This window comes from Maylandia zebra, linkage group LG15, assembly GCF_041146795.1.
Source record: "Maylandia zebra isolate NMK-2024a linkage group LG15, Mzebra_GT3a, whole genome shotgun sequence".
NCBI classification, from domain to species: domain Eukaryota; kingdom Metazoa; phylum Chordata; class Actinopteri; order Cichliformes; family Cichlidae; genus Maylandia; species Maylandia zebra.
In genome coordinates, this window is record NC_135181.1 from 14,420,838 (window position 1) to 14,647,900 (window position 227,063).

Sequence of the window (227,063 nt, forward strand, 5' to 3'; positions counted from 1 at the left end):
TCCAGATTCCTCCCATGGTCCAAAACACCTGGGATAGGCTCCCTCCACCCCAGCCCCCGAGCAGTATCTCCCTCACTAGCAATCTCAATGCAGAGCAATTGAGTTGAAATTCTGCAATGAGTCACAATGCAAAATCTCCACACTCTGTGATCGAACTCCAAGATGACAACACATGGAAACAATCAGAGACTTCTAAGAACATTTGGGAGTGGAGAGGATGGAGCGGGCTGCCTGCAGTCATGATCTCTACCCCAATGAGGTCAGCTTGGACTGTTCATGCCAGACTGACCAGCGCAACCAGATTGGCTAACTTGCAACCAATACTGGTTGAATGCCATCCCACAGCAGGTGTATGACCAAGCTGGCGACCGGCACAAGGATGAGGTTCCAGGTTGTTGTGGTGGTGTATGGTTCCTCAACATGCTGCTGAAGCCCCTGCTTGTTAAATGAATAAATTATTAAACTGCTAATGTGGTTTGTTACTTTAGATTTCAATCCTCCAATTCAATAAAGGACACCAAACAAGAGTCAAGAGCAGAATAGGTCGTGTGGAAGAAAAGATTTGCCGAGTGTTTCATGGGGGCAACCCCCATACTCAACTCTGCTGCTCAGCCCACAAATGCATTTTCCTTACAAATTTAGGAGGAAATAAAAAAAACTGTCCAGCAGTTTAAGATTTGGTGCCAAGAAGCACCGTTACAACAAAAGAAACAATCGACTAAACACAAATTTCCTTACTTTTCGTGATGCGCTTCTTTGAATAACTAGTCCCATGACAAATAGTCGCAAACAACCCTCACGAGAAACTGTCCGTAGCATTGCAAGTATTCAACATTAAAAATGCCACAGTTTTAACGTTGCCCACTGGCTGAGAATAACTGGCTGTTACTATACCCACAACCACAGCCTCTTGGCTATCTTACACATAAATCATCATTGTACGCACACATACATATAAATAGAACATTCTAAGAAAAAGCAAAGTATTTGCACATCGAGCAGTGTGTACAACTCAAACACGGCTTGTTAGATTTGGAATAAACTGTGACTGGCTTTCACTGCTTTGACACAAGGCGTGTGACACAAACTGTGATGAGTACACATGTGGACACATTTGGTATATATTTAACACATGTCCTAGAAGATTAATTAAAGGGAAACTGATGTAACGTTCCTCTGTTTTCACCGGCTGCCAAACAATTCTGCAAACTGTAAATGTTTTCATTGATTCTGAGTTTTAATAATTAAGTTGCTGGTTACATCATAGGTCCTCTCAGCTGTGTAGTCTGTGGTGCTGTTTGCGTGACAAGTCCTTTTCTCTGTTTTCCTCCACTCCCCATGTTGTTTGGGCTGGGATGTTTTCTCATTTTGCACCCCCCCCCCCCCCCCCCTTTCCATTCTTGCTATTTCTATGGGACGTCCTGGGTTGTGGCCCAATCATTTTAGTTTTTATTAAGATGTGGTGATAGTCTGGCAGGTTGATTGCCCGCATGGAGATGCATGAGGAAAGGGTGCGGCAAAGGCCTGTAATTAGGCATCATTTAAAGAAACCCGTGCTAGATAAAGCAATTACCACATCACTGTAGGGAGGCCATAGTACATTGGGATGTACTGCAGAGGAAGCTCTAGCTATCAAAGTATTTCATCCAACAATAATATCGCAGCAATTCCTTTCAAGCTGGGCAGTTTATATATAAGGATAATCAGCGTGGAAGAATAGAACAGGGGTGATATTGAATGCCCTTTGACGCATCTCCACTTGCTGCTGTCTCTGCTATGCATGCAATTAGCTTGACATTTAAAAGGCAAAAAGAAGAATGTGGCTTAGCACCGACTTTACGAGAACAAGCCTGGCTCCTGACATGTCACCCGTCGCTCCGTTTGAATGCATTTCTCATCGTTTTCTGCACCAGAAGAAATGTCAAACTTTAATAGAGTTTTAACATATATTTAATGCTTGCACTGGCCTATTATCAGATGCTGCTGGTGTTATCTTTGTAATTGAGGAAACTAGAAAGCAAAGCAAAGATTTATCTATGTATGTGAGCAAACAGAAGAAGTCCCACGGCACTGCAAAGCAACCCCCACCCCTCTGCTGGCTTTCTGCAGCTGGCCTGTTACACATACTCCCTCGAATAGACCGCGTACTGTGTGTGCAAACAGTACACATGGCTTGAAAAAACTTTGTGGAAATAATGAAGTCAAACTTACTATAGAGTACACCTGCTTTCTTCTGGTCACTGATAAACTTGCACATTTAAAAATAATCTTTATTTGCATTCAAGATAAAGCTAAAAATCAAACTGATCTGCAATGTGCTTACATTGAAAGTGAAATTTCTATGAGCCTTCTGGGTTTAAAAATGCTGACCCCTCTTGAACAGCCGTGCCTCTTTAAAACTGCCTTGAGAGGTTAAGTTGCTGTTCATCTTTCCAAGTGCCGTTTCCCTCTATCGCATTTTGCACATGTGGTTAGGTCCATCGGCATAAATTCAGTATATTCGCTCGTCTGTCCGCACTCTCTTGGGACTGATGCCTGCTTTGCTTCCCATGGTAACATGATAAGCACACATGGTACCAAATCCTGCCCACACCTGTTAAACATTCAAACTGAGCGATGCAGCTATCATCATCTGCAGTTGTCTGTAAAGATTTTGAAGTACTGTACTTTAATTACTATGAAGAGGCCAGAACTGATTGACATCAAAGTATTTTTTCTTATCAAGCTCTTATCTGAAAAGCCATTTTGGCCCCATGCTATAGTTTCTGTCTGACCTCACTTTGGTCCTCCGGGTTATAAATTCACCCTACACTACCGAGATGCTATGAAGCCCATAACTGCTCTTTACTTAAATAACATTAAGTGCCACCACAACATAAACATGATGAGAGTTTATGATTGTCCTTGATTGCTAGCATCCAACATGCTGATTACCCGCCTGAACAGGCTTCCCTCCAAGTGGGCTTATCAGGGCGTACAACTGTTTCTCAGCTCTAGCCACAGGAAACGAGCAGTGGGGTGCAGACAGGGGACTGTGGTGAAAAAGTAGCTCGAGATGGAGAGAATGAGCATCCACGCTATCTCCCTTAAATAATGTTAGAAATTATATGGTGAGACCAAGGACTTCGGTGGAGGTAATGGTGCAGAAGGACGGTGATGTTTGTCAGGATATTTCACTACAGTAAAGTGTCAGAAAATTGTAGGCAGGATTAAGGATGGCAGTTTTTTTAACTACTACAGTTTTTTAAACCTCCTAGTGATTGCTTTGGTTGCTAGCAGGTTGCCCGGGCTTTGTTGTATCACTAAATATACCTCGTAATTTATTGAAGTCAGAGTCTCTAGTTGGAAATAAAAACTTTTCAAAATCTGAACAGTCAAAGAAAATACAATAAAAGCATAAAGACACTAACTCAATTCTAACAGCTGGTTCAAATGCTTTTTTTAAACAAGTGAAATGATCTCATCGCCTAGGAAAGCAGTTATTTTAAAATGAACCGTAAGGAGTACAGAATATTTCTCTTTTTAGGTCTTTGAAATAAGAGGAGACCAGATCCTCTCTCCTCTCATCTTTAACTTGAATAGACACTCACTGAGTGTCTGAAGTGGACCTCTTCTTTGACACAGTACCCCCTGCTACTGTTGTCCCATTAAAAGGCTGTGGTTGCATATAGACCTAATGACATATGTAGAGCAGGACTGCAACACTGAAACACTTTTTGCTTTTGGAATACGAGTTCTTTTAAAATAACTCACTGCACAGGATTTTAATACATTATGAATCTAAGGAAATTTCAGTTTAATGTAAATTTCTGAGTAGTGACAGATTTGTAACAGATGCCAGCACATTTGTGATTTTTGCTGATTTATCACAATTAACTGTTATATTATCACAAACAGATTGCATCTCATTTCCAGCATGGCCCCATTCAATTACATACCGATAGCAGTCATACTCTTGGCGCACCAAAATCACTTTAAAGACAGCAACAGTCATGTGAGCTTGTAGATCTGGTCCTAGTCTTCAAAGCAACCATTTGATAATGTTCCTTAACTCTGAACACTGTCTTCTCTAGATCTGCATTCTTATTACACTATTCCTAATATAAGCTAGAAATTGTAATCACCCAGTGTCCTTGTCACTAATAGATTGCAGCTTTCATTTACCTGCTTCAGCTACATTTACAGACAAACTGTTCTTTTTATTCAATGTAATATTTTTACCTTCCAGTTTTTTGGTATTCTGGGTTTTACAGGCAGAACTGACCTGCAGTGCTGCTCTTACCATGAAACAGATTAAAAACAGAAACAGTACAACAAATGTTTCCCAGTGGATGCACTAGCTTCAGAAAAGACTTTAAAGTATCACAGCTGCCTCACAGAGCGTAAAGGTCAGCGCTGACTTCAGAAATTCTCCTCGATTTCTTCATAAATCCAGATGGGTTACTACAGATGCTGCACATGCAAATCTCTTTGGATATCAGGCACATTTCCGTGCAAAGCTGCATGTGAAGTTGCATACACGCTACATTCAAACATCAAAGATTGATTGCTTTGACTTATGAGGTGAAAAGATCTGGGTTTTGTCTGTCACACTAATGGTCTCTGTTCCTAATCAGTCACACGCATATGGAGGAATCTTCTGTATGCCGGAATGCGGTGTTGCTCCCCTGACTGTCAAACAAAGTATGTAACTTTGCATGAAGTCGGTGTAAGGAGAGTAATCATCATGATTACATAAAGGTCTTATCTTAACTGATGGTAAGTTCTTTTACAGGGGGTGCAGAATTATTAGGCAAGTTGTATTATTGAGAAATAATTTTATTATTGACATTACACATTATACATTTCTGACATTCAAAAACAAAACAAAAACAAATCAGCGACCAATATAGCCACCTTTCTTTGCAAGGACACTCAAAAGCCTGCCATCCATGGATTCTGTCAGTGTTTTGATCTGTTCACCATCAACATTGCGTGCAGCAGCAACCACAGCCTCCCAGACACTGTTCAGAGAGGTGTACTGTTTTCCCTCCTTGTAAATCTCACATTTGATGATGGACCACAGGTTCTCAATGGGGTTCAGATCAGGTGAACAAGGTGGCCATGTCATTAGTTTTTCTTCTTTTATACCCTTTCTTGCCAGCCACGCTGTGGAGTACTTGGACGCGTGTAATGGAGCATTGTCCTGCATGAAAATCATGTTTTCTTGAAGGATGCAGACTTCTTCCTGTACCACTGCTTGAAGAAGGTGTCTTCCAGAAACTGGCAGTAGGACTGGGAGTTGAGCTTGACTCCATCCTCAACCCGAAAAGGCCCCACAAGCTCATCTTTGATGATACCAGCCCAAACCAGTACTCCACCTCCACCTTGCTGGCGTCTGAGTCGGACTGGAGCTCTCTGCCCTTTACCAATCCAGCCACGGGCCCATCCATCTGGCCCATCAAGACTCACTCTCATTTCATCAGTCCATAAAACCTTAGAAAAACCAGTCTTGAGATATTTCTTGGCCCAGTCTTGACGTTTCAGCTTGTGTGTCTTGTTCAGTGGTGGTCGTCTTTCAGCCTTTCTTACCTTGGCCATGTCTCTGAGTATTGCACACCTTGTGCTTTTGGGCACTCCAGTGATGTTGCAGCTCTGAAATATGGCCAAACTGGTGGCAAGTGGCATCTTGGCAGCTGCACGCTTGACTTTTCTCAGTTCATGGGCAGTTATTTTGCGCCTTGGTTTTTCCACATGCTTCTTGCGACCCTGTTGACTATTTTGAATGAAACGCTTGATTGTTCGATGATCACGCTTCAGAAGCTTTGTAATTTTGAGACTGCTGCATCCCTCTGCAAGATATCTCACTATTTTTGACTTTTCTGAGCCTGTCAAGTCCTTCTTTTGACCCATTTTGCCAAAGGAAAGGACGTTGCCTAATAATTACGCACACCTGATATAGGGTGTTGATGTCATTAGACCACACCCCTTCTCATTACAGAGATGCACATCACCCAATATGCTTAATTGGTAGTAGGCTTTCGAGCCTATACAGCTTGGAGTAAGACAACATGCATGAAGAGGATGATGTGGACAAAATACTCATTTGCCTAATAATTCTGCACTCCCTGTACAATAACAATGGATGGAGAGGTGATCTTTGCATGGGAAAGCCCAATAAAAGCATCAGTTCAGAATAATTCAGGTTTATTTATGTAGTGTCAGTTCACAATGACTATGAATAATAAATATAGGCTTAGAACAACACATATTGCATTGTGTTATTATTTGACAGAAATTACCCCAAAAAGCAGAAGCAGTGTGTGAAAAACTAAGGCATCTCATGACTCAACTTGTAGCTTGTTGAACAACCTTTAGCAGCAATAGCCCGGAGTAATCATTTCCTCTATGACTTTATCAGTCTCTCTCATCACTGTGGAGGAATTGTGGCCGACTCTTATTTACAACACTGTCCCTGTTCATTGAAGCGTCCAGGCATTAGTTTATGTACAGCTCCCTTAAGGTCCCACCACGGCATTTCAATCAGGGTGAGGTCCAAGTTCATGACTGGCTCATTGCAACGCCTTGATTCGTTCCTTTTTCGATCATTCTGTTGCAGGTTTGCAGCTGTGCTTCATATCACTGTCCCGCAGTGTGACCCAGTTTCAGCCAGGCTTTAGCTGCCAGACAGATGGCCTCACATTTGACTCTAGGATACTTTATTATACGGAGTTCAAGGTCGACTCAGTGACCACAGTAAATTTTGTTAAAAAAATAACGACACTGTGTAATGTGCTGTGATATGATACGATAAGGATTAATCCTTTTTTTCCTATTATGTCCCGAAATGTAAAAACCCTCTGGTTTTACAATTGAAAGGAGGTGCACTTTCTTTTGACCATGACTATAAGCATCAAGTGGCAGCATGCCAGACAGTAGAAGATAAAGATTTTCTATCAATGGGAAGATTTTTTTTTCTTGCTTTAAAAACCGTTCACTGCAAAAGTGATGTAAAACTACATTTTGCCTCGAGGTGTAGAGTTCATTCAAAAAGCTACTATTAGGAATGTAACTATATGCATTATATATGATATACTGCGCTTTTATACCCTATTATACTCCCACAGTTGACTTAGTACAACTCAGTACATCAAAAGACTCATTTCTCTTGTCTCTACCTCTAGCTAGCTCGAAGCAAGCCTCATTTTCTTGGTGTCTTTCTGGATGTCGTGTTTATTGGCAGGTCTTCGTGCAGGGTCTGTCTGGTGAAGCTCAACGCTGGTTTTCATAAAGTGTGCCCAACCTATTCCCACCTCCTTCTTCCGAATTTGATTTCTGCTGTTTCCACAAGTTAATGTTGCTGATGTTGTCTGGCAAATGGATGTCTTCAGTATTCAAGATTGTGTATAGGGTAAGGACCTCTATCCTGTAAAACATTTCTTTGCAACAGAAACGTCAAAAAGAAAACATTTCAAGCATAGCATAATCCAAAAAAATACATTAACAGGAATGGATATGTACAGGGAGTTTTTATGTTTTGAAATTAAAATGGTTTTATGATTCAAAAGGGAGCAATTAAAAAAGTTGTTTTGTCTCAACCTACTCTGTTTACTGCACATCAAGCAATCAAGAAATCTAATTTCATGGTGTTTTCTAACTTTGAAGTAAACATTTATTCATCGAAACAAAAGAAAAAAGTTCAAATGCGAGAATGAACCTCCAAATCTAACTTTGACTTTTACATATGGGCTTTCCAAGAATGTCCTAAAACAGAAACCTACGGCAAATTGGAGTAGTGATTAATCATCCAAGTCCTTCCCGCTTTGATCCCGTACACTGAGTCGTGCTGCCATTATAGGAAAAAAAGAAAAGACTCCCGTCTCTGACACATGGATCAAACGAACAGAGTATCAGCTGGTTTGAAAGCAGAACAAGGAGCTCTGTGAAGTCATTTATGTTGCATAACAGTTCATGAGGATCCGAGACAAAAGGAGCCAATTTAGCCCTGATGTCTTGTTTATTTTCCACAAATCTGCATTTTACGGCGGGGTTGTGGCTGAGGAAAGATAAATGGCTTAATGGCTTTCCTGGAATGCGAAGTTCACAGGAAGGCTAGATTAAAACTGATTTTTGCAGATACAAGAATGCTTTCCTTTGCTTTCAACTTTAATGTTCAAAGTTTATCCGTTTTTGTGAGCCTTAACAAGCCAACACATTCCTTTGGAGAAATAACAACAGCATTTGTTTGATGAAATCGCCAACGTATTCCATATAAACCTGAGCGACTTGCAAAGTGCAAAAAACGTGATCTTGAACGCCTCACAGATTTGCTGATACAGATAAAATCTTATTGTGCTTTAACTACAAGTGCTTTTCATGCGGTTTTCACAACATGAACAGAGAGAAACAAACAGTCTAACTTTTATTCGGCTTCAGTTTCACAAGTATACGCAAACGGTGCATCAATCATGGAGCGCTTAAAGTCTAACAGAGGAGGTTATATGGATGGAAGAAGCATCAGTTTCACCATTTTAGAGTTTCTCCTTCAAAGGGTAGCAACCATTCATGGGTCATAATAAATCTGTATGTTCACAGTGATGTAAATAAATTCACTACGAGCAAACAATTTAATTCAAAGACACTCGCTTGGGGCCCAGCTTTAAAGAAACAAATACATATAATGAAAAAGTCATTAAAAATGAATTCTTCCACATATTTAACGTGTTTATTGTTTACTTGCAGCTCACACTTGAGCATCCCTGTGGCTTGCACCAAGTGTAAAATAATAGTAATAGTAAGATAAACAACTGCACATCACAACAGAATTATTAGCTAAATTTTAAAATTTCATGTGTAAGTATTTCCCGTCCTTCCATCCATCCATTTATCTTCTGCTTACACGATGATGAGTCGAGAAGCCAGCAGCCTAAGCAGAGAAGCCCAGACTTGCCTCTCCCCAGCCTCCTCCTCCAGCTTATCCAGGGGAACACCAAGGCGTTCCCAGACTACGAGAGATACAATCTCCACAGCGTGTCTTGGATATCCTCACCTCACCCATCCTAGTGAGATGCCCGCGAACCACCGGAACTTCCTCCTTTTGATGTGGAAGAGTAGTGGCTCTACTTTGAGCCCTTCTCTAACAACTGAAGTCCTCACCCTATCGCTAAGGGAGAGGCCAGCCACCCTTTAAAGAAAGCTCATTTCTGTATTGTCACTCTTACGGTGTGTTCACACCGAACGCGATGGACGCGAATAAAACGCCCCAAACGCCCCTAATTTGACGCGTGTACATTCGCGTCTCAACGCGTGTCCAAGAAAAATCCATCGCGCGTCAAAATATCATATTTTGACGCGCGTGAACCGGAAATGTGGGAGGAATGTGGGAGGGAGTTGTGCCAGACTGGTATCTTTGCAAGATGGCAGCTATCGAGCTAGCGCTTGAAGAGAGAGTCTCCCTTCTCTATGTACTGTGGAGAGCAGAGCAGCGGCGTAAAAGACGTCCTTGCCGTACCTGGGTCCATCAGGTCCTCCAGAGGCATGAGCAGTTTGGTGAGTTTCACCACTTGCTCCAGGAGCTGCGCCTGGATGACGGCCGATTCCAGCGCTATCACCGTCGGCCAGTTTGAGGACCTGCTTTCCCTCGTCGGTCCCAGCATCGCCCGCTTAAACACCAACTACAGACGCTCAATCCCACCTGCAGAGCGCCTGTCCGTCTGCCTGAGGTTAGTAAAACTATTTAATACGGTAGTCCTTTATTGATATCTGTGCTAATATGCTAATCCATCCAGTTATACACTGCTAACATGGATGTGCTATGCTAACAGTGAATGCTCTCGGTGTTTACTGAAAGCAAACTGTGGTACAGAGACGACTGTTTATAATATTTCTAGTGATACTCAGAAGCTCTCATCAAGTCCCGATTTAATTCGATTTATGCTGTTATCAGTGTTTGAATGATAGCATGGCTGTGGTGTCACATCAATGTATGCGCTCGGTGTTTGCTGATATCAAACTGTAGCATTAGGACCACTGAGTTAACCTTTGTAGTGATACTCACTCCTTTTTATTTAGACCTGGTTTAATTCTGGGATAGTTGAATATTTGTATATAATCCCTGCAGCTGTCAGACTCTATAGCAGGGGTCACAGCCTTTATTAAAACGGAGTTAGATAAAACTGAACAGTTTGGTTCATCTCTAGTTACATGGTTCTATCTTGATAAGCTGTCTTATCACAGATTAATTTCTCAAAAATATTAATGATTTAAGCAAGGAAAGGGCTACATGTCAACATACAACTCTTTATTTCTATTAATGTCTTACTTCATTCCTACCTGATTGACATGTTTAGGAATTATGAGTGATTGGCACACTGTAGTTGTGAAAGTTGCTACCAATCAAATTATGATATGTTAAAGTTAAAACAAAACAACTGTTTTAGATATGATCTAATATACATTTTGTAATTATCCTTATAATTACAAAATGTTTTATGTAAGATTTAAGTTTTGTGATTTAAATGACATCACAAAAGTATTTTGGAATTTGAATAATGTATTTTGTAACTGCAGTACACATAATACTGATTTTGAACAATTTTGTCCAGGTTCCTTGTCACCGCGGACTCCTTCAGCACCAAGCGTTCAGTTACAGAGTCGGTGTGTCAGATCACCCCCCAGGCAGCGATGGCCATCTGGGACTGTCTAGTGGACAACTTCATGGCTGCGCCTTCACCTGGAGACTGGCGGTCCATCACAGAGGGATTCCAGGAGCGCTGGAACTTTCCTCTGTGCTGTGCAGCTCTGGATGGGAAGCACATCCAGACAAAGGCACCCCATATATCATATAGGAGACACACACATTGATATACACTAAATATTCATTTCATTTCTTTTTTGTGGTGCCCAAATTGATGCACCTGCTTGATTTTGTTTAAACAATTATTGCACACTTTCTGTAAATCCAGTAAACTTCTTTTCACTTCTCAAATATCACTGTGTGTGTCTCCTGTATGATATTTAACTGACATTTTTTATTGTAACAACCAACGATTTATACAGGAAAATGATGGCTATTAACAAGGTTGCCCAAACTTCTGCATCCCACTGTATCAGTATATTTTGTCATTAGTATAATATGAAATAAATTCTACATGTGTCAAGTTGTGTGCCAACATTTGCTGTGTAGTAGAACTGAGACATTAGTCATTATAAAAATTTATTTGAAATAATATTAAAAGTCTCAAACAGAAAAACATTAAACATAAATATATAAAATATAAGTATTTACAGAGAGACAGGAATAAAAAGGACCAGCTGCTCTCCAGAGCAGGAACAAGGCTGAGGAGGAAATGCTCCATTGGAGACTGGTGTGGCCTCTTCAGGGACTCCAGGATGGCCAGCTCCAGCGCCGATGGACCGTCCTGGGACCCGTCCCTCATCTGCCTCGGAGCCGTCCTCCTCTGTGGGCCTGTAAAACAGCACAAAACACAAAGAAATGAGAAGGCTGCTACTAGATTTTAATTTCAACATTGAAAAAAGAACAAAAACAATAACAGGATATAATCAGATTGGTTGTAGATATTTAGTAAAGGTGATCACAAGGGAATCCCACCGACTAAAAAGGTATCAGTGCTTGCTGTACATATCTGTGGGTGCAGCAGCAGGAGCTCAGGGACTGGGGATGCTCTGCTGCAGAATCAGTTGGTTCTATCAATACAGTATTAAATGTTAACAGGTTGGATATAATAATCGTAGAGTAGACAGTGGTCCCTCATTTATTGCAGGGGTTCTCAGAATAACTAGCCCCTGGTCACAGTTCTCACAATTGATTCTCAAAGTGCAAACCTTTGTAGATTGCAAAACGTAAAAGTATTATTATGCCGCGGTTTGTCTTCATCTGCCCGCCACTTTCGTGCGCCTTTTTCCCTCACGGTGCAGGTGTCTATTTCCGAATGAGGCTCATAGTTATGGGTGTTTTTGTGCTGTTTTTTCTATTGGACGCGATGGTTATCAAAACCAAACGTGATAAATTTGGCAAGCGCAGGAGATTTGTCAATCAGGCTGCAGAATGCAATGCTGTACTGTGCAATAAAAAATCAGCGAAAAAGCAAAGCAGTGACGGATGAACAGCGGGACCACTGTGTACTGTTTATTAATAAACAATAAAATATATTCCTAAATGACAACATGCATAAAAGCAGAACGGTATTTGTACGTCAGTGGGAAAATAGCGGTGGCTTGCTAGCTTTTGTGCGGCTTCCCCGGGTCAGTGAAAACTTTCAAAAGAGAAATGAATGAACTTACCAGGTTGCCCGATCTCTTCACATATCTTCCTCCAAGCTCGGTCCTTTTTATTCCTGTCTCGGTACTGAAAGCAGCTGGTGTTGTACAGCTCGAGTTGTTTGCTACCGCATTGATTAGCCTTCCCCTCCATTGAAGTATGAAAGGCTTTGGCTGGATCTGCCCCTTTGACCTAGGTAACAGCCACGTCACCAGGCTCCTGATTGGTTGTCGCGGCGCGATTTGACGCTGGAGTTCAGATTTTTCCAACTCGAGCGGTAGACGCGAAACGCGCGTATGCACAAAATGCAACACAAAAACTCACGCGCGTGGTTTTATTCGCGCGTCAAACGCGCCTGACGCGCTACACTGACGCGCGTTTCACGCGTTTTGGCGTTTTCGCGACGCAAATCTGCTTCTGAATTTTCGCGGGACCCGCAATCGCGCGTCATCGCGCCTTTCCATTGACTTTACATGTAAACCTGACGCTCTATTCGCGTCCATCGCGTTCGGTGTGAACACACCGTTATGGTTACAAAGCTCGTGACCATAGGTAAGGGTAGGAACGTAGGTCGCCCAGTAAATCCACAGGTTTGCTTTTATGCTCAGCTCTCTCCTCACCACAATAAACCAGCACAGCATTTACATCACTGCAGATGCGCCTAAGTATTTCCTGAGTGCTGTTAAACGGGGAAAACTTGTCTGTCTTTTTTTTATTTTATTTATTTTATGATTTTTTTAAGGCTATATAAAGTCTGATGACAGCCACTGTGAAATGAAATTGTACAAATAAAACTAATTTGTGCTGAAAGTTCAGTTCTCCATGCATTGTAATTTTAAAGCAAACTTCTTATCACAGTATGGATACTTAAGCCCTGCGTGGAGTCATGAGGCTTACTCTCCTACACATGCAAAGTTACACACTTTGTTCGATGGTCAGGGGAACAGCACCACATTCCTGCATCTAGAGGATTCCTCTGGATAAAGAGCAACATATTGTGCAGCTTTGCACACAAATGAGCAAAAACTTATCCACCCATATCTTGTTTTTTAAAAGTCATTAAAGATCTTTGCGGTCATTTCACTCTGGAAACAGCACACTTCAAAGAAATCATTAAAAGCCCCAAATTACCATAGCATTCATACAGATGATGTCTGGATATGAACATCTTCGGTAGGCTAAGCTTTACAAATGTTGTGATGTAATTTTTCAAAAGAAAGCAAATATTGTATTTTCTCAAGCTTATTTAGTTAGATATCCAGAGCAGACAAGCATGATATCATCTTTACCCATAAGGCCTCAACCTTTGTCTAATCACTAGATCAAACACTGGCACTAAATTAAAGACTCCTGGGGATAGTCGCTGTGAAATGTGAGATTGAGAGAATGTACTGTTATCGAAAAGTAAACAGTTCTCACGCTCTCTGAAAATGCCGACGGACTAGAGCCAAGTGAGAAAAAGCTAATCCTCAGAGTTCAAAGCAATCAAGTTAATATATTTTATGTCTTAAAATGTTTTCAGATTGGAGCTTCATTTCTCCAGGGTCCAGAGTTACACTGGGAAAAATCTGTACATAAAATGGACACAGCCGAGTAGCTTATTTTTTTTCAATAACTAAAATCCAGAAAAAGAATTTAAGTCACAACAGCAGTCGCCTCAAGTCGCTTTATATTGTAAGGTAAGACCCTACAATATGAAGAGAAAACCCCAACAATTAAATGACCACCTCAGAGCAACCACTTCTCAACGGTGGGAAGGAAAAACTCCCTTTAAACAGGAAGAAACCTCCAACAGGACCAGGCTCGGGGAGGGGCCATTTGATGCAACTGGTTGGGGGGTGATGGGAGAAATAAGAAAAAGAAATAAGATAAAAGAAAAAGAAATTACGACAAGAGGAAGCTGGTGTGAGAGAGTACTCGTCACTGCCATGAATGAATGGCTACAGGTGGTATGAGGGGCCGTACAAGCCAAAATTCTTTCTTTCACTTTCACACACATACATTCTTTCTTCACATACATATACTTTAATTTTTATTCTCATATTTACACATATTTAACATGCATAATGCAATATTATGCTCTCTTATACATGTGTTGTCATTCATGCAAATAACATATGTATGTAAGAAGAGAGTGCATGCATGTCTGAAGAAAATATATGTATGCAAGAGAATAATGTATGTGTATGAAAAAGTATAGTGGAAACATAAGGAGTAGTGGAAATGGAAGGTAGAGTGTCTGCACGGCTGTGATTGGCTGAGAAGCACGAGCCGGTTACTTTCAGGTGTCTAACAGCATGGACGGGGGAGAAGAAACTTGAGTACTTCAGCAAGCTTTGCAATATCAGTCTTTTCGATATCAGACCCAGAAACACTTTGGCAACTGAAACCACCGATCAAGGAAAAGGTAAGAACAAAACAGGATGCTACTTATCTGCACATTTGCCAAATACAAAATATTAAATATGCTTTGCTGATTTAGCAACACACTTTGGTACAACATTTTAGCACTAGCTAATTCGTTCAGATAAGCATCCACATTAAAAACAGTAAAGGCCATGATGTTTATTTAAATATTAGTGGCACTATTTGTACTTGTGACCCAAATGTAAGTTGATGCGTACTTTGATATTATTTATACTAAATTATCTTTATTAATGTGGGAGGTGGTAGCTACATTAGCTTGAAGAAGAAGACTGAAGAAGGATGAGTGACGAAACGTTTTCCCCACTGAAAACGCTACATCCAGATGAACAAAATCAACTTTTAGGGTATGTAAATATAAAAATTAAAATAAAACTTTGTGAAAGTGTAAGTATATGTATGTGGAGAAGAATGCATGTGTGTGAAAGTGAAAGAAGGATTTTTGGCTTGTTTGGCACCTCATATCTTTCTCTGGTTTCATAAGCAGTCAGTAAAAAAAAAAAATCAGTCATCCATTTAAGGACTGTGATGTATTCAGTTCTTAACTATTTCTCTCATTGTCAACGAATCTTGACGATCAAAACAAACAAAAAAATCGGTAGCTTCTCTTTGAATTTGTTCAATACGTTCGAATATATTGTTTAAGTTATAATGTCATTTTCATTACTACTACTAATTTAACCACAATGCTAGTAAAGAAAACACAATGGCTTTGACCAGCTTCATTGCTTGGTTCTTCTGGGTTAGGTCTGGGCATGTCAAATAAGTTTTCCAAGTGTATTCCATTTTTTGGTTCAAGAGTGACTTCCTGCTTAAGGATGAACTTCCTGTGTTACAAAATGCATACACGTGAATGTCAGAATGCATGTATGCAAAAGGATGAATATTGGGATTGTATGTATATGTGAGTAAAGGAGTACAAATATCTATGCGTTGAAAAATAAAGAGTATATATATGCACGAGTAGAAATGGCTGCACCTGTAAGGGTAATAAATGTATGTCAGCATAAAAATATGTAGCATTAATAAAAAATAGAATATGTGTGAAAGGAAAATTAATGTATGAGTGAATATACATGTATACACATTTTCACTGCAATGTTGACCCTGTGCTAACTTGCATATGACAAATAAAGCTGAAACCGATATGAAATAAGAAGAAGAGTGTACAAAGATGACAATACATGTACACATGTGTGACAATATCTGTATATGAAAGAACAATATATTTACACAAGAGTGACATAACAAACTTTAGCTTGTATGGCCACTCATAAAATGGACCACAAAACCCCATATATTTTTTCAAATTTACCAAATAGCTCACTATGCCTCTCCCCACTTAAACAGCTTTGTTAGAAAGCCAGAGTTAAATTCTACATCGAACACCAATGGAATATTTAGTCAGTGCAAGCAGAGCAGTCTCAGCAGTGCAGCAGTGTTTCTGATATCTATCAAAGTGATTTCCCAAAGGGTCAGGGTTAAAAAAAAAAAAAAAAAAAAACACTCACTGCTCTCAGTTCTAAAAGAAGTAGAAATGTGTTGCTGGCAGTGATTTTCTGCTAGTTCATAAAGCCCCTGGCACAGTTGGAGGGCCTCTGGCCTCAGGTAATTTGGTGAAGAGTCTCAGATTGTCACCACACTCTCAGTGGGAGCCACTTAAAGGATCAGCGCCTGCGGCTCAATCTGAACCACTGTAAGCTCGGATGGTTTGTAGTGGGAAAGCAAGCACAGGGCATTTATGCTGTATGTAAGACTGACTAAACAGCTGATGGTAAAGCACTGAAAAACCCTGCTACCCTGACAAAGAAGCATTATAATTTTTAAGATTGTTTTGTTTTCTCCCAGCTCCCAGTTCTTGTTAAAAGAACTGGAAGGTTCATGAAGGACACTGAGTCAGACACACTCATAAACTCTCATAAACAACATATTATTCTAACCATAACGCATTGTATTGACGAACAGTTAAATGACTATTTTAAATCTTTGGTGGGAATAAGAAAAATCCTCCAAACAGCGTAAAGATGAAAGACTATATTTTCATAGTTAAATACTTGTAGAACACTTTAATAAACACACCAATGCTCCTCTGTATATCAGAGACAGATTTTTACTCTCTACTGCGTTAGTTTACCTGGAGGTTTAATTATCTTGGGATGGTTTGGTTCTCAAATATGAACATGTACACACTGGTCACATTGTTAGGGACAACTGTTCAACTGCTTGTGAACCCAAATTTCTAATCGACCCGCTGAAGTTCAAACTAAGCATCAGAATGAGAAAAAACACGATTAAAGTGACTTTGAACGAGATATAGTTGTTTCAAAAATTGCCGATCTACCATCTCCAGTGAGCAGTTGGAGATCAAGGGAGGATGGGCATTCTCCCTTGATCATATCTGAATGCACAACATGTTCAACCTCGAAGCACACTGGCTACAGCTGCAGAAGGCACCACTCTTGTAAGGTAAGAACAGGAAGCTGATGGGATAATTTGCATAAACGCAATAATATTGGAAAACAGAAGATTGGAAAAGCACCAACTGAGCATTATTTAAACACCACAGCTATCTGAGTATTGTTTTCCGTCCACATCCAACCCTTTATCACCCCAGTGTACCCATCTTCTGATGTCTGCTTCAAGCAGGATAACACAAAATGTCACCAATCATTTTAAACTGGTTTCTTGAAGATGATGGTGAGTTTATTGAACTCAAATGGCCTCCACAGCCACCAGCTCCAACTCAGTACTAGCAAAGTATTTAACAAAGTGGTTGGTGAGTGCATGTGAGATACTTGTCAGATGCTTGATACATCCGCTTGAAGACGCTTGAACTCCTTGGTTGAGTATTTAATAAGCAGTTAATGTCATTGTATGTTGATATTAATAAGTGCTTGTCTTCAATGCTGAGATATTTATATCATAACACCTGTTTTTTGCGTTGAAAATTGGTACGTGTCTTTTGATATACCAACCTCAACATCTCGGGAGAAGTCACTTACAACAGAACAAGCTGCTGTTAACCAAAACGTTGATACACATTTATATGTGTTTACAACTACATTAGAGAGCACAATAAAGTGCTCACTAAATGTTTACACACTGCTAAATGGCGAGGGGTGGAAAACAAAGTGTTCCTGGCTCTAATCTAATCTCATCTAATCTAATTTAGAGAAAATGTGGGACAGCTAAGTCACAAAATTTAGTATTATTAATAACATGATGTTACACAAGTTCAGTCATTGTAGATGTTTTCTTGTATTAAATTAAAGGAATTGTACAATTTGATTTTCCACGTGATTACCACTTGTTATGTAGTTTATTTTAGTGACACTTTGAGGGTGTTACCAAAGCGTAGATGATTACAAATAAATTACAACAAATCCACCACAACCTTTTCTTTCTACACATTTTGTGACAATATTTCTGTATATTTTGTATTTGTATCATTGTATCTGAAAATGCAGGTGCATCAGTAAAAACACAACAAAGAAAAATAAAAAATAAGCAGCATATTAGCAGTAAATAATTAGTATCCCCTTCTATAAAAGCACGTCTTATTTGCACATTAGATTTGCATTTTCTGCTGCTGTATTTCAAGACATAAAATGATGAGTGCAAATGTTAAGTACACAGTTAAGTTAAGTAAACAAACATGCAGTAAGTTTGACAGCGCAAAATGAGTGGGAAGGAGCAGTCATTGAGTCTTTTCATGTCCGCTCATTGGCTGGGTGTCGTTACGTTTGTGTTTTGTTTTGCCCCCTCCGGCATCCACAGAGGAAACCCATCCCTCGTGAGCAAAGTGCACGACGGAGGGGGTGCTCACCACCGAGGCCCTGGTCTTCTGCCTTGTCATTGGTCACGGCAAAACCTACATCAGTTTAAAACCAGACACCACTTTCTTCACACAGCACAACCCCCTAAAAAGAGAGCTGAGGAGGGAGAGGCTGCACGAGAGATAAGCAGAGTTGGTCTCAAGATGCCTGCATATGCCACCAACATGAGGACAAAGTTCCCCATCATAGCCTTGATTTTGGAGATTATCACCATCATCCTATTTGCGGTATTTGTCGTCTATGATGATGGGGAACATGGACACCATGACTCACACGACACCCACAATAAAACTGCCCATAAATTGGAGCCTATGGACCTCTACCCCAGTAAGTCTACCTGGAGCCGCATGCTTGCTTGCTTGCTTGGTCAACATTTTATTTCTAAATAGATTTTTATGAATGCTACATCTGTTATATCACAGTGTTGAGACTGCATCTAAAAAAAAATTTAGACTAAAAGCAGAAAATATTAGTGACACTGAAATTTTACAGAAAACAAGATGACAAACATTTTGCTTGTTTCTCATAAAAATAGCAAAGTAAACGAAATTTCCACATTTATTTTTACTTTCTTTTTCTTGAATAAAATAAATTCTATTTTAGGGGTCTAGTTAATCAATCAGTCGCTTGCAAACATAAATTGGAGGTTGTTTGCAGCGCAGGTCAACTAAATGCAATAAAAGGAGTCATGGGGTTGAATTCTCATCTGTCACAAGGTCTAATCAAACACATGCAGCTGAGAAGACAAGTGAATCCTGTTGGGAAAGGTGGAGGTCACATGTGATTTCATTACTGTGTCCAAAAAAGGCTCATAAAGGACAGTCAGGTTGAAGCTGGAGGTTTTGTGCTGCATTCAAATTGATATTTTTCAAGTTATCCTGCAGTAGCTTTAGCATTTTTTGTGAGCTCTGAGCGGTTTCTACAGTTTAGCGGCTTCTTTGCAGCTTGTGCACTTATCTGCATTCAGATAGCTGCTGTTTTACTGCGTGAGTGCCTGCTCACGATTGGGTGGGGCGGTTGTGACACCCAAGAGATTAGCTCAGCATTGAAGCTGACCATATCTTCTGCTTCACATGGGATGTTTAAGTCACATACGTTGACTATCAAGAAATAAATTCTGAAGTAAAGATCACATTTAAGGCTAGACTCTGCTGTGAACTCTGCTGTGTCTTTTCTGCACAAAACTTATGTTATCTTTGTAACACTCCATTAATTCCCAGTTAGTCATAAAGGAATAAAAAATATGCAGTGATTTATCTTCAAAAGTTCAGAAGGGATACTTGTTTTTGGAATAACAGGCCCAGAGCTAAAACTTTTGCAAAATTTAAATTATGCTTGATAATCTAAAACCATTAGCATTTAAACTGGGACTGCACAATGTTAGAAAGCATGAGGCTTGGGATTGCATGCTGAAAGAGATCCATTATCTCACACATCCCAGACTTCTGCAATTACAAGCTCAAAGGACAACAAATAAGCAGTTAAAACATGCAATTTGCAGAAGTAAAATTGTGGTCTAGTATGAAAAAATACCTCAAAAATGTTGTAATAGTGACTTTTTGTCTTTCATTTCTTCTTAAAGAGTGATTAATATGCTAAATTAAACATTAAAGTAAAGGAAGAGTTTGACTTAATACTTTGTAAAATGAAATAATTATTCATCTTTTTTTTGCATGGCTTGAAAAAAAAGGCTGCACAGTTGCACCTGAGGTGTCTCTCGCTTGTCTTGGTTCAGCCAGTTCTTCAGAGGATTCGCGTTACCTAACATCTAGGCGTGGTGCCAGTCACTGTGGCTGCTTTCCAGTTTTATCTCATCCCCGTCCCCCATCTACTGTTCTACAAAGAGAGCAATTCTGACTCACCCAGCTGAGAAACAGAGAGGGGTAAAAGTGCAAGTTCAGGGGCAAAAAGATTTTCTTCAAAACAGCTTCATGGAGATAAGCTTAGTCAGATGTCTACACATCAGCTTGCAGGTGCAGATGTCTTCAAAATGCTGATTGTTACTGCTAATTAAGACTGAAATGGAAAGATGTGACTCTCTTGTGGTGTTTGGTTTTGATGTTGAACTGTCAGAACTTGGAGCGTTTTTATTATAATAGAGCACACAGTAATCAGATGTTGAGCTATCAGGGCTTTTAAGCACATATACAGATTCCTGACTAAAGCAGATGTGAGTGGGTTTGTATGTTTCCCAAATACCCAAGGATGTGTTAGAAATTTGCTGACATTCTATATGCAGAAACAGTTTATGGAAATAGATGTGGATGAATTTAATCTCCCCCATTATCGCCATTTGAAAGCTGCTGCTTACAAAATAATGTACTCTGATGTAAATGGCGCATGGGAGCCTGACGCTTTAAACAGCTTTAACGCACCTACGTCTGAGTTTGGGCTTTTTAGTCTAGGGGATAAAATCAAAATGTTGAGATTGAGTTCACATTCAACCTCTATTTTTACTTTTCAAAATGCTAAATCATGATAAATAATACTTCAAACTTTTAACATAAATGTCTATCTACAAAATATGAAGCAGATGATACTTTTATAGTATAATACAAGGCCACAGCTAGGAAAGGCTGATCTTGCCTTAGCACAAAGACTGGAAACAACTAATCTGACTCTTTTACAAGTCAACAAAAATCTCCAAAGTTTAATGTTTAACACATTTTATGTAAGTGTAAAAACAACATGTTGTCAGACTGTTTCTTGGCAGCGTATAGTAACATCCTCCAGTCTTTGCCATTTGTCTGATAAACTACTGACAACTTTGTGGTAATAACACTTCAGCCATTAAACAGATGAGATGTAAAATAAAGAATTTTAGAGGCTTAAACTGGCAGATCTTTTTTGCTTTTCTTTAGAGAGTTCAAAGTTGGTCTTCTCCATTTTCAGTCTTTGTGCTAAGCTAAGCGAAAAGGCTGCTTTATATATTACACATGAACACAGCAGAACCACAGACTGTATATAAAAGATGGGCACACTCACATTGTTTCTGCTCTCATTATGTTGAAGCTGTAATTTTAGCATTTTGGCTAAATGCTAATAGAGACAACAACTAGAGAAAACTGTCTGTAAGCTCTTTTTCTAGAGACAGACTAGACTATAGTTGGATGCAAAAATAGAGTCCTAAACTATCAGCTAAACTTCATAACCTTGGTTAGCAAGTTGCATTCATAATGTATACAGAAGCATAGTGCAGACATAGTAGACAGGTAGCTGCTAACTGGTGTTGAGAGACGAATGTGCAATACCACATAACAGGCTTTTCAAAGCTACCAACACCAAAAACATGGTCAAGAGGTCTAGTCCAGTGATGCTAATTAGCCTAGTGAAGCTTAGCAGACAGCCATTCACTGTCCAGCTGTTTATATCAGCACATCAGGCAGTTAGAATAGCCACACCCCTAAATAAACTCACCCACTCTCTTCTATCCATACACCAAAACCTTATTTGTACCATGCTGTAAGCATGTTTACTTTCACTGTGAAGTTCAACATTTTAAAACTAGCTTTCAGATTCTGCCACCAGTGGCCAGCAGAGGAACTGCAGGTGGTTTTTGCACTTGTTTTAAGTCATTTAAGTACTCATAACTAACTAAGAACAAACAAACTGAGAAACAGCTGTAAAAGTATTCTTTAAGGCTGCAACACAGTGTGTCCTGTCTAGACAATAACAGACACAATGTGTGCTCATTATGAACTAAGGAAATTAGTCTATTGTTTCCCAGCCTACACATACATACAGCTTGATATATTTTCCACATGTAAAGCTCATCATAGCACGCTTAAAACCTTAAGGGAAAAAGAAGTCTCCCTTCCTGCCATGATGATGACTCAAATCCCCCTAAAATGTATTTGGCCTTAATCCAGGCTCATCTATCTATCTATCTATCTATATATATATATATATATATATATATATATATATATATATATATATATATATATATATATATATATATATATATATATATATATATATATATATGTGTGTGTGTGTGTGTGTGTGTGTGTGTGTGTGTGTGTGTGTGTGTGTGTGTGTGTAATCAAACAGGGGATATAAGATGAGCAAACTCCAAACCTTGCTGCCTTTTTCAGTCTAACGGCTGACAAAAAGAGATAAGAGTGCACAAAGCATCCCCTCCCTTTGAGACATCTTAAGTTTAGACTTATTAACATCATATGCACTTAATAGAAAAGCACAAGCCCATAACCCCAACAGGGACAGTGGGGGTATTTTCTCAGCATGCCATTCATAGTGTGATTGAATTGCTTTTCCACCTGACAGGTCACAGCTGACAATGAGGCCACTGTGGACAGAAATGAATCCTGAGAAGTCCAGCTACTTCTCAATAAGTCATTTAAACCACAAAGTTAAAAAAAAAACAAAAACATACCACTGTGAGCAGCAGGGTCGCAGCAAATACTTTACTTTGAACTGAATAAGTGTTTCATTCAATTCAATTATAAGACCACATTCAACTGAGGTTAAAGTGGGACTAGCTAACACAGCATTAACTGACCTCCCTTCTCATGTCCCCAGTGTTTCAGGACGTCCACGTGATGATCTTCATCGGCTTCGGGTTCCTGATGACATTTCTCAAGAGATACGGGTTCAGCAGCGTGGGCATCAACTTGCTCCTGGCTGCCTTCGGCCTGCAGTGGGGCCTCCTCATGCAGGGCATCTGGCACCTGGAAGGGGGCAAGATTAAAGTCAGCATTTTGAAGTATGGCTTTCTTCGCTGCACATATCGCTTTTCAAAAACAACTGCTATAAGAAAAATGCACATGGCTGGCTGTAGGTTTGGGGTTGCTGTCATGATGCAAGTCCCTAAGACTTGCACAGCCTTCTACATCATTACCAAGTACATGCTAAATAAAGCCAATTCCTGCACATGACAAGCTCTAATAGATCACAGATGATGTCTGTTGATGTTTTTTCTAATAACTTTTGTTCTCACTCCTGCAGAATAATCAATGCAGATTTCAGCACAGCTACGGTCCTGATTTCATTTGGCGCCGTTCTGGGTAAAACCAGCCCTGTGCAGCTCCTCATCATGACCATACTGGAGATCACCATCTTTTCCGTCAATGAGCATCTGGTGGTTGCTATCATGAAAGTGAGTTCATAGTAGCAAGTGCATGTGTGTCCATGAACTGAGCAAAAAAACATAAATCCCCACATAACAACCATGAATATTCACTGTTTTATCAAACACTACTGTGGGTCTATCATGCCTTTCTCTTCAACAGGCTAGTGATGTTGGAGCATCTATGATCATCCATGCTTACGGAGCCTACTTTGGCTTGGCAGTGGCTCGAGTACTTTACAGACCAGGTTTAAGAAATGGACATGAGAACGATGGATCTGTTTATCACTCTGATATGTTTGCTATGATCGGTAAGAGAGCACAGAAAATAATTCTGTGATCATATATTAAAATGTGTTTACAGAGATAGTTTTCCCTTCTTTCCCGTGACTTTCCCTCCCTGGTGCATCACTGGCCTCCAATGGAAGTCAGACTTATGCCATCTAGTGGACACAGACAGCTGTGCAGCATGGACCTTGACATTTCCGTTTTTAACATCCTCTTCTACAGGAACCATCTTCTTGTGGATGTTCTGGCCCAGCTTTAACTCAGCCATCGCTGAACCACCGTTGAGCTACACTCAGCTCACTGCAGTGATCAACACCTACCTCTCCCTGGCCGCCTGCGTGCTCTCTGCCTATGCCATCTCCAGCCTGGTGGAGCACAAAGGAAAACTGGACATGGTCCGGCAACTTTACTCTAATAGTTATGACAGTGACAGTTCACAGAGTTAAAAGCAGAAATTCAGTCATACACTTGTCTTTATGTCTTTCTACTGCACAGGTGCACATTCAGAACGCCACCTTGGCTGGTGGTGTTGCAGTGGGAACATGTGCTGACATGAGCATCGGGCCATTTGGAGCCATGCTGATTGGGCTCGTAGCTGGCATTATCTCCACCCTGGGATTCAAATACCTAAATGTGAGTCAAAGGAAAGACAACTGGTACAACCTGGTACAGGCTGAATCTGAATTAGCAATGTGTACTTTTGTTGGTGACTAAAAATCCCCTGTCATTCCTTCTCTGCAGCCTATACTGGCATCCAACCTGGGTATCCAGGATACCTGCGGTGTCCACAATCTGCATGGCTTGCCTGGCATCCTGGGTGGGCTGGCTGGAATTGTGGCTGCAGCTTTGGGGAAAAAAGACGGGTAATAGTCACCTGACGCACTAAAAATCTCACCACAGTATTATAATAACCCATATATACGCACACATAAAAGCAATATGGCTTTGACACGATTTACTTCATTTAAAAGTCACTTCTTCTCATCCTGTCTCCTTAGTGCTAGCGCTACCATGCAAGCTGCTGCCTTGGGTTCATCCCTCGGGTTCGCTTTGGTTGGGGGTACTATTACAGGTGGGAAGAGGAGATTAATAAAACTATAAATGTTACACCCAACGGCCAAATTGCTCAATGGAAAGACATTGAGGTTTAGAAAAGGGTGATCAAACATTCATTTTCTTCTTTAAGGTCTAATAATGAAGTTGCCTTTCTGGGGACAACCTCCAGACCAGAACTGCTTCGATGACTCTATTTACTGGGAGGTAAGAAATCCCATTCCTCATAAATATTATCTTCAGGTCTCTGACTGTCTGGTGCGAGTGGCAGAAGGCAGATTTGTTTATTCAAGTTATTAACTCAGATAGACTTGGTTCATATATCAGTATAAGTAGAGAAAAAGTGAGCACATCCAGGCACAAAAACTACACATACCTGACAAACACCGTGTTTTAATAATTAAAGTATTAAATTAGAGCCAAATAATAACCAGTCAATCAGTATATCATTAGATACAGATTTTAATTCACAGAAACACATTGTGCATATCATGCATGTCCATAAATGCATTGTGCATTTGTTTGAACTGTATTTTGCTTGCCTGGTGACCATTTATGCCACAGACAAATAATTTGCATTGCTCGTTTTCCAGGTTCCTAATGAGGAGGAAGAGAACGAGGAGAGCCTGGCTCACGGAGATCAATCAAAGCACAAAGCAGATGTTTAAACAATTGCCCACGATTTTGCCTTAGCTATAAATGAAGACGTTTTTTAAAAAGTCACAGTTCAGCTCCACCACAAGACCAAATATCAGTTTGTTGATGCAGGATTTGCTTAAACGTGGTGCTTATTCCATTTCTGAACAGCGAACCACGCACAGAGTTATTTTCATCATAGTAAAGTTTGAATTTGTATCGGAAAGAGCACTTAAACATTTCCGCATAAAAGCTAAAAAAAATATATATATATACATATATACATATATATATATATATATATATATATATATATATATATATATATATATATATATATATATATATATATATATATATATATATGCATGATAAAAAATTTAAATTTGGTTAAAACTTCAGGGATTTTTTTTTTTTTTACACTTTGATTTATATTCACGAACCGCTCCACAGCTTCACTGCTGACACACTTGTATAAGCTCTTTTTTTTTTTTTCATTTTATATGATAAAAAAACATAAAAGCATGTTTACTATATGATTACAGTGTGTATTTTTCTTATACATTATATTTTTCTGTAGAAGCTCAAGCAGAAAAACTGCGCTTTGACCTCACTGGAGCCCAGTCCTCATGTGAGAGGTTAAGTCAGGCATTGTAAAAACCAGCAGTGTGGCTCTGAAGTGTGCAGGGACAGCCGTATGATATTACTGCAACTAATAAACCTTCCTAGCATTTTCTATCTTTCTGAGCGCAGCTGTAGAAAAGTTGATTGGCTGTCACTGGGTGAGCTGGGGTTTGTTTTTCACTCTGTTTTCTGTTCAGAGCAAATGTATTCCTACATGTACATACAGTTTAGATCTTAGACATGGACATGGTCAGTTTTATCAAAGCTTTAAACATAGCAACTGGTACTGAATATTTTTCAGATATTATTCAAACAGTATAAAAGGAAGCTACCTACTGATATCCAGTGCCACGATGGCAACAAACAAACTGTCATACCATAGATAGTATCATAATATCCACCATTTTTCTTTCCTCTATTGCTGTGAAATTTGTGCACTGTGCACTCCCTCAATCTAGATTTTGAACAGCATGACGGCAAAGCACTGCAGGACAGGTTAAAACACGGGACTGAGCGCTAGATAAAACTGACTTAATGATTTTCTTGTTTTTTCTCAAATGATCTATGATGCTCACACTAAAATGCATCATGATTTTGTATTTTTATACAGCTAACATGAGCTCTTATTTGTATGGTATACTATTACTGTCATAATAAACATGTTTTTGTACAGTTTTTGTGGTTATTTTAAAGCATGTTTCAATTATTTCAAGTTCTCAGTTTAACTAAAGAAATGTTATGGGAGGATTTTTTTGTTTTGTTTTGTTTTTTGTCTTGGATTTTTGCCCTCCTCTGTATAAGCAATGAGAGACAGAGCATAATTTTAATTCTACACAATATGACCGAGTTAAATGATTACCAGAATGACATCAGTGCATAATCTGACTCTTCGATGGGTGCATGGCTCAATTATAACTGCAATTTCTCCGTTTCTTATTGATTTCTTTGATGGATCGCCATGAAATTTTGTTCAGACATCCATCACTCATCACTGGACCTGCAATACACACAATATACATGAGCTCTGCAGAGCCCACTACATGAGCTGAATTATTCGTATTAGAGACAACTAAACAAACAAATATCTGAAAATAAATGCATGGAAATTTTTATTAGGGGTCACCAAAGAAGATCATCTTCTTCAATCTCACCTTATCCATAGTACCTTCCTCTGTCACACAAAACCCTCTACGTGTGTTTTTGTTAGCGCCACCACCTCCAAACCAACTATCATAGCAGGTCTCACTTTTTATGAAACTTCCCCTTCACTCCTGCCACTATCCTTCTTTTGCAAATCACTACTAATACTCATCTCCACCTACTCCACAATGTCTGCGTGCTCTTCTTGCTTGGGATGGTTGACCCCAGGTATTTAAATTCATCCACCTTCGCTCTTACTCCTCCTTTCTTCTTCACCTTCCCATTCACGCATGCATTCTATCTCACTTCTTCTGACTTTCATTGCTCTTCTCTACAGAGCATAAGTCCACCTCTCCAGGCTTTCTTCCAACTACTTTGTACTCTCACTATAGATCACAGTGTCGTCTCCTGCCTGACCTCATCTGTCACCCTGTCTATCACCACTGCAAACAAAAAGGGATTCAGAGCCGATTTTTGATGCAATCACACCTCCACCTTGAACCCATATGTTACTCCTACTGCACATCTCACCACTGCGTTGCTGTCCTCATGCAGTGTGGGATGAACACAGCGTTTGTGTGGGACAAAGAGAGACACGTTCACAATGCTGGGATGTTGTGAAATATATAATATAGAATGCAACTTTTTTAACATTCTTACTAAGGAAATATAATAATAATAATAATAATAATAATAATAATAATAATATGATAAAAGAAGGTCAAGTTTATTCTCATTTATCACTTGTGATAGTTGCTGTATTCGAATATAGCTGCTTTTCTCACTGGTAACAGTCTTGGTAGTTTGGCATACCTGTTTTAAACAAATTATGACTCAGACATATTATGTCAATTCACATTATATTTTCTCCTGTGCAAAATTGAAATACATGTCTAGCAGGAGAAAAAATGACCAAAGATTTTCAATGATATTCATCAAAATCTGCAAAGCTGTAGCTTGCAACCTTCTTTAGTGCACATAGCATTTTCTTGATTTTATTTTATTCATCTAATTAGAATAAAAAGCCTTCTTTTCACATACACTGCGTAAAAAGGCGAATTTTAGATGTATCTCCCACAGGACCTGTTAAAATGTGGAACACTCTCTCAAGATATGGGAGAGGAGGACAAGGAATAAAAATATACTTGTCTGCCATTCCTGTTTTCTAATGAAGCATCACAGTTCCTCTCTTGTTAACCTATCATAAGCTTTCTCTAGACCACTTATTGATTAAATTATATTCAAAACTCCTTCTCTTTATTTAAATATAATAGTATAGTAGTATGTTTTCATCGAGCAAACACAAGCAGTACGAATACTCTGCAATGAATAATATCTCTGTCGCCACTGGGGGGCGCTGTGATAGCTTTCGGTTCTTCTCGCGCCTTTGTTTTGAAAGTAGCTTGTACCGGTGCATCATGGGATACAAAATGTTTCCTAAGGTAGCTAACTAGTGCTAATTTACCGGAGATAACTGGTTATAAACTCACAGTTTACGCCTTCTTAAATTTTTTGTAGATAGAAAATATTAATATAATTTTAACTGCACCCAACTGTCGCTATGGTGAGTACAAAAGCTCAGGTTTAATAGCTTATAGCGGGGGTTTTTTTTAGCTGTAGCTCTGTAAACGTAGCACTGTGCAACGTTTTTGTATATCCATATCTCCGTATTTTTCCATTTATTTGGGGTTTTGTTATTCGTAGCTTTGCCAGCTTATCCAGGAGCTTTAAAGGGTGACCTGTTTCTTGTCACACACAAAACCCGCACATATACACACACGCAACACAAGCAATAATGATTTCTCTGCGTTTGCAGTCGGCAGAAGCGGACTGTAGAGTGTCCACCTCCTCCAGCTCCAGGAAGGATGAAAGGAAAAGATCCAGAAGCACAGGCAAGTTTCCCCCCAGTGCTTACCGGTTGCGCTTTCATTTTATTTATTTTTATTAGAGTTAACAGCCGAAGACACATGTGACGTTACGGCTGGACATAGATAAATAAATGAATAGATACTTAATTGATCTCAAGGGAAATTATAGCAGCCGACAGTGTAAAACAGTGTCTCATGTTGGTGACTGGGGATCAAAGAGTGGACTGATTGTTGCTGAGAAGAAGGAAAACTGACTGTTAAATTAGTGTTTACCTATTATGTTTACTAGTAGAATAGTAGATGCAACATATCTCTCCAAATCTATTAAAAATTTGACTGAAAGTCTTCATTTTTTGTGAAGATATAGCAGCAAAAATACATAAAAAAGACTGAGTTCACATTAGCAGAAAAACAATAAAACAGGACACATTTCCTTTATGTTTCACTGCACCTAGAGCTATATAAATGCTTAAAAATAGTAAAAACCAGAGTACAAACTATGTTTGTGTATGTCATATTCAAAATTACACCTTAGTAACCAATTATACTACCTTCCAGACACTGTCAGTCAAGGGAAATGATGAATGGCTGCATTTGTAATTTTGTAAATATGGCTTACGTTAGTTTATTGTGTAATTACATTTTTGTTTTGCCCCTTTTTTTTCAGGAAGAGAAAAAAGGAGGCGGAAACGCAGCCGTAGCAGATCTTCCTCATCATCCTCTTCCAGCTCATCATCATCGTCTTCGTCTGCATCGTCATCTTCATCGTCATCTTCGGGTTCTTCACGGTCATCCAGCCGAAGTCGCAGCAGCTCTAGCAGTAGTGGTAAGTGTGCACTAAATGTCTGAAATGTATCTAAAGAGTCTTTTTTTTCCTGAAGTTTCTCATCACAGTGCTGATATCTGTTTGGATTCAGCTTAGTGTGTTATTTCTGTTCCTGTTAGACTCTCGCAGTAAATCCAGAAAACAGTCCAAGAAAAGGAGAAAGGAGAAACATAAAAAAGTAATTTACTGTTCATTTGTTAGCTTATATTGCCAAAGAATTTTTAAGCCCCAAGAAAACTGAATTATGCTTTTTTCTTTTCTCTCCAGAAAGGGAAGAAAGAGAAACGGTCTAAACGTAAGAAAGAAAAGAAGTCAAAAGGAGAGGAGGACAGCTCAGGACCTGTGCAGATCTCCAAGGTAGGAAAACATTCAGCAAAAACCTTTACATGTTTCTGTTAGACGAGTGTGTTATATTGGTGCATTATATCATGTAAATATATTCATGCATTTGCAAACATTTCTTTCACAGGAAGAATAGAGTGATTCATTTTTAAGATTACGGACTAGCACTTTAATCATTAGGTGTTCTCACAATGGCCAAAGATGAATTATAGAATAAGTCTATTCATCTTTATTCTTAGAATAAAACATGCAACAATTTCTACTCATCCTCCTCATCTTTGAGGTGGGAATAACAAAGCACACAAGCACCTGTCCAAATGAAGCTCGCCTCACCATAAAGTCCCCTCCAAAATCCTATAGACCATAAAGGACTTCTAATATCAAAGCCATCCATAATAGGTGGTAATATTCTTCATTTTACAACTTTGTTTTTAAAGAGTTCTGACTCCAGCCTGGCTAATATGACAGGCATTTTAAAGTCAGAACACCCAAACGTTTTATTCTTTAATTGTTTTGATCCATATGTCTTCATACTGTTAATGCGGGTGTGCATCTTCGCGTTTTCCGACATTTTTATTCCATCCTTAACTTGGCTTTTATTTTGAAAATTGACCTCATTCTTTATTCTTTTCCTGTACCTGACTTCCTGCCATCCTCATACGCCATGTGCAGCTTCCATGCATAATAAACCCAGTGCTGTGTTAAGCATCACAGAACAAAGAGCTGTTTCTGGGGCATGCTGTGGTGCATTTCTTCAAATTGCAAGTGTTGTCTTGAGTACAGTCTGTGTTTGCATTGATATTGGAATGTGATAGTGCCTGTCTGGCATTTTCCTGGGATTAGTTAGAAGTTGAACTGATAAGATTCTTTAAAATTAAATGTGTTTTTCTTTCAGTATTTGAAGGACAGGAAAAAGGGCAAATACAGCATGATTTCAGGGAAGAAGATAAAGATGAAAGTAAAGAAATCAAAGAAAGACAAACAGGTAAGCAATCAGATGTGCCTTTTTGTAGTTTATAGATTGTTTGTTTGTTTTTTTCACTTGTCTTATGTGTGCTTTGTTTTCTTACAGCGAGACAAAAATCGAGCAGAGCTTCTGGAGTTCTTGAACTCTACCCTGTAATCCCGCTGTGAACACCGGTCCTGTTTGTCAGGCCCAGACACCTCAGCAGATCTCAGGAAAAAAATAAAAGCAGAGTTTTCTGAGAAGGAAAAGATGACTGTAAATTGAGTTGCCACAGAGAGGCAGCAGCAACGTTGCCGGAGTGCAGGAGGAGATATTTCTGTGGGCAAAACAAGAAGCAGTCACACCGCAGGCTCATGATGTACGTGGTGTTATTATTAAGCAGTTGGGTAAGTTCATCTGTGGTCCACCAGATGGAAATAAAGTTGCTCACCTGCCTCTGACTTCTCAGATTTGCTCGCAGTTTGTCATCTCTTTCAAAAAAAGAACTCCCTAATTAGGTCGCAACATACCATTTCACAAAATACAGAATTCATTCAGTAATTGGTTCAGAAAAGATATGGGCTTAGATCTATATGTGTCTTCCATGTGTGAAGCTGGCTCCAACATTACCCACAGTGTATCTCAGCCACCGGCAGCCTGGTCGGAGTCTCACGTAGCAACAAAAAGAGGACTGATCAAGTCACACCCTCTGATTTTCTTTTTTAATAAACCTGATTTAAAGATTTGAAAACAGACTTTGCTGTTCTTCTTTCAGCTCTTAGTTACTTTCCCCATTCATAGCAGTCTTTCTACATTTAGAAAGGTTTCGTACGTTCATTTTCTGCTTGTAGCTGATGAGAATTGCGGTTGCAAAAGTGCAAGTCTGATTGTGTGTTGAAATAAGTTTTTAACATGTATATTATGTTAAAAATGCGAATCGACTCTGTATTGTTGAATTATTATAGTAAGTCTTATTCATAACCATTTATTCTCTCATGAACAATGTTTCAAAATCAGTTATTTTTATTGTATTGACATATAAAAACACAGACACTGTCAGTTCCTCTTGTATGGAGATAATGTCAAGATGTTTATGGATGATGGATGAAACCTTTTATGTATTGCTGAATAATGGTGGGTGACAAATGGAGCAGAAACAGCAATTAAAGTGCGTCAAAGCTTTTACTTTGATCTGACAGCCTTTGATGATTAATTCCTCTTCCCCCAACCCCTCCCCTCCAACATCCTCTTGCAAATAAAGAGCACAGGAAGAGAGCTTTCAGTTCACCGACCTTGGATGATGAATTATGTTCCTGGGTCCTTCTGTGCAGTTCAGGAGGGAACGTGTGACTCACCTTCTCATTGGATTAAGTCATTTGTTTTAAGACTGTTTTCCTTCTATACAAAAACTGTATGAACAAAATTTATAGCCCAGCCCTGCCTGTGTAGTCTGACCTAGCACCAAGTTTCTCCTCCCAATAAACAGCAGTTTAAATTAGATTAATTTCCCTATTAGGCTACATTAAAAAGCCCTCAGTGCTTAGATGCCAAATCTCTGCAAAATGAAAGAGGCATCACTTCAAGTAGTGATAATCTCATGAAAATTCTTTCAAGTACGGAAAAATATTTAAAATATGATAAACTAGAAAAAAGACACTTCAGATAAGAGAGTAAAGCAGGGTCAAATGCTGATTGGTACTGTACTGTAAAACCAGGCGGACAGATGGACTCATCCTCTCTCCTGGTGCAAAAGTGGACACTGCTACAAAGCATTAGTCCTACTGAAACGTCATTATCATCATCATCACCATCTCTGTCCCGTGAACTCCCGCATCAAACAATCTTACTGCTGCCGGTTCCTTTGTATCTAAAGTCAGGCATGCTCCACACTCTCTGCATCTTCTCGTCCTTGTCCATCCCTCTCTCCACGTCCTCTGACACGGTTTTGAGGTCGCTTAGACCCGCCCCTTCAGCTGCAGCAGTGGTCAGGCCCACTGTGCTTCCAAACGGGTTGATCTTGATCCGCGATCTAAAGTTCATGAGGGAAACGCTCATGGCACGTTTGTTGTTCCACTGGCGAGCAAGTCGCTCCGCCTCCTGCTCCTCCTTCAGGTGATCCAGAGCCTCCATGAGGACAGAGCGAAACAGACCAGAAACTTCATGCACTTCGGGCTCATTGGCCTGCATGGCCTCCCTGAACCTGTGCAAAGAAATGAAACAGTGATTGTGTGGTTGTCAGTGCGATGGTTTTGTAATTGGCTTTTTTCTTTTGGTTGTTTTGTGCACCCTTTCTACAAAAAGACGCCATTAAAAATGTTTTTCATTTAAAAAATATGAACATTATTAGCAATTAGCTTCTAACTAACTCATACAACAAGTTTGAATCATTTAGAGTCACATTTCCCACCTCTATATACTTGTTAGGTTCAGATGCTTGTAAACAAAAACATCAAATCAGCTAATCGCACGGAAGCAGCTCAGTGCATTTAGGAATGGAGACTTCATAGAGACGACCTGCTGAAGCTCAAACTGAACATCAAAAGGGGCAAAAGAAAGGAGATTTGCTACAAGACAGACTGGTCTAAGTATTTCAGAAACTGCTAATCTGCTGGGATTTTCCCGCACAACTATCTAACAAGCAGATTTATTAGATGAAATCTGAGCATTGTGAGATAACAAATGGTGGAACCTAGGTTCTTTGTCTTGTGTCCTTAATGAGTCCAGTGGAGTGACAGCAGATGCCTTTTAATACAAACGTGCTCACATTATAACACCTGCTTGCTCTTCTAGCTGTGAATCACTTGAGATCCTCAAAGCAGGACTGTCTATATATATGCTTTGCTTTTTTTTTGTTTTCTTTTTTAAGTAAAGTGCACGTGTGAAAGCGACTATGGTCAAATGATCTGATAAAAGGATGCTGGTCAGAACTAACGCTGGAACTGCAGTCAGTTAATGAGCATCATCATTTTCTAGCAAATTCTGTGTTTCTTTTGTCGGTACGTTCGATAAATGAAATCTTTCACACGTCCCATGACATGTAATGCTCAGAGCCATCTTAACCTGCCTGTAACAGATGAGGATCCACGTGATGGCAAATGTTCCTCCTCTGCCAACAAGTGCCTGAGGCCCTAACAAACCTTTAAATAGAAAACCTGGGAACCAGTTGCTCAGTAAGTACTTCAAACTGACTCATAATTGGCCTTTTGATCAACTCATGCTAGCTCAGATTTAGCATCTCTGATGTTGCTTTTATGATTCCAAAAATAGAATTTTAGAAATACAGTAAAATATTCCTATTAAGGATACAATTTAGTTTGGCAAGAAATTTTAAAAGAAACGGAAATCCATCCTTAGGGCTTCATATGTCATGATCCTGGGCTGACTTCTCAACCCTAGTAATCTCACTCAATTATAATAAATACTAGTTAAATGTATTATCTAAGGTAAGATGTTCAAAAACGTGTTATTAATGTGTTTGGCTGGCACAAAACTTTTCTTTTCGGTTGTAAAACAGATTAAAAATTAACCAACTTTACCAATAGAGTCAATCAGTTTCATTTTATGTATGAAATTGAGTAAGTTTAATATAAATTTAAAGATGACACTTTTAACAATTCCACAGAAATCAGACTCACCAGACAGAATATCTAACCTAAAACTGCTTGTTTAAAAAAAAAAAAAAACAACACTTATTTTGGGGCGGGGGGATCTCCCAGTTGCCCTGTGGCAGCTGGAACAGGCCCCAGTCTCCCTTCTAACTTGAACTGGACAAAAATGGATGAATAAATGCAATTTTACTTTGTTAAATACACTTTATAGTAAGACAGCTGAGTACTTTGCCAACATGAGGCAAACTGAGATTGTAAAAACATGGTAATCTTGGTCCCTGCTGTGTTGGTGACTTCCACTTACCATTTAGCACCTCACCTCTTACTCACATTAACGCTGTTAAACTCTAACAAGGCACCTGGAGCCTCTGCAGCTTTCTACGAACAGACGCTAAGATGAGTTCAGGAAGTCTCTGTCGGAGATTAAATGGCTTTGAATGCACCAGAGCATTAAAGTCACGCGTCAAATAATAATGGATACTTTATTGATCCCCATGGGGAAATTACTTGTTTTTCTCTGCATTTGACCCATTCACTCAGTGAAGCAGTGGGCAGCCCACTAAGCAGGCGCCCGGGGAGCAGTGTGTAGGGACGGTACCTTGCTCAGGGGTACCTCAGGGTAGCCGTTAAGTGGATTCGAACCGCCGACCTTCCGATCATGGGGCGACCACTTTACCTACTGAGCTATCCCTGCCCATGACGGAGAAGCTGGCCATCTTATCAGTTTGCCTCACAAAACCTTCCCCTGGTCTGTGCCAAAGAAGACGCTTAAGTGTGTCTCGTAAAAGTGTTAACACAAACAGAATTAGGGAGGGGTTATAGTTGGTTACAGACACAGACCAGTAGCCATTCCTGTTATAAGTTTTTGAAGACCACCAGAGTGCCTCGTGCCTAGTTGATGCAATGTAGTCTCAAACTGTCACAAAAGATTTTGTTGTCTTAAAAGGAATCAACACAGTCAGCGACAATACTCAGGTCAGTGTGGATTTTAAATGATACTCAGTTGGTACTAAAGGGTCTAAACTGTGCCAAAAAATAAGCCTCATGCATTACACCACCAGGAGTTTAAACACTGATACAAGGAAAGATGAAACTATGCTTTCTGACCCTACTATCTGAATAATGTACCAGAAATCAGGACAGGAGTGGCACTCAATGTGGTCTTCTGCTGCTGTAGCCCACCTGCTTCAAGGTTTAGCGTGATGAATAACAAGGTGTATTCAGCATGGTTGCATAACCATCAGCTTGAAGTCCAATCATTCTCCTCTGAACTGCCGTTCACTGGATATTTTGTCTATCCAGTTTAAATATCTCCACTCTGATGCTCAATTTGAACTTCAGCAGGTTGTCTTGAACATGTCTACCTTTCTAAATGCATGAAGTGTCCAGTGGGTGTGTCTATAAATACCTGAGCGGGAAAAATTAAAAAAAAGGCCAGATCCAACTTAGCCTCTAGTACTTAGGAAGCATGCTAACACAGCAGTCCCCAACCCCCCGGGCCATGTGAGTCGTTTGGTACCGGCAGAGAGTTGAGGCTCGGGTGTGAAATTTATGTTTTTTAGGGTTTTATCGGTTTTTATCGTTGCTGTTCCCCCACTGTCTGTTATGAATAAATCTTCTTTTTTTGGTACCGGTTCTGGTTTTATTTTGTTATTTATCCGCAGCACCTTACAGGCCAGTCCGTGAAAATATTGTCGGACATAAACTGGTCCGTGGTGCAAAAAAGGTTGAAGACCGCTGTGCTAACACACAAAACCAAAATAGCAGTAAACTTTGTACCACATTGGCTTGTTAGCATTGCCATGTTGGTTATGGGTATTGTTACAAAAAATAAATACAATTATATATTTAAATACATTCTTACAACATTGGTGATCTTATCTTTCAACTCGAAGCACAAATCTTTTTCTAATAAATAAAGCTAAGGTTAGCATGCTTGCTAGCTAAATAGCTTTATTTATTCATTGCACTGTGTGAATGTATGTGATTGTGCTGTCATTATTATCCAGTGTTAAATAATGTGTCAATAAATTTAATCTCTGAGTTCTTTTTTTCTTCTTCTTCTTCTTAGAGAATAGAAGCTAACTTGTAGCTATCCTCATTCATTTCATAAGTAGTCATGAGATAGTAGCTCTGAAGTCAAACTGTCTTCACATTTAACAAAATTAAAGTAGATTTTTGGCGACAAGGAAACAATATGGTATGCTGCTAAACTGCTATAGTGATTTTCATCTCACGCCTACTCACTATCACCTTACTTGAGTATGACCAGCCCACAACAGGATGGGGGCACCTTGGCACAGAGGTCCTCCAGGCCAAGCCTCTCGCCTGTACTGATGTTGTAGGTGGACCGGGGCGTGCTGGCTAGCCAGCTGTAGTCGACCCCAGTCTTTGTGCGTCGGTACTCGTTCTCCCTCTCTCGCTGCTGCTTCTCAGACTCCTTCAGCTGCCAGCTGAACTCGAGCATCAGGGTGTCGGTGACCACGTCGGCCGGGTCCCGGCGGGGAGTCCGGTAATACGGCTCGTTCCAGCTGAACCAGGAGGCCATGGCCATCCTTCACTGTTCACTGATGAGGGGAAATGACAACCAGACTTCAAGTTTATTTCTGAAAGGCTGTGTCTGTGAGAACAGAGCATTCATTCAAACAGGCAACAAAGTCAAAATCAGCCTAATCCCAGATTAGCTGAACTGAGCCCACATCAGCTGACGACTCAGCTGACGCTCTTTTATGCATCCAATTGGCAATACAGGTTGCGCTATTTAATCTGCATTAACCTGCCAGTTCCTGGACATCTGCAAGCCACTTTGCAACCCACCTCTGTTGCCTGCTCTGCTCTGTGAACATTTTCGCTTCTGCTGTCCCAGAGCCACACTGCCAAACTTGAATTATAGCAGATGGAAATAACATTCTTATTCTCAATCGAGTGATAAATAAATAAATAAATAATGTGTTTAGAAAGAGACACGCTTGAAATGTTTAATTAGAATCTGTGGATGTTTGAAAATGGTACCAATAAAACATAACAGACAGCACAGAGTTGACCTGCAACGAGTTTTAATGAACATTCATTTTGTAAAACAAAGCATCCTCTGAAGTGTGTTCGATATCTGCATATTTTTCAAAAAGACAACATCCACCATGCTGCGTCGGCTCTTTGTTCTGCAGGTGTCATATCCGCTCCAAAGGATCTCTATTCAAGCCCATCAATAGTGGGCCTTTTGTTAGCTTGTATTAAAAAGCACAGCTGTGCAGGCCACTGATTCATGTGTCGTGAGTCATTATTCAGGATTTTAAAGCATTGATTTTACATGATGGGACTTTGGCACCTTTTTTTTCTAAATGAAAAACACTGTTTCCGATTCACAGCTTTAAAGCTTACAAATCTAAGTCCCATTTTTAGTGGTTTTTCTAGTATAGCTGTTGTTTTCAGCATGACCAGCCCCTTTAATGCTTGACCACAGTGTTTTTATGGTAGGTTAATCTATTTACATGCTGGAGGTATCTTCTGGGCCACATCAGTTGTACATGCGCCTCCAGGTGCTGTGGCTACAATAAAACATGCGCTGAGAAAAGGTTTCACAACAGAGCGATGGAGTGAGATTACAGCCATACCTCGACCCCAAGTGTCCAGCACTTTAACCCCTAAAAATGGAGCAAGTAAAATAGTCACTGCATCAGTATGTTTTACATCAGGAAGGATAAAGGCTGCATTTTTCAATCTATCAAGTAATCTGAACACAAAACAATCTGATAGCATCTTCTTTTTAATCAGAAGTCCAAAATATTAAACTTGCTAGGAAGTAAAGTCAGAAAAAATAAAAATAAAAATAGGTGAGTCTTTTAAAGAGAAATGACATAAACTAAAACCACAAAATAACCAAGCATTGAAAGACCTGTAATCTCAGGTTGTTTTTGTAATATTTGTTAATAAATGACCTAAAAGATCACTGGATTTCCAGCCATTGTCAATTAATTTCTCTGTCAATAGCAACCATTTAAACTGACCACTCCTTTCAGCCCTGAATTGGAGACTGGTCTGCTGCTCTCTTTCAGGACTCCAAATCTGAGTGATTTCTTATTTATAAGTGGCGTGAATACCAGAAAAAAAATACATGCTTTCTTGAAGTCAGTTTTTTCAGCCTTTATTTTGAACCAGCTTGTTGCTTCAAAGAATGCCTTACCTCTTCCTTGTTTCTGAAGTTTTCTTTGGTCTCCACAAGATATAAAATCACCGTAGAGCCGGACAGTAAAAGTCCTCAGAAAGCAGAAGAGCTGGGTGGATGTCGAAGAGACTGGCTGAATGAAACGCAGAGAGAAGAGAGAGGAGAAATGGTTTTTCTCTCGCCTCCTCTTCCATCCTCTCTCAGCATTATCGCCACCTCTCGCTCTCCCCTCCTCCTCCCAGGAGCCTCTCTGGCCTGCCTTTACTTGTTGCAGGAGGTTGGGGGCACCATCTCCAATGGGAGCCGTTGGATCATGGCCCCTGATGAAGTGCTTATGTAGCTCTTTACGATCCGCCGTTGCCATAGAGACACTTGTAAGCCTATTTGTCCACAATAAGCTCCATCAGCTGAAAAGGGAGCCTGAGAGCGATGAAGAGGCAGATAAACAGGACAGAGTGGGTTGAGCAGCGAGAAGGAAAGAGGAAGACAAATCAAAGAATGTTGTTCGGAGGACAGTGTTAGTGGCGTGGGAGCTCGGCGGTGCACGGACAACACATGCGGGAGGTCATCCTGTGTAAATGAACAAATTAACTTCCCACAGATAATGGGAGTCACTGGGTTACAGTGGATGGTCCTGAATTTTTGGAGGGGAGGAAATGTGCTAATTACAGGAGGAAATGTTTGTCAGTGTGTGTGATGCACAGGATAGAGTCCAGACTTAATGTGCAGTTGTTGTGTAGGAGGAAATCAAGGTTTGTTGGCTTATTCTGTGTGTAGGTGTGAGTAGCAGCAGCAGCAGCAGCAGCAACAGCAACAGCAGCTAACCTCTGACAGTTTCCTTCTGTGCATTCTCACTCCAACCTTAAAATCCTCATCACCCTTCCATTACAGCACAACACCATCCTCCTCTTTAGCGATACACCGCTAAATAAAATGCTGGATGAACCGCGACCTCTGTTTAGTCACTGCAGAAGAATCCATTACTGAGAATGCTCACTAAGTAAAACAAGAGAAACATTTATATTCACTGCTGCATCTTCTAATGATAACATGGTGACACCAATATAAAAAGAAATAAAATAAAAGCTCTAAATGTGTCACAATATTTATGGTTCATAAAAATATTGCAGCAAACAATTCAAGCAGGTCTGAAAAGTACTCTTTTTTCACAGTGACATGACAGTAAGTTGGCGTAAACAATACTCACTGTGAATACATGCATTACTACATCTATTATTTCTTGCTATTACAACAGAAACAGGGGATTGAATTTAGAAAGTGTTGTGTCCTAAGTGCCTGGCTAAATGTAAAAAAAAAATTGTAATCATGTTGAGGAACTATTGAGGAAGTCAAAAATCAAAAAATCCAAAGATTATGTAGTTAACATTTCCCATTTACTTACCTGTCATTGTATACACTTTATCTATCTCATATCCAGGATCATCAGTTAGCCCAGCATGGATGTCTTTGAACTATGGGAGGACACGAGAGCATCTGGAGGAAACATGCAGGCACAAGGATAACGTACAGGCTGCACACAGAAAGGGCCCTCGAGTTGGTAGTGCTAACCACTATACAGCTGCTGTAGTGATGCCAGCCATGAAAACTCAAAATGTATTCATAAGAATCCTGTGGGCAACACTTGGCAATGGTGGGGAGGAAGAACTCCCTTTGAACAGGCTTCAGGCAGAACACAGATTATAGAGAGACTGTTAACAATAAATCACAGCTTAAGCTAATATCGTATCAAGGGATAGCATTTCCCATCATGCCATGAGGCTTAAAGATAAAGATGAGATGGTTTAGCAAGCTGCACCCAAAGACCATATGGGTGCATTACACAGTCCCAGGGGCCTGCTAATGAGCAAGATCCAAATAAAATCCTAGAATTTTACACACAGTCAGTCAGTATAATTATATGGCAAACAATATGGCATAGAAAACGGTATTATTTGTAAGATAAAGGCATTATAAATACTCCAAAAGGAATCAAAAGCACAACCCAGTTACTCCAGTTAGCAGAAGTGAAGCAAAGCAGAGAGCTAGTAGCTACAGCCACTTGTATCGGCATCCACCAGTCATCCAATAATAAGACTTAGTACAATTTCACCAGGAGATTTCAGAAACTGTTTTTGTTTTTTGTAGAAAACTGAGCATTTTAACATGAGCTGAGCTCAGAAAGAAGGCTCAAAACTCACGAAACTGTTCTTTCTTATATGCATGCCACAATGTGCCCCAAAAGTATGTAACAATCTATATAATGACACAGTGTTAAATTAAGAAAGTAAATCTGTCATGTGAATAAGTATGCAGTCACTGCGTTAAGAGTATGAATATAAAACACAAAGAGCTTTTTCAGTCGCCCAGGCAGCTGAAGACATTTATCCTCCGTGCAGATAGAGTGAAAGTGTGTAGGGGGAGGGTGCATTGTCTGGATTGGAACTCAGCCACAGTCTCCTCAGCCCTGCCTGATCGGGTGTGGTGCATCTCTAACCAGGTCAGCTCCACTCACCTGTTTCCTGGAAGAGAGATAAAGACAGTGCGAACAAGGAGAACAAGAGTTCACATAATTCAAGTCTGTCTGCAGTCAGCACACACATCATATGAAAGAAGTATGACATGCTGCAGCACTTCCTTGTGTTTCTGTAGCGTTTTTACGAAGGCGCTGTAAAATGAAGAGGAAGTATTTTTCTGTAAATAAGTTACAAAGTGATTTTTTTAAACAGGACAGATTATTACACCAAGCAAAACTATGGTTAAAGTGCATAGACTCTACACTTTTAGAAAGTATACGGCTCCTTTACTGGAATGATGAACAATAATTGTCGGTAACACTTTATAATACAGCCTGTCACTTAATTCTCCTGTAATTAAATTGAATATCAGGGTATTATATTTGAAATTACAATGCAATTATATTTATCTGCAAATACTTAAAGGTAGGTGCACTAGAAATAGGGGTAATAGATCAGATTATTACAGGAAACAAAAACTATTAATCCATCCATCCATTCGCTTCCACTTATCCTTTTCAGGGTCGCAGGGGGCGCTGGAGCCTATCCCAGCTGTCATAGGGCGAAAGGCGGGGTACACCCTGGACAGGTCGCCAGTCTGTCGCAGGGTTAACACATAGACACAGACAGCCATTCGCACTCACATTCACAACTATGAGCAATTAAGAGTTTCCAATTACCTAAAAGTGTTTTTAATGTAGCTCTTAAGTCAAGTGGGCACTCTGACCATTTTCTTTTTGTACATGGTCTAATCTGTTTAATAATAGTAAACTACAACCTAAAGATCCTGTGTCACCTACAGCTCATGATTAAGTGATATTGATCAGTCAAAGTCTCTATACTGCCTAATTTCCCTTGAGTTTTTATTAAAACATGAATCTAAGGTGGGTTTTCAATCAAAAGCTGCACATGCACTGAGTTTTCGGGCACTTCTTTACAAATAGAAGATGTAATATAACACAGGATGAAGGCACTGAATACTTCCAAACATCCAACACAATTGTGTCATGGTTTCAGTCTGTCTGGCTGGATTGAGGCCTCCACTATCCAAAGGTAGTCTCTCTGCCACAGTTTGAAGGTGACAGATGGGCAGGTAAGCTCTCGCTGTAATCCAACCAGATGACAGTTTTAATCCTCTAAAGTGATTCCCTCCATCCGCCCCATGTTAAACTCAGAGTGAGCGGCGGCAGGGCTCGGACAGTGCATCACCGGCACGGAGTTCATTTGGACGGTTTGGCAGATTTGATGTGTGATCTGACGCATCTCACTTCTGGGTAGCAAACTGGTTAGACTCACACTGTCTGCATTTGCACCTAGTCGCAAACAATTACCAGGCGGGTGAAAATTGCTTCAGTGGGACAGCGTGGTGTTTTTCTGGGAAAATAGGCTCTTGAATGGGTTTCCGTGACTGCCCGAGCATGTTTTGCACTAAATGATCAGAAAGATTCCATCAAAACCAGTCAGGATGTGCATTTAAAAAGAAACCATTCCACATTTTGCACAATTCATTCATCATGCTTATTTTAGCATGAAGACTGGTACTGTGCTGGTAGCTATGAGGTCCTAATGAGAGCTTTGCAGGCTTATTTTAATGTGTTGTTTTATCTAAACTGTGAAGCACTTTGTAACTGAGTGTTTTTTTAAAGTGCTACACAAATTATATTGTTGTTGTTTTAAATATATGCCCTAAATATGTGGGCTACTCTTGTTTACTGTGCTGCTACTGGTCACAATAATATAAGGAAGCTCTTTGGTAAAGTGAAACAGTGAAAAAACAGTGAAAAACATCAAATGCAGAGGGTTGTTTGTTAGTCTTTATTTTAGCTGTCATAGGGCCAGAAGTAGGTTATACCCTTGACAGGTTGCCAGTCCATTTCAGGGCCAAGAAACACAACCATTCACACTCATAGTCTATTTGGAATCAACAGCTAACTTAACCGACATGCTTTTGAACTGTGGGAGGAAGTCCAGTTTGAACCCGCACAGACATGGGGAAAATATGTAAACTTCACTCAGATTCAAATCCGGGGCCTAACGATGCTAACCCCTTCATCCATCCTAAAAAACAGACAAACCAAAAAGCCTTTTCTTGGTGTTTCCCGTTTTTACACAGATCATTTTTCAGGCCTAAACTGTTCCTTGTAAATTTCCTGTTCATGCTCTGTTATGTTATTATTTCAACAGGTGGCAATTCACTGCAAACAGCTCGGCATCAAGCATCAAAAATCTTTTTGCCATTCTAGTAAATTTGCTTTGATTACTAAGAGTGAACAAGGTGGTTTCATTCTACAGCTGACCGTGATAAATAAACCTCTTAAGCTCCGTGAGGTGAACAGGACACGGCAAATGTAGACAGTGAGTCAGAGTGACTCAAGCAGGGGATTGATTGCAGGAAGCCTGGAAAACAATACTGAGAAGGACATCATGCTCCAGTGAGGCAGCTGGTCGCACTCTGGTCATTTTCATGTATATACTGGGATTTGCATAAATCCACTCAAGTTCTCACTCAGTTTTATCCATGTTAAAATCTGCATTTAAATACTTTGTAATGCTTTGAACTTCCTTTGTGCTAAAGTGGCCTGCATCTAAAGTGATTTTATACTGAAGCATTTTAGCAGTCTACTTATAATCACAATGAAACCAGATGATTAAGTTCCTCTTAGAGCCTCATGCTTTTGCAATACCCAAACCCACCACAAGGGGGAAGAAGCTGACCACGTTAGCTGCCGAGAGGCTTCATATACACCCCGCATAAGCTCGTTTATTTCTTTATCTTTGCAAGAACGTCGGGTTTGCTTGTAAAATAGTCACCACAGGTTTTGGGTGGAGAAAAACGGGAGCAGATGGAGCAAGCTGTTTTGTTTTGAGAACTCCTGCTTGACATTCTTGAGATGAAAAGCCTGAAAAGTTGGATCAAACAAACAACAGGCAGCCTCACCTGCTGAACAAACATTATTCCACATGCATGAAAGCATTCCTGAACTATCAACACAAATGAAAGGGGCGAGGAGGACTTGTTATCTGTTAACGGAGGGACGTGTGCAGAAATGTCACACTAACCTTCAGAGCTCGTTGCGCATTAAAGTGAAGTGTCATGGTCAGACACGGTGCTGAACGTGAGCTTTGTTTCATTGTCAGCCTCTTTTCCACACGCGTCGGGCTTTGTGCGCTCCACACTGAAGTAAACTGAGTAAGAGTCACATGATGAGCCGAGCACAAAACACTGGCACTGACGTCAGAGGTCCGTTCCTCTGACACTGACTTTTTGTCCTTTTTTTTTTCAGATATTTTCTCTGTTCCGTGATAAATATCCAGCTTGTGATTTCCCAAAACGGTTTGATCTCGCCACAGTCTTGTATTATCTCCCAAGTGACAATCTAAACTCTGGTCTCATAATCTGACCTTGAGCCCTGACTTTTATTTACTGGTGTGAAAATGCCCCCAAACTCTAACTTCAGCAAAGGTTTAGTGGATAACCTTTAGTTGTTGCTTAAGTCTACAGAGGGTCTTAAGCTTTCTGAAGCGCGAGTCTTCACAATCTATTGTGTTAAAGACTAGAGCATAGAAAGATAACTGCAATACATGCTTACAATACACATATAATCTAGAAATATGCCAGGCCTGAGGCCTTAACTCATTTAGCTTCTAACTGCATTTTAGTCTACTTGGTAACAGATGACCGGAGTCAATAACCAGCCCTCAGACACCTTGAAGGCTTGAAGTTATTACCTTGTTTGGAAGGTGTTATAGAAATGAGAAGTTCTATGTCTGTTTATAGCCATCTAAGGTGTACCATTTACTGTAACTAACGTCTTTAACCTATTTTTGCCTTGGAGGGGCGGATACCTCACTGCTTTTAAAGTGTTCACAACATGTATTTTTGTCAGAAGACATATGCTGATGTTTTCTCCTGTGTGTTAATAAACTCATCGTTTGATTGCACTTTTCTGGGGCCTCCGTGGTTTGTTTCACTGCTCGGCATTGATTGATTTCGCGACACTCACTTAAAGTAAACAAGGCATCTCATTAAAGAAGACATCATCAGGATGGCAGCATCTGTTGTTCCCTTTTTTGATATTTTGAGGCATATTTTTGTTGCAAATTTTAAAAGCAGGTTCTTCACTGTGAAAAGATTTTTAAATGAATGGAGGACTTGGTAAGGGTTTCTGTAAACCAAAGGCAAGAAAAGTAATGAAGAACTGCGATGCAGAAAAATCCACTTATCAGAGGGCCTTGGTCCTGCTATCATGGCATTTCATTGTTTCTTTTATTCAATCCACCTTCTTCATTGTATGACGCAAACTTTTGATTATTTTGTAACCCTACAGCCCTGGAAGAAAGGACATGTTATCAGACTTCTGCCTGGAAGTGAAATTGGCCTGACAGCAATGTCCCAAACTGCCCTCTGCTGTGACAATGGGGAAGGAAATGCAGGGCAGATCACATGAGAGCGGAGACTTAGGGAAAAAAAAACTCCAAAATGCTGACATCCCCATTTTCATTGGCCTTTGTCCAGCGGCCCATTTTACTAGAAAAGCCTCTGTGGGGTGTGTGGATTGTGGAGTGTGTACTAAGGTCAGTGAATCTGTGCTGCGACGTGAATGCTCTCATAGATCATCGCAGTCAGAGGAGGTGGAAAAGAAGCCATAAAGAAACTTTAAAATCAAGCAAAAATAATAATAATTAAACCGTTTACAGGTACAAGATACATCACACAAGTATTTAATGAAATATTTTTTTATTCATATTCCAGTGCAAAATTACACGTTTAGGGGATTACTTGAACTGATGGTATAACACCAGTCCTTTGCATTTATGGTAACCTTCATGAAACATTTCTTAACTTTAACTGTACAGCTCTTTAACACCATTGTGCAAAAGTCTTCTGCCTAAAAAACGGTTTTAAAAAAGGCATCTAACTTAAGGGATGAACCACTGTGGTGTCTATACATGATTGATTGCTTAGCAAAAGAACGAATATTAAATATTATCGTTATGCACTTTGTTACTAAGCATCTCTGTGTCGCATCATTTGTTACCATTTCTTAGAATCTATGAAAAGTGTCAAGTTTTACAGGCATAAAACTATATTTTTGTACAACAAGGTGATTCTCAGTGAGCTTTTGGACAGATATTTGGGATCTCCACATTATGTGCAGTGTCTCAAAATAAATAAATTAAAAAAATAAGAAACCTGGACAAGGAAAAAAATGGGAATCAGTCATGGATCGGCCTCCTCAGAGCAGAGTCAGATCATCTTGACAAAAATGGAACAAAAGGCAGCCGACATCCAAAGAAGAGAATTATTCCTGAAGACTGCTGAAAAAAAGACAAGACTGATTGTGTTGAAGGAGGTAATATCAAATTTTGACTTTCATTTCAAGCTCTTTCTGTTTTGTACCTTAATTACTTGAATTTTGGGTGCATGTTTGCGTGTTTCAATAAATCGTTCCCATTTTCTTAGCAAAATATAAATAATTGAGGGATGGCTCATGATTTTGCACAGTACTGTATATAAAAGATGGAAATACCTACAATGAAATCACCTGTAGGTTTGTGAAACTTGGCTTTGAAACCTTAATTTTAGTACTACGGCCACCGCCATGCTGTTTTGTTTTGTCTTTTGTTTTGTTCATGTGTCTGTGACATTACTGTCACAGACACATGAACCTGCTAACTAGTGCCAAGTAAGAAAAAATAAAATTTCACTTACTTAAACTTGAGGACTGATGTTTTAGGTGGTCTGTTAGGACAAGTAACCACACAGGAAGCAACGCTTGTCAGGTAACTTTATTAAAAATACTACAAAGGTACAAACACAGCTTCTTGCCAGACCCACTGATACCTGTAAGTGCTAAACTACTTAAACCTGTATTGACTGACAAGACAGTACAAAGTTTAACATGGTAAAACATACACTAGACACCTATACATCACACATCACTTTTCCATCCAAATTCAATCAAAATAATCATGTTTCTTTCCTCATTTTTCTTTTCCTCATCATCTCTTTAGAGAAACATCTGGCTCCATTATCCTTTTTTTGCGCACCAGGGACTTGTAGACTGTCAAACTGCTGTTTGAATCTGTGACGTTAAAAAAAAACAAGCTGTGCGTGAAAAGCACTAAAGTGGGCTGAAAAACAAAGTGTCAAAACATTTGGTGACAGCTGAGGGGAACCGCAGAGGTGTGGGTGTGCTGAAAGCGACACCTTTAACCATCTACATCTAGCTCTCAAAACAGCTCTGTCAACAACATGTCCGAAAAAACACGAGCAAGACTAGTGATGAATTACTTTACAAAAACATGTTATGTAAAACAAATCCCAGCGTTCCCTGTTCACCGGTCTGCACTGAGATCGGCCTGCCAGCTTACAGTCGGCTAGTCAGCTTGGCATGGCCACCCTGAGGCGTGATTTGCTGGCTGTCACGGCCATATTGCAATGGCAGATGGGTAGAAATGTAATGAAACGAAAGAATAAAATCCTCCATGAAAACTGGAGTTCACCTTCTGTGCAGAATGATCTCTCTTAAGCCTGGGTGTTGGCAAATTACTGGCTAATTGATTTAGTCTATATTCAAAGTCTAGGGGAAAGCATTTGTTTTCAGAAAAGCAATAGTGCACAATAAATGTATCTACATTTGATTGACAATAACATCCATAAATTAAATTATTATTATATAGCTTTTACCCTTTGTCACTTTCCTCTGTTGTGGTTTATTTACTTTCACAACTGAGCGAACATTGTTGCACAAAATGTGGAAAATGAGAGGGAACATTTCTGTTACTATAACTACTACAATTCACTATAACTCTGATCAACGAATAATACCAGCTAATTCCAGCTTAGCACTGAAAAACACAAAGAACTTGTACCTGGTGCTTTGAATAAATACTGTTTCTAGTCTGAAAGTACTGATGGTTATTTTCTAAGCAGTCAAAGATACACTGCAGGTTTGTTGGAAATAATGTCTTTAGCATCAATGTTCAGTGAACTGACTTTGGTGTCTTTATTGTGCAGTCAAAAAGAAACCAGCTCCCTCAGGCTGGATGGAGAGCGCTGGTGAACTTCAGTTTTTAGGCCTCCTCAGGGATCTGTTGGGATCAGATTCAGACTCTGACTAGACTACTCCCAGATTTCCTGATAGAAAAACTTGTTCTAAACCTTCAGCCCAACCAAAGGTCCTCGGCACCTTTTGGCTAACTCCCCATTGGCTGTCAGGTACCTTTAGAAGTCAGACTGGTGGAGTATGTCACGTCCAATCAGTCACAGCAGACGGCTGCCCCTCCATCTGATAGAGGGTTCTTCCTGTTAAAATGGGAGATTTTCCTTCCCCCTGTCACCAAGTGCTTGCTTAAAGGAGGTCGGCTGATTGGTGGGATTTTTTTTCTAATATTGTAGGCTCTTTATCTCACAATATAAAGCACCTTGAGGTGACTGTTCTGATGTTACTCATAGAGACCACTGGGTCTGACCCCAGCCACACTGAGCTAGACTGTGGTTGGTTCTAATCTTCTTCTGTGTAACCAAATCCAATAAATTTGGTTATTACTGATTAAATGATTGAATAATTTAACAATAATTGGTTATCATTGCTCACAGCTAACCCAGCATACATGAAAATACCAACAAAGAGAACAACCCTTCAATACAAATTCGAGGGTAAAAGGGTGTACTCTGTTGTCATTGGTAGTTCAGCTTTTAATTTATCCTTACCATAAAAGTGTTCAAGTCCAGATCTGCAGTAACTTCTCCAAATGGAGGACACTGCAGTCGTTTTCCCTCCAGAATGCCTTTCATCATAAATAATTTAAAAGACTTAATGTCCTTCAAGAATAAATGAGATGTACAAGACTATAATATGCCGGAGCGCTGGTACATGGAGAGGTTTTTATCCATGTACCAGGTCTCATCTTTGATTGTTTTTCTGTGTTGCTGTCGAATATTGAGCAAAGTCAATTTTAAACTGGGTTTGAAATATAGCAAAATGTGGAATTCACTGAATCTGTGTGTGTGTGTGTGTGTGTGTGTGTGTGTGTGTGTAGGAGGGGAGCATATTAAAGCCTCTTCAGTCAGGGATAGTCCTTCCAGTCGTGAGCTTGCTGGTTCTCACACACGGTGATGATAGCTTGCGCGTGTGTCAGTCGGGGGAGGAGGGAGGTACGCGGTGTCCAACAGCAGATCATACCTGTGTGTTTGTTTCCAAAGATAATGTTTGTGAATCATCACAAATCTGTGAGCTGGAGGCGGAGAACGTCAGGAGAAAAGGAAGCGCGGCTAAGATTGCGTAACAGCAAAAGTCTGTTTGCAGCTTCATCGTGACGTGCGACAAAATGCAGAGGAGTAAATGTTCTAGCCTGATTTAATTATCACCAAACAGTTACATGATTCAAAACAACTTTATTGATCAGTGACAGGCAAGCTGGGGAAACTAGCTGGTCATTGCTTCTGCAGTCATAGCTTGGGGCCTCCCCACTGAATAGGTCAGGTTTCTCTGACGTGACTGATTAACTCACATAAAAAGGAAGTGCCGGAGTGGAGGGGGGGTTACAAAGCAGCTTGCAGAGTCAAGCTGAAGCAATTTAAACAGCACAGCCCATATGAGATTTGCCAACAACACATGTAGAAGAGTGCTGAGCAGTCAGCTGATGTGGGCGGACACTGAGATCAGCTGATCTTGACTAGATTGCTGGCTGAGAATGACTTTCCATGTTCAGTTTATATGCCGTTTATAAATGGAAATAGCCTATTAATAACATTTTATTGTCTTTTATGTCACTGACTTTATGATATATTCAATACAATATAAAGGAGTTGACTTTCAATCAAATTAAATTAGTTTAGGTTAAAAAAAAATCCATGTAACCGTATTAAAGTTTGGATTTTGCTGTTGTTAATAGTGTGTATAGTCTATTAATTCTTTTTACAAAATCAAACTGGGACACGATTACATTTAATCTATCCATTCTTGCTCAGTTTTTGAGATTTTCTGGTCCTTGGGAACTTCACACTTAAAGCCTAGCTGAATAAAGCTGCATAATAGGTGACGGTTCATGAGGCTGACAACAGTTTAGTAAAAAGAGATGGTAATAAAACTAACACAAATATAGAAACAGAGAACCACCTTTATTAAAACACGACTGTAACTTCAATCAGGTCAACTTAGTGCAGTAGTAGGATAACAGGATTTTGCATTAAAATGATGGGATTATGATTTTAACTCAAATAAAAGTAGCTAATATTTAACTGTCCTGTGTCCTCAGATCTTATAGAGATGATAAGCTGTTGCAGTGTCCGCATGCTGAAATGCTGAGCAGCCGTTACATGAGTCTATGAGCATAAGACATTAAAAGAGGAATCTTCCCTTTATGCAGATTGCATGATAGAGGACGGGGAGAGTGAGTGTTTGCTCTCTTCTCTTCCTATCATGCTGTTTATCAGTGAGGAATTATTTAACGCTGGGTTGAACCCGATCAACTCTGCGATCAAAGTCTGAGAGGCTGGCCAGTGAGGCCGTACAGTGCGAGCGTCAGTGAAACATTAACCGAGTGTTTTCCCTACATCTTTCTTCAACAGCCGTGAGAACAATCCAAGATTCAATTTGCTACTTTCTCCACTTTCAGTTTTTCAATTGTTTCACAAGATCTGAAACTGGGTACACAATCCAAAATCGATAGAATAAAAACACAGTAAAAAAAGTATAAATGCATCTGTGCTTTGATGAAACAGCATGTCTTGACCTTTTTTCTGTTGTCCACATCTCCACAACATCAGCATTTCAGCAGCGCTGATAAAACTTTTCAGTCTACGTGTCAGCACGATAAACTGGAGATAACTTCCACGAGAAATCGATTTTTGACCTTTGAATTTGTTGCTTGACCAAAAAGAAGAAAATCAAAGCACTCCTCTTGTTAGATTCTTTCTGCAGACTAATACAGTCACATGATTTTAAAACTATATCACCGCTGTTAACACACAGCTGCAACAGCTGTATTTCATATGTCCTATTTTCAGACATGAGGATACGGTTTCAATTTCGTCATTATAACTTCCTTGTCTCCTCCCTGTAGTTGTGACATTACTTTCAACCTGTGCACTGCACTGCAGGCATGCACTCCTGCTGTGGTGCAGACCTGTTTATGATGTTATACAACTGAGTGCTTTGTCCCTGTTTCTCACCTTTATATTAATGTCAGAGTCCATGCTTAACTTCTGATGTCACTGGGAAAAGACACACATAGAGGGATTCCTTCTTTTAGTAGTTAGCTGTCATTATGGTCTCATTATGTGTTTTATTCTACTTTTGCTTCAACTTTTTTAAAACGGGGAAGATTTGTTTTTAAATGCCACTAAAAATCTGCACTTTGTCTTACTTTGTTATTTGTGAAAGTGTCTTTCGTGAGGTTTAAATGAAGCGCAAGTTCCACTTTAGGTTGACAAGGAAAATGTTACCTCTTTTACACAAATGCCTCTTTTGATGAATGACTTAGCACTTCTCTAAGGAGAGGAAACAAGAAAAGAAGAAATGATTTTAAAAAGCTGAAAGCTATTTTAACTTTGATCAGTAAATATGTGTAGGTAAATATGATTACATCGTAATTTCAGATGTAATCAACAAAAATTCTGTTTAATTCAAGGGGTGTTAAACCCTTCATCACCCTTGTGTATCTCCTCTTTGTAATTTTTGGCTTTGCGTCTGTGGCGTCAAGATCCAGCAGTTCTTCAGCTTATCCCTCACAGTTGTTTGTCAGCAACATATCAGCTGATTTCATTAAACTTGTGTGATCTTTGTGTGTTGAAAACTCCTTTTATGCCCTGTTTATACCCCACACTTGTTCCTGGACCACTCTGAGAGGCTTGTTGCCGACAGAAGTTGTTTTTTTTTTCTTTCTTCTTCATTAGAGTCATTTTCCACTCATTTGAGAGTTGCCCTGAAGGGGCAGAATATGCCTCTCGTGTCTCTTCGGTGCATGTTGACTGAGGACAGATATTTTCTAGAGCACAGATTTGCTGGCTGCAGGCGGTAACCTGACAGCACACAGCCACAGTTAGATTGTGGTGCCTTACTTTGAGGCCACAGGCGTGTAAATGGTTACATTGTAGATGTTATTTGTTGTCTTTTAACAGTATATTCCAATTTATATAATATTTATTCAATTTCTTTTTACCTTTTAATGGGAAATTGGACCATTGTGGTGGTTCCATTTTACTCACAAAGCTCAGTTTGGGGTTTTCTTCGTCTCAGGATCATCATCTGAGTAACATTCCTGCACTGCTAATCTCTCTAAGATGGACAGGCCCTTTGTGGCTACAGGCCTGCCATGTGATTAAAGAGAGAAGCGTGAGAGAGGACATTCTAGTGGTGAAATCCAGGGAGATTTCTAAGTGATTCCCTTGCTTTCACTGCCTGAGCAATAGGTTTGGATCTCATCTCATGTTCATTTTCTACCTGGGAGGTCTCTGACTCACTCTGATGAATCCCCGGAAGCGTGGGCACTGATGAACTGGTTTGTTCGGTATGCACTGCATTGCTTTCCTTTCTTTGCTTTCGTTTTTTTTTTTAACATTGTATAGATAGAAATGTCAAAATCAGCAATTCAAATAAGGGCATAAACTTGTGCTATGCACAAGCACAGCTGGGAAATGGTCTCGGGTTCAGTTTAGTTTACATTATCTGAACCCACTGGTAGATTTGGTCTGCAGTTCATAAGTCATATATCATGTGTCCATTTTCAAACCTAATAAGCATAGATACAATATAATGCACATATTGTATAATTTGCACATAATTCACATTCAAAGAGTGAAGTAAAATTCATCTACAACAATATGAGAGGCAGAAAAATTATTTCAAGTTATTTATGCTAAAGGTGGCTGTACAAGCTGCTGAATCATGGTATGTAGTTTTTTTTCTCACCAGGCTGCACATACTCCTGCAGAGATTTTCTTTATCACAGAACTGTAAATCAATTTCTTTTTAAGTCATCATCTCATATTTACAGCCTAGCAACACACCCAAAACCACCCTGATCTGTCACATTTACTCAAAACAGACTCCCTCAGTAATCAAAGTTCTGCTTTTTTCACCAAAAATCCAGGTTTCAGTTCATAATATCTGAAAGGAACCCATGCCACAAGTGTGCTGTTACTCTGGCAGTCTGTTGTATCAGTCTGCTGAATGACTTGAACCAAAATAATGCATTGCTGCTGTTCGGGTTTCAGTTTAAAAACACCCCAAAGAGGCTCAAAACATCAGCAGGCCCGGAGGGGAATCGTTTCTGACCTGAGCTTGGACAACAGGTGGAGTCTCTGTGGTTTTGGCCTCCTGTCGAAGTCGCTTTCCCATTCTTCTGCTTACAAAGCATCAACTGCAGGACCTGACTAATGACTTGCTGGCTAATAGACATCCAGCCTTGAACAGGTGCTGCTGTAACCTGATGTTATTCAACTCACCTGTCACTGGTTTTACTGATACGGCTGACTGAGCAGGGTCATTTATCAGCTCAGCTGTATGTGCAGCAATATTTTTAAAGTTAAAAATGTTTCCTAACATGAATTTATTTGCCCGATTTATTTGCCCACTGGCTTCTAATCACTACATTGTTTTGTTTTGTAGTGAACCACGGCTAACGGACCTAGAATAGTAAGATTTACTAGTGAAGAAGCCTCGAGGTTAACATTTAAACCTTTAACACTTTAGTCACCAAAATAATTTGGTAGCTGCAGGCCTAAGCTATACTTAAGTTATACTTAAGCCTCAAGCCTTAAATAATAGCTCCTTTCATTTTGATTAAAAAAAAAAAGGACAGGACATTTATGTAGCAATAACCAGTCACTGGATAGAGCCAGGCTGCTTGTTTTCTTCCCTAGTTTCCTGCCGTTATGCTAAGCTAAATTAACCAACTGCTATGTGGGTTAATAACAACCAGCCTTCATTATTGAAATAAGTGCATTTAAAAATGCAGAAATGCTTCTTTTGCATCTTTAGATCCTGAGATTTTGTTTTTCATTTCTGACCCTTATAATTACTGTTTTTGAGAAACTATGACTGTATTGTTTTTTGTTGTAAACTTATTGTCCTTATATGGTGTCACAATTTAAATGGAAATTAGCAGAAAGATGCTTAGTTTTTATTTGAGATAATAACTCAGGCGAGAAATATATTTCTCCGTGGCTGAAACGAGCTTCCATAGAGTCACAACATTAACTGCTTGTGCTGGATTTAAGCTCTATGTTACATTGTTAGCTGCTATTCCAGTGTATATACTGATATTACTACACACATAGTAATAACCTTCCCTAAATTATTCCATAATTTACTCTGACATCTTAGTACTCTGCACCATTACACAAATGAATATCATATAGCACGTGTTGCTATTGTCTGTAAAGAAAAATCAATTGCTTCATCAGCTGATTGCAGTGACTTTGTGTCAGTGACCTCTGTGGGTGGCTGATATATATACTTTGCACTTTGCTTTCTAGTGTTAGGTGATAATATTTTGAGACAAACCTTTCTTTTAGTAAAAGGATTTTTGCATCACAGAACCAAAGTAGTAAACAGAATATTTCTTTAAATCCAGATGTTCTTATATTCTTAAGCAGCCTTAAGAAAAAAACATCACAACACAACAGCTTTAAACTGCTGTTAAATGAGCCTCTGTGTTTTTCACAGATTTCCGTTGCTTATCTCAGTGATACGGATGAGATGGAAACACACACAAGCCACAGAGTAGAGGATTGTTGTATTCAGGGGGCTGCAGGAGAACACCTGACTTAAACCCAAGAGTACATAATGAGAGACAACCACAGCACGAGCCCCTTTCTGTCCATGTGAAAGGATCCAGTGAGAGCCTCATGCTTGTTGCCCTTGGAATGCCCCTGGGTCTCTTACATAAGGCCTCTCGGGCCAGCGGCAGCCACATATTCAGTCAGCAGCCTCTCCAGACTTCCATAGAAACCCAGTTGCAGACGGAGGCCAGGATTCCCTGCTGCGAACCGTGGAGAAGAGTTGTGAAACACTGCAATTATGGACTTGTGTAACTGCACAAGTCACTCAGAGAGATTTACGGCTAACCGTTATCACTGTTTAGGTAGTTGAGGTTTCTGGAGCTGGATAGAGGACATAAGCCACAAATATCCGCTTGGCCTTACAAGCTACATGAACGTGCACGGGTCTTTACACACAGCGGGCTTGTAAATGTCTCTTTCTGTGTTAATTTGACTTTAACTGATGGCTGTGACACAGAAAGATTTAGATTTCAAAGCACAAGTTTAGAAAATACTTAATTGTTGCTTAAAACTCTTTTCTATATCCTCACTGAGATTCTTTTTGAGTGACAGCTTTTTACCTTTTTTTTCCCCTTAACCTCAGCAGCAAACCCACATGCACCACTTGTTTCACCTTGTGCTTCTTTGTGGGTGTTTTGTGCATTTGAAAGTTCTCACAAGTCTTTTTCTGTGGTCATTTCAGTCTTCTTTCGCAGGTTTGCTTCACTTCGTGCTTGTTTTCCGTTTGTGTTTGTTTGATTGACATGTTAAGTTAACTTGGAGCTGATCCAGGGTTACTGGACAATTTCCTGACTGAGGTAGGATTATCTAGGGCAGCAAAGGCACCCCTGGGCACTCCTTTGGTCCTTCTCTGCAGCAGGGAAAAGCTGAAAGGTGCTCTGGCTTTTGCCATTACCACCTTCCACCTTCTGTAATTTACTAACTTTTTAAAAAGTGGTGCTCTATGTAAAAATGTACATTTGAAGAGCTGGAGAAAGTAAGAATGAGACTAACTCGGGTTCTTCAGCTTTAACGAACATGTTTTGCTTTAATTTCACAATAACACACTAGACAGGTACTTTAGGTATATATGTCAATACAGTGGCATGCAGAAGTGTGGATAATTTGCAAAATAGTTTAGGTTACTGTGAACAGCTAAGCAAACAGAGGATGGATTGATCTCCAGAAGGCAGAAAATTATAGATTTTTAACATTTTACGCAAGATTTGACCTCACAAATAATTTTTACTAAAGTCTCAGACCTTAATTTGCTTTTAGGTCTATGGCTTATTCGCGATAACTGGGAAAAGTTGTGAGTTTCATATTTTAAAGCTTTATACACTCTGATATTGCTCCTCTAAGGCGCTCCATAGCAGTCTGGAGATTAAAACAAGTGGTGCCCACTCAGGAGGAGAGAGCAAAGCATTTTCAGATAGTTGATCCTGAAGTCTGCAAAGAATTTAAGGTATACTGGAAATGCAGCTCAGGTGCGAAAGACAAGGAAAACTTTGACCTTTGGGAAGATTTATCAGAGGCTGGAGACGTTGTGCACCGACCTCCTGCGCCGTGAAACGTGCAAATATGACTCATTGGAGAGTCAGCAGACGAAACTCATCAGGCCAAATAAGCAAAGGTATGCTTGGGGGAAAAAAATGGATAAGGACTTTCATTAGAAGAATACTTGTTCAACTGTTAAGCATGGGGATGGCTTTGACCATGCTGTGCTGCAGCCAGTCCTGCAATCACTGGTGAAAAGAAGAGTGGATTGATTTAAATACCGGCAAACACTGGACAAAAAGATCTGAAGATGAAGTGCAGACTTCTGACAGTTTTCCAAGACCCTCACAGTCAACCAACAGAAAAAAGTGACCATGCAGAGGGTAAACCTATTATTTACACACTTTAAAAATAAGTCCATTAACCATTATTTGCCTTTTGGAAATAAGGTAATTGTTTATTAACTAGTCACAGGAAGTCATGTTGACCAGCAGTGGACAAACTTTTGCATGCCACCATACAGTTCAAAAACACATCAGCTGATTCATCATAACTAAAATTAAAAAAACAAAAAAAAAACCAAAAAAAAAAAAAACCACCACACGCACGCACGCACACACACTTGTTTTCGATTTGCACATAGAGCTCAAGTCATAAAAGAGTAAAAGTGACCAAACATTACAAATGGAAAAAAAATACATATCCCAGAACACATTTCTATAATGCAAAATAAATCAAAGAGTGGAAATCCAAAACTCATCAACAGGTCAACTTCACACGGTATCTGTGCTGATGAGGGGAAAAGTCGAAACAAATTCAAAGGCCACTGTATGGACTTCAGTTCAGCAAACAACCAGCTCGGCTCAGCTGTCCACAGCAGAGGACACACAGAGCTATATGATGAGTCATTCCCCCACACACTGTCATGAGTAATATAGTAGGATACCAGCAGACGCTGGTAAGCAGCAACTAGAGCTCTTAGTGGAGCTGTTAAAAAGTCGAACACCAGGTCTCAGTTTGGTCATGCAGACAACACAGAAGGTCCTGGATATATAGATATTTAAAATAAAAAAAAAAAACAAAAAAAACAAAAAAAAAACCTCCCTCAGCATGGATTGTGACAAGGTGCCGAACACATTCATGAGGGTTTTTAAAACCCAACAGGCCAACAGAAAGCTTTCCGGTACAAATTCAGACGGAGGTTTCACTAAATGGCGAACAGTGCTCGTTTCTTTGCAACTCTCTGGCTTGCGAGGCATCGAAATTTAAGAATAAACGTTTATTTAATTAATTAGGTGACTGTGCCACTGCGAGAAGTCCTGTTACACCGAGTCGACTATGCTTAGTGCCATATTGCAACAGTTTTCTTTAATTAAAAGGCAAGGTGAGAGAGGTGTTGGTACGGCTTTTGTATCCAGCTAACGACTGCAATTAAATCCGAGTCAAGGCCAGACGAAAACGTCTGAGAAACAAAATCATTATAAAAAACATCACACCTGGAAAAAAAACTGAATTCAGCATAGATGGTCTGTCAAAAGATTTCAAGAAGAGAGAAAAGAGAAAAAATAAATGTTTATCATCCAAACTAAACATTACAAACAGCATCTACAGAGAATAGATCATTTCTAATAACTTAGGTACATAAATTATTATGCAATACAATACTATTCCATCTGGAGGCCAGAGGGTAAAGAAAATAGGTGTGCTTGAAGCCTACACAAAAAAACAGGAAGGTAGACTCTTTTCCAGCAGGTCCATAGGCTAAATAAATAACCTAGTGATGTGTGTGCTGTGTGTCCATTTGGAGGAGGGAATGTCCCTCTGATCCCTTCGGTCCACTGAGAAGCTTTGGCACAGAAACACCATGAGACGAGATGAGACATCACAACACGGTGCTAATGACGCTCATGCAGGCCTTGATCCAGTACTAGTGGAGATGAGGTCAGTGCAACCCAACATGCATCGCAACCATACCCTCATACTGCCAGAGCCACAGACAACAAGGGAGGGACTGAGTGGCGGAGGAGAGGCTTGGGGGGGTTGAACTAATGCTCAATGTATGAACATGGGAGGGAGTGAAAGGGGTTCAGGCGTGTAGATGGGCAATAATCGAAAATAAAAGGACCTATCGGGGGAAATGATTAAGCCACAAAAAGTACAGCTTCCTGCAAATGATGATGATGTTTTTGCTCAAAGTGGAGGTTTTCTTGCTTCTCCTCTGCTCTTCTCCACACCCTTCATCTCACAGAGATGACTCCACTTCTCTGGCAATCCTGACCTCAGCCTCAGACCCAGGGCACACCTGAACTACGACCCCCGCCGCCTCTGAAGTCTCACTGATCACCTCCAGGTTTGAAGCGACTGCAGCCTTCTTGTCAGAGCCAGTGTTCTGTTTGTCCGCAGCGCCGCAGCATAGCTTGGGAGCGCACTGAGTCCGACAGGAGAGCTCGCACAGGGAGTCTCGAGACTCTGAGCTGAACGTGACAAACTCGGGCTGGATGGTGGTGGCGTGGATGCCCTCGTTGTGGAAGAAGTCCTTGATGCGTTTGGCCACCTCCATGTAAGATGTGGGGTCGTGGCATTTGATGTGCGCCGTGGCGATGATGCGGCTTCCGGCCAGCTGCCAGATGTGCAGCTCGTGGATGGCCAGGACGCCGTCCAGGCTCAGCAGACGCTCGTTGAGCCGGTGCATGTTGATCTGCTTGGGCACGGTCTGCAGCAGGATGAGGGCCGACTCTTTGAGGAGAGGGTAGGTAGTGTACAGCAGGATGCTCACCATGATGATGCACAGCGTGGGATCAAGGTAAAGAACCCAGCAGGGGCCGGCGAACTTCATGGTCGGCACAGTTGGACCCACGTGCAGATCGACAACGGTGTTGTTGTCATGGTAATGGTCAGCGGAGTGGCTGTTGACGCACGGATTCACGCACTTCTCACCTTTGATGCAGGGCTGCCACACAAAGGTGAATATTACAGCGTTGACCACTACGATGACGGAGCCCAGGGCGTCGCCCAGCACATGCAGGAAGACCCCGCGCATGTTGAGCTGCGACGACGAGTCGTGGTCGGGATCCATCTCCTCATAGTGGGTGTTTCCATTCATCTGCACCTCTGTGCTGCCTTTACAGCTGATTTCTAAAGATTAAAAAGGGAAAACAGAGATTAGTTTGGAACAGTTAAATAATCAAATGGACTTTGACACACAGGTTTCACACAAATTATATAGACCAGGGTTTATCCTACATAAAGAAGCATGTGTTTCCCACACACCCTGAAAGAAGATTTTATCTGGGGCTAACAGGTTTGTTAGTATTTAATATACTAAACCATAATAACACAGTTTAGGTTATCAAATTGTAAGAAATTGCAAGGACTAAGGTAACACAGTCCCTTTGTCTAGACTGACTGTACCCCCCACCCCACCCCACGGGCCCATTCTGAGCATGGGGACTATGCACACTGAACGATTGTTAATCATATAGTTAAGATGGTGGGGGGGGGGGGGGGGGGGGGGGGGGGGGGGGGGAATCATGTCACCTGACAACAGAATTCTGTGCATTGTCCTGTTGTTTTTGGTCATGTGATAAGAAAACATGTATTCAGTTTTGAATAAAATTAAACCCCACTTTCCAACACCGTCAAAAACTCCCAGTGAACCCTACTCGGTTTTGTTTTTCTCCTGGTAAAAACTCTGGATGCCATCAAATGGCAGCCAGCTGTTAAATACAATGCCATTATTAAGAGCGAAAGGGGAAAAGTTCATGTGAAACTACATACAATGTTGCAGATTTCACTGCTGAAGACTTCATCTTGTGACTGAATCTGTGCTATATAACTGCCCAAGGCCACACTCAGGAAAACAACATGCCAGATGACCAAAGAAAAAAACCTAAACGCAGCAAAATGCTGCTCAGTAATTCACATTAGGCAAATTCAGTTAGTAATGGCAGGCAACACACTCTAAGCTGGGGCAACGGCACCTGAGCAACGATGGCTCGCTTCCATCCCAGGGACCAAGCTGGTCTATTCATCAGTGGCTAATGGTGTGTCTGGGGCTGTCGACTCCACAGCTACACTGATGTATGGCCCAGTAACAGCAATCAGTGCATGGAGGGGCAGGGGATATAACCCCCATTTATTGAAACTGGCAGGGTCTAACAGTGCGGGGGGAAGAATAAATGAGTTTCTGTATGTTTAACCCTTCAGTTAGACTGACCAGCAGAAAGGGCCACGGAAGCTCTCCAGTGCTGCTGTGAAACTTTTTAACTGACATGCAGACACCAACATGAGGTTATCAGTACAATCAACTTGTCTGGTAAGAAGCGTTTAATGTAACAAAAATGTATGGTGGACAAGCTGATTGTCCAGCTGCTGCCCCACTTTGGCCTTTGACCGGTTTTTCTTCCACTCAATACCTTGTAGAAGCACAATTAAATTAAGAAGAAGCTAAAATAAAAGCTGCCTGTATGCAGATGAGTTTGTTTTGCTTCTGATTCCTTGCTGATAGCTGACAGCCAGGTGAGTGTAAAGGGGGGGCACCTACTTCACTGCATTTATTTTTAAGCTTTAGTTACTAATTATTTAGCAGATAAGGTAACTCACTAAGCCAGGGGTGCCCAATCCCGGTCCTCGAGAGCTACCGTCCTGCAGCTTTTAGATGCATCCTTGTTCCCACACACCCGAATCAAATGAATGGCTTGTTATCAGGCCTTTGCCAAACATGATGGCATGCTGAAGAGGTAATCAAACCATTTGATTCAGCTGTGTTGGAGTAGGGATGCATCTAAAAGCTGCAGGATAGTAGCTCTTGAGGACTGGGATTGGGCAGCCCTGCACTAAGCTCTTCAGGGGGTCAGGAGACTTTACAAGGATCCCACTATAAGTTTTAAATACCGGCCCAAGCTACAGTCAGTGTGGAAATTCAGGTAAAAACTTAAAATCGAGTTCAGTTTGACTCAGCTGTGTCAGTCAGAAACTTCTCGTTATCATTATTTAGAAGCCAGAGTGAAACCTGAGGCTTTACCCAGGAATGTCACCAACACGGAGACCATGTTTCCAAGGATAGAATAACCCAACAAATATGAGACGCCAAACACATATGTCAAGAAAAAACCCCAATACGGATTAGTCACTTGGGCAGTTCTCAGGGCAGGCTGATGCACTGTTACACAATCTGGAGTGCTAACAGTGAAGATAAAGACTGGCACATGTATCCAGATTAATGGTGAGATAGTGAGGGTGGACTGTCCATTTCAAAACTAAAGCACCAACAACTCATTGCTCACCATTTCTTGGTCTCCCATCGCCTGGGCTGTTGTGATTTCCCACCAAGTTGTTGGTCTCCTCTCCCGAAGACCCGTTTCCAGCCTTCGAGTTCTTGCTCGTTTTGCCCCGCTTATTCTTACTCCCATGAGAGTGCCCTCCGTGAGAGTGTCCGTGGCCTCCGCCCGCGTGGCCGTGGAACAAGCAGAGCCCCAGCAGGTTAACCAGAAGCCCCGCGGCACCGACCCCGGCCACCACCACTGGAGACTCGATCTCGTGGGGCTCGGTGAAACGCTCGACCGCCTCCAGGACGATGGTGAAGCACAGCGCCGTGAGAAAGACGGCATTGACCAGAGCCCCCATCACCTCCGCTCGGATCCAGCCGAAGGTGTTCTTGTTGGTCGCCTGGGTTTTTTCCGCGAACCGAACCGCCACTAGAGCCACGACGAGTGCGATGACATCCGACAGCATATGGAAGGAGTCCGACAGCATTGACAGGGACGAGGTCATCCGACTGACCACCACTTCCACGATGAAAAACCCAAAAGTCAATGATAGCATGCACAGCAGCCGGGCACGATTGGGTTCGCAAGCCATTTTTCCTTCCTCACAGTCGATTCAAGTTTAAGTTAGCGTTGAAGAAATCAGCAGGTTTGAGAAAGCCCAAGAAATCCCCACGACATCCGCTGGTTGGCTTTCCCGTTTAACTCCGGGCTACGTTAAGCTAGCTTGGCTCCCTGAGACAATACGATCGCTGGTAATATCATCCGCGTAAAACACTCTTATTCGGCGACGGCAGCAACACTCGGCTATATCTGAGGACAAACACACACCGAATCAATTGGCGATTAAAAAATGATTCAGCAACCGTATAAATACCAGCACCTTCCTCGCTCGTTTTGCCGACGAGCTCCGCTTTGCAGACGGCTGAAACTTTGCACCCGAGCCGGTAAACTTTCCACACGGAACACGGCACATAGCGGGACACGCCTACTACGATTTCCGTTGGTCGACGAGCTACAGAGAGGAACGTAATTGGTCACGTTCTGCAACTCTTGCAAGTAGGCGGCGCAAAGAAGCCAAACAACGGTGGTTGCTACGCACGCTAATGGCAATTGTAATATCGCGATGAGGTCCGTAACTGATTCGTAAATCTTGGCGTTTCAGCTGAAACCAGGTGACTGCGAAGAATCACAGAAACTGAGCCCTTATCAGTAAAAACACTTTTTTATACAATCAGTGGTCTTTACTCAGCTTTTAATCACGGAAAAATCCCTAAATAAATTTACTGATGTTCCAACTACACACTATAATTGCTTCCTTTATTTTATATTTTATTTTCCAAATGTCCGTATACTTACGCTGTAAAATGATTTAATTTTACATTAAGTTAAATACAAGTTGCCCCCCCCCCCTCCAAGAAAAAACCAACCAAACAAGCAAACACAAAAAACCTCAGTAATCAAGCCAGTAAGCTACCAGCTTCAATGGAAATAAAGACAGATGTAACAATAAATTACATCTAATCTGCTACTTACTCAAAGCAAAGGCTTGTTTGCAAATTGCATTTTAATATCTTTTCATGGAAAAGTGATGACCCCTTGTGGGAGCTAGTGTTATATAAAAACAATTCCATTACTATGAAAATGATCAGCCCAGCCTGTAACTTCTCTTTTTCATATACATCTATTGCTACGCTAGTGTGAAAAACCACAGGAGAAACTAGTTTTGGCCCAACTTAGACCCACTACAGTCTGTATACATATGAAATATAGCATATTGCATAACAGCCCTGTGATAGACCCCAGGGCAGATTCTTTTTTTGTGGCCGGGCAAACAGATTTATCCCTGTTAAAGTAACATAGACAGCTGTAATGTCTCTAGGCAACAAACAAGAGAAGCACACATTTCCCCACAAACTGAGTGGAGTAAGAATTCCTCATTTATCAGTCATGTTTGCTTGTTGATATATCAAGTATACACATATTAGAGCAGGGGTGGGGAACTCCAGGCCTCAAGAGCTGGTGTCCTGCAGGTTTCTCACCCTGGGTCATCACACCTGAATCAAATGATTAATTCATTACCAGGCCTCTGGGGAACTTCGAGACATGTTAAGGAAGTAATTTGGCCACTTAAATCAGCTGTGTTGGATTAAGGACATATCTAACACCTACAGGACACCGGCCCTCGAGGCCTAGAGTTCAACACCTGTGATCTAGACCCTCTACACCACTTACTGTACAGGCAGCAGAACATCTTCTCTAACTGAAGGATTCAGCTCCACTGCCACCAGAACACCTCTCAGACCACATCCTCTTTCCTTCTATAATACAGCATATCTGTTTGGCAGATACTAAAATTATTACATCATTTCAACTGCTATATAAAAAAAAAAAAAAAAAAAAAAAAAAAAAAAAAAAAAACCCCAAATGGTATAGAACAAGTATTTATCATCACATCATGCCTACTTTAATGTAGTAATGAATATAATCACTTTGTTTATTGACATCACAGGATCATGTCATTCCACATAGTCTCCCTTCTTCTAGAGATGTCTCTAAAGAAGGTCTACAGCCATAAATACAGCAAAAAACTATACACAGTACATTGATAATCGCATTAGCTGCCCAAGATAACACACTCACTCATCAGGCTACATAAAAATAAGACAGTAACACACACACACACACACACACACACACACACACACACACACACACACACACACACAGCTACACATGAACATTTTCATCCAGTTGTTATGACTCCAGGCCTTCAGAAGCTTTCATGGTCACACCTGTGCGATCAGCGCAGGCCGAGGATTTGCCTGCTCTTGAGCTGGCACATCTTCTCCATTTCACTCAGAGCTTGGCTCCGCTGGGCCGCTGCCTGCAGCCTCTTCAGCAGCACCAGCTCCTGGGACGGCGCGCTCTGCAGAGCATCGGGCCGCTGGTTCTCTTTGCTCTCGCCAGCAAAGTGGACCTTCTTCTTACCCGGAGAGAGGTTCTCCGCATCTAGACCAAAACAGTCACGTAAACTTGTTAACAAATCACAATCTCAACAGCTGTGATTCTGAGGTGTGTCGTGTGAGCTTTTAGAACTGCAACTTTTTAAAAATAATTTCTTTATTGTTGTATAAAAAAAAATAAAATACATTTGATCCAAAGTCATTCACATTGTCGACACATGCGTTAAAACACACGTTAAAAGTAAACTGCTCAGCTCTGGTCTTGGTTCAGTAAGTTCAGAAGTCTTTGCTGGATTCCCATACCTATGTCTTTGTCATAGATCGGTGTCGTGTCCCTGTGGTGCTGTAGGCGGCTGTAATTCTTCAGCAAACTCTCCGCTCTGAAGCGGTTGATTCAAAATAAAGGGAAAAAAATTAAAATCAGCTGGAAAGACTGCCAAAGAATGGTTAGAATGAAAAAAAATGAATTGCTTAAATCATTTCTATCTTAAAAGTTTTTTTTACCGCACGAGCTTCTCATTTGCAAGTCGTTCACGAACACACAGCTCCTGCTCTCTTCCTGTAATTAAAAGACAAAAATGGACAGTTTCAGTTTGGGAATTTATCCCTCACTTTTCAAGAAAGTACACCCTCTTTCAAGTCTAAACACCAGGACATCCCTCAGAGGGTCTTAAAAATCAGGTAATATTTAAAAGGTTTCATTATGTCTGCACATGTAAAATCTTAGAATGAAAAGAGGAGGCATTTTATTTTATCATAGCTGTGTGTGACTAACAATCTCTTATTTCCACATATTTCTGGACACACACACACACACACACACACACACACACACACACACACACACACACACACACACACACACACACACACACACACACACACACACACACACACACACACACACAGGAGCTGTAGGTGTAGAAGTAGGTCATCGTTTGGTTGCGACACCCCAAGCAACATGAACAAACCTGTTCCATCCACACAGGTTTCTTCAACTACACTTCCACCCTCTTAGCAAGATGTACCTAGTACTTTCTATGGTATTACTCAACTTTACTTATTGCTGCCAATGTGAAAACAAGTCCATAAACATGAGATAATACTGATGAGTCCTCTTTGCAGAAGAGGATGTTCCTGTTAGAAGTAGCCTCTTCAAACTGATGTAAATCAAATATTTCTCTACTAAAAATACAATACACAGTTTTTCTAATTTCTCCCAAAATCTAGGCCAGACTACAGCAACACTGACAGACATATGCTTGAGGTATGTGCGGCTCAAAGCAGGGCTTAAAAAGGTCTTACTCTCCAGCTGCTCCTCACGTTCTTTCAGTGCTTGTTCTCGGTCCCGCAGCGCCTGCTCCTTCAGTCTGATCTCCGTGGCCGAGGCGTGCGCCGTCTCTGCCGGTTTGTGGAGAGGAACATCAGAATCAGCTGATCTCCTTTGGAGTCGCGACTGTGCCTTCCTCTGCTCCTCAGCAACCGCCTCGCTCAGCAGGCTGCTCTGGAGAATAGATTCTACAGAAGGTCTCAAATAGTCCTGCCAAGAGAAGGGGCCCATAAATGAAACATAAATAGCCTTTTTTGTTCCTGCCAATGTGGTGCTAGTGTCGCTGCCACTGCCAGTGGTTTCATTTTGAGAACTAGTTCCCATTTCCACAAGTTTGAGGTCCAGTTATTATGTAATGCTGCTAGCAGAGGCTAGGGTAATATCTGTTGGCACTTTAAGGGTGGAAATGCCCCGAACCCATTCCAGATCAGACGCCAGCATCACGTCGGTGCAAAACCTTAGACCGCATAAAAGATGGATGTAGCCACCATGACATCCCAATCCACATGTCAAGTGTCCTTGGACAAGATACTGAACAACAAATTGGCCCAGTTCAGGATCTACCGAAGAGTGAGCAAGCGTGAGAAAGTTAGAAAAAGCACCTAAAGGCACCGTATGAATGTGTGTGAGAATGGGTGAATGTGGGTGGTGGTAAAAAGTGCTTAGAGTGCTCATTTAACTAGAATTTACAAAATTAACTTCACGTTTTATTCAGTGACCTAAAACTAGCACTTGAGTCCATAAAGTCATGGGAAAGTAGTTACTGAGGGCCAGTTTGCCATGGAAGGCACTAAAACTAGAGCAGTTGCCCCCTGCAGGCTGTTAGAAAGAATGCAAGGTTTGAAGTATTTCTGCACAGACTTCCCCTCTTCCAGATGTGGACACATGGTCCATCTTTTATACCATCTAAAATAATCAGATAGCTCAGGCACCATATCATGTAAATTTTAAAAATAAATTCAATTCCAACCTTTAAGTTGAGCATTTTGCCGAGCAGAGTGTTCAGCTCCTCAGAGTACCGGTACGGGATCCTTCTGAATTTGCCCTCTCTGATCTTTTCTGCCAGCTCTTTTTGGTTGTAAGCAGTAAAAGGAGGCCTGGAGAGGAAAAAGAAAAATGCAGGAAAAACTGCAAGATCTGCTGCCTAACAGTTTGCAGTGGGGAAATCAGCTAAAGTGGAACAGCTGGAAAACTTACGATAAGGCACAGAGTTCGTAGAGCAGACATCCCAGAGACCAAATATCGGACTTCTCGTTGTATGACATCCGGTTTATTTGTTCCTGACAGAAAAAAAAAAAAAAGAGATTATATTTGTCCCCATTTTTTTTTAATCATGAAGTAAAACAAAGATTAACAAACAAGAATAAAATCAAAAGTTCAGGCAAGGAAAGTTGTAAGCTCAGATTAAACACTTCAAACTCCAGCAGCATGAAGCCACTCACTGGAGACATGTAGTACGGCGTCCCGACAAACGTCTTTGCAAAGCTGGTGTCATGGTTCAGGATCCTCGCCAGGCCAAAGTCGCCCAGTTTGACATTCTGCTTGATGTCGAGGAAGATGTTGGCTGGTTTCAGGTCCCGATGAAGGACTGTGGCCCTGCCGTCACTCCGCCTGTGACACTCCTTCAGGGCCAACGTGAGCTGGGCCATGACTCGCAGGATGAACTGCTCCTCCAAATAGCGCCTGTCAAGGTAAAAAAAACACATGCATACACCGATGAAGGGAAAGGATTCACCAGCATGCAACCGTCAGTATCATTTAGCATTCAACCCCACCTCTCCTTGATGCAGCGGCTGATGAGACTGGACAGGTCGCCGCCTTCGCAGTACTCCATGACAATGTACAGAGTGGTGTTTGTCCGGTCTATGATGCGGTCGTAGTACCTCACTATATTTGGGTGTTTGAGCTCCCTCAGCAGGTTCACCTCTGACACCAGCATCTGCTTCTCACCCTCTGCCATGGTGCCATAATCCAGCTCCTTCCACACCAGGATCTACGATACAAACCAGCTTTGAATTAACCAGAATTACAGAGATAAAAGTCAAAGAACCGTGGTTATCTGAATCAGAGATCAGAGAATGTCCTTCCATAAAGGCCAGTGTCGTAAGAAGACAAGTGGAAGCTATGGAAAAGTAAAGCTAACTCGGGCAACTTGTCTTTATTCTAGAACACGGGTGGGGGAACGCTAGGCTTCAAGGGCTGGTGTCCTGCAGGTTTTAGATGTGTCCTTGATCCAACACAGCTGATTCAAATGGCTAAATGACCTCATCAACATGTCTCCAAGTTCTCCAGAGGCCTGGTAATGAACTAATCATTTGATTCAGGTGTGTTGATCCAGGGTGATATCTAAAACCTGCAGAACACCAGCCCTTGAGGCTTGAGTTCCCAACTCCTGCCCTAGAAGAATAGAATAGAATTCAACTTTATTGTCATTGCACATGCACAGGGCAACGAAATGCAGTTTGCATCCATCCAGAAGTGCTTTAGTGATATAGATATATTACAATATATATTAGCAATAATATAGATGTGAGTATATTACAGAAATGGGTCTATTATGGTATGTTATAATGTACACGGTATGAAGTATGTTGTGAATATTGTATAACTATAAGTATGTACAGGCTGTAGTGAGTACAAGCTATGTACAGGCTATGAACAGGATATAAATATGAAAAACTATACAGAATATGAAATAAATAACTTTACAGAAATCTGAGATATACAGCTATACAGAAATGGGAACTATGCAAGTTGTAAACAGTTGTAGGATTAAAGATTATCGAATGTACAGAATGATTATTTACACAGAGCTATACAGTAGTGCAGTTAAGATAAGTGAGGGTGTAGATAGTTTCTAGAGAGGCTATATAAAGTGCTAGTGGTTGTGAGTGGTGGTTCAGTCCATGTTATTATTGTGTGTTTGAGGGTACAGTTGTCCATTGTGGGTAGGGATGGGTATCGTTTAGGTTTTATCCGATACCGGTGCCAAATCGGTACTTTTGAAACGGTGCCGGTGCTTAAACGGTGCTCGAACCGGTGCTTAAAGAATGGAGAACACAAACTTTGTCCAAAAACCTCTCATGTTCAGCTGTTTGTTTGTTTTTTGTAAAAAGATAGCAATGTTAGCCTTTTCTGCAGCTATGGGGCATATATGGTATCACTCTTGGCTGGAAGCAGTGCTTAAACAATGGAAAAAAAAAAAAACACAAACTTTGTCCAAAAACCTCTCATGTTCAGCTGTTTCCCACTTTTTCTTTGGTCATTTTAGCCTTTTTGTCCAGGGTGAAGGGAGTATCTGCCATCAAACAAGAGGACAGCCGCATGTAGCTATGATGATGTTTGCTAGTTCACCTTACATGCATTAATGTAATAACGTGGTTAGCCTACTCAACGTAAATTACACTCGAACAACATTAAGCGACTCACGCAGAGAAGAACGGCTGCTGCTGCCATCATCATCCTCATCATTTCTGCTACACTGGCAGGGCTAGGGGCCAGGACTCTCCTCTTCGTGTTTTTGGGGGATGTTGCTCCGGGTCCGATAACTGGCAACCCACCCAACGTGCACAGTGTGAGGTCTTGCAGCAAGCTATCAAATACGGCGCATTTCTCGGCTTTTAAAAAAAACGCTATGCGTCGCCAGGTGTTTCATCGGATTCGAGGTGTTACCTCCTTTGACAATATCACAGTATCAGCTTAAAGCACTTGTTGCTGCTGAGTTTGCATATTTTGCTGTGAAGTACAGCCAGACTTTTGACCGCTTCGCCTTGGGCATTTTTAATCTGTAGCTCTGCTCTAACTGAACGTACGTACCTGGCCCCGCCTACTATCCTGGGAAACGTAAAATGATTGGCTAGAAGTGTATCACAGCTCAGGAAAAAAAAAGCACCGAAATAAAGCACCGAAATGTGCGCTGCTTTTCGGTCTGGTTACTACCGTTTATGTCAGAACCGGTGCCATCATGGCACCGGACACCGGTACCCATCCCTAATTGTGGGTGTGTGTATGTTCAGTCCATGAGTTTAATGTGGGTCAGATGTCAGGAGGCAGAGAAGGATAAACTGCATACAATGTCTTAATGTACAATCAAATGTATTATGTTATGAATTGAGTTATGAAATGCTCCTTAAAATAGGGACGGCATTTAAACACGTCACTGTTGCCAATGGCTATAAAACCAGAAAAACAGGCTTTACTGTCAGACACAAACGTAAATAATAACTGATTACAGCACAGCAGGAAGAGTATTAGGTAAATACAGGAATTTACACAATACAGACCTTAAAAAGGGCCTCTGGGGGGGTGACTATATAGCAAGGCCAATCACAATCAAGGATTTCGGCACCAGTATACTCTTGTGGGATATTGATCTGGGCCCTGTGCTCACTGTCTGAGAAGCCTTGGAGAACTTGTGCTGTCTGTAACATCATTCAGCATGACCAGTGTGGTGCTGGGTGAGTAAGGGTCTGTGGAGGTATATCCATGAAGGGACTGCCATTAGGTATTGGGATGAAATCCTGGGTTCCTCCTGCCATTCAAACTACTGGGTACATTTTGGCAAAATCTACACATTATTTTTTACTTTGAGTTTCAGGGTCTTTAAATTAAGCCCTCCAAAGGTAAATCATTTAATAATTTTCACTTTTGTCAAGGGATCTGGCATCATTTTATTGCTAATGCATTACACAGTCTATATGAGTGTAAATATCCAACATGTTTATCTCCCCATTGAGAGCTGATGTATTTTCAAAGTAACCCTTGACCCAAAGAAAGGAATTTCCTTCATTGGAATAATTAAGTTACCAACAACAACAAACGTTTAAAAAAAAAAAAAGATGAAGTCAGTAAAATAAAATAGTAAAACATAAATATCTAATATCAATATAAAAATTAACATAAAATATTAAGTCATTAATAACTGACCTTTTTAATCTAACGCTGCTCATTTTTAAGGTCCACATTATAAGCTAACAGCTTACATTTTCAAAATTTCTGTAACGCTACAAGCAGGTAGCTACTTGTTAGCGGTTTGAAATAAAGTTTATTGAGGTGGGGGGAGGAAAAAAAACATGACTGCGACAATATTGCCTCGCGGACTCACGGACAGCAGGTGAGTTTAACCCACAGGTATGCGGGAAGTGTGTTTTACTCACCTTTCTGTCAGCTTTTCTCTTTATTTTCTGGCACCTTCCATATGAACCGGAGCCTATAGTGTGCAGCACCTCGTAGTCCTCCACCCGGGACGGCATGCTGATTTGTAACCGATTCTAACGTTCAAAACTTACCGGACTGGCGTCACCGTCAGCTAACGGCAACGTAAATATAAACCGGAAGTAGTGTCCTTCAACACAGGCTCTCAGTTTAATCCTAAACCGCCTTTTATGTCTATGTATATGTTTAAATGGTCATTTCCTTATATTTCTTTCCTCTATCGTGTACTCGTGTGTTAACTACCAAAACAGGAAGTGATTACTCTCTGTTTAAATTGGTGCCGAAATCCTTGATTGTGATTGGCCTTGCTCGCGCAGCTGATTGGCAGCCGATTGGTCAGCGCAGAGACGCAACTTGTGAGGTTGCTAAGCGCCGGAGTACCGCGAGAGTTGAGCGGGTAGACGACGCACAGGAGTTGTGCTCCACGAGGTGGCGCCAGAATCGCATGGTCCGGGTGAGCGCAACCGCGGGTTTGGGAGCCGGCATCTGCGCAGCGTGAAGGTAAACGGGGTCAGGAAATTCATTTATTCAGGAAAATTGAATTTTACGATGGTTGTATTTTTTTTTTATACAAAAGACGGAACTGGGATTTGCCATTGATTTTGAAATGTATTTCTCTCTGAAGTGGAAGGAGATAGTATGCACAGGTTTTTTTTGTGTATATTGAAAAGAAGAATGCGGTTTTAGTAACGTGTGGCCCGACATATGAATGACACCTCAGCAGCACTGCCGGTTTTGAGCTCCCAATAAGATTACATTTCTCTTTCACAACCCAGCTTTATTAGAATTCATATATATAATACAATTGTAATTATAGGGAGAAAGATAAAACCCTTTTATACTGTTTTGCAGAGATATAGGGGGATCTAAAAATTGTCTTTTTTTAAAAAAAGACACATAATAACAAAATGTAGTATTTCTTTAACTTTTTCTGCAGAATATTTATTGAAAATCATTGGAGAATTAATATATTTACTGGCAGTTTTTAGTGTTTATGTAATTCTGTTAGGTTAGTATGACATTGATTCTTTTATTTTCTACATGTAAGGTATGCACAATTTAAAATATGTAAAGACAAAAAAATTTTACTTGCTTGACAAAAGCTTCTGTTTACCTCTTGGGCTTGTCTTTTGTACTGGGGGACTGGGATTTATGGTTTTACAAGGAACAGCAGGAGTAGCTCTCTAGAATATTAATCATGCAAAGAAGGGAACAGCTCGATAAGATATCCATAACAAAGGATCGAGTAACATTTTTTTTAAGGCTATGTGGAATCATTGGAAAACCTAAATGAGGTCTGAAGCAGTCTGAACGATCAAATTAAAAACATGCATCTGTGTAAATGTTTGCCATCTCTGAAGTTGGGGGAGAATCATCTTCGGGGACACAAAAAGGTCACCAACTGTTAGTGCCCGAGACTGCATATGTTAAAAGCTGGTAGTCGTCTTATTGTCACTGGTCATTTGATTTGACCAGCAGGACCTCCTGAAGAGTCGCCATCTGAGAGCGGCAACACGAGCGACCTCTCACTCTGCTCTCACTTGCATATGTCCTACAGACAGTCTGCTCTGACCGACTGGCGCTGACGGAGAAGAGGGAGGGAAAAGAAAAAAAAAAGGTGGTAGTGGCAACTCAAATTGCCATCCACATGTTTTTGTTTGTTTGTTTTTTACACAAACAAATAATAATAATAATAATAATAATAATAATTGTGGTACTGCACAAGGAAGGAATTATATCATATATATATATATATCTATCTATATATATATATATATATATATATATATATATATATATATATATATATATATATATATATATATATATATATATATAAGGAAGGTCCTCATATCACATGTGTGAGGACAGGGAGACAGTGGTCAGGGTAAGAGTGACAGATGGGTTCAAGGTGGGGGTGGGATTACATCAGGGATCGGCTCTGAGCCCCTTCTTCTTGTTTGCTGTGGTGACAGACAGGTTGGCAGATGAGGTCGGGTAGCAGGGTCCGTGGACAATGATGTTTGCAGATGACATTGTGATCTATAGTAAAAGTAGGGAGCAGGTGGAGAAGATCCTGGAGAGGTGGAGGTATGCTTTGGAGAGAAGAGGAATAACGTAGTAGGTAGAAGTAGAAGCAAGACAGAATACATGTCTGTGAATGAGCGGGAGACAGGTGGAAAGGTGAAGCTACAAGAAGTAGAAACAGAAGAAGGTGGATGGTTTAAATATCTGGGCTTAGGTATGCAAAACCCAGGAGAGTCCTATTCTCGGTGTAAAGAGCATTGTCTTTAATTAAAGCAGGAAAAAATAAGAGCGAATCATTAGCAGACAAAGACCAAATTTTGGACGTTTTTTCAAGCTGACGGAATCATAACTGGACAATGTTTTTTACTTCAGCATTAAAGCTGAGTGTCAAAAATCACTCCAAGGTTTCGAGAGAACTGCTTGACATCTTTGGTCACTGAGCTATCCTTTCTGTGGACAAGATTTGAATTTTAGAAACTTATGAGATACTCAGCATTTGATATCACTTATAGGCATTTTTTATTATTTGTTTTTTGGAAAATGTGTTTGTGGCGTGATGTGTTTTTTGTATTTATTTATTTATTTATTTATTTTTAGATATTTTAGTCTAATTCACTTTGTCAAACAGGTTGTATTTATGTGATTTCTTGATTCAACAGGTCTGCCAGTAATCAGGACTGGGTGTAGCGAGTGAAACTGAATTCAGGTTTCCAAAGAAAAAGTAGTTAATCACAGTTAATGATTTAACAAGAGGGGCAAAGACTTTTTCACATAGGGCCAAGTAGGTTTAGATAGCTTTATTTCCCCTTAATCGATGAGGGAAAAAAAGCATGTTTTATTTACTCAGGTTATCTTTATCTAATATTAAAATTTGTTTGATGATTTCAGTGTGACCAACATAAAAAAGGAAGAAGAAAAAAAGGAAAACAAAGTGGGCTAAGGATGGAGCCTTGAGGAATGCAACAATTAAAATTGGCAACAGAGACGCCACAGAAAAGGTTTTGTTCAATGAGTAGGAGCCTACGAACTTTTTTTTTTTTTAGAGCAGATCCCTTAATCCCAATTCATGATTTACTAAGAAATTGATTCAAAAACTGCATAATTTAATTCATTCCTCAGATTTCTTATCGATGTGATCTTGTTATCAGCCTATATTCTCATTTTCATAATTTTGACATCCACTTTAGTGATGGGTCGTTCGCGAACGAAATGGCTCTTAGAGCCGGGTCTTTGACGTGAACGACGCGCTCTCTCTCTCTCGCACTTTTTTCCGCTTCACTCCGCATGCGAGCCTTGTGCTTTAAGCTGGGCAGAGGGGGGAGGGGCGGTAGTTACACTGAGTAGCACAGGAACAGAGCCGGAGGGAGAGAGAGAGAAAGAGAGCCAGGGACAACAACGTCACATTAGAAAGGTATAGTAATCATCCACAACTATTTTCGGTTGCAGATGATAAAGGATTCAGAAAGTTTATTCATGCAGGCCCATATGACAGAGAATATGCATCTTCTTTTTGTTTTCATATTTTAATTGATATTTAATTGTGTTGTGGTTTGCAGTGTTTTGTGTTGTTTCACTTTAAATTTGTAAAAGGAAAAAGCTGAAGATTTAAATAGTTAAAAGTTGAAATGTGAATAGTTGATTTTTGTATTATATGATTTATTTATTACATTTTATGTGGAGTGAATAAATAAAAGTATATTTACGGTGGCCCCTAGAGACAAAGCACATACAAACTTCAAATCACGTACAAACTCTGAAGCACGTACAAACCCTGAAGCACGTACAAACTCCAAAACACGTACAAACTCCAAAACACGTAAAAACACGTACAAACTCCGAAGCAAGTAAAAAGTCAGACGCACATAAAAAGTCAGAAGCATATAGAAACTCAAAACACGTACAAAAGACAACAGAAGTGCTCCAGGATGCTGGGCGCAGTGTTGAGCTTTTGTTACCTAGTGGCTACACAAGCCAGCAAGTACCAACGACCGGATTTGGTGTGTGGTAGTAACAGGTAAATGAACTTTTTTTTTTTTAAATTATTTGAATATATATGAATGCTTGTGTATAAATACACAAACAACACACATATGCTTTCAATTGTGTAATTTAAGTGATCTAGTAGCTCTGCTTTGGAAGTTCAGTTCATGCTAGAAATGTGTTTTGGAGTTTGTACGTGTTTTGTCTCTAGGGGCCACCGCATATATTTATATATAAACATATATAAATAAAACCACTTTTTTTTTACGTTAGTAATTCCTTTTGTGCATAATTTTATATTATTGTTAATAATAAATTAATTAAAGCAACAAAACAACCTGAAGAGCCGGTTCAGAGCCGAAAGAGCCGGCTCTTTTTAGCGAGCCGAAACGAAAGAGCCCGATCTCTAAAAAGAGCCGGAAATCCCATCACTAATCCACTTCACTCAGAACATGGCTTGAATAAGATCTTCCTGTATTTTTATTTCAACTTTATTCATCACAAATAAATAAAAGTAACTGTCATAAATGTATTAAACAGAATTATATAGACTAAGATATGTAAGTGTGTTATAGAAACCAAAATTGTTTCAACACTGTAATAAAGTCAAATATATTTTTAAAAATAGAATAATGACAAAACAAGAATACCAAATATAGCTTAATAAGTAACAGTAAAAAAATAAAATGTGGAACATAATACAGTAAGTGGATATGTTTTTGAACATATTTTAATTTAAAAAGCTAAAGCAATAAAATGTAATTAAATTAAAGGCTCGGAGGTTCAGTATACAGAAACTGTACAATGTGGTGCTAAAACACATTATTAAAAGGGTTTAAACTACATAAAAGGGAGGGAAAACATGAAAGAGACTGTGCAAGAAGCTTTTCTAAATCTAACAAAAGTAAAAAGTCAATTCAAATGAAATAAATGATAAATAATTTCAGAAAGACAAGACGCATGAATTATAGAGGTTTGGTTTTCTCTTGGTCCCTTTAATTTCCCTGCGTTCGATAAAAGCTGATTTCGGAGTTTAGCAGTGATGTGTGATCTTATAGAAATTAGTTGTTATACCATCTGGTCCCGGTGAGCGATCAGATGCCATGCTCTTAATAGCAAAATCAAATTCTTCTATAGTTAGGTCTTTATCACAAATTTCTCTAAAATTATCATCAATTACTGGAATCCAATTACTGATTTTGTCAAAGAAGGAGGTGACATTTTGTTCTGAGTATGAAGACTTATAAAGGTTACTGTAAAAAGTAAATACTTCATTTGAAATGCGTTTAGGGTCTGTACATTCCTCTCCGTTGATTATTAGGTTACATATTGAATTATATTCTTGTCTACGTTTTTCTAGATTGCAAAAATAGGCAGTGTTCTTTTCACCCTCTTTTATCCACTTGGCTTTGGGTCGCAAATAAGCAGCCTTGGCTCTATAAAGGTATATTTCGTCCAATTTAGATTGTAAATTATTAATTTTTCCTTTTTCTTCCTCAGTCCAATTCAATTTGCCATAAAGATTCATAAGTTCTTTTACTACATTTGATTCCTCTTCTTTCCTTTGTCTGTTTAACTTTTTACCAAATGCAATTGAGGTTTTTCTGATTCTAAATTTAAGATATTCCCATTTGAGTATCGGTGTATTGATGGCTTCATCATTCTGGATATCTAAAATTAATTTTTTAATAGAATTACAATACTCCTCATTTCTCAGCATCTGACAATTAAATTTCCAATAATCCTTAAATGTGTTGTTTTGGTCTTTGCTTTGTAGACTTAGAATAATGGCGCAATGGTCACTTAAGGGACTGTTAGAGATGACTGTTTCCTTAACATATTGTAAAATTGAGTTGGATACCAACCAATAATCAATATGTGACCTGCTTTGACCATTAGGTTTGTGCCAGGTGAATTGTTTTACATCTTCGTTTAACAATCTCCATACATCTATTAATTTAGTATCATTAGCGAATTTTTCAAATATTGGGTTTTTATGTTCTCTTGAAAATTTTGAAGGCCATCTATCCAACCATTCATCAGGAGTCACATTGAAATCACCTCCAACTACTACATAATCAGTAGGGAATTTGGTATAAAGTTCCTTTATAAGTGTAGAAATTTGATGCAGAAGGTTCTTATTCTCTTGATCATTGTTGTATCCATAAACATTAACCAAAATAATCAGAGTATTATCAGTATTTAACACACAGGCAACCCAATATCCATCTTTGTCTGCCATGTTGCACAAAAACCTACCAGGACATCTGTTGAAACAAATAGCAACCCCAGCCGACCTGTTTGTACCATGACTAAAAAAAAATTTATCTCCCCATTGTTGTGACCAAAATTTCACATCAGATTTCTCAGAATGAGTTTCCTGGAGGAAAAAACAATTTGCCTGTTGCCCCTTGCAGAACAGAAAAACAGCTTTGCGCTTAATTGAGTCTTTAAGTCCCCTTGTGTTAAAGGGAAAAAAAAAAGAAATATTAGTTTTTAATTGGAACACATGAACAGCTTTAAAGAGGAAGTTTAAGAGATGGAGTAGGAAAATCTTGAGGTAAAAGTCCCATCATCCGAAATGTTCCACTGTATATTCCTTTCGTAGTCAGATGTCAGCCCATACCTGGAGTCTCTACCCTGATGCGTTTGCCTTCTATGAAACCAAAAGGGCCCCTGAAGCCTGCAGCCTTGCCTTCCTTCCGAGCCTGGTCGATTTTTGGCCACAATGCTTGTCTGGATCTCCAGTCCTCTGGGGTCAGGTCTTCAGCAAAGCAGATGCCTTCTTCTTTGCACACGGGAGAAGCCTTTGTTCGCCTCCAGATGTCATCTCTCACAGCACGTCTCACAAACAGAATAATGATTTGTCGATGCTTATTCTCCACCGCTCTTCCCACTCTGTGGACAACATCAACTGCTTCTTCCATCTTCATCTTTGGGTCCGGAGTAATCCTTCCTAGAAGTTCCACCACTTCTTCTCTGATATTTTCATTTGTTTTCTCCTTTTTCCCTTTGATACGGAGACACCATCTTCTTTTGTATCTTTCCTGGCTCAATACACGATCTTTAATATCGTCATTATCTTTTTTTGATTGATTCAATCTCTTATTCCAGGTGTTTTATTTTCTTTTTGCATTCTTGCAGCTCCTCTATATTAAACTGCACCGATTTAGCAATGGAAGCCAGCATGGCGCTATGTTGTTGAATTTGTTTGCTAACTTCGTCCATGCGGTCATCAACACGTTTTCCAAGACTCTCAATAGCTTTCAGTATAGTGTCAGTGGATGTGTTGGAGTCATTATCATTAGCTGTACCTTTTGCTTTTTTCTCCATATGTGGTTTCTCAGGAGTATTATCAGGGGTTGTTAACAGTCTGTCCCTCTTGTTGCTGCTGGAATTAGCTGTTTCCATCGGAGCTGGGTAGTCATGCTCGCTGTTTCTCTGGGTTGTAAAAGGGAGGTTTTTCACTGCCGGAGGTTTCGTGTTGTTGTTTTTCTTCATGTTCGGGCTGAAACGTCGTCAATATAGCTCAAAGGAGTGGATTTTATAACTTCAAGATTAAAACATCGGGACTTTAGTGAGGAGTTCAGACGGATGCGACTGCTCAGTCCGCCATGTTGCCCGGGCTCCCCAACAGGAAGTGATTGCTCTCTGAGCAAAATGCTCAACCTTTAAGTTGTGTCACAGTACGGCTGTGTGCAGGCAAAAGTAGGACCCAAACGCAAACTCACAGAGACAAAAGGTAAACTCAAAAAACACAGCTTTATTGCTGGCGTGGAGTGGGACACGAAAAACAATACAAAATAAACTAAACTTGGAAAACTAAAGCACAAGGAGCCACAGGGAGGAAAAAAAAAAAAAAAAAAAAAAAAAAAAAAAAAAAAAAAAAAATCACACAGCTATGATGGAGACTACGACACTGACAAAGAGAAACACAGGGCTTAAATACACAGAGGGATAACGAGGGAATGAGACACAGAAGGAGGGCACAGCTGGGAGAAATCAGGACTGGACGAGACAGAGACGCAAAACTAGAAACACTCACATGAGGCATGGACCTTCAAAGTAAAACAGGAAGTATCACACAGAGACGCGAACTAGACACAGTGGAGACCGCAACTAAGAAACAGAGACAAACCATAAGGCAGAGGTCTAAGAACCAAAATACACAGAGGGAAATACTCAGCTTTGAACACAAGAGACTAGACTAGAGGGAGTAACAAAAGACCAACCATGAGAACATAATGCACAATGCAGGGTGACAGAAAACAAGAAACTCAAACATGCAAAGACACACCATAAACAGAACAGAGGGGGCACAGAGAGACATGAAGGGCAGGGGAGACTTAACATGGGTTGAAACACAAGGGGGAACTAATAAGCAAATCAACATAGGAGGCCTAATGAGCTAAACATACTATAAACATCAAAATGAACTAAAACTCAAAACACTGGGTCCTAAGACCCAGGATCGTGACAAGTTGAGCATTTTGCCGAGCAGAGTGTTCAGCTCCTCAGAGTACCGGTACGGGATCCTTCTGAATTTGCCCTCTCTGATCTTTTCTGCCAGCTCTTTTTGGTTGTAAGCAGTAAAAGGAGGCCTGGAGAGGAAAAAGAAAAATGCAGGAAAAACTGCAAGATCTGCTGCCTAACAGTTTGCAGTGGGGAAATCAGCTAAAGTGGAACAGCTGGAAAACTTACGATAAGGCACAGAGTTCGTAGAGCAGACATCCCAGAGACCAAATATCGGACTTCTCGTTGTATGACATCCGGTTTATTTGTTCCTGACAGAAAAAAAAAGAGATTATTATATTTGTCCCCATTCTTTTTTTTATCATGAAGTAAAACAAAGATTAACAAACAAGAATAAAATCAAAAGTTCAGGCAAGGAAAGTTGTAAGCTCAGATTAAACGCTTCAAACTCCAGCAGCATGAAGCCACTCACTGGAGACATGTAGTACGGCGTCCCGACAAACGTCTTTGCAAAGCTGGTGTCATGGTTCAGGATCCTCGCCAGTCACTCCGCCTGTGTGTCCAGTGTAGAACTGGATCAGCAGCTCCTGTGGAAGACAGTACTTCCCCAGTTGTCTCAGGAAGTACATCCTCTGCTGGGTCTTTTTGAGGATGGAGTTGATGTTGGTCTCCCACTTCAGGTCCTGGGAGATGGTTGTACCCAGGAACTTGAAGGTCTTCACAGTTGACACAGGGCTGTCTGATATGGTGAGGGGGAGCAGAGTTGAGGGATGTCTCCTGAAGTCCACTGTCATCTCTATAGTCTTAAGAGTGTTCAGCTCCAGATTGTGCTGACTGCACCAGAGTACCAGCCGCTCAACTTCCTGCCGGTATGCAGACTCATCACCATCTTGAATGAGGCCAATGACAGTGGTGTAATTTGCAAACTTTAGGAGTTTGACAGCCGAGTTCTTGGAGGTGCAGTCGTTAGTGTAGAGGGAGAACAGTAGTGGTGAGAGGACACATCCTTGAGGGGCACCAATACTGAGGGACCGGGTTTCAGAGGTGATCTCCCCCAGCCTCACTTGTTGCTTTCTGTCTGTCAGGAAGCTGGTGATCCACTGACAGGTAGCTGGTGACACGCTGAGCTGGGAGAGTTTGGAGGAAAGAAGTTCAGGCACAATGGTGTTAAAAGCCGAACTAAAGTCCACAAACAGGACCCTGGCATAAGTTCCCGGGCGGTCAAGGTGTTGCAGGATGTAATGCAGCCCCATGTTCACTGCATCATCAACTGACCTGTTTGCCCGGTAGGCAAACTGCAGAGGGTCCAGCTGGTGGCCTGTAATGTCTTTCAGATGGGCTAACACCAGTCGTTCGAAGGATTTCATGACCACAGACGTCAAGGCGACAGGTCTGTAGTCATTCAGTCCTGTGATGGTGGGTTTCTTGGGAACAGGGATGATGGTGGAGCGTTTGAAGCAGGAGGGAACTTCACACAGCTCCAGGGATCTGTTGAAGATGCACAGGTTTTGAGGCAGGAGGGTGAGACGCCATCTGGTCCGGGGGCTTTCCTGGGCTTCTGTTTCTGGAATAGTCGGCTCACATCCTGAGTGTGTATTCTTAGTTTCAGAGAGGAGGAAAGGGGGGTGAGAGGTGTGGTGGAGGTCGTTGAGTCTGGATTGGAGAGGGTGGTGGTGGTCGTTGAGTCTGGATTGGGGAGGGTGGGGGTGGTCGTTGAGTCTTGATTGGGGAGGGGCAGGGTGAAGGGGGGAGAGGTGGAAGGTGTGTTGGGGGTCAATGTCTGAAGCAATGTCCCTGGGGAGGGGAGGGTGGGGCGTGGGAGTCTGTCCGTCTCAAACCTGCAATAGAAAGTGTTTAACTCGTTGGCCAGGTCTTTGTTTGCTTCAATAGTGGGTGGGGGGCGTCTGTAGCTGGTGATTTCCTGCAGGCCCCTCCACACTGACGCAGGGTAATAATCTGGTCAGCCAGCTCGCACAGTGCGTTGTTCACGTTGGCCTGTGGAGGGATGTAAACTCCGACCAGCATGAAGGAAGAAAACTCCCGCGGTGAATAAAAAGGTTTACAGTTGATGAAAAAACTTTCCAAGTGTGGGCTGCAGTGTTTCTGTAACACTGTGACATCAGTACACCAACCTTCATTAATGTAGAAGCAGACTCCACCACCCTTTGTTTTCCCTGAGAGCTCTGTTTCGTGGTCCGCCCGGTGAAGTTGGAAGCCCGGCAGATTTAAGACAGCGTCTGGGACTCGCTCACTGAGCCAGGTTTCAGTGAAGCAGAGGGCAGCAGAGCGTGCAAAGTCCTTGTTAGTCCGGTTTAAGAGCAGTAATTCGTCGACTTTGTTTGGAAGAGAGCGGAGATTCGCGAGGTGAATGGAGGGGAGTGCCGTGCGGAATCCTCGCCAACGTAGTTTCACCAGCGCACCGGCGCGACTCCCCCGTCTACGTCTTCTCCAGGAGCCACAGAGAGCTGCTGCGCCTCCAACTAAAATCTCCAAAAAACTTTCCGGGTTTGTGAAAAATGGATAAGAACTATAGTGAGACGACTGCCTGATGTTAAGCAGTTGATCTCTGGAGAAAGTGATGTGGTCTGAGTGACCAAAAGCGCAGAAAATAAACAAAAACTGTCACAGTCTGGCGAGGGCAGACTGTATGAATTGAAAAAGGACCCAAAATGCAGACTCCAAGGAACAGGGAACAAAACTTGAATGTTAACAAAAAGCGAGCCGTTTAATATGGCTGGAAAAAAAGGTACAAACAAAGGGCAAGGCAAACTGAAGCAAAATTAACACAAACCTAAACTGGGAAATCTAAACAAACAATAAGAAAAACCTAGACAAGAAACTTGGAAGCATGGCATAGGAAACATGGCGTGGACAACAGACGACCTGACAATCACATACTGAAAACAGAGGACTTAAATACACAGGAGGTGATTAGGGGAAGTGGAGACACATGAGGAAACAGCTGGCACACATGAACATAATGACGTCACAGTGGGAGAGTAAAACTGAACATGATGAACACAGAACACCAGACCTCTTCACAATAAAACAGGAAACATAATGAGACATAGACATGACAACCCGAACTTGACAACGTAAGACACAGACATGAAACGCATGAAGAGCAGGGGAGATTTAACATGGTTGGAAACACGAGGGGAAAATAATAACTAGAAACACTTAGGCATAATAATACAAACTTGATAACATAAGACACGCAGCATGAAACATGAAGGGTGAGGGGAAGCTTAAATACAGGGGAAGAAAACACAAGGAGTCTAATAACCAAATGAACTTAGATAACCTAATGAACAAAATAAACTCAAACTTAAAACGCTGGGTCAAAAGACCCAGGACCATGACAAAAACAAGAAAAGTGATGCAGCGGCTGATGAGACTGGACAGGTCGCTGCCTTCGCAGTACTCCATGACAATGTACAGAGTGGTGTTTGTCCAGTCTATGATGCGGTCGTAGTACCTCACTATGTTTGGGTGCTTGAGCTCCCTCAGCAGGTTCACCTCTGACACCAGCATCTGCTTCTCACTCTCTGCCATGGTGCCATAATCCAGCTCCTTCCACACCAGGATCTACGATACAAACCGGCTTTCTGGTTTCTGGTTGGGTCGTGAGATGATGGTCTTGGAGACAGTGACGTCATCGGTGCACTTGTTGATGTAGCTGGACACTGATGACGTGTACTCCTCCAAGTCAGTGAAGTCGCCATAAGGTGCAGCCTCCCTAAACATGTTCCAGTCAGTGCTCTCGAAACAGTCCTGAAGAGCAGAGATTGCTCCTGCTGGCCAGGTTTTCACCTGCTTCAGAACCGGTTTTGATCGCCTGACGAGTTGTCTGTATGCTGGAATTAGCATAACAGAGATGTGGTCTGAGTAGCCGAGGTGGGGGCGGGGCTCTGCCCGATATGCGCCGGGGATGTTTGTGTAAACAAGATCCAGCGTGTTTTCCCCTCTCGTTGCAAAGTCCACATACTGATGGAATCTAGGAAGCACTGACTTGAGATTTGCATGGTTGAAATCTCCAGCAACAATAAACAGTCCATCCAGGTGTGTATTTTGCAGTTCACAGATCTTTGTATACAGTTCCCATAGCGCTTCCTTAGCATTAGCGCTAGGTGGAATGTACACTCCGATAATGAAAACAGTGGTGAATTCCCGTGGTAAATAAAAGGGTCTGCATCTAACAGTCACAAACTCCACCAGCGATGAGCAATAACTAGAAACTAGCGCAGAGTTCTTGCACCATTTCGCGTTGATGTAAACACACAAGCCGCCACCGCGAGTCTTACCGCACAGAGCTGCATTTCTGTCGGCGCAAAACGAGGCCAGCCCGTTTAGCTGAATAGCGGCGTCCGGTACTCTGTCGCTGAGCCATGTCTCCGTGAAAACAAAGACACAGCAGTCTCTAACCTCACGCTGTGTAGCCTGCTGGAGTCGGATGTAATCCAGTTTATTATCCAGGGAGCAGACGTTGGATAAGATGATGGACGGTAGAGCCGGCCGGCTAGGGTTTGTTTTTAGCCTAGTCAAACCGGCTTTGAATTAACCAGAATTACAGAGATAAAAGTCAAAGAATCGTGGTTATCTGAATCAGAGATCAGAGAATGTCCTTCCCTAAAGACCTAAAGGATCTGGCATCATTTTATTGCTAATGCATTACCCAGTCTATATGAGTGTAGATATCCAACATGTTTATCTCTTCATTGAGAGCTGATGTATTTTCAAAGTAACCCTTGACCCAAAGAAAGGAATTTCCTTCATTGGAATAGGTGAAGTCAGTAAAATAAAATAGTAAAACATAAATATCTAATATCAATATAAAAATTAACATAAAATATTAAGTCATTAATAACTGACCTTTTTAATCTAACGCTGCTCATTTTTAAGGTCCACATTATAAGCTAACAGCTTACATTTTCAAAATTTCTGTAACGCTACAGGCAGGTAGCTACTTGTTAGCGGTTTGAAATAAAGTTTATTGAGGTGGGGGGAGGAAAAAAAAACATGACTGCGACAATATTGCCTCGCGGACTCACGGACAGCAGGTGAGTTTAACCCACAGGTATGCGGGAAGTGTGTTTTACTCACCTTTCCGTCAGCTTTTTTCTTTATTTTGTGGCATCTTCCAAAAGAACCGGAGCCTATCCGGTTGTTCAGTGATGACGCGACGAATCCTACTTCCGGGTCTAAAGTAGTCTGCGTTTAATATGGCTTTTGTGTTGTTAACATGTTTAATGTTATGTATTTTCTTCTATTTGATCTCAAAAAGCTCCTAAAACAGTCAGTGATCCCTGTTGACCTTTTATTACCACTAATCATTTATTTAAGCTCAGTTTTTAAAACCTTACGATGTAACTACAGCCCAGCCCATGCAGCAGTATATGAATGACTAACCTCGTATTGTGGATGGATTATCTCAGTTGTTCTCCTGGCTGAAGTTTGGTCCTTTTACAGCATCCTGCCATGCGATTACATTTGTTCCTGACCACCGAGAACACTCACGTTAACTTTTATCGAGTGGAAAAAAAGTTAGCTTGTTTATATTATGCTAACATAGCTGTGTGTCGCTAGCGGTCACGTAGCACATCATTATATACCAGCTAGCCCAACTTCAGTAACCCTACAAACGTCACTGCTGTTTAGTTTTCTGTCTTCATTTATGCTGGAAGTGATAGCAGAGCTGTACGTTTTAATTTGTTTCCAAAACCCCGCAGTCAGGACATGCTATTTTGTATTTAGATAGAAGCTAGCGAGCTAACTCCCTGCTAACTTCTAACTCCGTTAAATGTCATAAATTCCGTTTTCATGGATGCCTGGATGTTAAACTCAATTGTTACACCTGGTAGAGCAGAATGCTGATCATTTTATTAAAGATGAAAGACTTTAGACAGTTTTTCAACTCTCAGTAATGCCATAGGGATCGTTTGATATATGGACCTGCAGCGGAGTTTAGACCCAGACACGGCTAGTGACGTCAGACTGAACAACCGGATAGCTTGAAGAACCGCGTAGTCCTCCACCCGGGACGGCATGTTGATTTGTAACCGATTCTACTGGCGTCCGAAATCCTTGATTGTGATTAGGGCTGGGTGATATGACCCAAAATTCATATCTCGATATTTTTTAGCTGGATGGCGATATAAGATATATATCTCGATATATTTTTTTAAAGCCATAAAGTAAGAACAAAAAGAGAGTTCTTAGTCAAAGCTGTGTCCCAGATGTCACACAGGCACTTTTATTAACATAGAGCAGATGTACATAAAATTTACTCAAAAATAAATTATGAGCATTTATTAAATAATAATGCTCCATAAATAAAAGAAAACAATGTTGTTTTTGTGCATAACAAAAAGCTCACAATTGTGCAGTCAAAATGTAAACTAAAAGACGCTGAGCACAATAACAAAGACAGATTTCACAGCTGCTCTGTTCCCAACTTGTACTGCGTGACTGACAGCCTGGAGTTTGAAATCCGCTTCGCAACCACGTCTCTTATTAACAGGTGCCATTTATGGTCCTTATACACAGTAGGGTAATATTACGTTGAAGCACAGTACGTATCACTCCGCGAGGCTCAGCCGTAATGCTCTGACAATCCATCAAGCGGTGCAGCTCCGTAGCTTACTAAAGTCGTACTAAAACATTTTCTGACAGATTGCTGAGCGCCGTGTTCCACATAAAATCGGTTCGTGGCCATCAAGCACAACCAGAATTCATACATAAGGCGCGCTGTCAACTTTTGAGAAAATGAAAGGATTTTTAGTCCGTGTAGCACCTCTGGGCTGCATGGCGTTAGCGTGGTTAGCTCGTTAGCGTGGTTAGCTAGCTAACACGTTGACGCCGTCCAGCCCCACGCACGGGGCGATGCGCAGTAACTCGTTAACGGAGATTTGCCGTGTCCATCTTGTCGCTTCCTGCAGGTGAAGCGATGGGGAAGGAGGGGGAGTTGTGTTCAGTGAAGGAGGGGCGAGGCTGAGTAACGTTGCGTAAAGACAAAAGTGGACGAAAGAGAGGCAAACTTGCGGCTATATAGTTATAATGTAACATAGACTATATCGATATAAAAGATATTGTCACATCTTATATCTCGTATAAAAATATATCGATATTTTTTAAAAACTCGATATATCGCCCAGCTCTAATTGTGATTGGCCTTGCTCGCTAGTGATGGGTCGTTTGCGAACGAAATGGCTCTTAGAGCCGGGTCTTTGACGTGAACGACGCTCTCTCTCTCCCGCAATTTTTTCCGCTTCACTCCGCATGCGAGCCTTGTGCTTTACGCTGGGCAGAGGGGGGAGGGGCGGTAGTTACACTGAGTAGCACAGGAACAGAGCCGGAGGGAGAGAGAGAGAAAGAGAGCCAGGGACAACAACGTCACATTAGAAAGGTATAGTAATCATCCACAACTATTTTCGGTTGTGAAGAAAATATAATCTGATCAAACATTATTCAGCTTTAAATATTGTTCAGCTTTAAAGTTACTGTGCAACTGTGTAATAAAAATGTGTGCTCACGACTTTGGCCTTGAGAGCGATAAGAAGCGATCGCCTCATCCTGCAGGCGAAAGATATCTGCAAGCGAAGAGACTAGAACACCCAAGGCCGATTTCCTTTTATGGAGTTGTTTTTCTGCTAATGCAGCACTTTCCTCACAACCCCCTCCTGTAAGTTTTAGAGAATATATACCCATCCTCACAGCAAATATTTGGAATCTCCTGATGTGAGCTGTTTGAGAGGTTGTCTCTGTCTCAATAAAAGTTCACTGATTCCCCCATCTGCTGCAGGTGTCCGGTTGTCTTCATTCTCCGCCAGCCTGGTTAAGTCAATTCCTCCTTAACATCTAAAAGAACCTATTTAATGAAGGAAGACGGTTCACTTTGTGTTTAATATTATTCTATTGCTGTTGTTGTGTTTTTTATATCCTTCAATTGGCGTCACGAACAGGATCCGCTCCAGGTCAAACTGGAACGGGAGGGAGGACATCGGCCGTGGTCTGAGTGAACGGAGTTTGGACAAAAGCTGTGTACACACAAAAAACAAGGTAAGCAGACCTTTTATTTCTGCTATATTGAACATTATAAAAATACTTAGTGTCCAAACTCCTAGTAATTCATAACCAAAATTGTCTGGCTTACTTAAGGCTTGTTGAGAATCAGACAAGTGAATAAGAGATAAGTGAATAAGAAATAAGTGAATAAGTGAATAAAGATAAGAGTGAACTGAGGTCTGACCACGGTTGCAGCCGACGGGTTTGCTCTCCGGTGTCGGATAAATACCTCAGTGCAGGTCTGGGACCTTGAAAGGGTTTATTAGTAACGCCTTTCTAAACAAATTAAAAGGTTAAAGGCCTTGAGAATATTTTTTAGTAATATTCTCTAAACTACAGAAGGGTTAGGAAGGCCCAGAGGACTTTATTAGAAAAGATCCTCTAAAACTTAAAAAGGAGAAGTACTGGTTGGAGTCCAAAGGAGGGGTCCCTTTGATCAATAGGAGAAAACGGATCTCTTCTTAAAACCCCGATGATTTTAGTGTTTTAAATGTTTTGATGTTCTGTTTGATATTGGACACACATAAATACACGCTGAATGCTTGCTGTGGAACACTGGGCAGGACAGTTTGTTCTCCGTTGTTCACAGATTACACAATTAAAGGAACTAGGTTCCTCTTTTGGTTAAAATAATACACCACACATAGAATTTTTTTACACATTTATTACATACATAAGGAGGGTAATGAGTGACTGCAGGTAATGTATGAAGTGTGAATGAGACGTGTGAACAAGGTGACAACCAACTAGCACCCCTATCAGGAAGCTCTAGGCAAGGTTACCCGCCAGACTCCGGTTTGGTAGAAGCCTGGTAACACCTGAAGGGATATTTCAGTGCTGACTCACCTTTAAAGCAGCGCCCCAGCTGTTAGTGCCTAACAGAGGCAGAAACCCAGCTGGCCCAAATTCTCCTTTAAAATCAATAAATAGAACATAAATTACCGGTGTGTGTAAATAAGTTGTATAAATCTGTTAGATCTGAAACTCCTGCTAAAAAACTTCCTCTCTACAACTCTTTTCTCTTCTCTCCCTCTTTCTCTCAGTTGGGATTCTGTGTGTGTATGTGTGCTGGAGAAATAAAAAAAAAGGAAAAGGGTCTCTCTCTCTGTCTCTGTGAGAGAAAAAAGGTGGGGGCCGAGTGAGCCCGCGGGGCCGAGCGGGTCCGCGGGAGCGAGCGTGTATGCTGTATGAGGAAGAAGGGGGTGAGAGGGAGCGAGTGAAAAGAGTAATCGAGTATTTGGTGATTTTTTATTATTTCAGAGGCACTGGGTAAGAGTTTTGACTTTAGCTATGAGAGTTGTGAAAAGAGCAGGTTTTTCTTTTGTTGTAGACTGTGAGTAATCGGTGTTTTTCTGCCTATTGTGCTGCGTGGAAGACACAGAAGTGTAGAAATGTTTGTGGTTTATCTTTGTTTGACGTTTTATATAGAGTTGGTTGATTCAGGGTGATTTCTCCCGTTTAAGGGAGGAGTTGCATTGTGGTTATGTTAAAGCTTTGCTGTAGGGGTATGTGTGTGATTTTGTGCTGGCTTCGCATGTTTAAATGGATGCATAGAAGTTTGTCAGTGAGAAATTGTTATGGTGGGGTTTTAAAGTTAGTAAAGAGTCAAACAACGCCCGCTGTTTTAAAAAGGCCCAAAACATCATAAAAGACACCTCACATCCTGGCCACTCCCTGTTCGAACTGTTGCCCTAAGGCAGACGGTACAGGGCAATCAGAGCAAGGACTAATAGACTCAAACACAGCTGTTATCCAACTGCAATAACACATCTGAATACTACAAAAATGTCCACCATGCCACTCTTGTGTTAATCTATGCACGGTCTGAAGCACGACGTTGGGAATACTTAGTATTTTAAGTATTCTATCTATTTTATTGATTGAATTTTATTGTTTTTTATATTTGATATTACTAGGGATGATGCAATGATCGGGGACCATTCTTAATGTCGTCGGTCTCATGACAATGACAATAAAGTTTTTGATTTTGATTCTGATTCTGAAATACACCCTCCTCAAGAGTTCAATGATTTAGGCAGTTATGTTTATACAAATACTAAATGTATGTTTAGTGTCTTCATACAGGTGTTTTTTCTTAACCTGGAAGCCTGAGTACGGCAGCAGAAGACAGGCCAAGCTTTGGCTAAAATTCACGGCTGGACACCAGAGTTGTCCTCACCCCTCCCGGTAAAACAAAAAAGAGAGAATGTAGTTTGAGGCGGGTTTTTCTCGCTGAACTGCTCTGGGTGCTGTGTCCCTGAATCTCACCGGTGTTAACCTCTGGCGGAAGACATGGAGAAAAGGAAAAGATGTTCCTGGTAAATCACTGAAACAAATAAAACCACACACAACCAGAGAAAGATATGAGAAGGGTGAGGAACAGACACATGTGCGTGTTAGAGAAATGCCTCGTTTGAGAAACAGTTAAAGTAACCCATATACAGACGCACCCATACATGCAATGAAGAAACAGCTTACATACATGTGCACGTACATGCAAGGTTAAAGTAGCGACACTTAACATACACCTGTTTTTAAATGATATAGTTTATACATTACTGACAATTAAACGCTTTGGGTTGCAGGACAACAACGTAACGTCAAAAGACAAAGACACTGGTCTGAGGATTAAGTGAGGACACGACAAATTTAGTGGTTAAAAGGGTCGACTTGGGACATGTTTTTGTTGATTGTTTAAGACAAATGACTACTGAATGATAGGAAATTCCTTTTTAGGTTTCTAAACAGGATCTTAAGAATTTTAACACGTACCTGTGTTGTCCTGTCAACTTGAGGGGTTATGAGTTGATTATATGGTGAAAAAAAAAAAAAAAAAAAAAAAAACAAAAACAAAAAAGGGGGGAGACGAGATCTCGTTGTTTCTCCCCTCTCGGGATAACACAGCCAACACAGCACAGCCAACACAACATCATTTTCCTGTTCGCCTGTTTTGTTTTGTTTTTGTTTTTTCTGAGAGCCGAAGCTGACCTGGACTCCTACCCTCCCCTCTACCATCGTTGCCCTCTCCGCGACCATCTTTGACCCTTTGACCCCTGAAGGCCACAGCAGCTGGACTCACAACAACAACTTGAGGATGTCAACAGTGCTGCAAAAGAGTGATCTCATGCAGCAGAGACGGAGAGCACTAAACCTAAAGCCCGTTTCACTACACGGGGGAAATTCCCAGGCTGCGTCAGCTGACAGAGCTGTGACGAGACGCGCATTAAGCCCGGAGGAAAAGGGACGGTGAGCAGAAGGATGCTGACCTCTGAGAAGAGCCGAACAGCAGAGCTGCAGAAGGCCGTGGAGCAAAGTAAGGACAACAGAAACAGACCCAAAGAGGAGGGGAGAACCCTAGGCCATGCGTCAGGCCGCTGGTTTACCTAAACTACAGAACAGGAAGGTGATGAACACAAACATATACCAACACACGAACACACACTTCTGCATGCGCCTACTTAGAATGAAGGGAAACACACACATGAACACTTATGCACTTGTTGAGGGAGTAAAAACTGATACATACCCATGCACTAAAATCAAAATGTTGATTTAATTTACTAAGAAGTGACACACAATGCTCCAGCTGCTGCAATGAAGAATGCTTTACTGACAAAGGCTCAATGCTGCACACAACAAAGTCAAATACAGAATTTGCTATAATAATAAGCCCAGAGGGCATTTGTGTGGTCTGGGGAGCAGAGTCCGGAGCGGTTTGGTTATGAAAATGATGCCCGTGCGAGATATCTGGGGCTTAAGGCCTCGACTTAATTGTTTACTCTACACTAAAAAGAAAAGAAAACACTCTGAGCAGTGGTGCAGAGTGAAAACGAGGAATTAACAGTGTGAGTTTTATTTCAGAGCGCCACGTCATTGTGATGGAGATTTAATAAAGGAGGAACACACGGACAAAGAAGAAGAGAAGGGGGGCAGCCCTTGAACGCGATTGCCTGAGGCATTAAAGTTCTGTGCTAAATTCTGGTTTCCAGTGTGAGAAAAGTCACGCAGTGCCAGTAGTAGAGCTAGGTTGAGTGATGATTCTAAATTACTGTAAGTAAATCATCGTACACCGTTCAAGTTTCATGATAACGGGGATCTAGACTTTGTTGAACCCTAGGCAATTTGAACAGGTAAAAGTCGAGTGGCCAAGTAGCAGTTGAATAAAAGTCATTGAATAAGTGTTGAAATAAACTGGCAGAATTAAGAGAATTAAAACATTTCAAGAGCTCAACTTACTTAATGGTTCAATTTTGTTTCACGAACGCAAAACATATAGGTTTATGAATATGAAAAGGTTGAGGTGGTGTTGATTTGACTCTGTGTAGGTTTAGGTTGGTATTTTTATTGATGGGAAGAATATTCAGTGACAAGTCCTAAGACCCGGGCGTCTGCATTTTGTTTTTGTTATTTTTCATTTTATTTTGTTTTATATTTACTGATTTTTGTTTGTGAATCTTTTCTTTAAGCAGATCTGCACATCGGAAATTACAAGCATTACACGTCGGCGAGAAAATTGTTGTAAGTGAGTTTCTCCGCATTGAAATGGGTTCTGGAGGAAACACTTGTGGGGACAATTAGAAACGAGAGTCCCTGTTTAAAAAAGGATTCAGCGAGGTAATCCAAACTCAAGTTCTTGTTTCTTTTTGAGATGACGTCATTTTGCTGAGTGTGGAAACTAGATGCGACGACAGGTTTCACTATCAGCAAAGAACGGATGAATGGATGAAAGACTGGGAATAAAAACAAACGGACTGACTGGTAAGAGATGACAAGACTTGACCATGACTCAAGGTTAACCACCTCCACCTAGATAGGATGAAAGGGTGGATGAATTTATATGGGTTTCTTTTACAGGAGTAGAAGGATGACAAAATATTCGAGGATGAGTGAACCTGTAAATGCCATTTTTGTGTCTTGTGTTGCTTACAGAGGTAACTGCGCAGCGTTACCATTTACATTTTCTTCCCTACAGGGTTACAGTTTTAATGTTTTTCTATTACAGGATTTCTGGGCGGATGTGTGAAGAAACGGTGTTTATGGGTTAGGAGTTGGGGATGCTATTACACTGTATTCTGGTGAGAGTGTTGGGGGAGACACACCCTGTCTTGAAAACTGTGATTCTTTTACAGGAAATGTTTTATAGCACCTATGGAATGAGGATGCCTGACTACGGTCAATGTGCTGCTAATGTTTGCTTTGCTTTGGTGAGAGGGGTGCAGTAGAAAACAGACAAGTGACATGACAACAAGTAATAATAACAGATAACAAATTTGGGGACAGTTTGACCTAGAGCCCACTAACTGGCCATTAGGGGCGCTCTCTCTCTCTCTCTCTCTCTCTCTCTCTCTCTCTCTCTCTCTCTCTCTCTCTTGGAATAACATTGCCCAAAGGGTGAATAAAGCAAATTGTGGCAATAATAGTGATTTAATGATTGGAGAAACCTGAACATGATACTTGTCTGTTGAGCTGAATCGTTTATTACTCTTATGATTTTCCGGTGGGACTATGAAGATTTTTTGGTACAGATTGCAGGTTGTTGCTCTTTAACTCCTAGAACACGCCCTTGGCGAGGTGGGGGGAACTGGACCACCTTTCTCTGCCCCATCATCCTCTATTAGACGACATCCAAGCTAAGTAAACATGTCTTGGCCCTTTCCCCCTGAAATGACAGGCAGGCAAAGATGTTGCGTCTTTGTTTGCTTCCTGGCCCTGGGTCTCATTCCCATTGGCATAATCCTGATCTGTGAAGGGCCCCCGACACTTCTGACACCTTCAAGTTCAAAAGCTTCGCCCCCTTCTGACAGTCCCAATCTGGCAAATGTAGCCCCTAGGGTCTTGCCCACCACTTCCTCTCCAGTTTTACCATATTCACTTTTGAATGTCCTTAGCAGTTACCGTTCTGGGTTTATTTTACGGTTGATTTATTCTTTCACATTTTCACGTTTATATCTCTCATTATTATAGTATACTCTGTACTGTCCACATTTTTATCATTACTTATGCTTTTTGGTTGCTGAGATACAGGAACTGTTAATTTTGTGTCACTACCCTGGTTGCACTAACTCGTTGTACCCTTGTGTGCAGGACAGCTGTTACTGCTTTCGTCGGGAACCGAGACTGCTTGCAGCCGACCCCTGGGCAGGGTGGTGCCTGGACTCTTTTCTCCTCATCTGCAATGACAGATAAAGACAAATGATAAGACCCGAGGAGTTTTTCGAGCCAGGCTTCGACACGTCTCTGTGTTCCTTTGAATGTTACTTATTTTTGTGTGTTGACCCATTTAAGATGGGTCAAAAGGGGGATTTGAAGAAAATATAATCTGATCAAACATTATTCAGCTTTAAATATTGTTCAGCTTTAAAGTTACTGTGCAACTGTGTAATAAAAATGTGTGCTCACGACTTTGGCCTTGAGAGCGATAAGAAGCGATCGCCTCATCCTGCAGGCGAAAGATATCTGCAAGCGAAGAGACTAGAACACCCAAGGCCGATTTCCTTTTATGGAGTTGTTTTTCTGCTAATGCAGCACTTTCCTCACAACCCCCTCCTGTAAGTTTTAGAGAATATATACCCATCCTCACAGCAAATATTTGGAATCTCCTGATGTGAGCTGTTTGAGAGGTTGTCTCTGTCTCAATAAAAGTTCACTGATTCCCCCATCTGCTGCAGGTGTCCGGTTGTCTTCATTCTCCGCCAGCCTGGTTAAGTCAATTCCTCCTTAACATCTAAAAGAACCTATTTAATGAAGGAAGACGGTTCACTTTGTGTTTAATATTATTCTATTGCTGTTGTTGTGTTTTTTATATCCTTCAGTTGCAGATGATAAAGGATTCAGAAAGTTTATTCATGCAGGCCCATATGACAGAGAATATGCATCTTCTTTTTGTTTTCATATTTTAATTGATATTTAATTGTGTTGTGGTTTGCAGTGTTTTGTGTTGTTTCACTTTAAATTTGTAAAAGGAAAAAGCTGAAGATTTAAATAGTTAAAAGTTGAAATGTGAATAGTTGATTTTTGTATTATATGATTTATTTATTACATTTTATGTGGAGTGAATAAATAAAAGTATATTTACGGTGGCCCCTAGAGACAAAGCACATACAAACTTCAAATCACGTACAAACTCTGAAGCACGTACAAACCCTGAAGCACGTACAAACTCCAAAACACGTACAAACTCCAAAACACGTAAAAACACGTACAAACTCCGAAGCAAGTAAAAAGTCAGAAGCACATAAAAAGTCAGAAGCATATAGAAACTCAAAACACGTACAAAAGACAACAGAAGTGCTCCAGGATGCTGGGCGCAGTGTTGAGCTTTTGTTACCTAGTGGCTACACAAGCCAGCAAGTACCAACGACCGGATTTGGTGTGTGGTAGTAACAGGTAAATGAACTTTTTTTTTTTTTAAATTATTTGAATATATATGAATGCTTGTGTATAAATACACAAACAACACACATATGCTTTCAATTGTGTAATTTAAGTGATCTAGTAGCTCTGCTTTGGAAGTTCAGTTCATGCTAGAAATGTGTTTTGGAGTTTGTACGTGTTTTGTCTCTAGGGGCCACCGCATATATTTATATATAAACATATATAAATAAAACCACTTTTTTTTTACGTTAGTAATTCCTTTTGTGCATAATTTTATATTATTGTTAATAATAAATTAATTAAAGCAACAAAACAACCTGAAGAGCCGGTTCAGAGCCGAAAGAGCCGGCTCTTTTTAGCGAGCCGAAACGAAAGAGCCCGATCTCTAAAAAGAGCCGGAAATCCCATCACTAATCCACTTCACTCAGAACATGGCTTGAATAAGATCTTCCTGTATTTTTATTTCAACTTTATTCATCACAAATAAATAAAAGTAACTGTCATAAATGTATTAAACAGAATTATATAGACTAAGATATGTAAGTGTGTTATAGAAACCAAAATTGTTTCAACACTGTAATAAAATCAAATATATTTTTAAAAATAGAATAATGACAAAACAAGAATACCAAATATAGCTTAATAAGTAACAGTAAAAAAATAAAATGTGGAATATAATACAGTAAGTGGATATGTTTTTGAACATATTTTAATTTAAAAAGCTAAAGCAATAAAATATAATTATATTAAAGGCTCGGAGGTTCAGTATACAGAAACTGTACAATGTGGTGCTAAAACACATTATTAAAAGGGTTTAAACTACATAAAAGGGAGGAAAAACATGAAAGAAACTGTGCAAGAAGCTTTTCTAAATCTAACAAAAGTAAAAAGTCAATTCAAATGAAATAAATGATAAATAATTTCAGAAAGACAAGACGCATGAATTATAGAGGTTTGGTTTTCTCTTGGTCCCTTTCATTTCCCTGCGTTCGATAAAAGCTGATTTCGGAGTTTAGCAGTGATGCGTGATCTCAACCCGAGATAAACGCAGTCTCTGGGATCTCCGTCAGTAAACGGTCCTCTCAGCGGGGCAGCCACAGTCACAGCTCAGATTATCCTTTCAGCCCCTTCTCCGCTGCCAGCGCCACACACTGACACCACTCACACCACCGAGAGAGTGAGCGCCCGGGCCGGTCTGTCAGTCTGCCTCTGCAAAGGTCACTCCTACAAAGCGCTGGAGGAGTTTGGATATCAGCCAGAAACAGTTGCGGTGGGAGGAGGGTGCGAGCGGAAAACTGACAGCTAAAAACAACAGAGACAGTCGGGTGCCCGAGGCCGCTCTGACGTCAGCTGGCCCTGTTAAAGGCCAGGAGATGGGAGGGAGTGACAGGGAGGACAGAAGAGATCCATCCCATACTATCCTCCTCCCTTCTGCCAGGGTGTTGGTGGGCTGTAATGGGGGTTACTGAAAGCTTATGGGTCTTCTGTCACCTCTGATTCCCTTTTATTGGGTGCAGCTCCAGTCAAAGCCTTTTCCAAACACATAAACGTGGCACACATTTTATAGCACTATCGCTCATCCAGGTGGGTTATTTTTCTTTGGCGGACAGTGTAAAGGACAAAGGAGGCAAACACATGCTTGCAATGCATGCAGCTGCCAAGAATGAGTGCTGCCGCCACCGTGTCGGCGTTTTGAAACCGGATGTAATGGACCGAAGGGTGGATATTACTGTGAAATCTTGATCCTGGATAATCTTCCCGACTCTTAGAATGACCACAATCTACAAAATTAACTTCATTTTTTATCCAGTAAGGCTTAAAACTTGAGACTGAGCCTATAAAGTCGGGAGGAAGTGTTTGCGGAGATCACAGAGCGAGGGCGCCGAGAGCAGCTTTCCCCATAGGCTTCTATTTAAACAGAAGTATTTTTGCAACTACAGAAATCGCCCCCTGCTGGCTGCTAAAACTATTGCCGCTTTAACCATCAAGGTTTTCATGAGTTTGAGTTCAGGACTGCAGGCTAGCCATTCCAGCCTCTCCACTCCCAAATTCTGAAGGTAGTCTCTGCAGACAAGATTTGGATTTGTTTTTGTGGGGCTATGCAGTAATTTTACTTGCCTAACTAATCTGAGATGAAATTAGTGTGTACTTGTTTACCTAAATATTAAGCTAAAATGGGTGCCATTTATGAATTCAATCAAGGATGTGAACTTACCTGAAGAGGACGGCGACAATTAAATGTACAAAAGAAGGAGAAAAAACAGTCTATAAACAGAGTCGTTTTTTAAATGAGAGCAGTTTTTGTGATTAGTGACTGTCACAGCACCAGTTCAGATAGTTTAGCTTGGATTGTTTTCAGCTTGCAAGTCTGTCTGGAAAATCATGAAGATGGACACAGCAGCATCTAATAAAGGTGCTTTAGAATAATTTGGCAGGATATTTCCAACATTACAGCACTACTACCGTCCAAGCTGCAGACACAAAACATTACAGCTGTTAAATTTAGGTTAAAACAGAAGCTGAACTTGAGCATGACTATGATCTGACTCATGAAGAAATCCTAAATAAGTAGAGATCATCTAGCTGTAATACCAGTGAGTGTTCGTCTGCACCCAGCTGTGTGGGTAACACACTTATTTGGTTAATCCGCTGAAACCAAGATATGTCGACATATTGCACTTTCTTGTCACCTATTGCATTCTAGTAATACATTACTATTAATGTATCAGCATATAAGCATTACATTGACTGGCCATTGTGATAGTTACATCTTGGTGGCTCATTCCTCAAAATTGTGTGTGCATACTGACATGAAAGCATCGTTTTGTGGGGTTCTTCATGATGGACACTTGTGTTTTTCCCCACATCCTGAAGGGGTTCTGTTGGACTAAGATCTGGTGACTATAGAGGCCATCCGAGCGCCGTGACATTCAGGAAACTTGCACGAGCTTTGCAGCATGGTGCATTAACCTACTGACAGTAGCAGCTAGAAGATGTGGACACTATATTTACACCTTTGAAGTGTGGAATAGAAATAATCTGCAATCAAAGCATATTTTGACTGATTGTTACAAAATGAAGAGTATATGTTTTGTGTTCCTTTTTTTTAATAACAGAAAAATCAGCACTACCTCCTATCAAAGAAAAATACATAAAAATACTGCCTGATAGTATTTTGTCATTTAGCTTTTACTTTTCATTTGCAGTCGTTTATTATGTGACTTGGTTCCTGATTTTGTTTATTTATTAGGATCCCCATTATCAGAAACACAAAGCACAGGGTTCAAGTTAAAAACACCACGTACTAGTTCAAAACAACATTAAAGCACCAAAAATGCTAAAAGCAGAACAAAAACAAAAGGTACAAAAACAGTAGTGTGTCAGTCACATCTAAATGAAATCCCACAGGTACTACCTTCTTGAATTGACCTGTTTATAAATTAGTTTTTATCAGTTAATCCACTCAGTGTCAGCCAGTTCTTTCTTTTTGTCACAGTGAAATGTTTCAGATCATCAAACGATATCAAATATTAGGCAAAGATAACCCAGTATTAATGATTTCATTTATTAAAGGGACCATTATGTGAAAAAGTAATTGCTCTGCCTTGTTAAACAAATTAAGCATACAGTGGCTTGCAAAAGTATTCGGCCCCCCTGAACTTTTCCACATTGTGTCACATTACAGCCACAAACATGAATCAATTTTATTGGAATTCCACGTGAATACAAAGTGGTGTACACGTGAGAAATGGAACGAAAATCATACATGATTCCAAACATTTTTTACAAATAAATAACTGAAAAGTGGGGTGTGCGTAATTATTCAGCGCCCTTTGGTCTGAGTGCAGTCAGTTGCCCATAGACATTGCCTGATGAGTGCTAATGACTAAATAGAGTGCACCTGTGTGTAATCTAATGTCAGTACAAATACAGCTGCTCTGTGACGGCCTCAGAGGTTGTCTAAGAGAATATTGGAAGCAACAACACCATGAAGTCCAAAGAACACATCAGACAGGTCAGGGATAAAGTTATTGAGAAATTTAAAGCAGGCTTAGGCTACAAAAAGATTTCCCAAGCATTGAACATCCCACGGAGCACTGTTCAAGCAATCATTCAGAAATGGAAGGAGTATGGCACAAGTATAAACCTACCAAGACAAGGCCGTCCACCTAAACTCACAGGCCGAACAAGGAGAGCGCTGATCAGAAATGCAGCCAAGAGGCCCATGGTGACTCTGGACGAGCTGCAGAGATCTACAGCTCAGATGGGGGAATTTGACCATAGGACAACTATTAGTCGCGCACTGCACAAAGTTGGCCTTTATGGAAGAGTGGCAAGAAGAAAGCAGTTAACAGAAAACCATAAGAAGTCCCGTTTGCAGTTTGCCACAAGCCATGCGGGGGACCCAGCAAACATGTGGAAGAAGGTGCTCTGGTCAGATGAGACCAAAATGGAACTTTTTGGCCAAAATGCAAAACGCTATGTGTGGCGGGAAACTAACACTGCACATCACTCTGAACACACCATCCCCACTCTCAAATATGGTGGTGGCAGCATCATGCTCTGGGGGTGCTTCTCTTCAGCAGGGACAGGGAAGCTGGTCAGAGTTGATGGGAAGATGGATTGAGCCAAATACAGGGCAATCTTGGAAGAAAACCTCTTGGAGTCTGCAAAAGACTTGAGTACGGTGTACATTTTAGGACATCGTCAGGTCTCAAGAAAAAAGTTGTCAGGTATCAGACAAAAAATTGTCAGGTCTCAGTTCTCAAAAAAAAGTTGTCAGGTATCAGACAAAAAATTGTCAGGTCTCAGTTCTCAAAAAAAAAGTTGTCAGGTATCAAACAAAAAATTGTCAGGTCTCAGTTCTCAAGAAAAAAGTTGTCAGGTATCAGACAAAAAATTGTCAGGTCTCAGTTCTCAAGAAAAAAGTTGTCAGGTATCAGACAAAAAATTGTCAGGTCTCAGTTCTCAAGAAAAAAGTTGTCAGGTATCAGACAAAAAATTGTCAGGTCTCAGTTCTCAAAAAAAAAAGCTGTCAGGTATCAGAAAAAAAATTGTCAGGTCTCAGTTCTCAAGAAAAAAGTTGTCAGGTATCAGACAAAAAATTGTCAGGTCTCAGTTCTCAAGAAAAAAGTTGTCAGGTATCAGACAAAAAAATGTCAGGTCTCAGTTCTCAAGAAAAAAGTTGTCAGGTATCAGACAAAAAAATGTCAGGTCTCAGTTCTCAAGAAAAAAGTTGTCAGGTATCAGAACACAAGGTACCATGCAGAGAGAAAATCTTCCTGCAGGTGGCGGTGTTGTCATGTCCCACCCAATGACTGTATAAAAGATGGACGACACGACAGCTCCCCAAAAATGAAGGCAAAACGTCTCTATCGCCCCCTGGTGTCTGGCTGCAGTATATACGTCATAAACCCCGCCTCCTCCACGTTAGCGGATGGGACTGGGGTCAGACTAAAATAAAGTTATTCTCCTCAGATAATTTTTTTCCAAAGATTCTTTCTTTTGTTATCAATAGTTCTCATCACACTGATTGATGTTCAAGGGGTCTCCTCTCCCATAAGTTTGATTCTAATTCCTACCGCGGTGATGTTAAATTGGGGTGAAACGTCATCATAACAGCTTTGACTGGCAGCTGCAGTTACGGAGAAACTTGCGTATCTCTGTTCGGGAATAGCAGATAGAACGTAGGCTCTGAGAGGAGGGCCAGCGTTTACGCTATGAAAACACGACCGAGTGTTTTAACCTGACAGCCTGAGGTGTTCTTCAGTAAACTGGACTACCCGACAGAAGGACCCGAGGCCCTGCTGCACTTTTTCGGTAAGTTAAACGTGTTTGTCAGCTAATCCGTAACTACCGTCCTTAGCTCGGTCCTGAGACCTAGCTAGCTAAGATGAGGACTCGGCTGTCAGGGTTCGTTTAGCTAATCTGTGCAGGTGAATGAATTTACACCGACTAAAGAAATCAAGAGAAACGCTCCGGGCTACTCAGTCACTAATTACTGTTACTGTACTTTTATTACAAGTATTATACTGTAAAATCAACAGGCTGCATCCTGCTTCAGCTCCTGTGCAGAGCTGATTATTAAATATGTGCAAACAACAGCATGTTTTCAGTCTCTTGCCACATCTGTAAAGACAATAACTTAAAAAAAAAAGAAGCTTGTACCTTGTAGCTCTTCATTAATCAGGAACTATGGATTAAAGTACTGTAGTGTACTGTAATACTGAAAAAAATGTAAGAGAACAACTTCAGATCCTGAGTGTGTGAGGACAGAAGAATCAGCTTTATTTCAATTTTGAGGGATAAAATTTATATTTGAGTTGGATGGTTCTGTTCTCTTTGTGATTACAGGAGCTGCCCTCAGATTCAGACCTCAGCACCACCCCGTGACAGCAGACAGATCATCCAACATGTTCACATGTTAACTGCAAAATGAACTGATGAAAACAATACAAAGGTTAAAGTACCACATGTGCTGTAGTGAAAGCTGCAGCTGTTTTATTGATAAAGTTAAAGACAAAAAAACAAAAGGATTAATCACCCATGTAACTGTGTCACTATATATCAGCATTAACAGGACCTCAGTTTTTATCTCAGACCTGCACAGCTTCCGTTTTAAACACTTGATGTACTCAGCTGTATAAAGAGCACGTTTGAGTTTCTCTAGCACAATTAAATAAAACCTGATGAAGGTCAAAGGTCACAGTTTTCTGCAGATAGTGTGTTATTTACCATAAAGTGATTCAGAGTTATTCATACCAGAGTAACCAGAGAGGATCATATCTTTTTAAATATATAACTTTCTACAGGACTGAATATAATATCTTTATGTAAAAGTCCGGAGCCTCTGGGGAGTATCCGAGTATTTATAACATTACACAAACCAAAGGTCTCCATCACAGTGTTCATGAAATGCTGGGTTTATCCATCTTCTGGGGCGGGCCTACGGAGGAGTGCTGAAGATTTCCCTGTGAGGGAGCTGCTGGTGAAGATCATGAGTCCTGCTTGATCAATGCGATGAGCTTCAGTGTTCCTGGTGTTTCTTAAATGATGCCTCTTTCAGTGGGTCAACAGAACTTCTGGCACAGGACAGCTGTGATGAAAGAAAGGGAAGAAGTTTCTCCAAACCTCTGGACCCAGGAAACCCAGCTTGGTCCTGATGGTCTCCCTCACTAGTTTCTCTCCAGGGTGAAGAGATTTAAACAGTTTTAGATCCATTACACTCACAGTCTTAAATGTTAAAATCTCAAAGGACAGCATTATATTTTTGATATTAACAGTAACTCTGGGCTTCTGTGGAGTGTGTAGCCGATCTCATCGCTGTCTAAAAATGGATTTAAAAAAAAAACATAAGAAGTGCTGAATCCTTCAACAACACAGACTATTAGAGTAGCAGCTGTCTGTGTGAAGCACTTGCTGCAGGGTTGCGCCATGAATGTATTCAGCTGCCAACAAAAAGCAGGACTCAGTGCGGGCAACTGCCATGAGTCTGACGATGTTGGGGTGAGACAGTCTCCTAATAAAACAGAAACATCTCCGAATAAAAAACAAAAAAAATCACGTTTCAACACTGTCGCTAGCTAGAATGAATTAGCCATACAAAAATAGTACTGATTTGATTTCGTACAAAACTAGCTTTCCTTCTGATATGTAACTTTCACAACATAACCGCAACTTAATATAATACAACTGTGGCAAAAATATGAACAAAAGTTAAACTTACCTTGTGTCGTTAGGAGCCTGCACCGCGGTAAAACTCCGGTGAGGTCAATGACCTTACGCTCTCCCACTGTCACACGTTGATGACGTATTTGGAAATCAATTCGGGTGGGACATGACAACACCGCCACCTGCAGGAAGATTTTCTCTCTGTATGGTACCTTGTGTTCTGATACCTGACAACTTTTTTCTTGAGAACTGAGACCTGACAATTTTTTGTCTGATACCTGACAACTTTTTTCTTGAGACCTGACAATGTCCTAAAATGTACACCGTACTTGAGACTGGGGCGGAGGCTCACCTTCCAGCAGGACAACGACCCTAAACATAAAGTCAGGGCAACGATGGAATGGTTTAAAACAAAACATATCCATGTGTTAGAATGGCCCAGTCAAAGTCCAGATCTAAATACAATCGAGAATCTGTGGGGAGATCTGAAAACTGCTGTTCACAAACGCTGTCCATCTAATCTGACTGAGCTGGAGCTTTTTTGCAAAGAAGAATGGGCAAGGATTTCAGTCTGTATTTGTGCAAAGCTGGTAGAGACATACCCTAAAAGACTGGCAGCCATAATTGCAGCAAAAGGTGGTTCTACAAAGTATTGACTCAGGGGGCTGAATAATTACGCACACCACAGGAACAGTGGTGAAGCTTCCCAGGAGTATCAGCCCGACCAAAGTTACTCCAAGAGTAAAGACCTGCAGGTCTCACTAGACTCAGTTAAGGTCAGAGGTCACACAGCTCCAGGTAGGTTGGCATAACTTTTAGACCTTAATAAATGAAGCTATTTAAAAATTGCATTTTGTCCATCATTACAGACAAATGAAAATAATAATAAATGAAATGGGTAATTGCTTTTTCACAGTACTGTTTCAGTACAACGGTGTGCATGAATAGCAGAAGACTAAGTGACTTATGTATGTATGTATGTATGTATGTATGTATGTGTATATATTGTACTATTCTTAGTTAGCGTATTGTCTGTCTTGTCTTAATGTTGGTTTAAAATGGAGCACTGTAACAAAAAATAATTTCCCCCAGGGATCAATAAAGTATTCTGATTCTGACTTCTCTACACTTAATCATCCACAGGTAGCCAGGATAATCACTTCTGCATCACACACACCTACACCTGGCTGCTTTATTCTGCAAGTTTATTACTTTTAATTATTATTATTTTAAGATGCTATGACCAAACAACAACAATCACACCAGCAGTGCGAGGTTTTATTTTTCTAATTAATTTCATTTTTCTGACTGCTGATGAGTTCCAGCAGGATCTGTTGACAAGTATTTGCACATGAGATATGAGCACAGAGGGTTCAACCAGCATGACAGGGAGGAAAAGAGAGGGTGAGGACTCTGATGCCCATGGCTGTTGCAATGACATTCAAGCCTTCTCTCCACAGCTGGATGTTTTAGTGCTTGCTGACTCAAGGGACACCGCCATCACCCGAGCATTCACGAGGGAGCAGCCATCAGCGTGACATTGAGGACCTTGGGGAGCAGTGCCCGTGAAATAGCTCATTGCAGGTGTCCGAGGAGGAATGCCGGTGCTTCTGCAGAGGACAGTAAAGTTCCTCTAGAGACTAATGTTTCTGTGTAATGCGGCCGACCTTGGGAAGAGTTCTGCTGAGGAGCAGGAGAGTGATGATGCTCCTCCCTCCATCTGATCACCACAGTGAGCAACAGCCACCGTCGCTCCTCACTCTTAGCCCTTTGGTATGTTGGTGAAGCTCGGTGCATGCGTAATCCCATTTTCCAGCTCACTTCCTGCCTTTTTCCCATTGGCGTGTGGCATCCCGGAGCTGTGACCCGTCAAATTTCACTCCAGCTGCTGCAGAAATGTCACGCTGGCCTTAGTTTCTGTTTAGTCTGCAAAGCCAATAATTTTAGGGCAAATTGGCAAAACAGGAAAGGTGGCATTTGGATTTCTGTCAGTGCATCTGATTTGGGAATATAACAGTGTTTGTTGACCAAGTGGTTTAAAGTACCAAGTGCACTGCCTGGCCACCACTGGGATTTAACTAAGCAAATAGGTAGCAGGTTTCCACTGGATAATCAGTGCAGCTGGCAACAAGTTATTTAACCCTAGCCGATGCGGTCAGAAGTTGCTGAGTCATTCCTGCTATTCAGTGCCATTTCAAGGTGGCATTATTGTGTCAAATAATTCAACTTTCTATTATTTTGTTTGTTAAACTGTTAGAAAAATATACAAGTCCACATTCTCCATACAGAACACAGGTCAAAGGTTCCCCCTTGTACAATTTTATTTTTAGCCACTTTTGCTCATGTGATGAACAACAGGCTCATGAGGACAAGACTTTTAGCAACCACATGTTCAAAATGACAAATGACAGGTTACACTGTAAATGACACATCAGCGAACCACTAAAACATGATGAAAAGAAGTTGATGAAAGCGTGACGATTACCCTGATCTTGCGTTATCTTCCTGGTTTAAATAAAAGATTTGCATTGCAGGCATTTTATTTTTCAGTATGAAATGGGGCTGCATTTATAGATCATTTTTCTTACCTCAGTTTGCATCGACACTTTGGTCAATTCAGAATCACCAGTTAACCTAACATGCAAACGGACTATGGTAGGAAGCTTGAGAAGACCCATACAGGCACAGGGAGCATATGCAAACACTCCATAGAAAGGTGACAGAGCCAAATAACCAATTATAAAAACCTCAAACAAGCAAGGCTTCTGGGGCATGAAGGTCAGACTGAGAGAGCAAACATAAACTTAGACACCCTGTTAGAGTTGGACCAGCCTTATTTAATAGATGATGATAAACACGCACTGATGGGGAAACGCAGTATGCTTCAGAACTGCGTGATGTTACGTCTTGACGTGTCGGGTCTCATGATATTTTTATACCAATGTTAATCTGTGATTGATGCATCTGTGGCCCTCTCACCAACGTAAGATCATCTCCGTCTGCTGCCGAGAGGCCTCGTAGTGTCTGAAATCAGAGCTCTGTAACAGAACCCAGTTACTTTCAACAGCCAGACATCAATGCCACGGTTAAACAAAGGGTACAATACTGAGCAAATACAGGCCTTCGGTTACCCCAGGACCTCTGATAGTTTGTTACCTCACTGAAAACAAGACGGGAACATTTGCTGGCAGAAGAGAGGAACCCTTCCTAGACGACCAGAATTAAAAATCAGCAGGAACTGACGATTTTCACAGCACGATTTAGGAGATTAATTCTGCACATTCATCTCCACTCGGATCTTTTTTTAGACTCCTTTGGGTACATTAGTTTGTCATTTCCAGTGCATGTGTGAATGACAAACTTCCAACTGAAAAGAAAATGGCTCGATCTGCGTTTCTAACATTCAGTTAAAACATGCACCCCACCCCAAGTTTTGAATTTAGATAAATTTTTTGAATTTATCTAATTTTAGCCATTGGTAGCTTTACTTTTTTTTTTTCTCCTTTAAATCGATCTATTGATCTACTAGGATTTTCCTACATAACCATCTTTAAGGTTTATAGAGAATGGTTTGAGCCCAATTGCTTTAAGCTGATAGGAAGAAAACAGAAAACAAATAACCCCTCCTTACAACCAAGGTATGCAGAAGAGCATCTCTGAAGGCACAGTGTTTGAAATAGGGCTATGCGATATGACCAAAGTCTCATATCCCGATATAAGAATTCTATCGTCTTGATAACGATATAAATCACAAAAATGTAAGATTTTCTGTAAATTATGTGAATCTCGGGCAGCTCGACTTGCGGGAAGTGTTTCCAGCTGCACGTCATGTAGCTTGAGTCGAGTGTTTTAACCGATGTATGAAACTATATATTTCTAGACATAAGTTGTAACGGCCGTTTTTATTTTTTAGCACCTGGCGGCTTTTTTACTTCTCATCCGTAAATAATCTGCTCTTTCACGTAATTCAGTTTATTTTGAAAAGTCTCAACAGGATCTTGAGCTTTATTGTGAAAAGTTTGTGGAAAATAACCAAGCGGACACGCGATGGTGTTACCGTCGTTGTTGCTAACCATAAAGCATAAAAGAGGCGCTTGTCCGACCGTAGTGTGGTTAGATTAAATATAAGAGAAAGAAAGAACTTTGAGAAATTAATATAGCCACTACAGTGACCATCAAAACGATGAAAAAAATATTGCCGTAAACAGTTTATTTTGCGACACCACGAAACAAACGATAGCGTAAAATGAAACTAGACGTTTTTATATAGTCATCCGATATACATTGTTATATCGAACAGCCCTAGTTTGAAACCTTGAAGCAGAAGACCACACTGGGTGCCACATATGATAAATCTCCAAAAACCGTGTCATGCACCTTGTTGAAGCCATGAATAAAAGCAAAAAGGGCTCTAACCCAATACGACTTGTTTTTTTGTTTTTTTTAAGAGTGCAAGAATACATTGACGAGAAGCACACCGTTAGGATCTTTATGTTTTATTCCAGCACAAGTTTGTTTGTGTTGTAAAATGGCTGTGTAGCTAGGAATTAAAGGAGAAGTACAAAATGGAAAATTACAGACAGTTCTAGTATAATTTGTTTAAATCCCTATTGTGTTTATGTCCTAAAACCACATCTAGGAAAACATGATTTCCCTGCCTTCTTTGGAAACATGGTCAACAAATTGAAAAAAGAGGGGGAAAAAAAAGATTTTAAAAAATGCTTCAGTTTAAGTCACGCTCACAATGGAGGGGAATCTGAAAGGGTCAAAGGATGAAACACCATTACAGCCTGATTTTACATGTTTTCACCTACCTAACTAGCCAGGTAGCCCTTTTTTTTTTTTGCATTTCACACATTTTTTTATTTTTATTTTTTATTTAAATCAACAGTGGCACAGAGGGAGGGCAGCAGCTACTAGAAATGCACCTTTTGGGCATTTTTTTTTTTACAACAATAATAATCACTGCTCCTCAATCATTTTCATATTAAAGCAGGCTAAGCAAAACCACAACATGAGTACATTCGAGAGAGAACATCTGCATCTTCGCAGGGGCCCTGGTGGAGTTTCCCCCTCAGAGATTTCTCCCTCACTGGACCAGTTTTACCTGGACACCCCAAAATCTTTCCTCACAGCAACGTTTGTCGAGCGTTTAAAGCGAGGGAACAGCATTATTCAGAGGACTGTGGTCAACCAGAACATCTGGTAAGGCGTTAATAGTTTTTCCCGCAAAACTGGGACCGTGTGTCGCTTTTCACATGGACCTACAGCAGCTATAACCTCACAGAAACGGATCACACGTCAACTTCCTGGTCAAAACAATACGGGATAACACTGATAAGTGAAGAGGGGGAGGGGATAAAATCCTTGCTTTCTTCCTATTTTTTTAAAAAACATTCATATCTTGAAATAAATTGTTTTGAAATGTTCACGAACCAAAAAGAAACAAAGAAAAGAGACAGGCTTCAGTCATTTCACACATTTCCTCAGCTTTGTTATATACAAGATTTAAACATACTGGGACATAAGGACAGAGCAGTTCAAGTAATTTAAAAAGAAACTAAAAATTTGAAACCGCAGCCACACTCTGACAACACAGAGCAATACAACTTGAATCATATATCAACAATGGTTGGATGGGGGTGTGGGGGGGAAATAAAGACGACCACACACTCACTTAGGCAGGTTATGCTGTAAATTTACAGTAATGATGACACCTATAGTTCTGTAAGCCAAAATTTCTATTGTAGAATGCATTAGGGTATCTTTCTATAAAAATCATGTTTATTTTCCGTGTCTTTTTCCCCACCTCGACAACAATAAGCATATGGCTTAAATATTTGTAAAACTACGTAGTCCGATGGGGGAACAGTGTCTCTGCCTTCTCAGTCTTGCTGAAGCGATCCTCTGCTGTATCGGTATTTATTTTGGAAAGCAGAGAAAGTAGGGTTACTTTTTTCAAATCCAAAATCTTGCCAGTACTTTTCTTTTTGTTTCATTTGAAATAAGTGTTACATCAAATCTCACCAAGGGAGGAAAAAAAGAAAAAGAAAATCCAATCCCTTAATCAAGCGCCACATTATAGCCATCGTCCCTTTTAGCGTTTTCAGTCAAGCCACCAGTGTAAACATGATCCCCCCGTTTCTCAGCAAACTCACGGACACGGAAAAAAAGAGTCCAGACAAGAGAGAAAAAACAAAGAACACTTTAGAAAAAGAAAAGAAAAGAAAAAAGAAAAAAAAGACATCAACAACAAATACAGTGGCCGTTGTTGTGAAGATATGCGGGCTAAGGGAGGAGAAAAAAAAGAAGAAAACACCGACAGCTACCGTTCAGGAGGTTTTCCTGGAGCAGGGAGCAGTTAGGGCAGTATGGATCCTTAGTGCAATGACAGTCAGAGGAGCGGCCGGCTGCTCGGCCTCAGCGTTCGTACGGCCGCTCGCTCTGCAAAATGTAGCCAGCTGACTCATCAGCGGACCAAAAGATGTCCGGTGGGCTTCGTCGACTCTCGCCAGAAGGAAGAATAAGGGCAGACATGATGCTTCTGGTCACACATATTCCTGCACACGCATTCGCATCCAGTCACACTTTACTCTGTAAAACTACTGCGGCGAAAGCCTGGGAGGGGGGAGAGGGGGGAAGAGTCCAGTCCAGAGCATCTTCTGGAGGAGTCCTGAGCCTCATATCGTTACCTTTGAAACAAAAGTCATGTACGTGTGAGTGTCTACATGTATGAGGACGTGTAAACATCAAAATGTGGGTCGTGACAAGTGAGATTATTCTGCTAGGCCGCCTCTCTCGTGTGTGTGTGTGGGGTGTTAGGGTTGTGTTAAAGTTAGTTAACTATGCCTGTAACCAGTTTCATATCGTATGGGGTTTGTGTGTAATCTGCGTGTTTTTGTACTTTGTCTTCATATGTTTTCCTGTCAAGTCTCGCCTCTGAAAATTGTACATTCATCCATCGTATGGGGGGAGGGGGGTTATGTATGACACTTGGGCCACACACCATCCAATCCTGAGGCTCTCCCAGTGGTCCAATAAAGACTCCCGTCTCATCAGCGCACTCAGAATAAACAGCAGTAGATGTACTGGAGGACGCTGTACCACATGTAGCCTGAGGCGAAAGCAAACGACTGGATCAGGCACAGCCACACTGGGTCGAGGGTCATCTGCCGGGAAACCGCCTCCTTCTGTCCTTCTGGAGGAGGGAATGATCCTGTTGGGGGACGAATAAATGCAGACTCATCACCAGGATGCTCTTATGTGCTTTCTCTTGGGTTTTGTGCTTATTTGGTTATGATAACTTGTAACTACCAACAGAGGTTCAGGCAAAGCACCCCCTATTTTGGTCATAAGTCTGGGTGCTCCTGGTAACTTATTTACTTACTTGTTGTTCCTAGGCTATTGAAAAGTAGAATGGGGGGCTGCAGAAGGCTGCAGGGAGTTTTTCCTTCCCACAGTTGCCAAGTGCTAGCTAATAGTTTTACTAGTCAACTAATTAGCATAAAAGTAGGGGAAAAAACTGAGTAATAAACTGTAGGCAAAAGTCAGTGAAGCAACTTTCATGTACGAAACACTAGGAAGGCAAACTTTGTGTTTATATTTAAGAGAATTTGAAAGAGTCAATAACATGCTTCACTAATGAAACTGTATTTTAAATGTTACCTAGTGCATTGTGAATAACATTGCTAGTTAGTTTTTGCCACCAAGTTGGAAAATACATGTTGTCCCTAGCGACAGATGGGTGCCAGGCGGTCGCTGACTGGTCTATAGACCTGTGTGCTTATTCACTTGCCCCAACATCTAGTGTCTAGCTGACTAGTGACAAACATCCCCAATATAGAGTAAAAACATTAAGATTTATTTTGAAATTTCTACCAGTAAGCAGCTCATCAGCCTCATTACTTTATAGATGAATCTGGTAACAGGTTTGCATTTTCCATCAGTGTGGCAATGTCAGGTAATATTTCCATTGACAGATGAAGGTACCTTATATTGATTCTTACTGCACCTGTTGTGTAAGGTTGCACAGTTAAGAGATTTTCACATAAACATTGGACAATTTCAGAGGGGATTAGGATGGAATATTTTTTTAAGGGAATTGCTTGTACACTGCTGGAAAAGTCGGTGCTTTTGGTGAGGAAGTAGGATGGATAAATTGTGCAGAAGAAGATGCCCACCAAATGCACCAGGTACCTCGCCTACACTGCTGGAGTCCAACATTATAGAGATTTTGTATGCGAGAGCATGTCTCGGTTTTTCTACAAAATGTAGAAATGCTGCTGTAGTACATGACAAATGTGTCAGCACGATTGTTTGGGCTTAAATTTAAAGAAATAAAAGTGCAAAATTGCAGAAAAGGTTCTAGCAGCTTATTGGCCAGACTGCTCTGTAGTTATGAAACAAAAGGTTTTGTTAATTTAAATAAATAAATAATTAAAAAAAAAAAAAATCAGCATTTTCTGTGAATTAACGGATTCATTTATTACCGTGAACCCATAATAAAAATGAACATTTCTATAGAAGTTAGTAAAAAACACATTAAGTTTTATGTAATGTATATGTTTATAATGTCCAAACTTTATGCCCTCCTTCACATTTTCCAAAGTGAAGACATTGCTAGGTCGATTTTGGCCCGTGGTCCTCATGTTTGACACCATCGGTATAAAAGATGGACAGCTACAGTGACATCACAGACAGACCTCTGAAATCCCTTTCTGACATCTTGCAATAATCTTTTTTGGCTTTGTCACTTTGGTATCCTCAAACTGCATTTGATGCAAGCGGGCGGATCGGACTGTGAAAGTGCACCCTCATTGATTACCAACTCATCAATTTTAGATATATGCTGGATAATCATCTCTTCTAACTTTAAGAACGACCAAATTTTACAAAATGGACTCGATATTTTATCCAGCATGACCCAATAAGGGTGACTGACACTGAAATTCATTAGTAAAATATATATAGTGGTTCACTATCCCATATATTTTAGTAGGACAAGAAGTCTTTTTGCAACCACACACATCGCCAACTGGTGGCTTTTAAAATGAATGCAGGTTCAATGCAAATGAACATTGGCTTCACTTTTCAGAGCCTGAAACTAGCTCCAACTTTTTGCCTGTTTTAACTGTGTTAAGCTAGGCTGCTGCACACTATTCACTGTTAGACTGAGTATAGTTAACTCAAACTGTGCTCTTGTTATTAGGAGCACTTTTGTCATCTATTTCTGGCTTGTGCACGCTCAGGGAACAAATGTGAAGTGCTCAGGCAGGTGTATTTAACATTCAACTGCACAGGTTCTCCATTCTTGATCAATACTATCAGCATCATCCACTTTACACCCTGACATTTAGAGCAGGGTAAAGGAGAAAGCAGCATAGCCTCAAACCACAGCAAAGCGCAGTAAAGACAGAATATTTAGCTGAAATGAGACCACTGCCAATAAATTGAAGTCAAAGCAGTGGTATTGGATAAAGCTGAACCAGTTCATCCCTAGTACCATAGTTCTTCAGTTTGATTTTACCACAGTAACATACCTGTGTCGTAGAAATGGGCCAGTAGATCTTCTTTCTCCACAAACCTCTGATATAGCCAGTCAGTCAGGGCCTCAGCCTCCACAGGAACCTCTTTTATCGGGTACATCCTGAGGAGAGAAGAAAAAAAAAAGAAAAAAAAAAAGAGCCGGGCAGTCAGGGAGAGACAAAGATGAAACACAGCAAAGGGTTTCTGGAGTCTCACTCAGCAAAAATTGTCTGGATTGATCTGTCGTGCAAGCTGCAGTCCAAAATCCCAGGGAGTCAGCTGTGGACCCTGTGCACAGCAGTCCATTTCAACCTGGCGTCTATTACAGCAGCCTGTGTTTGCTGTAGCTTCAGCTTGTTTGGGGGACTCATTAGCTGGCCAGCTCATCAGAGTGTCACAGAGAGACAGAAGTGCTGAGGGAGCCCCCGACAGCAGACAGACCACTCACTGAGCTCGCTCAAAAGTGAGTGGGAGGAGAAAGTCAGATTTTCTCTCTGTCCCTTTTTTCCCCTCAAACTGACAAAGTTAGATCAGTGCAGCTCTCAACAAACATAGAAGCTACATTTGTAAGTCACAGAGAAGCCACACTATTAAATCCTGGAAATTCAGCTTCCAACTCATCTATAGCCATACAGAGGAACTAGTAAAGCTGCAAACTGCAGTTACTTTTTAATCATCTGGTAGTTTCTTCATTTATAACTTTGCATATAGATGCTAGGGACTTATAGTTACGGTGCCAGCATTTGTTACCCGCCAGGCCTCGGCCTGAGGTCCTTAGGTATTGACAAAAAGGTGATCGAGCATTTATTTATTTATTTTAGACTACTGAGCGTTACACGGTTATATTCCTCATGTACTTGCACTTGAGTCTTGTACAGCTAATTTCAAAATTCACATTCTAATGCTTTATTATGTTTAAATGTGTCTGCATGACGCACTTTATGCTTCTTTTGATAAATGCTTTTAATTTTATGATCATGTAAAACAAAGAAAACAGCCATTTCTCACATTAGGAGAGCAGAGTCTGGTAGAGATTTGATACATTTTTGCCTTGAAATGACTCAAATCACTGTGAATCACTTGTGCTTTATGAGATGTTTTCAGTGGTCATGAATATTTATATTCAAGCATTCCCTTCGTAAAACTTCGCGTAGTGGTTCTCAGACTTTCACTGGCACCCTCCCCCTCACTCGCTCACTCACAATAAAGAAGGATCCAAGTTGAATGTTAGCAAAACAAAAAGTTCATCTTGTAAGATCAGCAAAGCCTTCGATATATTGCTTACACATCATTTTGAATTCAAACTGAAAGTAGCTGTTTCTGTACCTCAAAAACTGACTTGATGAAGGTATGATAGGAAAAGTGTCTGAAGAATAAAGATGTACTAAAGAAGACCTGAATGGATCTGGACTAAAACTAATTAAAACCTCCCTGTAAGTGTTTAAGCAGCTCTTAAACACTCTAAAAACGTGACAACCTAGAAGACGAAGAAAACTAGAAAATATTCCCATTTAAGAAGACATCACAAAAAAAAAAAAAAAAAAAAAAAAAAATTGTATTTTTCGTTAATAAATTCATCACTTCTAGATGGCTCAAACTCAATTTTGGATGAGAAATCTGTGTCTGAACAAACTGAATGACTGATTTGGTGGCTGACGTTGCACAAACTGTAGGTGGCTGATAAAAACGGTCACTGTTAAACAGCATAAAAAGTGCCGATGAAATCTCGTCTCTAGCCAGAAGGGGTCTCCAACAGGCTGCACTCCCACACAGCCTGCCTCTGGTCACCTTCAAATAGAGGTTACAGTCTCCTCCCTTAGACAAAGCATTTCCTCTGCGCTCAATATTCCTGACCAGATAATGTTTGCAGTAAAAGTACATCCGCACCATTGAGAAAAGCATCTTACGAAAGGAATAGCAAGTAACGAGTATGATGCTAAAACGATCATTTAAAATGTGACCTGTGGGTTCATCGTTTAAATGTAACTGAAGAGAAGAGGCACGTTTCTAAAAGGCCTGCTGCAGACATGATTGCCATGACGATTACCTGTGCAACTAAATGAATCAGTATTCACATGAGGCTCTGAATACAATTATAAATATTAAAGAAACAATGAAAAATGACGAGTAATAGCCTGGATAATGTTTAATCTATTAGTTATCAAGCCAAAAGGAATCAATTAGTTGCCCCCAGTTGGATGAATTTATTAAAATCAACCAAGCAAAACAAGAAATAAGGGATTGAATTGATAAAATAATCTTTACTTGCAGACTTACTCAACAAAATGAATAAGAAGATACTCTAAATGAAATTATGACTTTTTAATAACCAGAGCAAACAGTCACATGAAACCTTCCATTTCCAAGTTTAAAATGTTGAAATTTTTTTTAATTTGAAACAAATGCTTATCACAGAGCATTTTTTGTCTCTTTTTTAATGTAATGGGTTAAACAGGCTCAGTGTAAAGGGACTGATGCAAAGATGGAGAGTCGCTGCAGTAAAGACTTGATCTTTGAACTGAAACCGTCAGTATGACCAAATGAGGGAAAGGCTCGGCCTGCTTGCCCCACAAACGAGGAGGACAGGAGCTGGTGATTGTGCACAAGCTCCCTCGTCTGGTTTATATACTTCAAGCGCATGTCTATAGACACTCCTGCTCATTATCCAGCAGTTCACGGTGTGGGTGTTGCTCTGAACAAGATCCTGTCTAAGCAGACCAACTTTTATGTCCCTGCCAGCAAGAAACGCCTGTTAAAATTCAAGTTAAAGCTGACTCAAGTCAACCACTTTCATCCGTTAAAGGCTCTAACAGAGCTGAACTTTTGAAGATAAAACAGCTTTTGACCAACAGCTACATTGGGCCCCCTGAACGGCTCAGCCTGCCCAGAACTGCTGTGGAAACCTGATCGGGTGATTATAGGCCAAAGCAAGACGTTCCTCGAAGCTTCTTCTCCTGTGTTTGCAGGTATCAGGTCTCCTCCTTGTTACTGATGTGTCATAGGAGCCAACAGCACTGAGGCTTTGTCTGAGCACTAAGAAAAGAGAAACTAAGAGACTGAACGCAATAGGAACATTATTATCTTTTAATAACAGTACAGAAATCAAGCGAGTTACCACCATAACAACAAAAGCCACTAAGTGCTTCTAGTTTAGTTTATGGTTGGCCATTTTTGACTTTGGGTGCATAAATAGCGTCTATTAAAAGCACAAATCTTCAGATAATTGACTGCCTTTTTGCAGTAATGATCATCAATGTGGCATCATTAAATAAAAGCGAATGAATTAATTAATTTATGATTTGCAAAGCCATGCAAGGCTTGAGAGTCTTTCACACCTGCTCCACTATAGGATGCCTTTGAAGGGCTCTCATGCTCCAAAATGTAAACCAATAGTGCTGTAACTGTGGCAGAGGGAAACAAAAACCGACTCGGGCCACTTATCAAGAGGGTTGGAACGTTTAGGGCGTTGGGTAGCAGGTGGCTGCCACAGTGGTTTCCTGCAGCTGAAATATTCATGCACAAATCAGGATCTTGTTGGTGTTCAGAGCAGCTGCAGGAGCTGAGGTTGAAGGCGGTGATGCTGGTTCGGGCCCACAAACAAAACTCCCCACCAAAAAACAAAAAAACCCCCCAAAAAACAAAACCCAGCACGCATAGATGGAACACACTCGCCCGTATCAGCTGCTTTCTCTGCTTTATCAGCCTGGTTTGTTTGGCGAACAATGGCCATAACCACATCTGCAGAAGTGGCTCCAGATAAACCACTGACAAACCAAATCACTCAGTTTATGGGATGTTCACTGGTTTCATTTCCTGCTCAGAAACCAACTGACGCTTCATTTGCATCTCACACCAGCTGCAAGAATATTTTCTAATTACAGCTCTAAGTAACCATCATGATCATTTATCTTTCAGGTTAAGCGGCTTTTTCTTTCTCCAACAGTACAGTGGCACAGTGGGTAGCACCATCACCTCAGACCAAGAAGGTCTTTGGCTCCCACACAAACGCAAAGCAGGAGATGAAGCATCGCCAAATATGTTTCCAAACCATCTTCATTCTAAGCCAAAGACTAAAAAATATGGTGAAGCAAATATTCCCTTTGGCTTCACCTGCACAAGTGCATAATTGGTTTTCCCTGCGTCAGGAGCAGGCGCTGGGCTCTCCAAATCACGGACAAACAGAATTCCACATTCTTGATTTTTAGTTCACAAACACTTCTTATAACGACTCCTTGTAAAGCAAAGGGGGGTCTAGCAAAAAAAGTTTGGGAACCACTGGCCTAACCTGAGGCTTCAAAGCAGGACTTCAGAAAACGGGGGATTTGCTACTAGTAACCTGATCTGACAACATTATTCTCCCTGACAGATACAAAACTAATAATAATAATAATAATAATAATAATAATAATAATAATAATAATAATAAAAAATTATTTTTTAAAAAGGTGAAATGAGGTCAAAATAGACCTGGGTACCCCGCCCACTTAAAGTTGTGGGGAAATACTAGAAACAACTTTATACGTCTTTCAGAAAATGTCCTCTAAAAGTGAACATTTAAAAACCTCTAAACTATCCATGCACAGTATGCAGCATTTGTCTATACTCTAAATCCATCTTTACAGAGTATTTAAGAAAAATATGAAGGATTATATGTCCTATTGCATCTGCACAAGTTACTATGACATAATTATTGGCTGCCTTCACTTTAAATCTCTTAAAATTTCTTTCTGGTGTCACTACACACAAACAAAGCTCTGCTGGATGTATGTATAAGGATATCACTCCAAACACTTTTTTTTTCTTTCATTTTTAATAGCTGGTAAATTAGCAAGAATCCAAGAGCATGTGACACTGAAAAATATAAATCTCTAAAAGTTAAGGATTTAAATTTTAGGTAAGAAGAAATTTTTAGGTTAGCGATGAGGGCCACGACTCTGCTGGCTGCTGATGTCTTAAAGTTGTGAACATCATCATGGTCTCACTCACAGGAAACAAATAGACCGGTCAATCAGTGCATCGCTGCACCTACGGGTCGCATCATTACAGTGGCTGCCGGAGGACGAGCCGAGCGCTCTCTAACAATGCTCCGCTGCGTTTGCAGTGGTGTGAAAAATGAAACGCTGCTCTGCTGTGCCAATGTTGTGCTGAGAGAGAAACAGAGTATGGTGGTGTTTGTATCTGCTGTGTGCATAGTTTCAGCACCACGTGTTACAGCGTACAACAACGGTGGCGGCGGAAGCTAAGAACCGGCGGTGATGTGTTGGCGCGGGGCCACGGCTGCGCTCTCATTTCCACCCTAACCCACTTGGCACCGACTCGCTTGTTAACCTGAAACTCTGGCGAACGGACAGACAGCTGGGGGAGAGCAGCAGTTTCTCCTGTCAATAACCTTCAACGTCAGGCTTTTACAGTGTGCTGACCTGCGCTACGGGCAGCAGAGGACATAGATCCTCACTGACATGTGATGTACAAACTACTGCAGTCATTTTCAGGACTTCGGTGAATAAATGACCAATTTTAATAGCATAATTTTCTTGGATTGATGTGCACGTGTTTATTCACCAGGAAAACAAATCAGGGTAATAAACAGAGTAAATAAGAAGCTTTAAGGCCTTCATATTTACAGTCTTGATTGAGTCATTTAGCTTCTGTACAGCTCTTATTCTTGAGATACTGTTTCCACTCTGAACTGGTGTAGGAAGCTAATTAAATTTGGACAGTGGCTGTAAAAGCCTGTCCACTCGACAAGACTCTTTGGAGCGAAGCCAGTCATTGTTTGGGGACTCTATAAGGTCCTAAATCTCCGGCTGTGAAATCTCGGGAAATAAAGACTATGTCTGGGAGATCTGCACTTGGACACAATGGTGCAGAAGGTGAATATTAAGATTACTGGCCAGCGTAGCTCAGGGACAAAAAGAGAAAAAAAGCCTCCTGTTCCTCTTCCTGTATCTTTCTCATATAGATAAATGTTTTCAACAGCATGCAAAAAACCTGCCGCCTCTGATTTCAAACTATCAGTCTTCCTGAAGAGTGAAGGTACACTGCACAAGATGAAACAACAACAAGTGTTTTATTTCTACTATGCTACAACAACACACCACAACAGCGGTCATGTGATTTCCTCGAGGTCAGTGCCAATCCCAAAGCAAACCACACGCATGCTCTCTGAGAATCCTAAGGGTCGCTGCTTGTGAAACACCAAGAAGCCCTTATCTGCAATCAGAGAGAAGTTGAGGGATGGTAGGAGTGTGCTCGTTAATTGCTCCATTTAGTCTTTAATCTGCTTCCTCTCCGTCTCAAGACTGTCTGTACTGGAGGAAATGGTTTGATGCTGGCATCAAGAGGCACGACCAAAACAGATATAAAAAGACCACAGGCAGAGGGAGGAATGGTACTTTTCCCTTCACATATAAAACTAGGGCTGCTCAATTAATCGAATTTTAATCACGATTACGATCTGGGCTTTCAACGATCATTAAAAATGACTGAGCCGATTATTAGCCCCTCCCTCATTTATCCGCGACACCTTAAAGGTCGGTCCGTGAAAATATTGTCGGGCATAAACCGGTCCGTGGCGCAAAAAAGGTTGGAGACCGCTGATTAAGAGGACCCGAGGGAAACTCGGAAAGCTAAGCAGAAGTTATTTGGAGAGGAAAGTGACTGCCGTTGGTTGAAAAGAGAGGTAAAAAAAACTTCAGTGGTGTTGCACACTATTTTATATTATTTTTTAAAGTCATTGTTAACCCTTTAAAGCCGGTCAGAGCTGCACGCTCCGTTTTGTGTAACTATTTTTAAATCCCTGTAGAACCTGAACCGGGTAAGCTAGCGCAATATTTTTTTTTTTGCATATGAAACCAGAGGAGTTGTACTTACATCTGATGCCATCAGCTTGTCCTCGGTCACGGTTTCCTTCCACATATAGCTTTGCAAAAACTGCATAAAAAGCGCTTGCAGGAACAAAAATATAATATTCCAGAAACACGCTTTGCCGATCCGATCAGCTGTTCCTAACACTTCCCACAGTGAAACCGACATCAACGCGAACTATCGCATGTCCGCCATTTCCTGCCCGAAACCGGAAGTGATGTCATTTTCGTGGAAAATGTAGTTTTTTACTTGTAGGCCTTAAAAGCCTATACTGGTGTTTTTATAAGTCATGTTTGACTTTTCTGAATAGTTTCTGTGATGCTTAGAACTCGTATTGCACTGCTGGAAATAGTTTATTTTGATGCACCTGCTGTTTTCTTTGCAAATTTGCATCATAGGATTGTTTTTTCGTTTTTCCTGCAGTATATAAAAATTGTGTATCTCCAAAATAAAACTATGAAGACACTCAAAATAAATTTCCTGTTGTTGTAAACTATTTTTTGCAACTTTTTTGTATTTAAAGTTTTGAGGGATAAACCTCTTAAATTTCTCCAAGTAGAAATATATGTAAAAAACAAAACAAAAAAGATTTTCAATTTTTTTGTAGTTTATTGCACTTTTTTGCAATTAATGTAGTTACTATGGACTTAATGTATACATATTATTAAAATATGGGCTATAACAGTTGTATAGCAACTTGAAACGCTCCCACAAATGGCACTACAACATGTAAAAAAATAATATAAGCTCTGGCGGACTTGGTTCTATAGTAGGTCGTAAGGGTTAAATAAATATCGTCAAATAATCGAGATCTCAATTTCAGTGAAAATAATCGTGATTATCATTTTTGCCATAATCGAGCAGCCCTATATAAAACTAATTCACAATACTTTTAACTCAGTTCAATTCAGTTGAGCTTTATTCATATAGCACCAAATCATAACGACAGTCACCTCGAGGCACTTTAAACTGTACGGTAAAGACCCTACAATAATACAACAATCAGACGACCTATGAACAAACCCTTGGTCACAGTAGGATGGAAAAACTCTCTTTTAACAGGAAGAGACCTCTGGCAGAGCCAGGCTCAGAGAGGGGCAGCAATGTGCCACGACTGACCACTTATTTTGTAAAGTTGTTTTCCGATTCAGTACACAAAGACGCACCACGTCTTCAGTATCAAGCCTCAGTAGCAGCATGATTTCCCCATAGCAGCTGAAACTGTATGAACAGAAACATCAACTTGAGGCCCAAATTTTTATTTCCTTAACCCAAGCATGTTAAACAGTTACCAACAAACACTCATGTTTTTGTCTCAACTTTGATCTTTTGCATCCACGTGGCAAGATCAAAGTTTCACCTTGTTAAAGTGACCACACACACCCCCCCTCGACAGACTACTGCTCTTGTCTTGCAGAGATTAAGGGCCATCAGGGGAGCATCGACCTGTTATCACTGCAGAGGTTAAGAGTAAGGGCATTAAAACCACTGTCAAACGTAGACGTGGCACCAGTCCTGAACTAACTTAACGGTCACAACACAGATGTCAGAGCATCCTGTTATTTACGCGGATTCATAAAGGTCATTTTAACTAGGTCACACACACACACACACACACACACACACACACACCAAATACAGTAAAATAAAGCACTTAAGTTCCTTTAAGGTTTCCCAATATGAACTACTTCTGTAGTTCATATTATATACTGCATGACGTAGATATTCAGGTATCTGAGGTAAATGTAGGCCTTTTTAATCCACTACATTATTCACACATCAAAATATTCCCACCAACTGACAGAGCGACATGAAACACAAAAACTCTTATTTATAAAAAAAAAAAACATATAAAAAATAAAATAAAAATCTAAATGTGGCAATGCTCCAAGCTGCATATTTGCATCAGACACCTCAACTCTGTCTGTCAATAATGAGTGCTGATAAAATCCCAGTGTTTCCCTTTTCTAATTTTAAATTTACAATACTTAAAACTCACTGGATTTAATTTCATTTAAAGCTTCAAAAAAAAAAGGCCGGGAAGTGAAGAAGGGTTAATAGAAACTGGCTGGAAAGAGGGGAAAAAAAATAAAAACAAAAAACCCCTCGCCACCTCTCTAATCTCAGAGGTACATTCTTCTTCATGAGATGAAAGCAGCTAGTCCAGTGCAGCCTGAAGCACAATTATCAATGTTCATACAGCAGTGGTGACGTCTCAATTTTGCACAATGACCAACCAGTCAAGTAATATTGCGTGTCTAATCACTGGTAACAGAACGACTTTCAGCCAAAAACATGAGAAGCACTGGTGAGAAGCTGATACGCATGAAGAAGAAGAGAAGCTTTAGATGTTAACAAATGCAGGACTTTTCCATTGAGGCACTGCTAATTCTACCGAAATATCTGACTACTCTGCTAATGAGCCTCTGGACGAGGGTTCACTATCGAGTGGAGCAAACACGGGTGGGGGATGCTTCCTTTAATGGGTTTCTATAGCAACACCAGCCCTTTGAAGACCATAAGCTTTAGGAAATAAAACTATGCCTTCTACTCCTGTTTTTTTTTTTTTTATTGCAACATGCAATCTATAATCACAAAAACACTCATACTGTTACAGGTAAGACACATGAGACGTACTGATCCTGAGAGTAATGTTGGGACATTGATTAGCACACAGCGTGTATGTAGGGCTGGACGATATGACCCAAAATCCATATCTCGATATTTTTTAGCTGGATGGCGATATAAGATATATATCTCGATATTTTTTTTTTTAAGCCATAAAGTAAGAACAAAAAGAGTTCTTAGTCAAAGCTGTGTCCCAGATGTCACACAGGCACTTTTATTAACATACAGCACAGATGTACATGAAAAATTACTCAAAATTAAATTATGAGCATTCATTAAATAATAATGCTCCATAAATAAAAGAAAACAATGTTGTTTTTGTGCTAAACAAAGAGCTCACAATTGTGCAGTCAAAATGTAAACTAAAAGACGCTGAGCGTAATAACAAAGACAGACAGATTTTACAGCTGCTCTGTTCCCAAGTTTTACTGCGTGACTGACAGCCTGGAGTTTGAAATCCGCTTCATAACCACGTCTCTTACAGGTGCCATTTATGGTCACACACAGTACGGTAATATTACGTTGAAGCACAGTACGTATCACTCCGCGAAGCTCTTCGGTAGCCGTAATGCGCTGACAATCCATCAAGCGGTGCAGCTCCGTAGCTTACCAAAGTCGTACTCAAACATTTTTGACAGATTGCTGAGCGCCGTGTTCCACATAAAATCGGTTTGCGGCCATCAAGCACAACCAGAATTCATACATAAGGCGCGCTGTCAACTTTTGAGAAAATGAAAGGATTTTAGGGTTAGCGCGGTTAGCTCGTTAGCATGTTTAGCTCGTTAACACGTTGACGCCGTCCAGCCCCACGCATGGGGCGATGCGCAGTAACTCGCTAACGGAGATTTGCCGTGTCCATCTTGTCGCTGCCTGCACGTGAAGCGATGGGGGAGGAGGGGGAGTTGTCTTCAGTGAAGGCGAGGCGGAGTAACGTTGCGTAGAGACAAAAGTGGACAAAAGAGAGGCAAACTTGCGGCTCCACAACTATAATTATAATGTAACATAGACTATATCGATATAAAGGATATTGTCACATCTTATATCTCGTATAAAAATATATCGATATGTTTTAAAAACTCGATATATCGCCCAGCTCTACATGTATGTACTATGTAAGGGCTCAGAGGGGGGAATGTGTTATATATTTTAACAAAGCTATATGTGCAGTTTGCAAGCTCAACACTTCTATGTGAGTCTGGAAAGCCAGGTGTGTGGCTCAAAAGCACCCATGTGATGACCAGGCAGACTCCAGAATCCGTAAATCATGTCACCTTTCAGATATTTTCTAAACAGCAGCTTTCAGAAATGTACACAGCAGCAAAAAAAAAAAAAAAAAAAAAAAAAAAAAGGAGGACAAGGTACATTTAGAAAGAAGGATTTCACCATATTTAACACCCACCACTGCCCTCGTTCGGCCTCTGTACACCCACCTAGCTCTCCCATCTGCCATTCACAGAGAGCTTATGATGCCGCAATCTGGGAGGCTGAGATTATACGGAGAGAGGGCAGGAGACACAGCGAGGGAGGGTGGAGTTGAGGGATGAGGACTGGAATAGTGAAGCAGAGGTGTTCAACATGGATCCATCTACATCATTACCCAAAATTCAGCTGCCCGTTGTGTAGCTGAAGCTCAGAGGGTAGCCAGCACCTTTGGAGCCCCCTTAAAGTGATAACACGGGAGGAAGACAGCAGCTTATAATGAAGCTCAGTTAACACAGAAACAGTCAGGCTGAAGCAGTTAACTGCAGGATCCCCGACGCATCAACACGACCTGCCTTCTGTAACCGCTGGACCTGAATGCACCCAAACTACAGCAAACATCTAGCTGACATACATATCTTGCGCTTAGAAAGCTGGAAATAACTAGAGGAAAACTAAAAATACCCAGCATCTCAAAAAGAGAGACAAACAACAAACCATTTTTATGCTGCTGTGGTATTGAGTTAATGGGTTTTTTGCTTGTGGGATGGGGGTGTATGCAAAAAAAACATAACACGACCCGCTAAATGGGTGAAATCACTCTTTTACTAAGCTGAGTGGACAGTCAGAAATCTCTCTCTCAAACAGTCTCCCTGCTGAATCATGATAATCCTACAGATGACTTTCAACTTGGTGTCACAGCCGCTTACTCTGTATGTGATGTCTATGGATCATCTTTTGGGATAAAATGAGCAATTCACAAGGCAGCATAATAGCACAGCAACGTTGGGCAACTAATTTTCCCAAAGGGGGCCACATTAGAAACTGTGGAAGGCCGCACCATACAACGAACTCAAGTCTGTTCAGTATTAATGTTATAAACTACTACTGGTAAGAGTAGATGGTACAATTATAAACATGATGCGGCTTTGCTAGCAGAGGTTCAGATGCCCCTTCCGGCTCTGCATCAGTCAAGCTCTTGTAATGATGATTCAAATTATAAGCCTTAAACTCAGCAATCAGCTATCCACAAACAAAACACACAGCTTCACCACTGACTTCTGCATTACTGTTTGTTTTCTTAATTTAAGTTGACATCTTTCAGGGCTAGCAAACATCTTATGAATGTTGTTTCCAAGGCATTTACAGTGAAGGTGCATTCACTTGCACGCATTTACATACGTACATTTAAAAAACACCAGTTGCCTTGGAAATAAACATTGCTAAAGTTGTATTGTTATTTCATACAAAACTTATCATCACCCCAGGTGTTAACTAGGTGTGCAACGATACACAAAATTCACGGTTCGGTTCGATACTTTGGTGTCACGGTTCGATGTTTTTTCGATACAAAAAAAAGGAACCCCATTGTGTTAACTACTAGCTCCATTGAGTAAGCATTAAGTAAACTACATTTCTTCATTTATTTTAGTTCAACTGTACTACTAGCTTTGATTTTGACTATCCTTGTTAAAATATGACTCAAGGTGTTTAGTGTTATGGAGGGAAAATACTCATCAGTCCATGTAATCCCTCTAGAATCATGCATCCTGAGTATCAAGTGGAGATGGGCTTATTTCCAGCACCATATTTTGTTTTTGTACTCTGAATCATGCAAAGCTACCATCAAAGTTTAAAAATAATCCTTTTATATCTTATACTTGGACTTGGCGCAGCTCCTCTGAGTTTTGTGCCCAAGATGACCATTTTAGGGATATCTGCTCTCAGTGGAATATTCCAGAGCCAAGAATTACAAAAAATAAAAACTGCCTGAAAAACGGCAATCTTTCACGGCATTCCTTATTCTGAATTATTTGTAGCCATGACAGTGATTAAATGCTACTCTCACAATAAAAATTCCCCTTAACTGACCCAGCAGAAACACCGCTGTAGGGTGGCACTTGTCCACCCGCGTCTCCTATTCGCATCACCAAAGTGCATCGCATTGCTCACTCCCCTACAGCGCTCCCTTGATCAGCAAGGAGATTAATCCTCTTGTTGACTCTGCACCTGTACCAGCATGGGTCTAAGTTGTCTATGATCAGCACTGTCTGCACGGCATGGAACTGAGTGCGCACGCTTGTAACAACTGTAGTCGGGTGGCTTCTTGTCCATCCCCTGGCTGCAGAGATGCTGACAGAACAGGGGAAGCTGATTGTATCGATGGCTGATTAGAGAGTCTCGGAGGTGGGGAAGAGAATCCAGCATCCCCTCTAATTACAGAGCTGATGAATTCTTAGTTGCAGACAAAGTGAGCAGAGGGGCCTCTCTAGAGAGGGGGCGATGGGCCAGGGTTCATAAATCAACCTCTATCACACCAAGGTGTAGACACACACCTGAGCTGTTTGAGGAAGTTGTTCAAGGCAACATTTAGGCTCACTGTGACTTCTACCTGATGACTACTGCTTTGATGCCTGGATACATCTTTTCTGATCTACCCTAGGGGATTATATTCATCTTGAACACAGTCTACAGAAAATCTAATCCTGGCCCACCTTCACTTTATCCTCAAGTGGATAGAAAAGCAATAGAGAGGAGAATCTGAAGGGCAAAGAGAGCAGGACAACGTGGAGTGACACCTGCATTTGCTTTTCATACGAAGAGGAATATTCTTAAGATGGCAGCCATATACTGTAGCTTATTTCTACATTTTGTTTTTCCAGATGTATTTTTTAAACACCCGGACATCGGATCCTGATTTTCTCAATATTTCACATATACTAAAGCCTATCATAGACAGGTACTGGCACATGTTTACTCCAAAGGGGGCAGTCGTTAAAGAGCAAACATATAAAGTCTGATCTGTTTTTTGTTTGTTTTTATGCTTCTAGATAAGGTTCAGCCAGAAGCCAAATCAGACAGGTATGAAGGGTGAAAACTGAAGGCATCTTTTAATTCTTTAATGTCAGAATTTTACAGCAGTGGTTGAACCTGCCTCGCAAGGGAAAACTACTTCCGCTAATCCCAAGAATATTTAAAATTCATGAGACACATCCACAGTAGTATTAAACCCAATGTCCACACTAGTGGGGGTTTTAGGAACCCTAAAACTGAGACTTTTTAAAAAAAAAATGCTGCTGACCCAGTTTCAGCTATAATTTGAATTATAATTTAGTCTCAAAAGGGCAGAACTGGGGACTTTTGGAAACTATGAAGCACACACCCACATTCATTTCCTGATTAGATCTTATCAGTCACACAAATTAAGCCAAAACATTATTATATCAAGGCTCACATACCATCTGTGAATTCATCCCACTTGTGTGTGCTGCTTTCCCATAATGATCCCATAATGCTGCTCATACTGCACTAATGTGTCACCATATTTGCTTTGCAATGATTCCCAACGTTAACAGGTTTCCTGCCAACATGACTGCCTTTGCATATAGGCTCCACTTAAGGTCCAAGCAAAGTAATCACTAGTCTTGTACTCATTGCTCTTCTTCCTGTTTTGTCTAAGCAACCAACCTCCTGCTTCCTGTTTACATTGGCAGAGCATGTCCAGTGAATACTAATGCTCAGTGTCCTATGTCTACAGGTGTGTATTAGGATGGCCAGACTATTCCTGACACTTTGCTAAAATATTATCTCACTAATATTACAATATTAACATTTGCTAAAGGCATCACTATTAGCATACTGTGAGGTAAAAACGGAAAGGCAAAGTTGGGTTGGTGCAGCTGCTTTGTTGCTGCTGAAGAAAAGAGTAAATCGAAGTTTATAGTCACCACATTGGTGGTTGCGTGTGCCACCTTGTGATTTCGCCACAGCCCTGTAACCATTTATCCTGTCGCTTGAGGTGCAGCAGACTCCCTGCAGTCTTCTCCTGATTGATGAGTGCCACCTCTCAGAAAAAACGCTTACGCATCAGCAGCGGCACAGAAGCAGATAAAGTCTAAACAGAAACCAAAGAGACTGCTTTTGTCTCTCTCACATCTTTTTCCAGAACCTCTCACCTTTTCTGCAGTATTCCCCCCTCCCTGTAATTTGACAATCTCTGAGCTTCTGTACTAAAATGACATTTAAGTGGCAATAAAGACCAACTCGATCGCACACTCGTGCCTCCAACTAAGACATGTTTTCCAATTTACAACCAGAACGACGTAGTACTTCATCCAGCTCACAATTCATCACATTTCACAGGTTATTGCACATTAAATTACAAATTTAACCTCGAGCACAATTTGGGCGAAGATCCATCAGGTGGTAATTGTGTGCAAGTTTCATTTGTGCATTGTGGACAGGTCGACTCCTTGATGTGGTTTAAGCTGAGCCATCTTTCATCAGGACGAGCTCAAAATTGAAATGTGAACAACCAGTCGAAAAGATGCACAAGTGGTATGTGTACCAGTAGCTGTGATGTCACTTTTGGTGCATACTGCACTTCTTTAAAGTGAGAACAGTGAGCATAATTCGGTGTAAAAAGACACCAAAGAGTTGATTTCCTATCTTTAGTAGGAAAAGAAATCAGCACAAGCCATCTGCCAATCCAAACAGAGTTGAACATACATATGCAACCAGCTTAAGTTCATTATTATCTGTACGATGGCTGGACCCTCCCTCAAAAAAAAAAAAAAAAAGGGAAAAAGAGAAAGAAATAAACCTCTCAAAACACTTGCTTGACATAAATTTATGTGGGAGTCGGGACTAAAATAAGAGCACCAGCTACAACACTCAAAGAATGATGAGAAGTAAAGAACGAAGGGTCAAGAATGTGACAGTAAAGAGCAAAACATGCTCAGCTGCCAATGCTACATCAAAGCTATGCAAGCACCTGCAAAGACCATGCTAGCAGCGAGGCCTCAGGTTCAGAGTGATGATAAAGGGCAGCATCTGACCCAAACCAGACAGGCAGGCTGACTTCCATCAGGCAGCAAATGCAAACATGAACAGGTGTACATTAGCACCTGTACTTGTTTCTACAGTGGAAACACTGACAACAGTTTTCTTTACTAAATTGGGGATTTGCATGATGTGTGTGCATATAAAAAGTTAATGTACACGATTGCAACTGTTAATTCTGAAGGTGCTAATACAGAATAATACAAAAGTAATACAAAGGTGGTGCAACAAACTACTTTCTATAGGGAGTAAATACGTAATACTCTTTACCCAAAGTGAAGAGTAAAGAGTATTACAAAATACACAACTTACAATACACACAAAAAAACAATGTGAAATTCAGTGCTCTCAAATTTACAATCACAAGTGGATGGATAACAGCTGAACAGGTACAACTGGATCTGAATGCTAACATTCTTCTGGCTGTTAGTTTTAAGGTTTTATTTTTTAAAGTTTCCTAACCCTTTCACACTTTAAAAACAAAACAACACAAAAAAAAACTCAAACAGAAATGTGAACAGCAGCCTGATGAGCTAAATCAGCAAATTTAATAGCTTTAGGGAAATAAATAAAAATCCCTGAACATCTTAAGATAGACATTAAATGTCTGATACCAGTGCATTTATAGCTTAAGTGACTTGATTTCAAGCTTATTTTTATTATGTTAAAAAAGAAAAAACAACAACTTTTGTTTGCTGGGAAGACATAAGGAGGCGGCCTATGTGAACTGAATGACAGAACTGACCTTAAATAATGACCTGAAAACACAACAAGCACAGTAACACTGTGGCTGATCAACTCTCTCTGCCGACACAGGCGTAACTTTGTATTTATTTTAGTGTTAATATGCGTATTAGGATTTTTATAACTGCACTGGCAGAAGGGAGACTGACAAAATAGTGTAACAACTGTGCGGTGTGCATATGACAACAGCACTTCAATTAACAACTAACATGTTCAAGATTCAGCAACATGGGCCTCTCCCTACATTGCGCTGTCTGATTTTGTGATGTAATGTGATTTTCATGCGACAAAGTCTTTGCTGCACGCGTGCTGCAAAGTACATTTGCATTGTGGTTCTGTTTTCCCTCCTGTGAATGTGACAGATTAGTTTACTGTTCCCTGCATCTCATGTGAAAATGCTAAAGGTAAATGGAGAGTTTAACGATCCAACATTTAATTCTTACCTGTAATGTACATGTGTGACTGTAGGAGGCCTGTAGCCAAAGATCCAGGTCTGGATGTCCATCGGTCTTGCTTTGGGGTACGCTATGGTCATGTCTATAACCCACTGCAAGCCTTTACGTTTATTAGCTGCCAGGGAAGAAACACAAACGCAGAAAGTGAGAAGAACTGGATAAAATCAGTCATCCAAAAACGTTCACTGACACTTCAATAGCTGAGATCATCCTGATTTTTCCGCTTTAAGACCGTATCTGTAATCAGAAGGTTTCCTAAATAAAATACCAAAGCATGCAAATTAGGGCTGGTTACCTGCCAAAAAGACTGGTGGAGTACCAGCTGAAGTCCCTGTTTGACAGAACTTGGCTGGCAGCTATGTTTGTGAGTCATAGCAAAGGAAACATTTTCACCTCTACAGCTAATCTTTCATAACATGTTTTTCTATCAGCGAACTCTTACTGTTGTTGTTACTTTTAGTTTTAATGGAAAAGGCAAGAGGAAAAAAAAATAGACGGGAAAGCGGGGGACGACAGATGGGGGAGGGAATGCCAGACATGCGATTAAATCTGGGAGTCAGCTGCAGGGTGCATGTGGGTGAGTATTTAGTTGCATTAAGCAGGGTCAAGTCTGTGCTCACCTGCTCATAATCACAAAGACAATAAAATAAATTAAGTGATGTGTGTAAGGCCAATTTGTCGAACCTACACTCAACTTCCTGCTTCTTGTTATTACAGGTTTGGATATGACTAACATTACAGCGATGTGAAGCCTTCCACCCTGTGTTCCTTCTAGGAAAAAAAAAAGAAAAAAAAAAAAAAAAAAAGCAGAGAGAGCAAAACACAAGCCAGTCTCAACATGTCCTCAACCTGCTTCTTCCATCACTACACAACGAAGAAGTTGAAAACAACAACTGACACTGGGAATCAAATTAAGTTAACGGGACTGCAAAACATAAGATGATGGTGTGAAAAAGTGCTTTCCCTTAAGCTAATACTCGGAACAGGCTTGTCAAATGTAAAACAGAGGAGACCAGCAGTCTGAGCTGTAAAGCAAAGCTGACGTGGAGCAGTGCAGCATATTTGACTGCTAAGGTCGCAGTCCTGTCTGCTGTTACTGTGCAGCAAGCACTTCCCCCTCAGAACACACTGGCGTCTTTATGGGAAGTAAATATGCCGTGTCACAAACTGGAGCTAAATTTTACAGATGACTGACTACAGCAGTTAGAAAAAAGGGAAATAATGCAAACTAGTTATAAATGATGGGAACAAAATGCAGAGAAAAGCAGGGAAAGGGAGTTAAAAAGTGCAGCAGAGACGTTATCAAGTGGAGTACAGACAGTTACACTTCACGTGTTGCTCTTGTTTAGGTGACCTGTCAGGTCAGTACAAATCAATAAGGTTATGTTGACAGGAACAGGTTATGTTGACCCGTTACTCTAGATATGTTGGCAAATTCTACAAACTAAATTGCCAAAAGGAGGGCATTTAAAATTTAAACATCTATGTTTAATTTTCCTTGTGAACTGCAAAAAGTTTAATTATCACACAGCAAAAGTTTAGCTGCCCCCAGAGACAATCAAGCCAGTGTTTCTTCTAGGGTGTACTCCTGTTTGACTGCAGAATACTACCAGAAAGATTGTACCATTTTACAACGCTACGCCATCGGCACAAATCAGCGTCACAGAAGAGGCATTCCCACCTCGAAACAAGACTGAAGTGGAAAAATATCTATTTTTTGCAGTGACTATGAGGAAACAAATATTCAGAAAAGAAGAATTTTATGAAGAGAATAGCCCTCCTCAACTGTTAAATATAGGGGTGCATTAGTTTGGGCTTGTGTTGCAGGCAAAGGCTCGGGAAGCATTTCACTGCTAAAAGGGAAAAAAAATGGATTTAATAAAATACCAGCAAAAATCTGACATGATGAAAAAACAAAACAAAAACATCACAGTGTCCAAAAGTTTAACTGCTCCTGTTGTTCGGGTGTGAGAAGTATGAATGATCAGCACAAAGTGGTAAAACACTAACAGGATTGAATGGGTTACCCAGATAAAAGGCATCCAGATATGCTTCAGTTTCAGTAACAGTCATTCAAATGATGTGTACCATGTAAACTGTAAAAGGAAATAAAGGTCTTTTTTTTAAAAAAATAAATAAATAATAATAATAAATGCAATTTTACAATGGTATTTCTACTGCCACTGAGGCTTGGCAGAGTAAAGACCATTATAAACACTGCAGAGCTGAAGAAATAACCTGTGTCAAAGTTGATGTTTGAGTTTTTGGCATTTTGAATGTTGAGCTTTTAATTGTCTGCATTCTGGTGAACTTTATTAATAATAATAATAATAATAATAATAATAATAAATTTTCTTTTAAAGCGCCTTTCAAAGCACTCAAGGAAACTGTACACAGCAGAATAATAAAAGCAACATAAAAGAAAGCCGTTTACACAATCATAAAAGCATAAGACATAAAACAAATGCTCCCCATGGTGGCAAGATGGGGAGAGGGGACAGAGAGAGAAAGAGAAGAAGATCTCAGACACCGAGATGGGATAGAGGTATGGAGGGGAGAGATGATGAATAGTCTTAAATGTGAACAACAGTATTTTGAAATTGATGTGATATTTGACCAGGAGCCAATGAAGCTGCTGCAGGACAGGCGTGATGTGATGGATAGAAGGGGTCCTGGTGATAATAAGAGCAGCAGAGTTCTGGACGCGTTGGAGCTTGTGGATGGATTTTTGAGTAAGACCAAAAAGAAGAGAGTTGCAGTAGTCGATCCGGGAAGTAACAAGGCTGTGAACAGGCAGTGGCATGTGGGGTGAGAAAAGGACGAAGATGATGCACCGCATTATGGTGTAAAGTCACTATTAATGTAAAGTGATATGTGATGAAGCAAGGCTTGGGTACTGCTTTCAAATATTTATTGAAACAACTGTCTAATTATATACATGTCATCCACACAGAGTCGAGAAACATTCTGTTGTGTTTGTTAAGTAACCTTTTTTTAAATGTGAAGGTGTCACCTATTCATGTTGGTAATTAATTTAATTTATCAACCCCTAATCTGCAGACATCAGTGACCTGCAGGGAACCTGTAAACTGTGGAGGATATATATGCGGGCCCATCAGTGGGGGTTACTGGATTTCTTCTGGGCAGCTGGGACAATATAACTGATTACAAAGGTTGTCTACACTTCTATGAATCTAGATAAGAGACGAGTGCGTAGAAAGCTTGACCTTTAAGAGTACGCACCTCTGTTTCTATAGTTTCAACACCAGACAGAAGACAGAAAGAAGCAGCTGAGGAGCAAGTCGACTGATTCATACCAATATTAGTGACTTGACAGGCATCCTTGGTATTAATGGAAATAGCTAACGTCAGTTATCCCTGTGTGGGTAACTGGATCCCTTCTCTATCAGTCTCCCGTGAATGGCTGGTCAAAGAATGGGGCCCTGAGCCAAAGTATTGTTGGCACCCTATATGCTGTGGCACACAATAGTGTAACAGCACCGGCCACGGTAATTTAAAATGACAACAGATAGGCCCCATCCTTTGGTAAACAATTTGAGGAAGGAAACACAGTCTCTCTTTGAGGCCACTCCTCAGGCCAAATTGCTGCACTTTAAGCCTACAACTGTCTGTCTATCCTACTGACTGAAAAGTGGATTTAACCACTTTTGGTGTTATCGAACATGTTGACTTTTGGGTGATTAGGAGCTCCCTAATGACCCACCCTAAATGACTCACAATGGCGAACTTTGTTTCCTGGCAACTGTAAATACAGTTTTATGACACACACCTTACTGGTCCAAGGGACAGCCCTTTCCACAGAGCTGTGCTAATCTTTGTGTTTGCACCGAGTGGCATTTTCAGCCCGGGTGACATTGCATGGCTGCATCAAATCCCATTTTCTCCAAGTGGCCCGGTTGTTTCCGAGTGAGTCAGCGAGCTCTGGGTACCTCTGCAGAGCATCAGTGAGGGTCAGAGGGAGACAGAACTGTGTCTTTCATCAGACAGCCACACACACATACACAAATGAAGAGCACAGGGTAGTGAGGGACACAACGCTCCTTTGGGCATGTGTATTTTCTTGCCCTATGTTTTAATGCCATTAGCTAGATTTAAGTGGAAGGACAAGCCCTGCTGCAACAACCAGCTTCCCCTCCTCCTGAGCTGCTGGAACAGAGGAAAGGACATAACATGAACGAGGATATGAACTGGATGTACAGCAAGGTCAAATTATAATGCACGATTACACATGAATAAGACTGACGTGCCTAAAATGCTTAAAAAACGTTCGTAATAGTTTGCCTTGATGGAGATTATAAACACAAAAACCTCTGCACACACCTACGTTTGTTAACGCAGTAAATATTTTGAACTTAATCAGACCGGTGCATTAAAAAAATGCACATTTAGCACCGTCAGTATGTAAATAAAGCTGCTGTACTCATTTAAATTTTACAGTGGCCAATCAAGAGACACCTCATCTTCAGTCTGAGTGTCTGTCCTGCAGAGGAGTAATCAGACAGCATCTTGCTGTTAGTGCTGAGGCTGTAGGACACAGAGCTGCGCTAGCAAACTTGAGGAAGGCTCAAAGTCCCTCCAATTTGCTATTAACACCAAACCCCCGTAAATGGATTCTGAACGAAAGCCAAGAAGAGTCCGCTGGGTCGACACTGAGTGTGCAGCGTACACAGGCATGGGGGGGGGGGGGGACTCGTTGAAGCTTTACATTTATCGCTGTTTTAATGCCTTCTTTTTGCTGAGGACTGCTCCAAGCAGCAGATTTACTGAGTTATCTGGATAAATTTGCTGAGTAAAAAACAAAACATGTATTCCAATATTAGTCCACAGAGCAGATTTAAGTGGGTCCTCCTGAAATAGGGCCCAAATTGAGAAAGGATTGGTAAGACTAGATTTCATGAATTATAAATATAATAATAATAAATACATACATACATCCATAAATAAATCAATTATTTAATTTATCCTCATATTTCTTGGTCATGTGTTAAGGAAACGTTGGGAGAATATGTATTTAATTATAAGAGTTTATTATGGGTACATGTTAGAGGATTGATCCCTGAGGGCAGTATGAGGTTGCGTCTTGGACTGATTGAGGTGGAATTGGTAGTAAAAACATTACAGGAGAGAGACAAGACCCTCAACAAATCAAAAAAGGAAATCTATGGGAGAAGTCAGCAGTAGTAAAGATGACACCTGTCACACCCCTCACCCCAAAGAGCCCATCAACAACTGAACAGGAAATGTGAGCAAATCGTGTAGTTGCATTGATGCAAGTCCACACTAGAGTTTTACAACAATTTCTGCATGTAGTTGCAGGCATGTTTCCCTCCCTGTTATTGTAATGATGATCCACTGTTTCTTGGTTATACTTGAGCAATAGCACAGCCTCCACTGGAAGCTGGTGGGAGGAGCCTAATTGATACATTCAGTATCAATTCATTTATGGGTTGTTTTTTTAAGCAAAATTGCTGTATAGAAAAACTGACAGGTCAGACATTGCAGTGCTTTGTCCCAGCAAACCAAATATGGCTTCTTTCTTTTAGAAGTACTTTGATGGCAGTAAGAAGTTACCTGCACATCTGGAAAAACTGGAACCTCCTAGATTTGTACAATGGGTGGACACTGTAGTGGTGGTATCTGTAATGATCAAACTAATATCTTAACTGTAATATGAAAGATATTTCTTCTAGAAAAGATAGACAAATTCATTTCCTGCACTCCAAAAATGTCACACAGGCACACTGTGATCTGCATATATCCATAGGTACAAAAAGGTAGGTGAGTGACACATTAAAGGAAAACTTAAAGGCCACTAAAAGTAACCGGATTAAACTTATCATGGAAGCCACAGCAGGAAGGAGCCACTAGGGGGGGGGGAACAGGATTCAACAGCATGACGGTTTCACTCCCTTCTCAACTAAAAATTATTTCTCAACATAAAAGTTAATAACATTACAACAGTAAAGATGACCAGAGGCGTAGTTTATGGTGGAGCTGCAGTGTGTCCATACAGAAACAATGGACCCAGATCATGTTTTTCTACAATATACGATGCTTGTTAAATGTAGTTCAAAAATTTGCAAGTAAAAGACAACAAGAGTTAAATATTAAACCCATCTAACTTCCCTGCTTATCCAATTTCGAAGGTTCAAAAAGCTTAAATATGAAGAAAAGTGATTTTTTTCAGCTGCTCCCATCCACAAAGCAAAAACACAAACTGTATATGCACACAAACTACTTGTTTAGTTTGCTGTGACCCTTAACCCTTTAAGACCTACCATAGAACCAAGTTCGCCAGAGCTTATATTATATTTTTACATGCTGTGGAGCCATTTTTGGGAGCATTTCAAGTTGCTATACATCAATACAACCATTATAGCCCAAACTTTAATAATATGTCTGCATTAGGTGCATAGTAATTACATAAATTGCAAAAAAGTGCAATAAACTACAAAAAAATTGAAAATCGTTTTTGTTTTTTTAACATATATTTCTAGTTAGAGAAATTTAAGAGGCTTATCCCTCAAAACTGTAAATACAAAAAAGTTACACAAACTAGTTTCCCACCACAGGAAATTTATTTTGAGTGTCTTCATAGTTTTATTTTTGAAATACACCAATTTTTATATACTGCAGGAAAAACGAAAATAAATATTATAGTGCAAATTTGCAAAATAACAGCATATGCATCAAAATAAACTATTTCCAGCAGTGCAATATGAGTCTTAAGCATCCCAGAAACGACACAGAAAGTCATAAAGTCAAACATAACTTTTTAAAACACATAACAAGTAAAACACAAGCTCATAAGGCCCCGATCGTAAAAAACTACATTTCCGCAAAATGACGTCACTTCCGGTTTCGGGCAGGTCATGCGGTCATGTGATAGTTCGCGCTGATGGACGTAGGAAGTGTTACAAACAGCTGATGGATCGGCGAAGCGTGTTTCTGGAATATCATGCTTTTGTTGCTGCAAGTGATTTTTATGCAGTTTTTGCAAAGCTATATGTGGAAGGAAACTGTGACCTAGGACAAGCTGATGGCATAAGATGTAAGTACAACTCCTCCAGTTTCATATGCAAAAAAAATTATTGCGCTAGCTTACTTGGTTTCAGAGCTACCGGGATTTAAAAATAGTTACGCAAAACAGAGCGTGCCCGCTCCGATCGGCTGTAAAGGGTTAAATCTGCAGCAGCCCACAGCAGCCATCCCATGTTCACGTCATGATACCCACAGCTAGCATAGGTTAAAAACTGCACAGCATTTACTCTGCTACATTTATTTTACAGATTTAGTTACCAATTAGAAATACACATTTATAGTATTCACATCAAAGTAATAATAAACTACTGTGGCTGTAATTGTGATCCCAACAGCAGGTGGATCAGCATATTTGTCACATTTTTAAAACGTTTAAATAAATAAATAAATAAATAAATGAATGAATGAATGAATGACAGACACAAAGCTCCCAGCAATTTGTCTCTCCTGCTGGTATCAATTTAGGAACTTTCACATGTCAGGTGAAAGTTCAACTCTTTATATAGGGTCACTCCATCTGAATTTAACCAAGCCTTCTGCTAAACCGTCTCTGATATGCATAAAAATTTTATGATGCAAAGTCTGAACAATGCTGTGAAATTGTAGCTTCATATACGAATCCTTTAACATTTTTTTTTTTTAACTGTTATTGTGTTTTGTTAAACTGTCTTTTGATCCACTTTCAAATATTGCATCCGATTTTTGGGATAGATGTTCCACAAATTGCTTGATTTGAGATGAAATGACCATACGTGCTATAATACTCCAGGTCAGCTTACCCAGCAGTATGTAAAACAATCAACATTAGCTTATTGTGACCCATAGGAGCCACTACGAAAACAGAATAAAGTTACGCTTGACAAATAAAATGTTACAAATTTTAACAAAGTTAAAAATAAATAAATAAATTTTCACCCTCAAAGCTTGTTAATTGCTGCATTATCATCCTCTTCATTGGCTGTATTTAGGGCTGGTCTCTAGACAGAAAAATTACTCCCCTGCAAATCACGGCTGGGGTTTTCAGGGATACTGATGCAATTTCTGGCACCTCTGTGCGTGTCAGTCCTTTCCTTCACTGGTGGTTAGAGCTGGGCGATATATCGAGTTTTTAAAAAATATCGATATATTTTTATACGAGATATAAGATGTGACAATATCTTTTATATCGATATAGTCTATGTTACATTATAACTATATAGCCCGCAAGTTTGCCTCTCTTTCGTCCACTTTTGTCTTGACGCAACGTTACTCGGCCTCGCCTCTCCTTCACTGAACACAACTCCCCCTCCTCCCCCATCGCTTCACCTGCAGGAAGCGACAAGATGGACACGGCAAATCTCCGTTAACGAGTTACTGCGCATCGCCCCGTGCGTGGGGCTGGACGGCTTCAACGTGTTAACTAGCTAACCACGCTAATGAGCTAACCACGCTAACGCCATGCAGCCCAGAGGTGCTCCACGGACTAAAATCCTTTCATTTTCTCAAAAGTTGACAGCGCGCCTTATGTATGAATTCTGGTTGTGCTTGATGGCCGCGAACAGATTTTATGTGGAACACGGCGCTCAGCAATCTGTCAAAAAATGTTTTAGTACGACTTTGGTAAGCTACGGAGCTGCACCGCTTGATGGATTGTCAGAGCATTACGGCTACCGAGGAGCCTCACGGAGTGATACGTACTGTGCTTCAACGTAATATTACCTTACTGTGTATAAGGACCATAAATGGCACCTGTTAAGAGACGTGGTTACGAAGAGGATTTCAAACTCAATGCTGTCAGTCACACAGTAGAAGTTGGGAACAGAGCAGCTGTGAAATCTGTCTTTGTTATTATGCTCATTGTCTTTTAGTTTACATTGTGACTGCACAATTGTGAGCTTTTTGTTATGCACAAAAACAACATTGTTTTCTTTTATTTATGGAGCATTATTATTTAATAAATGCTCATAATTTATTTTTGAGTAAATTTTATGTACATCTGCTCTATGTTAAGAAAAGTGCCTGTGTGACATCTGGGACACAGCTTTGACTAAGAACTCTATTTTTGTTCTTACTTTATGGCTTTAAAAAAATAAATAAATAAAAAAAAAAATCGATATCTTATATCGCCGTCTAGGTAAAAAATATCGAGATATGAATTTTGGGTCATATCGCCCAGCCCTACTGGTGGTCTTTACCACCAGTCGTCTACAGTTTAAAGGACAGAGACGTGCAGAGGTAATGATCTAAGGTTTCATATTTGAGGCATGATTTATCCCAGCTTTTCTACCAAAAAAAAAAAAAATCAAATAACTACAGTAAACGGGAGAGAGTTCACAGAAACCAAGAAAAAAGAAAAAAAAAAAAAAAAAAAGGGAGAAACAACTTTATCCAGACTCTGCTTTTTAAACCCCAGAAAACTTCCTGAGATAAAATCCTGCACTTTCAAAGAACACCTTCAGCCTTGGCACCAAGTCTAAACTAACAGTTTCTATATCAGTTTGTCTCACTTTAAACCAAAGGCTTTTCCCATGTGTGTGTTTTAGTTACCTGTCGTGTTCAGCATGCTGGTGTCGCCGCCCACACTGCCGTTCTCCTGCTGGGCTCCCAGAGTTTTCAGTATGACGTGGCTGGCCCCGAGACGAGGCAAAGTGACGTGGGTCAGATGGGGGAGCGAGTGCTTCTTGGCGAACAACTGGCTCGTTTCCCGCCTCTTGCGAAGAAAGCCGCCCTCAGGAAACAGCACTATCCACTTCCTGTCACGGCTGTGGTAGTATTTATCTAGGTGCTCTTTCAGGTAAACCAGCTGCTTGTCTCGGTGAGCTTTACCCTGAAGAAACACAGAAAATAAGCATTTATTTTCAAAAGAGGTTTCAGGTCTATTTTTCAACCTAAAAATTCAACTTAAAATGGGCTGACCGCATTTAAAATAAGCAGTTCTCTTCACTAGTTGCCCCAAGGATACAAAAAATTTGGGGCTACACCCTAAGTTCATTAACTTGATAAGATAGAAAGCATTTTCGACAGAGCAGAACCGACTAAGCAAATGAATTCAAACACACACAAATCACAAGTTAGGTGCAGTAACTCCCCGAGCCGCATTAACGGCACCACCGAAATGGATGCAAACATGATGGCCTTGACAACATTAAGAGCATTAGCAGGAACAGGATGAGGAGGACCGGGATTGATTTTTATGTTAGGCCTGGTCAAAGTTCATTTTAAATGCATTAGGACAGCAAGCTGCTCTCTGTGAGCACATGTGTTTATTTAAGCAGCTGTGCCTACTACAACTGCTGCATCACAACAGCTACAGCCGAGTATTCGGCCAAGAAGGTCATTTCAAGATTTATTCTTAGCGGCAGCTACAAATGCTGATTTCCAGAGGTAGAAAGGCATTAGGAGACTCCACACATCACAAGCTCAAAAATGACCTTGATACCGTTGATGTAGTTTAACAGCAGCTACAAGAGCCACATGAAAATGAAGAGTATAGTCCACGATGTTGCTTTTAGAGTTACGGTGCAGTGGGCAAAGGGAATGATCTGCAAGCATACAGCAGCTTTCTCACAAAGCACTTACTCAGGTTTTTCCAATTTAAAGAGAAACACACGTGCAAGGTGCCGGTCTATTACTGGAACCAATCTTTGGTTAAATCTTGCCCAAGAACACTTTGGGATCAAACCTCTAACCCTGGGGTCCCCAACCCCTGGGCCTCGGACCGGTACCGGTCCGTGAGTCGTTTGGTACCAGGCCGCAAGAGTTGAGGCTCAGGTGTGAAATGTATGGTTTTCAGGGTTATTTTGTTATCGATTTTATCGTTAACTTGGTTCTCCTGGGTCTTTTCACGTGCCTTATGAATAAATCTTATTTTTTCGGTACCGGTACTAGTTTTATTTTGTTGTATATATCTGCGACACCTTAAAGGCCGGTCCGTGAAAATATTGTCGGGCATAAACCGGTCCGTGGCGCAAAAAAGGTTGGGGACCGCTGCTCTAACCCATTGACAAGTGGACAATGTGCTCAAAATAAAAGTTTTCAAAATATGGACCTGGACCTATATGGCCTAAATATGGACCTATTTTCGACCTGGATGGGTAAATATTGCAGCTAAAAGGTGAAGAACAAGAAATTGTTCATTGTACATTTTGTGACTTGACAGTGTAGGACCAGAAAGGTTCTGGTAGTATCAATGTGTCACATTATTGTTGTGCCATAACACTACAGTTGGCCAAGTTCCAATGTCAGGTAAACCATTCCTAGAGTTAAAAAGGGGCTGCTACTGACAGTCAGGGTTTCTGTGGAGAAGCGAGGATTTCCCCAGTAAGGCAGGGTTAGGAGAATTCATGTCTTGGTGCCATAATTTATGCCATTCTGGCAGCAGTAAATAAATACGTCTGTCAGTTGCTGTGCTATCTGGCATTTTTGCTTCAAGTTAAACTTGAAGATGTTCAGAGAAAGGCTGATGGGCTATTAAAAACACATTAACTTCAAGATACAGAAAATATTTTTTGCTTCTATGGATAATTACCCCTTCATAACTCTATAGGGGATTTATTTATTTTAATAATGCCAGAATTAGGGATACGACCATTTGGCACAAGTGTCCCAACTTCGATAGCATGAATTGTTGTTTGCTAGTTACTGAACTTGACCACCAAGTTTGTGCTGTTGGCTTCTACTGGAGCTTTTAATTTTAATCTTTTTGATTTCTTTAGCCTTTAGGACAGGACAGACTGTATGCACATGCACAGCAGATCAAATCACACCCAAGCTGCTGAAGCCTTTTGGCATTTTGATTTAATTTACTGACTAATAAAATGGCTCGCTGTGAGATACGGACTGCAGCCTGCCTAAATGTTTGTGCTTCAGTTCTGATGAATAAAGTTCTAGGATCTTGGTCATGTATGCACTGCACCTGTACAGTTTATGGAAGCTGCTTTTTAACAGAGATGATAGCATTTCCTGATAAACTAACACTACTTTCCTATTCAAGGTCACGTCTAGCTCCAAGAAACCAACATTGTGGTGGCAAAAATGCTAAAGTTGAGGCTTCAATTTATGGAGCTCAAATCCAATATGTGACCTCATGTTGGCTACATTCATATTTACAACACATTTCTCATCTCTCTATGCTTCTCTCCCCCTCCCTACTCTTCCTGTTAAAAGGGCGTTCTTTGGTTTCCCTGTCACCAAGAGCGTAGGCTCATTCTCCCTATCTCTCTAATACGGTGTGTACCTTACAAAGCAACCTGAGATGGCTGGTGTTGTGAACTACTGCTAAATAAATAAAACTAAATTATTACAGGATAATATTACATTTAGATTTGGGGTTTGATGTGACTCAATATTCAGCAGCTGAATTTATAAATGAAACTAATGTACTCCACCTGTCTCAGCTTTGTTTTAGCTACCCTCCCACAGGCTTTAGTCAAGTATTTACTCACTTGCCAGTTTATCGGGTCCACTGAGATAAACTAAAGCAAACAATAGTGCAGCTCTAAATGACACCATCTTCATAAGGGTTAAAACTGGGTTAATTGAGGAGCCATTGCGCTAGACTAGATAAGTTCTTATTACCACCATACAGTTTATAGTCCAATATGGCCTAAAATTCATATCGCGATATAATTTGAAGCATGTGTGGTAGCGATAGATATCACAATATATTCTTTTCTTCTATATAACGTATTTTCCACACTATAAGGCACACTTAAAATCCTTTAATTTTCTCAAAAATCAAGAGTGTGCCTTATGTATGAATTCTGGTTGTGCTTACTGACCTCGAACCGATTTGGGCGTGCAGAAATCTGTTAAAAAATGTTTTAGTACAACTTTGGTAAGCTGCACTGTTTGATGGATTGTCAGAGCATTATGGCTGCCGTAGTGAGTTGCTTCGCGGAGTAATCTGTGTCCAAAACTCAGTCCTCTTCAGGTCCCAAAGTCAAACAAACACTAAGAGTTAAAAACGATCTAAATTCTTTCATCTTTAATTAAATCATCAGCGTTGCTGCTTTATCGGGTGTAACAATTAAGTTTAACATCCAGGCATCCATGAAAACATAATTTATTAAATTTAACGGAGTTAGAAGTTAACAGGAAGTTAGCTCGCTAGTTTACACCTAAACATTTCATACCATGTTCTGACAGAGATTTTTGAAACTAATTAAAACGTACAGCTCTGCTACCACTTCCAATATAAATGAAGACAGAAGACTAAACAGCAGTGGCGTTTGCAGGGTTACTGAAGTTGGACTACCTGGTATATAATGTTGTGCTACATGATTGCTAGCGACACAGCTATGTTAGCATAACATTAGCACAGTGAAGCTGGAGGATGAACGCCAACTCTTTTTCCACTCGATAAAAGTTAACGTGGGGGGTTCTGGTGGTCAGGGACAAATGCAATCACATAGCAGGATGCTATACACGGGCCAAACTTCAGTCAGGAGAACAACTGAGATTATGCATCCACAATACAAGGTTAGTTATTAATATACTGCAACAACACGGGACAAGAACAGCTGCAAGAGAATTCAACACTAATGAATCGATGTTACGGAAGTGGAGGAAGCACAGTTTTTGGCTTTCCCCATATTTCAAAAGTGCTTCATCTCTTTGCTGTGACTGTCGCCCACCATAATTTGCAGATGATAATGGTTTTAGCCGCTGTGATGCTTTCGACCAAGACAGGCGCAGCTTGATGACATCGTCAACATGCGCTATCGCGATAGAGCGATATAGTCAAAATCTCTATCGTTGGCCAAATTTATATCGTTTATATCGTATATCGTTTATATCGCTCACCCCTACTTTAAGGAATGGTGGATTGTGTTTTGCATAACAATGTCTGAGACACGTCTGGCAGCCTGGGTGGACAGCAGATGCTCAGGGTGGCCGGGGCAGCTGCTTGCTGCACTGTGTGGATGTGTGAAAGATTCTGAGGAAGGATGTCAAGAATGCACGCGCAGGAATGCCAGAGGGGACTTCAGAGAGAGACGAGGGCGGCAGAAATGACTGAGCCCGCTCAGACTTCCTACTACGGCCTGTCCAGCTGGCTGTTAGCAGGCTCGGGTTGCTTCACCCTCGGCACGGTGGCTGATGTGAAATTCCACGGCAATGCATTTCCATGACCTAAAAAATTTAATTCCCTCTTGTCAGGGCATTTCTGCTCAGCTCAGAAAGTGCAACAACAGCATGATAAGCGTGAGGAGCGTGGGAGCCTTCTCATTCAACAAAACAAATGTGGATCAACACAGACAGCCCCTCAGCAGCGCTTCTGTTTAATATTAAGTCATGACCTCCGAGATTTTGTCCAGTTGGAAGCTAGTGCCGTTTAGGTTCACCGGCTTTATTTACTCAGTGAAGTTAAACGTGCTGATTTCTAACATCCAAGGCAACAAATGTTTATGTAACCCGATAAATGTTTATTACATCCTGTGTACTCTGGGACACAGGGGTACGATAGTCTGGGTGATGAATATGAATATATGGCTTCAATTTCATGACTGAATGCCTATCATGAAAAATCTGCTTTGTCTTTAGAAAAACCTTTTTAAAAGCTTATTTTTAGTCAGAAATAATGCAACTAAATAATACTATTGCAGATCACTACATTATGTTTCATGACTAATCTACATTCACTAGATGTACACCTCTTTTTATATTTGCGATTATTTTGCAGTCTTGCCCCTTCTTCTTTGCTGTCGCTTGCCTCTCTGTGTGTACTTAAGCTTTTGCATTTGTGTAGCCCGTCCTCTCTCGTGGTTTTCATCATTGTGATATCAAGATGCTCACGTCCCATTTTTTGGTAAAACTTGGAAATTGCCACAATATAGATGTGCTGTGCTGTTGTAGTTGATATCTAATAGATGTCCCCTTGGTTTTGTGTAAGTGTATCACTGACACTAATGAGTTTAGCACAAATCTTGCCTAAAATTAACCTCTCAAACTTGCATGATATTCCAAGAATTCCCTGGCCAGTCAGAGCCCTGTAGGATGTGTGTGTAGTCCTGTCAGAGCTCTGCTTCAGCTGCCCCCACAACAAAAGAGCCCAGTCTGACCCAGAGGGGCTCAGCAGGCCTCCCACACCACTCTCTGCTGACATTTTCCCCTTCTCGGGACACCATGGCTGCAGGAAAGCCTGCTAACATATCTGCTGTCCAGCTGGAACAAGCAGATGGATAGCAGCTTCACTTGTGGACAGCGCAGAAATAACAGGCTTCTAGTAACTGGGGTTTAATGAGATGGGTTGCGACTTCAAAGCTCTGTGGTTTGAACTCTCAGAACTTCAGGGGAAGAAAACAAGGTGTTGACAAGTGTGGAAAAACAGACTTTTATCCTTTGGCAAAAAAGTGTTTCTGCAAGCTTTGAGGCTAATATGCCAATTTAAAAAAAAAAAAAAAAAAAAAATAGGCTAAGAATGTGAAGCAGACTGTGTTAATGCTGACAACAACCAAAGAGAAGAAAAAAAACATATTAAAGTCAAAAGTAAAGATAAAAGTAAGACCTCCAGATTTTGGGCTACTTACCTGTCTAATGAAGAAGTCCCCATGGATCAAGGACACTAGGCCAAAGTTGGTGTATTTAAACACGTGGTCCATCAGCCACATCATTTTTCGTACCACCTGCAAGAAAGAAAAAATTAATAATCATTTAAATAAAAAACAAAAAAAGAAATTAAATAAGCAGAGTTTACGTGAACAGCACAAACTGATGCTGCCCCTCTGAGTATTTCTGCCCTCGTGACCTGCACCCATGTGGCTTTGGCTTACTGTCCTTTCAGTGCTAAGCGGATAAAGTGGGCCGGGATGCGGTTGTTGAGGCGAATCATGTCATCATGTTTGTGCAGTGTAGCTCGGCTGCCCCGATCCAATGCCAGCTCTCGGCAAAAAAATAAATAAAAAAGGGAAAACAACAACACTGCCCTCTGCATTGATTTTTATAGTGCTAGCCAATTAACAGGAGTCCTATAAGAACGCAGGCATGACATACATTTAACTAAACACATGTTGACTGAGGTTAGTTATTACTCCTGGAGGAATAGGTGTGCATGTGCACTGACATTACACTTCCCTGTATGTTTACAGTGATCGGTGTGGAAAAATGCAAGAGAGCCAGCATCTGCACACTCCCATCACTATTGCTCTTTCTCAAGGAGATAATAAACACATTCCCCTTAGTGCTATGAAAACTCAAAGCATGAATCTATTAACACAGTACAACAGTAGTTTGAAAACACTTAACGCTGGAATTCACTAAACATCACTAAGAATTCATAGGGAAAATTTCCTGTAGCGGTCAAAAACAATTTTTATTGTGACGTTAGCAGCGGACTAGACAGGTAAAATTGGGGGTGTTCCTGATGACTAATTTACAAGTCAAGCAACATCCACTCATTTTCAGCATCCTCTGTTCTGATCGGTGACCAGCTGGTTAGCCTCAAGCATGTCCACTGGTCTGTTTGGCAACACACAAACAAGTAAATAGTTGCAGGGTTAGGAGAGTTCACATCTTGGTGCCATAATTTATGCCATTCTGGCAGCAGTTGTTGACTGCGCACCTCACAGCCACATACCAAATCATGTTATCATGGAAGCTCCTCACAGCGAGTTAAAACACAAAGTTCCAAAATTAAATCGCAGGGGGATTCACAACAAAAATGACTGAACTATCAGATTAGATTTATTGTTATAATCACTTTCACCCAACTTAAACACATTTTAAAGATGCTAACAGAGGAAAAGTGCCTAAAAATAAAACTAACCATCCACCTTGCCACAAGTCAGCAGCCTCAACATAAGCAAAGAAGTGAAAACGTTGAGGGAGGGGAGAAAAAAAGGGAAGATATCCTGTTACCTGGCGGACTCGAAATGATGCAACTACCGGTAACTGGCATTTGTTTTTCCTCATATAAATCTATTAAACCAACTTTGGCTTGCTACGGTAAAACATGTCAGGTAAAGGTGAGCGTGGAGTAACTTACTTACTATTATTATTTCACGAAGTCACAAAGAAAGCCTTAAGCAGGCAGCATGAATGTATAGTATGAGCTTCCTGCAGCATTCATTTTAACAATATTTTTTTAAAAATCCAACTTTAGCTGTTTTATGTGTTCATATAATGTCATTTTGATCACTTCACAGCTGGAGTTCTCTAATGCAGTAATCAAAAGGGCTGTTCAAAGTGGCCGACTCCTGTATTTGTGTTCGAATCAGACTCACAGCAATCATTTCAATGAATAAATAAATTAATAAATAGAACATGTTTTTTATTTATTTGTTTATTAAAGTGGTGTCCCACTGCACACCACTGTGTGTCCTCGCTTTCCTCAGTTACTACAACAGAGGTGAAACGTTCAAAACTGGCATGATGCACAAAGTCAACAGCCACATTAATGTGAAATGCTTAAGGATGAATTGAGACAAGAATTATGTTTCCAAATTAACATAATTTTAGCCAAAAGGCTTTTCAGGGTGATGTTTGTTCTCACAGGAACAGCCCGCAGGTCCAAACGTCCGCACTGCTTTTTGTGTAAAGATGTTGACAGTGCATCCTTAACAGTGTTGCACACTTTCCCCCAAGGGGAGGTGACAAGAAAGCAACACATCCCTGTCCTTTCTTACCGTTCCCTTGTCTTGCAGGCACATCATGAGTGTGCACACATCTCCTGTTGATTGGTGGTTGACGATGACCATGGCTTCTTCCTCGGAGATCGGCCGCACATCATCACCCCATTCTGTTACTGTGAGACCAAACAAAAAGACACATGCACTTTAATGAAAAACACGCTGTGCAAGTACTACTCTTCAAACCTTTGGAGCTTTAATGGAAACAAAGTTTGTATTTACATTAGTTTTCACTAAACCTCCTGTCTTTCTGCAGTGTAACATCTTAAAGTGATGTTACACTGCAAGATGCATTATTATGCCATGGTAGAGTTGGGCGATATGATAACGATATGTATTGCGAAATAACTTTTCCTCGATAGAAAAGTTAAACTATTGCGATAGGCCTCATCTCTCTTGTCCTCTTAACAAAAACAGCCAATCCAAATTAAGTTGCGCAGAGCCGAACCAATCACAGCCGCAGCGTCACATCACGTGACTTGTTACGTGCCGCACATGTGTATTTGTTTGGGAAGCAGCCAGCGGTAATGGAGGAAATGAGTGTGCCGACTAGAGAAAAAATTTACCGAGCGTGACCGAAGGTTACCGAAGAGAAAACAGATGATGGTTCCAATGCCGGAGAGATTGTCGAACAGAAGAGCCAAAGAAGTTCCGTAGTGTGAAGGTATTTCGACTATTTCAAGTCTGACAAAAAACAGAGTAGCGCGCACTTTAAATTGTGCCGAAAGCAAGTCTGGAAATACAATAAAGCGGTGCAGCTCAATCTCTGACTGGAAGCGCTAATTCGTCATTCGGCTTTTGTCAGACTAAAGTAACTGTTAAAACTGTTTGAAAAGCTCAGCTATACAACAAGGAGAGCTTGAGAATTTCCTTTTAGTTCTCAGTTTATTTGATATTGACAAAAGTTAGTCAATTTTGTCTGATCTTCTGTAAAACAAACTAAGATTTATTTTTAGAATTAATATTTTGTTTCTAAGTGGAATTGACAATTTAGTAGTCTGTTTCGTTTGCTCTATTTTGAAACTTTAACGCTTTAGCGGCTGCTTTTGTGTAGTTTGCAATATTTGCCTTTATTTATCTGAAAAAGTCTCATGTTCCTTAAGTACATCTACCCTGTTGAACTTATTATGGGAAATAAATATTTAAATCAAAACAAGCTGCTGATTATTTCACATTTTACTTGTGAGCAACGGCACATTTAAATCTTACAAATATAGTTATTTGGCTTATATCGTGATATATATCGTTATCGCCTGAAATGAAAAAACATATCGTGATATGAAAAAAAAAAATCTTATATCGCCCAGCTCTATGCCATGGCTTATCTGCCTCGCAAAAGGTTCTCTTTTATTTCAAGTTATTCGGCCCTCCTCAGACTTTCTTACTTCTCTTCTCTCCATCAGTGGCTGTTACTTATTTGTTGTACCAAATGTTTTGTGCAAGTTATTTTTCAACACTGTGATGAACAGCTGAAAGAAGCAAAACCCGGGAAATTAAGATCAATTAAGATTTATTTGTCATTTCTGTAGGACAAACGGGGGAATAAATAAGAACAAAAAACAAACAAAATATTGAAATTGATGAAGGCCCAGTTTTTTTTTTCTGCAATTCTGAAAGGAGTCTCCAACTTGTTGCAGGCAAGTAGCTGTCTTCCACTCAAACTGTGGCAACTCAGGTAATCTGCTAGCAACCAAAGCAATTGCAAGCAGAATTTCCATGGAGCACGGTATAGTTAAGCAACTATTAATACCAGTCATGAAATGCATATTTTTCTTTAACGACCAATTGTTGTCAACTGGACACCAACTAGTCTCCAGGCCTGTGTGACTAGAGCCTAACACACATCCTGCACACCCATTCATACTGTCATCACTCCCCTGAAGTATCACATAGAAACCTCAATAAGTAATTATATATGCCAAAGTTGTAAGCTCAGCCTTATTTTTATTTTTTTTAAAACCATTTTTTTTTTTTAAAAAATCAAAAAAGCCAAACAATCATAAACCGTATCTTCCGAAAGTTTTTCCATTCAGGCACTCCAATTTGGAACGACCAAGCGGAAAAATGAATGTTTTCAATCCATCTGAAATTCCTGGTCTGCTTCCAGACACATCAGCGCTCACTGTAAACTGTTAAGGATTTAAAGGTATTAAGCTGAGAAATAAATACACACAGGAATCAAAAACAGTTTGTTTAAGCCAGGTGTTTTATTTTACCAACACAGCAACAACAGAGGGAGTGCCAAGGTGTCTCTATTAGTGAAATCCACTTTGTCTCTGTCCGTAGTTCTACCTCTGGTTGAAAAACAGAGACTGTATCCCTTGTTTCTTGTTCCTCTTGCCATAACTATTCCTCCACTGTGATAAACTATCAGCTATCAGCCTGATTTGCATACTCTCCCTACCTGGATCAGCAGGTTTATTCACACGTATCTACCTCCTAAATGGGCTCTATAAACATTTACACTGTTCTGTTAATGTGCCCAATGGGTCTAAGACCATGGCAGAGGTGCCTTAGATGATTACATCATATACAGTGGATTTTTATGAGTTTCGCTGTGCCGGATTAGTCATCACCGAACATGCATATTCATCTGAGCTGAAGGTAAACAATAAACTGTTGGTCTGTGGTTTGGAAATGAGGAAAGAGAAGTGAGTTTCAGGAAATGGTAGCACAGTCACTTTCTCTATGGACCTGGCAGAGCAAAGAAGAGGAACAGCCCCATTACAAATAAAAGGATGACTTTCAAATGCCGCTTTAATGATGAAAATGTTATTTTATGCAGTGTATGAAATCAGACTATGCATTTATTTCCCCAAAAAGGTCAAAATTATGATACAGACACAAACATTTAGTATAAAAATGTTATTTTGGGGGGGGTGGTGAACTGTATTTACAACTACAACAACAACAACAACAACAACAAAATCTAAATTAATCATCAGGATATGTGTCAGACAGACAACATTGTTGTTGGTATGGGAACGCCCCGACAGAAATAACATTTTCATTTGGATAAGCAGAACGTTAGGTCTACATCCTGTTACAGAGCTGAGCCTTATTTGCATGTCCATAAATAATTCTTCCCTCCTCAGTGAAACGACGTAAGGAATCCATGTACGTCTGAAGGGAACCGGGCCTTTGTTCACCGTCAAACTGATATAAATAAGACTAAGCAAAATATAGCTGCAAGCTGCAGTTCTGTGGAACAAGTACAGAAACATCAAGCAGGGCACACTGCTGCACACAGGTGCACCCAGGTCTCATCTACCCACAGAACCAGTCTCATCATGATCCCACAAAATGTTATGCAGATATGACTCATTATCTCAGTTTACAACTTTAATGCCAGATGCCACAGCCAGTGACATTTAGACATTGTGACAAAGTACATTTACAAAGAAATCTGATTCAATTAAAATAAATAATGTGAAATAGTTATGGAAACACTGGATAAATGATCACCCACTTATTGTTCGATTATGCCAATCGAAACAATTTCGTGTTCATAGCAGTAGGGCTGGGCCCTATCATACAGTTCACGATTATACCGGTATAATGTTGGGCAACAATAAGAAAATGAAATATCGCAATAGAATATGGGTAAAACGCGCACCGCTTGATGGATTGTCGGAGCATTACAGCTATCGTAGGCAGCAGCCTCACGGAGTGATACGTACTGTGCTTCAACATAATATTACCGTATTTTTTTTGTGTGTGTGTGTGTGTGTGTGTGTGTGTGTGTGTGTGTGTGTGTGTGTGTGTGTGTGTGTGTAACCTCTTTTTAAGTTTTGTGGATATTATACATGGTTATGCTGAGGGTATGTCGGCCAATTTCCACTGGAAATGCCTTTTGGTTAAACTGTCAGCAAGGAATTTGCATTTGCACTGTTAAATTTTTTATATAGCGTTAATGCACATAATAAAACAGCTGCTTGTTTAAGTGAAAATACATTGATGGGTTGTTGTTGTTTTTTGCACTAATAAAGTTGTGGAGTTGTAAAGTATTTTGTCTAGTGTCAATTATATCGTCAGTTATATCGTTATCGCAAATTTTCAAATGTATATCGTGATAAATATTTTTTGGTCATATCGCTCTACATAGCAGTAAGCACCACAACCTTCACAGGCGATGTAGCCACCATGTGCAACAGCACACCACAAAGAAAAGGGAAATTAAAACTTCTGTGGTTTTACTTGCATTAAAGTTTTAAAATAAAAATCCAATGCCATACCCGTTTTGTTTTTTTGTTTTTTAAAATCAAATATATATAATTTCTTTGTTTTCAACCATCATATTGAAACCTGTAATACCGTGTTGCTCACTGAAGGCTGCAATAATGCACCTAGAATGCATTTTCCAACCACAAAAATTAAAATCAAATGCAAAACTAACTACCATGTGTGAATGATGACGTGTCTGAGATGGTGAGACGAGATGCTGCTGTTCAAACAGAAGAAACATGCAAAAACTCAGGCTGCTCCTTTATTTCCCTAAGGCGTCAACACAACAGATGGACCTTTTTTTTTGTTTTTGTTTGATTGCACATGCGTTAGGCCAATGTTAGCCACTGTAGTGTGGGGCTCGTGCCAAAAATAAAGTTGAGTGTAAACTGTGGCAGGTAAAGCTAACACAAGTCAAACAACTTTGCACAGTCTACTGAGAACAGATCGAAGAGTGAAATGAAGGTGGAGCACGAGGTGGTGTGAGCAGTAATGCGAGCGCTGTACCAGTCTATCATCGTAAAGCAGAGCCGTGCCAAAATGTAAATTTACTAGTTAACCTCCATTCCAACTATGGTTCTAAGACTGACTAAAAGACCGATGACTAAGGGACCGAGGTCAAAAATACAAGCAGCAGAAATTGGGTTTCTCTGTAGCATGGCTAGGATTCACCACAGAGATAAGGTGAGAAGCTTGGAATTGAGCCGCTGCTGCTCTGTGTCGAAAGGAGCTAGTTGAGGTAGTAGGGTCACCTGGGAGGTTTTCCATGTACACCCAAATAGGAGAAAACCCCAGATTAGATCCACAACTAGCTGGAGAGCTTACAACCAACCAAACCTAGTCTAAAATGAGCAACTCCACTCTGGAAACTAACTGAAACCAAACTCAATTCAATAAAGAAAATATAACTAAATAAAACAAAAATCATGAAGCCTTACAGATTATAATTATAAACCACCATGATTGTTAAATAGGCCTTTACTATGAGCTTAATGATAGACTCGCTACTGTTTCCAAGTAATACAATGTTTCTACCTGTCAAGTGTGATCTGTCTAACAATGTCCAGTGCTCGTCAGCGGCTATAGCAGTGGATCTCTTTCTGATTTACGTTGTCAGGCCTCTATACAGAGCATCAGGGCTATTTCACTACATTCACCTCTGATTGTTGTCAGAATACACAGGGAGCTGCAACAATGAAGGAAACATGGTTCATGTAAGATAAGGGCTGGCAACAGTAGCACTGCAGGAGAACACATGAAGCTTCCTCTCCACATTAAACACACTCCAGCAAGCTTTGCACATAAACGGAGCATCAAGGAGGGGAAAAAAATCCAGCTGGACTGCAGTAGTCTACTTGTGAGCCTTGTAGTTTGAGGAGGGTCTGACAATTTACAGGTCTGTGTATTGCAAATGTTGCGTCAGTTAGGCTCTAGGGTACAGAGTGACTGAGCTCTTCCTGTCTGTGGAGAAGCAAATTTCAGGATATAAAGATAGAGGATTTTTCCACACCAGTGCCTCAGATAATATCAGGAGAATGGGGTCAGGAATAATGTCCTTCCTCATATGTAGCACACAGGCAAGTCAATGATTTTCACACATGCGTTAAAAGCTCTAGTTTACTGCGCGCTGCCAGATACAGATAGATGCAAGACGTCTGGTTGAAGTTCAGCAGGAATAATGAAGACTAAGACGACGAAGAAGAAGCTCAAATGACAATTTCTATACACATGGTAGCTTAGAGAGAAGACAGAAAGTGCAAAAGTGTTTGTGTTCATTTGGTTAAAACGGGAAGCTCACATTTCTTGTTCCCACTACTGTGTGAGTTTACACACACAAGGGCTACAGGTTTAATAAAAAGAGGTGTACAAAGAGGGAATTACGAAATCAATCTAATTTTTTTTTGTCATGACTAGTGACAAAAATGGAAAATCTCCATCTTTAAGATGAACTAAACCATTTTTTTTCCAAATGAAATTGTTTAACAGAACTGGTCAAGAAATTTGACGGAGCAGAAACAAACGGGAGGTTAAAGGAGTCAAACGGAAAAATGACTAAACTGATAAACTGCCTGAGGAGCAAAACTGCTTCTAGACTGGAGTGGGCAACGTAATATTGTGCTGCAATTTTTCCCACTGAAATTTATGTGGCAAGCTTCTCCTTCTGCTGCTTCTTCTTTGCCCGAGACAACTCACTCTGCTTTTTAATGTAAAACAGCCTGAAATATTAGGGCTTCAACGAAGAGAAAAGCAAAACCTTTAGTTTTACTTTGCCTCTGGGTCTTGGGAACGAGTTCAGTGTTTCCAAACACAAGGTGGCGAGCAGTTGCTAAAAGCCAGGAGCTGCATCTTCAAGGAAGTCTTCAAGACACACTAATTAAAATAAACTCAAATAGAACTGAAAGCCTTCTTAATTGCCAATTTATCCCAACTCTATGATTCAAGACTAATTTTACCCAAGCAAATAAAAGTCCCTGAAATAAAAGTTTTAAATCTGTTCATTGTGTCACTTAAATAACAGGTGGAACCCAAAACAAGACTTGTGTGAAAAAACTGAACACCAGTCTTTGTTTGTCCATCGGTGTTCATTGTATTCAAACTTTGCAGGTAAAGCACATTGTTTGAAGTTCATCAGATGAGTAGTTCTCCTTTTTTTCTTCTCAGTTACCAGTGTTTCCTCTACAGTGACTGCTGCCTGCTCTGCTCTGTGTGTAGGAGGATGTTTATTTTTGGCCATCTTTATAAGGACATTTGATGCATTCCAAAGCCTCTTAGCAAAAGTTTAAGATAACAAATGAGTGCTAAACTCTTAAAGGTTTGTTTCAATTTCAGCATTTGTGAGTACGCTGGTCTGAGTATTGTAAATGCCATATAGTGATCAGCACATGGATCTGTGTGGACTACACTACACACGCACCCTTCAAGGAGACTCTGGAGAGACGAATCTCGTTTCTCCGTCTGGCAATCTGAGGGACAAGTCTGGGTTTGGCGGTTACCAGGAGAACGGTACTTGTCTGACTGCATTCTGCCAAGTGAGAAGTTTGGGGGGTGGGGGGGGATTATAGCATGGAGTTATGTTTTTTAGGAGTTGGGCTTGCTCCCCTAGTACCAGTGAAATAATGCTTAAGCACATCAAGACATGTTGGACAATTTCAAGCTCCCAAATTTGTTGAAAAAGTTTGGGGATGGTCCAGCATGACCAGTGCATAAAGCAATGTCTATAAAGACATGGATGAGCGAGCTTGGAGTGGAACCTCTGTATGAATGGTCAAAATGAGTTGAAGCAGTTTTAGCTGCAAAGGGTGGGCCCACATCACATTGAACCCTATGATTAAGAATGGGATTTCAACTCAAGCACATTTGTGTTTCAAGATATACCAGCAAATACTTTTGTCATTATGGTGACATGGTGGTAACCAGATGCACAGAGCCTGAAATCAGCCATCAGCAACAACAACAACAACAATCTGACATGCAAAACATTTTACATGCAGATGAGGCTAAACCAAGTCTTACCCCTTGAACATGCCTTTGTAATGCTATCAATAAATGAGAGCAGGCCAAAAAGTTCTAACAAAGATTTCATTTGATTTATTGTTTCTGGTTTCGTGTGACAGATTATATCATTCACACCTTATCTGCATGAACAGTTCTTGATTCTGCACTAAAACACATGCACGCAGCAAATACGTCCTTCCAGCGGTCCTCTTTTTCCAAACAATAACTTAATAATTGTCTGCATGCAATGTATTTAGGTTACATCTATAAATGACAGCTGTATAAACATGGGTTACAGGCAGGGCTCTAGGTCCTCTACAAGAGTAAGATCTGTGTTTCTGAAAAATTTTGCTTTTGAATTTTAACTTGTTCCACCTGCTGCTAATTGTTTAGCATGTTCACAAAGTTATTTAGTCATAGTGCCAATCCACAAGTAATTCCGCACTTCATTAGAGCTATTAAAGAACTCACTCTGTAGCTGGAAGCATGAAAGACAACTGATGACACTTAATGGAGGAAGCTCCTTCCATGGTAGACATTTGACATATTAAAGCTTCAGTAAATGAAGAAAACACAAAGAACTAACAGCAGCAATACACCAGCTGCTGAATTACTTTTCTCTAACACACGTTACAGGCTGGTTTCCAAGGTTGTATTTGAAGTACCTGCATCTCAAATCCTCATAAAAAGATCTCACTGAGGGTTTAAAAAAGTAGAATAAAGAATAGAATAAAGAACTGAATTTATTATTTGCATGTTTAATTAGGCCTTTGTTTAACCTCCAAAGATAAGACACCTGATCCACACGCACACAGACATCAGCCACATACTTTGTGAAAAATGACATATCTGTGATACAGTGACATGGGTATATGGGGTGTAAGTACCCTAAAGGCAATGCCATTTCATAAGGAGCATGCCTTCATGCTAGCTGAAGTCCCTATTTTTGCGGGCGAATAAGTGATATCACAAAGATGGGTCATCTGTCAGATAGAAGACATTAGGGAAATTGTCTTTGAGAGATGACACAGTTTGCGCAGCAGGATGACAGCCAGGCTGCAGGCACAATGTCTAATCCGGTATCTATGGTCAGCTAAACGGTGTACCGCTGACCTTGCCTGTCCATCCCTATACTTGCTTCTCTCTGTCGAGGACAGATAATTGGCAAAGTATCATGACATCTACTACACAAAAGTGGCTTTCCACCAGAGTGTATAGCTGCATGATTCGGGGAGTGGGGGGGGAGATTTGGTTACAAGTATGTGGCACAGTTAGATTATATCTAGACACTTATTGCTTAAAAACCCTGTCTTTCTAGAGTGGATTTTGTGAAATTAAAAACAGAATTCAACTAAAAGTCAAGAAAATCAGGTTGAGCTGATAGGAAGGGACTTTGACCGTGAAGCCTGTCTCCCAAGGGCATCTGTCACTCCCCACTGGCCTCCTCTGCCATCACTGGAGGGATGAGAGACAACAGGCCCAGGCAGGCAGGAGCATACTCCTGTGCCTGGGGAAACCTGCATGGAAACCACGTAGAGGGAAATTGAGGAATGAATAACACAAGTTTCGTCTGGTTCGTTTGTGAATAAAACACACTAGAAAAATGCCAAAGACTGGGCAACAGAGATCATTTAACTTCATTTTTTAACTACAAAAGCACTACTTTAGTGACTCTGATTGCCTACATGTGATGCATTTAGGGGAAATCTGTAAATAAACATGGGTTACGCTCTCTCTGAATGGACATGGCTCTAGTTCCTCTAAAAGAGGAATAAGATCTGCTTTCATGAGTTCAGGAAAAAAAGACATTTGAACAACCTGTCAGTATTGACAGTTTCTGCATGACTCAGTTATTACCTTGTCGTTTTAATTTAATTTTTTTTAAAATGTACATGAGTAACGGTACCTGCTGCTAACTGTTCAACATGCTCACAAAAGGATTTAGTCATTCAGTGTGCAATTTATTCAGCACTTCATTAGCAGATATTAAAGTACTCACTCTGTAGCTGCGAGCACGAACAACTGACAACACTTAACAGAGAAAGCTCGCTCCATGTTACTGTTTATTAGTAACATCAAATGCAACCAAGGTAAACACACAACTTTCTGGTAAATACAGAAAATATACATAAAAAAGTCTCAGAGAGCAGCTCATGGCCACACAGTGGGCTGCGGAAGATAGTAAAGTTGGGCCAAAGAAGTGATTTACAACAGACAAATGTATGATAAAGATTTCTGATGTAAAGTTTAGTCAGAGTTGCCATCATACGTTTACAATTAAAAACAGAACCAGGGAAACAAAGCCACAGGATTTATCAACTGTCATTCTTACTCAACCGTTTGATCCTGAACAGTTTTCATTTTCGTGTTGATAGTGGGAAGGAACTGTCACGCAATTCAAGCACAGCTTTCAAATTTAAATCAACCCACAAAACGCAAATCAGCAGAATATCAAAATGAACGGCCGAAAACACAAAGAAAGCTCACGAGGCCAGCGTGATGGTCAGATTTGTGAATAAAGGTTTGTGTGGGCCGCTGAGAAGTTTCATATTTCAAACTGAGGTGCGGCAGTTTGGATTCTGGGAACAGGTGCTCCGTAACATGCCATGGGTATTGCTGCTGAAATAGTAAAGTTTGGAAACCTCACAATCCAAGCAACAGACTTTTTCTTATTTTTCAAATCTCAAATCACGGATCACCATGTACCCCAACCAGAAGCCTTGGATGAACCGTGATGTTCGTCTCCTCCTGAAGGTCCGCAACACTGCCTTTAGGTCAGGAGATGCACACGCCTACAGTACAGCCAGGGCTAATCTAAAGAAGGGCATCAAAAAAGCCAAACACCATTACAAAAAGAAGGTAGAAGAACACTTCTCCAACTCCAACCCCCGACGCATGTGGCAAGGACTCCAGACCATCACAGACTACAGGACCACCAAACCCTCCCCCGCATCCTCTGATGTCTCCTTCCTCAACGAGCTCAACAACTTTTATGCTAGTTTTGAGCGAGGGAACCCCACAACCACAACAGACATGACGCCAGACCACCAACCTCTGACTCTCTCCCCCACCGATGTAGGAGCGGTGCTGAGCAGGATTAATGTCCACAAGGCTGCAGGGTCCTGATGGCATCCCCGGGCGTGTTCTCAGAGCGTGTTCTGGGGAGCTTGCAGGAGTGCTCACAGACATATTCAATCTGTCCTTGGCCCACGCTGTGGTACCGGCCTGCTTCAAATCCACCTCCATCGTCCCGATACCCAAAAACTCCAACCCATCTAGCCTCAATGACTACCGCCCAGTAGCACTCACCCCCATCATCACTAAGTGCTTAGAGCGACTGGTCCTAGCACACTTCAAATCCTGTCTCCCCCCCCTGGCCTCATCAGTGACAACGATGAGGTCGCCTACAGGGAGGAGGTGGATCGTCTGGCTGAGTGGTGCGACAGAAACAACCTGCTGCTTAACACCGAGAAGACCAAGGAGCTCATCGTGGACTACAGGAGGAATGCTGACCCACATCCACCCGTCCACATTAAGGGGACGGCTGTGGAGCGTGTGAGCAGCTTCAAGTTCCTGGGAGTCCACATCTCCGAGGATCTCACCTGGACGACCAACTGCTCCAAGCTGGTCAAGAAGGCTCACCAGCGCCTCTTCTTCTTGAGGACTGAGGAAGAACCACCTGTCCTCAGACATCCTGGTGAACTTCTATCGCTGCACCATCGAGAGCATCCTGACCAACTGTATAACAGTCTGGTACGGGAACTACTCTGCCTCGGACCGGAAGGCGTTGCAGAGGGTCGTGAAAACTGCCCAGCGCATCGCCGGAGCACTACTTCCTGCCATAAAGGACATCTACAGGAAGCAGTGTCTGAAAAGGGCTGGGAAAATCATCAAAGACCCCAGTCACCCATCACATAGATTCTTCACCCTCCTGCCCTCTGGGAGGCGCTACAGGAGCCTCCGGACTAAGGCCACCAGGTACCGGAACAGCTTCTTCCCCACAGCTGTCAGACTCCTGAACTCTGCCTCCTGACATCTGACCCACGTTAAACTCGTGGACTGGACTGGACTGGATGCGAACACGCGCGAGCGCGCACGCACACGCACGCAATAACATGGACTGAACCATCACTCACAACCACTAGCACTTTATATAGCCTCTGTAGAAATTATCCACATATCTCACTTATCTTAACTGCACAACTGTATAGTTCTGTGTAAATAATCATTCTGTACATACGATCATTTTTAAATCCTACAACTGTTTATAACTTGCATAGTTCCCATTTCTGTATAGCTGTATATCTCAGATTTCTGTATAGTTTTTTATTCCATATTTATAACCTGTTCATAGCTTGTACTCACTACACTCACACTTCATAACATACTTCATACCGTGTACATTATACCATACCATAATAGACCCATTTCTGTAATATACTTACATATCTATATTATTGCTAATATATATTCTAATATCTATATCACGGCTAAAGCACTTCTGGATGGATGCAAACTGCATTTCGTTGTCCTGTACCTGTGCATGTGCAATGACAATAAAGTTGAATTCTATTCTATTCTCAAATGATTATCTGCCTTCAAAACCCTCGAACAGGTCAGGATACATTCATGACTAAATATAGTTTGGGCTAGGGCTGTTCGATATAACGATGTATATCAGATGACGATGTAAAAACGTCTATCGTTTCATTTTACGCTATCGTTTGTTTCGTGGTGTCGCAAAATAAACTGTTTACGGCAATATTTTTTCATCCTTTTGATGGTCACTGCAGTGGCTATATTAATTTCTTAAAGTTCTTTCTCTTATATTTTATATAACCACACTACTGACAGACAAGCACCTGTTTTTATGCGTTGTGGTTAGCAACAGCGACGGTAACACCCTCGCGTGTCTGCTTGTTTATGTTCCACATAAACTTTTCACAATAAAGCTCAAGATCCTGTTGAGACTTTTCAAAATAAACTGAATCACGTGAAAGAGCAGATTATTTACGGATGAGAAGTAAAAAAGAGCCACCAGGTGCTAAAAAATAAACCTTAGACTCAAACGTTAGAACAGGCTTTTCCCCGCAGCACGCCGTGTAATAAATACTCAAAGAAAACGCGGCCGTTACAACTTATGTCTAAAAATGTATAGTTTCATGCATCGGTTAAAACACTCAACTCCAGCTACATGACGCGCAGCTGGAAACACTTCCTGCAAGTCGAGCTGCCCAAGATTCACAGAATTTACAGAAAATGTTACATTTTTGTGATTTATATCGTTATCGGGACGATAGATGTCTTATATCGGGATATGAGACTTTAGTCATATCGCACAGCCCTAGTTTGGGCTGGGGACTCTACCCCACATCGATTTTTTTTATCCTTTCTTTTTGCGTCAAGTCCAGCAGCAATGATAGCAACCTGAAGGTTGAAGGACAAAATTTCATGAAAATATCAATTACTGGTTACCATAACTCTGTTCTCATAATACAGGAGCAGGTCATGTCCAGTGAGTGTGAAGAACAGACAGCCCTACACAGTAAAAGACCAGGTTAAATCCAGTTATCAAGGTCTCCATATCAATACAATGATTGTGGAGTATCATGAATTGCTTTTAAATTCTTACTCTCAATAAAAGCTAAAAGCCAGTTTGACCTCATTTTGCTCTAAAAGTTTGTTGTGTTACAACATATCGACATTAAAACATGGATTTACCGCATAATGCACAGTGTTCATCCAAATCAATACCCCACAGTCTCTCTCTGCACACCGGGGATTTAAACGTCAGCCTCCACTTATGCAAACATGTTTCAGGGCTTCAGAACAAAAGAGATGTTAATTTCCATTCATGCTATCGCCCTCTCCACTGATCCCGAGCCGCAGGGCCATTATTCCACTCTGGTTCACTCCTTCACTCATGATACAAGACATGACTCCAAGTCCATTTAAACCTACAGTATGTTTTCATGCACTACACACATTAAACATTTACCAAAGTGGTGCCAATACACCGACAGTACTGTTTCTCTAGGTAAAAGCTTTTAACAGTGCATGCTGTTGTTTTTATAGTGAATATTCTATCGGTGCTTTCATCTAGATGCATTTCTTTGATTACCGAGGACAAAGACCTTGTTAGCCAGTAGGATAAATGACTCAAAATACCAGCAATGCTGAGGTCAAACAGAACAGAATGCTGACAAAGACTGACGTAAACGGAGGTTGATGAAATCCTGAAAAGAGAGCAAAGCTGTCTCAGCCTAACAGGTGCGACACAAATAGCTCAAGACAGTCGAGGAAATGTCCGTCAAAGATGATCTGTGGACACCCACACAGTCCAAAGAACAAGTCTAATCAGCCAAGTAACTGCAAACACTTCCGTGGGTGTACGGAGGCTTTGACAAATGAAAATCAGCTTCAGAATGAATTTACTCCAGCCGGCCACTGTCTACTGCTCAGACAACCTGAAACACGCTCAGTCTTATGCCATAACATGGAACACTGAAAGTTATCCCCAGTTATCCCCCCAAGATGGGGATATTAGAGAGAATATATGAACAACACTACATCCAAAATTGTTCTTTTAATTATACTTCTAATCATTTAGAAGCATCTAATCACTTGAAACTCCTATCAGCACAAAAGCATCTATTCTTGAGTAGGTATTCAGAAAAACAACGTGATAATAAGTTATCATCAGCATGTTATTGTCTCTATAAAAGAATGATTGTATTGGGCGTAGACAGCAAGAAGGAATCACCATTCCTGAAAGGCGAACCTGACTTTTCACTTTCCAATACCCAAAAGCAATCAGATTACTAACTAGCATATAGTCACATCCGAGAAGCTAGAACCTGTATTTTGTTGGCAATTTGCTTTTATTCTTGATTAACATAAATTATGGTTTTAATTTCTACTGATCAAGTAGAAGGAACAAAACTAGTACTGATCAGAATAAAAAAAAAATAAAGATAAAACTCCAGTATACCAATGATCAAATCTATTTTTGCTCGCCATTAAGACACAGGTAGCTGCTGCAGACTTCTCCTGAATGATAGGTGATGTCACTCAGACAATACTGATACATCAGGGCTGATATAGGAAGAAAATAAGTGAACACCAGAAACAAAAACATTGTCTAGACATAGCTGGCTCTCCTGCTAGCAACTGGTACTCAAGACAGAGGAAAACTAATTAGATCAGTCCATTGTTCAGTATCAGTATCAGATATCCTATGACCTTTGCAAGGTTTGTAAACTTTGACCATGTGGTGCCAGAAAGTGGCTGTTCAGCATAAGCATATCTTTGCATACCCTGTAGGAAATAAAACAAACAAAAACAAAAAACAAAGCAGCCCTAATATGGAAGTAAAACTAAAACATCCCAAGTCTAACGGCATATCAAAATGTTTCCATTCTGCATTCAGGATTTGTAGCACCAAGTTCTGCTAACTGATTTTTGTATAACAGACCAATGTCTGACTATAGCTACAGACAAAGAGATACAACCCTAATAGAGCTGCGTTGTATCAGGAAGGCCATAAAGTCAGTGCAAAATCAAACACGTACATCCATCTGCTGTGGCGACCTCTGGACAAATGAGGTAGTAGCCGAAAGTACCTTGTTAGACGCGGGACATATACGAAAAAAAAAAGAAAGAAAAAAAAAAAAAAAAAGAGTCAAGTTATAGACTTACAGATTCTGATTTCAATGACTGAAACTGAGGGGGGGGGGGGAGTCTGGGCTTTCTGAATTCATGGATGCAGATTATCTTCCATCATACTATAACCACAACTAAGTAGTTGTAAGACTGCATAAATGCTAGCAAGCAGTTTGGTGTGTGGGTGGCATAAAGTGACATAGACAGCGTGGAGTCTTGTTATGAGCCCATGAGTTGAAAGTTTTCAGTGTTGCCAACTTGGTCTTTTGAAACTGCATGTGACGAACAAGGGTTCAATGTGATTGTGAAGCTGCACGCTCGCTGGCTAACAACTTGTGATTGACAAGCCAGTAAGACCCCCAAGTAATGAAATGACTGCCTGAGCCCATAAAATCCTTAGGAAAGTATCTTTTAAGGCCAGCTAAAGCTACGTCGACAGTTTATACTGTCTGTGGTTTGCATACTTCTCCTGCTAACATACTGATGCGGCACACATGGTGTTTAAATGGTGATAAATTCTAATGAAGCTTTTACAGATACCAATTCTGAACGATTTCTCTCAGTCCACACACTCAGCCGTGTATATAGTTGCGCTGCTTCTCTTGGAAACGTCACATTCCCGGTGAACAAAGAGTGACGAAAGCAAACAAGTGTGCAGAGTCTGAACATTCAGTCATCATCTTTGATCTCATCGCAGGTCAGACAGTCAACCCACTCACACAACATGAAATGAAAACTTAATCCCACTGGCTTTAATGCACCTGTTGTGAGCATGACAGTCTGATCAGACCTAACACAATTACAATGCTTTCAACAACAAAAACAACAACAACTTTCCACAGAGCACTAAGGTTCACACGTTTGAGGCATCTTCCTTGCTTAACATATGTTTCTCAATAGCGGGATAGTTCATATTTGATGCATGGAAGTCCTGGCAATCAAGATTTATCCTGTAAAAAGTGGCCTAATGAATTCTAACGGCCACTCTTTGTCGCAGCTATAACAGCACATCTGTGCTTTATTTCTGCTGACATAACGTAAACCTGCAGACAAATAAAAGGACAAAACATGCTGTAAAAAAAAAACAAAAAAAAAAACCTTATTTATAGCATGCTGTAGTTGTAGACGTTAATGTTAAAGTAACAGGCTCCCTGCTATTGAGATTACAGCTTCAATACACGATTCATAGGAAGGATTCAAACACTTTGGTGTGAATACTACTCGCGAGCTTAATTACAGGTCTTGCACCGTCTTTTTCCTTTTGTCATTCTCTTTCATGAACATAAATAAACAAACAAAAAGTGGTGCAATTTCTTGTCCACTTCTCTTTTTGTGATACTCTCATTGAGCTGCATCAGTGTCTTTGCTTTTCGTTTCCTGTCCTCTGCACTTCAGCACTGTGTAATTTACTAATTCAAACAAGTCATTTCATCATTAGAAGTTTGAGCTACTGATATATTCTGAGCCCATTAGCCTGACACGTGCCTCTGGAGTCAGAACTGCTGTGTCTAGGCTAGTTGATGTTGCTAAGCTCTGATAGGGTAGGAGATAGCGGCACACCCTGGTTGCTAGTCCCTTTACAGGACTAACACAAAGAGACAGAACCTTTCATGCTTATAGCCGATTTATCTAACATGTATGTTTTGGGACTGTAGGAAGCCAGAGAGAATCCACACAGGTACAGGGAGAGCATGCCAACCGCCCACACCTATGCAAACGGCAGGACCAAAACACAGCAACAATTCACCTTTTCTGTTAGACTGGGATCAGTTTTGAGTTTCTTCTTTTATCGAAATATGTTAGGTGATTCACCTTACTGCCTGAGGATCCTGAGGAATAACATTATTATCAACATCACTAGAACTATGTTGATCTTATGGTGCCCAGTCCTTCATTAGTTGAAGCAGATTTACGGTTTACTTTACTAAGCACATTTGCAGGACTACCACGAGAGCTCACACAGACTGTATGCCAAGCAGCATCAGTCCACTTTTGCAGTGCTACCAGCAAGTCCTTCTGCTCTGGTCCAAATGTGAGAATACCTTACAATTAGAGCTGGGCGATATGAGATTTTTTCATATCACGATATGTTTTTTTCATTTCAGGCGATAATGATATATATCACGATATAAGCCAAATAACTATATTTGTAAGATTTAAATGTGCCGTTGCTCACAAGTAAAATGTGAAATAATCAGCAGCTTGTTTTTATTTAAATATTTATTTCCCATAATAAGTTCAACAGGGTAGATGTACTTAAGGAACATGAGACTTTTTCAGATAAATAAAGGCAAATATTGCAAACTACACAAAAGACAGCCGCTAAAGCGTTTAAGTTTCAAAATAGAACAAACGAAACAGACTAAATTGTCAATTCCACTTAGAAACAAAATATTAATTCTAAAAATAAATCTTAGTTTGTTTTACAGAAGGACAAAACTGACTAACTTTTGTCAATATCAAATAAACTGAGAACTAAAAGGAAATTCTCAATCTCTCCTTGTTGTATAGCTGAGCTTTTCAAACAGTGTTAACAGTTACTTTAGTCTGACAAAAGCCGAATGACGAATTAGCGCTTCCAGTCAGAGACTGAGGCTACGTCCACACGTACACGGGTATTTTTGAAAACTGAGATTTTCCGTTTTCGTTTTAAAAAATAATCCCGTCCACACATAAAGGCAGAAATGAAGGAAAACGCTGCTATGAACATGCCAAAGCAGCAGGTGGCGCTAGATTCCTAACCGTGCAGAAATGTTGGCCAATCAGAAGTCTAGAAGCCTCGGTGGGAAAAAGTAAACAAAGCTGGGGCATAGAAGCAGAACCGAGTCGTATGCGTGGAGGGACAGTAACTGTGTGTATATGTAAGCATTTAAACACTGCAGAGAGTAGAATTAACAGTAACAGTATTGTAGAAATTCATTTCACTGAAACAATAACGTGGCGCACAGTGTGACGCATGCACCAGTTTATTGTATTTCCAGACTTGCTTTCGGCACAATTTACAGTGCACGCTACTCTGTTTTTTGTCAGACTTGAAATAGCCGAAATACCTTCACACTACGGAGCTTCTATGGCTCTTCCGTTCGACAATCTCTCCGGCATTGCAACCATCATCTGTTTTCTCTTCGGTCACGCTCGGTTGATTTTTCTAGTCGGCACACTCATTTCCTCCATTACCCGCTGGCTGCTTCCCAAACAAACACACGTGCAGCTTGGCATTTGTGCTGTACGTAACAAGTCACGCGACGTGACGCTGCGGCTGTGATTGGTTCGGCTCTGCGCTACTTAATTTGGATTGGCTGACCTTTTTTTTTTTTTTTTTTTTTTGAGGACAAGAGCGGCAAGGTCTATCGCGATAGCTTAATTTCTCTATCGAGTAAAAGTTATATCGCGATACATATCGTTCTATCGCCCAGCTCTACTTACAATATAATTAATATTTTGCACTTTAAGTAATACAAATTAAAGTGCCAGTAGTATTTCAACAAAAACAATAATGTGCAAATAGGAAACTAAAAATGGCTTCTGTCCGTAAGTTTAAATAAAGCTTCAAATTAAATCAAAAAGACTATATTTTCCCATCCAAAATAATAAGCTTTCAGAGTTTCCAGATGTTTCAGTTCATGGAGTAATGATTGCAGTGGACATGCTGTGGAGTGAGTTTTGCTCTTATCCGTGAGATGATGTTCCCAGCTGCTGATAACCACACTAAAGATGTTCTCTGTCCTGACTTCAGCCATTTGAGAGGTGCATGAACCTCTTTACAGGACAAACTCATCTATTCAATTTTGCTTAATACTAGTAAAACAGAACAAAACAAACATTTACATGGTATTAGTACATGAAGTGTCGTCACATTTTTAAAGCTGATGTCATCCTTTATTGCAACCCCAATAATCAGCAGCCAACAAACCAGAAAAGGTGCAAAATTCCCACAACTGTCCATTAATTAGGAAAGAATGCAGCTCTCGGTTGAGTATCTAGTTTAGAAAAAAAAAAACATTAAAAAATAAAGAGAGATTAAGAGTGCATTCACCTCATAGTAACATAGCTACTTTAACCCTCAGCCTTCACTTGCACCCTCAAACTGTGAGAAAATCTGGAATTATAATTTAATTTCATATAAGCTGCCCCTGTGATCACCAAAACATCCTCATGCGAGTGTTTGTTACTGATAAAATGATCCACGATATCTACAAAGCACCACTGTTCTGTTTCTCCACAGGAGGTGATGCAACATCCGTCATGTGTGATAGTTAACCAAAAGCATAGCTTTAAGACTGCAGCATATTAATCTGTCAGAGCCCTTCCTGACATATTTGTAGACTTTCTGGACTGCAAACACAGCCTGAACAGACTCCAACTTATAATATCCATCATACGCCAAGATATTTACTTATCAGTCTTTAGGAACATCATAGATAAAAACAAGCAGCTAGGAGGACTCCTTGTTTAACAGTATGCTGTCAGTTAATTGGTATAAATAAAATCACAACCTTGTGCTTAAATGCTTCGGTCAGAATGCAACGTTTCATTCCATCCAATAAAACATTTATGTGAAATTGCATCATAAATTACTGATGAATTCTTGAGTTATGGCCAGAAAAGACATTTTGTGAGGTCATGATGGTGCAGACCATGGATACCATCTAAAATCTGGAAAAAGACCATTCATAAGATAGGATGCATGACTGGACAAAAAACAAATAATTAATTAAAATCATTCCAAAAGTACATAAATAGTTTTTGCACAGTTTCTTAAAACATGGCTTATCTGACCAATTTATTGTTAGATTAAATGCCAATTAGGATTCTGCCGATTACACAAAACTGCAAAAAGAGTGTTTATTACGATGAATCTACAGCAAAGTTTACAACACATTTGTTTGCCAAAAGTCCCACATAACAGGGCAGCACAGCATCATGTTAAGTATGGTATGCAGACCAATCATGAATACAGTCACAGTCACCCACAGGCCCATTTGGAGTCCAACTGTTAGCCAAACAGCAATGATTAGACTCCACAGCAGGAGCATTTAAAGCAACCAATACCCGCTTGTTTTCAGCATCGTAAAGTCTGGCCACTGAACCTGCTGCAAATGAAGGTGCTGAACCGTTTTCACTTTTGCTTGCAAGGCTTTCTATTAATGTTGATTTAAATTATGGGAAGATTTATGGAAAAAAAAAAAAAATCAGATTGCCCTTCCCTTAGAAATTGGAGTAGAAGCAATGTGCGATTTAAGATTGAGATCAAGTCTGATATCAGACTACAACATTTATTGAACACGGAAAGAAAAATATGGACTATAAATGTCGAAAGCTGTGACCTTGGACAAAAACTAGAGCACTGAAATAGTGCTGTATCGTCCACACTAAAAGATTGCAAAGACAATGCGGGGAACCGGGGTTTGAGCAGGTCTGCTTTGTGTTGAGAGGTAACAGTGCTAACTGACTCAACCTTGTCCCAGTGCCCTTGAGCACAAAATTCAGACTGTCACATACAAAAGGACAACCAGGACTGCCCACTGAACAGTTCATCTCATGCTTTTTCTGTCTTTTCCCATTTATGTTTTTTTTTTTTTCCCCACATGTCAGAACTGTCTGAGCATCAAAGCCACAAATGAAATTTGGTCGGAGCTGCATAATGATAACATCCTCAATTGTAATTATACCGCTCGGACCAAATTGGAGCTGCATAATGATAACTTGGATTCTTAAAAGCTATGCAAGTATATTTACATAGCTTTTAAGCAGAAGTAAAACTGTAGCAGGTAGCTCCACATCTTTGACTTAGCAGAATTTTTATAACAATAACATTACTCAGACTTTGAGAATAATAATAATAATAATAATAATAATTTTGCATCATAGCTGGCTCATCTCTTGCGCCTATGTCCATCTGCCCAGCAAACATTTCAAACTAACCAAACGTCGACTGCTGGTCTTTTCTTGATATCTAATCGATTCAAAGTTAGTCCTACTGGAGCTGTCCAGTCCAACCACATTTGAGTTTCACACATTTTGTAAAATTTGTATTAATTATTTATTGTGAAGAATCCGTTGGTAAAGTTTAGGTATTTGCAACAAACTTGGTTAGGGTTACAAAAAGATCCTGGATTGGGTTAAAAATAAAAGGACTCTCTCGGTTGCCATGGTAATGCCACCCTGCTTTCACTGAACAAAATGACACAATGTCTTCTGTTATGAAATGTACTTCCTATTCAAATGCAATACCTACACGTTTGAAGAAAAAAATTAACCCCTGCTGGATAATGGTAAGGTTTCAACTGACTGGAAATCAAAATGGGGACTCAGTAAGCCATTTTTTTTCTCTCTCCATCGTGATTTGTAATGCAGCAATTCTTAAATACAAAGTTTTCATTCATTTAAAGAAAATGTATTTTTTCTGTGGACCCACTGTAAAAACCATATCATTTATTTTATCTAATACTTATTTAATTTGGCATATTATGAATAATTAATAGAAAAAGATGTAAAACTTACGAAAATACAATTAAAAGCTCATAAATCTATACACTCCTTCACACTTCCAGAGCTGTTCAGTGGGCTCTTTGCCAGGCTGATTCTGGCCCCTGGGCCTTATGTTTGACACCCCTGCTTTAAAGTGATTTTTCAAATTTCGAAATTGCAAAGCATTAATGGCAAATGGCCTGTATTTGTATAGCGCTTTTCTAGTCCCTAAGGACCCCAAAGCGCTTTACACAACCAGTCATCCACCCATTCACACACACATTCACACACTGGTGATGGCAAGCTACAATGTAGCCACAGCCACCCTGGGGCGCACTGACAGAGGCGAGGCTGCCGGACACTGGCGCCACCGGGCCCTCTGACCACCACCAGTAGGCAACGGGTGAAGTGTCTTGCCCAAGGACACAACGACCGAGACTGTCCAAGCCGGGGCTCGAACCGGCAACCTTCCGATTACAAGGCGAACTCCCAACTCTTGAGCCACGATCGCCCCAATGTAATTAATTAGTTAATTAATGTAACTAATGTCCCATTTTATCTGGTTTTCATCACTTTAAAAGATCCAGAACAAATACTAGTACGTACACATAGCTATACATAGTATGAGTAGTACCAGATTGCAAATTACAGTGTATGTCATACCTTTAAAATCTGAATTAAACTTTAATGGCCAAATATCTCACTCCAAATCCTGTCGATCAAAGCCTGCAATACATTTTGCTCAACGCAAGTCCAGGTGCTCTATAGAGTGAAAGCTTTGAATTATTAATTAGCATGCCTTGTTGCTTCCTATGTTCACCACTTAGCAGTTTGTAAGCATTTTGCTCCATATAAATGAACCCGACTGTAGCCTGAGTCACGTCAAGATATCCAACCAGCCATTCGAGTGGAAACAACGACGACCTGTGATATTCGTGTCTGTCAGGTGAGTGTGTCTGATATTCTGTCTCCATCTGTCATTTGTGGAGCACACCAACAATTAGCTTCATTACTGATTTATCTGGCAACTACGCTCTCAGTTAATTAACCTATAAAATGTCAAAAACGGTGAAAAATGTGCATTGTAATTTTTTGAATGCACCAGACGCTTTTTTAATGTCCTATTGTGTCCGACTACAAATCCAAAAGCTATATGGAATTCATTTACTGATAGAAATGACAAAGAAAAGCACAAAATCATTACAAAAAGGTTTTCTTAATCTATAATTTAATCGGCTACTTTAAATGAACCGTCTGCAAATGCACAATTCTTATTTAATTAAGAAGAAATATATTCAACCTTATAAACAGCAAGCAATGCATTTCAATACAACACCACTTACACAGAATCAGTTATTAAAGCAAGTAACCACAATTATTTGAAAAAGCTCTACTGAAAGTAGGGCAAAGTTTAGCTTTTTAAAATCAATCTCTCTTTCTTTGCTCTGTTGCACAATCTCAGTCACACTTTTCACTCTTCTTAAACTTAACTTCATTTTTATTTTTTTTAAGAACTGTTGTATATAGAAAAGTTTTTGCACCATCTTACAATTATTTCCCTTGTGGGATCAATAAAACATCAATTGAACGAGCTGTTTATTTTTATTGAATCATTTGGCCAAAACATTAGTAGCTTATTAATCAATTAACCATACACCTGAAGCTGCAAGAGGTAACATGTTTCCACAACTTGGAATGTCCAAGAATAGACAAATAGCTTCCTTATTGACTCGTTTTTTCAACAAATGGTATTTAAAAAAAAGAAAAGAGGAAAAATTACTAAATTTACCCCATTTACTGTCTTACATCAACCTGTGATGCTGCATCAGTTTTAAACTATATAAATATATATAAAACTAGTGTGGAAGGATTTTAAAATGCTTCTGCTATTTATCATAATAAAGATATTACAAACAAACAAATATATCAGTATCATAAATGGCCATACTGTTTTTGTAAACGCTGATATCAGCCCTTTATTTTGCAGTCCATGCCCAATATAAAAAATAAATAAATAAAAAAAAAATTATAAAAACATAGTTACACAGGCCAAGAGACCAGTTGGCAACCACCTGTTGCTACAGAAAAAAATTGCATTCTTCTGCTAGTCGTAAGTGCCTGCTGAAGGTGCTTTGAAATCAAATGCTAAAGCCTCGTTCATGTCGGCCCAGAGTGTGGCGAGTGACGCAACGATAACCATCGGTCACTATGGAAAAATGTGTATGCCACAACCAGTTTGCTATTGCTAGGTGAAGTTGGTCACAAAGTGGTATACCACACAGAAAACCTGTGACTCCTTTGGCCAGTAGCAGATTGTCGAGTTCACCCGTAGTTTGCATGGAATTTGCTGATTTTTCTGCAAATGCTCGCCAACCACTGTCCGAGCAGTGAAAACTATCAAACATGAAATGCAAAGCGAAAATGACGGCCGTTCAGCTTCAACGCAAAATATGCCCTTTTTGATTTGGTTTGGTTCAGCAGTAATGCAAAACATCAACTTTTACAACGTTTTACAGTAGGACATTCAGCAAACCCCAAGTTTGTTAAATAACATGTTTACACAATATTTAGTTGTCATGATGCTGGGCGGTATTAGCCAATGCTTGTCTCGCTCTCTTTCATGTAAGTACATCTAAGTCACAGCAATAAGCATTTGTTTCTCTCAAACAGGTTTTGGGTTGATGTTATATGCATTAAGCATTAAAAATGTGTACTTTACCCTACAGCAAACAGAATACTTCTATTAGCTTTTGAAGGCTTTGAAATTATCTTCCCAATAGCAATAACTTCTTAAGTAACCTCATAGGACCTGGAAGAAAACAGGCCTATGTGAAGAAAAGACTTGAAGCTCATACTGGTGTTAGAGCAGGCTCCTGCATTATTAGATGGTCACCACTGAACCCATCATCCCCACACACACACACACACACACACTGGATGACAAAAGAGGGAAAAAAACAAAAAAAAAAACATCTTACCTGTATAACCTGCAACCCAACCCCATGAAGACACCATGGCCAGCAACCACTTGAACATGATGCCTTCAATGTGCCAGAAAACGGAGCGGTCCCATATTCTCAGGGGTTGAAGCAGCATCAGGTACAAGCAGTAGGATGGGATGGCTACACAGTTGTTGATGAACATAAAAGTGAAACGGAGCACGGATCTGAGGAGAACCCAGACCAGTTTCCCGGCCCCATCCAAGAGCTGTGCCATCCTGATACACACCGTCTGCAAAAGGACACACGCACGGCAGCAGTTAGCCTCTCCTACTGACTTGTTTCACAAGACAGGAAACAAGTCATGTGTGCAACTTGCATCACGTTATCCTCACTGTACACAAACTGTCTGAACCAATCCCCAAATTTACTCATAGCTATTACACACACATCCGTACACACACTCTAAACCAAGCAGAGTCTGCCGCTAACCGGCTGAGGCTATTTCACGGAATTTATATGTAACACACGCGTCCTGGACGCTGCAGTCACAGTATTGATAATGAAGATTTACTCTTAAATATGCCCGCTCCTTCTTCTTTAGCGACAGTCTGCTAGCGGCCAATCTTTTACAGTTTTCCTTGCAAAGACAGCACCATAAAAGGACCAGCCGCTCAGGACGCGGTCGAGTACTTCATGACATGCTAGCTAGCGGTGGAGTGAGTTAGCATAACGAGATTAGTTAATAAATATTGGCACTATTGCGAAATAGACCGACACGCACAGCATAGGAAGCTAAGACTTAACACTCCAGTGTTTTACGAGACAATAACACACGTTAACTCGTACGCTGGGTGTCTGGAGGCTCCTGCAAAGTGCAATAGCCGTGTGCCTCATCCAGAATATAGCCCGACCCCTGTAATTGAGTAGTAAAAGTCCTGTAGCTCATGTTACTCACCCGGTTACCGTCACTGAAGCATCCAAGGACGGCCGAAGGTGCAGCTAATTGTTGGAGCGAGATAAACGCTGTCACGTGTACCCAACCCAGGAGGTTAAGTTAGCAGTATTTGCAGGTCGGCATGGTCGGGCTATCAAACGTGGGGGTCAAAGGTGGAAATACTGCGCGATAAAACTGCGGCTGCACCCATTTAGCTATAAAACGCGATCTGCTTGGGAACACGCTCAATCCCGGAGGGCACCGTTAGCTCGCTAGCTGGCTAGCAAGCGACTCCACTCGAGCGCCGCTGGCTCCATCTCAGACACCGGGATAAATCCTCTGATGCATCATCATCATCATCGTCATCGTCAAGTTAGCCGACCTCCCATTAGCGAATATTGACGAGAGGCGGCTCAGCCGACGAGGGGAGGCCTGTTGGGATCAGCCCTGATCGTTAGACAAACGCGCCTTAAAATATGCACCGCAGGTACACATCAAATACAAAGATCAGCGATTTCTCGTCTCTAGCTTCCAAGAGCCGTTGTCTTTCTCCGGATGCCGATCACACCGCGTCAATGTACACAAAAGATCAACAGGATCGGAAATGATATGATCCTGCCTTCACAATAAAATCTTCTTAGTAGTAATCGTACAAAGTGAAGTCAGCTTTTTTTCTTTTTTTTGGTCTAGATATTATGCTATTAAATGAAAAATAAAAGGCTTAACTAAAAATCCTTACATGTCCACGCCAGGAACCTTTAGTATTTAGTCACTTTTGTAGATTAACATTGTTAAATGTTCTTATAAGGTTGGATTCCTCACTGAGAAGATAAAGTAGTTTGAGGAGCTCCTGAGAGAGAGAGGTAATAACAGAAGGAGGAAAGTTAGTAAATAAGGAAGTGCAAACGATTACTAAGGAGGAAGTGAGATTAGCTATTTAGAGGATGAAAAGCAGAACGGTCCATATGACATACCTGTGGAAGTATGAAGATATCTAGGAGAGCTCAGTGGACCTTTTTACACAGTCCACTGAAAGGATGAGGTGCAGAGGTGTAGTAGCTTCAGAGGGATAAGGATTATGATGATGATCATCATCACAGAGATCATTCCTGTTATCCAAATATCTGACTATAGTCTATACATTTAAACAATGATCACCCAAACAGAATTAGCAAAAATTAGCTTAATTATCGCACTTTTTTAGAGTTTAACTCAACAAATTATAAATTAAGTCAACCCTGAGCAGCTGCTGGAACAACTATTAGCCTATATTGGATGATTAACAAGACCCCCATCACACTTCCAGTATTCACTTTGTTTAATGTTTTAGGAAGATCATCCATATAAAAACGGAAACAAAACACCTGACAATATCCTTCCTAGTCAGATCACGCTGGTTACTAAAAAGGATGTAGGTTCCAATGAATAAGTCTTGATTAGTTCACTAAAGATTCAAATGTCTGATTATTTACAAAGTTACAAACAGATCATTGTCACATAATCATCATGTTTTTAATCTTTGAGCTTTTTTTTTCTCCATATTTATTTGTGCAATTTTTATACCTGAATATATTACATTTTTAAATGTATTCTTTTCGCAAAGTTATGAAAAGCTTTAATGTTGATGGTGTTGTCCTGTGAGGATGTTTTACATACATTTATGTATATGGTTTCTTTTACTGTTTAGTTTTTGCCATAATAAATCATTTCTAACTTTTTTGTGTAATGAAATGTTGGGCTCTTGTATTAAGAAAATTAAATGTTTCTAAACATTTATTGTTTGGCCAGATCTTGTATAAAATAAATTTTCACATTTATTTTATTTTTTACACTTTTTTTTTTTTAATTCTCCATAATTAAATATCTTGAACTTATAATATGAACTGTATTCTTAAATGTTTATTGCTCTGGTCATGTGATCATACTCTACTTATTCTTGTTTTTTGTTTTTAATACTTTTATTAGTTCAATAAAATATTACCTATATTATGGAATAATGTTATATATACTACAATACTACCACTACTACTAATGATGATGATAATAATATTGTAATCATTGCCACACTAGTTCAATGTGAACTAGAAACTAATTTGAATTTCTATTGCACAATGAGGTCATCGAGACACTGATTTTGAAAACCAAAAGCGGATGTTGTTGTTTTTTAAGAGCTTCTCGCTTGATCATCTGACGCCTGCCAGTAGTCTGAGTGCGCAGACTCCGAAGTGCTGATGGTTGGTTTCAGTCTACGACCACAAAAATAAATAATAAATTTAAAAAATCTTATGACTACATCTGAAGTCATCTCGGCACATTTCCAGTTAGTTTTTAAGCTCACATTTGGTTGTGGATATTTTATAATTATTATTTTTAACAGGCTTTGCCTTTTCTTCTCTAGGATTAGAAACAGCGTTATGGTATTTTAGGAACGCTGTGAGCGCAAAATTAATAATATTATAAAAGTTTAAAATAATTATAGCTCACTTTTAGGTGCTTAAATGCTGATGAACATAACAGGAAAGTCAACTGAGGGGTAAAAAATTAAAACGCTAAACTATCAAGAAAGTGTTAAATATGATATTATAGACCAGTCATTTAGATAAATATGAGGCTGACAGCACAGATTGTAATGGTCTTCAAATGAAGATGCCCCGTTAATTACTATGGGCTGCCCCCTGTTGGCTGTCTGTGCAACTGCATGTATGTAGGACGCTAAATCCAAGGACGTTTAGCATTAAACTATCCCAGAGAGGCTACTGCACGCAAGAAATCCTATTTGAGAATATGTGAAAAATTAAAAAGCTGCATTAAATTAGGCATTTTCATGTTATCCAGACAGCAAAAGATATAAAGATGAGCATAGATGAGCATAGATAAAAATAGATGAGTTAAAAAAATAAAGTGTTCAAAAAAAAAAAAAACACACTAAGTTATTATTTAAATCAATTTGGTATTTTAATCATTAAAAAATATGTACATATTTAATTTCTACAAGGTCAAGTGCAGAAGGTCAAACTGTAAGCGCTACTAGAAGCGAGTGTATGTGCTCCTCTGTGGCGCGGGCTGAGCTCCGCCCTGCTGCAGCTGGTGACGGAGTTGCTGGGAGTACGGGTCCTCCAGAGACTTTACTGACACCGTCGTCTTGGGCCCCGTCTTCCACTCTATGCCGCTCTCATCCACCACAGAGGCCTCCACGGTGACGGTGTGGGTGCCCAGGATGGAGAAATTCAGCAGGAACTGGGTGCTGAAGTAGTCGTTGTGGGGCTCCACACGCTGCTTGATCTCATTTGTTTTAGTATCTAGTGGAATCTGAAATGGGAAAAAAACTGTTTAAAACGTTTATACTGGTCAAACTGGTCTAATCTGTGTCATTTAATCCATCTAAACTATGTTGTAGTGAGTTGTCCAGTTTTAGAGATCAGCTGAGAAGATCTCTGACCTTTCTTAAACATAGTGAACTAGACAGCACCTCAGAGAAATTACAAGCTCATTACTCACAGCAACGCTAATGTCTATTAAGCTGCTTTGTTAGATACACGTTCTGCTGCTCAGTAATGAAAACATCCAATCAGCCAACCAGATAGCATCATCTCGATGCATTTAGGCATGCAGACGTCATCAAGACAACCTCTGAGTTCGAACTGAGCATCAGAGCATCAAAAGTTAAGGTGTATTTTTGGGCTTTTCGCCTTTATTTGAAAGTCGGGTAGTGCAGAGTAGACAGGAAAGAGGAGAGGAGAGAGCAGGGATATACGCAGCAAGGTGTCAGGGGTTGGACTTGCATGCAGAAGAGCATCTCTGACTGCACAACAGTGAAGCAAATGGGCTGCAGCTGCAGAACAAGAAACAGGAAGCTGTAGCTACAGTGGGGCAAAAAAGTATTTAGTCAGCCACCGATTGTGCAAGTTCCCCCACTTAAAATGATGACAGAGGTCAGTAATTTGCACCAGAGGTACACTTCAACTGTGAGAGACAGAATGTGAAAAAAAAATCCATGAATTCACATGGTAGGATTTGTAAAGAATTTATTCGTAAATCAGGGTGGAAAATAAGTATTTGGTCACCTCAAACATGGAAAATCTGTGGCTCTCACAGACCTGTAACGTCTTCTGTAAGAAGCTTTTCTGTCCCCCACTCGTTACCTGTATGAATGGCACCTGTTTGAACTCATCATCTGTATAAAAGACACCTGTCCACAGCCTCAAACAGTCAGACTCCAAACTCCGCCATGGCCAAGACCAAAGAGCTTTCGAAGGACACCAGGAAAAGTATTGTAGACCTGCACCAGACTGGGAAGAGTGAATCTACAATAGGCAAGCAGCTTGGTGTGAAAAAATCAACTGTGGGAGCAATCATCAGAAAATGGAAGACGTACAAGACCACTGATAATCTCCCTCGATCTGGGGCTCCACGCAAGATCTCATCCCGTGGGGTCAAAATGATCATGAGAACGGTGAGCAAAGATCCCAGAACCACACGGGGGGACCTGGTTAATGACCTGCAGAGAGCTGGGACCAAAGTAACAAAGGTCACCATCAGTAACACACTACAACGGCAGGGAATCAAATCCCGCAGTGCCAGACGTGTTCCGCTGCTGAAGCCAGTGCATGTCCAGGCCCGTCTGAAGTTTGCCAGAGAGCACATGGATGATACAGCAGAGGATTGGGAGAATGTCATGTGGTCAGATGAAACCAAAGTAGAACTTTTTGGTATAAACTCAACTCGTCGTGTTTGGAGGAAGAAGAATACTGAGTTGCATCCCAAGAACACCATACCTACTGTGAAGCATGGGGGTGGAAACATCATGCTATGGGGCTGTTTTTCTGCCAAGGGGACAGGACGACTGATCCGTGTTAAGGACAGAATGAATGGGGCCATGTATCGTGAGATTTTGAGCCAAAACCTCCTTCCATCAGTGAGAACTTTGAAGATGAAACGAGGCTGGGTCTTCCAACATGACAATGATCCAAAACACACCACCCGGGCAACAAAGGAGTGGCTCCGTAAGAAGCATTTGAAAGTCCTGGAGTGGCCTAGCCAGTCTCCAGACCTCAACCCCATAGAAAATCTGTGGTGGGAGTTGAAAATCCGTGTTGCTCGGCGACAGCCCCAAAACATCACTGCTCTCGAGAAGATCTGCATGGAGGAATGGGCCAAAATACCAGCTACTGTGTGTGCAAACCTGGTAAAGACCTATAGTAAACGTTTGACCTCTGTTATTGCCAACAAAGGTTATGTTACAAAGTATTGAGTTGTATTTTTGTTATTGACCAAATACTTATTTTCCACCCTAATTTACAAATAAATTCTTTACAAATCCTACCATGTGGATTCATGGATTTTTTTTTCACGTTCTGTCTCTCACAGTTGAAGTGTACCTCTGGTGCAAATTACTGACCTCTGTCATCATTTTAGGTGGGGGAACTTGCACAATCGGTGGCTGACTAAATACTTTTTTTGCCCCACTGTACAAATCACACGGGCTCATCAAAATCAATCTCTAGAAGCCTGGGAAAAGTTGCCTGCTCTGATGAATCTCAGTTTCTGGTGTAACTTAAAAATACAAAATCAAAAATCCACTTGACTGTGTTAAACTGGGACTCATTTGCAGTCATCTGTAATTATTACTATTGACAATAGTGGAAACTATATCCTGCAACATATATGTGGCTGGATAGTGACTGGGAAATTCGTCTTTTAGAACCAATAACATGCTCTTTATGAGGACATGGAGACCTATTTTTATGATATTTAAACAACAAAGAGAGAGTTTACAAATCTGTGTTTAGCATTGTACTCTGTCGCAACAATTGTAAAAGTGGCAATGAAAATAAGATTTGTGACGTCTAAGTTGTTTAAGTGTCAATACAAACTAAGTACATAAAAAAACTTTGACTGAGGCCACACACCTTGTAGTCAGGTCCCGTCTTGCTCTGAAGAACTGAGGTAACATTAAGACAGACTGACTGGATCTTTCTGAAGAGTCCCGGAGTTGAGCCGTGCTGCACCACACCCTCCACCTTCAAGGTCAGCTGCTGAGTGTTCTGCACTGGGATTGGCTCGCTCGGTGTTCGCGGGGATGGTGAAAGGGCGAGCTGGAAAAAACACAACACACATAAACCTTCAGAGTACCAAAGGAAGAATGTCTTCCTTCCTCTGATGAACACCCACCTTATCGACCAAAACAGCCAAGAGAGATGTACACGTTAAAATACTAAAGTGACACTGTGGAAACGTCTCATGCGTTCCTCTTACAGCGGGCTATTTCCTGGACTATTTCTTGGCTCGACGCACTGCTTTCCAAGAAGCCCAGCCAAGAAACAGTCCAGCACATAATCCCCATAAAAACACAGAGAGGTGATTTTACATAATATATGAATTAGTGCGCTTTAGAAGTGCTGGCAGGCAGATTTTACCTCGTCTCCAGTCTTTGTCCTGAGCTGAGCCTGCCGTCTCCCTGTATTAGCTACATATCTACTCCTAAGCGATATCAATCTTATTATCCAAGTCCAATAAGCAGCTAGCTTGGGGGAAGACAGCCTGTGGTGACTGTGCCTTAGAATATGCATATCATTATTGTGCTTTTCTCTTTAAACCAACGAAAAACAGTTACCTTGATGCTGGTGGACTGCAGCTTTTGGAAGAAATATCTCTGGAAAGACAGCGGCACCTTCAGCAAAGCTATGACAGCATCACAGAGACAGCTGGTGTGCTGAAAAAACAAGCAACACATTTTCATCATTTGCTCCCACTTCATTTTTGTCATTTCCATTTTTTTCCCCCAACCTTAAAGCAACTGAGTGGGGTCCTTTATGACCCTCGCTCTACTGTAATATGAAAGTTCTCCAATTTTTTATTTTATTTTTTTAACCGGACTTCATCTGTCGGTGCGACAGGTTCACGGAAAGTTATGTGAGGTAGTTTGCAGCCCCGCAAAATTTGCTTTTTTTGCTTTTAACATTATAGATTTTGGTTGTTTGTCTGTGTTTGTTTATGAGATGTTCAAAAAGAACACTAAAGTCCTAGGGTTAAATAAGGTAACACAGACTCTTTGTCAGAGCTACAGTATATGCAGACCATTTGTTGTCAGCCCCTGAGAACCCTTCTAATATTTGGGGTTATATTTCTAATTATTGTAATGTTTTCAGTGTTTCTACATATTCATCCATCCATCACCTCCCACTGATCCAACTTGGAGTTATGGAGACCGCCCTGTGACACTCTCCAGTCTTTCACAGGGCTAACACTGAGAGATGGACAACCATTCACACCTACGGCTAATTTAGAATCACCAGTTAACCTATCAAGCATGTGTTTGTCTGTGGGAGGAAGTACCTGGAATGAAGCCATGCACGAGTTTCTGCACAAACTGTGTGAAATATTACAAAACTGCAAACAAGACGTTTCTTTAGATTTTGTTAAAAAACATTAACAAATAACAGTCACGGACTGACTAAAGAAACATAATTTCATCCACACAATTTGGGATTTTTAACTCCTTTGTCTGTGGCATTAGTACCAGACCATCGATGATGAAGTACCGAGTGTTAATCTTACCAGATGTGAGACAGGAGGGTGTTTCTTGGTGAGGCTCTCCGCTTCCTCCAGCACGTGGTTAAAGACCGACATCATCCGTCGCTCATATTCGCTCTCCGTCTGGACAGACCCCACAGTGCCGTACTCCTGAAAACTACATTACAGAAACAGATGGAAGACATGTCGGGGGAATTCACAGAAGGGACCTGTTGCTGCAAAGCGCTTTCTCTACAGATCAGTCGAGTACACGGTCCAGTGGAGGAGCTTTTGTCAAATAAAATAAGGTGCATTTACTTTTATTACACTGTCATACATCTGTGGGCAGCTTATAAAGGGCTACCTCTACATGTGATGCTGAAAGCTAATAAAATAAAACCAAAATATAGAGGAAAAATCCTTAGTTTTACATTTGTTAGTTTGGTAAAAAAAATTCGATGACAAATTGCCTGATGAGGCACTGATGGACATGTTATCTGATATTCTGAAGGTCTACCAGTCTGTGAGTCTACTGCTTTAATGTGGTGGTGTTTTCATTGTAATATATGTGCAGATTTTCATAAACCTAGTCTTTGACACACGTCCTCCATGCAACAATAGCTAAAAACACTAAAACTACCACTGAAAGTCAAAAACTGGACTGAAACTAAACATATTCAAACAACAGAAGATCTGGACTATTCTAGAAGATACACCTGTGGTATCGTTTTGAAAATCTGAGGCAACTTCCTTCTCGAATGACTGTATTTACAAGATTTTCAGAAAACCTGATCGCTGAGATTCAAACTTGTCCGAGATTTTTCTAGATATGCCTATGGTATCAATTTGAGACTCCTATGTTGCCTCGTTCTGGAGTTATCGCATTCACAAACTTGGATATCCACATTGCCCGGCTGGCCAGCAGGGTGACAATAATGCCTTTTACGGCTGAAACAAAACTAAACTCAAACAAGAAATCTGGAAACTAAAAGTAAAGAAAACACAAAACTATAGTAACTCCGGTACAGAAAAACTCAACACAATCTAAACTAGATCCATTCAAATCAAATTATTTGTTGACACTCAGAGCAGCCCTCACCTGGCAGCCTGTGGGTCCAGTATCAAAGCTTCAATCACGTGGGAGACGAGCAAGCAGCTCTGCTGTTGTCTGGGCAAACAGTTAAAGAAAACTTAAGGACATAAGTTATGAGATGATATTTAAAAAAGAAAAAAAAAAGAGAGAGAGAAGAAGGAAAGTATAAAAGTATGATGATGTGCGTTTAAGGATACAACTCCACATTGCGAAGGGTTGCATAATCTGCATCAAACGACGACTGGTGTAAGTCAGCATAGCGAGCAGCAAGACTTCTGAACTCATCCATGCACACCTTCATCTGGAGAGAAGAGAAACGCATCGCAGCTTCACAACTATGCTTTTATTCCTCTAGATAAAGCTAGGCAAATAAAATAATTATACTGGCTTTTTGTCGTCCAGTGAAAAGATCCAAGTAAAACTGAGCTACTGACCCGGAGGCCCAAAAGGGAAAACTATATTGAACACTGACCTTAAATCAAATTTACCTCCTAATTAAAAGCAAATACCTCTTCAGCATGATGAACAATCTGCTCCAGTTTGCTGGTGCATTAACAGAAAGCCTAAATAGTGACCTTTGACATGCTGTAACCACAAATTCAAAATAAGTAAATAAATAAAAGGGAGTCCACTCCTCTCAGGCCAAAGTTCAGCATGTCACCTGCATTGAGATGCGGCCACAGCGTTGCAGCTCATTTCCTGAAGTGAGGGCGATGGTGGTTGCGATGGCGGGAGGAGGGCTGGTTTTCAGACTGTTGCAGGTACAAATGAGCTGCGACAAAGCTTGCAGGGTGTCGATCCGGAGCTTAATGAACTCGCACTGGAATGTGAGCGGGCTCAGAGGAGTGCTGGCAGCCTGCAGGGAGGGATTAATCAGATAAATAAGGACACAGCAGTTAAATAGTGGCGCGGCTTGAGTTGATCTAACGAGATTCTAGGTGAGTCACGTCATTAGCAGTTAGAGTTGCTTTGAAATCAGCTCTAATGGCACCCCTCTCCACACTGGCTATCAGCAGCTCTCAGCATCCTGTCACTGGTGATAGATAAACAGTATTAATGCTTTTTGACAAGCAGATGCCTGGCAGTTAACTGACTGTGAGGGAGGCGATGCCCTTTTGGTAGGAGCGCAAGGCCTCTGCGATGGCGCTCATGGCTCCGCTGTAGTCCCCGTCTTCCACGTGACTCAGGCACTGCTCAGCCTGGGAGAACTCCTTCAGGCTGCTCAGCCAGAAGTAGAAGTGCTCCGAGGCCACACGAGTCCGCACACACTGGTACAGCTCGCTGGAGAACTCGTGGCATCCCTGCAGGTGAACGATAAGAAAATAATCATCTTGCCGGAGACCCGAGGCACTTCGTGGCTGTTTGCAACACCGTTTTGATCCAAAGATCTCACCATGCGCGAGGCTTGCCGTGCAATGCGATACACCGTCCAGCCGTTAGCAACGTTCTCCAGCTGCTGTTTGATGACAGTCTTCACTTCGGCTGACAGAGACGACTGGCTTGCAACAAAAATCACTGTTGCCAAGGAAACCTGCAGCAGTGACAGTAGGGGGCGATGAGTGTGAAACTCTAGAGATCGGCGATATGTAAAGGCAGTAAAACAAGGAGGTAAATATTAACAGGATGCTCCTGTGAGGTTCCTCTACCTTCTATTAAAACATGAAGGCTAAATAAAACTGCATCATGTATCATTTAGTCTCACATCAGCTGATGCGTGAATCCTTGCACATCTCTCACCAGAAGCTCCTGCTGCTTATCGGTGGACGAGTGACTGGCCACCCGGTAGAGATCAACCAGATCCCCCAGCATACCGTCCCCCAGCACAGGCAGGTGGGTGGCGATGGCTGCCAGAGCGTGACACATGAGAACACGAGAGGAGTCGCAGGACAAGTGGAGCTGGCCGAGCAGGAATTCCACTGCAGACTGGCTGAGATGGGGTCGACTTTTCAGCAGCTTAACCAATGAGGTGAGAGCTGTCTAAAGTTGAAAACAAGAAAATGCAGAGATGGGTGTTACTACAGCAAAATGTAGGTAAGGGTTGGCTGATGAGTTGAATGTAAGGAGAGGCATGGAGAAACGCTCCCAAAATAATTCTCACCTCATTTGCAAAGTTTGTGCAGCTGGTATTAAAGAAAAATAGTTCTAATAGTTAACGAGTATTTTTCAGGCAAACATGAAGAACTACAGGCAACGTGCGCTCAACGCAGGCAATCACTGGGAGATTTTTGTTGTGGCAGATCCTTCGCAACTAATTTCATCCAGTGAGAACCAGAAACCTCCAGGAACCACCGTCAACCAGCTGCCGTTACACATTTCTGTCAGACAAATCCCTGAACCATGTACGCATGAGAAACTTCAATTGGTCCAGTGAGCAGGGCAGGAGTAACAATGAACCTGTAACTCTTAAAAGTCCAGCCAAACCAAACCAGTTTTCCAAATTTAAATTAAAATACATTGTGGTACTTTTTCAGATGTTTTATAATGTAAACTCTGCCTCCTCAGGGGTCTAATGTCTTACTTTCAGTGTGGCTTGTGCACTGGGGCTGTTGTCCTGACTGCACAGCATCAGAAGGGACTCCACTCCCAAAACTGTGTCCTGCTCCAGCTGTACTATATCTGAGGAGGGGGAGATGCACACAACAACAAATATTACCACACTGATTAAGAATTAAAAGCATCCACCAAATAGGTTATTGCCCAGTCTAACTAACCTTTCTCTGGACAGGAAATGGCAATGTTGGTGAGCACTATGACCCCGTGAGCTGCTACTGCCAGGTTGCTGTGGTAACAGCATTCCTGTGCCAACTTAACCAGGTCAGTGAGCCGGGGTGGAACCAAAGAGCCACCTGAGAAGAAAGTTTTAGAGAATGCAGATCAGTTCAGAGTGGCATTCTTTGTTTCCTAAATGCAGCGATTTAAGCGTAAACATTACCTCCCACATTACTAAAATACTGTTTGATCGCAATAGTTCCAGAGAGGGTGGCGAGAACGGCCAACATCCCCAGCTTCAAACTGTTGTAGGGGATAGTCAAAGCACATTCGCACAGCACCTGCAAAGGTAAAAGCTGTTAGATTGCAGACAGATTTTAAACATCACAACAACCCTACAGTGCAACTGTTGCCATCTGGGGCTCTACCTGAGTGTTTTCTCTTATCCACAGGTGAGGAGCCTTTTTAGCCAGGAGCTTTAAATCGTTAACTGCAAGTCTCTTCACAGCTTTTCTCGGATCATCTTTTAGGTACTGAAGGAGGAGCTGCAGCTGCAAACAGATTAGGAACCAAATCAGAGGTTCACCACAACAAACCGAAAGAAAGGAGGCATTGCTGTGTGCGAGCAAGTTGGGTCTACCTGCTTGGGGATATCTATGAGGGAAGAGGCGGCCAGCTGGGTGAAAGTATGCAGGGAGACGATGACCATGGGGGTGGAAGGATAAGAGTTCACCAGATGCTGTAAAAGCTCTCTGCTGCTGGATGCCAGGCTGGCGTCATGATGCATGTGCTGCAGCATGGGGATCAACTTCAGTTTCAGTTCCACAGGAGTGTCTAAACCTGAGGCGGAAGAAAAGATCAATGCAAACGTTATGTAAAAGATGCAGATGTTATCTGCTGGGTTATATTTGGGTTCAGCAAAATGTGTATTTGCAGTGTTTTGTGTTTCTTTTTCTCTGTGATTTCAGCATGAAAAAAAAAAAAAGAATAGCTGCACTCAGTTTAGTGAGAAAACTAAAAACAAAAGACATCAGTAATAATGAAGCTTTGAACCACGACAGCTCTCGTTTATCTTCACGTGATCTGAGACATTTTAAATACAGAATAAACATCTTACCTTGAATCATCTCACTAACTTTGTTGCAAATACCAGCTGCAAAGTCTCTGAAAATGAAAAAGAATTAATTAATTAAAAAGCCACACCACAATTAGATCATCTAAAACATCATCCCATACATCAGAGTTCACTTTTAGTCATCGTTTCCTTACTTTGACTGTGCAGAGAAGCTTGCGGCAGCAAAGATGGCTGCCTCGACTTCCACATTGTCGTGAGAGTCCAGGCTTTGGCGAATACTGTGGTGGGCATTCTTCCTCTCTGGGATGATGGAGGCCAAACTACCAAGCATCCTGAACACATAAGACAGCAGGAATTTTCTTTTGAAAAATCTGAGATGACTGAAAAAAACTGTGCACAACAAAGGTGAAGAAGAAAGTGCAGGCAGGGTGGAGTGGATGGAGACTAGTATTGGGGTAATTTGATGAAGATGTTACAATTCTCACAGAGAATGCACAGGATAAGAAAGGAGGGACACCTCAGGTTGAGCATATTGGAGTAAAAGTTAGAGAGGCAAGGCTGAGATGTTTTGGACATGTGCAGAGGAAGGACACTGGATACACTGCAAAGGATGCCAAAGCCAGGCAAGAAGGCCACAAAGGAGGTTTGTAGATGTAGTGAAGGAGGACATGCAGAGGGTTGACAGAAGAGTGTGCTAGGGTCAGATGCGCCACTCGTGTCTATTCATGATTTCACATTATTACCTCAGAGTGATGGCTCTGGCCACAGGGTCATTACTGTGGATGACTGAAAACACCCGTTTCACAAACTCATCCACATTGAGAATCTTCTCCAAATGTTTCTCACTCTGTTGAGTCACTTTGAGTACACAGAGACGTAGAAAGTTGTTACTGGAAAAGAGAAATAAGCTTCTATTAATAAAGATGTTTGTGGCACAGTAAAGCTCATCTTTAACTTCTCGCATCTTCTAAATAGATCTCACCAACTTCAACAACATTCTATTAAAAAGTGCATAAGATGCACACCTTTATTTATTTAGGCACTTTTGAATAAAATTAAAGTTTGAAAAATCCACTTAAGTAAGAATAGTTTGTTTCTTATTCTTTCTTAAAGTGAAATAAATTCACTCTTTTCTCTACACTCTGAAATGCATTCGGATGCCTATATTAAATTCAGCTATAAAGGAAGTGGGAAACAACTGTCAGTAAAGTAGCCTTTAACAAATAAATACATAAATAAATGATCATCTAAAGCAATCATACCCGAGCCTGAAGATGTCTGCTAGTTTTAAAAAAATGCAGAGTTGATGAGGATGGGAAAGGGGTACTTCTGGAAGAGTTTGGGGAACAAAACCACAGCCTCACACTGCTCACCGAGCTTCCCCGACCTCAACCCTGAAAATAAAGGAATTTCTCCACAACAAAGCAGGAAGTTTCCATATAGTCCCTAACACTTAACACTAGTGATGTGACGTTCTGTATCGAGGCTTCGAAGCTTGTGTCAAGTAATGGAGGGGGCGTTTCCGCGATGCGTGTATCGAGGCTTGCTTCATTTATGGGAGGAGCTGAAAATGATGATGTCCGAAGCCTCGGTGCCCAGCTGTACCACGTGACTGGTTCATGAAGTGGTTCGAACTTTGCCGCGAGCTATGACAGATATAAACCCCTCAGACTTCATTCAAAAATGTTGTTGTTTGATGGAGAGTTGCGGTTAGTGAGAGTTTGGAGACAGTTTGGAGGTTTATGAGAGTGAGGAGAGAAAGTCAGGAGAGAATGGAGCCAGCTAAGAAGAGGAGGATGTCCTCCCCTGTGTGGGAACATTTTGATCTTATTCCTCCCAACAAGGTATGTAAATTTCTACAGAAGATGTATTTTCATAATACTGATGGTGCAATACAATTTATGTTAAGCTGTTGTTACTTTTGTACAAGGTGAAGTGTTTGCTATGCGCCAGGGAGCTGGGATATAACAACAACACCTCATCCATGCTTAGGCACTACAGAGCTTTGCATGAGAATAAGGGGAACACCGATTGTGGAGCAAGACCAGGTGAGCCATCAAATGTCATGATAATATAGCATGCCGTAATGTTACTAAATGATATAACAATATTATACAACTGTAATAAGTTACATGTGTGATATTTATATTTGTGCTTTGTCTTTATTGTCTTTCCTCAGGAGAACAATCTCAAATACACACAGTGATTGCTCAGCACTGCTCTTCCTCTCTGGAATATCTTTTTATTCACTGCAAACCGTTTTATTCTCCGCGGGAGTTTGCTTCATTCATCCTGGCCGCTGTTTACATCCCGCCAGACGCAGATGCGCAGGCAGCTCAGTGCGCACTCGCAGAGCAGATTCTCCACACGGAGCGGACATACCCGGACTCTCTCATCATTGCTCTTGGGGACTTTAACAAAGCCAATCTGAGCCATGAGCTTCCGAAATACAAGCAGTATATTAAATGCCCGACCAGAGAGGAGAGGACATTGGACCACTGCTACAGCACGATCAGCGGGGCCTATCGCGCGGTGCCGCGCGCTTCACTCGGACTTTCTGACCACGTCATGATCCACCTAATCCCCGCGTACAGACAGAGGCTGAAGCTCTCCAAACCTGTCGTGAGGACCAAAAAACTGTGGAGCAACGAGGCTGTGGAGGAGCTTCGCACGTGTTTGGAGACCACAGACTGGGACACATTGAAGGCTGCTTCTAACAGCTTGGACGAGTTTACGGACACCGTCACCTCCTATATCCACTTCTGTGAGGACAGCATTGTGCCATCACGCACCAGGGTGAGTTATAACAATGACAAACCCTGGTTTACTCCTAAACTCAAAAAGCTGTGGCTGGAAAAGAGTAAGGCGTTCAGAAGCGGAGACAGGGACTGCTACAGAGAGGCCAAGTACAGGTTCACTAAGGAAGTGGACATTGCCAAACATCAGCACTCTGAGAAGATGCAGCAGCAGATCTCAGAGAATGACTCGGCCTCTGTGTGGAAAGGTTTTAGGAATATCACAAACTACAAGCCTAAAACCCCCCACTCCACTGATGACTTGCTCTTGGCCAACACCCTTAACAACTTTTACTGCCGTTTTGACGAGCCATCAGGCAGCCTTCACACCTCCAACGACCCCAACAATAGAGGCACTTTGGACACTCATTCCCCCACCTCTCCCCCCTCCATAGAGCCATCACCACCTTCAAACTGTTCACCTGCAACACCCGCCCCCTCACCCCACACAAAAGAGGATTTCACACCACCTCCTCCGACCACAACTCTTCATATTCATGAAGCAGATGTGAGGAAGCAGTTTAGGAGTCTGAATGCTCGGAAAGCTCCCGGCCCAGACGGCGTGTCTCCTGCCACCCTCAGACACTGTGCAAACGAGCTGGCCCCAGTGTTTTCTGGCATCTTCAACTCCTCACTGCAGGCATGTCATGTGCCTGCCTGCTTCAAGTCCTCTACCATAATCCCTGTCCCCAAGAAACCTAGGATCACTGGACTAAATGACTACAGACCCGTGGCTCTGACATCTGTGGTCATGAAGTCTTTTGAGCGCCTAGTTCTCTCCCATCTCAAGACCCTCACGGCCCCCCTCCTGGACCCCCTGCAGTTTGCATATAGAGCCAACAGGTCTGTAGACGACGCCATCAACATGGCCCTACACTTCATCCTGCAGCATCTGGACTCCCCAGGAACCTACGCCAGGATCCTGTTTGTGGACTTCAGCTCTGCCTTCAACACCATCCTTCCAGACCATCTCCGAGGCAAGCTTTCCCAGATGAATGTGCCTGATCCCATCTGCCGGTGGATCACTGACTTCCTGACGGACAGGAAGCAGCACGTGAGGCTGGGAAAGAATGTCTCGGACTCCCGGACCATCAGCACCGGCTCCCCTCAGGGCTGTGTTCTTTCTCCTCTGCTCTTCTCCCTGTACACCAACTGCTGCACCTCCACCCACCAGTCTGTCAAGCTAATCAAGTTCGCAGATGACACCACCGTCATTGGGCTCATCTCTGACGGGGACGAGTCTGCCTACAGGAGGGAGGTTGAACGTCTGGTGTCTTGGTGCAGCCACAACAACCTGGTGCTGAATGCCCAGAAGACAGTGGAGATTATTGTGGACTTCAGGAAGCACACAGCCCCACTCCCCCCCATCATCCTGACTGACACCCCCATCACCTCTGTGGACTCATTCCGCTTCCTGGGTACCACCATCACCCAGGACCTGAAGTGGGAGCCCACCATCACCTCCGTCATCAAGAAAGCCCAGCAGAGGATGTACTTCCTGAGGCAGCTGAAGAAATTCAACCTGCCAACACGGACGATGATGCAATTCTACACTGCAATCATCGAGTCCATCCTCACCTCCTCCATCACCGTGTGGTACGCTGGAGCCACTATCAGGGACAAACAGAGACTGCAGCGTGTTGTGCGCTCTGCTGAGAAGGTGATTGGCTGCAGACTCCCATCTCTGCAGGACCTGTACACCTCCAGGACACTGCGGCGTGCAGCCCGGATCTCAGCTGACCCTTCTCACCCTGGACACAGTCTGTTTGACCTGCTCCCCTCAGGCAGGAGGCTCCGGTCCATTCGCACCAGAACCTCTCGCCACAAGAACAGTTTCTTCCCCTCTGCTGTTGGACACATGAACAATAACCACATGACTGTCCCCGCCACTAACACATGACCCTACGCTGTGTCACTGCATCATCCATGTTTGGCACTGATCACCACCTGCACTCATGTATATATCTTTCTACGTAGCACTCATAATTCTTATTCTCATGTATATATCTCATGTATATCTCATGCACATATCTTTCTTTCTACATAGCACTTTAATTCTTATTGTTTGCACTGAAGCACCGCAGCAATTTCCTAATGTTGTAAACCTCAACATCTGGCAATAAACCCATTCTGATTCTGATTCTGAAATAGATGAAGACCTGGTTAGCATGGTGATTGAGGACTCCCAGCCATTTAGCATTGTGGAGGACAAAGGATTTAAAAGATTTGTTAAATCATTAAATCCTAGCTATGTTCTCCCCACTAAAGGTCATAAAAGCAGTGAAAATTTAGTTTTTACAAAGTAAAATGTGAACAGGCAGGACTGAGCTGTCCATACCTCAACGTTATAAAAGCACAACCACTGTCCATACCCCAACCACACCTCACCTCACAGTAAATGATCATTTCCATTTTAAGCATTTCCAAATGATCATTTTCCATACTGCCAGTATAAATATACACAGTATACTGCCATCACTACAATATACATGTTTTACACACTCCTTTTGTTGTTGACATTTACAAGCTGTGTGCAAAAGGCCACACTCTTCAAATTCATGCCAACATATATTTTTACGTCCAGTAGGTGTCCTACTAGAGCAAATGAAGCTTCAAGAAGCTTTGCGCTGGGATGAACCAATTGGATGAAAAGCTTCAGTGCTTCATGAAGCTTCATCTGCCCATCACTACTTAACACATGACGAAAAACGACACACCGGATAAGAACACAATCAATGAACCATTTGCTAAGTCTTTAGCCAGCGAGCTAACACACCTTTGTCCAGCTCCATGAGAGCGGAGTTAGCGTCGAGCTCCTGTTCGCCATAACAAGCCACTGACAGGAATGAGCGTGCGGTGGAGAGCGACATTACTGTGCAGTTTTTACTCCTTAAAAGAAGATACACTCATGAGATGTTAGCATTTCACTGTTCAGGCGGCATTCAGGAAAACACTGAGGATACAGAGACAGAACATCCGGTCTGGAGATTGACTTTCATAATAAAACGCCAGTTGTTACTTTAGTGCTTCTGTTGAAAAGAACATTTTTACGTGTGATTTTCATAACTTTTGTTGCAGTCACAGATATTCAATTTCTAGTTCAACACTGCGCACAACCTGAAATTGTGTGTTGTCACACAACTTCCAATTATACTTGCACCACTAAATGCACCATCTACATGCAGTTTGGCAGTGGTTGTATACACCAAAGTGTATTTACTAAACTAACAACTGTCTAACAGGATAAACATGCTATGCAAAGGGGGACTAGTTATTAGTTTAATCGTTTTAAAAATATTTATTTATGCTGAAGGGGCGTCTCCTTCTCCAGTTATGGTGGGAAAGTTTACAAAGAAAGCGGAAGCAGAAGCGCTCCTGCCCAGGAAGTCGCCGTTTCCACCAATGGTTGCGCGTAACGCAAGTTTAGCGGGGAATTCAGTCCTTCCCCAGCTTCGGCACAGAAAGCGGACCGGCAGAAGCTTGACATCGAGGAAAACGTTACGTTTTTATACAAAAGCCTTTGGATCGAGTTGTGCTGCAGTGCAGGGATGCTTTTCCGCTCAGTGGTGGACAGAGGAGTGGGCAGACGGAGGCAGAATGGTGAGACAGGGATGGGTTATTTGCGCGGCCATGGCTGGGCTTTAGCTAGTCTAACATGGAAGATAATGCAGTCTAACATATCTGCTTTATGTTTCGAGGAGTCATGCTGCCAAGAGGGCTCCTAGAGTATCATTTGCACTTGCTTTTCTTTTGCCTTCAGTGTGGACTTTAACGTTTAATTCTACTTTCTTCGTGAATGTCTTTGTCGGGCTGTTCAGACTCTTAACTGGTGGCACACCAACAATTAGTGGTGTGCGGATCGATACTGAAATATCGATTCTTCCGATACCAGCAATTTATGTTCTAGAATCGATTCTCATATTATAATATCGATATTTTAGAACTCTGGGGTAAATTTGTAGTTTTTCCATTAAAATGAACGCAGTGGAAAGAAACTATACAATTCGGATCGTCTAATTTGGAAGGAACTACTTCCTCTTACGCCTTTCATAGCCATATGCGGAATACGGCTGTATAAATGTGTCGCAGCCCCTGGCGTGCACACTCACAACAATGGCTGAGCGCAAACAGAGTCCTGTGTGGACACGTTGTTGTGGCAACACCACTGACCTCGTCAAACACCTCTGAGTAAATCACATCACAGAATATGATAAGCTTATGTTGAGGCGAACTGAAGAGGAGGACAGGGAAAGGTGCTGCTAGGGCGAGACAGACGTCTCTCGCAGAGTCCTTTAGTGCTGCAGGCAGGCAACATGCTCAAATAGCGCACAATGTCAGTTTTTTTTATTTTTTATTTCTATATGATTATTCTGCATTATTAAGCAAAACAAACAAGTTGTCTGATGTCCTCTAATCATTATGAAGCAATATGGTTATGTTACTATTACAATTACATAATACAATTATATATTGTATTATGTAATGCAATGAAACCTTAAGTTTTGTACAGAGTATCGGATCAGCATCGCCGATACCACCCTGAATTTTACTTGGTATCGGATCGGAAAGGAAATCAGTGGTACAGGTGATTATAGTAAATGGTCCCAAAAGAAGAAAAACTCAAAATCTTCTGGTAATTCAAAGAATACATACTATTTTTTTCCTGTTAAATAAAATAGGAATTGCCCATTGATTCATTTATAATGAAACCCAGCAAATCTTCTATTTGTTTATTCATTTATTTTATTTTTAATGGTGTCTATTACTTATTTTGGTATAGTATAGCAGGCCAGGGGTGATTTGTTTGTTACTAAGAAGGCTTTAAAAATGACAATGAGTCAAATCTCTGGACCGTTAGTTTGGACTTTCGTGACGTGATCGGTTCACAAGTACAAATGATCCCGTGTGAATAGCAGCCCCAGGATCCTGTTCTTGGCCTACAGGAGCGGCAGCTGGTGTGGTCTTCTGCTGCAATGACTCCAAGGTTCAATGTGTTGCATGCTCAGAGATGCTCTTCTGCATATCTTAATTGTAACAAGTGATTATTTGAGTTACAGTTGCCTTCATATCAGCTCAAAGTGGTCTGATGATTGTCCTCTTAAATCTGCAATGCTTTTTCTGTTAGTTTTACTGCTGTGTCTCATTGATGTCCTTCCTCTGACCATGCATCATTCTCTTCAGCTCTCCCTGCAGATCCCCGGTCCAGGTACCCTCTGAGTTCCCTGCTTGAAGGCTACCGATGCGTCCGACATGATGAACATATCTCCTATGGGAACCTTGGCGACTCTGTGCCACCGTTTGGATTAGCTTTCTCCTCTGGTAATTCATTTGTGCTTATCGTTGTAAGTGCAGAGAGAGCAAGGCCCTGTTGTCATTAATCTGTCTAACTGCAGTGTCTCTTTTCTCCTGTTTGTTTTCAGCCAGGGACCTGCAGAACATCCTCGCAGCAGCTAATGAAGAAGGCATTGTTAGGCTCTACAACACAGAGAGCCGTGAATATCCACTTCTTAAAGGTATTCTTGTGACTTGTGTTCATAATTGTCATGCCACGTATTTTGAAATGTTGGTGGCTAAAAGTGTGTTAACCTTGCAGCATGGCTGGCTCATGAGAATGCTGTCTTTGATATCGCCTGGATGCCAGGGGAGCCTCAGTTAGTAAGTGCAAATTCATTCTGTTTAGTCAGAGAATTGCAGAAAGTCAGATTTTTTTGTGTCACCCTCAAATGCATGACTCATGTAATTGCATCTGCCTTACCTGGGATTACTAATTTTTGGATTTTTTTTGTTGTTCTTTATTTTGTTGGAACCCATTAAAAACTCTGAAGCCTTTTCTTATTATTCTTTGGTCATCTGTGATCTCTTCAGGTAACTGCTGCGGGTGACCAGATGGCCAGGCTCTGGGATGTGAAGTCTGGAGAGTTGTTAGGCAGCTTCAAGGGCCACCTCTACAGTCTTAAGTCTGTTGCATTCGCACCAGAGGAGAAAGGTATACCTTTTACTGAGCTAACATTGTGTTGGCTGTGCATTGATGATATATTGTTGTATCATGTGATTAATACATTTTCTTTTGTCACGCAGCTGTGTTTTCTACTGGAGCCAGAGATGGAAATATTATGATCTGGGACATGAGGTGCAGCAAAAAAGGTATTGATCGGAACAGTAATAGACAATTTAGCAATACATTTTAAATCATATCTTTAGCCACTTTGTTACTAGCAGCCTGTTGCAAAAACACTTATTTTTTCCTGTTTCTTTAGTTGAATTTATGAAAAATGCCACAACAATAATCAAACTTATGTCTTTCCCTCAGATGGTTTCTACAGACAGGTGAACCAGATCAGCGGAGCTCACAACAAAGCAGAGACCAACCCTCCCTCTAAAACGAAGAAGAGACGGGGCGGCATGCGCGGCATGGCTCCGAGCGTGGTGAGTTTTCTCGACAATCAGCCGTTTAATGGAATGAAAAGAGCGATGCTGCAAATGGAAATCTAATCTTTAGCTACTCCATCTTATTTGCAGGACTCCCAGCAGAGCGTTACAGTGGTTTTGTTCAGGGATCAGCACACCCTCATCTCTTCGGGAGCTGTTGACGGGTAAGAAAAGAAAGGCTTCTTGTCACCTTTTTCACATTTATAAGAGCCGTTACCAGACATTCTCGATCATTTTCTGTCTCCTTCAATTCCCTTTATCAGAGTAATCAAGATGTGGGATTTGAGGAAGAACTACACTGCACACCGTCATGATCCTGTACCCCTGCAGACATTTCCGTATCCAGGTTCTTGCACGCGGACGCGGCTGGGTTAGTTCCCTAACATGCCAAGCATCACCTTTACCTGAAATGTGCAAATAACACACAAATAACCCAGCTGTCTTTTTGACGTGCTGCAGGATATTCCGGACTCGCTCTGGACTCCGCGAGAGCCAACGTGATGTGTAACTGCACAGACGACAGCATCTATATGTTCAGTGTCTGCGGAATAAAAACGACACCAGGTAAAGAAGCTCCTCGCTCTGGCTCAACAGTGCGTGTATGTGCACTAGAGTAGAATAGGTCTTTTTTTCCAGTCACCCATTCATCACTAGATGGCGCTAATGCGCTTTGTTATGGGAGCAAAGCATCCAGCAGCAGAAGCCTCTTGATGCAAATAAAAAGCCATAGATGCTTTGTTTTCTACTGTTACGTGTTAAAGTCTGATCTGAAGTTCTGAATAGCAGTGGGTTAGGTGCTGTTTGACAGGTTGCAATACAGGAAACCATTTCAAAATGCATCATGACAGTTTTTTAATGGAAACGAAAGAGGAAAGTGTTACTAAATGTACAGAAACTAGAGGAAAGTTCAGCATTTCTCTTTTTATTGTTATATACACAGTACTGTACATTTTATCCTTTTATTTGATTGTCCTTAGACTTGTTTGTTCTCTGATCTTTGTGAATATTTTGTCATTTTTAAGAATTATGTTTCATCCACAGTGGCAGTTTTCAGCGGTCACCAGAACTCCTCGTTTTATGTAAAGTCCAGCGTTAGCCCAGATGACCAGTTTTTGGCCAGCGGCTCGAGTGACAACCACACGTACATTTGGAAGGTGCGTTCTCGGTTATATTTTACCTGACGTAATAAAAATTGCTTTATTTTCACTCTGGGGGTTTTCTGGTGTTGAGGAACTGCGAATTTAAGGTTTTTGAACATTTTTTTGTTACATTTCAGATCTCCAATCCTGAACTTCCTCCCATGACGCTTCAAGGTCATAGTGAGGAAGTGACGTCTGTTGCATGGTGTCCGACAGATTTCACTAAGGTAAGACTTGAGTGGTTATACAAGTATGAACACTGCTGTGAATTGGAGGAGTGTTAATGAGCCGAGAAGCACCTGAACCAGCTGCACTTTGCTGGAAGATGCGGGGCGCTCTGACTTTATTCGATTTAATGAGCTTCTGTATAAAGCCCTCTGCTCTGTTGGCAGATTGCTTCCTGTTCCGATGACCACACCGTGCGCATCTGGCGACTTCACCGAGAAAATGATGAAGTGCAGTCCTCATTAGGAGAGGCTAACCTAGTAGGCCATGCACGTCCTAAGATTCTCCCAAGTAAGTGCTTCACCTACAATGTATTCTTGTGAATAACTAGCATATAGTCATAAAAGCGTAGAGGTTTCACTTACAGTATGTGCATGTGAATTTGTGCTTCATCATAAATCACTGCTGTCCTGCAGTTAAATACAAAACATGATCACATCTGGACTCACACTACTTTATTCTGCTGTTAAGGGCCTTCCATTCCAGCTGAGACAACCCCTGCCAAGCCCCAGAGGAGAGTGAGCCTTGGTGGCATAGCCTCACCTCAGCCTGCAGCCTGTGCTCCCAGTGGAGCCACCCTGCCCCTTTCTTCCAGCACCACTACACCCAACCGCTCACAGGACTCTAAAACTGCAGCTGTTCGGCACAGAACTCCGCCCACTATCAAACAGTGGTTGTCCCCAAGCAGCAGAACTTCCGAACAGGCTGGCTCTCCGGCCCATCGGGTGCTGAGCCAGTCTCCCCAGAGCTCTGCAAGCAGCACGCCCCCCACAGAACAACGGGCCAAACGCAGGCTGGAAACCGGTGACGGCTCGTCTTCGAACTGTGAGGGCACTGAGCAGTGCGACCGCGTTACTGAACTCTCTCCTGCAGCCAAGAGGAGCCGGATCTTAGCTTGGTTTGTGTGACCAAAACCAAAGCAAACCAGCAAACAGCAAATATCCACATCCATCATACGCCATGATATTTACTTATCAGTCTTTAGGAACATCATAGATAAAAACAAGCAGCTAGGAGGACTCCTTGTTTAACACTATGCTGTCAGTTAATTGGTATAAATAAAATCATAATCTTGTGCTTAAATGCTTCGGTCAGAATGCAACGTTTCATTCCATCCAATAAAACATTTATGTGAAATTTCATCATAAATTACTGATGAATTCTTGAGTTATGGCCAAAAAAGACATTTTGTGAGGTCATGATGGTGCAGACCATGGATACCATCTAAAATCTGGAAAAAGACCATTCATAAGATAGGATGCATGACTGGACAAAAAATAAATTACTTAATTAAAATCATTCCAAAAGTACATAAATAGTTTTTGCACAGTTTCTTAAAACATGGCTTATCTGACCAATTTATTGTTAGATTAAATGCCAATTAGGATTCCGCCGATTACACAAAACTGCAAAAAGAGTGTTTATTACGATGAATCTACAGCAAAGTTTACAACACATTTTTGTTTGCCACATAACAGGGCAGCACAGCATCATGTTAAGTATGGTATGCAGACCAATCATGAATATAGTCACCCACAGGCCCATTTGGAGTCCAACTGTTAGCCAAACAGCAATGATTAGACTCCACAGCAGGAGCATTTAAAGCAACCAATACCCGCTTGTTTTCAGCATCGTAAAGTCTGGCCACTGAACCTGCTGCAAATGAAGGTGCTTAACCGTTTTCACTTTTGCTTGCAAGGCTTTCTATTAATGTTGATTTAAATTATGGGAAGATTTATGGAAAAAAAAAATCAGATTGCCCTTCCCTTAGAAATTAGAGTAGAAGCAATGTACGATTAAAGATTGAGATCAAGTCTGATATCAGACTACAACATTTATTGAACACGGAAAGAAAAATATGGCATTATCTGTGATTGGCTGACGTTGGTCAGTGGGATCAAGGTGGTGGGTGGCCCCAGAAGCAGCCTTGCCTCGTCCTCCAGCTGCTGACTGACCTGGATGGGCGCAATGATGTACACTGCCGTGTCCTTACTTGAAAACATTGATCGTGTGGTTCCAAATTTGCCAATTTTGAAATTCCTAATGGTATAGGTTTTACCCTCCTTAATTTGGGAGGCCAAGTTTTCGAATATCACAAATCTTAAAACATTTGTCCCATCACATACTGCCGCACTTATATTATTGTGGACAGCTTTGGGCCTTGCACTTCCATCGGAGAAATGCCAGCCAGTGACTTTTGGGGTTTCTTTAAGACAAATCACTTTGACTGTTAGGGGTGGCAGCCTGGTGTACGGCTCACCGGTACTGCGATGATGCTTTGATGAAGCCATTCTGAAATTACACACACACACAAACACACACACACACACAGTTTTATGAGACACCATAATGTCCATTTAATCAAATATGACAAACACAGAAACGTGTTTTTGTGTTTGTCATATTGATGTTTTATATATTGATGTTTCATATTTCCCTTGAGCCTGTGAATTAAAAATAATCTTGATGTTTGTGTAGGCCCTCGGTCATCTTACGCATGTTAGTGTTAAAAACTCATAACGTGAAACGAGGCAACTGAGGAAAACATTTAAACCCGAACATGCAGGTAAGACTTATACGTTTTTCAATGCTCTGTGTTAATAACTTGCAATGTAAACTTCACAGTTAATTAGCCAAGAGTGTACAAAGAGCATATGAATTTAAGAGTATAAACTGTGTGGCTAGCGGTCAGTGTACCTGCTACGGTGCTGCTAACTTGTGAAATTCAAGTCGCACAGGTGTTCATGGCTTAGTTAACGTAAGCAGAGTTACACGGAGCCTTTATAACTAAGAAGTATGTCGCATTGTTATTTATATGCTGAGAATATCTGTTAAAAGGCATATAGCCTTCTGTAGGCTACATCACTGTTTTATGTTCTTGTCTTTGCATATGTCACGATAACTGAAAAAAAAGAAAAAAACGACTATTTTTTAACAAACCAGTAAAATTGGTTTATTTCACAGATATTAAAAAAAATGTTTATGGTCATTTCTTTGTCACCTTTGCTTAACTGACAGCTTAGCTAAAGGAGTGCCTGCTAACTGCAGAATTCGGTTTTTATAACCGGAGGTTTTAGGTACTTATTATTTGTTCGTGCTGGGGTTTTTTTGTTTTTTTTTTAATATAATAACATCAATTATGGAGTTGTTATTTATTTGGGTCTACATGTTTAACTCTGCGTTTAAATCAATAATACTCACCTACCTTTTGCAGTTACGTTTTAGACGTCAAATAACAGCCAACGGTCTGATGTTCTAGAAGGAATCTGCTCGCGACCATCAAAGTGCGTGATGGGCTCGAGACAAAAGCCTTTTATCTCGATATGCTTAGTGTGTAGAGGGGTGTCTACTCATAAGACAAACAGTCAGCTGGTTAAAAACTTTAATCATTGTTAACCATATTACAGAGGCACTGCCAGCTCATATTAATGTCATCAAGAGTCACCATGAACTGTATCTAGCAGATGTTTTGTGCCTAACATCTGCAGCTGTTACTTTTCTGCTCAACCCCCCCAATATTAGAATTCACCTTGCATTTTCAGGAAATAACAAGCAAATACTTTGCAACTAACCTATAGATTGTATTATCTGTCAGGAACAGGAGGAAAGACCCAACTTTTGAAATTGCCTATGTGGCCACATTTTTGACAGCTGGAGCATAAAGTTACATTGTTGTGTAGAACAAGTCCTTTTAAGACCCTCACAGTTCAAATTGTATTTTCATTGCCTTGGGTTTAGAAGCAGTATTTCAAAAGGTGCACCGATGCAAATTTGACAGGGATTTGCCACAGAGAAACATAATGTCATTAGTTACTACAGGCATATTGGATAGAGCATTTTGATTGGCCCAATAAATTCAAACTTATTTTCCATTGGTAGAATTGTCTTCAGCAGACAAATGGTTTAAATCAGGGAAGGTGGAGTTGGTTGACGACTTTAAGAGTCATCTTTTGTGAATAGATGATCAGAACAAAAACTATATACCTCTCCCTCATTTCAACTCATCTGGACTAATTTAATGTCTCTGTTTTTCGGCTGTATCATTTATCAGTAAAATTACAATTTGTTCAAACACAACAGACACCTATCCTACACAAACTTTCCCCAGATTGCAAACAGAAGTGGTGGTGGAGTTGCTGTTTATGTGAAAAGTGACATTCAAGTGCATGAAAAACGGTGCATCCATAATGTACCTAACTTTGAATTTCTGGCTTTAAAGGTTGAAGCACCAGTCAGTGCTCTGATTGCAGTTGTGTACAGACCTCCAGACTACACTCTGAGGCCATTCCTGAAAAACCTGGTAAGCCTATTAGACTCATTAGAGATCATGGACTGTCATCCCATCATAGTTTGTGGTGATTTTAATGAGAATGTTTTATCCAGTGCAAACAAACCAATCCTGGAGCTGTTTGAGTCTAGGGCATATGCACAGGTCATCAGGTACTCAGATAGCCCGCCCTCTTTTATTGATATATATTTCATTAAATAATTTGCAGCGCCAAAAGCATCTAAAACAAAGCTTATGTCGATATTACTGTTCCAGGCTTCAAGCAAATGTGGATTATAGCCATTTATCCAAGAGTCTTTTGGATCACGCTTTAGTATGATAGTACTCCTTGTGTTCATTTTATTCAAGTATCTCTCATATTCTGCATGTGTCATCTTGCCAAGAGCTGCTCTAAACTCATGGAAGCAGTTTCAGGCTCATTCAGCAGCTGGTTCAGTGGTCTGAGCTTGTTCTTTGCTGTTTCAAAATCAACTACAGACAGGTAAATGCTGTGAGCTTTAATTATCCAGTCATAAAAGATGATTTTAAAGTCATCAACTCACTCCAACTGCCCAGATCTGAAAACCCTGTGTGCAGAAGACAAGTCCACCATTAAACAATAAGCTTGAATTTAACAGGCAAATCACAATGGTCTACTTAGTTGGCATATACTAACTACTGACAAACTATTAATCTGTGGCAAAACCCTGTCAAATCTGTCTTATTGTACCTATTGAAAAAGTTAATCTTACTACAACTGCTTAGATGCAACAGACATTTTTAGGTTTAATCTTGGCAGAGTGAGAGAGAGCTCGTTAAGCAGGCAGGTGTGAGCCTCGTTGCTATAGTGACTGCAACCAATGGCTCCACACAAAGGCACACAGACATGCGCCTCACTTGTGCTGCTTAAAATGAATTTCAGACATATACACATGTGTATATCATGTTTAATAGTATTACATACATCAATTTGTTTTGTATGTCATAGAAAATAACAAAAAAATCTTAAGTCATATTTTACAGCTTCTTTCTGAAAAGGACTAGTAGAATAAATAAAAATAACTAAATTAAATAACTAAATAAAAAATAATAAGCAACATATGAAATACATGAAAATTCAACTTTTAAAACCACAATCCTGAACCTTTAAATTGTGTTGGTTTCTTAGAACATGGCTGAACAGCTGTTTCTATCGGTCTCCTTAATCTTCTGATCAGTCTACACATCTTTTTATTACTCATTCTTCTTTATGTTTTAATGTAAACAGAATCCACACAGTGGTAAAAGAGAACTGTATAGAGATTTGAGTAAACTCAAATGAAAGCCTAAGGTGGTGACACAGTTTAACACATGCAAATAATCAAATAAACACATTAGTCCTTTTTGTGAACATGGATAAATAAGTATCAATAGCATTGTTCAGCCATGCCACTAAAGGCTTTTTTACACATTGTTTTAACCTGGGCTCAGACACAAAGACCCAAATTTAGTTAGTCCCTGACTTTGAGTTGTGGTTATGACTAATTATTATACACAAGCCTTTATCTATCTGAACTCCAAGGACACAAATATGAAAAAAAAACTATACTTACCAGCTGATACTAGGGCTGAATGATTATGGAAAATAATCTAATTGCGATTTTTTTGCCCCAATATTGCGATTGCGATGCGATATGCGATTATTTTTTAAGGTCTTTGTCTTCTGTATTAATAAACAAAGACAAGCAATACATCATATAGTATGGCCAATACTATATTACATTAATTTTAAACTGTTCTTTCCTGGAAGACAGACCTCTGTTATGATGACATGAGGTGATGCATGAATTGATGACTGACATTTTTATTTAACTTCTTCAATCACAACAGTATATTTGAACATACACAATAGTTTATTTTTAGCTTACAAACATCTGAGCATAAAGTGCTGACAAGGAACCCTGGTGTAAACATTAAAATGAAAGTCAGTACAATGTGCAGATTGCAGAAATATACATAAACAAAATCAGTGGCTTTACCACACTCAGTTTTTCGACATCTGTGAACTACTAGACAGTCATGAATTTGAATTTTCTTGGGGGGTTTTGTGTGCGTTTTGTTCTTAGCAGATTTTGTCTTCCATACTGTTGAATTCCAGTTACCACATTTCTGGTCATATGACATCCCGAGTGCCCACTTAAAAAAATCCCCACAGTTAATTCAACATTAAAACAAAATAAAAATATCTTAAATAAAGGTTTGCTCTGTGATGAAATATTAAATAAGCATACATTGTACAGAGCACTAACAATGAAAACAATCCTTTAGCCTGTTGATCAGAGAGAGGCAGTCATTATGTCCATTTAAAACCTGTAATCAAAGAGTACGTTTCTGTGAAACTATAAAGTCCCATATGATCCTTATCATGTCCAGTGACTTCAGAGTGGACCCTCCCTGTCATCCGGCCAGTGTTTGATGTGTGGCAAGCAGCACAGAAGCAGGATAGCTGAGGACTTTAAAAGAAGAGCAGAAAACGGGAACTTATGTAGTTGTAAATGTAAATATCAGTGATACTTGTCTTGTCAAAGGGAATGAAATGATGAAAATGTTAACTTACACACTCATTTAGGGAGGAACTTGACACTGCACAGAGGAGGCACAGTCAGTCTGACAATGATGGTGATCTCCAGGGATGTTTTCCTGCAGCAACATTCCTGCCAACTGGCCATATGATCCAGAGTAGTTGGTTTGTAATGAACAGAAAGGTGTATATGTTAGGTAGTGTGCACTCAGAGCTGGTCCTAAGAAACAAACACATCCTGTAATAAACTGAATACCTGTAGTAGTGCTCCTGCAAATATAAAGCCCTTCATTCATGAGTGGTTTCAAAGAAGGTGTTTTGGAGGCTCAGTCACAGAAACTGTGCAGTCTGTTCAGTCCTTAGTGTCTCAGCTCTGAAGGGGATGGATCACAGAGGGAAACACCTGAGTACAGACATTACAATACACTCCAACACTCCTAAGGTCAAGTGAAAACACAATTTAAACACTTTACAAAGAATGAATATATGTTTTCATGGAAATTTTGTCATTAACCCTTTTTGTTGTGAGTAAATCTCACCGACTGCTTGTGGGACAAGCTAGAAGGAGGACTTATCACAGAATGTCTCCTGTGCTCCAGATGTGAAGTCTCACGCTCTGATCGTACGGCGATGAAGATGGTGATGATGAAGCCTCCCTGATCTGTGGCATTACAGTTTCTGGCTGCTATGTGCTTCACACTGTTGGATTTTACATATATATATATAAACTTTGCATTACTCACAGCTCATAGCTCACAGCTAATCACATGCCTAATCACTATGTGTCACTGTGATCCACAAGTATGGTCACAAATTCGTTTCCAAACCAACAAAATAATCAAAGAAAAAACATCCATGAGTCAGGACACAAAAAGAAAAAAAATGCTGCCACTGAAACAAAGCAGAAGTGTGAGGGGAAAAACTGAGCTCACAGACAGCTGCATGTGTTGGTTTTTAATAGAAATCAGAATCAGAAAGGGTTTTATTGCCAAATGTTGAGCGGGTTTACAACATTAGGAAATTGCTGCGGTGCTTCGGTGCAAACATACTGTTATAAATACTGTTATAAATTAAGCTTAAATAGACATGAAAATAAAAATGAGAATTAAAAGTGCTAAGTAGATAGATAGATACATGATATATACATGAGTGCAGGTGGTGATCAGTGCCAAACATGGAATGATGCAGTGAACACAGCGTAGGGTCATGTGTTAGTGGTGGGAACAGTCATACGGTTATTGTTCATGTGTCCAACAGCAGAGGGGAAGAAACTGTTCTTATGGCGAGAGGTTCTGGTGCGAATGGACCGGAGCCTCCTGCCTGAGGGGAGCAGGTCAAACAGACTGTGTCCAGGGTGAGAAGGGTCAGCTGAGATCCGAGCTGCACGCCCCAGTGTCCTGGAGGTGTACAGGTCCTGCAGAGATGGAGTCTGCAGCCAATCACCTTCTCAGCAGAGCGCACAACACGCTGCAGTCTCTGTTTGTCCCTGATAGTGGCTCCAGCGTACCACACGGTGATGGAGGAGGTGAGGGTGGACTCTATGATTGCAGTGTAGAATTGCATCATCGTCCGTGTTGGCAGGTTGAATTTCTTCAGCTGCCTCAGGAAGTACATCCTCTGCTGGGCTTTCTTAATGACGGAGGTGATGGTGACGCGGGGATTAGGTGGATCATGACGTGGTCAGAAAGTCCGAGTGAAGCGCGGGGCACCGCACGATAGGCCCCGCTGATCGTGCTGTAACAGTGGTCTAATGTCCTCTCCTCTCTGGTCGGGCATTTAATATACTGCTTGTATTTGGGGAAGCTCATGGCTCAGATTGGCTGTGTTAATGGTGTGGTCCTGTGAGGATGTTTTACATACATTTATGTATATGTTTTCTTTTACTGTTTAGTTTTTGCCATAATAAATCATTTCTAACTTTTTTGTGTAATGAAATGTATTAAGAAAATTAAATGTTTCTAAACATTTATTGTTTGGCCAGATCTTGTATAAAATAAATTTTCACATTTATTTTATTTTTTAAATTCTCCATAATTAAATATCTTGAACTTATAATATGAACTGTATTCTTAAATGTTTATTGCTCTGGTCATGTGATCATACTCTACTTATTCTTGTTTTTTGTTTTTAATACTCTTAATAGTTCAATAAAATATTACCTATATTATGGAATAATGTTATATATACACTACAATACTACCACTACTACTAATGATGATAATAATATTGTAATCATTGCCACACTAGTTCAATGTGAACTAGAAACTAATTTGAATTTCTATTGCACAATGAGGTCATCGAGACACTTTGATTTTGAAAACCAAAAGCGGATGTTGTTGTTTTTTAAGAGCTTCTCGCTTGATCATCTGACGCCTGCCAGTAGTCTGAGTGCGCAGACTCCGAAGTGCTGATGGTTGGTTTCAGTCTATGACCACAAAAATAAATAATAAATTTAAAAAAATCTTATGACTACATCTGAAGTCATCTCGGCACATTTCCAGTTAGTTTTTAAGCTCACATTTGGTTGTGGATATTTTATAATTATTATTTTTAACAGGCTTTGCCTTTTCTTCTCTAGGATTAGAAACAGCGTTATGGTATTTTAGGAACGCTGTGAGCGCAAAATTAATAATATTATAAAAGTTTAAAATAATTATAGCTCACTTTTAGGTGCTTAAATGCTGATGAACATAACAGGAAAGTCAACTGAGGGGTAAAAAATTAAAACGCTAAACTATCAAGAAAGTGTTAAATATGATGTTATAGACCAGTCATTTAGATAAATATGAGGCTGACAGCACAGATTGTAATGGTCTTCAAATGAAGATGCCCCGTTAATTACTATGGGCTGCCCCCTGTTGGCTGTCTGTGCAACTGCATGTATGTAGGACGCTAAATCCAAGGACGTTTAGCATTAAACTATCCCAGAGAGGCTACTGCACGCAAGAAATCCTATTTGAGAATATGTGAAAAATTAAAAAGCTGCATTAAATCAGGCATTTTGATGTTATCCAGACAGCAAAAGATATAAAGATGAGCATAGATGAGCATAGATAAAATAGATGAGTTAAAAAAAATAAAGTGTTCAAAAAAAACAAAACAAAAAACACACTAAGTTATTATTTAAATCAATTTGGTATTTTAATCATTAAAAAATATGTACATATTTAATTTCTACAAGGTCAAGTGCAGAAGGTCAAACTGTAAGCGCTACTAGAAGCGAGTGTATGTGCTCCTCTGTGGCGCGGGCTGAGCTCCGCCCTGCTGCAGCTGGTGACGGAGTTGCTGGGAGTACGGGTCCTCCAGAGACTTTACTGACACCGTCGTCTTGGGCCCCGTCTTCCACTCTATGCCGCTCTCATCCACCACAGAGGCCTCCACGGTGACGGTGTGGGTGCCCAGGATGGAGAAATTCAGCAGGAACTGGGTGCTGAAGTAGTCGTTGTGGGGCTCCACACGCTGCTTGATCTCATTTGTTTTAGTATCTAGTGGAATCTGAAATGGGAAAAAAACTGTTTAAAACGTTTATACTGGTCAAACTGGTCTAATCTGTGTCATTTAATCCATCTAAACTATGTTGTAGTGAGTTGTCCAGTTTTAGAGATCAGCTGAGAAGATCTCTGACCTTTCTTAAACATAGTGAACTAGACAGCACCTCAGAGAAATCACAAGCTCATTACTCACAGCAACGCTAATGTCTATTAAGCTGCTTTGTTAGATACACGTTCTGCTGCTCAGTAATGAAAACATCCAATCAGCCAACCAGATAGCATCATCTCGATGCATTTAGGCATGCAGACGTCATCAAGACAACCTCTGAGTTCGAACTGAGCATCAGAGCATCAAAAGTTAAGGTGTATTTTTGGGCTTTTCGCCTTTATTTGAAAGTCGGGTAGTGCAGAGTAGACAGGAAAGAGGCGAGGAGAGAGCAGGGATATACGCAGCAAGGTGTCAGGGGTCGGACTTGCATGCAGAAGAGCATCTCTGACTGCACAACAGTGAAGCAAATGGGCTGCAGCTGCAGAACAAGAAACAGGAAGCTGTAGCTACAGTGGGGCAAAAAAGTATTTAGTCAGCCACCGATTGTGCAAGTTCCCCCACTTAAAATGATGACAGAGGTCAGTAATTTGCACCAGAGGTACACTTCAACTGTGAGAGACAGAATGTGAAAAAAAAATCCATGAATCCACATGGTAGGATTTGTAAAGAATTTATTCGTAAATCAGGGTGGAAAATAAGTATTTGGTCACCTCAAACAAGGAAAATCTCTGGCTCTCACAGACCTGTAACGTCTTCTGTAAGAAGCTTTTCTGTCCCCCACTCGTTACCTGTATGAATGGCACCTGTTTGAACTCATCATCTGTATAAAAGACACCTGTCCACAGCCTCAAACAGTCAGACTCCAAACTCCGCCATGGCCAAGACCAAAGAGCTTTCGAAGGACACCAGGAAAAGTATTGTAGACCTGCACCAGACTGGGAAGAGTGAATCTACAATAGGCAAGCAGCTTGGTGTGAAAAAATCAACTGTGGGAGCAATCATCAGAAAATGGAAGACGTACAAGACCACTGATAATCTCCCTCGATCTGGGGCTCCACGCAAGATCTCATCCCGTGGGGTCAAAATGATCATGAGAACGGTGAGCAAAGATCCCAGAACCACACGGGGGGACCTGGTGAATGACCTGCAGAGAGCTGGGACCAAAGTAACAAAGGTCACCATCAGTAACACACTACAACGGCAGGGAATCAAATCCCGCAGTGCCAGACGTGTTCCGCTGCTGAAGCCAGTGCATGTCCAGGCCCGTCTGAAGGTTGCCAGAGAGCACATGGATGATACAGCAGAGGATTGGGAGAATGTCATGTGGTCAGATGAAACCAAAGTAGAACTTTTTGGTATAAACTCAACTCGTCGTGTTTGGAGGACGAAGAATACTGAGTTGCATCCCAAGAACACCATACCTACTGTGAAGCATGGGGGTGGAAACATCATGCTATGGGGCTGTTTTTCTGCCAAGGGGACAGGACGACTGATCCGTGTTAAGGACAGAATGAATGGGGCCATGTATCGTGAGATTTTGAGCCAAAACCTCCTTCCATCAGTGAGAACTTTGAAGATGAAACGAGGCTGGGTCTTCCAACATGACAATGATCCAAAACACACCGCCCGGGCAACAAAGGAGTGGCTCCGTAAGAAGCATTTGAAAGTCCTGGAGTGGCCTAGCCAGTCTCCAGACCTCAACCCCATAGAAAATCTGTGGTGGGAGTTGAAAGTCCGTGTGGCTCGGCGACAGCCCCAAAACATCACTGCTCTCGAGAAGATCTGCATGGAGGAATGGGCCAAAATACCAGCTACTGTGTGTGCAAACCTGGTAAAGACCTATAGTAAATGTTTGACCTCTGTTATTGCCAACAAAGGTTATGTTACAAAGTATTGAGTTGTATTTTTGTTATTGACCAAATACTTATTTTCCACCCTGATTTACAAATAAATTCTTTACAAATCCTACCATGTGGATTCATGGATTTTTTTTTCACGTTCTGTCTCTCACAGTTGAAGTGTACCTCTGGTGCAAATTACTGACCTCTGTCATCATTTTAGGTGGGGGAACTTGCACAATCGGTGGCTGACTAAATACTTTTTTTGCCCCACTGTACAAATCACACGGGCTCATCAAAATCAATCTCTAGAAGCCTGGGAAAAGTTGCCTGCTCTGATGAATCTCAGTTTCTGGTGTAACTTAAAAATACAAAATCAAAAATCCACTTGACTGTGTTAAACTGGGACTCATTTGCAGTCATCTGTAATTATTACTATTGACAATAGTGGAAACTATATCCTGCAACATATATGTGGCTGGATAGTGTTTGGGAAATTCGTCTTTTAGAACCAATAACATGCTCTTTATGAGGACATGGAGACCTATTTTTATGATATTTAAACAACAAAGAGAGAGTTTACAAATCTGTGTTTAGCATTGTACTCTGTCGCAACAATTGTAAAAGTGGCAATGAAAAAAAGATTTGTGACGTCTAAGTTGTTTAAGTGTCAATACAAACTAAGTACATAAAAAAACTTTGACTGAGGCCACACACCTTGTAGTCAGGTCCCGTCTTGCTCTGAAGAACTGAGGTAACATTAAGACAGACTGACTGGATCTTTCTGAAGAGTCCCGGAGTTGAGCCGTGCTGCACCACACCCTCCACCTTCAAGGTCAGCTGCTGAGTGTTCTGCACTGGGATTGGCTCGCTCGGTGTTCGCGGGGATGGTGAAAGGGCGAGCTGGAAAAAACACAACACACATAAACCTTCAGAGTACCAAAGGAAGAATGTCTTCCTTCCTCTGATGAACACCCACCTTATCGGCCAAAACAGATGTACACGTTAAAATACTAAAGTGACACTGTGGAAACGTCTCATGCGTTCCTCTTACAGCGGGCTATTTCCTGGACTATTTCTTGGCTCGACGCACTGCTTTCCAAGAAGCCCAGCCAAGAAACAGTCCAGCACATAATCCCCATAAAAACACAGAGAGGTGATTTTACATAATATATGAATTAGTGCGCTTTAGAAGTGCTGGCAGGCAGATTTTACCTCGTCTCCAGTCTTTGTCCTGAGCTGAGCCTGCCGTCTCCCTGTATTAGCTACATATCTACTCCTAAGCGATATCAATCTTATTATCCAAGTCCAATAAGCAGCTAGCTTGGGGGAAGACAGCCTGTGGTGACTGTGCCTTAGAATATGCATATCATTATTGTGCTTTTCTCTTTAAACCAACGAAAAACAGTTACCTTGATGCTGGTGGACTGCAGCTTTTGGAAGAAATATCTCTGGAAAGACAGCGGCACCTTCAGCAAAGCTATGACAGCATCACAGAGACAGCTGGTGTGCTGAAAAAACAAGCAACACATTTTCATCATTTGCTCCCACTTCATTTTTGTCATTTCCATTTTTTTCCCCCAACCTTAAAGCAACTGAGTGGGGTCCTTTATGACCCTCGCTCTACTGTAATATGAAAGTTCTCCAATTTTTTATTTTATTTTTTTAACCGGACTTCATCTGTCGGTGCGACAGGTTCACGGAAAGTTATGTGAGGTAGTTTGCAGCCCCGCAAAATTAGCTTTTTTTGCTTTTAACATTATAGATTTTGGTTGTTTGTCTTTCTGTGTTTGTTTATGAGATGTTCAAAAAGAACACTAAAGTCCTAGGGTTAAATAAGGTAACACAGACTCTTTGTCAGAGCTACAGTATATCCAGACCATTTGTTGTCAGCCCCTGAGAACCCTTCTAATATTTGGGGTTATATTTCTAATTATTGTAATGTTTTCAGTGTTTCTACATATTCATCCATCCATCACCTCCCACTGATCCAACTTGGAGTTATGGAGACCGCCCTGTGACACTCTCCAGTCTTTCACAGGGCTAACACTGAGAGATGGACAACCATTCACACCTACGGCCAATTTAGAATCACCAGTTAACCTATCAAGCATGTGTTTGTCTGTGGGAGGAAGTACCTGGAATGAAGCCATGCACGAGTTTCTGCACAAACTGTGTGAAATATTACAAAACTGCAAACAAGACGTTTCTTTAGATTTTGTTAAAAAACATTAACAAATAACAGTCACGGACTGACTAAAGAAACATAATTTCATCCACACAATTTGGGATTTTTAACTCCTTTGTCTGTGGCATTAGTACCAGACCATCGATGATGAAGTACCGAGTGTTAATCTTACCAGATGTGAGACAGGAGGGTGTTTCTTGGTGAGGCTCTCCGCTTCCTCCAGCATGTGGTTAAAGACCGACATCATCCGTCGCTCATATTCGCTCTCCGTCTGGACAGACCCCACAGTGCCGTACTCCTGAAAACTACATTACAGAAACAGATGGAAGACATGTCGGGGGAATTCACAGAAGGGACCTGTTGCTGCAAAGCGCTTTCTCTGCAGATCAGTCGAGTACACGGTCCAGTGGAGGAGCTTTTGTCAAATAAAATAAGGTGCATTTACTTTTATTACACTGTCATACATCTGTGTGCAGCTTATAAAGGGCTACCTCTACGTGTGATGCTGAAAGCTAATAAAATAAAACCAAAATATAGAGGAAAAATCCTTAGTTTTACATTTGTTAGTTTGGTAAAAAAAATTCGATGACAAATTGCCTGATGAGGCACTGATGGACATGTTATCTGATATTCTGAAGGTCTACCAGTCTGTGAGTCTACTGCTTTAATGTGGTGGTGTTTTCATTGTAATATATGTGCAGATTTTCATAAACCTAGTCTTTGACACACGTCCTCCATGCAACAATAGCTAAAAACACTAAAACTACCACTGAAAGTCAAAAACTGGACTGAAACTAAACATATTCAAACAACAGAAGATCTGGACTATTCTAGAAGATACACCTGTGGTATCGTTTTGAAAATCTGAGGCAACTTCCTTCTCGAATGACTGTATTTACAAGATTTTCAGAAAACCTGATCGCTGAGATTCAAACTTGTCCGAGATTTTTCTAGATATGCCTATGGTATCAATTTGAGACTCCTATGTTGCCTCGTTCTGGAGTTATCGCATTCACAAACTTGGATATCCACATTGCCCGGCTGGCCAGCAGGGTGACAATAATGCCTTTTACGGCTGAAACAAAACTAAACTCAAACAAGAAATCTGGAAACTAAAAGTAAAGAAAACACAAAACTATAGTAACTCCGGTACAGAAAAACTCAACACAATCTAAACTAGATCCATTCAAATCAAATTATTTGTTGACACTCAGAGCAGCCCTCACCTGGCAGCCTGTGGGTCCAGTATCAAAGCTTCAATCACGTGGGAGACGAGCAAGCAGCTCTGCTGTTGTCTGGGCAAACAGTTAAAGAAAACTTAAGGACATAAGTTATGAGATGATATTTAAAAAAGAAAAAAAAAAGAGAGAGAGAAGAAGGAAAGTATAAAAGTATGATGATGTGCGTTTAAGGATACAACTCCACATTGCGAAGGGTTGCATAATCTGCATCAAACGACGACTGGTGTAAGTCAGCATAGCGAGCAGCAAGACTTCTGAACTCATCCATGCACACCTTCATCTGGAGAGAAGAGAAACGCATCGCAGCTTCACAACTATGCTTTTATTCCTCTAGATAAAGCTAGGCAAATAAAATAATTATACTGGCTTTTTGTCGTCCAGTGAAAAGATCCAAGTAAAACTGAGCTACTGACCCGGAGGCCCAAAAGGGAAAACTATATTGAACACTGACCTTAAATCAAATTTACCTCCTAATTAAAAGCAAATACCTCTTCAGCATGATGAACAATCTGCTCCAGTTTGCTGGTGCATTAACAGAAAGCCTAAATAGTGACCTTTGACATGCTGTAACCACAAATTCAAAATAAGTAAATAAATAAAAGGGAGTCCACTCCTCTCAGGCCAAAGTTCAGCATGTCACCTGCATTGAGATGCGGCCACAGCGTTGCAGCTCATTTCCTGAAGTGAGGGCGATGGTGGTTGCGATGGCGGGAGGAGGGCTGGTTTTCAGACTGTTGCAGGTACAAATGAGCTGCGACAAAGCTTGCAGGGTGTCGATCCGGAGCTTAATGAACTCGCACTGGAATGTGAGCGGGCTCAGAGGAGTGCTGGCAGCCTGCAGGGAGGGATTAATCAGATAAATAAGGACACAGCAGTTAAATAGTGGCGCGGCTTGAGTTGATCTAACGAGATTCTAGGTGAGTCACGTCATTAGCAGTTAGAGTTGCTTTGAAATCAGCTCTAATGGCACCCCTCTCCACACTGGCTATCAGCAGCTCTCAGCATCCTGTCACTGGTGATAGATAAACAGTATTAATGCTTTTTGACAAGCAGATGCCTGGCAGTTAACTGACTGTGAGGGAGGCGATGCCCTTTTGGTAGGAGCGCAAGGCCTCTGCGATGGCGCTCATGGCTCCGCTGTAGTCCCCGTCTTCCACGTGACTCAGGCACTGCTCAGCCTGGGAGAACTCCTTCAGGCTGCTCAGCCAGAAGTAGAAGTGCTCCGAGGCCACACGAGTCCGCACACACTGGTACAGCTCGCTGGAGAACTCGTGGCATCCCTGCAGGTGAACGATAAGAAAATAATCATCTTGCCGGAGACCCGAGGCACTTCGTGGCTGTTTGCAACACCGTTTTGATCCAAAGATCTCACCATACGCGAGGCTTGCCGTGCAATGCGATACACCGTCCAGCCGTTAGCAACATTCTCCAGCTGCTGTTTGATGACAGTCTTCACTTCGGCTGACAGAGACGACTGGCTTGCAACAAAAATCACTGTTGCCAAGGAAACCTGCAGCAGTGACAGTAGGGGGCGATGAGTGTGAAACTCTAGAAATCGGCGATATGTAAAGGCAGTAAAACAAGGAGGTAAATATTAACAGGATGCTCCTGTGAGGTTCCTCTACCTTCTATTAAAACATGAAGGCTAAATAAAACTGCATCATGTATCATTTAGTCTCTATACATCAGCTGATGCGTGAACCCTTGCACATCTCTCACCAGAAGCTCCTGCTGCTTATCGGTGGACGAGTGACTGGCCACCCGGTAGAGATCAACCAGATCCCCCAGCATACCGTCCCCCAGCACAGGCAGGTGGGTGGCGATGGCCGCCAGAGCGTGACACATGAGAACACGAGAGGAGTCGCAGGACAAGTGGAGCTGGCCGAGCAGGAATTCCACTGCAGACTGGCTGAGATGGGGTCGACTTTTCAGCAGCTTAACCAATGAGGTGAGAGCTGTCTAAAGTTGAAAACAAGAAAATGCAGAGATGGGTGTTACTACAGCAAAATGTAGGTAAGGGTTGGCTGATGAGTTGAATGTAAGGAGAGGCATGGAGAAACGCTCCCAAAATAATTCTCACCTCATTTGCAAAGTTTGTGCAGCTGGTATTAAAGAAAAATAGTTCTAATAGTTAACGAGTATTTTTCAGGCAAACATGAAGAACTACAGGCAACGTGCGCTCAACCCAGGCAATCACTGGGAGATTTTTGTTGTGGCAGATCCTTCGCAACTAATTTCATCCAGTGAGAACCAGAAACCTCCAGGAACCACCGTCAACCAGCTGCCGTTACACATTTCTGTCAGACAAATCCCTGAACCATGTACGCATGAGAAACTTCAATTGGTCCAGTGAGCAGGGCAGGAGTAACAATGAACCTGTAACTCTTAAAAGTCCAGCCAAACCAAACCAGTTTTCCAAATTTAAATTAAAATACATTGTGGTACTTTTTCAGATGTTTTATAATGTAAACTCTGCCTCCTCAGGGGTCTAATGTCTTACTTTCAGTGTGGCTTGTGCACTGGGGCTGCTGTCCTGACTGCACAGCATCAGAAGGGACTCCACTCCCAAAACTGTGTCCTGCTCCAGCTGTACTATATCTGAGGAGGGGGAGATGCACACAACAACAAATATTACCACACTGATTAAGAATTAAAAGCATCCCCCAAATAGGTTATTGCCCAGTCTAACTAACCTTTCTCTGGACAGGAAATGGCAATGTTGGTGAGCACTATGACCCCGTGAGCTGCTACTGCCAGGTTGCTGTGGTAACAGCATTCCTGTGCCAACTTAACCAGGTCAGTGAGCCGGGGTGGAACCAAAGAGCCACCTGAGAAGAAAGTTTTAGAGAATGCAGATCAGTTCAGAGTGGCATTCTTTGTTTCCTAAATGCAGCGATTTAAGCGTAAACATTACCTCCCACATTACTAAAATACTGTTTGATTGCAATAGTTCCAGAGAGGGTGGCGAGAACGGCCAACATCCCCAGCTTCAAACTGTTGTAGGGGATAGTCAAAGCACATTCGCACAGCACCTGCAAAGGTAAAAGCTGTTAGATTGCAGACAGATTTTAAACATCACAACAACCCTACAGTGCAACTGTTGCCATCTGGGGCTCTACCTGAGTGTTTTCTCTTATCCACAGGTGAGGAGCCTTTTTAGCCAGGAGCTTTAAATCGTTAACTGCAAGTCTCTTCACAGCTTTTCTCGGATCATCTTTTAGGTACTGAAGGAGGAGCTGCAGCTGCAAACAGATTAGGAACCAAATCAGAGGTTCACCACAACAAACCGAAAGAAAGGAGGCATTGGTGTGTGCGAGCAAATTGGGTCTACCTGCTTGGGGATATCTATGAGGGAAGAGGCGGCCAGCTGGGTGAAAGTATGCAGGGAGACGATGACCATGGGGGTGGAAGGATAAGAGTTCACCAGATGCTGTAAAAGCTCTCTGCTGCTGGATGCCAGGCTGGCGTCATGATGCATGTGCTGCAGCATGGGGATCAACTTCAGTTTCAGTTCCACAGGAGTGTCTAAACCTGAGGCGGAAGAAAAGATCAATGCAAACGTTATGTAAAAGATGCAGATGTTATCTGCTGGGTTATATTTGGGTTCAGCAAAATGTGTATTTGCAGTCTTTTGTGTTTCTTTTTCTCTGTGATTTCAGCATGAAAAAAAAAAAAAAGAATAGCTGCACTCAGTTTTTTTTTTTAGTGAGAAAACTAAAAACAAAAGACATCAGTAATAATGAAGCTTTGAACCACGACAGCTCTCGTTTATCTTCACGTGATCTGAGACATTTTAAATACAGAATAAACATCTTACCTTGAATCATCTCACTAACTTTGTTGCAAATACCAGCTGCAAAGTCTCTGAAAATGAAAAAGAATTAATTAATTAAAAAGCCACACCACAATTAGATCATCTAAAACATCATCCCATACATCAGAGTTCACTTTTAGTCATCGTTTCCTTACTTTGACTGTGCAGAGAAGCTTGCGGCAGCAAAGATGGCTGCCTCGACTTCCACATTGTCGTGAGAGTCCAGGCTTTGGCGAATACTGTGGTGGGCATTCTTCCTCTCTGGGATGATGGAGGCCAAACTACCAAGCATCCTGAACACATAAGACAGCAGGAATTTTCTTTTGAAAAATCTGAGATGACTGAAAAAGACTGTGCACAACAAAGGTGAAGAAGAAAGTGCAGGCAGGGTGGAGTGGATGGAGACTAGTAGTATTAGTATTTAGTATTTATTGTCATTGTCAAGAACAATGAAATTGCGTTTGGGGCTTCCATACAACCCAAAAAAAAGAAGAAAATAATAAATACCCCTTAAAACCCAAGTGTATTGGGGTAATTTGATGAAGATGTTACAATTCTCACAGAGAATGCACAGGATAAGAAAGGAGGGACACCTCAGGTTGAGCATATTGGAGTAAAAGTTAGAGAGGCAAGGCTGAGATGTTTTGGACATGTGCAGAGGAAGGACACTGGATACACTGCAAAGGATGCCAAAGCCAGGCAAGAAGGCCACAAAGGAGGTTTGTAGATGTAGTGAAGGAGGACATGCAGAGGGTTGACAGAAGAGTGTGCTAGGGTCAGATGCGCCACTCGTGTCTATTCATGATTTCACATTATTACCTCAGAGTGATGGCTCTGGCCACAGGGTCATTACTGTGGATGACTGAAAACACCCGTTTCACAAACTCATCCACATTGAGAATCTTCTCCAAATGTTTCTCACTCTGTTGAGTCACTTTGAGTACACAGAGACGTAGAAAGTTGTTACTGGAAAAGAGAAATAAGCTTCTATTAATAAAGATGTTTGTGGCACAGTAAAGCTCATCTTTAACTTCTCGCATCTTCTAAATAGATCTCACCAACTTCAACAACATTCTATTAAAAAGTGCATAAGATGCACACCTTTATTTATTTAGGCACTTTTGAATAAAATTAAAGTTTGAAAAATCCACTTAAGTAAGAATAGTTTGTTTCTTATTCTTTCTTAAAGTGAAATAAATTCACTTCCCCCCCCCCCCAAATCCTCTTATTTGGAACCTTCTCTCTCTCTTTTCATACAACTTTTTTTATTTCATTTTTTTCATGAAGAATAATTATAGCTTGTTTATTTTTAAAACCTTCCTCACACCAACATTTTTTCCTCTGTACTTACATCTATTCATACTTTTCATACAACACAATTACACATTAACACGCCTGCCCTCAATGATCAGTTTACTGGGTATGCTTAGTTTAAAGTATCTTGTACTTAAAGATTGATAAACATCAAGTTCATTAAAGACATCAAAGACACGCAATTAGACATTAAATATAAGAATAAAATCTATTATCTGTTATTTTTTGGTGTTTCAGAGTTTATTTTATTTTTGCATTAGCTTGAGAGTGATTATGTGAACTGCATGACGGCTTAGGCTTGTGGTTAAATTGTACGCTGAATTACTAGGAGATGTTATTAAAATTTTCTCTACACTCTGAAATGCATTCGGATGCCTATATTAGATTCAGCTATAAAGAAAGTGGGAAACAACTGTCAGTAAAGTAGCCTTTAACAAATAAATACATAAATAAATGATCATCTAAAGCAATAGTGATGTGCGATACCACTGATTTCCTTTCCGATCCGATACCAAGAGAGACGTCTGTCTCGCCCTAGCAGCACCTGTCCCTGTCCTCCTCTTCAGTTCGCCTCAACATAAGCTTATCATATTCTGTGATGTGATTTACTCAGAGGTGTTTGACGAGGTCAGTGGTGTTGCCACAACAACGTGTCCACACAGGACTCTGTTTGCGCGCAGCCATTGTTGTGAGTGTGCACGCCAGGGGCTGCGACACATTTATACAGCCGTATTCCGCATATGACTATGAAAGGCGTAAGAGGAAGTAGTTCCTTCCAAATTAGACGATCCGAATTGTATAGTTTCTTTCCACTGCGTTCATTTTAATGGAAATCTACAAATTTACCCCAGAGTTCTAAAATATCGATATTATAATATGAGAATCGATTCTAGAACATAAATTGCTGGTATCGGAAGAATCGATATTTCAGTATCGATCCGCACACCACTATAAAGCAATCATACCCGAGCCTGAAGATGTCTGCTAGTTTTAAAAATGCAGAGTTGATGAGGATGGGAAAGGGGTACTTCTGGAAGAGTTTGGGGAACAAAACCACAGCCTCACACTGCTCACCGAGCTTCCCCGACCGCAACCCTGAAAATAAAGGAATTTCTCCAGTCACAACAAAGCAGGAAGTTTCCATATAGTCCCTAACACTTAACACATGACGAAAAACGACACACCGGATCAGAACACAATCAATGAACCATTTGCTAAGTCTTTAGCCAGCGAGCTAACACACCTTTGTCCAGCTCCATGAGAGCGGAGTTAGCGTCGAGCTCCTGTTCGCCATAACAAGCCTCTGACAGGAATGAGCGTGCGGTGGAGAGCGACATTACTGTGCAGTTTTTACTCCTTAAAAGAAGATACACCCATGAGATGTTAGCATTTCACTGTTCAGGCGGCATTCAGGAAAACACTGAGGATACAGAGACAGAACATCCGGTCTGGAGATTGACTTTCATAATAAAACGCCAGTTGTCATGGTCGCAAGCTAACAAGCTGTTTTAGGGACTGTTGTATTTAAAAATATATATTTAAGTTAAATATCTAAGTGAAATATGTATTAGTATATTATTCTAGTATCTCCTTAGCGTCAAATGATAGATTATGGATGAATCGGTAACACCATAATACTCTAAATAACAACAATTACATTGGAGACATCAAAGTCATGGTGACTTTTAAACCTTTGTTACTTTAGTGCTTCTGTTGAAAAAAACATTTTACGTGTGATTTTCATAACTTTTGTTGCAGTCACAGATATTCAATTTCTAGTTCAACACTGCGCACAACCTGAAATTGTGTGTTGTCACACAACTTCCAATTATACTTGCACCACTAAATGAACCATCTACATGCAGTTTGGCAGTGGTTGTATACACCAAAGTGTATTTACTAAACTAACAACTGTCTAACAGGATAAACGTGCTATGCAAAGAGGGACTAGTTATTAGTTTAATCGTTTAAAAAATATTTATTTATGCTGAAGGGGCGTCTCCTTCTCCAGTTATGGTGGGAAAGTTTACAAAGAAAGCGGAAGCAGAAGCGCTCCTGCCCAGGAAGTCGTCGTTTCCACCAATGGTTGCGCGTAACGCAAGTTTAGCGGGGAATTCAGTCCTTCTGCTCGGACGATCTCTTCGCGGGAAATAGTACCCCAGCTTCGGCACAGAAAGCGGACCGGCAGAAGCTTGACATCGAGGAAAACGTTACGTTTTTATACAAAAGCCTTTGGATCGAGTTGTGCTGCAGTGCAGGGATGCTTTTCCGCTCAGTGGTGGACAGAGGAGTGGGCAGACGGAGGCAGAATGGTGAGACAGGGATGGGTTATTTGCACGGCCATGGCTGGGCTTTAGCTAGTCTAACATGGAAGATAATGCAGTCTAACATCTCTGCTTTATGTTTCGAGGAGTCATGCTGCCAAGAGGGCTCCTAGAGTATCATTTGCACTTGCTTTTCTTTTGCCTTCAGTGTGGACTTTAACGTTTAATTCTACTTTCTTCGTGAATGTCTTTGTCGGGCTGTTCAGACTCCAACTGGTGGCACACCAACAATATGTCATGCCTTATAACCGTAGTACATATTAGGACAGTTTCTCATATTTTGATTGGCTTTGGTTTATACAACTCAAGAGCAAGTGAGAAGACAAGCGTGCGGATCTATGCTCGTAGGTCACTTTAATAGGTACACCTGGCGAGTTGGACCCTCTTTTGTCTTCCAGGCGTAGATTCAACAAGTTGGTTAAAGCGTCCCTCAGATATTTTGATTCATATTGACGCGATGGCATCACACAGTTTCTGCATATTTGTCGACTGTACATCAACGATGCAATGTCCTGTTTTACCACATCCCAATGGCTTGAGATCTGGCGTCTGTGGAGGCCATTTGAGTAAAGTGTGCTCATCGTCATGTTAAAGAAACCAATCTGAGAGGAAGTGAGCTCTGTGACACGGTGTTATCCTGCTGAAAGCAGCCATTACAGCCATTAGAGAAGGGTGTCACGTAGTAAAGGGTAACGTATAGAACAATCTGAAGTAGGCCAGGCTACTACAGACTACCAGACTAATGGAAAGTGGGAAGATGTTTGAGTATATTGTGAAAATATTAAAGAGTTATTTATAAAATAAGAGCCTCACTGTTACCAGTCTAAATTCATTACCCATACAGGTTATTATAGTAAATGGTCCCAAAAGAAAAAAAAAACTCAAAATCTTCTGGTAATTCAAAGAATACATATTATTTTTTTTCCTGTTAAATAAAATAGGAATTGCCCATTGATTCATTTATAATGAAACCCAGCAAATCTTCTATTTGTTTATTCATTTATTTTATTTTTCATGGTGTCTATTACTTATTTTGGTATAGTATAGCAGGCCAGGGGTGATTTGTTTGTTACTAAGAAGGCTTTAAAAATGACAATGAATCAAATCTCTGGACCGTTAGTTTGGACTTTCGTGACGTGATCGGTTCACAAGTACAAATGATCCCGTGTGAATAGCAGCCCCAGGATCCTGTTCTTGACCTACAGGAGCGGCAGCTGGTGTGGTCTTCTGCTGCAATGACTCCAAGGTTCAATGTGTTGCATCTCAGAGATGCTCTTCTGCATATCTTAATTGTAACAAGTGATTATTTGAGTTACAGTTGCCTTCATATCAGCTCAAAGTGGTCTGATGATTGTCCTCTTAAATCTGCAATGCTTTTTAGTTAGTTTTACTGCCGTGTCTCATTGATGTCCTTCCTCTGACCATGCATCATTCTCTTCAGCTCTCCCTGCAGATCCCCGGTCCAGGTACCCTCTGAGTTCCCTGCTTGAAGGCTACCGATGCGTCCGACATGATGAACATATCTCCTATGGGAACCTTGGCGACTCTGTGCCACCGTTTGGATTAGCTTTCTCCTCTGGTAATTCATTTGTGCTTATCGTTGTAAGTGCAGAGAGAGCAAGGCCCTGTTGTCATTAATCTGTCTAACTGCAGTGTCTCTTTTCTCCTGTTTGTTTTCAGCCAGGGACCTGCAGAACATCCTCGCAGCAGCTAATGAAGAAGGCATTGTTAGGCTCTACAACACAGAGAGCCGTGAATATCCACTTCTTAAAGGTATTCTTGTGACTTGTGTTCATAATTGTCATGCCACGTATTTTGAAATGTTGGTGGCTAAAAGTGTGTTAACCTTGCAGCATGGCTGGCTCATGAGAATGCTGTCTTTGATATCGCCTGGATGCCAGGGGAGCCTCAGTTAGTAAGTGCAAATTCATTCTGTTTAGTCAGAGAATTGCAGAAAGTCAGATTTTTTTGTGTCACCCTCAAATGCATGACTCATGTAATTGCATCTGCCTTACCTGGGATTACTAATTTTTGGGTTTTTTTGTTGTTCTTTATTTTGTTGGAACCCATTAAAAACTCTGAAGCCTTTTCTTATTATTCTTTGGTCATCTGTGATCTCTTCAGGTAACTGCTGCGGGTGACCAGATGGCCAGGCTCTGGGATGTGAAGTCTGGAGAGTTGTTAGGCAGCTTCAAGGGCCACCTCTGCAGTCTTAAGTCTGTTGCATTCGCACCAGAGGAGAAAGGTATACCTTTTACTGAGCTAACATTGTGTTGGCTGTGCATTGATGATATATTGTTGTATCATGTGATTAATACATTTTCTTTTGTCACGCAGCTGTGTTTTCTACTGGAGCCAGAGATGGAAATATTATGATCTGGGACATGAGGTGCAGCAAAAAAGGTATTGATCGGAACAGTAATAGACAATTTAGCAATACATTTTAAATCATATCTTTAGCCACTTTGTTACTAGCAGCCTGTTGCAAAAACACTTATTTTTTCCTGTTTCTTTAGTTGAATTTATGAAAAATGCCACGACAATAATCAAACTTATGTCTTTCCCTCAGATGGTTTCTACAGACAGGTGAACCAGATCAGCGGAGCTCACAACAAAGCAGAGACCAACCCTCCCTCTAAAACGAAGAAGAGACGGGGCGGCATGCGCGGCATGGCTCCGAGCGTGGTGAGTTTTCTCGACAATCAGCCGTTTAATGGAATGAAAAGAGCGATGCTGCAAATGGAAATCTAATCTTTAGCTACTCCATCTTATTTGCAGGACTCCCAGCAGAGCGTTACAGTGGTTTTGTTCAGGGATCAGCACACCCTCATCTCTTCGGGAGCTGTTGACGGGTAAGAAAAGAAAGGCTTCTTGTCACCTTTTTCACATTTATAAGAGCCGTTACCAGACATTCTCGATCATTTTCTGTCTCCTTCAATTCCCTTTATCAGAGTAATCAAGATGTGGGATTTGAGGAAGAACTACACTGCACACCGTCATGATCCTGTACCCCTGCAGACATTTCCGTATCCAGGTTCTTGCACTCGGACGCGACTGGGTTAGTTCCCTAACATGCCAAGCATCACCTTTACCTGAAATGTGCAAATAACACACAAATAACCCAGCTGTCTTTTTGACGTGCTGCAGGATATTCCGGACTCGCTCTGGACGCCGCGAGAGCCAACGTGATGTGTAACTGCACAGACGACAGCATCTATATGTTCAGTGTCTGCGGAATAAAAACGACACCAGGTAAAGAAGCTCCTCGCTCTGGCTCAACAGTGCGTGTATGTGCACTAGAGTAGAATAGGTCTTTTTTTCCAGTCACCCATTCATCACTAGATGGCGCTAATGCGCTTTGTTATGGGAGCAAAGCATCCAGCAGCAGAAGCCTCTTGATGCAAATAAAAAGCCATAGATGCTTTGTTTTCTACTGTTACGTGTTAAAGTCTGATCTGAAGTTCTGAATAGCAGTGGGTTAGGTGCTGTTTGACAGGTTGCAATACAGGAAACCATTTCAAAATGCATCATGACAGTTTTTTAATGGAAACGAAAGAGGAAAGTGTTACTAAATGTACAGAAACTAGAGGAAAGTTCAGCATTTCTCTTTTTATTGTTATATACACAGTACTGTACATTTTATCCTTTTATTTGATTGTCCTTAGACTTGTTTGTTCTCTGATCTTTGTGAATATTTTGTCATTTTTAAGAATTATGTTTCATCCACAGTGGCAGTTTTCAGCGGTCACCAGAACTCCTCGTTTTATGTAAAGTCCAGCGTTAGCCCAGATGACCAGTTTTTGGCCAGCGGTTCGAGTGACAACCACACGTACATTTGGAAGGTGCGTTCTCGGTTATATTTTACCTGACGTAATAAAAATTGCTTTATTTTCACTCTGGGGGTTTTCTGGTGTTGAGGAACTGCGAATTTAAGGTTTTTGAACATTTTTTTGTTACATTTCAGATCTCCAATCCTGAACTTCCTCCCATGACGCTTCAAGGTCATAGTGAGGAAGTGACGTCTGTTGCATGGTGTCCGACAGATTTCACTAAGGTAAGACGTGAGTGGTTATACAAGTATGAACACTGCTGTGAATTGGAGGAGTTTTAATGAGCCGAGAAGCACCTGAACCAGCTGCACTTTGCTGGAAGATGCTCTGACTTTATTCGATTTAATGAGCTTCTGTATAAAGCCCTCTGCTCTGTTGGCAGATTGCTTCCTGTTCCGATGACCACACCGTGCGCATCTGGCGACTTCACCGAGAAAATGATGAAGTACAGTCCTCATTAGGAGAGGCTAACCTAGTAGGCCATGCACGTCCTAAGATTCTCCCAAGTAAGTGCTTCACCTACAATGTATTCTTGTGAAGAACTAGCATATAGTCATAAAAGCGTAGAGGTTTCACTTACAGTATGTGCATGTGAATTTGTGCTTCATCATAAATCACTGCTGTCCTGCAGTTAAATACAAAACATGATCACATCTGGACTCACACTACTTTATTCTGCTGTTAAGGGCCTTCCATTCCAGCTGAGACAACCCCTGCCAAGCCCCAGAGGAGAGTGAGACTTGGTGGCATAGCCTCACCTCAGCCTGCAGCCTGTGCTCCCAGTGGAGCCGCCCTGCCCCTTTCTTCCAGCACCACTACACCCAACCGCTCACAGGACTCTAAAACTGCAGCTGTTCGCCACAGAACTCCGCCCACTATCAAACAGTGGTTGTCCCCAAGCAGCAGAACTTCCGAACAGGCTGGCTCTCCGGCCCATCGGGTGCTGAGCCAGTCTCCCCAGAGCTCTGCAAGCAGCACGCCCCCCACAGAACGACGGGCCAAACGCAGGCTGGAAACCGGTGACGGCTCGTCTTCGAACTGTGAGGGCACTGAGCAGTGCGACCGCGTTACTGAACTCTCTCCTGCAGCCAAGAGGAGCCGGACCTTAGCTTGGTTTGTGTGACCAAAACCAAAGCAAACCAGCAAACAGCAAATATCCACATCCATCATACGCCATGATATTTACTTATCAGTCTTTAGGAACATCATAGATAAAAACAAGCAGCTAGGAGGACTCCTTGTTTAACACTATGCTGTCAGTTAATTGGTATAAATAAAATCATAATCTTGTGCTTAAATGCTTCGGTCAGAATGCAACGTTTCATTCCATCCAATAAAACATTTATGTGAAATTTCATCATAAATTACTGATGAATTCTTGAGTTATGGCCAAAAAAGACATTTTGTGAGGTCATGATGGTGCAGACCATGGATACCATCTAAAATCTGGAAAAAGACCATTCATAAGATAGGATGCATGACTGGACAAAAAATAAATTACTTAATTAAAATCATTCCAAAAGTACATAAATAGTTTTTGCACAGTTTCTTAAAACATGGCTTATCTGACCAATTTATTGTTAGATTAAATGCCAATTAGGATTCCGCCGATTACACAAAACTGCAAAAAGAGTGTTTATTACGATGAATCTACAGCAAAGTTTACAACACATTTTTGTTTGCCACATAACAGGGCAGCACAGCATCATGTTAAGTATGGTATGCAGACCAATCATGAATATAGTCACCCACAGGCCCATTTGGAGTCCAACTGTTAGCCAAACAGCAATGATTAGACTCCACAGCAGGAGCATTTAAAGCAACCAATACCCGCTTGTTTTCAGCATCGTAAAGTCCGGCCACTGAACCTGCTGCAAATGAAGGTGCTTAACCGTTTTCACTTTTGCTTGCAAGGCTTTCTATTAATGTTGATTTAAATTATGGGAAGATTTATGGAAAAAAAAAATCAGATTGCCCTTCCCTTAGAAATTAGAGTAGAAGCAATGTGCGATTAAAGATTGAGATCAAGTCTGATATCAGACTACAACATTTATTGAACACGGAAAGAAAAATATGGCATTATCTGTGATTGGCTGACGTTGGTCAGTGGGATCAAGGTGGTGGGTGGCCCCAGAAGCAGCCTTGCCTCGTCCTCCAGCTGCTGACTGACCTGGATGGGCGCAATGATGTACACTGCCGTGTCCTTACTTGAAAACATTGATCGTGTGGTTCCAAATTTGCCAATTTTGAAATTCCTAATGGTATAGGTTTTACCCTCCTTAATTTGGGAGGCCAAGTTTTCGAATATCACAAATCTTAAAACATTTGTCCCATCACATACTGCCGCACTTATATTATTGTGGACAGCTTTGGGCCTTGCACTTCCATCGGAGAAATGCCAGCCAGTGACTTTTGGGGTTTCTTTAAGACAAATCACTTTGACTGTTAGGGGTGGCAGCCTGGTGTACGGCTCACCGGTACTGCGATGATGCTTTGATGAAGCCATTCTGAAATTACACACACACACAAACACACACACACACACAGTTTTATGAGACACCATAATGTCCATTTAATCAAATATGACAAACACAGAAACGTGTTTTTGTGTTTGTCATATTGATGTTTTATATATTGATGTTTCATATTTCCCTTGAGCCTGTGAATTAAAAATAATCTTGATGTTTGTGTAGGCCCTCGGTCATCTTACGCATGTTAGTGTTAAAAACTCATAACGTGAAACGAGGCAACTGAGGAAAACATTTAAACCCGAACATGCAGGTAAGACTTATACGTTTTTCAATGCTCTCTGTGTTAATAACTTGCAATGTAAACTTCACAGTTAATTAGCCAAGAGTGTACAAAGAGCATATGAATTTAAGAGTATAAACTGTGTGGCTAGCGGTCAGTGTACCTGCTACGGTGCTGCTAACTTGTGAAATTCAAGTCGCACAGGTGTTCATGGCTTAGTTAACGTAAGCAGAGTTACACGGAGCCTTTATAACTAAGAAGTATGTCGCATTGTTATTTATATGCTGAGAATATCTGTTAAAAGGCATATAGCCTTCTGTAGGCTACATCACTGTTTTATGTTCTTGTCTTTGCATATGTCACGATAACTGAAAAAAAAGAAAAAAACGGCTAATTTTTAACAAACCAGTAAAATTGGTTTATTTCACAGATATTAAAAAAAATGTTTATGGTCATTTCTTTGTCACCTTTGCTTAACTGACAGCTTAGCTAAAGGAGTGCCTGCTAACTGCAGAATTCGGTTTTTATAACCGGAGGTTTTAGGTACTTATTATTTGTTCGTGCTGGGTTTTTTTTGTTTTTTTTTTTAATATAATAACATCAATTATGGAGTTGTTATTTATTTGGGTCTACATGTTTAACTGTGCGTTTAAATCAATAATACTCACCTACCTTTTGCAGTTACGTTTTAGACGTCAAATAACAGCCAACGGTCTGATGTTCTAGAAGGAATCTGCTCGCGACCATCAAAGTGCGTGATGGGCTCGAGACAAAAGCCTTTTATCTCGATATGCTTAGTGTGTAGAGGGGTGTCTACTCATAAGACAAACAGTCAGCTGGTTAAAAACTTTAATCATTGTTAACCATATTACAGAGGCACTGCCAGCTCATATTAATGTCATCAAGAGTCACCATGAACTGTATCTAGCAGATGTTTTGTGCCTAACATCTGCAGCTGTTACTTTTCTGCTCAACCCCCCCCCCAATATTAGAATTCACCTTGCATTTTCAGGAAATAACAAGCAAATACTTTGCAACTAACCTATAGATTGTATTATCTGTCAGGAACAGGAGGAAAGACCCAACTTTTGAAATTGCCTATGTGGCCACATTTTTGACAGCTGGAGCATAAAGTTACATTGTTGTGTAGAACAAGTCCTTTTAAGACCCTCACAGTTCAAATTGTATTTTCATTGCCTTGGGTTTAGAAGCAGTATTTCAAAAGGTGCACCGATGCAAATTTGACAGGGATTTGCCACAGAGAAACATAATGTCATTAGTTACTACAGGCATATT

General features: G+C 40.9%; 10 protein-coding genes, 3 long non-coding RNA genes and 1 pseudogene across 19 annotated transcripts; 7 read left to right on the forward strand and 7 right to left on the reverse strand.

Moving 5' to 3' along the window:
* Positions 1-9,216: 9,216 nt before the first annotated feature.
* Positions 9,217-11,138, forward strand: LOC143412622 (uncharacterized). The gene is made up of 2 exons (XM_076873963.1): positions 9,217-9,701; positions 10,584-11,138. Exons 1-2 carry the CDS (start codon positions 9,442-9,444, stop codon positions 10,840-10,842), a joined length of 519 nt encoding a protein of 172 aa, XP_076730078.1. The 5' UTR covers positions 9,217-9,441; the 3' UTR covers positions 10,843-11,138.
* A 7,442-nt stretch (positions 11,139-18,580) lies between these two features.
* rhag (Rh associated glycoprotein) lies at positions 18,581-25,872 on the forward strand. Its single transcript, XM_004568725.4, has 10 exons — positions 18,581-18,846; positions 23,062-23,245; positions 23,488-23,638; positions 23,772-23,919; positions 24,119-24,291; positions 24,392-24,529; positions 24,638-24,759; positions 24,895-24,968; positions 25,083-25,156; positions 25,543-25,872. The coding sequence occupies exons 1-10, from the start codon at positions 18,663-18,665 to the stop codon at positions 25,615-25,617; spliced, it is 1,323 nt and encodes a 440-aa protein (XP_004568782.1). The 5' UTR covers positions 18,581-18,662; the 3' UTR covers positions 25,618-25,872.
* A 2,830-nt stretch (positions 25,873-28,702) lies between these two features.
* LOC143412623 (uncharacterized) lies at positions 28,703-29,242 on the forward strand. The gene is made up of 2 exons (XR_013093138.1): positions 28,703-28,913; positions 29,166-29,242. It is a non-coding gene; the product is annotated as an uncharacterized LOC143412623 (long non-coding RNA).
* A 440-nt stretch (positions 29,243-29,682) lies between these two features.
* si:ch211-22i13.2 (uncharacterized) lies at positions 29,683-32,522 on the forward strand. The gene is made up of 6 exons (XM_076874544.1): positions 29,683-29,707; positions 29,885-30,043; positions 30,163-30,221; positions 30,311-30,400; positions 31,281-31,370; positions 31,458-32,522. Exons 1-6 carry the CDS (start codon positions 29,683-29,685, stop codon positions 31,506-31,508), a joined length of 474 nt encoding a protein of 157 aa, XP_076730659.1. The 3' UTR covers positions 31,509-32,522.
* On the reverse strand, positions 32,330-44,783 carry rd3 (retinal degeneration 3, GUCY2D regulator). 2 transcript variants are annotated; one of them, XM_004568721.5, is made up of 5 exons: positions 44,678-44,783; positions 39,930-41,623; positions 39,123-39,524; positions 37,198-37,506; positions 32,330-33,531 (listed from the first exon to the last, which is right to left on the reverse strand). In XM_004568721.5, the coding sequence occupies exons 4-5, from the start codon at positions 37,491-37,493 to the stop codon at positions 33,165-33,167; spliced, it is 663 nt and encodes a 220-aa protein (XP_004568778.1). In that variant the 5' UTR covers positions 37,494-37,506; positions 39,123-39,524; positions 39,930-41,623; positions 44,678-44,783; the 3' UTR covers positions 32,330-33,164. The 2 variants fall into 2 exon arrangements, with proteins under 2 accessions (XP_004568778.1, XP_076730079.1); XM_076873964.1 differs by having other exon boundaries at positions 39,123-41,623.
* A 13,659-nt stretch (positions 44,784-58,442) lies between these two features.
* slc30a1a (solute carrier family 30 member 1a) lies at positions 58,443-63,107 on the reverse strand. Its single transcript, XM_076873966.1, has 3 exons — positions 63,033-63,107; positions 62,171-62,962; positions 58,443-60,020 (listed from the first exon to the last, which is right to left on the reverse strand). The coding sequence occupies exons 2-3, from the start codon at positions 62,742-62,744 to the stop codon at positions 59,128-59,130; spliced, it is 1,467 nt and encodes a 488-aa protein (XP_076730081.1). The 5' UTR covers positions 62,745-62,962; positions 63,033-63,107; the 3' UTR covers positions 58,443-59,127.
* A 1,508-nt stretch (positions 63,108-64,615) lies between these two features.
* On the reverse strand, positions 64,616-71,888 carry nek2 (NIMA-related kinase 2). 2 transcript variants are annotated; one of them, XM_004568718.5, is made up of 9 exons: positions 71,602-71,888; positions 68,221-68,438; positions 67,888-68,128; positions 67,643-67,725; positions 67,416-67,542; positions 66,421-66,655; positions 65,620-65,674; positions 65,419-65,495; positions 64,616-65,161 (listed from the first exon to the last, which is right to left on the reverse strand). In XM_004568718.5, exons 1-9 carry the CDS (start codon positions 71,695-71,697, stop codon positions 64,953-64,955), a joined length of 1,341 nt encoding a protein of 446 aa, XP_004568775.1. In that variant the 5' UTR covers positions 71,698-71,888; the 3' UTR covers positions 64,616-64,952. The 2 variants fall into 2 exon arrangements, with proteins under 2 accessions (XP_004568775.1, XP_076730082.1); XM_076873967.1 differs by lacking the exon at positions 71,602-71,888 and adding an exon at positions 69,875-70,421.
* A 15,690-nt stretch (positions 71,889-87,578) lies between these two features.
* Positions 87,579-94,867, forward strand: LOC143412624 (uncharacterized). The gene is made up of 2 exons (XR_013093139.1): positions 87,579-87,973; positions 88,102-94,867. It is a non-coding gene; the product is annotated as an uncharacterized LOC143412624 (long non-coding RNA).
* Positions 94,868-101,843: 6,976 nt separating this feature from the next.
* On the reverse strand, positions 101,844-103,538 carry LOC143412625 (uncharacterized). Its single transcript, XR_013093140.1, has 2 exons — positions 103,305-103,538; positions 101,844-103,097 (listed from the first exon to the last, which is right to left on the reverse strand). It is a non-coding gene; the product is annotated as an uncharacterized LOC143412625 (long non-coding RNA).
* A 3,280-nt stretch (positions 103,539-106,818) lies between these two features.
* lpgat1 (lysophosphatidylglycerol acyltransferase 1) lies at positions 106,819-173,705 on the reverse strand. 2 transcript variants are annotated; one of them, XR_013093141.1, is made up of 9 exons: positions 173,145-173,705; positions 172,226-172,478; positions 147,393-147,511; positions 145,299-145,394; positions 139,318-139,597; positions 129,718-129,844; positions 112,789-112,895; positions 110,256-110,465; positions 106,819-109,941 (listed from the first exon to the last, which is right to left on the reverse strand). XR_013093141.1 is itself a non-coding variant. In XM_076873968.1 (8 exons), exons 2-8 carry the CDS (start codon positions 172,461-172,463, stop codon positions 110,314-110,316), a joined length of 1,119 nt encoding a protein of 372 aa, XP_076730083.1. In that variant the 5' UTR covers positions 172,464-172,478; positions 173,145-173,705; the 3' UTR covers positions 106,819-110,313. The 2 variants fall into 2 exon arrangements, 1 of the variants encoding a protein (XP_076730083.1); XM_076873968.1 differs by having other exon boundaries at positions 106,819-110,465.
* Positions 173,706-176,053: 2,348 nt separating this feature from the next.
* Positions 176,054-191,289, reverse strand: LOC112433078 (integrator complex subunit 7-like; annotated as a pseudogene). Its single transcript, XR_013093142.1, has 20 exons — positions 191,084-191,289; positions 186,775-186,906; positions 186,256-186,402; positions 185,707-185,844; positions 185,555-185,601; positions 185,078-185,277; positions 184,866-184,988; positions 184,661-184,778; positions 184,440-184,574; positions 184,247-184,344; positions 183,466-183,705; positions 183,122-183,259; positions 182,823-183,029; positions 182,390-182,584; positions 181,926-182,029; positions 181,735-181,803; positions 180,681-180,813; positions 179,737-179,835; positions 179,033-179,218; positions 176,054-176,432 (listed from the first exon to the last, which is right to left on the reverse strand). The product of XR_013093142.1 is annotated as an integrator complex subunit 7-like (transcript).
* Positions 191,290-191,702: 413 nt separating this feature from the next.
* LOC112433079 (denticleless protein homolog) lies at positions 191,703-197,183 on the forward strand. Its single transcript, XM_024801409.2, has 14 exons — positions 191,703-191,907; positions 193,489-193,626; positions 193,728-193,820; positions 193,901-193,962; positions 194,173-194,293; positions 194,386-194,451; positions 194,618-194,733; positions 194,827-194,900; positions 195,000-195,106; positions 195,196-195,300; positions 195,778-195,890; positions 196,013-196,102; positions 196,268-196,391; positions 196,572-197,183. The coding sequence occupies exons 1-14, from the start codon at positions 191,856-191,858 to the stop codon at positions 197,006-197,008; spliced, it is 1,698 nt and encodes a 565-aa protein (XP_024657177.2). The 5' UTR covers positions 191,703-191,855; the 3' UTR covers positions 197,009-197,183.
* Positions 197,184-206,043: 8,860 nt separating this feature from the next.
* ints7 (integrator complex subunit 7) lies at positions 206,044-218,310 on the reverse strand. Of its 3 annotated transcripts, XM_076873970.1 has the most exons (20): positions 218,106-218,309; positions 217,828-217,957; positions 216,368-216,514; positions 215,704-215,841; positions 215,552-215,598; positions 215,066-215,265; positions 214,854-214,976; positions 214,649-214,766; positions 214,428-214,562; positions 214,235-214,332; positions 213,454-213,693; positions 213,107-213,244; positions 212,808-213,014; positions 212,375-212,569; positions 211,911-212,014; positions 211,720-211,788; positions 210,666-210,798; positions 209,718-209,816; positions 209,023-209,208; positions 206,044-206,422 (listed from the first exon to the last, which is right to left on the reverse strand). In XM_076873970.1, the coding sequence occupies exons 1-20, from the start codon at positions 218,197-218,199 to the stop codon at positions 206,141-206,143; spliced, it is 2,883 nt and encodes a 960-aa protein (XP_076730085.1). In that variant the 5' UTR covers positions 218,200-218,309; the 3' UTR covers positions 206,044-206,140. The 3 variants fall into 3 exon arrangements, with proteins under 3 accessions (XP_076730085.1, XP_076730086.1, XP_076730087.1); XM_076873971.1 differs by lacking the exon at positions 209,023-209,208 and having other exon boundaries at positions 218,106-218,310; XM_076873972.1 differs by lacking the exon at positions 217,828-217,957 and having other exon boundaries at positions 218,106-218,186.
* A 582-nt stretch (positions 218,311-218,892) lies between these two features.
* Positions 218,893-226,317, forward strand: LOC143412626 (denticleless protein homolog). The gene is made up of 14 exons (XM_076873973.1): positions 218,893-219,174; positions 220,628-220,765; positions 220,867-220,959; positions 221,040-221,101; positions 221,311-221,431; positions 221,524-221,589; positions 221,756-221,871; positions 221,965-222,038; positions 222,138-222,244; positions 222,334-222,438; positions 222,916-223,028; positions 223,151-223,240; positions 223,399-223,522; positions 223,703-226,317. Exons 1-14 carry the CDS (start codon positions 219,123-219,125, stop codon positions 224,137-224,139), a joined length of 1,698 nt encoding a protein of 565 aa, XP_076730088.1. The 5' UTR covers positions 218,893-219,122; the 3' UTR covers positions 224,140-226,317.
* Positions 226,318-227,063: the final 746 nt, after the last annotated feature.

What these genes read in the sequence shown, in the direction of transcription:
- rhag (XM_004568725.4), top strand. Translation starts at nt 18,663, where the DNA reads ATGCCTGCATATGCCACCAACATGAGGACAAAGTTCCCCATCATAGCC. An exon ending in GCCTATGGACCTCTACCCCA is followed by an intron (nt 18,847 to 23,061) that starts GTAAGTCTACCT and finishes TCATGTCCCCAG; the next exon opens with TGTTTCAGGACGTCCACGTG. An exon ending in GCTTTGGGGAAAAAAGACGG is followed by an intron (nt 24,760 to 24,894) that starts GTAATAGTCACC and finishes CTGTCTCCTTAG; the next exon opens with TGCTAGCGCTACCATGCAAG.
- nek2 (XM_004568718.5), bottom strand. Translation starts at nt 71,697, where the DNA reads ATGCCGTCCCGGGTGGAGGACTACGAGGTGCTGCACACTATAGGCTCC. An exon ending in AGCCGCTGCATCAAGGAGAG is followed by an intron (nt 68,129 to 68,220) that starts GTGGGGTTGAAT and finishes TTACCTTGACAG; the next exon opens with GCGCTATTTGGAGGAGCAGT. An exon ending in GCAAAATGCTCAACTTAAAG is followed by an intron (nt 66,656 to 67,415) that starts GTTGGAATTGAA and finishes TTCTCTTGGCAG; the next exon opens with GACTATTTGAGACCTTCTGT.
- LOC112433079 (XM_024801409.2), top strand. Translation starts at nt 191,856, where the DNA reads ATGCTTTTCCGCTCAGTGGTGGACAGAGGAGTGGGCAGACGGAGGCAG. An exon ending in TGGATTAGCTTTCTCCTCTG is followed by an intron (nt 193,627 to 193,727) that starts GTAATTCATTTG and finishes GTTTGTTTTCAG; the next exon opens with CCAGGGACCTGCAGAACATC. An exon ending in TTGCACGCGGACGCGGCTGG is followed by an intron (nt 195,107 to 195,195) that starts GTTAGTTCCCTA and finishes GACGTGCTGCAG; the next exon opens with GATATTCCGGACTCGCTCTG.
- lpgat1 (XM_076873968.1), bottom strand. Translation starts at nt 172,463, where the DNA reads ATGGCACAGCTCTTGGATGGGGCCGGGAAACTGGTCTGGGTTCTCCTC. An exon ending in TTGGGTTGCAGGTTATACAG is followed by an intron (nt 147,512 to 172,225) that starts GTAAGATGTTTT and finishes TTGGTCTCACAG; the next exon opens with TAACAGAATGGGGTGATGAT. An exon ending in GGGACTTCTTCATTAGACAG is followed by an intron (nt 139,598 to 145,298) that starts GTAAGTAGCCCA and finishes GTGTTTCTTCAG; the next exon opens with GGTAAAGCTCACCGAGACAA.
- si:ch211-22i13.2 (XM_076874544.1), top strand. Translation starts at nt 29,683, where the DNA reads ATGCTTAAAAATAGTAAAAACCAGA. An exon ending in GAAAGGAGAAACATAAAAAA is followed by an intron (nt 30,222 to 30,310) that starts GTAATTTACTGT and finishes TTTTCTCTCCAG; the next exon opens with AAAGGGAAGAAAGAGAAACG. An exon ending in AATCAAAGAAAGACAAACAG is followed by an intron (nt 31,371 to 31,457) that starts GTAAGCAATCAG and finishes GTTTTCTTACAG; the next exon opens with CGAGACAAAAATCGAGCAGA.
- slc30a1a (XM_076873966.1), bottom strand. Translation starts at nt 62,744, where the DNA reads ATGGCTTGCGAACCCAATCGTGCCCGGCTGCTGTGCATGCTATCATTG. An exon ending in CGATGGGAGACCAAGAAATG is followed by an intron (nt 60,021 to 62,170) that starts GTGAGCAATGAG and finishes TTTAATCTTTAG; the next exon opens with AAATCAGCTGTAAAGGCAGC.
- rd3 (XM_004568721.5), bottom strand. Translation starts at nt 37,493, where the DNA reads ATGGCCATGGCCTCCTGGTTCAGCTGGAACGAGCCGTATTACCGGACT. An exon ending in TGTGGGCTGGTCATACTCAA is followed by an intron (nt 33,532 to 37,197) that starts GTAAGGTGATAG and finishes TTCTTTGCACAG; the next exon opens with GTTCAGGGAGGCCATGCAGG.
- LOC143412622 (XM_076873963.1), top strand. Translation starts at nt 9,442, where the DNA reads ATGTACTGTGGAGAGCAGAGCAGCGGCGTAAAAGACGTCCTTGCCGTA. An exon ending in CGCCTGTCCGTCTGCCTGAG is followed by an intron (nt 9,702 to 10,583) that starts GTTAGTAAAACT and finishes AATTTTGTCCAG; the next exon opens with GTTCCTTGTCACCGCGGACT.
- LOC143412626 (XM_076873973.1), top strand. Translation starts at nt 219,123, where the DNA reads ATGCTTTTCCGCTCAGTGGTGGACAGAGGAGTGGGCAGACGGAGGCAG. An exon ending in TGCCAGGGGAGCCTCAGTTA is followed by an intron (nt 221,102 to 221,310) that starts GTAAGTGCAAAT and finishes TGATCTCTTCAG; the next exon opens with GTAACTGCTGCGGGTGACCA. An exon ending in GCGGCATGGCTCCGAGCGTG is followed by an intron (nt 221,872 to 221,964) that starts GTGAGTTTTCTC and finishes TCTTATTTGCAG; the next exon opens with GACTCCCAGCAGAGCGTTAC.
- ints7 (XM_076873970.1), bottom strand. Translation starts at nt 218,199, where the DNA reads ATGTCGCTCTCCACCGCACGCTCATTCCTGTCAGAGGCTTGTTATGGC. An exon ending in GCCAGAGCCATCACTCTGAG is followed by an intron (nt 215,842 to 216,367) that starts GTAATAATGTGA and finishes TTATGTGTTCAG; the next exon opens with GATGCTTGGTAGTTTGGCCT. An exon ending in GTATTTTAGTAATGTGGGAG is followed by an intron (nt 214,563 to 214,648) that starts GTAATGTTTACG and finishes CTTTCTTCTCAG; the next exon opens with GTGGCTCTTTGGTTCCACCC.